Raw genomic sequence first — 288,358 nt, forward strand, 5'->3', positions numbered from 1 at the left:
CTATCTGCTCCCATTAACTTTTCTCTCATTTCTTTTGGGTGTTGACGGTGACAATGATCATTTTCCCATCATTTTGAGAGAGAGTGGCTGTGGTGGAAGCTGGACCAGACCAAGTGGTCCTCTTTCACTACTCTATAGGAACTTGATCCTGCCGCCGTCTGTAAACCGTCAACAGACGACTGTGTGACAGCAGTAGTTTACTGTATTGTCTAAGGAGCTAGTCAGCCTATTCCTAAAACCTCGACACGTTTTCCACAGTGTCCTCGCCCGTGGTGTAATCCTGCTTGCCATATGGCATGGAAGGCTCAAAAACGGGCCCTGGGTAACTTACGTGGAAATCTCAAACTTTTAAAACACATAATTTTCCAGTAGGTCTGTGTGCATGTTCGGCACGTAAGATGTCAAAGATAGGAGGAATCTTCGATTAAGTTCACAACTAGCATCTTTTCTACCACCAATTTCAAGGTCATATGAGACCTTGATGAGATATGATTCTGAAGGTGAGCACTATACTTCCGCCCCCTTTCAATCTTGCTCTCCTATGGCGAGGAAGTAACTGATGCCCAGAGTGTCGCTAATACTTTCGACAAGAGCTTTTCTCCTGCATCTCGCACTTTTGCCTCATCCCCACCTTTTTAGCCATTAAGTATCGGGCAGAGAAATCACCTCTTTCTTTTCAAGCTGATCGTCTCTATGACTATAATTACCCCTGCACACTAGTAAAACTCAAGTTTGCTCTTCATCGGTCCGGTAGTATATTAATCAGACAGATGACGCTCATTACGAGATGCTGTTCCATCTTTCTCCTACATCAGTTGCTATTCTTTTGGTTGTTTTTAACCAAATCTCGCAAGCGAATGCTTTTCCTGATACTTGGCACTGAACTATTGTTGTTCCTTTCTCTAAGCATGGGAAGGATCCAAAATACCTTTAAACTACTACTGTTTACTTCATTTGACAAGCTGTCTCTGTAAGATCATAAAGAGGATGGTTAATTTTATTGTATAATCTTTGATTCAATATTTTATTAAATTCAGAATAAATTCAATTTTATTGTATAATCTTTGATTCAATATTTTATTTAATTTGGAATAAATTCAATTTTATTGTATAATATTTGACTTAATATTTTATTAAATTCAGAATAAATTCAGTTTTATTGTATAATCTTTGATTCAATATTTTATTAAATTTAGAATAAATTCAATTTTATTGTATAATCTTTGATTCAATATTTTATTAAATTCAGAATAAATTCAATTTTATTGTATAATCTTTGATTCAATATTTTATTAAATTCAGAATAAATTCAATTTTATTGTATAATCTTTGATTCAATATTTTATTAAATTTGGAATAAATTCAATTTTATTGTATAATCTTTGATTCAATATTTTATTAAATTCAGAATAAATACAATTTTATTGTATAATTTTTGTTCAATATTTTATTAAATTTAGAATAAATTCAGTTTATTGTATAATATTTTATTCGGTAATAAACACCATTAAAAATGTAATAATAAAGTATTAAAATCAATGTACCAAGTTAACTACATCATGACATGCTTCAAATATTATAACAAATTATTCATAGCTAAATATTACCACTCCACTAGCACAGCGTTGTATCTACGGATTCATACCGAAAGAAAGCAGGTGTCGATACCTGTGATGGGCAGAGTACACATAGTCCGTGATGCAGCTTCATTCTTATTTCAGTCAAAGAAACTTACATAAATGCTAACGGTTTGTCGTCGTGCAAGTTATATTTTAATTCCTCGAAATTTGTTTTTCACCGGAGAATAAAAGAATTCGTAATAAAAATCAACTACTCTCCAAGTTGATTTGGAATTATATATTATGTGTTTAATATATTTCTAATTTTCTATATCAAATAATCCGACCATCCTTAAAATCAATGTAGCTCAAAAGGTATAACTTCACAAGAACTTATTAAAACCGCAGTGATTCAGCGGTAAGTCTGAGACTTATAATGATAAACACTAGGTTTCTATACCTGTAGTGGACACAACATAGATAGTCCATTATGTGTTTTTGAGCTTAACAGAAGCAAAAAAAGTTATTAATATAGCTATCAAAGTAGAAATTGGCAAATGTACCCAATATATAATATTCAAGGATATCTGAGGAAAGAACATTAATTAAATATGGAAGTAATTTACTGCACAGACCAAGAAGTAGTAACAGCCCATAAGTCCTACTTGTTCCATGATTTGATAATAACGCTAATGTATTGCCTTCAGGTTAATTATGTCAGTTTCCATTTCTAAGCACTCACGCTCCACATAAGATATACTTCGAGAGCATTATCTGAAATAATCCAAACATTATTTATTCTGGAGGATGATGTACCAGCGTGTCTGATGGTTGGTATACACTGTTGTTTATTGTTTAATACCGAGACTGACCTTGTACGATAAACTTCTAAAAGTTTTCTGTAAGCGTGCAAGTTTTAAACATGAACCAAGTTAATCTTCCTTGGGTCAGACTGTTCCATTCAGGTCAATCAAGTTGGTTACCCGCAAGCTCTTTGTATTAGTGATTTTGTAACAGACAGTCCTTTGGAAAACTGCACCTGAGAGAAGGAAAAAAAAAACTTATAATTCATCACTTCAATTCCCTTAGGTAACCACGGAAACACATTTATTATTGTGTTAAACTTGTAATAATGTTTTATTCATTAGCCAGTCAAGTCTTCTCTATATTTAACTAGCATCAATTTTGATTCTTGGTCATTAACAAAAATACCAACAAGATATAGGAAATAGAACACCACTCACTTTAGTTGGTATCACAGAAAAATAAATACAGAAACACTAGGACTATTGCACACAGAATGAACACAAACTGACTCACATTCCGTGCTAAGACAGAACACAATTCCTTTACTACATTTAGTGTTATATACACAACTAGTCGTACTGGGGAAAGTCTGGCATGTATCTGTTTGGCTTCGTAGAACGGCCGCTAGTGCTTAGCAAAATAGGTTGAGCGAGTCTTGGGACGTTACGCCTCTGAAAGTAAAGGGGTGCAAATGTTTTTTTTTGCCGAATTTTTAAACTCCAAGCAATTAGTTGACTAAATTATCGATGTTTTAGGCATCATATCTACTAACTATGTAGTGATCGAGAAGTAATTACCATCCAATATGGAAATCTGTTCGATAACCTCAGAATGTAAAGGTCACAACGCCCTTTCAGCTTCGTTATCCTTGAATCAACAAACCATCATAGCTCTGCCAAAATAAAGTAGAAATCACACAGTATAGTATGGGGAACTAATACTTTCTCAACATTGATGATAAAGTGTAATGGATATAACCCCCGATTTAAGCGTTGTAAATCCAAAAACCGCTGTCTCAGCGGCGAACCTTTTGAACGGAACCAATATAATTGATCCTGTAACTCGCTTTTATCTTCAGGTTTCTACCAACTCATATTGACCTACAATTATGTTTGTAGTTGTTTTCGACTTACCTTGGTATTCTGTAGGATGCATGTGTATTCGCATCTTCGCCAGAACTATGAAACAGTTGTTAACAGATAGAACTAGAGAAAGTTGGCTGAGCCAATAAAACATTAAACTTGTTATTTTCCTAACAGAATTAAATTATCTACATGTTTATGTAAAATAAGTACATGTAATCATTCTTGAATATCTGTATAAAGACGAATATCTACATGGGATTAAACACACGTAATTCAAACATTTGTAAAAGCTTCCCTATACGCACTAACTTTTGCAAAATACTTCTTACTGACTGGAAAATGTATTTCATTAAAATGTCAGCAAGACGGAGAGTACTTAAATGCTTCATTCAATCATAATAAAAGTGTGATTTAAAATATTCACATCAATTGTCTTTAATATTCTGTGCGAGCATTTTAATTACAACGGAGTTATTTTAATACCTAGTAATCCAAAATTCATTTTATTGTCAATGGTTTGTGCTGTCACTGTATACGTTTGAATTATTTAATGTTTTCTAATATCTAACGTTCTTGGTTAAGGAACCCAGTTTTATTTTCACCAGGTGATCAGAGTATAACTTAATGTATAAATGGGTGTGCAATGTAACATGTTCGAATTGCAAACTGAGCTCGAGAAACATAACCTACACTGAGTTGAAAAGAACGGATCCAAGAAAAGACATTATTTAATTTCGTTTCTTTATTTTTACAGTTTTGTTCTTTTCAGAAACTTTCTGTAACTGTCTCAGTAATTGGTCAATAAACAAACTCGTTGAATCATTGTGAAGATCGGGAGAGATTGCCACAGATGGACTAGTAAAATAAATATTGTTTATTATAAATATCACTAACCCATCGTATTCAGGAAAGGTACGGTAGGTTAGAGAAGAATAATTTGTGAACATAGAGTATTTTATTACACGCATACAGTTTGTTACTCATAAAGCTGGTGAGATAATTTGTTTATAAGTCTGTTTGTAGGAAACATCTTTATGTTTCTTATTACTGTTAAATATATATATATTATTCTGAACCCTATTTACGTTACTCATTACTGTTAAATATATATATATATATATTAATCTGAACCCTAAATAGCAGAGTTCCTGCGTGTGCACTTCTCTATAACTGCCGAATTATGGATGTTAAAACTAATGTTTAATTTGTTTTGTTAAATGTTTTGGGGTATTTTTAACATATGTTTGGAGCAATATTTTTGATAAATTACCTCAACAAATGTTTATGTGTCCCCTTCTATAATATTAGATTTTTACACGCTGGAAATGTTCTATAGTTATATTGATTGTATTAAATATACAATTCCTATTTTTGACTTTTTCCTAACCCACCGTTAATCCTTCGTTAAAAAAAACAACGTCAGTCCTATTAAGAATTAAAGTAATGTGATCTTTTATTTATAAATACCAGAACTGAATACACTGTTCCTGTTTACAGAATAAAGAACATACATTTACAGTCATGTAATTTCATAGAAACTATACCTTTATTTCCCTTGAGTAAATACAATGTATAACACATGACTGAGTCTTACACATATAATTCCGATTAGCCTAGAAATTGGCCTTACTAAAAATCTAAAATACACATATAAACGTAGTTATTTCATATATATCAATAAAATCCAATACAAAATATAGTATTATATGGTAAATCATATATCAGTGATATTTACAAATAAGCTAAAAAAATATAAGAAACAACACGTGAGCTTCATACGGTGGTTGAGCGTTTTCAAACCAGTTCACCATTTTAGTCAGGTCCCTAAAATGGGGCATTGCAGTCAATCGAGCTACAATTCCTTCCTTATTCGACTTATAGGTTTATCGGGGCTAAGCATTTAACATACCTGAATGTATTCCAAAGGTTTGCGATTCACATCCCGTTGTCACGACAGTACATTAAATTTCTTTACTGACCTGAGTACGTTGAACATTAAACAGCATTAGTTGAGCAAAGTAGCGGGAAACCACTTCAACATGACTTCACGAGTCAATGTGTCTCAAGAACGGTTTGAATATGAACATTTGATCTCTATTATATTACTACTTGAAGTATTTCTTTCAAACAAAAATATAAAACTGTTTAGACCTTCTGACAGTACAAAAGTTAAAGGGATTTAGAAAAATGATGTTTATACTTGTTGAATTATGTACGAATATTAACAACAAATAACCTTACTACAGTATTGGTGATAAGAATAAAGATAATCACACTTACTCTAGTTATTTAAATACTTCTATTACTTGTCATCTGAATACACGTAAATAGAACTAAACCTTAAAAGGTGTCTGACGTTTCTTCAAACTTTCAACCCACACTTTGATAAAAATGTGCATTAACGTACAAATTGAATAGAAAAATTACATTTTATCTTACACCTTTACGGCTTTTACGACCTTAAAACATAGTTATTAAAGGATCTTTAAACGTTAACTAAAAATGACAGATTTATGTATTTTTTTTCTTTCTTAGAGAGAAAGAATATAAATTAATGTTAATATATTTTCATTCTATAATATGAGTAATAAATGTAAAAACGTCAATGATCTATTAACCAGTACACAGGCCAGTTCACTTTAATCTGACAACTATTTTTTATTAAAACTAGTTTTGCAAACATGTGATTCGTCATAAAATGCTACTATATAATCATTACAATGTCTAACATCTAACACCAGGGATGTTTTTGCTGTGTGCGTTTTAGAAGGTCACGACCCGACTCTTGACAAACGTAATGTTTAAAAAGAAAACTCGAACACAAGTTGTTTTATATTTGTTTGTAAAGTTATTAAATATTGATAAACAGGAAAAAAATCCTTACCATATTCACACAGGCTTAAAACTTCAAAATATGTCCACGTTTAATTAAACATTTCATTTTGGAATTAAGTTAAGAAACATTCAAAGAATACAAAAATACAGATTAAAACTAAGGAAATCAGTTGCGATATTTGTGATGCTAAGAATTAGTATCAAAATTAACTGTCATTACATGGGAAAATGATTATAAGTAAAAATTATATTTAAAATCTATTATTAAATTTCGCCTCTGTTTTTTGTAATAAATATATATAGTCCTAAAGTGTTCACTCTGTAATTATATTGATACTAAAACAATCGATGGTCAAGTACAAATATTCCTGTTGTATATAAAATAAGAAACATAACTCTAGTTAAGCTATTTAGAAAAACGTGACAATTATATTAATTTAATAATTAAGCAGCTTGGTCTTTGTCACAGTTTTTAGTTTACTACACTGTAGTGTGAAGAAAACTGGAAAGCAAAATAGTTTTAAACTTCTTGGAACTTAAAAGAAAAAAGGTATTTGTTCATTTAAAAACTATACCAAGTCACTGGGCCTGTTACAAACTTTATCTGGCCATATATTTCAACAGTACAGTTGAAGTGATAAACACCGACACTGTTAATAACTGGTTATAATGTAAGCTTGTATGTTTGTGAGTGGGTAAAATAACTGATTATTAATTAATAGTTCACAATTCTTCAATATTTTAATGAAAATTAACAATGTGTTTATGAAACAATACCATTTCTAAAGTTCTTTGTAAAACTTTTGTGGATACAACCCAAGACAGTTTTTATTATGAAACACCACAACAGGAAGTACGTGGTGGCACCTTCAGACACTTGTTGCAACAGAAAATACAAATAGCCAATTTAGAGATTGAAGAACATTAATCTAATATACATACTTGTATATTCTATATAAAACACACGTATAGAAGGCTTGAGTCTTCATGATTCATCACATTACTGAATATAAGAACTGTCATTGAACAACTTAATTTAATTTTAACCATGGAACTTATTTATATCTTGGTTTATAAGACGACCTAAGGTTTAGCGTCTTCAATTTACCACTCTGAAAACTTTATCTCAGTGACATAAATAATTCGTATTACTAACACAAAACTTACGCTTAGCAGTCATGCTAACTAACACTACTTTTTACATCATGGGAAAACTATGCTTTATTTAAGTTATAATTGTGAGGCGTTCAGTCCAACTCTCAATTAGCAAAACAAAAATATTTTATGAATAACTACCACCTTGGCACTGTTATGATTTTTTCATTACTAAACTATATAAACCTTCAATCGATCCTTGGGAGGAGGGTTCTGAACTTCCTGAAGAATGCGCATACGTGGTCCCATTGGTATTCCAATTTTCTGAAGTTTATCTTCAGTTATATAAGGCATTTCCATTGCGCCTATCTTTTCCGCTTCAAAGTTTGAGGCATAGTTCTAGAATATCAAACAAAGTCTTAGCTATAGATTAGTATGTAACAAAAACTACGTAAAGTTTCACTGACTTTATATCAAAAACAACTCAAACAATACACAAAACATTTCACCCAAAAAGCACGTTTTTTCTTTCTTTTTAATCTTTAATTTTCATAATCAACGTTTACTTCGATATTTCGTTTTTCTGTATCCTCATATGACTGGGACTAAGACATTTCATACAAATATTTGGAAAACAAGAAATTATGTACTTTTTTTAATTGAAATTGGCTAAACACTCACTGTACTAAGATACTGGTATAATTTTATAGTATATAATAAAATAAAGAGAGTTATGTACACAGAAATAAATCGTTAAATTTCTAAATACATTTCTGTTCTTATTACTAACTTCATACCTGCAGGTGGTAGCACCATATATATATTTTTTCGACTATTATATAATTTGCATACCTCGTATCCCAATTTCTTTAGAAATTCTCTCATCAACGGTGGCTCGTCTCCAAAAAACCTATAGTCGTGAAGATAAAAATAAGAACGCCTAGTAGATACGATTAACGGATCAACAAATATTTTTGTGGAATATATTAATTCATCAAATGGTTAAGATGTATGAGTTAACAATGTTTTATTCGTAGAATTCATCCGTTAAATCTGAGTTATGGGTTAATAATATTTACCTTGTGGAATATACCCAGTGAACACCCTTTTATACGGTCACTAACATCTTTGAGAAATACATCTACTCAACACCTTTTATGAGTTAATAATATTTGTCGTGTGGAATATATCCGTTTAATACCTTTTTTGTGTTAATAGAATTTCGTTTTCTTTGTAAAATACATCTGCTGTATACTATTTATGGGGTCAATAATGTTTATTTGTTGAATAAATCTGTTCAACTTCTAGTAATTAGATTATTTGTAACAATGGTACTTTTAATCTTGAAAATTAATTTATAACAATCTTATATTTTCTTTCTTGAAGAAATTTACTCTCTCATCGTTTATACGTGTATTTTCTTTTAGCAAAGCCACACTGGGCTCTCTGCTGAGTCCACCGAGAGGAATTAAACCCCTGATTTTAACGTTGTAAATCCGAAGACCTACCGCTGTACCAGCGGAAGACTCGTGGGGTTTATTCCAATACGTATTTAGTGCATAAAACTGAATACAATACATAAAAGTATCATAATATAATACTAACAAATCTATAATTTACAAAACTAATGATATTCGTTACAGGAAAATGTTTGTAAATATCATTATTGTTCTTGAAATGTAGTTTTTTTAGCAACCACGTGGAAAGACCCGGGAAAAGAATATTTTTAAACTACTTCTGTTTCAATTCTACGTAAACACAATACAATAACATATAATTGAGGTCAGTGTTACTCAAAACAACTTTTAGGATATAGCTTGGCTCAGAAACGAAATGAAATGGGGTGCCTGTGTTGTATCATAAATTCTCTATCAACTTTTTACTACATCTCATTTATTATTTGACATTTATAATGTTTATTAATTTCTTCTACTTTACTGTCTATTATTTGTTTCCTATATTTAATATTTTCATTTATCAAACCTCCTTGGAACAATGATAAGTCTACGGACTTAAAGCGATAAAATCAGGGATTCAGTTCCTCACGATAGGTATAGCAGATAGTTCTGATAACAAACAAAACCTTCCGTATTTACTACTTATCATGTTTAATTCAATACCTGGTGCTCATCATGGCTCTTTTCGTATCCGGTTTCGTTTAGTACCTAATACTTGTGTTGGTTTTAGTATCAGATATTTATCAAGTTCTCACTGGTATCTACTGTTTATTATATTACCTTTACCATTTACTACTTATTACGTCTCCTTTTAATATTAGTAATATATTCTTCATTATTGTTATTTCATTGTTTACTGTGAATGTTTATTAAGATAATGTAATTCCAATAAAATATGATACGTTAATTACGGTTTATTTTGTTTAGCCTTATGGGTGATAATTTAAAGTTAAATACTTTTAACACTTGATGCATACATTAAGTCAAACGTTTTTCTTTAAATAAGACCAAATAAAACTATAACATGGCGTATTACGTGTTTCTATAATTAAAGGTCCTTTTAGCTAAATGATAAGGCTGAAACCATAACATGGTGTATTACGTGTTGTCTAATTAAAGGTCCTTACACCTATATAATAAGATTGAAACCATAACATGGTGTATTACGTGTTTGTCTAATTAAAGGTCCTTTCAGCTAAATAACAAGACTGAAACCATAACATGGTGTATTAAGTGTTTGTATAATTAAAGGCCCTTTCAGCTAAATAACAAGACTGAAACCATAACATGGTGTATTAAGTGTTTGTATAATTAAAGGCCCTTTCAACTAAATAACAAGACTGAAACCATAATATAGTATATTAAGTGTTTGTATAATTAAAGGTCCTTTCAGATAAATAATAAGAATTTTTGTTTACTCAAATAATATCATTTAATTCGAATAAATGTAACAAACCATGTAGTTTATACCTTTATTAATGCATGTGATATAAATATATGAGACTTAAAATAAAAGTACATAACATGTATATCAGTTTATTATATCTACTATTAACCATGGTAGGAAGAAAAACCAAATGTTTAATTGTTCTTACTTGGTAAGCTTTTGTACTCGATCGGGGTTCATCAACTCCAGAAAATCCGTCGTAAACTTCTTCCATTTCCGGCTATTGGAAGAATGAGAATTTCCCGCGGCTTTTCCATCAAATTGCTTAGTGGTGCCACCTGCTGCCGCATCCAAAGCGTTAAATTGTTCTTGAAGCCAGTTCACATCCCTGCGTAACGTTTCAAGTTCTTGGACGAGCACGTGATGCGAGCGCATTTCTGATGATAAGTGTGCTACGCCTCGTGCTAACGTAACGACGTGAGACTCCAGTCTCTTAAACCGTTTTCCGGCAGCTCTTTTAAGATTGAACAAAAGAACATTATTTTGTAAACGTAACAAAATAATCAACCCAATTAACAAAGAAGTGATATAAAATATAATGATAATGTATGGATTACAGTCATGATATTAAAAAAAAAAATCCACGTAAGTTTAAAAAAAATTTAAGACAAATATTTTGTTTGTTTGGAAATTTCGCACAAAGCTACTCGAGGGCTATCTGTGCTAGCCGTCCCTAATTTAGCAGTGTAAGACTTATAAAATCTTATAAGTTTTTTGGATCACTTGAACCAAAACGTAAGTCCAGAGGGAAGGCAGCTAGTCATCACCACTCACCGCCAACTCTTAGGCTACTCTTTACCAACGAATAGTGGGATTGACCGTCACATTATACACCCCCACGGATGGGAGGGCGAGCATGTTCAGCGCGACGCGGGCGCGAATCCGCGACCCTCGGATTACGAGTCGCACGCCTTACGCGCTAGGCCATGCCGGGCCAAGATAAATATACAAAACCATATAACCAGAACGCTTTTGAAATATAGGCCTATTTTAATCATGAGCAAACTTTGAATCTGTTCACCCCTGATAAAGAAATGTCCACCTTTTTGTAAGTGCTCGCATCATAGGGCTTTGTATCTTTATCTGTGTGCGCAACAAAATACTTAATACAATGAAATTATCTGTACGCATATAAGACTGTGTAAGAATAAAAAGGTATACGAAGGACTTTTAACACAGACAATTCACAGATACATAATTAGGAACTAAATGAAATTATAAAACACCATCACATTTAATATAACAATAACATGTGCATATTTTCCCAGAAACCAGTAACTATAAAATCAGTCTTAAGTCTAAATGCAAATTAATGAAGAATTAGTATGTAAATACCCAGCTACGGCCCATAACAACATTAAATCAAATAAATCAAAAATATAGTTTTAAGTGACCTAGCATGCGTGTAGTTACGGCTGTAAATCAAAAGTATTGATATTATTAAAAAAAAAAAAACTCGCTTCAAAACTGTGCACGTGCACTAGCAAACATATTGCAGACGTGTGGTCATAAGTTGTTGAAGTAAACTAGCGTTCACTATCCTAATGGTTTTAAAACTACTGCTATTCTAAGGGCACAAAATTTGTTTCCACTGTAATTTCAAAAGCTTGGCTAGTTATTAGAAAAGAAAAACCAAAACAAAAGACGCTCCGCAGAATTTCGACTCACTTGAACATTTATGTAGCTATTACAGTGGAGCGCCGTTAAGCCGCGGTATTTGGGGGGTCAACCTGCTTAACCGCGGCTTAAACCTTTGTGACTGAAAAGCCGAAGTCGCCAACAGCTCCGCCGAGGAGCCTCATCCGGGCCATTGCGTGATCATTATAATATTAATGTATAGACTATTCAGATACAATTGACAAGTGCCGTTTTAACACAAACGACCAATGCATTGCGATGGTTCGCTTTTCCTTGTAAAATTTCGTCTTCCCGTGTTACATGCAGGCCGCCTTGTCAATATGATATGCTCACTATTAATTCAGAAACTGAAGTGATTTCTATTGGGTTTGTGGCCAATATTTATACAATTCCACAAAAATATCGGATTATCGAATTAAAAATAATACTTTAATTATTGATCACTTTTTTCACGGATTTACCGCGGATTAACTTTAATGTATGGAGAGGTGTGATTCGGTAACAATGGCGGCCTCCATAAAGCTGACATAGAGAGCGGATAAGGTAGATTAATGGTCGATTTCTATTGTAATATATTTTATTTATTTCCCAAATTAAAGCAAATCCTTTTTAAATATCCCCTTGAAGTTATAAAGACAAAGAGAGTGTGAGAAACTTTAAAAAGCCAGGTTGTAGATTTAATACATCAAAAATTTTGGGACAAGACTTGCTACAGCGGCTTAAGCGATTTCGCGGTTTACTGGTCCACTGTACTGTACAAAACTTCTGAATACATGTACTTAAAGAACAGATTTTCTACAATTACAACACCTAATATTCTCAGTTTTCTCAGATTCCCATAATTCACGATGCTTTATCACCTTACACGCGCATGTTATGTTATTACTTATCTACCTGTCGAAAACATATTTTCTACGTTACATTTGTGGAGATATGGTGTAAGAAGATTAAATGCATTTTCAATCTAGAAGTTTAAAATTTTCAATAGATATCTCCAGTATATCTTTTAATGTCCACTGTTTAGTGATGTATGGTTTAAGGAAGACAGTGTAATATTCCCTCATATATATTTCTAGATGCGACAGTAAAATCCAGTTAGTTGTATTCTTAAAAACAAGACCAACATAAATGTCTATGAAATTTTTAGTAACATTCATGAAATCGCAGACATGATGCTGGTCATGGCAAAAACTCTATAAAGGTTTTGCTCTCAGCCATGCTCGTGTTTGACTTTCCTGATAGTCTCGAGCTTCCTCTGAAATTTAAAGCTGGTGAAGAGAAACGGGATTACGAAGCTCACCTGATTGCTTGTAAGTTGTTTGTATCAACATTCAATGAGTTTCCCTACAGAGCATGTTAGGTTGTCTCGTTATAATTTCCATATGGCAACTGTAAAATATTTGCATCCCAAGCACTGCGACACGACTTAACCTGATTACAAATCTGACTAAAAGAGCGTATAATGTTCGTGGGAAAATGTGGTACCATGCAGACACTTTGAGCTCAACTGAGTGTACTATATTCAGATGGTGTGTAGATACATGTGTGTGTATATATATTTGTATAATGATGTTTAAAAATAAACAAGTGTTTAAATAATATAAAGACAAGAACATTACACACTTTAACACTCATAGCGGGACAGTTAAAGGTGATATGTGGTGCTTAACCACAAGTGTTTCGCCGCTGTACGTCATTCACAATTACAGACTGTAATTTAGTATTGTAAGGTATGTTGATAACTAGCATGTTTCATGAGTTCATTTAAGATAAGGCAAAATACATTCAATTGGTGTACAACCTTGTATAAATGTAATTGCATATTTTCCTATCGTTGTTGTTGTTTTTGAATTAAGCACAAAGGTACACAATGGACTATCTATACTCTGCCCACCACGGGTATCGAAACCCGGTTTTTAGCGTTGTAAGTCCGCAGACATACCGCTGAGCCATTGGGGAGCACTTCCTATCCTATACTGTGCTAATTTGTTTGTCCGCAATGACATCTATTCCCATACAATTTTTGATTTTTCGTCGCTAGGGGCCAAAAAATTATGTTACAGCCCGACATTTATATCATTTCACGGTTTTGAAACAAATAGCGCGTTAAATTATGTGAAATTTACAATCAACTCTATATTTCAGTTTTACCCTGCAATATTTTGTTCTTTTGATCTCTTTCGATGATCGTTTCGTCGTCTGTCTCTGGAGCTGTGGGTGCCCCTGCTAACCGAACTTCTGCCAGTAAGGGAGGAAAGACTGCCATGCACTCGACGTTTCGAAGTCCTGGAGTAATTGCTGCAACTCCCACAAAAAGGTGCCGACAGGTAGCGCTGCTGATGACTGGAGTTAACACCTAATAGGTGTAGAATCTGGAGTGATTAAAAATAAATTCTGCTATAAAACCAAGCGTATAAAAATATTCGTTTATCATACTGCTTAACGAAAATAAAACGCGTGGTTGTATGAAAGCATACACTCCTCTTGTATTCTTATTCTATACATTATTCTATAGCATTCAGAAGAAAACATAATTCATTATAATATTATCCATAACGAATATTCAATGTACATTACAGGTTATTAAAATAACTGTTCATTACTTAATAGACTACGAAGAATAAATTTCCTAGGTTTTATGGAAGGCTTATGTTTGTAATTTAGGTAACGAATATATTTACGTCTGTATTTATGTATATTCAACTAAAATGGAAAAACCTAGAAAGAAAAATTTTCAGTTGTCATTAATTATCCATATTTCCTTTGTTTCCGAGTATTTAATCAGTTGTACATGACATGTGTATTTGAGATCGATTCCATAACGTGTTACAACATTTTTTTTATTATAACTGTCTTATTTTTCATATTGATAAGGTATTATCTTTAATTACTTCTCTTTTAATATTATTTATTTCATAATCTATTACCTCTCATTTTTTTACATTTTCCTTTCATATAATTTTTTCGTAATTGTTACACATTTTTGTGTCAAATCTATTACTTATTTTATAAATGTAAGGATATAAGATATGTATATATATATATATATACACAACTGTTGCACTGAAAGACGTTAATTTAAAACATTTCGTTTAAAAGGATTCGTTTAAATAACACTATCAGTAGCTACAATGTGGATCTTTACAAGTATAAAGTAAAAAAAAAGCAAAAATTACTACCTCATCGAAATATATATGTCTGTACTACTTACCTCTAAATACATTGCTTCCAATCCTTCTAACTGTTTTCTGACCATTGCAACTTCTGATGATTCGAAATTACTACTTGTAGTGGCGCTTCGTTCGCTGCTGTAGTCATCTGGTTCTTCCAACAAACTGTCTATATCCACTCCAGTAGTTGTTGAAGTTATTTCTGTATCTGCAGTGTCGAAGTACGACGTTAGGTTGTTCAGTTTTGCTGAAAAAAGCATTTTACGTTTCATTTGATCATAAATTTGCCACTTCAAACTATTCGGACAGTCACAAAATTACCTATGCACAAGAAAAAACACAGCTAATCGAATAAAATGTTGTTCAAGCTTTGTAGCATAATAAACTATTTAACAAAAATATCATAATTTATTTGTAAACGTATCCTTGTAGTTCTGGGCCACAGTTTACATAAAATAAATAAATATATATATATACGTACACACAACCATAGGAATTGGCAAACGAGCATACGTACAACACTGTGAAAAGACCAAAATGATAGTTTAAACCCATCTAGCAAGTAACTGTCAGTAAGCTTAAAGGTCTGGCATGGCCGGATGGTTAAGGCTTTCGACTCGTAATCCGAGGGTAGCCGGTCACACCAAACGTGCTCACCCTTTCAGCCGTAGGGGCGTTATAATGTGATGGTCAATCCCACTATTCGTTGATAAAAGAGTAGCCTCAAGAGTTGGTGGTGGGTGGTGATGACTAGCTGCCTTCCCTCTAGTCTTACACTGCTAAATTAAAGACGACTAGCGCAGATAGCCCTCGTGTAGCTTTGAGCGAAATTCAAAAGAAACAGTAAGTCTGAACGTATATATTTCATGTGAATAATTAAATAAGGAAAAATTGTAATATGTATGTGTAATATATGATATAATATATGTATTGTAATAAAGGATAATGTAATATGTATGTGTGCAGCTGAATGTGATTACTGAGATAGATAATATTAATTAAGTAGACATAAGGAAGTGTATCGTGCAGCCAAAACAATCTACAGGAAACTGTGTGTTATTAAAACAGGAGTTATAGTTAGCCTTTTCCACATTCTGTAGCTCGTACTGTGGTGATCCAAACTTAATATACTTTTAATGGATGAACTCGACTGGACTCTTACTTTACATATTAAAATTCATTTAAAAATACTCGAGAATAAAAATACTTAGAATAGAAAGATAAGGGTAAATTTTACAATTTTATCATATTTTCGAAGTGGTGAACAAATCTTGAGGTCAGCGAAGGACGAGAGAAAGTGACGTTAATAATCAAGTAATGCCTTTGTTTGGTTTGAATTTCCCGCAAAGCTATACGATAGTCATCCCTTACTCTGTAGTGTATGACTAGAGAGATAGCAACTAGTCATCACCACCCACCGCTAACTCTTGGGCTACTCTTTTACCAACTAATAATGGGATTGACCGTAACATTATAATGCCCCCACGGCTGAAAGGGCGAGCATGTTTGGTGTGAAGAGGATTCGAACCCGCGATCCTCAGATTACGAGTCGAGAGCCTTAACCACCTAGTCATGCCGCGCTTCTAGAAATGAAAAGTCTGTTTCGAAAAATAGAATTGTGACTCTTAGGCTAGTGTTGGTTATTATCGAGTGTCACTTTCTTACTTGCTGTAGTTTGTTGATATGTATTGACAAAAAGTCATGATATCTAATCAAAAACACCTTGGTGTGAAAAAAAATGTAGGTAAAAAAACGAATTCAGCGTGAGACTTAAAGGAATGAAGCCTAAATTGGAGCCCCAAATGATAGCTTGTAGCAATGATACGAATTTTACAGAAAACAATCATGTATTGGATACCCAGGCTACGTTTTTTCTTCAATTTGAGGCATGATGGTTGGCAAAATAAAAGAGGCGATCTACTAACCACTGATTGAATATTTACTGTAGCTACAAGTTCAGCCGCTAATTTTCATTTCATTCCTATAAATTGCATACTCAATCCTATTTTAGCCACACCTTTTCTTCACACCTAAGGTGTTTATGATTAGATTGTTAGTGAGTAGATCAATGGTTTCTGTCATATTTTAGACTGTTATCATTAATATTAAACAAGAACTTGTCATCATAAATAATTACAATTATTTTTTTAATATTATCCTCACGATTGTCTCTACCAAATATTGTATATAAAACGTAATATCAGTAGAAACTTTTCTACTGATATTACTTGGAAAGCCCTGTGACAGTCATAAAAGATGTTACAAGTTTGTTGGTCCTATTCAGCATGATGGACACCAAATATCTTACATTAAATATTCTATACACGAACCTCTAAGATGGTTCATTACTTGTTCATCCACACTGAATTATTGTCTTCCATTCATGTAGCCCCCTTGTGGCACAGGGGTATGTCTACAGACTTATACTACTAGAAACCAGGCTTCGATACACGTGGTGGGCAAAGCACAGATAGTTTTGTTCTTAACAATGAACAACAAACTTCATTTATATATATATATATATATATGTATATAGTTTTTTATCATCACAACTTTTTTGGGTTACTATTGATGAATATGTTATCTTTTCTGGGATTTTTGATTCATCACTCACTCATCAGTATTATTGCTATTTAATTCAGTTTATTACTAAATGAATAATCATTGGTCGAGTTTTCAATCCTGCAATCAATCGAGAATTTGTTCCCTATACAACACCAAGACTGGCTGTGGTGACTAACGACTAGCGGAGATAGTTCTCATGTAGCTTGGAGAGAAACTTAAACCAAACAAACTATTCACTAAATACAAACATAAAAAAACAAATACAACCGCAGATTACAAAACACTTGCACGCCACTGAAGTGAAACTAACGAATTTTTCATGGCCTTAGGCGTATTATACAAATAAAAAAAATGAATTGAAATATATCAACAATTGGAAGCTTACCGCTCGCTGTTTTCTTTCCTCTGGGTCGTATCAGAGTGTTGGTCGGCCTAGTTGACGTCATTCCTGAGTTAGAATATTGAGCATTTTTTCTCTTGTTCTGATTCTCAACAGGATGAACAAACGAAGTCACCAACCTTGACCGCTGATTGCTCTGTCTACTACGGCCAACATTGGTGGCACTTGCTGGTCTTCTAGTAATCATTTTTTTCGTGAAAAGCTTTTTCCCGGAAACGCTGGTTGACTTATCCACGAGAACTTTCGTGTTGGCCGACATTGTTGCGTTACCTCCATCTGTTGGCTCTCTACGTCCACACACTAAACTACCATTCAGACATGGGACACTATCATACACAAAATATAAACTTTGTGTTCGAATACATGAGAAAGTAAGAAGGAGGCTTTTATAAAACTAAAGTATCTAACTATGAGTGAACTTTCATTTCCTTCTTAGAATTTATCTTAAATTTATTTTATGGAACATGGCTTCAAACATGATATACAAGATTTGGATTCAGCGACCCTGAAATCTAACTCCTAGACCACAATCATGCTTGGATGGCCTTCCAGGTGTTTTTTGAATCCCCTTGAGGCAGGGATTACACAATATGGATAAGGATATTCTCGAACCAATCAGAGTCTACGTACTAAATTTGGTCCTGCTACCTCCAAAACGATGAGAGAATTCGCGAACAAACATACAAATTCATATACAATGTGAATTAATATAAGATAAGCAGGTGTACCGTTTTATTTAAACCAAGTTGAAGTATTCAGTAGAGTCTATGAAAAAAACGTGTTTCAAATTCATCTCACAATATTTAAATTTATATGACGTAATGCACTGTTAATTAATAACCAAGCAAAAATTCTGATACATTTCTAATCAAATATATATATACATATATGATATTTATTAGTCAGTGTTGTATTATAAACATATTTCTTAATATTATGAGGACACTCGTGATGAATTTGTCAAGAGCCATTTTGGTTCTAATATGAAAGAGTGATAAGTGGATAGGCTAAATGTAGAAAATGTGAAATATTAAAACTTCGAGCCAGGTGCTTAAGAAACATTTTACAGACAAACAACCTGTTATTCAGAGATGAAAACAACCTATTTAAATTCTTCTGTGCGATAACCAAAACAGACCAGGATATTTATATTTTGAAATATTTAAATTTCGTTCGGTACGTAGCTTTTGAAAATGAAGTCATAAAGGATGAAATCATTACGTCTCAAAAACATAACGCATAATTCTAAATAGACACATTAATTGATTAGAGCAAATGTATGTCATTTCTATGAACAATAGTTTAAAAAAACAGTATTGAAAGTTAAACAAATACCTTGAAGACATCTTGGACTTCATCTTAAAAGATACCTGAGGTGAGACCCTTGAGCTGAATGTTGGAGATTCTGGAGATGGAGAAAGTGGTGGAAGAGGTGGGGTTATAGACAGGCATGTACTTTCACTGCAAGTACCATCTAGAACATGCGCAGAGTATTTATTGGATTCCACTTCTCTCCTGGAAAAAGAAGTGGGCTGAGGAACCCACTTTTTCTTGTTCACCATCACATTAGTCCACTCTGTCATATCGTTTATTTTTGTTCTGCACGATAAATGTTCCTTACTAGATGGATCACCACAGGGTGTTGATTTTGGTTTTGCTTGCCATGACACGCCATCTACACTCTGATCAGAATCAATGCTGGTATCGACAGCACTAGCAGTGTTTTCAGACACAGGACCTTTAGAGCTGACGACACCACTACGTAAAGTTCCTCTTCCAGATTCGGACGAGGACTTGTACTTTTCACTTCCAGTTTCTGCGTCTTGTGCTGTTCTACTAGGTTGTGTCTGTCGAACGGACAGTGGTATTTGATTTGAAGAACCAACTTTAACCCGTAAATCCACAGCAGGTGAAATTTTCTGGACAGTTTCCTTAACATCCTTCACAGTTGAAGACTCATTATTGCTGTTTTCAGTATTATTTTCCACATAGTTTCTGCGCAGATAAGAGGAATTTGTGATAACAGGAGATTGGGCCTTTTTAGTTTTCTCTTTAACAAAGAGAGGTTGATTGTTTGATCGACTGGAACGTGTCATCTCCTCTTCACTACCACATCTATGAAACGACTCTTGGTTTACGGTAGTGTTTTTTATACACTTAACATCAGTTTTTCTTGTGTCTGAAGGAAGTCTACCAAACTTTTCGACGGAAGCTGATTCCACATTCTCAGTAACCGATCTCAAACCATGAGTCAGATAAGAATGCTGCAGAAGAAAACGAAAAAAAGAACATTCCACTTAAATATTTAAATAATTGATATTTAAAAACATTATATTTTTCCCTGATAAAGATAATTAGTCTTGTTCTATTCCACCTAACTGTCTGAGACATGAACCGGTTTTTACAATGTATCGAAATACAAAAATAAGTCATGATTAAAAATGAGAAGCAATCCTATCTTAACTTGATAATAACATATTTTATACAATTCAATAAAGTACATTTATAAACTTTTCTTTTTCCATTTCGCTGACTGACGAAAAATTGAATATTATAAAAATAACATTTCAACATTAATTAAACAATTTCTAAGCAATTTCTGGCTTACTATACATACGTCGTTTTAAAAAAAAACATTATAAAATAAAAATCCTGTTTAACACAAACATTTTAGTTATTAACACGTCAAAAGATAACGTGGTTTGTGAAATGAAAGTAATTAAACAAAAAGTCTACAACATTATCTTTAAGCTTCATACATCTTATAACAATGTCTGTCTGATCGCTAATAATGCAGTGTATAATTAATTAATGTATTACTATATGTACATCGATTTGAAAATCCGATTCTAGATTATTTAATTAAAAACACAAAAAAAACATGTATTTCTTGATATTTAACAAGTAACCACTAACTGTATATCTTTCAACTTCTATATATACATTTTAGGAACATATTTAAGAGCTAGAAAGACAAGATTACTTTATTCATAAAAAACGTGTTCCAGTAAATCCTCTGGTCTCGACTGTACAGTCTGTTGCATGCATGGCGTAGGTCATCTCTTGTTATATCTTCATCTTGGCTCTGTTCACTGTCCAGTCCTGATGTATGCCTGCATATTACACGAATAACACAGTGTGCTTGGCAAGGTTTTATCACATATATTTCAGACACAGAAAACTTCTCAATCAATAAATAGATAAAATAAGTGAGAACTTTTATCCGAAAACACTTGCTTATTCAGAAAAGTTTTCTTTAATTCAACATTTTAAATTTGTAAAACATGAGTCTGTTGTGGTTGTAATTATCAATAAGTATAATTGTTTTATTTGATCACTAATTAGCAAAACGGTTTGTTTGTTTTGGATTTCGCGCAAAGCTACTCAAGGCGAGCATGTTTGGTGCGACGGGGATTCGAATTCGCGACCCTCAGATTACGAGTCGAACGCCTCAACCCACCTGGCCATGCCGGGCCTTAGCAAAATGGAAAAATTAAATTTTAAGTGTTATTAAGTGTTATGAAGTAAATGAAAATGGATTCCAGATTATATTAGATTGATTACCAGTTCACTCACAAGAACATGGAAATGAGAATTTTCCATCTTTAACAACCATATACTGAGTAAATGTGATAAAAATAAATTAGAATGCCATTTGAAAGTTTATCAAGGACGAGTAATGAACAGAAAACGTACATAAAGTAATGTCTATTAATCAACAGACTTTGGACTAAACAGAATAAATAGTACAGTTTACTTATTATTGATTTTAAAATAATTTGTGTTTTTCTTAAAACTCAAAAGCTCAACCGCATAAACAAATTGATGTTGCCCTTTCGTATAGAACTATCATAAAAAGAACAAAAACGACATATAAAGTACACCTCAAAATTTCACGTATTTTCATCAAATAGCTGCGTCGTTTCTCCAACACATTCTTAGTCTTGTGAATACTGAGAGTATTGCGTTTTATTCATCCATTTTGGTTACTACAACATGTGACCAACTACTGTTCATACTATTTTATGTAACGTTCTTAAGATAACCTGACTGTGTAAAATACTTTATCATTTTTTATGGTATACGTACCCCCATATTTTTCGCCATAACAAGCCATAAAGTTAAGCTCGAAGTTTATAGAGTGATTGAATGTATACCACATGCCTATAGTTATGTAACGTTGCAATTTAAGCGTCGAAAGCTCGCCAAGCAGTAAAAACCAATAAGTCTAATATTGGTCATAAAAATCACGTAAATTGCATATGTTTTTCTTGCAATTTGAAAACAATTTATCTGTAGTTTATGCGATTTCTATCAAAGATATAATCTCGTATCTGTTCTAAATTCTTTGAGTTTTAAAAATTCAGTGGTTAGGCCTAATGTTAACTGAATAACTTGATAACTGAATAAAAAAGAAAGGAAAATGCTACTGCACAAAAATATTTTGATAAAAGATAATCAACAGTTAAAAACCAATGGTTTCATATCAACTGTAGGCCTAATATTAGTTTAACACCTTTCAAAGCCTAATCAGAAACTGGGTCTACTCATTTGTATTAACAATTATTTCAAACATTTAAATATTCATTTTTAACACTTAAATGAATTTTTATAACATAATCATACCTGACTGAGATGGAATGAGTATCTTTAGTGGTATTAGGTGACCGTCGATACTGAGCACTAGGAAAGCTCAAATACTCACAATTTTCAGTAGGAAGTCTGTTTGGATGGGCATTACTTCTCTCTGGTCTCTAAAATAGAAATTTATTTATTACGATGGCTGAAAGTACAGAAATCACCCCTAACAACAGAAGTTATCCCAAGTAAGCACCATACAAGAAAACAGGCCAGGTGGGTTAAGGCTTTCGACTCGTAATCTGAAGGTCGCGGGTTCGAATCTCCGTCAAACCAAACATGCTCGCCCTTTCAGCCGTGGAGGCATTATAATGTTACGGTCAATCCCATTATTAGTTGGTAAAAGAGTAGCCCAAGAGTTAGCGGTGGGTGGTGACGACTAGCTGCCTTCCCTCTAGTCTTACACTGCTAAATTAGTGCACGGCTAGCACGGCTAGCACAGATAGCCCTCGAGTAGCTTTGTGCGAAATTCAAAAACAAACAAAGAAATAAGAAAACAGCACGATTTAATAAATGTTTCCTAAATTAATTCTCAGTCATTTTACCTTTGTGAGATTTTTGTACCAAATTTACTGAATAACAACATTGAGTAGGTAAAGTGTTTAAGTTTACATCCCAGTTGTAATATATCGACTTTGTTAAAAAGTATATATTGAAAAAGGATAAGACATGAAGTTTTTTATTGAAGGCTACCTACCTGCCACCACTCTTAATTTTGAATGTTTCAGAGTGTTTTCTTATAGCAAAGCCACATTAGGCTATTTGCCGAGCCCACCGAGGGGTATCGAACCCCTGATTTTAGCTTGTAAATCCGTAGACTTACCGCTGTACTAGCGGGGGACTCTTAATTTTGAACTACTGACCAGAGGAAAGCAGCCAGTCAGCAGTAATCTACCACCCACCATCCACATTAAAGGATTTACAGTCCCACTTATAATACACTTACAGCTTTGTAGTATTGCACGGATTCTAATATGGTTCGCTAGTTTTGAATTACTGATCAGAGGGAAGGCAGCAATAACCTATCACCCACCATCCATGTTAACATATTGACTGTCACACTTATAATACACCCACAGCTTAAGTGCGAGAATGTTTTGTGGAATTCCGCTGATTAGAACGTGACTCGCTGGCTCCAAAATCCAAAGCTTTACCATTGGGCCAACCAACGCCTACTTACGGTTTAAGTCTGTCCACAACAATACTCCATTTGGAATAAAGTTAATATTTTCTGTGAAAATAGAAACCTGGGTCATAAATGTATTCTAATGAGGATGGACAGTGATTTTTTTATGATAAAAATGCAATTTGCTTTAAAATTTAAAACTCAAGTCCTCCAGTAACCAGGGATAAACTGAAGACTTACGGCACTAATTTAATTTCGAGTTTCGAAACTCTTGATAACTGTAGGACAGATAGTCCAATTTGTAGTTTTTTTGTTTATCGAACACCAAACCCAAAAATCCATCTCTTTTTTTATCTCTGATTAAAAACATTTAGTTCAACATATGCTATGCATATTAAATTAATCAGCAATACAAATATTATAAGGCCCGACATCCCCGTCGTGCCAAACATGCTCGCCCTTTCAGCCGTTGGGGCGTTATAATGTTACGTTATAATGGTTAATCCCACTATTCGTTGGTAAAAGAGTAGCCCAAGAGTTGGCGGTGGTCTTACACTGCCAAATTAGGGACAGCTAGCACAGATAGCCCTCGAGTAGCTTTCTGCGAAATTCAAAAACAAACAAACAAAAATATTATAGTCCGTAACATAATTAAAGCCCATTCAGTATTATACAAATAAAGTTCATTTGACATAGTATTATAGGTACACATCTAAATTACCGTATTTCCCGGTATTTTGATAAGCTAAATTCTGAATAAAAAAATATAAACATAAGAATAAGGTTGCAGCACTTCTACCAATCTTACCAAGATGTTTAGTGGCTTACGGTACATAAATCTTCTTGAACACTTTTTGTTTTTTGTAAGTTATATGCTTATCATATCTACGTTAGAAAGTGTGTACCTTATGTTACCACTAGAAAATCTGTATTATTACCAGTAATAACGTTATTCTAAGCCTGAGGAGTTAAAGAGAGTACCGATATTACAGCACCATATGCATGGGGACCTGTTCTTGTTTATTTATTTGTTATTTAATACAAAGTAACTTGTGCATTTCATTCTGAGTCATAAAGAGGGGCTTAGATTACTGTCTAGTATCGAAACGTTTCCTCCAGGCTTAGGTTTAGGCCTTTAAGCAACGTAACCTTCGGCCTGGAAGACACATGGTAAAATTCTGAGACTTATTTTGGGGAAACAACAGCGTCTTCGACGCCAGGAAATACAGTAAGCTCCCTTTAGCACAAGGAAATGCAGTAAGTTCCCTTGAGCACAAGGAAATACAAGTTAGCGACGGTTTTCCTAAATAAACGCATAACTAATGTTTAGTAGTACTCTCCCGTATCAGCCCCCTATCAAGAAAAGAAGTAATCTGACAATTAACTCGGCTGAAAAAAACAACAAAAACATGAGTCTGATAATTAGTTACACTACTAAAGTGTAACACCGACAACGACTATTTGCCAAGCAACCAAAACAAAGCACGAGTCTTCTACTTCCACACGCAAAAAACAACAAAAACCAGAAAGACCACATTTATTATTCACTTTAAATATTACACATGCATTAAGAAATTAGATCAGCACAAGTCACTTCTGCTACAAAAAAGCAACAAAAACAACAGGAGTTAGTTCCTTGTGAAAGACCCAGCTCAGAGTGCACTCAAAAACAAGCGTTTATAAGTCCAAAAGTAAAAATGCTAGTACTAAGAGGATGTAAGAAAAACAAAAAACAATTATTGAGTTGTAAAATACGAATATTCAAGTGACTGCGCACTTTTGTTTTCATTAGGCAATATACCAGAGAAAAAGTTGTTTATTTGTAATCAATGCCAAGTTGGAAAACGTTTGTCGTAGAACCTAATTTTCCAAAAAACTTAGGGATTGATTATTTTTCATAGGTAAAAGGCTCTCGTCTTTGATCGCAGTAGGGACAAAATAAGTCACAAGTTTGAACGCACTGATAAATAATACCAGGCCTACATTTTCGCATGTTTAACTGACAAGGTTAATATAATATTGTTACATGGTCATTAATAAATAATTTTTATGTTAACTTAATAGTGCTTTCAAAAGCGATTGACTGTCTTTGTGTAACACTCGGTTTGATCCTTCAAAAGTAATTTTTCTTTTGCTTGTTTAGGAGAATTATTCAACTTAATATAAAAGAGTTGTAATAATCCATCTTACCCTGTTTACAGTTAGGTTTGTTTTTGTTTGGAATTACGTACAAAGCTACACAATGAGCTATCTGTACTCTCACGGGTATCGACACCCGGTTTCCAGAGTTGTAAGTCTGCAGACATACCGCTATGTCAATGGAAGGCGTCACAACTAGAGTGATGATAATTGATCTTATAAGCACTTATGTACATCTTAACCATTGAGCTTTATGTCCAACACAAACACTAGGCTAATAATGAACTTATCTTTTATCAAACCAATTGTAAATATAAACGATACTCACCAGCTCCTGGGGTGACGCAATCAGTCCAGGATTATCAACACCACTTTTCGGCAAATCTTTATAGGTATCTTTGATTAAGTTTGATCCATCTACCTTATCCGTTTTTTCCTGAAAGGTACAGTACAATATTTTATTTATTGCCTTTGGTAATATCAAATATGTCGATCCAATTATTATAATATCAAACGTATTGGAAATATCCTCGTCAATTTCCAAGCACAAAGGTTAATATAAAGGTTATTATTAGTACCGAAAACATATCTTACTAATTATTTACTTATATTCCACTAGTATCTGTACTTAATTTTTATACTAATTTAATATCCAGGAAATCTCTTAAGTGCAATTGATACAATATTCTTTTTATTGCTGATAACATAAATGTCGTTGGCTATACATGATTCGAGTTTCTCTTTTGTACCCGCCTCATTAAAGAAAGGGTCCTTCTAAACTCGTTTGGCGGTAGGCCAGCAGAATGTGCTACTTTTCAGTTCATCTAAGCCTAGTTTTGATTTAGTTTTTTATGCAAAACAGTATAATCTATCTTGACCTAACTTATTAATGTGTTTATAATATTAAGCCGGTAATAGGCCTACCATTTCTTTCTGTTTTCTATCTTCTGTTTTTTTGGCGTCTGATGCTCCGTGATGTAAAAAAGAACGCAGTCTTTGTTGCAAGGTACATAGCTTCTCGCTGACCGGTTTACTATAGGTCTGGCCAGGAATGCATACAAAACAAAATAACGTGATAGTTAATCGGTAATTATTTCGTAATACAGTTAGAATATAAGTTCTTGTAATCCTGAACTATAAATAAAATATGTTGTACGTACAAAGGTTCAAAAGCAAGACAAGGCTACAAACCTTCCCTGTCGAGTTTCTCAATTGACTAAGTATTTGAGCACCATGTATAAATATTATATAATGCACGTCACTGAAGTCAAATCGAAAAGAATTATGAGATGGTTGAATGAAAATATTGTAGTGTTTAAAATATTATTAACACAAGTACTGATTTATAGCTACAAATGATCACAACAGAGCGGACTTTAATTTCAACATTGTTAGATATAATGAATCAAATTGATTAGCGTTTTCCAGGTGTTTTCAAAATAACTATTTTATTTCCCTCAACTGAGTCACGTCACTCTGTATATTTCTCTCAAGGAAAGGCTTCGCTGTACTTTTTCGAACCATAAATCATTTAAAACTTATGTTTAAAGTGTCTTATCTATAATTTTTTCGATTAGGATTTCGTAAGCTTTTTTTTATCAATTTCATTTATTACACAAAGATAACAACCAAAGCTTCGATCAGCACTTTATCCTGTTGATATATTCTAGTTCGTTTCTATCTGCCTATTGGAATAAATTTACCACAATATAAGTATGGTCTTATAAAGCCTCAAAACTACCGGCTTGTTTATACATCATTCGCTACCGATATGCGTTTAAAACTACATAATATTCGGTAATTTTGTTACAAGACTCAGTGTAAAGAACTTGCTAAAATAAACTTGGTTAAATTAGTCATTTTCTATGTAAAATAAGTAGGTAACATCTCTCAACGGAAAACAGTAGTATTAATTGTAATAGTGGTGGCATTTTTCTTTATCTTTTCTTTATGTGTAATTAGGTAATGAAGTCATATAATCTGGTGAGCAAATAACTTAGAAAAATGTATCTCAAGGGCGCAACCAATTGTATTCACATAAACAGGGGCGTAGCCAAGGGGGGGTTAGGGGTTAAACCCCTCCATGGACCCAAACTTTTTAGACAAGTTCAGTTGCCACCTGTGAAGTTTCATAAAGATCCATGATTGCATGGCAGATAATTTCACACACAACAAATGGTCAAATGCAAATTTCTGGTTGAACACTCTTTAATACAGCAAGTTTTGTCAGAACTAGAGAAATACAACCGAATATCTATGAAAGGCTCAAACGCCTATTCGTTCTTGCCAGGACATCTACAGCACAGTTTGGTTCAACTTTAATATCACGGTGAATGTATAATGAGGCCAGGCCATTCAATCGATCTTCAGTGGTGGTATTTCTCAAATACGTTTTGAGTCTTCTGAGAGTTGAAAACGAATGCTCCACTGAGCTCGTTGATACAGGCAGCGTGGCAAATACTTTCAACAGTCTAAAAATGACTGGGAACATTTCTGCATTGCACATTGCACATGCATCTGTGGCATTTTTTGGTTTGTTGTTCGCAAGTGATTTGTACCAAACCCTAAGTTCACCTACTGCAGCTAGTGAAGTGTGGTCAATGTCAGCCTTGTATATATTGACCAACTCTTGAATTTGGTCACATTGTTGTGCTGTAGGTTCTGACTGTTCTGTGGTAGATCCTGATGGTAGTAGACACATGAAGTTTGTAAGGAGAGTTTTGTGACTGGACAGACGGTCACATGTTTGTGAAAAAAAGTGATCAACAAATGGTAAAAATACAACAATACGAAAGTACTCCTCAGGGCTAGTGGTTTGTGGGTTAGCACGGTACATCTGTCTTTTAGCCTGCCTTGTCATTATGATGTCAATTTGAAGCTCACTACACAGAGTTTGAGCCTAACAGAAAATGTTGTTAAATTCATTCACAGTATTATTTCTGAGTGAATGGATTAAATCTTCCACTATTTCTGCGTGATCCATCGCAGCATCTAAATCAATGTTCTGTTGCTGCAGTAAGTTGCACAAAGGTAAACAAAGGAAAACAATTTAGCAATGGCAAGTAGAGTAATGATGAATTCTGGCGGTGTTATAGAACACAACAATTGATTGGCTTGCGTGGCAGAATCTCTGTCTTGGCAACCTGATATAGTCTCAAGGACATCTTCAACTTCATGGATTAATTCTAGAAAGACAATGACTGAGTCATGTTTCTCAACCCATCGGGTGGGGCAGAGACCTTTCAAGCTTTTTTCTTTCGATTCAGGTGCTTTATTCTCCACCGAAAGAGTCAAAACGTGCTTTCGTTTGGGTGTATTGAGAAAGTTTTCAATGCTAGAAATTATTACCATGCAATTTCGCACAGAAACTTCTTTACAAGCATCAGAAATTGCCAAGTTTAGGGAATGGGCAGTGCAGTGTACATTGGGTGCAAGTGGGAATTTATCTGTTATGTGTCTCTGGACACCATTGAATTTCCCACTCATAGAGGTAGCACCGTCGTACCCTTGTCCTCGCAGGTAAGCCATGTCAGTATCATATTTTGTCAGATTGGTTATGATAACGTCAGCCAAGTTTCTGCCTGTCACATCATAAACAGGTATAAATTGCAAAAACATCTTCTCTCATTGCAACAGAGTTGTCATTGGCATGCAAATATCTAACACATAGAGAAAACTGTTCAATGCCTGAAATATCTGTTGTTTCATCAGCTTATTATGAGAAACACTTTGAAGCATTGACCCTAAGTATTACAGGCATTAATGATTTCATTTTGAATTTGAGGACTCCTCTTTGTACTCTTAAGGCTTGCTGAAAGCTTGACATCACCCTTTGCCCTGTAGCGCAAAATTGCCCCAAAATTCCCATCATTATTGATGGGCTCCTCATCAGTTTCACCAACAAACATTGGACCAGAATCATATTTTCCCCTCAAAGCTAAACCCTGTCTCTCACACAGCAATGCAGTATCAATAATAAGCATTAAATATTGCCAGTTCTGTTCAATTTCTTGTTTGTAAGTTGCATCAAGCTGCAAGTGCACAGATGAACTTGTGTTTACGACCTGTAGAAAATTGTTAGCTTTTTCTTTGCTGTCTTAGTGGTATTGTTTCAATTCACGTGCCTTGAAGTCTTCAACGGTCTTCTTCCAGTTTGCGTATGGAAATTTCACTAGTTGTCCCAATTTCTGGCTTCCAACACCAGCACCATCAGGAGCGAAAAGACAGCAGTACTTACAGAAAGCACCCTTTGTATGTTGACTGTAGAGTAGCCATCTACACTGTGAAAGCCAACGTTGCAGAGTGTTTTCATGATTTGTAATACAAAATTAATATAATGAGGAGTCGACTTACCTGTTTACCAATGCTGACATCATCAGAAATGTAATTTCCAATGTCTCAGATTGGACCTGAAGTGGTAGTGGCAGCACTAATAGAAGGCCATGGTGATGACAATTCAGTTGAAAATTCTCATTCAACCTGATTGGCTGCAGCAGATTGATCAGGTTCAACCTCATGAATGAGTTTAAAGAACCCATGCAGTGTTTTTTGCATTTTCAGGCTTGACATAATGAATGACTGTTTATCGCAACTTCTGTTTGTCAACGTCACATTCACAGTACCATGGTACTGCCAGCTTACCACGGTGCCACCCACTGTTTATTTGTGAAGTTAATTCTTGAAATCCAAGGAATCTAAACATACACTGTCCATGATATTTGAATACAGACTATATACACTATACATATATTTTGCACTCTCCTGAGTGACTCTATATTTTATATGTTGATGACAGGACTGTAGGACTACTTTGCTGGGACTGATAACTTTAAGTTATATATTATATATATTTATTTATGATTAATAAAAAAAGACAAACACCTCAGTGTGCCATTCTGAAATTTGCCAAAAAACTGGTCTCAGAATGCATAATTCAGGCTTTTCTTTTATGTTTTTTATTTAAATAATTTCCCTGGGGGGCATGACCCCGGACCCTGAGGCATTTGCATCAAGCTCTCAAACTAATCCCCTCCATTGGCCATTTCTGGCTACGCCCCTGCAGATAAACTACCTTTGTAATCTTAGAGTTAATGTGTTTATTTCAAGATATATGGAGAATTCTTACCTTTGATTCCTGAATCCATGCTTGTGTCCTTTCGTTAGAACTATTTCCTGAGACGGAACATTTGAGCTTATGTAGGCGTTGAGCTTGAGACAAATTTGGAATCTTTGGCTCGAGCACTTCTTTTTGTATGCTTTCGACTGGCTTACTTGAGCTTGGCTGATTGATGGGGAGAGATGAAATTTTCCTGAGTTCCTTTGAAAAGTATTTTTTAAGCTAATTAACTGGAGAGAACAAAATATGAACGCGGAAAGTAAAATAGATTATAAAACATGTTTGTCTGTACCATTGCTTTTTGTTTTATCAAATACAATCCTATCGTCTTGACCGATACATCCAAATGTGCACTTGTTAATTCAAAATTTATGAATGAAACTGTTTCAGGTTTTGTTTTCAATCTCATTTAGATAGTAGGATTTCAAACTAAATTACCAAGACCAAAATGACACTCTGTAAGTTTAAAATGATAATGTAAAAAGCTATCTTTTAAAATATATGTAGCTTGTATTTTATCTACCTTTCTGAACTATTATATATATATATATATATACTTTTAAATTACATCTGAAAACACAATTTAAAGCATAATTTAATACATTTATTTTAGTATACCCACGTGTGTTTCAGGTTGATGCATGTGAGTCCCGCCTGTTCTCTAAATTTGTAGAAGATTCTTGAGAGTAAGAATCAACAATTTTTGTTTTACGAAAGTACTAGCTTCTTTTCAAATATTGTTAAAACTTCAAGAATCTAGCGTGATTGGTATATAAAACCGACACGCCGACAGACACTTGTTATTGTTATGAGTGAACTATAATAAGTATGCTGTAGACCTCGAAAGCTATAATTGTGATTCACGTTTGTTAATCGGAAAACTACAGAAATGAACCAGAAACGTTCACAGATTTTGAACAGTAAACTACTTCGAACGTTATTATTTCTATGAGGACATCAAATATCTTCGCCGGCAAAAAGTCAGCAGAGTGAGGTCAAACAAGCTAGCTAGCTTAAGAGAGATGTGATAAACTGAACTCAGAACTGATTTGTTCCTCGTGGACCTGGATCGTCAGTAAAATAATCAGTTCTAGATCAGATATAAGAACCAGTATTGTCTGTAAGTTTGTAAAATATATTTTATATAAACCATCATTTGTAACCGTTATTATAAATTGCATTGTTTTGTGTTTGTATATTAAAATATATTCGTGTTATAAAAGAAAATTATGTTTATCAATCCTGTTGGCAAATATCATAAATTTGATACATATTAACATTTAATTGACTTCCAAAATAAAATTAAAATTTCAGACTACTTAAAATGTTAATATCTAATATATGTAACATAATAAATTGGAAACTCGTCCAGGATAAATTAAAATACGTAACACTTCATAGTACAGGCTTAGCACTCCTGAACACTATTCGTTTAGATTTTGTGTAATATCTGTTTGTTATCTTGATCGTTTATTTTTTGACACTCTGAACACTACTTCAGTTTCATGCACACTACTCTTTCGGCACACACAACACTACTTGTTTAGTTCCCTGATCGAGACACACTTAGCATTTTGCTACTGTTTTGAGGGATGAAACACTTTTTCACCAAACAAAACTATGTTTCCTAAGTTTTCTAACTGTGCACTTTTGCAAACAGTTAATGTCTGATGTGACACAACCTAAGAACTTTCGTTGTTCGTAGTATTATTGGATATAGATTAATAGAGCAGCACAAAACTTTTTAAAATTATGAAAACATTTTAGTTCCTACATTATTTTTGTTACAAAGAAAAGACGATAGTTGAATTACTTGGCTGGTGAGAGTTAAAAAAACAAACAACGCTAGATTTATAATAATAAAGAAACATGCCTGCGAAAATGAAATTATATATCATCAGCTCATCGGTTGCAATTAATAGTTACTGGAACAGTAACAAACATAAACATGTGTTTGCTATTTTAAAGGGAATTCGACCAATGCAAAACAATTATTCTCGAAAGGAATCGTCTGGACGAGTGATCACTGAGGGTCAACAATATCCTGTACGGTCTCAAGTTACGTCCGTATAAACGAGTTTTAGATTCCTCCTCACTAAACATATTTAACCTTTGCTACTGTGTACATGTTTCCGAAGTATTTCAAACGTCAAAACTCACAGAGTGGTCCCAGTAATCTGTGGTTCCCGGTAATGGTGGTGTAGGTGGCCGAACTCTCGGACTAATTTTAGCCCGTATATCAAGAGGATTTGGAGGTAGATCTGGCGGACCTTTGTAAAGAGGCGGATCCTGGGCGATCATTTTTCCTGTATATTTCAAGGTGTCTGGCAAAAATAACAACAACAAAAAAAAATCAAAAGAACAGGGAAAAGAAAATAGTTGAAAATACATGTTTAAAAATCAACTAACTCCAAAATTTTTTCTTCCTTCATTGTAAACACAGCATTATTATCCTAGACTAAAACAGAAAAATTCATAGCGGTATTCAAACAATAACATAACGGTAATATGTTTCTATCACCTTTCTCAAAATAATTTATACATTTTTTACTAAATATCATATTTTTCTGGTCCTTCGATTTCTGAGAAGTGTCTATCAGGTGACTACTTTATATTTAAGTTACCACTATACCTTTAAGTTCAAAAGTTCTAGCATCAACAAAATAATTTTGTTACAGACCTGTTGCACTTAATATCTTACACTGGGAATTTGTTAAGTATATATTAAACCCTTCTCTTTCTCAATGAAAAGACGTTTCTTACCTTACACTGTAAGATCGTTTGTCTTACAGTTAAGTTAACGAAACTGTCATGATAAAAGTTCAGATTATTTCCCTCAATTTTGAGAAGTTTTTCCGAAAATATTCTTTTCACTGAATTTTTCTGTAAGATCAAAAATAGCCTAATTTCTTAAGAGCAAGATATATTGATTATACTAGAACTTTTAAATCACAAGTGATTAATATACCAGAAATGTGAATTGAAATCCATTGTCACAAAAAAAACACGTCCATTATTTTATTTTGGGACCGTGGGAGATGTAACAGTGGCGGACAAATTCAACTATTCAATCAGTTGTAAATAACCCAAGATGTGATAGTAACTAACAGCCTTTCTTCTAGTCTATCAGTTTAAAATTAGAAATGGCTATGCACAGATATTCCTTATTGAGTTTTTCAGATAAGTCTAAAAGAAACAAACAAAGAAAAAGCAATATTCGTAAAGACGGAAACTCTTCAGAATATCTGAAGACAAAAGTCATGTGATTGAACTCCCGTAAGCCATGCAACATGCTAAACTTGATACATTGTTCGCATTTTGGCCCGAACAATGTAGAGCCATTTGACATTTAATTCAAATCTCAGTTCTTGAAAGTTTCTGTAAACAAGCGAATGTTTCCTAACCCGAGTCAAGTTTAACATAAATTACGTTCAGTACATCGAGTATTACGTTGAGCTAACGTCTAAAATATCAACAGTAATCATAACTAACAAAAGGAAAATAATTACCATAACATAAGGTGGACTGCTTAACATATCCTAAGGTATGTCGAATCAGATTACATTCCTTAACATTTCGAAAGATATTAACTATGTCCAATCAGATGATACTCCATATAAATGAGTTCCATAAAATCATATTACATGTCGAGTCCTTCTATAATTTGAGATAAGTTTGTTTGTCCTCTAACTCTTCCTAAGATTTTACATTTGGACCTATCAGATACGGTTTAATCAAATAGGAATCACAAAAAGTTATTTTTCGTTTTATAATATAGAGATCTCCTAGCTCTAGTGCTTTTTAAATAATAGATCAGTTGATGGAAGTGGCCACAAGAGATATTGATTGGATTTCTCCAGCTTCCTCTTTCATTACATTATTTTCAATCATGACAGATACATTTGGGACAAAAACAGAAACATACATATATATATATAATTGATAAAATATTAAATTTACGACTACATTTCGTTTTCAAATTCCATCAACTATCTCAGGGATTTCTTTTTCATACAATGTTTACACAATACTTTAAGATAGCTAGCAATATCATACAACTAGAATAAAATCTAATGAAGAAAAGTACAATGGCAAAAAGTCAAAAGAATAATTAAACCGTTTTTACATACAATGTAAACTACAAATAATACTGAATTGATGTTTCAAGATTCATGAACTTAAGTGTTTCCTTATACCAAAGCACAGCTGTGGCCACCAAAGGGAATCGAACAATTGATTTTAGTGTAGTAAATCCGAATACTTACCGCTGTCCCAGCAGGGGACCAAGAACTGAAGATCAATATTCATCTGCCTTCTAGGTTTCTTTTGTTTGGTTGGTTCGCTTAGAATTTTGCGCAAAACTACACGAGGGCTATATGCGCTAGTTGTTTCTAATTCAGTAGTGTAAGACTAGAGGAAAGGCAGCTAGTCTTCACCACCAACTGCCAACTATTGGGCTGCTTTTTTACCAATTAATAGTGGGAATGACCGTCACATAATAACGCCCCCATGGCTTAAAGGGCGGCCATGTTTAGTAATAGGACTCAAACCCATGAACCTCAGATTGCAACTAGAGCGCCGTAACCACCTGGCCATGCTGGGCCAAGCGTTTAGGATCGCAAATAAGTAAATTTATACTTATATTTATATTGACAAAAAAGATACTCCAATTATCTCTGCAAACCAGAAGCGTCATTTCACAATAGGCTTATAACGATAGGCAGAGAACAAATAACCCATTGTGTGGTTTTATTCTTAATTCCAAACAATCAATCAATTCAATTGGGACAAAGAAGATTGGTCTCATTTGGACTTCCCAGTTAAGCTGAGGACAGTACACTGTGGCGCAATTTGTGTAAATTTTATAACCCATCTTGACAAGAAATATTTGACAGAAATACCGTTTTAAGTCCCTTCCCGATTGTGAGGGCGACATGGTGAAAGAAGCAACTGCTTTCAATTAAGGAAAGTTAATCTGTTATAAGTGAACCTCCAACTCTAATAACACAACTTCAGTTGTTAAGAACATATTCGATTAAAAAGTGTAAATTTAGTTTGTACTCTATATCTTCGTATTATATAAACACATGTAATTAATTTTTTTAAATGTTGGCCTATATAAGTTTAGAAATCTTTGTATCTTATATTTTACCTTGTTTAACATAGCTTGCTGAACATGAAAAATATATGTATATAATCCAGAACAAATGTCTATTTCCGCCTCACTAGTGTCAACAGTTTGTCTTTTACTTGTTTAAACACAAGGTTCCACAGCGGGCTCTGGTCACCGCATTTCTCTATACCCCATGTTTAATGTTGTAAGCCATCAGACTTACGAACCACAAAATGGCCATAAGCGTTTAATGGTTTGTGTTGTTGTCGGTGTATTTTTACACTTTTATTCATAATTAAACTTCGGTTTCCGTTTAATGAATCTAAATAAAATTTAGTTTCAGAGCAGTGCAAATCCATTAAGAATTTAACTGAAATCTCAGCTCTTAAATCTGCAGTAAGTTCGAGAAACAAAACATGTTTGAGAAATCCGATATTTCTAATTCAGGCCCTTCGAAATGTGTTTGTACCCAGTTTCTCTTTCATCTTAATGAACATGGTGGAACACTAATACAAATAAAAGCTAATATAATTAGGGTTCAGAATATTATTCAAATAGCATCTCATTCTTCAGGCTTATGGCTAGTATGTTATATTTCTGAAGTGTTCAAACTCGTCCAAGTTGACAAACTATACCACAAAAATAACTTTTTATTTACTTCACAAGAAGAAAGATAGTGTTAGATAGAGAGACTATGTTCATAATATACTAGCAAATATGTAGATATTTTTTTGTTTCATTGTTGCTGCGTGCAAAGCTACAAAATGGACACTTGTAGTGTTTCAACCCCAAATATCTTAATACGAATTTTAATGCTATAAGTCCTCAAGACTTAAGCTTCCACTGAGTCACCGGGACGAAACCATATTTGAATATTTGTTACAAGCTTTCATCATTCGTTGTCAAGAAAGTAAAGTACAAGTTTTCGTGAAGATGTGTCTTGAAAGCTCAGAGCTGTTATATAGCTCTAGAATTCAATCGTTTGCACGTTCCTAAATATAATACTAAGCGAAACCAGATAGTAAGTAGGTTCAAAAGGATAGACAATTCCAAAATCATATTTTTCAATACCAACATTTAATAAGTACATTAATTAGTTTTTATTTTCCGTTTATTATGATTATCAGAACAGGCACATAATAATTATTATTATTTAGTAGTGTTTGTAAGCCTTTAGAAAAATTGCTAAAATCATTTTAACTCCTTTATATTTCGAAACTCAACAAATAAAATGAGTGATATAATATTAATAACATGCATAAATACAAACTATAATATTTCAATAAAACCTGTAAATATCTCTATTATTAACAGCTGAAACTTCACCTAATGGTTGATTCGTGAGAGACACGACTCTGTCTTTACCCGAACTACAAGAGGATATTTGGGGATAATCATTCTTGGTATGGTTGCAGCAGTGGAGGCCAGCTTCCTTTCTGGCTGCATAATGAGCTGCCTAACGTCAAGAAAGAAAAAAGAAAGAAAGAAAACAAAATATTGTAAGAGTAGGACCACTCACGATAAACTTATACATGGACGAAAAAGCCTTAAATCAAATTATTTAACAAATTTTACCAAATTAATACGACTGCAGTTTCTATGGCTAACAAGATTAGGTAATACAAGCCCCCCTTCAACCCCCCCAAAAAACAGCAGATAAATTTAAGAACACTGAGTTAAATGAAAGCAAATATGTTTACATTTTCTCACTAATACCGTTAAACATTGCATTTTAAACAATAAATCCCGAGCGCTTTCGAAAGGTGGACCTCTCTTCTTCTAGTAAGGTAAACTGGAATGTTATACATTGCAGGCAATGATTTGATTTACCATTACCAGAAAAGCAAGTAAATATCCCTACATTCAAAACTTCAGAATCCAAATTGAAACACATGATTTAATGTACTGTGAAAAGAGAAGTGGACTAAATACAATACTTATAATATTCATATGTAATAACGTAACATATTGTTCAGATTATCGTAAAATAGTTTTAAAAAATTGGAATAACCCTATCATATGATTAAGGTTTGGTTAAGTTTGAATAGCGTATCTTCTTTAGTTATAATTCCAAACACACTCATTAATTCGATTCAACAAAATAAAATCGTACACTTGAAACTTATCAGAAATTCTAACACTGATGGAATTGTCAGGGAAGATGTGAATGGAATATCTTTAACCAATAAAAATCAGAATTTAGAATCAGAAAGAAGATGCTGTACATTCAAAAGGTAATGTAAATACGAAAACTCAAAGTTAATACATACAATTTAGTTTTATTACGCGAAAAAACAGCAGCCCACTTATTCCCTTTATTTGCTATTACACAGATAGTAGTCGCATTATGTAAAGGGTCGTGATCATTTGTGTTCGGGTTAAGTCAAATTCAGGTTTGTTGATTCAGTTAATTAAAATAAGTGAAAGTTATTGTCACTTATTACAACAGAATCCTAATGATTCTTAATCCAAATATCCTTAATACAACAAAAACCTAATGAGTGTTAATACAAATATACTTAACACAACAACTTAATGATCTTTAATCCAAATATCCTTAATACAACAAAAACCTAATGAGTGTTAATACAAATATACTTAACACAACAACAACTTAATGATCTTTAATCCAAATATCCTTAATACAACAAAACCTAATGATCTTCAATCCAAATATCCTTAATACAACAAAACCTAATGATCTTTAATCCAAAAATCCTTAATACAACAGAAGCCTAGTGATTTTTAATCCAAATATCCTTAATACAACAAAAGTTTAATGAGTTTTAATCCAAATATTCTTAATATAACAGAAGCTTAATAAGCCTTAATTCAAATATCATTATTGCAACAGATGGCTAATGAGCATTAATTCAAGTATTATTGTTGCAATAGGAACGTAATAAGACTTGATCCAAATATCCAACAGAGGCGTAATACGCCTTAATCAAACATCCTTATTACAACAAATACCAAATTAGCCTTAATCCAGATTATTTTAGCTTCCAAAACGGGCCCGACATGGCCAGGTGGTTAAGGCTCTCGACTCAAAATTTGAGGGTAGCGAGTTCGAATCCCCGTCGCACCAAACATGCTCGCTCCTTGCAGCCATGGAGGCGTTATAATGTGACGGTCAATCCCACTGTTCGTTGGTAAAAGAGTAGCCCAATAGTTGGCAGTGGGCGGTGATGACTAGCTGCCTTCCCTATAGTTTTACGCTGCTAAATGTACCGCGCTGGTAGAGCGGTAAGTCTTCGGATTTTCAATGCTAAAATCAGGGGTTCGATTCCCCTCGGTGACTCAGTAGATAGCCCAATGTGGCTTTGCTATAAGAAAACACACACATTGCTAAATTAGGGACGGCTAGATCAGATAGCCCTCGAGTAGCTTTGCGCGAAATTCGTTTGTTTGTTTTTTGAATTTCGCTCAAAGTTACTCGAGGGCTATCTGATCTAGCCGTCCCTAATTTAGCAGTGTAAGACTAGATGGAAGGCAGCTAGTCATCACCACCCACCGCCAACTCTTGGGCTACTCTTTTACCAACGTATAGTGGGATTGACCGTCACATTATAACGCCCTCACGGCTGAAAGGGCGAGCATGTTTAGCGCGACTGGGATGCGAACCCGCGACCCTCGGATTACGAGTCGCACGCCTAACGCGCTCGGCCATGCCGGGCCTTACGCGAAATTCAAAACAAACAAACGACCTTCCAAAACTTTCTGTTAAATATACTTTGTGTAATATTTTGCACATGTTTAAAATCCAAGTTAGTTGAATCTTAAAAAATAAAATAAGGTGTGGATTAAACACTGGCAACCCTGTAGAAAACGAGTGGGATTTTACACCCCAAGATTTGAATATGTATATTTTTCACAAGCATGTTTCTCACTTTTCAAGATGTAACTCCACAGTTTTTAAACTGTAGTGTAACTTAAAGGATCTTAGTTTTATTCTGCTTTAATGTATGACATTATCTGCTGTTTGCTTTTATTCTTGTTAAGCACAAACCTGTATAACGAGCTATCCGTGCCTTGTCCACCGCGGATATCGAAACCTTATTGTAGCTTCATAAAACTTTAAATGTATGTGTGTGTGTTTTCTTACAGCAAAGCCACATCAAGCTATCTGTTGAGTCCACCGAGGGGAATCGAACCCCTGATTTTATCGTTGTAAATCCGTAGACTTACCGCTGTACTAGTGGGAGACTTTTAAATATGCCATTGAGACAACGAGGACTATTAAATCCTTCTAGTTAGTTTTTAAGGATTGTGGTCAATAATTTATTAGATTCTTTTTTAGTTTGGGTCTATATAGTTAATTTGCATTTCATTAGTTTATTGTAATATTAATAAATGATCTAAGCTCTAAAATTGTTCCATAGTTTGCTTTAATCTAATCGAAGGCGTAATATAATCCTAGAAATGGGATTATTCAACCTGAACATCACCTTTAGTCACGAATATCTAGAATTCAGAGAAATTCAGAAAAAGCAGCAAGCAACACCCGTTTCAACAAGGTTGCAAGGATTTTTTAACCGAATAATGACATCGACAGTTATTTCTATAACGCACCCGCAACTGGAAATACGGACTGCAGTCAGCAGCATTACGTTTCGAACCATGGACATTCTGAACTGCTAATGTAAAGCAACTAAAAGAGAAGGTGCAACTGATAGAAAAGGGCACTTTGACGCTAATAAGTAGGTGCTGCTCGACATAGTAATTTTAAGAAATAGTTTTTTTCTCGTTCTTTAAATTGTGTAGATCAGTAAGTGGCATCCAGTTCTTCCCTCCTCAAACGCAAATTGTAAATTATTTGAACAATAACTGTACCGCTTTCAGAGTGATATAGCAAAACATACAATTCAGTTCTCTGCTTTGATATATCAGTTACTAGCTAGAGTACCCGTCCGTTGGACAGGTGAAATAAAAACTCGTTTGTAAAAAACAATACGAAATTGTGCTTCTATTTTTCTCTTAACACAACATTAAAAGAACAATGGAAATATATAAAGGTGTCAACACTTAAAGGGAAGGTTTATTGTTTTCAAGAATTCTATCAATATGAAATTAGATGGGAGGTCCAATCCTAACCTAATGACCTTCCTCATGTTATCCTGTATCACTCTGCCAAGTTTGGTGCTGATTTATCAAGCGTGGAAACGAATAAGCAACACACACATACTGGCGTTTATTTATATAGATATTTTGGTAGCATGGAGTTACAGGTTCTATAAAAATGTAACAAACTCTTCTACCTTTTGGACACAACTTAAGTGATTACCACTTCATAATTTGAAATAATTAGTTAAACAATAATTTAACGGGTGCTGAACCAATGGTAGAATAACAGAAAGTACGTGTATGTAAAGAATATCATGAATATCCCACTATCACAGAATTAGTTTAGTTAATTTTGTATTTTAATAATATTATAACATCTTACATTTTTATTTACAGAAAGTATTCCAGCTTCTACCATAAATACTTTGAACTAGAAGCAAACATCGCCATTTTGTTACTGTTTAGTACATTTTAGGGACTCAATATGATATTAATTTTTATAACTATCTCCTTGTTACATAATGACTATTTTAATCCTAAAAATAACACGAGGCACTTAACTGAATGAAACACGATACAGATACTTGCAGTTAAAATGTGAATAAAAATTATAATATAAAAGTAAATTTTATCATTTTTATGAGCGTGTTTTTTATCTCGGCAACTACTATTAAATTAAAAATTCATCATAATTTACAAATCGTCTGTTCCAGATAAAAATATAAAAGTTTTTAGATTCCTGAAAATCCTAACTTTCAGAACTCGAAAAGAATAACAACACGAAAAACGAATGATAAGCCACTTAAATCACGAATTCGAAAGTTATTTGAAATTAATAAACATATGAAATATATACCAGGTATCTTGTGTCCAGCAACAAAATAAATAAAGCAGTGTCAGTTCTCATGAGGCAGCTGAATTAGATCAATGATAAAAGTGTTTCGTAATAAAGCAAAATGAGTTTTCAGGTAAAGACGTAGGTTTTGTATTGAGTTTTAATGTGGAGAAGTACGCTTAGTATTGAGTTTTAATGTGGAGAAGTACGCTTAGTATTGAGTTTAAGGTGGATTAGTAGGTTTTGTATTGAGTCATTTGTTGAAATTCTGCAGCTTCAAACTCAGAAAGTTACGTTTGTTTTGTTTTTATTTGAAAAATGTAAAATGGACTATCGGCGCTGAGTCTGCCAAGAGGATAGAGCCTCGAATTCTAGCATTATAAACCCTTAAGCTTGCCGTTAAACCACTCAGGAATAAAACCCGAAATTATAGAGTTCAAAGATAAATTTGTAAAGAAAAATATATTCTAGCTTCTTCAATTTCTTTAGTTTTGCAATTTGTCGATACACCCTCTTTACAAAATATCTTAGTTGGAGATCATTGGGCTATGAACGACACTGAATAACCAGTCCTCCTGTGTTTAGATTTAAAGACCGATTTCTATGTACCGTATAGATACTTGAATTAACTTCCAAAGCTCCATCTATCATGAAATCATATAGTGTTGTACACTTACTTCACAGTTTTCATTAAGCTTCTTATAAGCGTTCGACTCCTACGCTGAAGCTTCAGTACGGGTTGTTAGGAAGAACCAGAACTTTATATTGTGATTGAATTACATACACACTGCAGGTAGTTGACAAGGGTGTACCATGTTCTTCACTGTTAATTATACTGTATTGTATGGCGTGACATCTTTTGTTATATACATCACGTAGAAGTTGAACAAGGAATGAAAAGTTTTGTTATTTGCACGTGCCACTACATACAACATCAAATGTGTTCCTCACAATAAACCTCACCAAGACAGTTGCTGTCACGTGGAAAACTCGGAATTTTTGTCTAAACGTAAAGAGTTGTCTGAAAATTCGTGTGTTTGGTAAAATAATGAAATCATTCAATCTACACACTGACAATATTCGAAGGGCGCAGATGAATATGAAAAAGAAATACCAAAAATTACGTCTATTTTATTTTTCTGATCGATATCGGTCAGATATTTAAATAGATAAATTTCAGTATGTCACATCTGACATTAACATAGATATAAATAATATACACTACACCAAAAATATGTCATAACTATCGTCCACATTATCGTGCATATACATTTCAAATATGTCATAACTAACATTACCAGAGATATATCTAACATACATAACATCTGAAAGATGTCGTATCTAATGTTCACAGTTACATACACACACCACACTCCAAATTATGTCATATCAAGAACGGTAAAAAAACATGAATAGCCATGTGCATCGAGTAATAGAGACGTCACGTGAACACTATCTCATTTTAAACGAGTTTGCATTCTGGTGTTGTTTAAAATCAGAGAAAGTACATTGTTTAGTGATGACTTTTGGTCAAATGTTATTTTACAGTTCTTTTAATATTCTGAAATTGAGTTCCTTCACATTTTTATTACATCATTTTGCATTAGCGCTTACAGTTTAAATTTATTCAACTTTTCTATAATAAATCAACTTTTTCACCAGCATGGAACTCGAGAAACAATATTAGATAAAAGCTTTACAGTACATACCCCTAAGGTGAGCTTAGTAATTATGTGTTAACCATATGATTACAGTCGCTTTTCAAAAATATAGGTGACAAAAAAAAATTGATAAGTTTCTCACCTTTAAGTTAGTTTTTAGTATTAGAAGAAGATGTGTTGAAGTATCTTTAATCACTTAAGTTGGAATATGGTAAATATTAATGACATGAATTTGGTAAGTAGTGGCTAGTGAGAGTCAACATGAATCTACTTACTGGAATACAGGAAATCTTAATGATTTTAAATCGGTAAGAAATGACTATTGAAACATCGTAAATGCTAATGATTAGAAGTAGGTAAGACGAAACTTCTGACAAAAGTTGACAAGTACTGACTACTGGAACAGAGTAAGTATTAAAGATTCGAAGTTGGTAAGTACGCAATATATGAGGTGGTATATGTTAATTACGATATGTAACAACATTTTTATTTTTTCTTGTTCCTGGGCAGAAAGTGTTATTTCTCAATTGCTTACGCCTAAAGTAAATGGAAAAAACCTATTTTTCTCTTCAAAATTTGCTTTTGCGACCTGGGTAATGAAAATTTCAAATTTACCCATTTTCCAAAACATTCTAGATAAATTCAGTGCTGAGTAGCTGATAGAGAATTTTCTTGAACTTACAATAACTTTCAAGAACCTTTTAGAACTTTCCATAATAATATATATACAGAAGCTCACCACTCACCACTTCAGTTTTGTTCTAGCTGCCTAAGTAAACACATAGACCTATCTGATTTTATCAGAGATGGCATTAAGAAGCTACAAGTATTCTCCAGACGCATTCTGCTACGTATGTGGCCAATTTATCAAAACATGAGCGAAAAAGTTCTCTGTGACAGCATCTGCTAAAATGTGTGAAGCCTACAAGGCATATTTTGTCATGCCTGTCTGGGATCAAGACAAACCCTCATTTTACCTTGAGCACTGCAAAAAACTCTAGAAGGTAAGACGGACAATGTTTGCTTGCTTGAATAGTAAGATTTTATATTATACAAATTTTAGGCCTTTAAAAATTTAAATATATTTCGGCGCACCTTAAAGAGAAATACAACAGTGTCAATACCTTGCTAGAAGCCTTGAAGAATGATGAGTATGGCTGGGAGGTTATCGGAGACTTCAAAATGGTGGCATTCCTGATGGGTCTCCAAGGAGGCTTTATCATGTTTTCCTGTTATATTTGTCTTTGGGACAACAAGGACACCACAGTGAACTACAACAGGAAGCACTGGCCACAAGGGACCGAGTTCTCTGTGGGGAGGTACAATGTTAAGTGTGAGCCACTACTGGACCTCCAGAAGGTGTTCCCACCTTTGCAGATAAAATTGGGTCTTATGAAACAATTTGCCACAGCTCTTGTTAAAGGGTCTGCAGCCTTCAAGTACCTTCGAGACTTCTACTTTAAGCTGTATGAGGCAAAGGTTGAAGCTAGTGTTTTCGCTGGACTACAAATAAAGAACATCCAGGAGTGCACAGAATTTTCCTAAAAGCTCAGTAGGAAGGAAAAAAAAGCTTGGGGCAGGTTTGTCGCAGTGATTCGGGGCTTCTTGGGCAATTACAATGCCGAAAATTGTGTGGAACTGGTTCAGGCTTGGGTGAAGAACTACGGCAAAATGAGCTGCAGGATACCTCTTAAAGTCCATATCCTTAACGCTCATCTTGATAAATCCAAGGAGAACATGAGAGCATACTCAGAGGAGCAAGGCAAGCGCTTCCACCAAAATATACTGGACTTTGAACGCCACTATCAAGGAGCGTATAACGAAAACATGATGGGATACTATATCTGGGGGGTGATACGTGAAAGTGATTTACATTACAATCGAAAATCTCGAAAAAACTTCTCACTTCTAAACTTTTTTGTTCATCTTTGTATAACTTTAGTATAAATACATGTAAATCTTGATTCATAAGTTGTTTTATTCAGGCCTTATCTAACTGAAAATGTTTTTACATAAAAACTAGGTAGATTTCTAAATTTCATTATTCAGGTCACAAAAGCAAACTTTGAAGGGAATAATGGCCATTTTCTATAGTTTTACAACATAAGCAATTAAGAAATAACACATACTATCCAGGAGCAAAATTTGTGTTACATAGTGTTATTGAAGGTTAGTAAGTAATGACTCTTGGAGTTTGTTTGTTTAGAATTAAGCTCAAAGCTACATAATGGGCTATCTGTGCTCTGCCCACCACGGGTATCGAAACCCGATTTTTAGTGTGTAAGTGCGCAGACGTATCACTGTGCCACTGGGAGGCAGACTCTTGGAATACGGTAAATGTTAGTGACTGAACATTGATAAGTGACTGTTAGAAGTCAGCATGTATGATATATGTAGTAATTGGAACATGGTAACTACTAATGATATGAAGTCGGGAAGTATTAAATACTGGAGGTTAATAAATATTAATGACTAAATGTCGATAAATAACGACTAATAAAACATGGTTAATATTAGTTATTTGAAGTCAGCTCAAATTGGGAGTTACAATAGTCATGAGAAGCCTGAAATCCTTAACCATTGGAAGTCAGTGAGTGGCAAGTAGCAGAAATCGACACGTAGTACCAGTTGTAATTTGGCATGTAGTAACCATAGGAATCAAGACACAGTAGTTTGTTGTTGAGCTAAAACAACCTGCTGTTAATGGATGGAGATAAAATCAAATATTTGGGTGGATAAAATGAAAATAAGAATGGGGTAGAAATAGAGCTATTGTAACATACCACATACAACAGTTTATCTGATACATGTTTAAAATTTGCAGAGTATTTCAGAAAATAGCTGTGTGTGTGTTTTTGTTATAGCAAAGCTACATTAAGCCATCTACTGAGTCCACCCAAGGGAATCGAACACCTGATTTTAGCGTTGTAAATCCGTAGACTTGCCGCTGTACCAATGAAAATATCTAACTTAAAATTATTAGTCTCAGAAAACATTTCTGCTTTTCTTATTTATTTCCAAGAAAACTCAATACAAACTTTTCCAATACGAGCACCATATCTAGATGTACAATACAAACTTTTCCAATACGAGCACCATATCTAGATGTACAATACAAACTTTTCCAATACGAGCACCATATCTAGATGTACAATACAAACTTTTCCAATACGAGCGCCATATCTAGATGTACAATACAAACTTTTCCAATACGAGCACCATACCTAGATGTACAATACAAACTTTTCCAATACGAGCACCATATCTAGATGTACAATACAAACTTTTCCAATACGAGCACCATATCTAGATGTACAATACAAACTTTTCCAATACGAGCGCCATATCTAGATGTACAATACAAACTTTTCCAATACGAGCACCATATCTAGATGTACAATAAAAACTTTTCCAATACGAGCACCATACCTAGATGTACAATACAAACTTTTCCAATACAAGCACCATATCTAGATGTACAATACAAATTTTTCCAATACGAGCACCATATCTAGATGTACAATACAAACTTTTCCAATACAAGCACCATATCTAGATGTACAATACAAACTTTTCCAATACGAGCACCATATCTAGATGCACAATACAAACTTTTCCAATACGAGCACCATATCTAGATGTACAATACAAACTTTTCCAATACGAGCACCATATCTAGATGTACAATACAAACTTTTCCAATACGAGCACCATATCTAGATGTACAATACAAACTTTTCCAATACAAGCACCATATCTAGATGTACAATACAAACTTTTCCAATACGGGCACCATATCTAGATGTACAATACAAACTTTTCCAATACGAGCACCATATCTAGATGTACAATACAAACTTTTCCAATACGGGCATTATATCTAGATGTACAATACAAACTTTTCCAATACGAGCATTATATCTAGATGTACAATACAAACTTTTCCAATACGAGCATTATATCTAGATGTATAAGCCTACTAGATCACTCAAATACGTCTAAAAACTAAAATAATTATTCGTATAAGCTAAAAATCAGTTTTCTTCAAATATTTTCCTTTATTTTCTACATAGTCATTTAGATCACATAAAAGAAAGTTACGTTATTACTGCAGGCAAACGCAATGGAATACTTCAGATTCACTCAAGTTTCCATTCCAACAAGTTGTAAATAGCCAAGATATGAAATACATCACAACAGTGCTTGTACCAAATGAATAACCTACCACTTTTATAATGGGATAGTGAAAGCTTGCTTCACGTCACTAGAGAAATAATTAATAGAAATAACAAATCCCTAAATGAGCTTTACCTAATATGCACGATCTTTATAGTGTCTATACCTTACGTTTTAAAGGCACATACATTCTTCCAACTCAAAATGTAAAAAAAAAAAAAAAAAAAATTGTGAGAGAATCAAATTAACACAAAAACTGAAATGAATAAAACTAACAGTTTTTAAACAGTCAAACTAACAAGGTAAACAAAGAGAAACAATACGAAGGGCGAAAACACTATAATATTATATCGACATTTAAACTTCCTATAGGTTACTGGCGTTGTACGCATAGAAACATGGCGTCTATGTAACCGCTATATACTTTTACTGTAACGAAGACTTACATTGTAGCTACACCCTTGTACAAATTAATTGAAACAAGACGGAAAATTACGATTTTTTTTCAGTTTTTTTGCGTTTTATTTCTGAGAATCCAAAAATTACTCACAAATTAATGCATGATATGACTTTATTTTCCAGAAGATCATTAATCCGCTTTGGCATCGAGTCCACGAGCTGACTGCAATCTTTACTAATTTTTGGATCGCGGTACCACACCTCAATTATGGCCTCAATTAGCTTATCTTTCGTAGTACAGTCTTTTCCCCGAAGTTTTTCTTTACAAATCGCCCAAAGATTTTCAATAGGATTTAAGTCCAGAGAGTTTCCAGGCCAGTCCAGCATCTTTATTCGCGTTGTTGTCATAAAATTCTTAACAAGTTTCAATGTGTGGCACGGAGCCATATTTTGCTGAAAAATGCCAGATCCATCTGGAAATCTTTTTTTCATTTCTGGAACGACTCTTTTCTGCAAAACTTCGATGTACTGTGGTCCTCGCATCATACCTTTTACGATATGTAAGCCTCCGACGTCATAGTAGCTGAAAAAGCCCTAAAACATCTTCTTCAAGGGATGTTTTACGAACTGATTGATGTGAGATTCTCGAAGTTTTTGTCACCTGTAGGTCTGCGAACATGCAGACTTCTTTGACCCTGTATGAAGAAATTAGTCTCGTCACTGAATAACACCTTCCTCCATTGTTCTTGCATCCAGTTCTTGTATTTCAGACCCCATTGATACCGTTTTTTCTTCATTGAGTTGGTAAGAAGTTGTTTTTTGACTGGTCTCCTTGCCCTTCTAACGCAATTTCGAATGACGTAATATTCCTCAAAATTTCGTCATATATCCCAAAAATAGATCAACCGTACTGCAAAATACAGCTAATGACGCCGTCTGTGTGGAAAAATGCCTATTAAAGAAAATCAGCGGGTCCAGCGAGCCAACACCGGCCGCCATGCTGAAAATATTGTAAAAATGACCATTTGTTTCAATTAATTTGCACAAGGGTGTATGTCTAGTACAGTTACCTTATGGCCTTGCCATAAAATAATACTAATATGATGTCTATGGCAGCTACCATATGATCTCACTATAAAATAATACCATGTCTATGACGGCTACCCTATTACCTTACCATAAAATAATACTAATATTATGTCTAATACAGTTGCCTTATGGTCTTGCCATGAAATAATACTAATATGATGTCTATGACAGCTACCATATGATCTCACTATAAAATAATACTATGTCTATGACGGCTACCATATTACTTTATCATAAAATAATACTAATATTGTATCCACGACAATGAATGTTTGGTTTAATAATGAAAAGAGGTTGTCATTGTGCCTATGCAGTTATCATATGGCTTTGCTGTAAAGAATGTTAACGTTGGGTTACACGACAGTTGTCACGTGATCATACAATAAAGTACATTAACACTGTGATATGCCAGTTACCTTTTGGGCTTACCATAAAATACGTTAATATTGTATTTATAATAGTTAACGTTTGGTCTTATCATAAAGAATGTTAATATGGTATCTAAAACTAAAACAGTTAATATTTGGTCTTACTATAAAAGATGTTGACATTGTATCTACAATAGTTAACGTTTGGTCTTACGATAAAGAACGTTAACATTGTATCTAAAACAGTTAACGTTTAGTTGTATCACAAAGAACGTTAACATGGTATCTAAAACTAAAACAGTTAACATTTGGTCTTAACAAAAATAACGTTAATACTGCATATATATGAGTTAAAGTTTGGTCTTATCTTAAAGAATTTTAACATTGTAACTAGGACAGTTACTATAGGTTCTTACTGTAAAGAATGTTAACGTTTTATCTAAATCAGTTAACGTTTGGTCTTACGATGAATAACATCACCATTATATATATTTATGACAGTCATCGTACAATATTATAATCAAAAACATAAACACTGTTTATAAGTGTTACAGTATAAGTGTGCTATAAAGAACATTAATTGTATCTATGACAGTTAGCCTTATTGTAAATAACATTAATACTGTGTTGTAAGAGTTTGGCGAAAGATTTTTGAACAGAACATTAGCATTGTGTATGACGATTAATATATGGTCTTACTAAACAAAAAGTAGCATTTTGCTCTGTAAAAAAAATAATACTGAACGTAAAATGGATAGATTGCTCTTTAAGAAATAAAGTACTAATAATTTATGCAAAATTACAGTATAATTTGTTAGGGCAGAAGTCTAATTCATTGTGTAGTAATTCCAGTCATTCGAGTTTCACAACAATTAGCGAGTTGTGGACTTTGTAATAATATATAATAAACAATTATTAACTCAATATTTATAAGTAAAACACATAACTGTGTGCTTTATACTTGCCATATTATTCTAACACACTGTGGTTTGAGTTTGTCTTACAAACAACGCTAAGCCTAATTAGACCCTCTCGTATAATGGCAAATATCAGACTAAAATTTTGTCAGATAGTGTCTTAAGAAGTTTTTAAATATATTTACTTTCCTTACCTCCTTGATATTATTATCGGATTTAGCTGCTTCGTTATCAGAGTCGTTCTGGGAATCCATTAATCGTTTCAAACTTAATCTAGAGGTAACTGTTTGTTCGACGACAACTGGTTGTATCAAATGGTAATATTGTATTTCTCTAGCCCGAAGCAAACTAAATGCTTCCAGGCAAGCATAAACCGTTTGTTCATCATATCCTCCACTGATTTCTGATGTGGTGTCTGTATGGATCATGTGTTAGCTAACGTTCATACAAAAAATAAGGAGATCAGAATAAAAAAAACTAATTCGGTCAGTGGCCTTGAAATTGTTGACTTTTTCAATTATGACCCGTGAATGACTGGATGGACGACTCGCAAAAACTGAAAATTCCAACGATATAAAGTTGAATCTAGCTCAACATGAGATCAATGATCAGGTTTGACGATCCGTGAAACAAAACAAGGAACCTAAACTAGAATGTTTTTCACACGAGCACACTTAACGACTGAGTTATTTAGTCACAATTTTTTTCAATATTCATAATGCACGTGCTCAAACGAGGAAGTATTTACCAGTTAAGTCATAATGAAATTCAACTATTTAATTAGCTACATAATCACTAAGCTAAGAGTACAGAACTCAAAACCCGCCGCTACAACCTACAACAACTGATATAGTAATCATACTATAATTAAGCACAAGCAGGCCTCCTCTGTATTTTAAACTTAGTTGCTTAAAAATCACCTAAGTTGAATCACGAAGTTGTATTACCATATTAATAAAAGTGTTGCGTGTAATATATAGACCAATAACGAGTTTTATATTAGCTTTTACAATGCACTATTTAAATATTTATAAATAGCAAGACAGATGGTGTCATGATTTTATGTCATAATGCAAGCATTAACTGCTTTAATGGATAGTTTTGTACCTGTGTCCGAACCCAACATTAAAATAACTGACACAGCTTTCATACCATGTTTGAAAGATTTTTTAAACTAAAGGAATAAACACGTATCAACTTATTTTTCAAATAAGTTACGAGGTGAAAATGCTGTTATCTATATATATATAGCTGTGTTTTTAAACTAAAAACAAACTTTGACACAGTAACCCAACGTATTATATCTTCCCCACATAACAATTTAACATTCAAATTATTGCAGCACAATGGTATAACAGTAATTTACATATTAATCGCAGTGTCATGCACTGATAGAAATTACTTTCAATAAACAATTTTTACCACATAAATAAATTACTCTCTGAGCGACGAAAAACTAAATTAACAGTGATTAACCCTCATGAAAAACGTGTAACATTTAAAAAACTTCACTAATAAATGACCAATTTATTCAACAAATAAATAGAAAACAATAAATGAGTATTACTAAATACAAGCATTTATCTTGACATTTTAATATACGTCATACCTACATACCTATATAACTACATCACTTCATATTATAAGTGGCATTATTACGATTGGAGGAACTATATCAAGTTATGTTTATCAATATAGGATTTAACAGTACCTTAACTTCTTTATTTATAACCATTCTAGTACCAGCAAATTTAAATTCCGAATACCAAATTAGAAGATACTCTGAGTGCCTTACCCAAAAATGTGGGTTGAGATTACCAGATGCTAAATAAGTTTACTTTGTAGAAATGCCGGGCGTAGCAGTGGGGTTAATTTATTAAACTTCGGATTGAAAAGCCTTGGGTTCGAGACGAGATGTAGCTAAACAAATCCTGCACTTTTAGCTCTGTGTGTGTGTGTGTGTTTTCTTATAGCAAAGCCACATCGGGCTATCTGCTCAGCCCACCGAATGGAATCGAACCCCTCATTTTAGCGTTGTAAATCCGTAAACATACCGCTGTAGTAGCGGAGGGCTTTTAGCTATGAGCGTCTTATAAAAGTGACAGTCTATCTGTTTCGGATGCTGTTAGCTAACTGCTTTTTCTCTGATCAGTTGTTGAAAATTTGAAAAAAAAAAAAATTTAACCCAAATACACATAACGTGCTGTACAGGTTGAAAATAGTAATATCATATCTTATGAAAAAAAACAAAAAATATCCTATTTTGGATGATATTGTCTCAGAAAGAGTAAAAATTGTTATTTTATAATACATATATATTTTTGGTAAACAAGTTAATATAATATTGTTGAGCTGATGCTAAGTCCTATTGTGATTGCCTGTATTTTGTAATCATAATATTATTTTTTCTAATTAGAAATCTAGAAGCCACAGAGGTTTGTTGGTGTAAATTATTATTAATTAACATGTATATTATCTAATAAGTCTGATTTTATTTGATTACGCTCTGTTTGAGCTTTCACATCATTCTAAAAGAAAAGTTTACTATTAAGTTAAGGAATCTTTTTTTTTCTTTGCGCATTTTCACATTTCTCGCGAATGCTCTATGTTTAACGCCAATCGCAACAAAAGTGTATAAACAAAAAGATTATTACGTGACAGAGTATTTGTACTCTTAATGTTTGCTATCAATATAGTTAGATAAATTAGATTTTTAATCTGGAATATCTGTTATCAATATAGATAGATAAATTAGAACTTTAATCTGGAATATCTGTTATCCCCCCTATATATTTGTTTTAACACGTTCCAGTAAAATGCATCAAAATTATAAAATTACTCTCAGGAAAACAGGAGAATTCATAAAATTTAATCAAAAACTTAACAGCTTCCTGCACCCTGTGGCGCATATTCCCTTACTTCGCTTGGTCAAATAAACACACACGTACTTTTAATCTGCCTTCTGAACATCAGGGATTATTTACATATATTTCACGCATCAAATTCATGAATCTATAGGTTGTTTCAGGTAAATCCACTGGTACAATTTTTAAAATCACCACCTAGTTATAAAACAAATGTAACATACACTGCTGAATGTAAAGTAACAGAAATAAGGCATGTAATAGGCCTCATTGTCATGTATACATATTGTGACTACGTTTCTTTCTCTAATGGCAAACATTCATCACAGTGTCAGTTTCATAGCAGCGCAGAAACAAATACTGAAGTACAATAACTAAGCATGTCTAAGAGAATGGTCATTAGGTGCATAGATTGCTGGTTTCATACTGAACGAAAAACTTACCTCTGCGCCACCAGGTAGGCAAGTGCGTGGAAAAAAAGATGCAGTGATAATACACATTTTTTAAAAAAAGGCGAAATTAGCACAATGAGCCAAAACTCCGCTAAAACAGCATATTGAAATCTAAAATGAGCTCCATAAAACTTATCAAAAAGAAAACAAGTATTGCGCGCATAACAAAAATAAGAAGAAATCACTGTGAAGTCCTCTATGTTATAAATAGAAAGTCTATTTCAAGAGTACTAGGAATTAGAGAGTAGCAAATAATTTAACGTTCTCGAATTGCAGTAACATACACACATCTTGCACAATAAACTGTTGAGTTGCACGGGCATCAGACAGTTTTATGAACAAGACTTTCTGTTCTTCAAGTATCAACTAACAGTTAAAAACGCTGGAAGTACATTTAATTTTAGGTTTCAGTTCAGTTGAGTAACGTAACATGAAACGAGTGTGTAGTCGTGCGTAATAAACACAAAGATTATACATGCACTCTAACCGGTTTCGTCCTTATTCACGCCTGCCCGACCAGCAACACATAACAGGAAAATTATATTTTTTAATTGCTTATTTTACTAGTTCGACTTTTTTATGTATTTATCTTTAAAAGAATTTAAACATTGATTAGCATTACACCAGGGTTAATCCTGAAGTCAACATCTGCTACGCACAAAAAATCTCTTACAAACTAACCAGAGTAGAAATAGCTGTACAAGCTATGCTCTTACTTTGAAGGACGTTTGATTTAAAGTTTGTATAATTCGAATATATATATTTAATTATTCGTGTATTTAAACGATTTTCTTTACAAAACCTGTAATATTTTACTATATCTGATGAAAGCCAAGTTTAAATTAATTAATTTTTCTTGCAATATCTTATTATTTAGGTCTATTTATTATTACATAATTTGACTTCCGGTTCAAGATGGCATTGAGTAAGATACGTTTGCATACGGTGGTTTTAACTTATATTAATTAAACTGTTGAATCCATTAGAATGTTTAACGAATGTCTAAACCAAAAGGTAAAGAAGCTTTCGACAACAGGAAAACTGTTGCTAAATATAATTGTAAAACTTAATGAAAAACAACATTATATAGATTTAGTCAAGCAAAAATAAGTTAGAAGATCTCACAATACGACCAATATGGCAAAAGTGAATAATTCGACAGTTAACCTATCACTTATTACAACTGAAACGACAGAAGCAAATAACTCAATAGTTAGACTATCACCTAATACGATGTAAACAGACACGGCATGACCAGGTGGTTAAGGCACTCGAATCCGAGGGTCGTAGGTTCGAATCCCCGTCCCACCAAATATGCTTTGTCATTTCATCCGTGGGGGCGATATAATGTGACGGTCAATCCCCCTATTCGTTTGTTAAAGAGTAGCTCAAGAGTTGGCAATTCGAGAAAACAAAACAACCGATTGAACAACAGAAGTGAATAACTCGACAGTTAGACTATCACGTATACCAGAGAATTCAGTAAAAGAGACAAGTCTAGAGTTATACTATTACTACGATAATACGATGAGTTCAGGATAGAATATACAGAAATCATTCTACCACTTATAGATGAAATCAGTGATGAAGAAATAAATAAAATAGGAGTAACCAAAAATATAATATTTGAAACTTAAAATTGAAGAATACACTATAGTATTACTGATACATTAAACTTCTTGATATCCTGTTAAAACGATATTTTGAATGTGACCATATTTTAGAACACCATGTCCAGTGAGGAACTGAGATTCCTATGATTTTGGAATTTGGGAAAAACCTAGTAAAATGTTATATGCGCTTCTATGGTTTTTGTGAATAGTTTATTAACAATAAATATTTGGTTAGTTTTATGTGTATTACTGTTTTTATTTTGGCAACTATTTAGTGTAGGTTTGCTGTTAAAGAAATGAAAATAATTAACAGACTTTTATATTGTTTTTGCTTAAAGTAGCTGTTTGTTGGTTTTCAGTGACTGGGAATTCTGCAAAAAGAGTTGGTAATTTAAAAACCCGAAATAAAATACACATTTTTCTTCTTATTATTTAGGAATAGAAATTTCCAACTTGAATTTCATCTTATGCTCAGGTGGGACAAATGATCAATTCAGTGAGAAGCGTGTACTTAATTTTGAATAACTGACCATAGGAAAGGCAGCCACTCAACAGAGCCAGGGTTTTGAACTGAGTAACGAAACAGACTGTCACTTTTATAATTTGTCCGTCCACAGCTGAAAGTACAGAACCTCTTCAACGGCATCACGTCTCGAGCACTGGATCCTTCGACCATGACTAGACATGCTAGCCTCTAGGAAGGTTTTCATTAAAACCATATGTACAAGCCAAGTAGGAATATAATTATTTCTTTAGCACTTTTGCTTCATATTCAGCAGGTTAAAGTGCTCAAACGTAAATCTATGAATTCACTGTTCGTGGCCTGTTGTCGTAAACACTCGTTCCGCACTTTGGGGACATGTGTGCTCTTTAAGAGTGTGAGTCAGTAGAAGCTATTCATCAGCAATGAATACACCAAATGTCAGCAATGGATGCTTTCGACTAGTTGCCTTCCCCTTGTCTATCAGTTCAAAATTAAAGATGGTTATGGCCAGCTAGCTATTACGTAGTTTTAAATTAAGATATTAATGTTGATAAATAATAACTTTAATTATAGAGGGAGATGTGATACCTGATGAAATTTTATAATTGTATATTTTGTGTTTGGTCTAAAAATGTTTACTTTATTTACAATATACAGTCCTAATGACAGTAAACCATTATTTTATGCAATATTCTAAAAATAAGTTGACATTGGAAATGTTACAAGTGTTTTATATAGTGAATTTAACTTCCTTTTATATTTTAAAAATTAGACATATAATTATAAACATGCTAGTAATTCTAATAGTTTTTGTTGTTTTTGCTCAAAGAAGAATATTAAACACCGAACTTTAGCACCCGTAAACGTACCACCAATCAAACTTGTTAAATAGTTTTAATGATAATAAACAAAACTTGTAAAGATAATACAATTTATTTTTCTAGAACTTTATCCCCAGAAATATTTCTATACATGGAGCATGGAAAAGTAATTTAAGCAAGTCAGTGTTGACTACCTGTCATTTTTAAAACTGTAATTCAAGATCTGGAATGTTCCCAGATAGAAACCATCATAGTTAGTTAGGGATCTGATCATTCTGGAATCATTTTATCTTTAATGTTTAAGGATTTTAGAAAAGTTAAATATTTAGCAATTTGGCAATCAACTAATAAGAACAGAATATTAAGTTAAATTATTAAAGTGATATAAGGAAATTTTGATGAAACTAAAAATGATTATCTACAATTCATTGTAAATGATCAACTGTTTCATCATACTTTGTTTCTTTAAAATTAGAGACAAAACAATATCTCATGTATGTTACAAAACTAAGATGAGAAAGCTTTTGCTATAAGGAATAATTATAAAACGGCATTTTATATCTTATCTTATGCAATAATATTACGTGGAAAAATGGCAGTCCGTCGGTATTTTACTTAGCAGAGCCAACTGTTTCTCAGAATCAGCTCCACTAAAATTTTGTTTAACAATTCAACGTTCTGTTGAATTCTGAAAATTCAGATAATAGAATATTAAAAGCATGAATGACTAATTCGAACTTTTTCATGAGAAGTATAATAAATTTATTCTGCTGATAACAAGTGTATAAATAGGGATGGCTAATTAAAATCTTTGAAGATGGGGTCAAATCTCGTGGTATAAATACTGCCAGAGAAGAATATTTTTATTTTTTTAGCTTTAAAAGAACTTATTGTTAGATATTCGAATACGTATGGATAAATAATAATTCAAACTGAGTTAAATACCATAACTCTCATGTATTTTGTTGCATTTTGACACGTTCTGATAATAATTAGAATAAATAACGAAGAAAGGGAAACTCTGACATAGGAAATAAGTGTAGAACACTCTTCAACAAAGGATTCGTTTTAAAAGTTAAACTAAAAAAGAAGAGTTAGAAAATATACAAAATAAATAAATTAACTGAGGTAAAGATTTATGGGTATAGAGGAAGGGTAGAAACCATTACACGAGAGTTAAAATAATTGTTTTTTCAGATTACATGTTGCAAGAGGCTTAATATAATATACCAATATTACTATTCATACGTTATCGGCAATAACAAACCCCTCATATAAAAAGAATCAGAAAATTCAAAAGAAGGAATAATTTGCACAGATGTTTTAATGCCTTAAGAAAAAGGAAAAATAATAAAATTCCTGGAAAACATGGTCCAACTGTAGATTTTATCCATTTACTGAAATGACTTAGGAATTTTTTATCAGTCTTATAACTGCCAAATAGGATCGTTTGTTGTTTTCTAACAAAACCAGATTGGGCTATCTGCTGTGTCCACTGCGGGGAATCGAACCCTGGATTTTAGAATTATAAGTCCGTAGACTCGTCGACGTCCCATAGGGAGCCAATGTCAAATAAGAAAATTAGCTATCACTTAAAGAATGTGAATAATGATATGAGCACAAATAAAAAACAAGTAAAATTAAGTTTTTGTTTGTTTGTTATTAAGCGCAAAGCTATACAATAGACTTTCTGTGCGTTGCCACCTCCAACAATATCGAAACCCAATTTTTACCCTTAAAAACTTCAAACGTAACTCCGCAGAGCCACTAAGAGGATAACATGAAATGAATATAAAAGAGCTGAATGCACATTACATCATCAAAAATTAAATAAGCATTTTTTTCAGTATGTTTCAAATGATTTAATTTTTAAAGAGAATGTCTGTTTAACAGATAATATTCGTGAAAAAAGTTCAATTAACATAATATTTTGTGTTTATAAATACTTTTGGTCCACTTTTAATAATTCTTATTTTGGTTGTAAAAATATACAATGATTCTCTCTTTTCATTTATCCACCGCTGGGACAGCGATAAGTCTTCGGATTTACATCGCTAAAACTAGGAGTTCGATTCCCCACGGTGAACACAGCAGATAACCTGATGTGGCTTTGCTATAAGAAAACATCCATCCACACTCTTTTTACTTATTGTAACTTTTAATTAGGTCAGCAAAATGGATTTTGTTTTCGCACGGCATATTACCGTACAACGCATATGTTGAAAGCTTTTTAATGTTACACTTTGTCCCTGACCCTGTGGCGAATTTGTTTAGAAATAATGACCGAATTTTAAAAAGCTGAATGTAAAACTTCAGATTATCCTGATTATTATTCTCTTATAAAACTTCATATTGTTCTGACTATAACTCTTTTAAAACTTCACATTATCCTGACTATTTCTCCCTTATAAAACTTCATATTGTTCTGACTATTATTACCCGGTATTAGACACTTCTTCAGAAACTATTAAAATTCCAAATCAAACTCTTGTTTTCAAACTCTTGATATTTTCGTTTTCAAATATACGGGTTTAAAGTTTTACATTTTCTAAGTGTAAATTAGTTTGAATAAGCAGTAAAGAGTTTTCAAAATAAGCATATCATACTAGGCCGAAATTAGAATACGGTTGTTCAGAGTTTTCATATTTGATATTTTTGCTTTAGCTTAGCATAAAATGATAAATGTAAATTTTAGTAAGATTTCGCTATAAACCATTAAAAGAAAATTGGATGTTATTTAAAATATTTTCCACTGACTGTTCACGGGAGAGTTTAGATGGCGAAGTTTATTATTTCTAAATTAAATAACTTATTGATAAATTACCACATACCAATCCACAAATGATAAATTAACTTCAGTTACTTTATGATTTCACATACTAGTAAAACGGAGAAGTTTTAACTAAAGGTGTCAATATGGCGCCATCAATATTACAACCATGCTAGCAAATGCAGGTGAACCTGACGATGACGATGGTCGAAACGTTGTTCGTTCCTCTATTTGTATCTTTTCTACCCATATCAGCCGTTTTTAAATATATAATGCAAACAACCTAATCCCATGGATCAGAGCATATATACAATATGATCGTCTGATGGGCCGTTTACAAATGACCTTCTTTTGTCATTCTGTGTGTTATTCGAATAAGGAAAACTGCATTGCGTTTTTTAAGGAAAAATTATCTGGCTGTATTATCCTGTTGGAAAAAAGTTTGGGTTTTGATGCAATGAGTACATCCAGCACAACAGAGTGCTCAAGACTGTTAAGTTGTCATGATGATTTTTTTCCGCAGGATGTCATCTTTCCTTGTCATTTTATTGAGTGCAAGAAAACACTGCTACCGAAGTTATCGTCTTTTGACAGTTGTTATTTCTAAAAGTTTCAAAGGGGAAATAGTCAATTCAATTATAATCAATTTATATGACATGGAACAATAAAATTAAAGATATAAATAATTTCGACAAAAAAAGAAAAAAAAATATATATATACAATAAGTATATACTAAAAATACATTCCCCTGTTTATATGTGTGTGTGTGTGTTGTTGTTTTTGTTGTTTTTCTCTTTACGTTCCTACCTTCGAAATACAGTTTTGGCCAACATGTTTACACACTGTTCTGTATTGATGTTGTATATATGCATTGAGTAGTTATTACGTAAATGCCCGAGTGGTAACAAAGATGGTAGCGTATAATCAAACATGTACGAGTTGTTGGTCTTTATGAGTTGTTTTAAGCATTTGTTTGTCAAAACATACATACACACCTGTTTTGTATAAAAGGGTGTGCTTTTGAATAGCCTTTTTCAAGGTTATATTCAGAAGATTTGTCCATATTTGGTACCACGTGCCACGTTATAGAGTATCAAATTGTTTGAATGTTCAGAAATGGCATGAAGCAAAGAGACATTGCCAGAACAGTGGACCGCCAGAGTATACTGTATCCAGAATCCTGAAACGTCATTGGACTTCATGACATGTTGTCCCAGGAGAGTCTACTAATTGACGTTGAAAAATTACTTCCTAAGATGACCGTTTTTGAATAAGTTAATACACCAAGGTCGAAAGAAGTCTTACAGCACCTTACGACAGGAAGGACAGAAACACGTTCATTCCAGGGAATCCAAAGGAACAGTAAATAGAAGATTTACCAAACAAAAAGGGCTATATAAAAACCAACAGTAACCACAATTCACCCCCATCACTGTGTTACCTGGGAAAAACAGAATGCCACTTACAGCTAGAACACTGGCTACATGTAATCCTTATTCTGTACAAGGCTTTTTAAATCTTATTGTATAATTCTTGTTCGTCGTTGAGAAAAGAATGTCTTTCCCACAGGAACATACAAGCACTGGTGCAATACATGTTTAGGCAGCTATTCAAAAGTCGTCAATGGCGTCTCCTACATGAATCACACGGACACGATATTTCTGCTACATCCTAGGGCCATGTTTCAAAATAACTTTGTGTTCCAGGACGACAATGACATTTCTCACAGTGCGTGTATTTTAAAGAATTATCTCCACCAGGAGAACGTTACAAAATTGTCATAGGCAGCAAAGTATTCAGATTATAATCTCATAGAGAATTATTAGGAAAAACTGAGTTGGAAAATTCCTAACCACAACACAAACCCAGCTACTGGAGCGCCGTCTAGTGACAAGTTGGGATGACATCAGTGTCGATTACATCAATAATTTCATTGAAAATATGTCACGTCACCTTGCGAAGGTTATTAAAGTATGAGAAGTACCAACAAAGTACTGAATGTTTAATATGAACCGATATAACGCTACAAATGCCAATTATAATAATTTGATATTATATTTTGTCATTACATATATTTTGGTAAAGTTCTGCTGTGATAGGTGAAAGGATGAATTACACATCTTTGTGTAAGTATCCGATAAAATTGTTTGCTGTTCTAATAAATCGTTTATGATGTACATATAATCTGGCTCAATGTACGTTTTACATATATAGATGTTTACTATAACGTGTATATCCCAGTTTGACATCGCTAAGTGTATTGGTATTCCATCCTGATAATAATCATTTCAGCCCAACATGGCTAGATGATTTTGGCGCTCATCTCCAAATATGAGGGTCGCGAGTTCGAATCTTCGTCACGTTAAACATGCCGTGGGGTATTATAAGATGACGGCCAATTCCACTATTCGTTGGTAAAATAGTAACCCAAGAGTTGGTGGTGGGTGGTGACGACTAGCTTCCTTCCCTATATTATTACACTGCTAAATTAGAGATTCATTGCTCAGATCGCCCTCGTGTAGCTTTGCGTGAATTTCAAAACAAACCAAAGATAATAATTTTGTTTGTTACAAATTATCCAAGCATTTTGGCCAAGATAGTATTTCTTTCAATATTCGACAACAGAAGTCCTGTTTCTCGTGAAATTCCCTCACAAAAATAAGCTCTTCAATAATTTTTTTCAAGACTAATATGTCGACGTCGATGTCAATATGAAATGCTAGGAATTGAAAAATGAAAAGTTTTTTCTGTAACTTACTCTTGAAAAGAAAGATTTAGATGTATGTTTTGTTTGGTACGATTAATCGTTTAGAAGATAACAAGGCAATAAACAAACGTTTTACTATTATATATATAGGTAGGTAGATACATACACGTTTATAACAGAACTGATCTAATGTTGGTTGAGAAACTTAACTTTGTCAGGTAACAAATTTAGCTAGTGATCTAATTGATTAAAACAATGTTGGAAATCGTTCTCTTTTCAAATATATACATATCGCTTATGATATATATAACACTGATATCCAATATCCTAGTACTAGGTATATAATTATAACAACAACATATGACGTACTACCATATACATCATACGTCTTAGAAATATTTTCAAAACTGAAAAATATTATTGATATATATATATATATATATAAGTACTTCTATCACAAAACATGTATCTATCTCCCAAGGAAAAATTGTTTGTTTGTAGGTAGGTACAAAACTATACAATAGGTTATCTGTTCCGTGCCCACATGGGCATCAAAAAACTTGGTCTTTAGCGTTATAACTTCACTAACTACAGAGGACGCTAAGGAAAAAAAAAGTAGCAAAAGTAAGTATTAGTGTTCAAAACATGATACTTAAAATTACAAAAGTATCTCTATTACAATGGTTTAAATAAAAAATATTCATAGAATAATTATAAATGACGATATTTTTGCTAAATTTAATGTTGAGATACTGGAAAGTTTTACATTTTGTAAATCATACCAAGATTATTTTGGGATGTATTTTTGTAAATAAATTATAGAAAAACATTTAGCTAATATAAATATGACTGTAAGTGTTTTTGAAAAATTCTATTTAAAAATATAATCTTTAGTATGACAGGCGAGTAAGAATCTGAAATTAACATTCTTAAATTGTGTATTATTGTGGTAAAACGCTACACATATTTACTGCTAGAATAAATAACCACGATTCTTTAGTAACGTAAGTAAGATTACGTTTTTTTTAGAAATAATTATTTGATTTGACCTGATAAGAATCAAATATTAATAAATTTGCTTCTTTGTAACTAAGTACAAGGCTACACAATGGGCTATCTGTACTCTGCCCACCACGGATATCGAAATCCGGTTTCTAGCGTTGTAAGTACGAAGACATGCTGCTGTGCCACTAGGGGGCTAACACATTTGAGTCATTTGTGATTTAAATATTTGTTTGGATGCTCTTAAGCATAAAGATACACAATGGGCTATTTGTACTGTGCTCACCTTATGAAAACCTGCTTTTAAAAGTCGTAAGTCCAAAGGCTTCCTGTTGAGCCACCGGAGAGCTTAACGTTTAGAACGATATTATTAATAAAATTTCAATTCTCTTTTTCTCATTTTTTTTTTATTTTGGCAGAACGTTAGTACCTTTTCCCTGTATATATATATTGGATTTTGCTGTTTAAGTACAATTGTATGTGACAGTAAAATTATACAACTTAAACTAGATTAAATCTGTATTCGTTGCAATTCTGACAAAAAAAAAAAACATTCATGGTGATTTTATTTTCTCAAACATTATTAAAAGTGATCTTACGAAATTAAGTAGTTTGGATAATATTAATGCATAAATATAAACTAACAGAGTAAAACTAATGACTGAAAGTGGATGGGTGTCTATCCACCCAGTTTGATGGTGTATAGTTTATGAGCTACGAAGCATTTGAGACGCAACGCTCTCCCATATATCATACTTCTTATTTCACTTTTTTTTTAAAGACTTACGAAAGTTCTTTTTCAGGATGATTGTTCAACGTATCTGTAATATATTCATGGTTGTCATCTCTTGTCGTTATTGCTTATGCTGCGCTCAAAACAAGCTCAAAATGCAAACACTCGTCTAATTCAAAATGCGGTTTACAAATACGACCTAAACTCGTACGAAAACAAAATAATGAGATGCCACTGTTAAACACTTTTTAGCGCACTGAACTTTCTGTACTGTCCAGTCCTGGTAATCAACTCAGGGTTCTAACACAGTAAGTCATAAACCAACTCCTGACACACTGAGGAAAAGTTTCAGATGTGTAAGTAACTGGTATTTCACAAACGTAATTACTATTCCAAAGCGAGTTCCTGTTATTAATATTTTTTGCTCTACACAAGTCCAGAAATGTTGTGAGCGAGACTTGATGATTTAAATCAACATATTACGTATTAATTGAAAAACATTAAAATCTAAGTTTAAGACAAACATAATCATTTTTATTTTAGTATAAAAATTGTCTAAACAAATATCTTAAATATTTTTACTAAGAGAACAACTTTTTATTTTTCAGTATTTTTGTTGTTGTTTAGTGTAAAATAATCTTTGCCAAAATCGTTATTTTAATTTACCACCATTACTGTTATTTCAGCTATCATGCTTAGGCCTAATACTCATCTAACACGTTGTTAAAGTGTTTGTAAAATGCCGTGTGTTGATCACAACTTGGAAAGTTTCAGTTATAATTTAAGAGAAAAATTAAAGCACGTGAAAATAATATGGCACTAAAACTTCTAACACATTTCTAATAAAGTACTACTGCAACACAAATTATGATCATTTTATGGTACTTACCTTTAGAAGATAGCAAGAATTATAAAATCAGACTATTACTAGCCACGAGTACTAAAATATTTGGATTGCATTTATAATTTTCTACGCCGTCAGCAAATTATCCATTTTCCTGGTCTGTGAGCTAGTGTTTGTGAAGATTGGTAACACGACTGGGAATGTCTCAATACAGTGAATACTTAACACATATGTAATAGCTTTTCACATCTGAAAACACCAGTCTACTAGACTAATTAACCTCTACGTTGATATTAAAGTTGTGGAGTCCTACAAATCACTTGTTTGAACAACGGTTATTTATGCTTCACCTAGAAATATCGGAAACTACTTTTCAATGATAAGAATCCTGTAAAAAAGAAGAAAAAAAGATACCGTAATATTCTGCTAGGGTGTTGTAATACTGTAAGTTCAACTTTAATGAGGCCATTTCGAAACGGTATAAACTACGGATCCATCCTGCACCTTTCATACGTATGGACATTTTAATCTACTGAATCCCTAGCCTGGTTTAAGTGATTTAGCTTTATCCCCGAAGCCAAGTTGAATCATTTTCTATCCCCCAAGCCAAGTTGAATTATTTCTTTCTAATTAAGACATATAATGGCAGAAAGACAAAGACGATTTATATTGCCTGAGGTAAAATTTGGGGTAGTCCAATTTTCTTTCCGTTTGTTAGCAAAGAGTTAATAGTTTCAGTTTCTATATGTCTTTTTTTTTTCTTCCCTTAATTAACATTTTAATTATAATAATCGTCTTGGCCTTGTCATCGTCTTTCTTATCGCTTCACTGAAAGTCAATGCGGCAACATTTTGTTTTTCTCGTCCCTTATTTTGACATACAAAGAAAACATTTACGAAAAAAAAATAAAGGTTATATATATGTCCACTGGTAACTGTCATTTTGGAAATTTAAATCATTGTTCACTGAATTATCGTACTCAACCAATATTTTATAAGATACAGAAAACCTGATGTTGAAGAAGAAATATTACTTATGTACAGACATATAAATACTTGTAAAAACAAGCACATAAAGATGTTTATTATTTTAATTTTTGCGCAAAGCTACTTAAGAGCTATCTGCGCTAGCCGTCCCTAATTTAGCAGTGTAACACTAGACGGAAGGCAGGTAGTCATCACCACTCACCGCCAACTTTTGGGCTACTCTTTTACCAACGAATAGGGGGATTGACCGTCACATTATAACGCACTCACGGCTGAAAGAGCGAGCACGTTTGGTACGACGGGGATTCGAACCCGCGACCCTCAGATTACAAGTCGAACGCCTTAACTCACCTGGCCATGCCGGGCCACATAGAGATGTAAAACTAAATCAGAATTATAAAGTACAGTTAAGTATATAGTGAAAATTAATACATAGTAAACTTGTATAGTTTACTTTTAAATATCTTAATTATTAATACATTTTAGAGGTAATATATTTTTATTTCTTTATATGTATGATGAAAGTTAAATTCTTGTTTATTTTAAATATATAGTCTTGTTATTTACCTGTTGTTTTAAGCAAATAGTACTGTTTTATTCTAATTTTCAAAATTGAATGTCTTTATCATGTTAAACTTAGATGGTTTTATATTGTTTTATCCCTTGTCTTCATATCGATAAATAATTATAAAAATGATATATTAACTACTTATCCAACGTGTATGTATCTTCATAAATGTTCTGTTAAATTATTCCTGATCACATACAAATCACACCGTAACATTTAAAACAAAACAGCCATCAATATTTCAGTTAGTTTCATTAACAACTGCTTGAAATCCACATGTATTTAACACAGAAAAATTAGTGATTTCATTCAGGTTATTTGGTCAATTGCTTACAATAAGTGTTGCAACAGACAAACATAAAATTATTCAATGTAATGCAACATGTCGTAATCTGCTGAAACATTTCTTATTGCTTCACACTGAATAGTCATTCACATCTAAAAGACTGTTCCTTCTAGTGTGAAATTCATCCCAGTTTCAGACTTTAATAATTTGCAGATAATAAAATGAGTTCTAGGACCAAGAGTATGACGGTTATAAATATAATTGGCAATTTTATACAAACTTTAGCTAAGCAATAATGACTACCTGGCACCAAGTAGTAAAAGTTAATAAAATCATTTATCTGTTATTGAACATTCTAGTGATGCAATTGCAACAGAATTTATGCTGATAATGAAAGTTATGGTGATATTGATGAAAAACTGAAAGTGAACTGATTCAAGCCCATGACAGTGGTTTAAACCTAAGACAGAGGCCAACTGTGAAAATATGTGCAACTGTTTGCAAAGAACATCAAGTACAACCAGATATACAAAAAGATATACTAACACAAAATTAACTACATCAAATCTATTTATGAATAGAGCTACGTAAGTGAAAATCTGCGTTAAAAAAAGAAAAAGTATTTTAAATCCCAAAAAATGCAGTATCCTATCGGTAAAACCATGTTAGCGGATGACTATAAATCAAAACATGATGTATTTAACAAATTTAAGACACACCGTTTTCTGCGAACGCTAGGGAAAAACTAATTTAACAAAATAAAAACAATGGAGACCAGTAAAACCAAATCCGGCATCGAGTGTAAAATCATAAACTAACATTGGGATAAATAGTAGCATTGAGAAATGAACACAAAATTAAAATAAAGATTTTTAAAAAGTCCAAAAACTTTGTTTTAATTATACACATAAACTGCTGGCCAAAATCTTAAAGCCAATGAACATGAAGAAAAAATATGCATTTTGCGTTGTTAGACTCGACCACTTATTTGAGTGGAGCTTCGAAAGATGAAAATAAGAAAAGGGAAAATAAAAATAAAAACTTTTTTAGCATTTAGTAGGGAAAATGTGAACACTGAAATTAGCCTAAATACTAGCTGGTCAAAAGTTTAAGACCATACCAAAAAGAAGTCCTAAACAGGGTAGGAAATGCCCAACAAGAGGTCTCAGTAGTGAGTTGCACGGCCGTCATTGCGAACAACTTCAAACATTCGCTTTGGCATGGTCGATATAAGCATTTGCAGAAGACTGGCTGAAATGTTATTCCAAGTGGTGAAGATGGTTTCATTGTTTGGAATTGACGTCCATTTCTATAGACTTCCTTTGCCATCCACCCGCAAACATTTTCATTTGGGTTCAGTTCGGGCGAACACGCTGGATGGTCCAAAAGATTCACATTATTCGCCATGAAAAAGTCCTTTGTCCTGTGGGCATTGTGGATTGCAGCGTTGTTCTGCTGAAAGATCCAGTCATTTCCACACAAGCGAGGGCCTTCAGTCAATGCTCTCTCCAACATGCCAATGTAGCCAGCTGCTGTTTGACGCTTCTGTATAACCTGAAGCTCCATTGTTCCATGAAACGAGAAATCACCCCAGATCATGATGGAACCTCCTCCACTGTGTCGCGTAGAAAATGTCTCCGGTGGGATGTCCTTATTGTGCCAGTAACGTTAGAAGCCATCTGGACATCCAAGTTAAATTTTTTCTCATCAGAGAACAAAACATTCTTCCACTTTTCTACGTCCCATGTTTGGTGCTTCTCGGCAAAGTTTAACTGAGCTATTTTGTGGTGTTGAAGGAGGAGTGGCCTTTGAAGACGTTTACGGTTTTTAAAGCCTTTTTTTCGTAGATGCTGTCATATTGTTCTTGAGCTGCATTCTGCGTCCGTAAAGGTCTTAATCTGTTTCGACGATAGGCTGGTGTCTTGCCGGACAACCCGTCAAATCCTCCTGCTCAACGCCGGCGAAATTTTCTTGGGCCGACCACTTGAAATTTTTGTTCCGTATCCCTCAGGGTCTTTTAAACAATTTGCAACAGCAGCTTTACTACCTCCAATCTCACCAGCGATTGCACGTTAAGAGAGAGACCTTCCTTTTGCAGCTCGACAATTCTGCCACGTTCAAACTCTGTCAACTTTTTAGCCTTTGCCATGCTTTTACCAAATGTAAGAGAGGAGATGTCAGTGGGAGATGTTGAAAACGCTAATACTTGAATACAAATGAGTAAATTCTTTTACGTGTTTACCGATTAACGCTTCGTTTCAGTATGGTCTTAAACTTTTAACCAGCTAGTATTTAGGCTAATTTCATAGTGTTCACATTTTCCTTATTAAATGCTAAAAACGTTTTTTTTTTATTTTCCCTTTTCTTATTTTCATTTTTCGAAGCTCTACTCAAATAAGTGGTTGAGTCTAACAACGCAAAATTCATATTTTATCTTTTTGTTCATTGGCCTTAAGATTTTGGCCAGCAGTGTTTATATAACGTTCGATAACATTGTGTGGTAGTTCTTATGATTGTATATGTTTTTATTTTGCTCTCATTCCCTCTTTTTAAAATCAACTATTAACTATTATTGTGTCAACGTGCAAAAATAAAAGTATTTATATTTAGAAATAATAAAATGGTGTATATGTACGATGTTTACGACAATTCCACAGAAGGTAAATTGTATAGAAACAAGTCGGTAATTCTAATGTATAATTTGGTTAATTCGGTTTTAATCTTAACATGTACTTGACTGATTTTATAGTTTATATTATCTCTGTTTGAGTGTACTTTAACTTCTGGTTTTACAGCTGATAAATGGATAAACACTGCCCCTTCATTATTAATTATCTCTAAAGTAAATTAAAATTATAAACACCTTTATCCCAGTAATAAGTTATTAGGCCTGGTCTACCCAGGTGGTTAGAGTGCTCGAATCATAATCTGGGGGTCGCAGGTTCGCATCCTCGTCACATCAAACATGCTCGCCCTTTCAACGGTGTGGACGTTATAATGTGATGGTCAATCCCACAATTCGTTGATAAAAAATTAGTTCAAGCGCTGTCGGGTGGGTGATGATGACTAGCTGCCTTCCCTCTAGTCTTATACTGCTAAATTAGGGACGGTTAGCGCAGATAGCCCTTGAGTAGCTTTGCGCGAAGTTCAATAAACAAACAAATACGTTATCGTGCGTTAATAATATACTTATTCTAATGACTTGCACTAGTGACGTAGTGAGGAAGGTCCTCTAACTATTACTATGCTTAAAGCAATGTAAATCAAAATTAAAACCGAAATGCAACACATACGTGTAACTTTATTTCCTGCAAAATGTGTAATTTAAATTGTTTCTTATTTCAAAGCTAATTCATTCCTTTCTCTTTAAACATAGTATAGCTTTATAGTGATGCTAAAACAACTGAATGTTTAAAAACTTACGTGTAGGTGATAGGTAATGGAACTAGTTAAAGAAAATGAGATTTTTATTTGAATTGATGTCATATAAATTTTATACTAAAAATGAAAAAGATAGTGTCGATATATATATATATATCGTTTTACCAAACAAACAGGTTTCCTATATTAAATGTCCCATTCCAAGAATGTACATGTTAAAATTTACATAGAAAAATATTCTCCTGGGAACGCGACAATCAGATGGTATTAACCCTTTCATAATGACCCCGAAGGAGTCTTCTTTGTTTCCATCTGCTTGAACTCGTTTGAGAGGAAAAGTATTGTATGATTATTTGTTTGTTCTTGGGATTTTGCGCAAACCTACATAAGGGATATCTGCGCTAGCCGTTCCTAATTTAGTAGTGTAAGATCAGAGGGAAGGCAGCTAATCATAACCAACCACCGCCAGCGCTTAGGCTACTCTTTTACCAACGAATTGTGGGATTTACAGTTATATTATAACACTCCCACGGCTGAAAGGGCGAGCATGTTTGGTGTGACAGGGATTCAAACCTACGATCCTCTGATTGCGAATCGAGCATCCTAACCACCTGGCCATGGCGGGCCTAGTATTGCATGACACGGTCTCAAGAAAGCTAAACGTTTCCTGCTTTTTGTATGTCTCTTCAGAATATAAAACTGTTTGCGAACTATAGATATATATCTTTCAACAAAATTCTAATTCATAAGTATAGTTGTCGTGTCCTACATATTTAAAAACTGATTTTAACACAAGGAACAACAAAGTTTCAGCTGAAGGTTTGACCAAACTAGTTCAAACAAACCAATATCTTTACAATATTTTGAAAGTTTGTTAAGATATAATTGTAATGGGTTTATTATTGCATGTCTGTTTTAATATCGATGCTTGTTTAAGTTAAATTTATATTTAGAAATGTACGTAACTTATATTGTAATTGATTTATTGTTATACATTTATTTTAATATCTACGTTTGTTTCAGTTTAATATACATTTATAAATGCATGTAATATATATAGTTAAAAGTGTATCGTCACTATTGTTATACAGACTAAACTTTCTAGAAACTCACCTCACGACTATATGTGTAACAACGCGACTCGCCAAGAGGCTTTATATATAACTGATTTGCTACTGTTCGTATACTAAAAACCTCAGAAGCTATAACTGTAATTAATGCTTGTTAATTGGGGCTTAAGATATTTGACCAGGGACGTTTATAGATTTTGAACATTACAAACTGCTAAACTTCAGTATATTTACACCAGACACTGACATTACATAACTTCATTGGTGGAAAAACTCGACATGTGATCGGCCAAGAAAGAATACAAAAATAGCTAACTCTTTGTGCACCTACATCAATGCGAAATTTATTCGCTTATCGTGAACCCTCGATAATAAATCAAGGAAGTTCCAGACCAGATAGAAGACTCGATATTGTTTATAACTTTGTAAAGCTTTTGTATATAAATCATTATTTATAATAATCGTTGTTGTAAATTGTATTGTTGTTGATTTATTTTGCTGTGTTTATAACATACAGCCTAATTTTTGAGCAAAGACAGAATGATGGCTTCTATTTATTTTATTTTTTTCCACTCAAATGTTTTTGGACAAATTTCATGCAGTCGTTTGTGTAACATCAACCCAAGACGCAAATAGTGTAATCTTACTATTTAACAAGACCTTTAAAGGTGAGAAATTAACACAGGGAAGTAATATACAGGGTAGGATAACACTTATATTACATACATAATCGTATAGGTTACGATAGTGATCAGATGAAGGGGTTTTGTTTGATTTGTTTTGAATTTCGCGTAAGGCTGGCTACACGAGGACTATCTGCGCTCGCCGACCCCAATTTAGCAGTGTCAGACTATAGGGAAGGCAGCTAGTCAGCACCACCCATCGCTAACTCTTGGGCCACTCTTTTATTGTGGGATTGACCGTCACATTATAACTCCCCCACGGCTAAAAGGGCAAGCATGTTTGGTGTGATGGGGATTTGAACTCACGACTTTCAGATTACGAGTCGAGTACCTTAACTTTCTGACCATGTTGGGCCTATATGAAGGGGGAGGAGAGTTTTTTTTTGTAATTCGATTTTTTTATTCGGAGCTGATGCGGCATGTTTTAAAGAATGAATATTTATTCACAACCAAAAAAATATATTATTGTCTTAGCTAAATGGATGCAGATTGAATTTGTTCCTTCATGTCGATAGCACTAGGAATACAATATATCGTAAAATTTACAAGAAATAAAGTAGGGATCTGCTAGCCGTGGTTACTAGGTGCTCGCGTTACAAAATCTCAGTCCGACATTCGTAACTGCACCATTTAAAGTAAATTTTTTGTACTTATAAAAATCAAACTTTGCAAAAGTATGAGCATCGTTCTTTCCGTTTCCCATTCATAACATCACAAAAAAGCAAAAACAACGAATGGCCAAAGATGGTAATCAGAATTTTACAGACCTGTTCTAGAGGTGCATAATAATAAAGTAAAGCATTTTCTCATATTTAATTCTGAAGAAGATTTATATTTTATGCATATCTAATGCATAACTAACAAACTAACTAAACAGAAAAAACACAGTAGTTTTGGTCCTTCTTTTAATTTTCATTTTGGTTGCAAAACTACGATTTTGTTTGATTTATTACAATGGTTGAATATCGAGAAAAGTTACATGTCAGGAGTAAATAAACGCACGCTTTGCTTTGATGAAACAAGGCAGATATGTCACATATTCCAAGTTCTTAGGTTTTTATCTAATAAGCATAGTGTCTGATGCTTAACACGCCACAGTTTCTCATTGTTTTGTCATAGTAAAGTCAGGCTAACTAATTTATAGCCTTCATGTATTTATTTTAGCAAAGGATTACATATTAATACGTTAGTTGAACATATTTCTACTGTTGGAAATAACACACGAAGGATACATAATATTTTTAGGAAGTGGTGGTCCAGTCCAAGTTTTACCTATGTTCTTCCTTCTAAATGTTTCCTCATTACAGGGTTTCTTTGTTTTTGAATTTCACGCAAGGCTACACAAGGGTTATCTGCGCTAGCCGTCCCTAATGTAGCAGTGTAAGATTAGAGGAAAGGCAGCTAGTCATCATCACCCACTGCCAACTCTTGGGCTACTCTTTTAACAATGAATAGTGGGATTGACCATCACATTTTAACACCCCACGGCTAAGAGCCCGAGCATGTTTGGTGTGACGAGGATTCGAACTTACGGCACTACAAGGTAACATGAAACTAGAAAGTCTATGATTTGTATGCTCTTCTATGTATGGTATAACGTCACCGAAAAACAAAAGCACTAAGAGATCAGAATAATGATAAAATAATATACAGCTACGTTTTACGTTCTGGATAAAATTGTATTAAATAAGAATGTGTGAATAGTAAAATTATCTTTAAAATTTCAAATGTTGATTGGTTTGTTCTGAAGTTCGCGCAAAGCTACACGAGTGATATCTGCGCTAGTGTGTTTGTGTTTTCTTACAGCAAAACCACATCGGACTACCTGCTGAGCCCACCGAGGGGAATCGAACCCCTAATCTTAGCGTCGTAAATCCGAAGACATACCGCTGTACTAGCAGGGGGCCTCTGCGCTAGCCGTCCCTATTTTAGCAGTGTAAGAGTAGAGGAAAGGCGGCTAGTCATCACAACACACCGCCAACTCTTGGGCTACTCTTTTACCAACAAATAGTGGGATTGACTGCCACATATAACGCCCCCACAACTGAAAGGGCGAGCATGTTTGGTGTAACGGGAATTCGAACCCGCGACCATCGGATTGCGAGTCGAGTGTTTTACCCACCTGGCCATGCCAGGCCACAAATGTTGATGAACCAGTTCATTTTTGTAGAACAGATACTACCATTGTGGTTATTTAAAGTCTTGTAATGGGCCATGCAGCTTATGAATCGAAATGTTTTACGCCACTAGCAGCATCTCACTGAAAGTTCAAGAGCCAAGTAAAGCATAACTTACATGTTTTGTACATTGAATGTAGTCTATACTCAAACTTAGAAAAGTTTAACACTGTGTGGATATCTGGCAAGTTTGTGGTATGAGCTAGTCATTGTTGTACCCCCGTAGCACAGCGATATGTCCGACAACTCTATAAACTGGGTTTCGATACCCACAGTGAGCAAAGCACTTATATTCCTTTATGCTTGCTTAAAAAGAACTGTCCAATATTTTATCTTTGTGGTAGTTATTTTTGCTCGAAAATAAATTAATATTATCAAAGAAATTACGTACCTGATGGAATGAACTTAAAATATAGGTGTCGTTATTTGGCATTCCTTGACAAATGAAGATATCGCAATAAACTATCAGAATTATTCATAACAAAAGAAGTCGCTTACTTCAAAATGTTAGCTAAAAGAGAATCAATATATTAAAAATTCTAACTTTTCAAAGAAATCTATTGCTCACAATATAAATTGAAGAGTTACAGAATGCTCAAACATTGTGCATGATTTCATTGTATAGCAAATAATGTTTGTTGTTCAATGTCCTGCAACAGAAACCCTAAGAAGCCATTGGAAAGTACTCAAAAATATTGTTGCTGAAAATAGGTCCCACTTAACAGTTTTTGTTGTGTTTTTTTCTAACTTGGATGTTTTGATTCGTGTCTCACACACTACATGCTTTCTCATAAAACATAGCACGCACCACAATACACACACATACATATATAGCGAAATTATGCCTGAACTTTGACTTTTGTTGAGAAGGGGTAAAAAAAGGTCAAGAACAAAATATATGTTTATGGTTAATAAAAATGCAGGATACCTTTAGAGAATTTGCCATTCATCATTTTTACTAACAGAACAAAGGTTAGCCAACAACCGTTCAATGTACAAATTTATAGCAAAATCGTGTGTACAGACCTGGCCATGTATGTAACACACTATACAGACATTTGTATGTTGAAATTACTTTGGACGTGCGATCAAAGAACGCTTAGGGCTAGTCAATCCCACTTAAAAAACCTAAAACATTAGTTTCAAGTAGGAATTGTGAATATGTTTTATATCTACGTTTGGAATTTCTTTGCGTTTTAACTGCCAAAATGTAGAATACTAAAAATATACATTTGTATTTGACACTTTTTGACAACATGGCGCAAATAGATATTTTAATATCATCTGATGTTTTCAAAGTTTATATACATTTCGACAGGTTTCTCAGTAAAACTAGGTATGTAGAGGATTTCCCATGAAATGAACTGCGAATTTGTGCAAAACACGAACCGTTGGTTTGGCTTGGAGCAAAGCAACATGTGGCTACCTGCTATGTCCACCGTTAGGAATTGAACTCGTATTCTAGCGTCGTGAGCCCGTAAACTTACTCCTGTCCCACCAGGGGAACATGAACCAAATTCATCTATCAATATTCATAAGCCTACTTGGATAGCATACTTTCTTTTTTTTTTAATATTTGCGCAAGGACCATCTTCGCTATCCATCCCTAATTTTGAACTTATATAAAGTAGGTAGTCAACACCACATATCACAGTTCATGGGCTACTCTAATCGAGCAGCGAAATTTGACCGTCACTCTTACAACGCACCCATGGCCTCAAAATGTGAAGCACAACTTTTTAATGACAACGGAACATGAACTGGGGATCATTGGATGTGCAACCCGACACGCTAATCACTTTACTACGTTCAGTCCAGGATGGTAAGCAAAAATTATTAAGACTTGTCTTGGTTGTCAAGTAATTGATCTGTTAAATGGCCCGCCTATAATCAAAGTATTTGGAACTAAAATTTCTATATCCAGTTTTAAATAGTAATTTTCTGATAAAAATATTTGAACTAATTGAAAAAAGGATAATAGTCCACTATCAAGTAATGTATGTATTACTTCGAACTGGTGACGACAGAATCGCATTTTATAATTCAGTCTAACTTGTCACTTCTGACTTAGTTTTTATCTCTATATTATTTACGAATAAATTTTCGAATTCATGGTTTGGCATGTTATTACCGTCGTGAACTACTGTACTTCTGTTACTCGAAGTTTCTTTCTGAGGAATATTTTGAAATTATGGAAAAATAAAGTACCAAATAATAAAGTCAAATATAATTTTCAAATTAAAGAATTTTTTTCTAGACAAAGTTTTTTTATAGAGCACAGAAAACATGGTTTTTATGTTTATTTGTTTTGTTACCAAATTCTGGTATGTACTACATTGGGCTAATGAAAGTCAGCGCAATAAAATAACGTTTTAAATAAACAATGTTCACGAATAGTCGTTGTGTTGTCAGAATGTTAACACAATAACTGGTTTGTCTTGATCGGATGCCAAACCTGTTACGAACATTAAAAACACGTAAAAGTCCTCCATTATAAGTTTGGTATATAGTTTCATAAAAATTAGAACCCAACCTTAATTACCCTGAACGTGAGCTCCCAACACAAAACCAAGAACGGACCAGAACTATCTTTCACTTGTGTAGCATTGGATCATTAAACACGCAACTAATTATTTATAATTAATGATGTTACACAGAATAGGTACAACTTGCTCCAGAAGTTCGTTCACAGTATTTGCTTAGACATTAATATCAGGTCTGGAAATACGTCTTGATGCAGGATGTGTGTTATAGAAACAGTAAAGGTTTTTATCCTTCTTGTTATTTCGCTCAAAGGTTATTTTTTTCCTAACACGGAGTTCTCTATCTGTACTTAGGTTACTTGCTTTACATTTCATCCTGCTGCAATAATTCTTTCCTTTCCTTGTAAGTCACTAAGTTCCCACCTACATGGTTCAGGTCGTAAAAGCAACGCTTGTGATTTCACAACAAAGCTACCCTAAATTACAGTTCGAAATACAGCCCTTCTGAAAATATGAAATTTAAAAACATGCATCTTTTTTGAGATAGAAAAAAAGTAAGATAGATAGACACCCGTTGTCGCAACTTACCTCCTGCTGGAGAAGTCGGTACCTAGAAGACGGGCGCCAATCCAATACAAACATACCGGTGTATGACGAGCAACCCAACGGTTCGCAATAAATGACAGCGATACCAGCCGGCCCAAAGTGAACACCCTATTCAACCCTAGACCACGTGGTTCTGACCCATGCTGCACGCCCATATGGCTCATACTGACCTCTGACCGCGATAAAGGGGCCGTCATTTCATTTTCTTTACCACAGTACGTTTCGTGGAAATATTATTTATCTATTCTCAAAAGTATTCGTTCTGAGCTAAGTATATATAATATCTACGATGCATTAATAAGAACTGATATGTGATATCAAACAAATATAGTGATTTTATACTGTTAAATAAAAAAAATTAAACGCATTCAGGTGTTGTTTTATCACGTTTAGAAGATGTACATGTTTCGAAACATTTGAAAAGTTAATTACATCTTTAATAACATAAAACTCTGTGAGCAAAAACAAGCAAAGTTTAACACATCACATACAGATTTTAACGATAGCTCAAACACATTGCACAATACACTATTGAACGAAATTAGAAATAATATATTTTTACAATATTATTAATAAATATTGTCATTTATCTGTTAAATTCTCTTACCTTTGATTATTAACTGCATGAAAAAGCAGACAGTAAAAAGAATTTAAATTATTATCTGTTTATATCCAGCGAATTACAAAAAAAAAACAAAAAAACTTTTAAAAATCCTAAAGGGAGTTTGAATTATCTTTTGTTGGTTTTCAGTGAACGACAAAAATTTTACGTAGTCTTTTATTTGCTGGTTATCAGGCGAATTACAAAACGTTTAGTTTTCGGCGTTTGTTGTTCAACATCCTGCAATAGGACAACGAATTTGTGTTTATTTGTTTTTAAACACACATCTACAAATTGGGTTATCTGTGCTCTGCTAACTGCGGATATCGAGTTTCGATTTTATTCGCTATAAACCCTTAGACTTAAAGATGAGTCGGTAGCTTTGTTTTTTTTTAAATTTCGCGCAAAGCTACACGAGGACTATCTGTGCTACCTGACCCTAATTTAACAGTGCAATAGTAGAGGGAAGGCAGCTAGTCATCACCATCCACCACCAACTCTTGGGCTACTCTTTCACCAACGAATATGGGATATTATAATGCCCCTACAGCTGAAAGGGGAAATTGGTAGGAGGCGTCGTACAAGCTAACAAAGATTGTGAATGCTACGTTATCTTTGTATGTTCCGTGTATGTAACAAACAATGTAATGTAAATACTTTTGGTGTATTTAAAGTTCTTCCACAGTACGGCATATTTTTATTAAAATTAACTCGAATTGTTGGCTCGGTGTGTCTAAGTGTGAAGTAAGACAAAACTAAATATTCTAAGCTGAGCAAACTTCACTGTACATTATTGGAGTTGCTGATAAAATTATCGATTCTTCTAATGCATGATTTAATGAAATTTAATTAGTATAGGTTTCAAGTTGTGTAAGACGGTTTTATTGGATATAGCATTCTGTTTGTGTTTCACCATCTTTAAACTGAGACAAACGTGTTTTATTTATTTATTATTATACTGTGAAATTAATTGGGATTACATTTAGAATATTTGGTTTATTAGGATTATGAAGTTCTTTTCATTATGGATAATTTTATTTCTTTTAACTAGTTTTAACTAAAACGTTAGTTCAAAATCATTGAACAATGCGAACAAAACTACAATATTCATAATACATTCTAATTAGTTAGAACTTAACGTGAGATCTCTTTTAATAGCGTTTAAAAATAACATTTCTGTGAACAGTTTTCACTTACCATAGCTGTGATATATATAAATGTTGCCACTATTTGTTCTCGATTTGAAACTTGAAACGTGTAATGTGTCAGTTGTAAGAGTTCCTGACTGTTTATTTAAAGAATGTTTACAGCGCTCCTAGTGGCATACAAAGTGAATTATATATTATATCATTTTCTGTATTATTGGGTTGAGGAATAATTCGTGAGCGTTTTTTCAAGTTAAAAAAGTATATTCATAAATGAAACGCTTTCGCAAAATATTTCATGCCATTTGGTAGATAATTTTTTGCTCTAATAGATGGTGTGTTTGATTTTCATATGTCTTTAATTTTTGCTTTCATTTTCAGCTCATTAAATGGAATGTCAAGTGGACAAAATCGAGCATTTTCGACACCATCTGCTTTTCGCATTTAATTTCTTGCAATTTCGTTTAAAACAATGTATACTATATACCTAGGTATTACATGAAATAAAGTATCATAAATGTTTTGGGTGTAATGTGTTCATGCATTGAAGTATTGTACAGTCTTGCATGTAATGCTTGAATGAAATTATTTAAAAACGCACACGAATTATTCCTCAACCTAATACATTTCTAAACACCGCTAGGATATTTAACATATCATCTAACATGTACGTTTAAGAACTCGTATATATGCCTAAGGGAGCGGATATTTGTTATCTTTACCTGATGAATATCCTCTACGACTTCCACGTTCAAAACATAATGTATATATAAAGTAATCTTAGAGGTTAAGTGTTGTCCGTCCTAAAAAACAAATTACCCGTCATCCCTTCACTTACTTGATGAGCTCTCCTAGTGAACTACAAAGAGAATTCGTAAAACGTCCTCAGAATATTTATTAATACCAGAGAGTTGTGGTGATCGTTGATGTTTTTAATAGACTTCTGTCATAATAACAAGAAAGTTCTGTTATTAATTTTTAATTTAGATAAACCTGCTTCAGTTCGTTTAGACGAACAGACTTCACAAGTTAATTTCGAAAACTGAGCGATTAATTAGGTTTAATAAACTGCAGTTCACGAGTAAACCACTTCAGTATAGTGCTAGAAACATGTAAAGAAAACCTGTTGATTAACGTGGATTTACCACTATACATGTAAAAACGGCTGGTATGGATAGAGAAAGCTCTAGGTAGAGGAGCGAACAACATTTCGACCTTCTTCGGTCAATCCCGAGTTAGGTGTTATATTCACTGGCAAAACAAGAAGTTTGCTTGTTTTTGAAATTCGTGCGAAGTTACACCAGGGCTATCTGCGCTAGCTGTCCCAAATTTCACAGTGTAAGACTAGAGGAAAGGCAACTAGTCATTACCACCCACCGTTAACTCTTGGGCTACTCTTTTACCAACGAATAGTGGGATTGAATGTTACAATATAACGCCCCCACGGCTGAAAGGTCGAGCATGTTTGGTGTGATGGGGATTCGAACCCGCGATCCTCGGATTACGAGTCGAAAGCCTTAACTACCTGGCCATGCCGGGCGTGAAACAAAACTATATTATTGTTATTATTATTATTATTACAATTTACAAGTACCTTCTGGTTAAAAAGGTGATTTGATAGTTTTTAAAAAACGTTTGGTATCGCCTTTTATTTTGTACTGAGTTACTATTGTAATTATGTCAAATGATATAGATAAGGAAACAGTTCATGATTTACCACCAACACACTGTCAAGCCTCACAGTGTATTATATCCCGTTAGTGGAAGTTAAACTGTTTTTGTAGTACCTGCTTTATTCGAGCGTTTTGTGCGTCCCTTTATTTAGAATCATGTCAGGTTTATCACTTAACGGAAAACCATTTTAAAAACAAAAAAACAAATGAAAAACTTATAAATATAAATAATGTGGTTAAATCCATCTTACTTTAAATGGAAAAATCCTGATTCCAGCTCACCATTCATTTTGTATATTCGCTGTTTGTCGTTTTCCTGTTACCTTCACAGAGCTTTCCGTGTCTTCCAATTCGCTAACTTTTTTTTTGCCGAATTTAAAAGACCCTCCCTTATCTGCAAGAAGTATTTTGTATTCTTGACTAACTTGTGGAGGTCGGGCGGCTCACGCGCCACCGATTTGCAGTACTCAGCCGTCCTGGTAATCGTGAAGCGGCTGTGTGTGACTAGGGGTGGGAGTTTCGACTCACGCGCTGGTTCGGGGTGGGGCAGAGGGCAGTAAGAAATTAACGTGGACCTTGCTTGATCGAGAATATAACTATTTCGTACTGGCAAGGTTTATTAACCTTGTAGTAAAATAAACTGCGATTATTGGGTTTCAATAGACGTAGCCATTTTCATCTGTACAAATAATCACTTGAAATCAATCAATTTCTTTCTTTTATTTTTCTTCTTTAACCTGTTACCACGCGATACAGTTTGTATATGTTTACGTGTGAAAACTCAACGACTTTAATAAACATAACAAACTTCTATGAATGCATTAAGTTTACAATTGTTATTTGCAAATTTTAAAAGATATAAAATTAAATATGCATTATAGTCGTATGTATATGTATGTGTGTTTTTAGCTCGATCTGTCTGTGCTAGTCTGATAATGTTGGAAAGGTGTGTTTCATACGACATGCACTCAAAGTGTTATATTTAGGGTAAGCTTTTGTGATGTATCTATCACACAGTGATATGTGATGTAAATGTGGAACTACTTGTGTATCAAAACAACAGTCAGTTGTCAAACACTGTCTAGATGTTTGACTCTAGTCTCAGTCTTTTACCAAACAATAACTACTGTACTCGAATGTCTTCAAAACATCAAGAAATTTCCACATAGCTGCTTATTAACACTTTTTTAAAGCATTTAATATTTTAATTTCATTATTTTAATTTGTTTTCGAGGGCGACTTTTGGCATGACATGGAAATGATATGTGACGCCTATAGAGTTCCTGACTGTCTAGATTTGACGCAATATGCACTTGATGTCTAGAATATTCTAGACATTTTGGAAGGGTTTGTTTGTTCACTTGTTTTGAATTTCTCATGTAGCTTTGATGTAACTAGCTGCCTTCCCTCCAGTCATCACTACCCACCATCAATACTTGGACTATTTTTTACCACTGAATGATGGGATTGACCGCCACATTATAAGCCCCACGACTGAAAAGGCGAGCATGTTTGGTGGTACAGGGATTCGAATCCGCAACCCTCAGATTGCGAGTGAAGCCCTAACCACCTGGCTATGCCGGGTCGCCTGGGAAGGAGAGTGTGATGTGGTAAAAATACAAAAACACTAATTTTTGTTATTATTTAGCTAGTGATTAAATTGATGAGTTAGTGTGTCTGTTAGCCAGTTTTGAGTTTATGCTGTATAAACGGGCGAAAATTAATCAAATATCTGTTTGATGTTATTTCTGAGTTAGACCTGACATTCGAAAGGTTTAAAGTGCTTGGGGTAAAAGATATAAAAGGTTTTCATTTTATTTAGTGGAATGAGCTTTGATTATATCTGTCGACTGATCGGAAAGAACTGGCCCAACAATAGAAACCATTACAATAACAGATTACTAATAATTCAATCCAAAATCCTTCAAACGCGATTCTAGTTGTCATAAAAAAAAACACCAAAAAAAACGGTCAGATATCCATTAGACGTAACTAGAATTCCTTAGTAGTTCAAAGACTAAAGCAACCAAAGACTTATAATAATAATATACATAAATATAAATACTGTTTAATGAGACAAAGTAGACCTAATTGGTTGTGGTTACTGTTGGCACACTGTTTTCCTACATTCTATCAATTCAAAATTAAAATGACAAACGCAGATAACCATGATGTAACAAATATTTAATCAAACTACCTTTGGGAATTTAACCAGTTTTCTGTTCATTATTTATGATCCCCACCAGTTTTTAAGAGTCAGAAAAAAAATCCGCTGGTGGTTTAGCGATACGCTTGAAGGCTTATATCGTTAAAGTTCGCGATTCGATCTCTGCAGTGGTCGCAACACAGATGACCCATTGCGCAATAAATCAAACAGCAAACAACGCTAGAAAGCAAACAGTTTATGAAACCGTAATACATTAAGAATACGTGTTATAAAACTGTAACCCGAAATTATACTACTCAATAAGAAAACAAACCAAATAAAAATAACATAATAATTATACAAATGTAATGACACTTTGATGCAGTATTTAGATTTGATGGATATGTTTTTAGTTACTCTGAAATGGTGGTGAAATATAACAATTATGACTTACGAATTGTAAGATGGTTATAGGATTAACTCATAAAACAATCTCATGCGAAATCAGAGTATAGGTTAAGAATGATTATCACTGGTCAACAAAGTTTTTGTTGCATTTATATCAAAAACTTGGTATTACATAATTTCTTGCCCTGATTTCAGATCTGAAGTTAGTTTTTTCCTCAGTGCTCTACTTTTTTTGCAATCAAGGTATTTAAAAATCTCAAAATTTCGTCATCATCACATTGACGTCGTAGTCTATCATGAAAAATATGTGATAAAATATGTTATAAAACTCTTTAATATAGTTGGGTAATAAAAAAGGAAATGCAAGATAGTATAAATGTATTAAAGTTATTTATATAAATTCAATTTTATATCAAGTTATAATTCAGTTTATTTATATAAAACTGATTAGTAGATAAGACATTTGCTACTATGAAGAGGCAAAGCTCAATTGCAGTCTACTCAGGCATGAATTTCCGCTTGTAGCTCTTGCGTTTGTGGACTGTCTCAGGGCATTCTCGTTTAATGCTCCAGCAGTAATCTGCCATCATATGTTTGTCCCATCTCCCTTGGTAACGCTCTTCCATGGTCTTGAGGTCCTAATGGAACCGCTTGACTTGCTCGTCACTTACAGCTCCTGGGTTCTCTGGGAATCTATCAAGATGACTGTACAGGTAATGAAGTTTGACACTCATGTTACATCCAAGATCGCGAAAAGCTGACAACATATTCGCTACAAGGGTTTCATAGTTGTCAGCTTTTTTATTGCCGAGAAAGTTTATCATCACCGCCACAAATGAAAGCCATGCAGTCCTTTCCTTGTCGTTCATTTTTCTGGCAAATTCTTGATCACGCACAAGTGCACGAATCTGTGGTCCATCAAAAACACCTGCCTTGATCTTCTCGAAGGACAAACCAGGGAGCACAGAAAATATGTGTTGGAAGCATTCACCGTCAGTATTCAACGCCTTCATAAACTGTTTCATCAAGCCCAGCTTGATATGGAGAGGAGGAAATATGATCTTTTCTCGACTGACAATTGGATCGTTGACAATATTTGGCATACCCGACTTCAGAGTCTCACGTATGGTCCACTCCTTCTGGTTCCAGTGCTTTTCTCGAGCTCGGCTGTCCCACATGCAAAGATAGCAGGGGTACTTTGTAAATCCTCTTTGTTGACCTAGGAGGAAATTAACCATTTTGAGGTCCACACAAATTGTCCAGTTGTGCTCGTGGTATTTTAGTAGGTCAATCACAGTCTTAATGTCATTATATTCCTCTCGTAAATACACAGTGTCCAATTGGAACAGCTGCATAGACATTGTCATTATGAAGTAGAACGCACTTCAAACTTTGCTTAGAACAATCTAGAAATAATTGCCAGTCATTTGGATGGTATATTGGCATCCCTAATTCCTGGAGAAGACCTGAGATATTATGACAATAAACAAACATATTCTCCTCTGTAAAAAATGGCACAAAAGCCTGCTCCCGATTTTAGAAGTATGACACTTTAGTTGTATGGCTCAGCTGATTCTTTTCTTGCATCCTGGAAGCTAACACTTCAGCTGCATTTTTGGAGAGACCCAAATCACGCACAAGGTCATTCAACTCTGGCTGGCTAAACTGTTGAGGAGTTAATGACTGTGGGGTCTCATAAGAAGAATCGCCAGATTCTGAAAGTATTTCTTGAGTTTCATCAGCAGTCTCTTGCTCTTGGTCACTACCCACATCTTCAGATGGAAGAAATCCTTTAAAAACTGGGATTGGGAGCTCATCAGAGTGCAGAGTAGGTCGGATTGCTGAGGGGATACTAGGATATGAGATTTTGTGTCTGTTTTTCTTGCCAATGCCCTTTGTATTGACCAGACAAAAATAGCAGTCAGTTGTGTGGTCCATCGGTTCTTGCCAGGTCATGGGAATTCCGAAAGGTAAACCCTTACGTTTCCCTTTTGTCCAGTCACGCAGCATTTCCTCGCAGTTATGACACACAATATGTGAAGCCCATTTCATGTCTTGGTCACCAAGAGCAAGTCCAAAGTACGCTTTATAAGCACGCCTCACAAACGATGTTATATTACGCCTTTGACGAATAAGCGTGAAGCATCCACAAATACAACAGAAAGCGTCCGGCTTGTTCTCACATTGACGTCTCCTTGTAGCCATGATCAGATCTGAAACAAAATCAAAACAATTTTAATATCATAAACGTGTGTTGACCACAAAATCTAAACAATTTTAATATCTCTGTTGTAAGTAACGTGTAAGTAATTAACACGTTTCCTGCGATGGGACCCACCGGTGTCCCACTATTGTCTTACCTTTAACTAAGTTGCAGGCTAGAGACAAGTGTAACGACAACCTCACGTTATCATAGCTCATGCAGCACTGAAGCTGTCAGATGTACAAGAGCATCGCAGCAGTTGCCGGTTTGCCAATATAGGCATCGCAGGAAACGTGTTAATTTGACCACAAACGGCTAGAATGAAAAACTTAAAATTGCATTAAAACTAGAGCATGTAGAGCTGAACCGTTTTCATATTTGAATTTAGCAGGTCACAAAGGGTAAGAATGAGTAAAAAAATCTTATGCAACTGAGATTTCGAAAAAATTTGTTGACCTGTGAATTATATACAGGCATGTATCGTCCAGGAATATATATCAGTCCCTCATTTATGGGACGGCCTAACGTCAATACTATTCTATATAGTGTGAATAAACACAGTGTTCTTAAACCAATACATTAGAGTTCACGACTTCTGGTTTGTAGTAATGGCTAAGGCATGTAATCCATAAAAAATGTTTTTAATAGGATTGCGTTGGCCTGTTAGTTAATAAAAACTAATGTTTAAATTTTGATTTTTAAAAACAACAATTTTGCGAGTTTCTTTATTTTGAACTAGATGATATTGTGCCTTTACCAAATTAATTTTAATAACTCTTCATTTGACGTGATGGTTGTGGGTTCGAATCCCGTTGTCGGACGTGCTCGTCCTTTCAATCGTGAGAGTTATAACGTTTCGTTGATATAAGAGTAGTTCATTAGACTGTGTTGATTAGCTGTTTTCCTCTATTCTCTGCCCCCCGCTAGTACAGCGGTATGTCTCCGGATTTACAACGCTAAAATCAGGGGTTCGATTCCTCTCGGTGGGCTAAGCAGATAGCCCTTTGTGGCTTTGCTATACGAAACACACAAACACACACACACACTCCTCTATTCTATCACTTCTGAGGCCCGACATGGCAAGGTGGTTAAGGCACTCATTTCGTAATCCGAGGGTCGCGGGTTCGAGTCCCTGTCACACCAAACATGCTCGTCTTTTCAGCATTGGGGCGTCATAATGTGACGGTTAATCCCACTATTTTTTGGTAACAGAGTAGTCAGGGAATTGGCAGCGGGTGGTGATGACTAGCTGCCTTCCTTTCTGTCTTACACTGCTAAATTAGAAATAGCTAGTGCAGATAGCCCTCGTGTAGCTTTGCGCGAAATTCAAACTATCACTTCTGAATTATGGATGGTTTGCACAAAACCTCTCAACAAGCTTTGCGGAAAATTCCAAAAGTAGTCAAACTACTCAATCATTAATATTTACCTTTCCAAAGTTTGAATCGTTTCCTAAGGTTCATTAAGTAATATTCAGAAGATATCTATCTACCAGTTGTTCAGAACACTTAGAAAGGCTTTTCTTTATCTTGTTGTTACTTAAGTTATACAGATTTTAGCATCTATGTTATACATCTGTATCCCACAATTTCCTCGTCATAGGAAAAAAATCACTTTATATTTTTTAAGTTAATCTTTACAACACAGAAATCGAAGAAAATTTCTTAAATTTGAAAAAGTTTCAGACAACTCACCATCAGGATTTTGTCTCTCTTTCTCACTATTTTATCTTGTAATGGACTTTGTGTGGTTAGTCTTGAATGACTAGACTATGAAACCACATTTTGGAACAGTGTAAGCACTGTTACAGTGACGGACATACCCCACTAATCGGTTAGGTAAAATTACCCCAACAGTTGGGTGCTGTTGACTAGCTGTCTTCCTTTTATCAGTTTAAAATTAGATGATTATGCGCAGACAACCCTTATTTAGCTTTACGAAACAACAAATCTAAAACAAGTAAATCTTTCTTATGAAAGACCTTAAGGATAAGCTACTTCTTTAAAAAAAAAAGAACAGAAAAATTCATGTCAATAAGAGCATTCCAGTCATTCTGAAAATTAAAACAACATTCAGCTCTTTCTTAAAAATTAAAATGTCTCTTGTGTGTTTGTAGTTAAGCACAAAACTACGCAATGGGCCATTTGTGTTCTGCCCACCATTAGTATCAAAACCCAGTTTCTAGAGTTGTAAGTCCGCAGAAATGCCGCTGTGCCACTCATGAAGGGGGGAAGGATGTCTCCTCAGTGTAACTTTTGTACATGTTTATATCGTAGGGTGTTGTAAGAAATTACAATTTTCTGATTATATTTTATTTTTATTTTTTATGAAAAATTATGATTTGCTTCGTGCTTGATGTTGGGAAACACATATTACGAAAAATAAGAACTGACCTATGAGGTGTTTTATTTCAAAAGATAAATGGTGTGCGAAGTGTATGGAACCTAGCCTTTATTTGATAGACGTTCGTGATTGTGACGGATAGGAACGACATAGTGATGACGTGTTTGATGACTATTATTCTTGAAAATGAGGAATTATGGATCGTTTATCCAAACATCATTCATAATACTTCAAAAACATAGCCATTACACACCAATGCTTGTACAAACTGACGTGATGACGTCATTGTGATGCTTATTGTCGTCCCAGTTTTCCCACGCTATGCGAGATCTATTATTACTATACTTTATACAAATTATGGGATGCAAAGTCTCTTTGTTGCTCAACAGCATCGTTATGCATATTAACACAAGCCGCGTGCCCAGCCCTCAGGTTCTCATGCAAGTTTTCACGTCCGTCGCGTGCAATAAGTGCACGCAATCCCTAAGGCAATAGTTTATAAATGTGTGTGTGTGTATATATATATAAAGGTTTGTTCCCATAGAATTCTTGTACCTTACATACCCTCGCATTTTTAACCGCCAGATCTTGTGATTGAGATAAGTGAGAAAATCGCAATAGATACAAGAATAAGGCCTGCCTTATTCCCACCACGTGGTGATTAAAGAAATCTTTTAGTGGATTCTTGTCAGTCGATCAGCAACTGCAGATTAAAGACTCTCAACCCTGCCTGTAAAACAATTTTTATCATGATAAAACACGACGTACTTTTTCTGTTTTTGAAATTCCTGGAAACTAGACTATCTTACATTTTCCATGAAAGAAATTACCTGAACATAAAATATAAAATTGGGGTTAAATGTGGAATATGACGATACAACTGAAATAAATATTTTACACATTATTCCCGACGGTTTTCGTCTAAAATATTCAAAATCCTGGCTAAAACAATTTGGCGAGTAAAAACAAAAAAACCCTGTTTAAGAAATTGATCTATTCAAAAATAACAGATTTTGCACCGGCGAGTGGTGTCTAAGAATTTTTATAGCTTATCAAGAATTTTCTCATTTAGCTTGAGGAAAGGCTTAGTGAAGTATGTGTGTGTTTTTGTTATAGCAAAGCCACATCGGGCTATCTGCTGAGCCCACCGAGGGAATCGAACCCCTAATTTTAGGGTTGTAAATCCGGAGATTTACCGCTGTACTAGCGAGAGGCACTTAGTGAAGTAATTTACTGCATTAAGAAAAACTTGTTAGTAATTGAATTTTGCATGTGGGCTAATTGTTATTAAGCTGGTAATCTAATCTATAAAGTGTCAGAAGGTATCAAAAAGGTTAATGAGCAGAGAACGATAATATAGACGTGATAGACCCTTTTAAGTTCTTGATAGATACAGTATCATAAAAAAAAGAATATATTTAGTACCCATTGATCTGAAAATAATAGTAAAAATAAATTCAATTTATGCTATAGGCATTTGGCTTTAAGAACTTTCCCGGAAAATACATAGCTTTCCAACATATAAATACGCTTTCTACACGGTTAATAAAGGACAATTTTCCGCAAATTTAGAATTTCGTGGAAAGTTACACACCAAATAAATTAAACTTTGGTCACGAATAGTATTATCTGTTGACCTGTTAAGTACCGTTGCGTGTCTACTTCTCTCAAACTGCGTAAAGCTACTGAAGTAATTTAACTATCAGCCATAAGATTATTGGTGTTAGCTCAATTATACTGTAATTATCAGCCATTTTGGTCAGCAAATCTTGCACACAAAAGGTTCACGTTCATTCTGTCATAAACAGTCATTTTTCCTTTCATATATAAAAACGTGTGGTCGAAATATTTCACGTAGTTTCACACCAAAACGGAAAGGATGTTACCAAATATTTGGAAATCTTAACGAATGTTGAAAAATAAACGTATTAGCACAGAAAGGATGAGAATTAAGAAAAAGAAGAGACTTGTTTGTAACTAAACACAAAGCTACACAAAGGGCTATCTATGCTCTGCCTAGTACAGGTATTAAAGCCCGATTTTCAGCGTTGTAAGTCTACATACTTACCGTGGAAACAAAGAGGCAAGAATAAAAAACTGTGAGAAGCATAACATATCTACAGCTGTTCCTTAGAAGAAAATGCCTTTTTCGTGTAACGAAATATGTTTGGTAAGTTAACCTAGTGCAACACCTAAGGTAGTATAGCAGTAACAATCGAAATGTTTGTCTAATATCTAAGTTTTTTATTTGTCTATATCTAATGAAGACAGAAGTTTGAGCTGTAGAATGGAACAGTAAAAACGTAAAAAAGTTTGTCTTCAAATATTTTTGATGAATTTTCCAGTGGTGCTGTTTTCTAACACGATTAAAACTTTTCATTGTACACTGTCACCAAATTGAAATATTACTCATTTTAGTCTCACTGTCAGTCATAAATAAGTCAGAACACTAAAAAACCATGTTTATTACGGAATCTAAACTTATATCGCCATATTTAATTTCATATAATTAAACTTATTAGTACCCATAATCTGTTTAATTAGTACACATAATCTTGCATAATACACACATGCTACAATTTCTTGATTCTTGAGTCATGTGAAAAGGTTAGGACATCCTATGAAAGTATGCGTATTTTTGTAACATTTGTGGATATATATATATTTAATCTTAATTTCAACAATACTGAGAGATTATAGGAATATAACTAAACAATTAAAACTGAAGAAAAGACTTTTCAAGATCTTCTGTAAATGTAAATCTACAAAAATGCCTATTCTAGCTGAGGACAAAGTTAGGACACCCTACCCCCTTATAGCTAGTGTTACCCCCTTTGGCTGAAATAACTGCAGTGAGACACTTCTTATAGCCATCTACTAGTCTCTGACATCGATCTGAAGAAAGTTTACCCCACTCCTCAATGTAGAATTCTTTCAGCTGTGAGATGTTTGAGGGTTTCTTGCATGTACAGCCCGTTTCAAGTCACCCCACAGTATCTCAATGGGATTAAGATCTGGGCTTTGACTCGGCCATTACAGGACTCTCCATTTCTTAGTTTTCAGCCAGTCCTTGGTGGATTTACTGGTATGTTTTGGGGCATTGTCGTGTTGCAGGGTCCAGTTCCGCTTCAGCCTTAATTTTCGTACAAATGGTCCTCAAGCACCCTCTGATACACAGCAGAATTCATGGTGGGTTCTATGATTATGAGCTGTCTACGTTCTGCTGCAGCAAAGCAGCCCCAAACCATGACACTTCCACCTCCATGCTTCACAGTTGTTATGAGGTTCTTTTCCTGGAATGCTGCATTTGGTTTACGCTAAACATGTCCTCTGTTCTGGTGCCAAATAATTCAATTTTGGACTCATTTGTCTAAAGAACATTATTCCAAAAGTCCTGGTCTTTGTCTACATTCTCTCTGGCATACTTCAGTCTGGCCTTAATGTTTCTCTTAGAAAGCAAAGGTTTCCTCCTTGCACACCTCCTACACAAGTTAAACTTGTGCAGTCTCTTTTTGATTGTAGAGGCATGCACTTTCACATCAACAAAGCCAGAGCCTGCTGTAAGTCCCGTGATGACATGTTAGGAGACCTCTTTTAGCATCTTACGGTCTGCTCTCGGGGTGAACTTGCTTGGACGACCAGACCTGGGCATGTTGGCAGTTGTTTTGAAAGCCCTCCACTTGTTGACTATTTTCCGGACAGTGGAATGGCTGATTTCAAATTATTTTGGGATCTTTTTAAATCCCTTTCCAGACTCATAAGCTGCTACAATTTTCTTTCTGAAGGCCTCAGACAGCTCTTTTGCTCTTACCATGATGCTCACTCTCATTTCAACAGTCAGGAGCACACCGAACTAAATGTCTGAGGTTTAAATATGGCAAGCCTTATTCAAAATGCTGAGTAACGATCTTCTAATCATGTGCACTTGGTGTGATACACCTGTGTATGAGTTGAGCCATTTTAAGTGGGAATAAATGTGGGGGTGTCTTAACTTTTTCCTCAGTTAGAACATGCATTTTTGTAGAGTTACATTTACAGAAGACCTTGAAAAGTCTTTTCTTCAGTTTTAATTGTTTAGTTATATTCCTATAATTTCTCAGTATTGTTCAAATTGAGATTAAATATCTATATATCCAAAAATACACAGGCTTTCATAGGGTGTCCTAATTTTTCACATGACTGTATAATGTCTATATGCATAATAGACGAAGTAAAACTGACAAGAAACTAAAGAAACTCCTTTGTATGTGGCGGTATACACTACTGACACTTATAATGATAAATTTGAAGAGAGACCGTCGCTAAAAAAGCTTCCTTACGGATAAGAATTGTTTGAATTTATTGTCATCAATATGTACGTGTGAGTACGTTTTGAAAAATGGTAGAATCATCTTGAACAATTATGTACACGATTATAAAATAAATTCTGTAGCTTTTCGACTGATAGGCGTTAATCACAATTATAGCTTCCGAGGCCTATAGAACACTGACTGTAGCTGACCAATAATAATCTCGTTCTGTCTCTCGGCGAGCCGTTTTTATACGAATCATGCGAGTTTCTTTAAGTTTCAACAATGCTCCGTGAAAAAAAAATATTGTTATTTCTTACTCTCAAGAATCTTCTACAAATTTCGAGAACAGGCGTGACTTGCACAATACACAGTCAAAAATATACCTCATATGTAAAAAAGAAAACTATACTGAAACAAAAACCCAAAACAAAACAAATTGCGCTCAGCAGTTTATGGCAATGGGCGAGTTGAAAAAGTGACAGTCAAATCCTATTATCAGTCAGAGCAGCTCATGAAGTTATTTCTCTAGCAATGCGTTGTGTGTGCCTAGAGTCTAACTTGCCCAGTTTGAAAATTCATACATTGGGACCACACTATTTGATTAGATAACAGTACCCCAACAGTTGGCGGCGGATGCTGTTATCTAGCTGCCTTCTTTTTAGTATTTGTCTTTTAAAATTAGAGACAGTTATAACATAAATAACACTTAAACAGACTTGTGCGAATATTCTAAAATAAAAAAAAAAACTTGTACATTTACTAAATTGTCACACCGAGTTAAAATTCCAACTTAGAGTCTTTATAGGGTAGTGTTTCAAATGGTAGCAATAACAACACTGACCACAACCTTATTAATTGTATTAGACAAAGAAAACCCATCCTCTTGTGATAGCGAAGTTCCAAAATTTTACAATTATAAATTAACGTATAACGTATTTTCGTTTTACAGGCATATATATATATATATATATCGTAAACATAAACGTTATTAAAACAGTTAGATTAATATTTGCATCATAAGGAAGAGCTATGATGAAATTGTACGTATTTATATTGTAAAACAAGTTTTAATAAAAACCTAAACTATATACGAGTGAGCCTTACTTCCGCAGTCACCACCAAATTACAGGACATATTTTATATTCCATACAATAACATGCGTGCTGGTTACTCTACTTTGGTTACACAAGGTTATACTTTTATTACTGAATACAAGTTTCAATGGACATCGAACACACTTGCACTTTCAGCCGTGGTGTGGTTTTAATGAAAGGGTCAATACTGCTATTCGTTGGTAAAAAGCTGACTTCGCTTCAGTTTATCACAGCAGAATTATAAACTGCTATGCAAGTAGTTCACAAAATTAAAATAGCAATATGAATTTTATTTATCTTGGTTATTAGTGATTTTATCGTATTTTTAACTCCATATCTCTATTATAACAATTTATTTTCTACTACAAATTTCATCAAAACCTTAAATTGTGTTATTTATATAATATCGTAAGACTAATTCTAAAGTTTATGAGCAGTATTTGGCATTGCAACTTTTATTGAAAAGTGTGTGTTTTTCTTACAGCAAAGCTACATTGGGCAATCTGCTAAACCCACCATTATTGAAAGTTTTGGTTTGGTATGTTTTGAATTTCAAGTAGTTTCTTTTTGAATTTCGCGTAAAGCTACATAAGGGCTATCTGCGCTAGCTGTCCCAAATTTAGCAGTGTAAGACTACAGGGAAGGCAGTTAGTCATCACCACCCACCGCTAACTCTTGGGCTGCTCTTGTACCAACGAATAGTGGGATTGATTGTGACATTATAACGCTCCCACGGCTGAAAGGCCAATGTTTGGTGCGACGGGGATTGGAACCTGCAACCCTCGGATTACGAGCTGAGTGCCTTATCCACGTGCCAATGCCGTGCCTATTGAAAATTAACTCAAACTCCATGTAAATTTTTGGTTTGACGCAAAGCTGCACAATAAGCCATCTTCACTGTGCTCGTCGCAGGTAACCAACCCAAAATTTTAATGTTATAAGCCTTGAAGCTTATTACTGAGCCATCAGGGGGACTCTTTATGAAAAGAGATAACTTTCTGATTAAGTATTACAAGCCCCGGCATGGCCGGTGGTTAAGGAACTTGACTTATAATTTGAGGGTCGTAAGTTCGAATCCCAGTTACATTAAACATGCTCGCCCTATCAGCCGTGGAGACGTTACAATGTGACTGTCAATCCCACTATTTGTTGGTAAAAGAGTAGCCCAGGAGTTGGCGATAGGTGATAATAACTAGCTACTTCTAGATTAGGGACGGCTAGCGCAGATAGCCCTCCTGTTGCTTTGAGCTAAATTCAATACAAACCAAACTAAGGCATTACCCGATTATTAACGTCACTTCTCGTCTTTCGCTGACCTCAAGATTTGTTCACTACTTCGAAAATATGATAAAATTGTAAAATTTACCCTTACCTATCTATACTAAATATTTTTATTTCGTTAAGGAGAATGCTGTATCGTTGTAAATACGTTTTTAAGCCTGTGTAAAAATGTAATTTTGAATTCATTTCATTGTTTATTACCATTAATCAACTACGGAAAAAGAATATTTTCAAATTTGTCCGTTCGCCCAAGAAGTTTTTAACTTCGAAAATATGCACAGGTCTCTTTCGTATTGAACTAACAAATTAGCGGGAAGGTAGCTGGCTAACAGCAGTCCTTGCCAAATTTGGTGCTGCTCCAACCAAGTAGTAGAATTGATCGAAACTCCATAATTAACACACCTACGGCCCTAATGTGCAGAGTAAGATTTTGCTATAACTGGAACAAATTACACATACCCGCGAATTTAAACTTCATAACATAAAAGTTTGCTTGGTTTTAATAACGGATTTTCCATAATTCAGTTACGCAGGTTTCGAAAATAATTTTTTTCTTACAAATCTGGTCCGGCATGGCCACGTGGTTAAGGCACCCAACTCATAATATGAGGGTCGCAGGTTCGAATCCCTGTCACAAGAAACATGCTCGCCCCTTCCACCGTGGGGATATTATAAGATGACGGCTAGTCCCACTATTCGTTGGTAAAAAGAGTAGCCCAGGAGTTGGCGGTGGGTAGTGATAACTAGCTGCCTTCCTTCTAGTCTTACACTGCTATTTTAGGGACGGCTATCGCAGATAGCCCTCGTGTTGCTTTTCACAAAATTAAAAAAACAAACAAGCCTTCTTTTATGTATTGCGTCTGGAGCATCTCGTTTCAAGAACCAGCAGTAATCCGCTATTGCTGACTATCTGGGGTACCCATAGCCTGGACGGAAGTTACGGAAATTCATGATCAATGAAAGGTTATCTCAGGACTCGAAAAGTTGTTTACCTTATAAATAATTTAAAAAAAAACAACTCCAATACGCCCATAAAAACATAAAATGTGAAACCATATGTTTGCATGTATCTCTTCACGGATTCAACAAACCTTCATATCAAATTTGGTAAAAAAAAACATCAACAGGTGTTAAGTAGTAGTAAAAAACCCTCAAAACACTCATACACCTACCCCTACGCAATATTTACATCGACATACAACAGACAGTACTATTCTATTTATACAGATGGCGCAAGTGCATTAGATCAGCGTGTGACGTCATACGTGTACCTGAGAATGAAAAAAAGTTATCCCTAACTGGAACCGGATCCCCCGCTGGTACAGCTGTAAGTCTGAGGAATTACAAAGCTAAAATCAGGGGTTCTATTCCCCTTGGTGGACTCAGCAGATAGCCCGATGTGGTTTTGCTATAAGAAAACGTAGACTGAAAACGGAAGCAAAACAGGAAAATCGTGACCCCTATTGCAAATCTACATGTATACAGGATATAAAATTCGCGAAATTGGAGGTTGCGTGTCGTATAACAAAGTTTTTTCCAGGTACAGCTGTAGGTCTGAGGAATTACAAAGCTAAAATCAGGGGTTCTATTCCCCTTGGTGGACTCAGCAGATAGCCCGATGTGGTTTTGCTATAAGAAAACGTAGACTGAAAACGGAAGCAAAACAGGAAAATCGTGACCCCTATTGCAAATTTACATGTATACAGGATAAAAAAATTCGCGAAATTGGGGGTTGCGCGTCGTATAATAAATTTTTTTCCAGCATCATATAAGCAGGAGTTCCATTATAGTTTGACTTTTCACCTCCCTTAATGTCTTTATTAAACGTTTCCTCTCGTTCTTTACTGACGGCACGAAATATTTTCAAGGAAATAGTCAATATGAGTGTAAGTAACGAACTTTCAATCTTATATTACAATCATACTCAATGACATCTTTAAAGGCAATCTACACATATTTTTCAATTTTCTTCATTATTCTTTCGAACTGTTTATTCAAAATCAATTTCCTAATCTGAGGCCTAACAAAAATTTACCACAAAAATAACAGAATATGTTTGGTCATTTACACAACCTCTTGTTGCCATAATGACGAACAAATGTATATCGATAAGCAAATACTATCCAAAAATGACACGTCATGTGGCCTGTTATCTGTTTACATGTTAGCGGTGTGTTTCTCGTGGATTCTGTGACTTGATTTCAATGAAAATTATTCACTTATGTAAAAGTAATGACATTTTGTGAAAAATCTGTACGTGATGGATTTTCGGATTCAGCGTACAGGAATTACTGTAAACATTTCAAGAACAATAAAATAATCCTAGGCCTGTGTTATTAAAACACTGATTCACAGTCCCATCTGCATTAAAAAGACTGAAACATATACCACTGTATGATAAAGTAGCAAGGCTATGTCAGTTATTACACATGGAATAACAACGCGCAAGTTAGCTGTATAATGTTTTAGGAAGTTGAATCAATAGCTCAAAGTTTTGTTTAAGCCTAGCCTCACAGCGTGTACAGGTTTTATCTAAATACTTTTGACTAAAACTTCTATTATTTAAACATAAACACAGATCATCTTATATGCTGTTTGGCTCTCCATAGATGATGTACACAAACCAACAGAATGTACGAAAGTATGATACATATAAAACACTACGATTTGCGAATCAGATTTATATGTATCATATATGTATTCTAGACGATCAGATAATTGGACGTACGAATGTACGATTTATCCAAAATATCGAATAGTAAGATTTACAAAGTTATGATGTATCTAAAACGGCAACGTGGCAGGATGTGCAAGTGCATGATGTACATCAAACAGCAAAATAATAGGATATATGAATAAATGTTTGGATAATCTTAAACAGTAAAACATGTGATTGTACAGTTACGTGAAGTACCAACATAGCATCATATGCGAGTGTATAAGCTAAACGGTTAAACCAGCCGATCGCACGTGGTATTTGTTACATAACAGCCGAATTATTGTACAAAGTTAAGTTTGATCATATTTTAACACATAAATAAACAGGTATATTTCTTAAGACTTGTCATATGGAAGACCCTGCCATTAGTAACAGTTTATAATAATATTATACACAATTCTCGTAATAATACACAAACTACAATCATCGCTCTGTAAAAACATTGCAAAAGATAAACCAGCAAAAAACTGACTGAAATAAAGAACACTAAAAGAAGTGAAGATTTCTCATCAACGAGTGCACTCTATGTTGCGACTAGGGAAGTCATTGCTAAATTATTATATCTATGTACACAGGTCTTTTAAAATGCTAAAAAATTAATGATGCAACATTAATACAGCGGCATTAGATTCATCATTTATCTCAATTAAAGCATGGTGGTTTTAAATTTATCTTACAGTTTACTTCAAGTTCACAAAATATTGTTTAATGAAGTTAACGCATTTCATGTAGCTTTAGATATAATCATTAATATTAATAATCATTAGGAAACTCTCGGGTATAAACACATGTCACAGTTTTATCATTACGCTATCACGTAATTTTATCAGTTAGCACCCTGAAACCGTCAAGTATGAACAGATATCCCTGTTTAACAACGTGTTGTCACGTAACTTTATTAGTAAGTATCAGGAAACCATAAAGTATTAATATATATCATTGCTTCCACAATGCCATGTGTACAGTATTGCATGGACCAGGGAGCGATGATTTCTCCCTAGATTTGTATAGAGCGAGCAAACGGGGTCACTTTTAAATAGAGGAATTACTATGGTATCAAAAGAACAAATAATTATCTATTTAAAAGATTATAAGTTTTCATTCTTCAGTATTAAAAAAAGGTATATATTTTATAATGTCATTGATTACTCAGTGACAATACCCTTCACGTGCAAATGATATCTAATTTCGTTTAAAGTCGCTTCACTTGGTAAAAGAAAGTTTTTGTTTCACCACATGTTGCTATTTAGTCCTTAATTCTACATGCAAAAAAATATACATCAATCATGTGAAAACATTAACTAATTTTGAATAGATACAAAATGGTATAAAATCATTAAATGTTAGACATACATTAATTATAAAGTCAACCGAGATCTTAAGGAAAGGGATGTAGTTTCCTTTATACCTTTTATCTAATTTTAACAGATATTTAGGAAGTTTGACATGACTATGAGGTTCAGTAGTATATCCTATCGTTATTAGCTGGTCCAAACTAATGGTAATGCATTCTTTATTTATATTTCAGTGACCCAATAAAATATTCAATTACCATCATGGGATCCATAGAAACCTGCCTTGCTCATGAAATGTTACCAATCTAATTAAAAGTAAGTTGATTCATTCATTAACACAATATAGTTAATAACAATGTTAAAATATTAAAACAGTATTTGTTTCTGTAGAAAGCAAGGGGTTATTCAGATACATACGTTTAGAAGTTCTTGCTATATACTTATTATTTGCAATTGTACACATAGTCCCTCAGATTTCCAAGCAACAAGTTGAAAAGGTAACTAAGGCTATATTAGTTTATTACATCACCTGTTTCAGTAAGAAAAAAAAAAATCCAGCAACAATAAAAGAAATTCTTCATGCACTAATCTACACAGTTTGTAAAAGCTATTTTCAAGTCAACTTCTTTTTTAAGATTTGTGATTTTTAAAAATATTTGAAAAAATACACAAGTTTCTAAAACAACTGGTAGTACAATTAATGTTTGATTGAAATAAATTTGGCTACAACTTTTATAGAGTAATTTTTAGGCCAAATCACAGAGTGTGAAGTGAATATAAAAGTTGGCAAAATACAAAGTGAATGATGCCTATAAAGTGACTAAAATAAGACAGTAAGAAATCTGTTAACAGAAACAGATGGAAAACTATGTTCAAAATTTAAGTTATTTTTTCTTGATATTACATTTAGTATGTTTTGTATCAATAACTGTTAAAGGAAGAAAAAATATGATAATATTTTCATCTTATAACTTTCAATTAAATTCTATGCTTCTTTGGAGTAAAAAACAAAAAGATGCCCTTCCAAGGTCTTTCATTCAAATGTGTTTTAATTAACATCCATACCCTAATAATTACACAAAAAATATATTATTTTTAGGAGCAGCTTCTAAATAAACTCTTAAAAATTAAATACAACTGACTTTCGTGTTTCAAGATCAAAATTCAGTCTTCACAAAATGAGAATGTTTGTTCCTAATGGAGCCATTACGTAGTAACTACTTCTACAATGTTTTATATGGACCATATGAAATCTTAGAAACAGCTTTAACAAAATCAAGCCAAACATCAATGACATCTTTCACAAGTGAAAGTGAAGAGAATCTCCATAATGTTTTCAAATGTCCACATCATTAGAAAAAATAAATTAAAAATTTGAGACTAAATTTCTTATGAAAATAACAAACTCAGAAAAATACCTTAATCTGCCCATCCCATACAGTATAAACTAAGACATTTTGTTTTATGCATACAGAATTTATTTTAAACAGTAAAAACAATTTAGACAATGAATTACAAAAAATTATGAAATTTTCAAAAAACAATATTGGAAAGTTCTTGGAAGAATAATTGACCCATCAAAAAAATACACAAAGCTTAAAGATGAAAGCCACATCAATGTTATTTAACATTACAGATCTTGTATGACACATCAACAAAAAACCTAACTACATTATGAAAAAGACTCACAGAGAAGCACAACATCAAAATAAATACACTAATTATACAAAAATTGGGAATAAAAACAATATGATCAAATGCAATTCTTGTACACACTTTTATATCAGAGAAACCAAGAGAGAAATGAACATACTTAAGGAACATCTTTAAGGGCCCTAACAGGTTTTTGAACACTTCAAACAAACCAAACATACGATCATTGAAAATAAAGTTAAAATCAAATGAAGAGAAGCAGACATCAACAGAAGAAAAACTGCCAAAGCAAAGTCCTCAAAGTCAAAGCTAAGTAGATTTCCAGGAACCACTACCCCCCTTATTGTATTACCTTATACATCTCACATTACTCAAAAACAAAAATAGCACCATCTACAAGCCTTGTCTTTACTACCACAATTCTGTAATATTCTATCCTATGTTAAATGTAATTGTTATGTAATGATGACCCAATACTAATGGCTGAAAGTTTAATTTTTTTTGCCATGCCTACTTTAAGCATGTGTATCTGAATGCACTGATTTCTTTACATTTTTAACAATACAGTTTTGTTATCTTCACACAATAATCTTGACATTTTAAAACATTTTAAGTACCTCTGTATTTATCTTTACTCTGGATCCTATAGTTTAGTTAAAATTCACAAAGCTGGTGTCACATATGACTTTGTTATTTTTTTCCTTTGTATTATATGGGAAGAGAAACAAATATAAAATGAAAACAACACACACAGGATAAAATTAGATAACACAGGTATGAAATAATTCAAGTTTTTAAGACATTTTAAACAACAACAAAAAAACTACAAGAAAAACTTCTGGCATTTCTATGTCTTTCACTCAACTATAATTTAATTTCAAGAAAATGCATGACTGATGTTAAATTATTCCTATAAATTACTCAGTGGACAAGTCGTTAAAAATACTAAAAAATAAACATTCCACACCTCATCAGTAAACCTTGACAAGACTCAGTTCCACCTTTAAATTTTTGTATTTTACAAGCTTCTGTGTGTGTTGGGTGAATAACTCACATAAATAAAATAGTAGTATCAATGTTGCATACTCTTGAAATTCTTTAAAATTGTATAATTACTGTTTGAGTAAAATAAATTTCAAAACATCAGACTACACATTTCATCATTGTAAGAGGTCTAAATTTATTCTTTTCATTTGCTTTTATTCAGGATTAACCGAAGGCCAGAAATCTACAGTAAATTATATGATAAATTGAATTTCAGATTTATTTTTTCTTTTATACATGAAAAAAATAGCAGTATTAAAGTATGTAGCAAACGGAAACCTTGACAGGAGCAAGGTAATGTCTAACTTTACACTGAATGGCTTTTTCTCTTTCAAAAATAGAATAATAATCCTTGAAATATGACCTGAAAATCAATCATCGAATACACAAACAGTTCCACCTGAAAAAAGCTACAAGAAAAGAAATAACTAACAAATAATTAGAACTTTTTATGAACAGAATAGCAGATGTTGATGAAAACTAAAATAAAACTTCTACATCAACATGATGATGGTGCAATTGCACACTCAAGTACTAGTTGTACTTTACAAGCTTCTGTGTGTGTTGGGTGAATAACTCACATAAATAAAATAGTAGTATCAATGTTGCATACTCTTGAAATTCTTTAAAATTGTATAATTACTGTTTGAGTAAAATAAATTTCAAAACATCAGACTACACATTTCATCATTGTAAGAGGTCTAAATTTATTCTTTTCATTTGCTTTTATTCAGGATTAACCGAAGGCCAGAAATCTACAGTAAATTATATGATAAATTGAATTTCAGATTTATTTTTTCTTTTATACATGAAAAAAATAGCAGTATTAAAGTATGTAGCAAACGGAAACCTTGACAGGAGCAAGGTAATGTCTAACTTTACACTGAATGGCTTTTTCTCTTTCAAAAATAGAATAATAATCCTTGAAATATGACCTGAAAATCAATCATCGAATACACAAACAGTTCCACCTGAAAAAAGCTACAAGAAAAGAAATAACTAACAAATAATTAGAACTTTTTATGAACAGAATAGCAGATGTTGATGAAAACTAAAATAAAACTTCTACATCAACATGATGATGGTGCAATTGCACACTCAAGTACTAGTTGATGACTAGACTTGCATCTGTGCCAATGAGTAATATACACATATAACAAAAAAAGAACCTATTAGTCAATATAGGCCATCCAATCCAAAAAATTAAACTTTAAATTAAAAACAAAACACTCAAAGTCAACTCTTATTAATCAAATAGTTATCCATCTTTCCCTTAAATTTACTGCTTCTTCTATATCCAAAGACAATTTGTTTCAACTATCTTGTTAGAAAATAAAGTCTTAACTGAAGATGATTCCTACCCTGCTAACATTTATATTTGTGTATTCTAATCCTACCTATCTTATCATTAAGTAGCAAAAATAGAAAGGCACCATCACCATAAATTTCCTGAACAATTTTAAACACCTTAATTAGATCCACTCTAACCCTCTATAACAATCCCTTTATCATAGGTATCATCCTAGCAGCCTTTCTCTGAAACATTTCTAACAATCCAATGTCATTTCTAAGGACTAACCAATGCCTATACAGCAAAATTATAACCTCTTTGGACTTGTATTCACTATTTCTGTAGATACCATCTAAAATCCTATTTTCCCTACTGCTAGCAACAACACACTACTTAGATGGCTTATGAGACTGATCAATCAGAACAACAAGATAATTTCATATCATTTAAAGATACTTTGGTGAACACCATACTCATAATTCAACTTATATCTCTTGTACAATAATTTATATTTATTATAATTAAAATTCATCTGCCATTTATTTGCCTAGCTCACTAATTGATCTAAATCCTTTTGTAAAGCAGCAGCAGCATCTTCATAGCAAGCAACATGCACAACACTGACATCACCATCAAACTTAAGTAACTTATTGACCATTCCTTCAACTATGTCATTGATGTAAATCAAAAAGAGCAAATGTCCTAAGACACCACTAGTAATATTAATATGGTTTGACTGAATTCCACTTATAATAACCTACTTCCTTCCATCCAGCCACTTTTCTATCAATATGATGACTTATCTCCCACATCTACAGAGATTACTTTTTTAACAAGCCTTCTACATACCAGCTTATCAAATTCTTCCTGACATTTCCAGATTCATCAAATCCACACCTGTACCCTAAAACTGCAATACCAGTAACCTATTCAAAAAAAGTCAAAATATTTATAATATAAAATATTCCTCTGGTAAAACCAGGCTGACTATCTAATAAAATTTGAAACTTTGTTCTAGGAAGCTTTTTTTTATTGTACTTTCAAAAACTTTTCATACCACTGATGTAAGACTAATAAGCAAACAGTAATAAGAGAAGATGAGAGGGTTTTAGAATATTTATTTACAAATAAATTTAGAAGAGTCAAACAAACTACAGGAAAAAAAAGTATCCACAACTGTTATATTACTCAGCAACTATACTATACTGCATGCATAAAAGATCTTTGAAATTAATTTTACAGCATACCAGAACTGTACAGGTTTGTATAAAAGTTTTTAATGTTTCACCTCAATACATTTGTTACTTCAGACCAACTTTATTTTACACCTTTTCATCTTTTATACATAAACTAAGGCATTACTACCAATAATCTCACTTTCAAATGATCCTGGATATATTTTCCACAGCCTTATAGCTCTTGAATCTTGCTCACTGTGGTAAAGGTATTCAAAGTTTTAGAAATTATTTATATAATAAGTATTTTCTTTTGCTTCCTTCTCTTACATTTCCTGCAGCAATATCACTAGAATGGTGCTTAATCACTTAAGTCCCAGTCACTTAGCTATGAAATGAAACTGGAAGTTTAGTTTTGGGGTCTTCAATCCTCTACCTCATCATTTACCAACACTTCTCTGTTCTCATATGTCCAGAAACCATTTAAGTCAATCAAGATACTAACCACAGTATCACCTTGGCCACTGTCATGAAATAGAAAATTATAAGTTTTAAAATACATATGAAAAAAAAGACATTTTTTAAAGTCTAGTTGTAGTCTATAAGACTTTGTAACAGATTGTTACTCTACAAGATCAGGTGAGCATTTCTCTAAATTTTCTTCTCACCTTTCTAACCATTTTCAACATTAGTCTCTTCCAATGTAATATTTTTAAAATACAACATTAAATTCAGTCCCCAAACTTAAGATTGAGTGGAAAGATGTGTAGCATAGGCATGTACAACTTCCTCCAGAGTGGAGTCAGGAAGCAGTTTTTAAATGTACTCACAAGCCCAATTGTCTCAAACAAAATTAAAATTGAAAAGGCTGCAATTTTCTGAGCAAAATTTCTTGTTATTATCATTAAAAGGATGCAAACAGAGTAGCAGAATAATTAATATACAGTGAATGAAAATATTATTAAAATAATAAAAGTTACAAAAAATAAAATGACACAGATTATTTATTGTAACAGTAGGTGGATCAGATGTATTCAAAATGAATAATCCATATTCTTAAATTATACAAGTTTTAAGTTCTTACATTTATAAGGCACTGCTGAAAAAAATCCTCAATTTTCTCCAGTGTGGGAAATATTAATTTTTTTTTTCTCTAGGCATCTCTTCTTCTCTAATTTATTTTCCATGACTCCAAAAAGTATGACATTTGATGCAAATAACATTACTCATTATATTATTACTGTTCAAAGCATAATTTTCCTAAGCTTCAATCTTGTTTGGTCATAAAGCCACCAAACAGTAAATAAAAACCCTCTTTCCATACCCACATGCCACATCCACCCCTTCAGTATTTGTTAATAGTTCTCTCCTCTGTTTAATACTGTATTGTTTATAACCAATAGAAAGCCAAGGTTTTCCTACCAAACAGTTTATTCTATTATGTTGTTTCTGTAAAGAGAATTCACAATTTTTCTTTTTGTAGAAGTTTCATACCCACAGAAAAGAATTAGCTTGATCTAGCCTGAAAGAATTAGTCACAGCTCTTGTTGCATAATTAGACAACAGCATTGATTACTTCTACATACATAGTAGTTGTAAAACAAAATTAGAATAATTAAAACAAACATGTGCTCATATTTTATTTGTTAAAAATAATTTCAATCCATAATTTCATTTTCTTCAATGACTGATTACAAAAAAAAAAAAAATCAAGTTCATGGGTGGCTTATGGACCAGATAAAATTACATTTTAAGAACTCACTACATGCCAAATGCTGCCTGTGGGCTGTACTATGCACATACCTTGTGTAGCATATATTACAGTCTTAAGAAATCTAAGAATGCTACAAAAGTAAGATTACTTAATAGCATTATAAAGATGGCATCTAGATTAAGTATACTATACTTGTTTTTTTAAATACAAACTTAAAGAATGGATTTTCAATCCTCAATGAGTATTAAAGACAAAAATACATCTTTTATTTTACTTCAGTTTTATTAAAGCTACAGTGCTCATAAATAAAAGTATCACTTTCTGGTTAGCTAAACTGGCCATAAGTTGTAATATCCTGCATAATGTTTTAATATTTTGACCAACCATGTTTGAATGAAGGCTTTTAAAAGAAAATACAACAAATACAATAAAGCTTGGAACCTTAACTTTTTGGATGAATTTTAACTAATGATTATCCCAACATTTATTGCTGACTATACAAATTACTTGGGAAACATCACAGGGTTATTATTTAATTTTGATACTTAAGGCAAAATCTCCCACTGTATGCAAGTGTGTGGATGCTTTGTGCAGGAAGAAAAACTTTATATGTTTAGAACGTTCAATCCTTTTTAGCTATGACTTGTACTCTTCTTTATCCAGACATTTATTATTGAAAGTATACTGTACAGACATGATTGGCCAATTTTTGTGTAAAGTAACTCATATCAACAATTAAAATGATTCAAATTGTGGCAGAGCAGAAATTGGATATACAAAGAAAAGTATATTTTGTTATTTGCATCATATGACCACAACAAAATATTCCACTTGGCAGAATACATTTTATGCAATGTTTTAGCATATATATACTTCAAAAAAAAGAAGGCATATTTAGATCAGTTTTAATAGATCATAAATACACTACATGGCCAAAAGTATGTGGACACCTGACCATTACACACATATATGCTTCCTGAACATCTCATCCCAAAACCATGGACATTAATATAGAGTTGGTCCCCTCTTTGCTGCTATAACAGCCTCCACTCTTCTGGGAAGGCTTTTCACTATATTTTGGAATATGGCTGTTGGGATATGCCTATTCAGCCACAAGAGCATTAGTGAGGTTGGGCAAACAGTTCTTATGCTGGCAGAGGTAGTTTAGAACTTGGTAGTGAGCGTTGAAACTGTAGACAAATGATTTTTACATGCTTCAGCATTCGGTAGTCCCATTCTGTGAGCTTGTGTGGCCTACTGCTTCATGGCTGAGCTGTTTTGCTCCTAGATGGTTCCACTTCACAATAAGAGCACTTACATTTGACTGGGGCAGCTTTAGTAGTGCAGAAATTTGACAAAATGACTTGTTGGAAAGGTGGCATCCCATTACAGTTCCATGTTGAAAGTCACTCTGTGGCTAACATTTTGTCTATGGAGATTGCATGGCTGTATACTTGATCTTATGCACCTGTTAGCAATGGGTGTGGCTGAAATAGCCAAACCTACTAATTAGAATTGGTGTCCACATACGTTTGGCCATATAGTGTAGAATCAAATGGATGTATTAAAACCTGCCTACATAAACCCTAAGTGTAATAGTTACACTTGTAGATTTTGTTTATTCCATAATAACTGCAAGAAGACTAAATCAACATTAATGGTAGTTTAAGTTTTCTTACAGTAAAAACTGATTTATACAAATATGGTATGATTGATAAAAATGTACAAGTGAACAACCTCACATTTCAAAATGAAACACTAATACCCTTGTCAGGTACCTTAGTGTGACTTTTACCAACTATAGTCTCTCTTTTAATAGATAAGAAATTTTTAATTTCTAGATGAAATAAGCTTTATAATTAATTTAATAAAAAATGAATACATGTAATATAAACACTTAATATTCAGATCTGAGTTCACCTTGGTTGCTAAACTTCACCTGATGCCCTGTTATAAAATAATAATCCTGTAGCTTTTGGATGGATGAATATAAAGACAAAAACATTACCAAAAAATATAAAAATAAAAAAAACATCAGGAACTATTAAACAAAAAGTTCTTGTACTCCAATTAGCTCTAATTTATTTCAAATCTTTGTAATAAGATAGCTTCTCTGCCTTTGACTGCAACAAACCTCAACACAGACTTATTGTAAAAGAATTACAGAACATAAAAGTCTAGAATCTCCCCTAGAAATGATTACTGGCATTAGTTTGTATTTCTTTTAATCATTCAAAGTTCTCAACCTCTTCCAGTAATTTTGCAATTCAACAAACAAAAGGTAAGGGAATGAAAAATAAAACTACTAATTAATTATTGAAATATGACTGAGAAAAATGAACATAAGGTTAAGATTAAGGAAAAATTACATCTATGTAGAAATGTAAGGTTTATAAGTTCACACCCACGAAAACATGAGAGAATGAAAGTTGTAACATTTTTTTTTTTTTTTATTGTTTGTTTGTTTCAATGGGCTATGTGTGTTCTCCCAATCATGGGTATCAAAATCCAGTTTCTAGTGGTGCAAGTCTGCAGATATACTGCTGTGCCACTGGGGTGGGGGCCTTTACTTATGAAGCAAAATAAGTTATTATCATAGTGTTACAATATCAATTTTACAATACTGGTGCATCAAACAATTATTGAGACAGAATATTTTCAGTGATTAAGTTTTGAGAGTTTAGCCATAAGTGATATAAAAAGTAAAAGGAGGATTAAAGTGAATGATGATTTTCATTCCTTCAAGAAATTCACAAAAAGTTCAAACTTGCACCACAAAAAACATTCTAAAACTTCTCACAAAATAAGTGTGTAAACACACTGTTTTAGTGAACATTCTGCCACAAGTAAAGAAAGCAGGGATACGTTTCACCTGAATAATGACATTTTTCATTTAAGACATTTAATTTTAAATACAAACTTAACACCAAAGTTCTTTACAAATATCAGTGTTGCTTTCTCAATTGCTTTATCAGAGAAAACAACAAAGTTTAAGTACAATCCAACATATTCAAGCATTTATAAGTAAACTTACCAATCAATCAAATTTTGTAATGTTATTTTCAAAGGATCTTCAGGTTTTACCATATCAAAGATCTCATCTTTCACATCTTCAAAAGAAACTGGTTGCTGTTTGTGAACCCTCATCTGTTCCTGTATGGCCTGAAATGTTCAAACAACTAGACTTCATATGTATATATAACCTCAAGTAGCTGTTTGCTAAGAAAATATTACATAATATCACAACCAACCAGGAATACATGATGCCTGTACGTAAAAAAATTAAATGAAAAACAAATTCATCCATAATATAGTTGAAAGTTCATGTTTAAGTAAATGGAGCACTATAATGACTATTTGGGTGAAGTACTGACACAATTATTCTTTCTCCTTCAGATTTTTCAAATCATATCACTATTTTCTTTTCTTTTTTTATCAATGAACTAACTGATTCATTTAGCATCAACAAGTGATCTCTGTTGCCAAGGTAATTCAAACAGCATTAACAAAATCTTTAATTATTGGGAAACTAAGTTATGCAAACAATTTGCAAGAAGTACTCACAAAATCTCTACAGCATTTATATAGTTATTGAATCACCAGTCAAATACACTGGTGATGTTTTGTTTCAAGTACATGTGGATATACAGAAAATGCATTGCTCTCTAAAGGATACAAACTTACCCTAAAGAAGAAATTCAAAGAAAATACATTCAGGTATCCTTTGTTTTGCACATCAAGTATACGGAAAAAGTATCTCAAAGACTGTGGCTCTTTACGATTTTCTAATGCCAGTACAAAATCTAGGTATGTCTTGTAGTCCTACAAAAATAAGTTGGTCATTAAAGTAAGCTTTAATAAGATTCTACAATGCCTTTTTAAGTATACAATATAGTAATACCTTATAAGAAAGAAAAATATATATCATATCTCATTATCAAGGGGCAAAAATATACTTGCTGTCACTAACTTATATGTATGGTACAATGTTGAAATCTTCTTGTAATACATATAAGTTCATACATATAAAACAAATTATCTCATCTGCTACAAGTAAAGATTTTAACAGCATGAGGCACATATGCTATGTTTCTGAAGCTCAACAACCCACAAGACCTACACAAAACAGCTTCTCACCTTAACTCACACCCATTTTTATTCTGTTTATAAATAAAGCTCAAAAATGACCTAATCATGACCATATACTTTAAACTCATGAAATGTTTCTTCACACTTTTTTCAAAGTTTAAAATCAAACATGCTTAACATGTCTGGTATTTTCAACCTGAACAACAGATTATGTGACAAAAGGCTGACATTAATAAGTTAGTGAACTTTAATATTTAAGTTTAACTATATCTAACTCAAGAGTTGGTGAACATGGGAATAGTTATCTTCAGAAACACCACATAGCTACTTTGAACTGATCAACAGAGCTGTTGGTCATAGTTATAAAACTAATACAGCTAAAAATGTTAGTAATAAAATTGCAGTTCAAATCTCAAACCTTACAATCCTTAACTTGACACAAAGCCACAACTACCCAATGTTAACACATACTGACCAGGCAACGTATAAAAGCTAATATGTCCTCTTCATTTATTACATGGAGTGAATTAATACTGAACTGCTGCTTCTCACAAAAAAATGTTTGGATGCCATAAGAATTATATAATTTGATTTCTGGAGCAACTTTGTTTTACTGATCCAATATTTTCTAGCTATACGTTTTTAATGAAGTTCAACAAAATATTTAAAATAACTTAATAATGAAGTGACACATTTCAAACCTTCCAGTCATTGGCTGACATTTATTTCATTGATAAAACTGCTAATAACTTAACCAACTACATAAATTTACTCACCATTTCTCCATCGTATGTTAAGTACTCCTGAAACACTCTCTCTATAAACACATTTGTAAGTGTTCCTGTTCCATATCTGAAAAATTAAGAAATGTATACCCCCATTCTGTTTGGAATTTTAAAAGCTGAAATCATGTTAGTAAATGCTACAATACTACAAGACAGTCAGTTTACAGATTCATAAACCAAATGCACTATTTCAACAGAATAAAACAGCACAACATTGCAAACAAGTCAATATAGAGAAACATGTACAAGTTAACACATTTTAATTGATAAAATTTTATAATTAACAAATATCATCTGATTAGTAGATAAATTAATTGTAAAAAATATGCAAGTGTCATCAAATACACAAATACTTAATAACTAATGCAGGTAATCAGTTAAAAAATAAAAAAAAATCTAAGATGTTTCCAAAAGTGGGAACTAGAGTTCCAGAGCTTTGAAAGTGATCTTTTCATAATGATAATTTCAATAACAAAAATAAATCTTTAACATGAAAAAATTCTGGGTGAGTAAATTCTAAAAACAGCATGACAAAGTACACAATATGATCCTGTGAATGATACGGTTTTGCTCTTCATACGACAAAGACTGTGTCTATTCTTACACATCAACCTTATATGTAACAAAAAGAATAGATGCTATATAACATGGAATATAGATAAAGTAAATTATATAATTAAGACTAAAGATACTTAAACATTTTGGCAACAGCTAATAATTAGGGTAGTGATGTTAAATCTAAAAACTTATAGAACCAACTGGCCTATTTCATAATTGATAATAAAGAAACCTTGAATGTTTCTAAAATTTCCAAGAAACCTTCATTCTGACAATTATTTAATGAGACTGAGATTTCAACAACAATTTCACTTTGAGAAACAAGAAATATGAAATGTGAAGAAGTGAGACAAAACACATATATATAGATTTTTGTTTTTGAGAGATGTTTTACTTCATCACAACATCAGGCTGGTCATGTTATTTTGACCTGTCTAAGTCCAGGGTTACTAATGAGGAATGAAATTCCCCAATAGCACTGTAATTCAGTGACAATTATGAAACAAAATAACAGATCGAGCCTCACCTTCACTTCTTAATATCATACTTCTGTCTAAGACTTTCACCATTTTCTTAGAACTAACCATTCTATGTCATCTCACATTCAGATCATTCTCTACAAAACAAGGCTTTAACTATAAAACTATCTGAGTGATTGACCTGGGACAAAATAACATAATAAGATTAAAGTTCATTATTAAGTTTAAAATTCAAAATCCTAGAATTTACAGTTTAAATTACCTTGCAATTAACAAGTGTATTAGTTAACATTTTTATGGTCATATTCTATTAGAAGTGTCAAAATAATAAATTAAAAGTTAACTATTCTATTTACTCTATGAAAACTGTAAAGCCCAGATGATATTTCCTTCCCATGTCATTCCAACTTCCAACAGATTTCAATAATTCTTTGTGACATTGTTACTGGATTATCTAACACCAACACAAAATGCCTTTTCTTTATAAATTCATTGTACTGTCATTTTGTTTTGGTGCCCATAAGATGCTTCAGTTTCATAATTTGCAATTATTTTAAAACCTATTTTTAGTTTACTTAGAAAGCCAGTCAAATTAGAGTAGTTCTGGGAAATATATTCTAGTGCACAATACATTTTTTTTGTATTTTACTATGCATATATGAAAAACCAACAAGTTATAAAACATCTAGTGTTAAAGAAGTATGATCCAAACAGACTTCAACTCTAACAAAAATATTTAAAACTTCAGCCATTTATCACATTTTCAGTAACACAGTAAACTACTCAAGTTAATGCCTACTAACTGATATCACACCAACTTTTAATTAGTCAGTACCACAGTTATGCTGATACAACAGTAATTCTAGCAATTTCATTGGATGAAATTACTTCAACATTTGTTTCCAATAATAATAGTTTCTTTGAAGCATAAAACTGAATGTGATTACACAAATCAGATGAATATTCTTCATGCAAAAACCAAAATCAAATATCTCCTTTGGAAATGCTAGTAATATCTATAGAAACTAAAAAAATGAAATAAAAATGAATTAATGGCTCCAAATGATTCTGAAAATACTACATCTTCCATGATCCAGGAAAGTGGAAGTAAACATGACCAGTTAGTGCTTAAACATGCCTGGTTAGAAAAAATTCATTAGTAAATTATGGCTTTGATGTTTTATAAACCATGTATTGAACACAACCATATTAATTCAATTGTAAGAGCATTCTTTAACTCTCAGAATAGCATGCTGACAAAGCACACAATGGGAAGGAATCACAGACCGAGTGTAAAAATAACACCACTAATACAAGCTATGCAAACACAAGAAAAACAGATTTTGAATGATAAAGAAAATGGTATAGTCAAGTATATTACTTGGTAAAAGAAGATTTACCCTAGATTAGTTATGAACATAAAATACTCTGATAAAGACAAAACAAATGTGTTTGAGAAGGCTGTTTCTACATCAGTGAACACAGCAGTGGGGTATCATTTTCAACTCTGAGTGTGATAAATTGTGATACTGAAATAAATCTGAAATATTTAACAGTTATAAGTGTGTTAAGCTGATAAGAGTTGTGACACTAAAATAAAAAAAACAAACTTGTAGTATATGCTCATGTGATAAATCCAGAAACATTTGAGCCATTAACTGGAATGTTTTATGTCTTTAAGGGTTCAGCAAATATATGTGAGAAGATAAGAGAACTATAGCAGCTGCTAGAAGATGACATCAAGATGAAGGAAGTAAAGTAAAATGAATTTCCATCAACATAGCAATAGATAGTACACTTAGATCCCTCAATTCCCTTATTGCATTATTCAGCCAGAAAAAGATACTAAACCAAAGGGTTATGGAAACAAACTTGTGTTTTATGGTTTTATAAGTACAACATACATGCTGAGAGACATATTCCCTATTATCAATGAGCTGTGTCTGGTTTTCCAGATAAGGAACTTGGATGGGTCTGCATTCCAGAGACATATTGAACATTGTATTAGATCACTGAACAAGTATAAAGATGCTGAAGATCAGAAAGAACAGTAATTCTTTCTTGTCAAACTGAGAGATTGTATGATTGAAGAAAGGGCAGATTTGTGTACAAGAGAATCACCTTATTTCTACAGGTGCAAGACACATTAAGGTACTGAAGGACATTTATGGAGAAAACACAAAGAACTGTTCCCACATATGACTCTCAGACCATATATACAATGGATATACTTAGAATGAGATCAGTTACATTTCTGTCAACAAACTATCTTTCAGGTTGGTGTAATAGAAAAATTAAAACCCTGATTAACAACTTTGGAAGTATAAAAGAACGTAAGCAACAATAAAAGTAAGCCCAGCAGAGAATACAGTATATACAGAGAAAACAAGAACATATTGGTATAAAAAACAGGTTACCCACAAGACAAGCACAGTGTACTATATGGATATATCAATACAAATCACAAGGAAGGACAGCTAAGTCTGTTGTCTTCCACTGCAGTTACTGCTTCATCCATTCTGCTGATTGTGAATGAAGTTTTAGAGTTAAGAATATCATTACAACTTCCAAGAGGAAGGTCAGAATTGGTAGATTTGAATTTCAAAGCAGCTTTAGATGAGTTGTAAAGAACAGGAAACAAGAAAGATATTCAAGTAATATGAAGGTTACAAAACAAATAATACAGAAGTTAAGATGCAGAGTGCCAGTAACTGTATTCTTAGTTGAAGTTACTCAGTATTGTATATGTTGAGTTAATTTTAACTGTTAACATTGATCATGGCACTCAAACGGCAATGTTATCACAAACTGAATCAATCATAACCTTGTAATAGTTTATCCAATTTCATTAACATGGCCCCATATGACTTAAATGTATTGGTTGAGATGACCACATGGTTCCATTATATTTCATTCTGGAATGAACATTTCTGTACTAAAAACATTAAATATTTGAAGCAGAAAAAAACAAGCCTATTATTTTAATATGAGTTCAGTTAACCAATGATATAAAGCCAATATTTTAAATTTAGTTTAAACAAACATAGTTCCAGTAATACATTCATAAACTTTATATATTTAAAAACATCTGGTATGGATAGAGAAAGCACTAATAGAGGAGCAAACAATGTTTCGACCTTCTTTGGTCATCATCAGGTTCACAAAACAAGCTGTTTTTAAATATATAATTTTCTCTACAAGTGGGTTTTCTCGTTATCACAAATTCATAAACTTTAGTTTGATCTTTGTACAAGAAAAGCTGTTTTCAATTACAATAAGATGCACAATCTGAAAGTATCATCACACTTAGAAAATGAAACATACAGATCTTGTAAAAAACCCAATCTGAACTGTGGGTAAAAAGGATACTTTGTTAAAATTTTATCATTCTAGTTTATGAAATGAACATTATAACAGCATGATCTAACTGCTCTTGGTCAGCAACTTCTAAGTCATTGGGTTGACTGGGGATGTTGGAGTAACAAAAATTGATTAATTCTAAACTTACAGTAAGGTCTACTCTTCACTGGCTTTTAAACAGTTTTTTTTTTTCTTAAGATACATATAAGTCACAACAAATAATTTTAAAGCAAACATCATTGATATTTCATCAATTACTGCTCAGTCCCTTATATACTTTACACAGAAAAGTTAATAGCTTCCTTACTTGAAAATATATTTGCAATAGATACTTACCTCTTTCCACATATTTGTTATTTCTTTTGAGCCTACCAATGAGAATTTGCACACACATTACTAGCATCTTTCACCTGAGTCACATGCTTTGATGTAAAATGTGCCAGTACAAGATGTAATAATTGTAGAGCAATAACCCTCTTTTAATAGGAAGGATAAACAATGACCATGCACCATAAATTTGCATAAGTATTTTCATGTGAATTAGCATTACTCTAACATGAGGAAAGAAGATGCACCAGCAGTGAGGAAGAAGGGTGGGAAGAGGTAGGTATGTATTGTAAATACATTTGCAAGTAAAGAAAATGTTAACTTATGAAACAATCCACTTACCTCTCTGCACACAGTAGTTAGAATACCACAATGATCTAGTGAAGGGCAACTGCATAAGAAAAAAATGTAGATGAGTTCTACTGAGAGAAGACATCAGAAGGGTAAAGCCCACAAAGTGCAATATCCAGTAGCAGGTGCTTACTAGAGAAACAACACTTGTGAGAGGCTGCATCTTTCTCATACAGGGTATACTCTTCACCCAGAATAAAGTATAAAAAGGAAGAAGGCAAAAATGAGCCAATTGGAGAGTAGAAAAATTATGTGACAAAATGAACATTTGCATACAACAGGTTGGATGATCATGAGATGTAATGTGGCTAAGGCAATAATAAAATAATAAAGTTTGGTATATGTTCTGTTGGACAATTTAGAATGCATACATACAAGAAAAGAGACTAAGGTCCCCTCCAGCATACCAAGGAGAACACTTAGCCTCATCTGGTTGGTAGAAATCATTATACAATATAATATTGGGTGACCTGCATTATACTTATATAGACACCCCTGCCCTACTACTATGCACTGCACTGTGATGCCCATTCAGACTTTCTCTGGAGAGATAGCACAACTAGAGAAAAAATCTACAAGCCTAATATCCCAATGGCAAGAAACAACTCTACTCAAAGATGGGGAAGGGAATTTACATTAAAGAGACTCTGGAGAACTTAAAATGAAATGTATTTTGAAAATCCAGCATATGTGAGGCATGTAATTGGAAAGACACTATTTCCATGCTGGCTTTTTTTCTATAATACTCCATGGAATATACAGTATGGAATTGAAAATGAAACATAATGGTCTTGTAAAAAACCCAATCTGAACTGTGGGTGCAAAGGAAACAAGATGGATACTCTTAAAATTTATCTTTACTTATCTTGATACAGGTTTACCTTGTGAAGCACTGAAACCACAGGGTGGATTCAAAGGTGAAGATGAGATTATTAGTAAATGTGGGTAAAGAAATGATGTACCCACCCCATTAAAATTGGAGAATATACCAAAGAGAGAAGACTAGATGAGGATGAAAATGCTAGATGATGAAAAGGTTTGTTAGTTGTTGTCCATCTCTTTCTGTAAGATCACCAAAAATATATTGCTAAAGTGAGGCAAGAGACAAATCTGAAGAGAAACAACATTAAAAAAAATTCTAAGTATCATCCTCTGGTTAAAAAAGTCTGAATGATAGGCAACAAAAGAACAGCTCAGAAGCAAAGATTCCCTGATGGGCCACTGGTGATAAAAATGACACTGGTATCAGTAAACAAATAAGAAATGGATGGATTAAGCAGTACAAAAGAAGAGCAATGCAATATAAGAAACTGTGCATCAAGAAAAGAACCAACAATCCAACACACAAAGATGGAGGAACAACATTCCCCCATGAAAGAATAATGTAGTAAACTGGTGCAAAAGAAATCTTCATGATGGAAGAAGCAGTGCCTAAGATGCCAGCTGGTAGAGAAAAGGAAATCAAGACAGCTTATGAATAAAGCTCTAACAACAAGACTTTAGCATAGGTGTCACAGAATGTTGCAAAAACACATAGAAGAAGCTGGATAGCAAGGAACAGATACAGATGAGACTAATACAGGTTGAAAGTATCTACAGCCAGAACAGCCAGCAGTAGGATTAGGAACCAAGGGTGATAAAGTTACCAGATACCTCATGACACACAGACAAAATGGAAATCTATAAGCCCAAATGTGGTGTGAAAAGAAAAAAAAAAATTCTTGTATTTTATTTCTGAAAAGACTGTAAATTATAACAGAAAACAACAATTGTTTATTCTAAGTGGCACAAAGCTTGTAACTACATATCCATATATATGTAATTGTATTATTTTATTACCCTGTGTACTATGTCTAACTAATATTCACACCATATAAATTGTGAATCACGTAGGGAAAGTGCAGCTCACATTTTGGTATCGAATTATGTGACACAGACTACTTGGAACATACCCCATAAATAATATTTATTGTTATTATTTAATTTTTACACTTCAGTTATTTTTATAATAATAAATAAATAATTTGCATGAAAAACAAGAAATAAAGTAGTAACATAGGTATCCTTTTGTCTTACTGTCAATGAGACTTAACCTTATTTTTTATACTAATGGTACTACTACATTAAATAATTTGTATTTACTTAAATATTGCATGAAAAACACAATAATAACATGCAAAAAAGAAACAATATTCCATAAATATTACAACTGTTCTGGTTTTCTGACTGTGTAATAAAAGCAATTAAAGTTCATTAAACTGTTTCCTGTGGGAATAAAGTTCAAATTGGAAGGAAAATAGACAAGTCTCTGTACAGAAAATAACATACGTTATTTTAGAGTAAACCTTTGGTTTTTAGTGGTTACAAATAATATAGTCTTATATGTCAGACAGAAATACTGGCAATTTCTAACAGAGAGTATGTGAGCAATAGGCATGGGAAGAAGAGTATGAATTTCTGTTTTATTGCTCCATAACTAAGTTTAAAGGTTAAGCAAATTATGATTTGCCTGAGTGATAAAAATATTATAATAAGTAATTTACATTTCATATGTTTTGAACAGATGGTATAAAAATCAAAGAGGGAAAACATAGGTAACAAATGTCATAGTTCTTGTACTAAAGGAGATTGAGATTTAAAAACAAATTACTTATAAAATTAAGAATTGAAAAACAAATATTAAACTTTGGCTTATTAACTACATTCTGATGATGAATTTATTCATGTACAGTGGTAATAAGGTAGTTTAATTACATTTTGAAAGTAATTCTGTGAAAGCTTGTAACATGCAAACTTTTACCTATCCAAGGTTAATGGGATAATGATGTGGTATTTTAATGTGGCTTTATTTTCATGCTATTTACTGTCACTGATGAAACCTGTTAGAAGTTGATGGTGAAGAGCTGTGTGCAAACTGTATACTTTTTTAGTGCATTACGGTACAAAGTTTGAAACAAAACACCTGTATTTGCCTTAGGTGTAAAGCATTTTGTCGAGCATATTCAGTATCTAGGGGATTCACATCTGATGCATCCCAATGATTTCTCATGTGTATAGGACCCAGAAGTGTGGGTTAACTAGAACCTTGATGAAGGGATGTTAGTCCCAGAATTCAGGAATATAATAAGGAGATGGGAATAGTTACCCAGAGAGGGGGAAGTAACACTCATCATGGCATTCAAAACCAATATCTTCAACAATATATTCTCAATAAATGGCTGAAGGCTGAGACTAGAGGGAAAAGAATGAGGAAAGGAAAAGAGAGATATAGTAGGTAATAACCTGAATGAGATAATAATTGGCTCTGAAGAGAATCCACAAGTTAGCAAAGAAGAAAAGTGGTCTCAAACAACCCATGTTAACTGGATACAAAGTTAGATAATCACTGGCACGACAAACAAAGACTAACCCTTTAAAACAGAGAATAATAAGAAAAGGTAGAGGAGGAAAGGAAAAGGAAATGTGAGAAAAGACAAGAACACACAGGCCAAAGAATAAAGAGAGGATACACAGGAATGGGCAGAACAGGAGACAAAAGAAGAGAGAGAAAACTGATGGCATGTAACTTACAACCTGGACCCCAAGAATATAAGGAACAACCAGAAGACCTTGTAACAAATGAGTAGAGAAAAAATTAAAAGTACATTGGAAGGACTAAAGAAAGCAAACAATAAATAAATGAGTAGTTAGTCAAAAAATACCTCAACTACACAGAAAGCATGCGAGAAGCCAGAGTGTTAAAGATGAGATCTTGGCCTTTGTATGGAAAAAAAACAAATGGAGACATTTAGAAACAAACTATATGGAACAAGCTAGAGAGCCTCAGATAGGTGACAAGAAAAAAACATAATGAATGTGTAGAGCAAGGAGAAGATAAGAAGAGTGATACCTTGTGAAGGATACTGAAAACAAAGGATCTACACCATAGCAAACAGAAGGGATTACAGGAATTGAGGATCGAGGATGACAAAGAGAAATGACCATACACAATTATTAAAATAGTTATGGGAAACAGGAGGACAAAGTGTGGAAGAGTTGGAAAATGCTGAAACATGGTGATCTCAATATAGATACAAAAAAAAAAAGAGGGGAAAGAATGAAACTATTTTATGAAAGCATTAGATAAAGATTGCAAAGAAGCATGGGACACAAAAGGGAAATTACAGTGCAAACTCAACATAATTAGCAAAAAAAGAGAGGAATAACATGTTTTTCAACATTGAAAAAATAGGCCAATACATACCAGACACCAAAAATAGTTAAAAAAAACTCTGACCTCATGGTCAAGCTCAAGAATGAAGACAAATGTAAAAAATAAGAAGAGCTGAAAAGAAAGGTAAAATTTATAAAATGATAAAAACTGTCAGTAAAATCTTCAGATAAAGAACCTCCAACAACCGTAAACATAGTTGAAGTTCTGAGGAGTTATGAGAGTTTGAATTATACGATACCCTCAATTCTGCAAATAACTATAGAAGAGGACATTAGTGTCATTCCAGATTTAATTCTGGGTAAAGCCAGATAAAGATGAGAGTAATTGGGATAGTACTGCTTAAAATTTTTTTTTATGCAATATGGGTATCATGTACAATTTCATAAAACTAATAAAACATTAGAAAAACAAAGACTTATGAGCTGGACAAGTTACAGATCACAGACCTAGTAAATTTGAGTACAGAAATAAACTGATGCACAAAACCAATTGAAGTACAAGCATGTGTATTGAATAATTTCCATTAGTTGAGTTGAAAAACAGTTTGAAAGGTAACCCTAAAACATCTTGCAATTTATCATTATTCACAAATGGACAATGCCAAATTTAAGGATGAAGTTAATTTTGCATACAGCTGCTTATGAGGATCAACAGAACATGAAGAATGTGTTACTCTTCTAGTACTAGAGGTTCACTGCTGCATGGTGGTTACATCATGTCCTAGTGCACTTAACGTCAAAACACATGAATTAGGTGGGAGATAGTTAAAGGCTAGTGGTGTGCACAAAAACTCAAGGGCAAGCATACAAGAAACATCTACTGTGTGAAAAGAGTGATTGTTTCAGAATTAATAATTCTACCAAGTTTTCTTAATCAATGCTTTACAAAGAATGTTGTAATGGGCAAATTACTCAATATTATGCAACACATGAACCCCATCAGCATTAAACAGTATCAAAAGTAGTCAGTTATTTGAGGGTTAAGATATTTTGATTATTCAATAAAGGTCAGCCATAATCAACAAATTTTCACAACACCGATCTTTCTTAACTTTCAGGTGTACAAGAAAATAAGATCTAAAAACTTCCAACTAGAAAAACATCGCTTAAAACATAAAGAACAGTAAATTTTAAAATGGTGGTAAGGGTAATGTTAAAAGTCAAAATGTTCATCATAATAGAAGAAAAAGATAATTAGAATCAGACTATGATCAAGTGCCATACCTTGCAAGCTCTTCTTTGCTTAACATCCCATTACGATCTTTGTCCAAGTTTAAATATTGGCCATAAACTCTCAGAGCAGAAGGTGCAGAAAACCAGTTAGATTCCTGCATATCTTTAGATAGATCTTCATCTCTCAACTAATAAAGACAAAAACATTTATAATACTTCACTTTGACATGACTAGAAGAGTTTTACACTAAATAGATTTTGACCTAAAACAGCATGAACATAAGAAATGTTCAACAGCCAAAACAGATGGGGCCAAAGAACCCAGAGCTTCCAGGAATTAATGAGCATTCCAAAAATATCCAAATGGTGAAGTCACATGTCCTTATGATTACCTGTCATTTTAATATTGTTGCATTAAAGTTAAAACCTGATAGTACAAAATTCTGATGATATGCAAGTTAAAGTCTAGGATTATTTACTTTAATATACAGTTTAATGTACATTTATAAATGCATATGTGTATATCAAAATTACTACCTGTTCTCTAAGTTTCTAGAGTTTTCAAGCATAAGAATCAAGAGTGTATATACCTAGGTAAATACCCTATTGTTTACCCAACTAAACTTTCTAGAACCTCACCTTAAAATTTACAAATTGCACTCCAGTTTAATATACTGTTCGTTCACTACAGTCAGTAAATTATAAACATCAGAACTATAATTGTGATAAACACTTATTAGTTATAAAACTACAGATATTTGACCAGGATTAACTACAGAGTTGAACATTAAAAAACATGTAACTTCAGTGAATTAGCTTCAGATGTTAGTATTTCTATGAGGACACCAGATACTGTTGTTGACAAAAATCAAACATGCTCAGTGAAGCAGCTAGCTAACTAGCCATCAAGAAAAGTGTACCTGAATATAGACATAGAATTAATTTGCCCTCCATGAACTGTGAATAAAAGATTCAGTTCCAGATCAGATAGAAAACTCAGTATTGTAAGTTTGTAAAATTTTGTATATAAATCATTGTTTTTAATAAATGTTATTATAAATGTGTGTTTTCTTATAGCAAAGCCACACAAAGCTCTCTACTAAGTCCACCAAGGGGAATCAAACCCCTGATTTTAGCATTGTAAATCCATAGACTTACCACTGTACCAGCAGGTTACATTACTATAAATTGCAGTGTTGTTTGTAAATTAAAATATAATTGTGTTAACGAAGATGATTGTGTGTATCAATCTTGTTGGCAAATTTCATAAATTTGATTCATCTTGACATTAAATTAACTTCTAAATTAAAATTTCACACTATCTGAAATCATAAGATGTAATGCAAATAACATAATAAATTGAAGACTTGAATGAGATAAATTATAATACATAATAATATTTATTAACAAGTTTATCTTTGCAATTTCCTTTTGCTACTATTTTGTTGTTGTTGTTGAATGAATTACATAACTTGATGAAAAACACACAAATCCTGCACAATTAATAATGATTTACACTCAAATGTAACTGGGTCACACTGTAGCTTTTAAAATAAAATGACAAAAATCCATTTATGGAAAACACCATTAATCCTTTGCAGTCAGGTCATGGATCAAAGGCCATGCTAACACATTAGTTTACCTGCATTCAAAATTTTATTGAACTACTATTTATATCAGTAAGTTTGGTATCAAACTGTATGTCATACATTCTTCAATTTCTTAATTTAAAAATAAACATTAAAAAACACAATTAAACATCTATTTTTGAGTGTCACATGATACATTTAATGCAGCACTGGTTCAAATTAGATTCTGTGACATGAAAATTCTAAATCTACAGTTTTATACAAATTAAGAACTCAACTTACTAATACTGACAAGCTAGAATATAAACTAAGAATTTCATATCTTAATTTTGATGAGATACAGCTTATGTACTTAGTCAAACACAATGGCCCACTCAGCTCTTTCCATTTTTGAAAATTGTCCCTTTCATATATTTACTTCAATATATGACATGTAAATAGCTATTCAAAAGCTTAAAATATCCCCATAGTGGTTTTCTCAACCATTTTAATGTGTTAGAAGGCCTCCTAATTTTTCTGAGCTGAGATTAAGGTGGAAGGTTGCATCTTCAAAAATATGAAATTTCATATCTTTTAGACCAAAATACAGCTTACGTACCAAGCTAGATAAATTATAGTCAAATTCTATAGTTATTTGCTTTACTTCTTTATTAATTATTCTATATTTTAAGAAAAATAAGTTTAATAACTTATTTCTAAATGGTTGGTAAAAATCTATGTACATATAGAATGTAAAATAATTGAAATGTGAGTGTATAATACAAAACACTAGTCTACTAAACAAATGCCAAGACAGAGTCACTTTGTAAAGACTAAAGGTCAGTTTTACACCACTGGATACAACAGCATCAGTGTACATGTGCCACATCATTCTAACTTCTTTATTGTTAGCCAAGCATAGCTGAAAGGTCAATACACTAAAAATAATAAACATATATAAATGCATAATGTTTTGAGATCAAAACTATTTAGACTTAAGACTTATATTTTTGTTATAATCTGTTGTCATTCTAGAATAAAAGAAGTATAATTTACATTTATTTTATAACTTTTATGACGGTTATGAGGTCAGTCAATTCTACTAAACCCATACATTCATAAGTGAAAATGGCAGATAAAGTTTTTAAGAAACATTTCATAATGATCTGGACATTATAAAGAATTTGCATGTGAAATACTTTTGATGCATAAAAGTATTTTCAATCTTAATATGAAGACTACTTTGCATGTTGGATAGGCAACAAACAAGAAGAAAAAATAAAAGGCATGACAAAAAAAGTTTGATATTTTACAAATGAAAGCATTGCAATGTTTACTGATAATCTACCAAATTTCATGAACACATGCTTGCTAATTTAAAAGTTAAAGCATGAAAACTATTACAAGCACAAAATAGTTATAGAGTATGTCTCAGTGATTGAGCCTGTGAAGAAAAAGTTAAATCCATTGTATTTCAACTTTAAGGGTCACTCTGTTAGACCACCCCTTGAAATAGATAACAAAACTTTTGTTATGTATCATTAGCAAATTGTTTACATTACTTTAAATCTTACCTCCTCTTCTTTACAACCACCTTTTCCAATCCACTTATCTCCAATTTATTTTGACTTAAGGGCCCAAATATGAATGAGCAATTTTTGTATCCTGAAGTCTAAGAAGCTAAGTATTTCACTATAACATCACATTATATTTTATTTTGGTCCCTAAATTATGCTTGTATCCCTTAACTGGCAGAGACGAATTAACTCATACTAATGTTATTTGACCCTTTCTAAAAATGGGATGCCATTTTATCTCGTCTCATCAATTATTTCTTCCTTTTTAGCTGTTCTACGTGGAACTGAGCATTTGGTCATATGGCTGTGTAGTGGTGGTGTAACTCAACAATTTTTTTCACTGTTGAAATAATGGCATCAAACAGCCATTGTAAGTGCACAGTTGTATCAGTTTTGACTGATATTTTAGCTAATGGCTATTCATTGTTACCACTAGATTCTGAAGTTTATGCTAAGTCTGAGTTTGAGTTTGATATTGATAGTTTAGTAGAAGGTAAAAATAGTCAGACTCTGCATAAATTTCAGAATCTGATGATAACAACGAATCGTCACTAAATAATATTTCAGTCACAACTGGTGCAGCTGTGCACTTATAATGCCATTATTTCAGTGGTAAAAATCTGCTAAATTACACCACCAGTGCATAGCTATATAACCAAAATACCTGGTAAATAACAAAGAATAGTTATAAAAGAAGAAATAACTGCTAAGATGAGATAAAATGGCCTCCCAGTTTCAGAAGTGGTTAAATGACATCAGGACGAATTAACTCGTCTTCCCCAGGAGAAACACAAGATGCAGAAGCTGATTAATTACACTAGGTTTGACAGTATTTGGTTAACATAATTCCCAGCTGAGAACAAATTTAACCACTGGGTATTTTCCCAGTTAAGGGATTAATTCCAGATGTTAAGGAACTTGGCAGGTGCCAGCAATCACATCTTTACTTCTATCCCTAAGTGTCGACTTCCAAAATAACTAAAGCATTTCTAAAAACCTTTATATTTTTCTAATAAGCACAATGATAACAAATGTTTTAATGTCATACACCCAACACAGTTTGTGTTTTAAAGTTAAGCACAGAGTGGGCTGTGCTCTGTCCACCACAGGTATTAAAACTCAGTTCCTAACAATCTTAACATTATTACTCCAGTGAATTTTAAGAAGGCTTCTTCTTCCTAACCAGAACACAACTGAATTCTGAAATCACTTATTCAATACATTAGTTTGATCAATGATATATTCATATTTACTTTTTTTTAATTGTGAAACTTTACTTCTGAAACTGTGAAAACAATAAGAAAATCTGTTTTAATTTTTTTTACATGCCTGAAGAGAAAAAGTGTCTGTTAGTATATACCCTAATAAAAAATCACAACATTTTAACTCTCAAAATACTAAGTCAATCATAAAGGAATTGTCATGTCTTAATAGTAACTTTAAACAAGAGAAAATATGCCAGGTCAATTTGCTGTATAAATTTTTATAAATTTAGAGCTTTATGCTTTCATTTAAAATATGTAAAGAAACACAAAATTGTATTTAGATTTTTAAGAAAAAATCTTCCCACAGCAAGATTAGTTTTGCTATTCCATTTTGAACTTTATTTACTTTTACCTGTAAGGATAGTTTAACATGTTCTCTCTGCACAATTAGTTAAAACAATAAATACTCAACAATTTCTCACAACTTTTGTTGGATGAGATCTGACAAATCACATTTTAGTCTGTCACTCACTGAAGGATCTAAGACAATGAAAGTGGTTATAACTTAGAAAAATAGAGCATCTTCTTACAGTTCCTTCTGCTTCACAGTTTCTTTATCCTCTTTAGGTTAGATTCAAATGTTTTTGGATGATCTTTCTCTCTCTGTTCAATTTAACTTTAAAACGAAGTCCTATTATTAAACTGTTTATCCTTGAACTTAAAAGTGAAAACTGAGGATAAACATGACAGACATTATCCCAGTGAATACTGACTATTTTAGCACTGAAAACAAATCTTCTGTTTGTAAATTACTTTGAAAATAGCAAAGGACTTTCAACAAAATCTTTACAAAAATTGAAGCAAAATCTCATTTTCAAATGAAGATTACTCTGCAAGACTTTGAAAGTTTTAATAATAAATTATAGTTGAAAATAACTTTCAGTACTTGTTAACTATTTGTCAGATATCATGATAACTAAAATTTCTTAAATATATATATTTTTTATACCTGACTTAAGTTTTAGGGTTAGAATGAATAACAAAAACAGAGCATAGTTTAACTACGATAATCAAAAATAATTACATTAAGTTAAAATGTATAAGAAAAAGTTATCATTAAATTTTCAAAAAATCTATTGATATGATGCTAAACACCATATGTAAACCATGTGTTAATGTTTACAAAATAAACTCACAGAAATCAGCTACAAACCTCAAGCAAATCATCAAGAAAACTGTACGCTAGAATGTCCTGTATTTTAACTTTTCCAGTCCTCAATGGATCAAGAAAAAAGAAGAATTTCCTAACAGCAGTGCATACATAAAAAGAATGGAATGATTTCTCCAGTCCATCAAGCTGTGGAAGGGTTGGGATAAGTTCCACAATATAATTTTCCAAATCCTGGAGGTAAAAGTGTTCATACCATTATTCAAAATACAACAATAAAAAAAACTAAAAACATTAAAGTTATACATCTCCTTTATGAAAATAAACAAAGAAACAAAATACAAATAACACCATTTTGGTTCAAAATCATTAAAGGGTGTGACCTCAAATTAAATGGCCTCGTTTCGAGAGCAAAATTGACTTTCGTATTTAAAAACTTACTTAAAACTTAACTCTCTTACTCACACTTTCCCTTAAATATCCTTGTCCTGCTACATCATAAAGAGAAAGACCAATCCTTGTCTGATGTAACCATACCTTACGCATCAAGTAACTGAAGAAATGTATTACAGAAATACGCCCATATGGGTCATCTTGGAGAAGCTTGGCATATATAGTGGCTTTGAAATATTGCCTAAAATGACAAATAAAGTACAAAATTCAACTTACTTTGTTGGTTATTAATCTCACTTACTTATAAAATGAAATAGTTCTTGACTATAAACTGTCCATTAAAACTGTGCAACCAAAAACACATTGATGAAAATTAATTATAACATTATCTATTCTTACTGAGAACATTAGCATGCACAGACTAGTGGTAAGAAAAAGCTATTACTGAAAAAGAATCATCTTCAATCTTATAAGGAGTTTACAAAAAAGCATGTAAATGATACTGCAGACGTCTGGCAAAAGATTTTAAGGCCAGACAAGACAAAAAATTGTGTTTGTGTTCTTTAAATTCAAAATGTACATCTGTCACAAACCTGACACAGCGCATCAGCCAGTTAACACTATAGTAGTAGTAGCATTATGTTACAGGGATGTTTCTCATCAGCAGGGACCAGAAAGCTTGTCAGGACTGAGGGGAAGATGGATGGTATAAATTACAGGTTAATGTTAGAAGAAAACCTGCTTCAGTCAACCAGGAACCTAAAACTGGGCTGAAAATACATATTTCAAAAAGATAATGACCCAAAGCAAAAGGTTAAAGCCATATTAGTGTCAAAAGAAAAAAATGAATATCCTAGAGCAACCCAGTCAAAGTCCTATCTTGAATCCAATGGAGAATTTATGGTGAGACTTGAAGACTGCAGTCCATTAACTCCACCCAATCAACTTGTTACAATTAGAGCAATTTTACCAGGAAGAGTGAGAAAAACATTACACCATCCCATTGTGCAAAGTTTGTAGAAACCTATCCAAAAAGAATCACAGCAGTACTTGCTACCATATTTGTTTCCATCAAGTACTGACTTAGGGGGCTCAAGACTCATGCAATGAGCAAATTTCAATATATTAGGTTGAGGAATAATTTGTGAGCGTTTTTAAATAATTTCATTCAAGCATTACATGCAAGACTATACAATACTTCAATGCATGAACACATTACACCCAAAACATTTATGATACTTTATTTCATGTAATACCTAGGTATATAGTATGCATTGTTTTAAACAAAATTGCAAGAAATTAAATGCAAAAAGCAGATGGTGTCAAAAATGCTCGATTTTGTCCACTTGACATTCCATTTAATGAGCTGAAAATGAAAGCAAAAATTAAAGACATATGAAAATCAAACACACCATCTATTAGAGCAAAAAATTATCTACCAAATGACATGAAATATTTTGCAAAAGCATTTCATTTATGAATATATTTTTTAACTTGAAAAAACGCTCATGAATTATTCCTCAACCCAATATATATTTTCTTTGAATGTTTTGCTGACATTCAACCTCCTTCACACATAACAGCGTTAAGTTTGATCATTAGATGTTTTTAAAACAGAAACAAATTCATTAACATAAATTGTTTACAGTATTTGCACTTCATCAAAGCATGGCATTATTGGTAGAAGATGAATACTTTTGTAAGGCACTGCAGTTAGCATGCCCTTTCACACTAATCTTTATGCACCCATGAAGTCAAATATTTATGCATGTAAACTTCTAAGTATACATTTCAGACTACTATTTCACAAACATTATTATCCATTTTCTATGTTGTATCATGAGTAACAAAGCTATTTGAAAAACGTGTCACAACAAGAGTAAGAGCTATTCATGCACAGAAAATGTGGTTTTATATCATAATTTAAAGCTGATATGGGAGATGTTAATTTTAAATTTGTTATTAATAACAAGATCTTAAATAACCATTTATTTCTTGATAGGCATTGTTGCTAACTTTCTTTTACAAAAATAAAATGATCAGTAAATCTAGCATAAATCACTGCTTTTTAGCAAAAAGAATGCACTATTCCAAATTATTATACCCAACCATCAGTGTCTAGAAGAGCATTTAGTAAAAAGTAGCCTAGATTTAAATTAATATAGTAGTTTACAGTAGTAGGCTTAGTTAATTATTTGCTTCTGTGTAACCCTGGTAAAAATAGAAGATGGACTATATTCCAGATCTCCAGTGGTAGATGTCAAGGGTCACATGAATTATGTAATACAGAAGCTCCTTGCGAGCATACTTCATGAAATTTTTTATCATTATTATTTTTTACTATTTTACCAAATCTAGCCTTACATAACTTAAGTTTCTAGTTTTTACATTTTAGTTACTTTTGTAACAAAAGGTAAAGAATACATATGAAAAACAAGAAATACAGTACTTACCTGGGTCTCTTGCTTTTTTCCTTTCAGCTGTCAGTGAAACTTAAGCCTATTTTTTATATTACTGGTGCTGCTACATTAATTAATTTTTCTTTAATTAAATAACACACATAATAACATAAAATAATAATATACTCAAAGCAAACTATGTCCTATAACTATCATAATGTTTGTGGCTTTCTCCATGATAACAGCCTTTAAAAAATCAGCCATTTGTTGATGTGATTCTTGTAAAAAACATTTAACTAGAGGTGAAATAGACAATTCTATGTACAGAAAACAATGTAATATAATACATTGCTTGAAAGGTTAAAGCTTTTGCCTTAATATTGGTTATAAATAACATAGTATAAATTGTCAGAGAATGCTACTGGCAATTTGTGAAAGAGAGGACATAATTTCATCCAGTTACATATTCTCTCAATACAAACTCAATCCCAAGGCCTGACAACATGATTATTTTTACTTGAGCATAGTTTTAATACTATAACTTTCAATACAGTATGTGTATCTTCATAAAATCTGGCAAACGTTTAGTAAAAAAATACATGTCTCCTGTACACAGAATTGGCACTTTAATGAAGAATTTTTACTTAAGATTTGTCCATGAATATATTGAGTGTTTTTTGACCATTCCAGTGCAAAATTATTTCCATATTAAGATTCAAAATATTTTTCTTCATCTTAAATATTTGCATTACCTCTCAAAACCTCCTAAATACATTTCAAACGTTTTTTCAGTAAAACTTAACATTTCATTGCTTTTATTTTCTCTATGCTAAATTATCCTTTATTTCTTCTAGAATGACTTCAAATTGTAGCATGAAACTACATTAGTTTATCTTAAATAGCTTTAGACTTATAGCAATGTACATCTGTTTAATTGCTCTTTGTACTGTGTCTAACTACTAGTATTACCAATACAAGTCATTAACAACTTTGAAAACGTGTCTCATGTTACACTATCAAATTACATTACCCACAACTACTCCAAGCTACTGCCTTTTGAAAATATTTTACTATATTCTTATTTCACCTAATCTAACTCCAACTTATCTAAAGTTTCCTAATTTTACACTTTAGTTTCTTTTATAGTAATAAATAAAGAATATATCTAAAAAACAAGAAATAAAATACTTTCATAGCACTTCCTTTTATTTGCTGTCAATTGTTGATGACACTTAACCCTACTTTTTATACTAATTAAAGTAGTACAGTGAATAATGCATATTTAATTAAATAATGCACCAAAGAATATATAATAACATACAAAAAGTAGAAAGAATCCTTTAACTATTACAAATTCATACTAGCTAGTTGATGCATTTCCTGTGCAAGTAAAACCTGTACTGAAAGTAGCCCATACATTACATAATTCAATACAGTCAAATGAGCTAGCTACATGATTGGCAAGTAATTTATAATTCATATGACAGGATTATTAGTTAGACAGGGTTCAAACGACAAGCAAGCGATAAAATGAGGTATAAGCAGATATATACTGTTACAAGTTTAAAATTATGTAAGATAAACAAGTTTGGGTTTGTGTTACAAAATGAAGCCATTCTTCAAAGAATTCAATTTTAACTTAGATTTATTTTGTATTTTTGTATAGTGGTTATGAGGTTGGTTGTACAGTTAGAAGAGAGGACATTACAAATAGAATGTAAAATTTTACTGACAAAAACATACAAAATTTATTTAGAGGTTTTTATAAATTATTCAAATGAAACCTAACAATGTTGAGATGAAGAAGAGTATTTTTAATCATAACATGAAAATTACTTTTTTCACTACAAAAGACTTTAACTCTCAACACAACATCAGTCAATTTGGCTGACCATGTGACCACTTTGTGTTAAAAGTTTTTACAGATTTAATACTTCTAGCTTTTAATTTGGTGTTTATGTCTTCACAACATTTGACAGTCTCACAGTTAGCATCATAAGTTTTTCACATATTTTTAGTGAAGTATTTTTGATAAAATAGAATAAAGATTTGTTCATTAACATATTGAATATTTATTTTGAGTAGTACATGTGCAGAGTAATTTTTATGTTAAAATAAAAGCATCTCAGATTCTTTATGTGTACTCCCAAAAATGTATTAATTTTTTTCAGTTAAACTTTACATTTTATTTTCTCTAACCTATCTCTATATGGAATTAGTCAATCTGACTGACCTCATAATTACAAAAAAAAAAAAAAAAAATCTAAATCACCCTTTCTTTCTTTATACAATGAATTCAAATTCTAACATGAAACTACATTCATTTATTCTAAGTAACTTTAAGCTCATAACAGAATACATTCATTTATAATTAAATTCTATTGTTTTATTGCCCTTTGAACCATGTCTAACTACTACCTGTGCCATTATAAGTTGTAAATTCTTCAGGGAATATGCAGCTCACATTATACTATTGAATTACATTACTCATGAGCTAATAAGTTGTTTGCATTGTGAAACATTTTTACTATATCTATTTTACCCAATTTAATCTTAACTAATCTAAAATAATTTATATTTTTACATTCTAGTTACTTTTATAATAATAAATAAAGAATAAACACAAAATACAAAAAATAAAGTACTAACTCAATCTTTCTTTTTCTTGCTGCCAACTGTCAAGGATACTTAAGTCTAATGTTTTTACACTAGTGGTAGTAATGCACTAGATAATTTTAATTAAACAGTGCACTAAAAATATAGACTAATAACACAAAAAGAGCAGACAGTTTCCACTAATTTTTGAGAAAACATTTCTGGCTTTGTAACTATACAAAAAGAGTAATTACAAACATATTCAAGTTAGTCATTAACTTTCTTATGGAATGTAGCTTGTACTCTGAGTGGAATTGATGCTTATGCGTTCAGGACACAATGTTAATAATATGTCATGTTTGATAGATGGGTACCCTGAATTTCTAAGATTATAGATATTATAATTAAATATAAGAGAGAAATAAATCCTGAAAGAGGATGTGACAGGTGGGTATAGCAGTAAAGGTTTGATTTTTCTATTTTATTTCTCTGTATCCAAACAAAATTAAAGGCTAAAAATATTATGGTTTGTCTGAGCAATGACAATTTTACTAAGTAATTTAAGTTCAATTTTGTATCTTTTCAAGGGGCAGTGAATAAAATAGAGAAGATGCCTGAAATTATGTTATACTAATTGGTATAACATAAACAAAAAATAGTTTAAGATTTTGAATGTAAAACAGTCACACTTTGTACCATGCTCAGTAAAAGATACCTGTGGTGAGAAGGTTAATCTTTACTGAAAGCTTGCAAAATTTCTTGAAGATATACAACATAAATTATAGTACAGAAACTAAGACGGTTAAAATTTGAGGTCACAAGCTCTGCTGGTTTGACTGTTAATTTGTATATTACTTTTTCAGTTCTGATCTACACAGTTAACTTACTTTAAACTGAAAGTTATCAGTAACTTGTGCCACTAATATCAAGATGAGAAATTACTTAAAATATTATTTATTTCAGGTACTTAAACAAAGGGTCACTACACAATCCATTAGTTCAAGTACCTAATGAGGAGAGACTACTATAAACCACCTATCTGAGGAACCTAAGTACTATTTTAGTTAGCTAGGTAGGAAAAAAGTACTCAAAACCTAATCTATTTCAATTACCTGAATGATTGTGAAATACTTCCAAAATTACTAATTTCAGACAAGTGGGAAAACTGAAAACAATGTTTAATTCACATGCTTTGAGATATGCCCATACAATCTATATACAACAGAAGACAAAAAACAGCATCATTCAAGTTTTCATGTAATAATAAAAATTCTTATACTGAACTTACTTGCACTTTGGTCCTGCTTGTTGTCCAACTTTCAGAAAGTCCTTGTAATTAATCATCTGTTCACCCCCCACCAATGGTGGTGACTGGTGTTTGTCAAGCAATCCCCAAAGAGCCTGGAATTTTAACATACTGGTAATATTGGCTTTATTATATTAATTTAATATTTCATAAAAAAAACAAAAAACTCACATTATCCTTATTGTTTAATTCATTTGTTTGATACATGAAATTAAAGATAATGCAAGAAAAGTGATTTTAATAAGATTGAAAATAATTTCAGGAAAACAACTAACTTAAAACCAATATGAAATGTAATGGTATATAATTACTAAAAATCTTTATAATAATTAGTTTAAATGTTTGATAACTTGTAACTTTAAAACAAACTTTTTCATGGTTTCCTACAGTAACGTTTACTGTTTCATAAAAACTATTAATGAAATATTTTTTCTAAATATACATATATCATTTAGTCAGTCTTCGTAATAAACAAATGCAAAATGGCCAGCAACTGCCTAGTTCAGCAAGATAATTGTGTGTCGTTACACTATTCACCTAGATTAATGCATGTTCTACCTTGGCACTTTATCTAATCACCTTCATCCAATAATACTATTATTTTTTGAGACTGACCCAATCCAGTCTCTAAATCTGATTCTTAATGCGAAGGAAGGGTTCGGAGAATGTTTAGGGAGGTAAGTATTATTGAAAATATATTTTAAAGAAAATGTTAACTTTCAAAACATACATGCCTTTACTCACATTACAGCTAAAATCCAACATTGATAAAGTGGAGTGGCTGGTGAAGGCATTATACATACAGAATATATTTGTATGGATCATGAATGTGCCAATAGGTGCTTAGCCACCTAGTGGGAGATTCACACTATATACATAACAAGCATGCTCCATCATCTCTGTAGACCAGACCCCAACCAGATAGCTGAGGGCCCAATAATCAGGGTTGGAATTATAGAGCCATGGTTTCTGACATCCATGCTGGTGACTAGGGCACTTTGACAACAACACACACACACGTCAATGAGTGTGTCTGTATATATTTGTAAATGGATCCCAAACTACAGCTGTAGCTAAGAACAATACTATTATATGGATTTGATTAGCAGAAACTGCTAATCAACATTCAATTTGATTAGCAATTGGCAAATATTGCATAGCATCTTTTTTAACATTCATAATTATAAAACATTATGGCAACTACATCAAGCACTGAAAGTCTTAACTCTTTATAAAAACATCTACTAATATAAAAGACGTAAATGGTATGTTTTTATTCTAATAACACTTATTCAGCTTCAAATCCTAACATTTAAATGTACCACGCATGACATTTCATGAACAAAATAGTTCCAAATATATAAAGCAAAGCTCCGAAACTACAAATACCAAAAACACCTTAGCTGTCACGAAATAATGCAACAGCTGAATAGCTAGAAAAAGAATTGACTTGAAGATATTTAAACTGAACAATGTTGCTACAAAGTTTTTCAAATTAATCTAATTAACTTTTTTTTTTTTGTAAAACCTCACAACTCTCTTCACAACATGGTTGCCTCGGTTTTTTAAGAATAAAAGTCTAGTGACTTTTCAGCAGTAATTATCTCTCTTGCTAGAGGCATCCTTTACTATTTATCTCACAATATTGTTTAGTGAGTTACATTCATATTTTATTAAACTCCTTTTTAATTGTTCCTTATATCAATTTGAATTGCATAAAATCATAGCTAATAATCCATATGTTAATAGTATACAAGTTAAGTTTTTAATTTTATAAGGCAACATCATGAAAGATCTAAATTTCCCCTAGTGTGAGAAATATGACATTTTCTCTGTAGACAATCCCTCTTCACTAATTTATTTACTCCTCATTGAAGAAATATGAAATTTAACATAAATTACTTATAAAATACTGTCCTTGTTCAGATAAAGCTTAATTTTCACAGCCTTCAATTTTGTGTGGTCGCATAGCAATCAAATAGAAAATCAAATAGCTCTTGCCACACACTCTCTTTTCAAATTGTCAACAGTTTTCTCTTATGTTTAATAATATATGTTTAACCATTAGAAAGATGTATGGTTTTATCATACCATATTATTTTCTCCACAGATAAATGTTAATTTTTCTATCAGTACAAGCTCTGTTCCCACATGAAACACACCAAATAGTTTGAAAGAATTTGTAATGAGTCTTGTCAGACAGTTACAATACCAAAAAATTTGTAATAATTATGGGACATTATCTGCTTTTTGCACGTTATTATTCTTTGTTGTATTATTTAATTACATAAAAACTATTTAGTGCACTACTAGCATTACTATAAAAAAAATTTGGAAAGTACTCTTTCTTTTTTTCTTGTGTATTCTTTATATATTACTATAAACTTAACTAAAATGTAAAAATAGGAAACTCTTTAGATTAGTTAAGATGAAATTAGGCAAAATAAATAATATGATAAGGCACACACACAAGATGCTATGGGAACAATGTAGATAGGCATAGGCAACATCAAGCATGATCATCAGCAGTCCCAGTGAAAAATACCAATGAAGAGTAAGGAATGACTACAGAAATCTAGGAAATGATTTAGACAAGCAAGACTGATGACCAGATGCCAATCTCCCATTTTCTTAGGTAAAATAAACAGATAGGAATCAAATCCTGGATGAATTGGAATGATTCTCCATTGCACACTTGACCAACAAATCCTGTAGAATGAAGTTCCAAAATCTGAAGATATGAAGAAACACCCTAGATTGAAAGGATAATAGTGGTGATAATGTGAAATGAATGACTAATCCCAATGCATGGGTCTGTGTTAAAAAAAATTTTGCCTGTACAGAAATTCTTGAAGCTAATTCCCAAAGGCATTCACCACTGCCAGCATTCTGACTGAGTGAAGAAACCTCATGTATGTGGGTGGAACCTATTCTTGGTACCAATGGCCCAAAAGGCTCTCTGCAAATGATGTTAAAGACAGCCTCAACTGACTTATGAGCAATACTAGATATCAAAAGCAGGATAGGAGAGACTTGAGTTGCTGCTGTGTTAGATACATTAATGCTGGAATTTGTGCCATACATCAGTTTACCAAATGAAAATTATTTTTATTTTTAGTTTGCTGGTTATTATTATTATTATTATTAAAAGTCAAAATAGGCAACATGAACATATAAAGTATCTTCAACAGTTATATAACAGAAAAACTCATTAGTGACGGCTTTCCCTCAGGCAAGTGTAATTTTATTTCTATCCCTTGCTTATTTATTAAGCTTACTTGTTAGTTTATCTTTACGGCATAATGAATGAAAAAAATGCTATTCATAAATTGTTGAGAATTTCTCTACAATAAGTTTTAATTCAAAGCCATGTCACATACAAATTTTCTTTCAAAACTTGTCCTCAGATGAATTATATTGAATCATGTAAACAGAACATAAATTTCACCTGAAGTTCATCATTGTCCAGTAGTTCTTTACTCTTTCTTTGAAGAAACACAGCTCTGTAGTCAATTAAAGAAATTAAGTCAGTTTATGATACACTATGTATCCATCTACATATACATATAATTACATCTCTATTTATTTCCAGAAAAATTTATGAATTACAACACAGTTCATTACCTGTATCTAGTACAGTACAATTTCTGTCTAGCTACAAGATCAGATCTAACAATAATATTTTTGTAACACAGAAGTGACTTCAGAAGCCAAGTTTAATTAAGACAGCTAGAACAGAGAAATAACTCAAATACCAGGTTTAAATACAAAAAGTGTGTTGAAAAAGGTTTATGTGAGAGATAAACAGCATATAACCATGATATCAATACTTCAATTACTTGAATAATCAGAAACAGAAATAATATGAAACCCTAAATTTAAATTAGTTGATTTTTGAGAAAATTGACAACCAATATTAATCAATTTAACTGTCGTTCACACGTAAAGAATTAACTCTCCAGCTCTATTTAGAATTACACTATGAAAAGCTAAGACACAGGAGATGCTGGGAATGTGGCAGCATCCCAAGACATAAAGACTACTGCTAGGTGTGCTGAGCAAGCACCTGATGGTGGTGCTAGAAAAAGTGTAGCGACTTACTTTTTGATTTATTTAGATATTTTGTGGTAAGCCTGTTCTAAAATTATGCCAAGCAATGTCGTTAAAGCATGTTTCTACTCAACTCTTCCCAGTCCAGTGATGTTAAACTGGCCAGTTCTGAACTTGCATTAATAAAAATGTAAATCTCATAAAAGTCTCAATCTCAAGCACAGATACCTTAAAATATAAATTTAATTTTTATCAATTTATGATCTATAATACAATAAAAACTAGTACCATAGCATGGCTATTTAGTACATGTTACCCTAACCTTCCCCCTTCTCTGTAACCACTAATACAAAAGCCAGTCTTTATACAATACTATTGTATTCCTAGTCACTCCTGCACTACGACACTTGGTTGAAAACATATATGGGTAACAAAACATTGTCTAAAGTATTAAAACTAATATAAATAAATTAGATTTATCCTACTCTGTCTGATATGCATAATATTTTTCTGCCTTCCATTTACTAATTTATATCCATCTATTCAAAAAAGACGTCATGGTCTCTACTAGAGCCCAAGGGACTTCATACAAAATTATAATTCATGTTTCATCTCAAATCACAACAATTAAAGTAATCTGCACAAAGCAATTACTTCAACAAAATAAATAAACACAGAAAAAACTCGTTAAGTTAACTGTTACCTTTCTATTTAAACAAAAGTTATTACACCATTAATAATTTACATGATACAAGATTCATACAGCCCCAAGGTGCTTCAGAAATTTTATAAATTTCCTGTCTTGTGAATGTATAAGAAAGAAAGGAAGGAAGTTCTTATGTATTTATGATTTCACTGGCTTCAGAAGTTTCAAAATTATAAAATAGAATGTACAAGAAGTTGAATTTTAGTCTTTGATGTCACTAACTTCCAAAATCAGCATGTACAAACCTTTTGGGTTAAAAAATAAGCAATAAACACATACCAAGTTAACAGACTTCAAGCTTTGCTTCACACAATGACAAGTTGTTAACAGACATGGGAAATTTAATGATTTCTACTATTTGAAGAATAATTTCAACACGAGGCAAAAATCTAAAATTAGAGCTAGCAGTTTCAATATTTTAGTTACTTTATCAAAAACTTGCATATAACTAGAAAATTTGCAATTTCATCATTTCAGTTACCATTTTATTTTTGAGATAAAATAAGAGAAATTACAAATAATTTTTCAAACTTGATATCATTATTTTATTTAGTTTTTTTACTGTTCCCACCATGAGCATCAAAACCCAGTTTTTGACAATCATTTGTCCCATTAAAAATCCAAGACACCAAACCAGAAATGGTTAATAAGTTTGTTCAATGGTTTACAACACTCTCACAACACAAAGTGTTCTAACTTCAGTGCAAGGCACCAGGGCAACTCAGGTCAGGTCTAATCAGATGAGTGTTAAGAGACAAAAAGTAGCTCAAGTGGCTAGAATTAACTATAAGTAAGTCAGCTGACCTCTGACATCTTTACTGATCCACTGGATTACAGTATAAAGTATCTACTTGTCAAAATATTAAAAAAATATATTCATTTGTTAAATTTTTAAAATTGAAAAATTATCAGTACAAATAACAGATGATTAAAAATATCACTCATGGTAAACACAACACTGAATAATAAATATGATGACTCAATAAAAGTAAACTGTCTAAAAACATTATTGAAGTCCAAAAATTTCTTACCACTGATTAATAAATTTCCATATAATACATCATACAAGAATCCTGGAGGTTCAATATTTATAAAAGAAAGAACATAGAAACATGCAGAATGTTGTGCCAATACTTCACATTTCAGGAAATTACCCTGTAGTAAAAACTTAACAGACCCATACTCTGTTTAAGTTAAATACCCAAATGCTCCAAGTTCTTGGAGTATGAAAAAAAAAAAAAAAGAAGAAAAGAATATAAAAAAAGAAAAGATAAACACATCATAACACATTATATTACCAAGCAAATTCTATGAAGGTAAATGAGACAAGTATTCTAACATACAGGATAAAGAAATTCCAGAAAAATAGTAACAAAGACTATAGCATTTAGGAATCATGGTAAAAGAAAGCAAACTATTGGTTCCAAGTAAACAAGAAGAGTTCCTGACATAATACAAACACAGAAACAAAAATCTGTGTGTAGTAAATGTTTGTTTTAGAATTTTCAAAGAAAACTACTGACTGGGCAGTGTTATTCTAAATTGAAACTGGCAGCATAGACAGAAAACAACTAGCCAATAGCACCTATGTACCAAGAACAGATAGTTACTCTTATCTAATTAGACAGTGGGAATTTAGTCTTTTATAGCATCCATATGATTCTAAAATAATTTAAATCCCTTCCATTTCAGGCTATTTTTTAGAAATGAGTTCAATAAAAAGGTTTTTATTTAACTTTTTTGATTCTAAGCTTATAATTATACATTAAAAACAAAGGTTATCTTATGATTTTTTACTGCATCTCTGCCTAAAATTACTTGGTGCAGTTCCAACAGAAATGTTCGTACCCCTGTGTCCCAAGTGGTTTTTTGCTCATAACTTAAAAAGTATCATGATTAGGCTAACAGAAGTATAATATATTATAAATATTATACTAGCACACATATACATACATTTTTATGTAAATTAAACAACAAATAACCAAACATAAGAGGAGCAGAAAGTGTTCATACAGTTCAGAACATGTGAAAACCTGATATTCTCGTACAAGTTTTGTTTAGTTTGGCAAATAAACTACATTATACCATTCCAGAACTAGACACTGGGTTCATAATTATTGGAACTTAGCCAGCAAAAAATGTATTTCCGGCAATTTAGAGCCGTCTCCCTCATTATCTGCTTGGTCATCATGGTGAACAGGAAACTGTCCAGAGATTTAAAAAAACGAATTATTGTAAAATACAGGTCTCATGTGTCTCTTTCCGGCATTGCTACAAAACTTAATGTGCTGAAATTTACTGTTCAAAGCATAATTGCCAAGTTTAAGCTTACAGGATCAACTGCTAACCTCCCTCGTTCCGGACGCCTCACCCAAATTCCAGAGAGAATCAAGAGGAAGGTTCTCAGAGAAGTTAATAGGAACCCTTATTTAACACATAATGACATACAGAAACTGGTAAGGGAAACTGGGTTTGAAGTAAGCACCTCTAACAGTTACGAACATGTTACGCTCTTCTGGGTTCAAAGCGTGCCGTCCTCATAGAACTCCACATTTAAAGCATGTTCAGGGATCAAAATTTTCTATTTAAAGCCAAACATGTCCATTAAAAAAATCAAGTTTGACCAGCACTTTCCCATCTATCACCAGACATCATGACCAGTGGTCATATTCCTAACATATCCCTTACTAATAACTTGCAAAATTTAAGATTTAATTTAAGACAAAAATAAGCAAATTTTAAAAAAATGGTTGTGAACGCTCATAAAATATGCTTTTTAGGTATCCTTATCCTTGCCGTCCTGGATAGTCACGTGACTGCCAAACATTCACGATGATCTGATAGTAAAAGAACAGGAAAGTCTCACAATTTATTTCAGTTTGGCTTCACAAGGAAGACTAATGAATCAGAAGACAATACTACAGAACCCCGAGTGAAAAAAACCAAAGCTTGTTGACCCAAGCCCAAGTGTTAAAGCAAAAACTGTTACTGCTAGTACTGGCGCTAAGCCTACTCGTCGTTTCCAGGATGAATAGAATAAAGGCCGACCATGGCTGGAGTATAACAACACTACCGGACTGATGTTTTGCTCAATTTGTCAGAAATATGACCAAAGTAGTGGGAGGCAGAAGAACACCTTCATAACAGGATCTTCCAACCTGAGAGCAAGTGCTGTTAAGGAGCATGAAAACAGGCGCGCGCCCACAGTCTAAGTTGTCAAGCTAAGACAGCAAAAGAAACACCGATTTAACTCCCACGATGAAAGAATTGAGCAAACTTAACCAGACTGAGAAAGATCATTTGCTTGTGCTGTTCAGAACTGCCCTTTATATGGCTTTGAATGCCAAACTATTCAGCAATTTTCAAGAGCTTCTGTTGCTGCAGAAGCACAACTTTGGTATGAACTTAACAGAACATTATGCCAATGACAAACAAGCAGTCATCTTTACAAAGTATATTGCAGAAACAATTAGAATTAATGTCATATCTCCTCTGCACACCTCATTATTCTTTGGCATTATGACTGACGGCTCAACAGACACTACCAACATTGAGAAGGAGATAGTCTATGTAAGATACTTGGTGAGTGACTGTTACCCAGTAACCCACTTCCTGTGTTTGCAGTCAGTTGAGAAGGCTGATTCTGAACACTTGCAACAGGCACTTAGTTCAGGTAAAGGTTTCTTAATTACTTGGGATGAAAATTTTCTGGATTTATCCTGAATTCCAAATTAAAAAAAATTAAAATGGACAATATTTCATGTACATTTGTGTTTTAATTCAGGTTTGCATAGTCATTCCATTATTAATATATATCAGTGAAAACTCAAGCATTTTTCAATTGATTTAAACCAAGAAGAATCATGTATTTACCACTGACAGAATTGGAGCTTAACCTAGCATAACTGGCATAATAGATAATGGAGAAATTGAATTTTCCAAAGTGCAAATTTATTCTTTTTTTTTCTTCTGAAAGTAACTGATATTGGGTACCAATTTTTTGTACTTGCAGCATTGTCCATATATGGCAAGTTTCCTGACTGGCTTGAATCAATTGTATGCCTGACAGCTGATAAAGCAGCTGTCAATTTTGGTACAAATAAAGGACTTGTCAACAGATTGAAGATGCAAAAACCTTATCGGATAGGGATCCACTGTGTTTGTCACAGATTGGAACTTGCAATCAAGAAGACCATCAAGAGCATCCCTTACCTTGATAGTATCCAAACCTTTTTAGAAAACCTATGGAAGTTTTATGACAATTTGCCACGGAGCTGGGTGGGCCGGCCTCTAAGAAGCTGGTAAAGCCAACAGCATTGTTGTTAGAAAGCCAACAAAAGGGACAGGAACCCAGTGGGTGGCCTACAAAGAGCGTGCTCTGGAGTCAGTTTCTCATAACTGGCCAGCTTTAGCAGAGCATTTGCATCAAGTAAAGCTGCATGACAAAGGGGAACGTGGACAAAAAGCTGCAGGATTATACAGTACTTTGACAAGTCTTAAATTCATCTTGTACATGGACATACTCTTGGCAGTTCTGTCTCTTTTGACATCTCTTAGTTTCAAAATGCAAGACAATTCTGCAACTGTGAACATTGTTTCTGACAAACTCACTGTTTGCAAAGAGAATCTAGGCAATCTAAATCATGTTGAGAGATCCCAGAAAATTGTTAAAGAGCTCACAACATGTGAACAAATTGGCAAGTGGTTACATAGAAGAAAGGTGATTGCTGTTAGTAGTCAGACAAGGGCCAGAGGCTCAGAAAGTGCCACAAAAGAGACAGTTACTCAATCCGTAGCTGATAAAAATTGCCATCTTCATAGGTAAAATTGTCACATATCTAAATGAGAAATTTGAAGAATGTGATAAAGATTTTATTGGTGCCTTTCAAATTTTTTAACTAAGCAAATGGCCTAAAAGCAAGGAAGCATTGTCATTTTATGGCTATAATGAACCCCAGACACTACTGGACCACTTTGGTGCTCTGCTAGAAGCTAAGGGTTTCAACATTGCAGCTGATATTTGCCAAGCTGACTTACATGAGACACTGCTCAAAGCCACAAGACTTGCCAAATCAGATGAGTCCCTGGCTAGTAGTGCAAGTGGATTGTGGGCCCACATGTTAAGTCAAATTACTGTTGTGGACAGTAAACCTTTCCCTGGATCAACAGTATTGGCCTTGGTATGCTTCATGCAGGTGATTTCCATGTCATCTGCTGAACCAAAACATAGATTTTCCCAGATGGCAGTTATTAAGGATGACTGGCAGTCCAAACTAATAAATGATTCTCTTAATGACTTGATGACAATAAAATTAGCTAAGAATAAGACCTGTGATCTTGCAAGAACTGAATTACTGTGCAAGTCTGTAGAATCCTGGTGGAAGGGCAATAAAAAACCAGACGATATTTGAGTCCACATGAAACTCACACACGTAGAGACAATAGAGATACTGAGTCAACATCAGCTGATGTCTTAGTGTTGGATGACTAAATCTACAAGTTTGATTGATGTGTCATTTTTCAAGGATATAAGGCTTGTTGCCACTTGCTTTGAAATAATGTTTCAGTGCCATAAATAAAATGATTCTGTTTTATATAATAATTGTCTCTACTTGATTTCTTGTTTTCAGTAATGTTTGGTGACAATTTTGAGGTGTCCTGCTAAAATTTCAAATGTCTGGCAAGTTTCACTGTCCAAAAGGACATGTGTCCTGCTGAAAATTTAGAATATTTCTACCCCTGCTGTTCATTTAGAAGCACGATCGAGCTTTTCGGCCACAACGATGTTCTCTATATTTTCCATAAGAAGGGAGAATGAAGTCTTCCAAAGAACACCTTCCCTACAGTTAAAAATGAAGGTAGCTCGATCATGCTATGGGGTTCCTTCATCTCTTCTGGTGTAGGCAGCCTTCACTACATCATCGGAATCATGAAAAAAGAAAAGTACGTTGATATATTAGGCACTTATATCAAGAATGATGCTCAGAACTTGCAGCTTTGGCGTCGTTAGATCTTCTAGCATAACAATGACCTTAAACACACATCGAAATATGTGCAATCCTGGTTGCAGAGGAACCATATAAGCATTCTGGAGTGGTCATCAGAGTCATCTGATCTCAACCCAATTGAAAACATTTGGCATGAGTTGAAGACCAGGGTTCATCAGCATCATCCAAAAAACTTGCAAGAGTTGGAGGCCTTCTGTATGGAAGAATGGAAGAAAATACCAGTTGAGTACTATCAAACGATCATGAAGAACTATGAGGAGAGATTGCACCAAGTAATTCACCTGAAAGGCTACACAACTGACCATTAAAGTAGATGTATGGACACTTTCTGCCCCTCCATGTTTTGTTATTTGTTTATAAACAGTTTATTTGTTGTTCAATTTACATAAAAATTTATGTAGATGTGTGTTGGTATAATATTTATAATATACTATACTTTCATTATTCTAATAATGATACTTTTTAAGTTATGAGGAAAAAACTACTCACAACGCAGGGTTACGAACACTTTCTGTCATAACACTAGGTAAATGTTTGATATCTCTGTTTATAATTCATAAGTATTACTTCAAAGAAAATACAGTATTATATACAAACACTATTTCATCTAAGAACAAAACTACAGCACCTAAGTACATTAAATCAAGTAACCAAATTTTCAAAGCATAAATAATTGTATACTAGAAGATAAAATACTGGATTTGTTACTCATACATAAATAAAAAAAAACATATTTTATCCTTATTATTAAACCTGAATTAAATACTCTTACACATCTCAATTCAAGATAAGATACTGGAAAAGTGAAGTTATTGGTTATCTCGTTATTAACTTGAATATATACATATACACTCCAATTCTCTGGACCCCCAATGACATAGCTCCAAGTCTGAAAGTTTATAATGCCAAAAACTGGGTTTCAATACCGATGGTGGACACAGTACACATAGCCCATTGTGAAGTTATGCACTTAACTACAAACAAACCCATATTCTGTGTAGCAACTACAATCATCATTACCCCTCAAACACTACAGGAACTCTGTTTTTCAAAATGTTGAAGCAATAGTCAGAAAACTATTATATAAATTATATTAAACAAAATAACTCTTGACATAAGAACCTTTCAATATCTGTCAGTATATCAATTCACTCACCGAGATTCCTCCCTCAGTTTCTGTTGTAATACGTCATCTTCTGCTGGTAGCTATATAATCAAACAAACAACTGGTTTGTAAATAACTTAAAACTTTACATAGAAAAACCACATTCATATGTTTTGGGAGAGGGATTTATACAAGACATGTATTGCATTTAATTCAAAAAGTTGAAATGTACACTATATAGATACTTTACATATTAAAGTGGTTCCATAAACCACTACATATAGGATTGAATCTAAAACTTTGGTCCATTACATTGAAAAAGTAACCCAGACTGAATAATAAATAATCAAATGGCATACAACCATTTCTTTCACATACTGACAGATTAAATTGTAAAGAGTGTAAAAATATTTGTGTAATGAATTTTTAAATAGGGATTTCAATTCTATTCTTATTTAAAAACTTAAGCAGGCATGAAAGTATTAGAGAATGAAAAAACTTATGGTAAATTAGTAAATTACAAATCATACATAAAATACACAACTCCTCCTAGTATCCTTTATCTTTCATAGTTTATTTCCCCTTTCAAGATATATTAGAGGAATAATGATACTCTAAAGTTATTTTTCACTTTGGAAGCATCCATAGATTCATTCCAGCCATCAGGCATGGACAGAAACATATACACACTACATGTCAATATCTGTAAGCACACACACACACACACACACACACACACACATATATATATATATATATATAAGAACAATCTTTAAATAATTTCAGCATGCTGTTTACCATTGAAAAATGTGATAAATATATAAAAATTACATTAATCATTTCCTCATAAAAACTTATTTTGTGATGCAACATTTTGCTGTAAAAATAAAAGCAAATACTTTGGTTATTATACTGTTGTCTGCTATTTTCTTCTTGTTTGGACATTCACTGTACTACCTACCATCATTTAGGATTTAAACATTCCCTTGTATAGGACCTTTTTGTGAAAAAACTAAAAAGGTTAGATACTAGTTTTAGCTGGCAAATATGTATCACGTATGCAAAAGCAGCAATCATTTGTTAAATCAGAAAGGTTCAAGACAGCAATAACTTGTATTTTTAAATGAAGTTGAAAGAAATGCACCAGAATAGATGATACAGTTAATGTGGGCAGAGGATTTAATTTTTTTTTTTTTTTTGCATTAAGCACAAAGCTACACAATGGGCTATCTGTGCTCTGCCCACCACGGGTATCGAAACCCGGATTTTAGCGTGTAAGTCCGCAGACATACCACTGAGCCACTGGGGGGCGAGGATTTAATGGTGCACTGGATCTCCTTTATTAATTAGATATAAAAATTAATAGGCCATAATTTTTGAAAATAAAAAGTGTATAACCATCATCTTTCAGAAAAATCCAGTAATCTGCAGTTCCTTACCAGAGGTCACTAAATGGTTAAAGCAATAACATAAAACTGTGAAAATTCTTTCTATAGGAGCTTACATAAGAATTGTTAGTTCTTTTTCATTTATTACCCTGCTGTCCTATGAAACATATCAACAGAACTTATGCTCCAAGTGTTTTAAAACAGTTGCTTCTAATATTCTTCAAACTAAAATATTCATTATAAGTAATAGAAAAGAAAACTAGAGATTTGAATAAAAACAATTATAAATAACAAAAGACTACCTTCATTTAAATTATTTTCCTTTGCTCAGGTCATTTTTAATGATTTTTTTAACAACTAAGTTACTTTCTTCCCATGTAAAACAAGGTAGTTAAGTTCTATTGTAAATTCAGAAATTACAGAGAAAAGTGAACACAATATACTGTCAATATTCCTGTCTTGTAGACCCTACTACTTTTCTCAATTTCTTATTCTATGTTATAGTTCCAGATTTAAAAATTATTATTAAGAACACATATTTAAAAAGTTACAAAAGTACTACATGGAAATAACTATAACCATTAGATTAGAAATTGTCATTTACCCTAATAATATTTTACAGGTATTTTATTAAAGTATATAACTTAAGTTCCTTGTTTTTGACCAGTTCACTGCCACGGTGAGGAAGGCTAAAACTATGTGTCATTCATCATTGAATCATTGCTTTGGCCCAGAATATCAAATACAAGCAAAAGGAAAAGATACTTCATACCATTTTATTTTTTATATGTATAAAAAGACCTGTATATACTTGTCTGTATATAAAAGCACTTTCTGTATCCCTTACTAAAAATCATATTTCAAGTTTTAAAACAAAATAATTTTTAATATTTTCAGCTGAAAGTAGGTTTTATAATAGAAACCTAGTATTAACATTCTCCAGTAATATTTTGAAGATCTAAATAATTAATATTCCATATAAATCTTATTGTATATATACATATAAACTGCTCAAAAAAATTAAATGAAGTATGTTTTCTTATATAATTTATCTCAGTGTTCCAAATGTGATAATATTGTTAGATTTTAGGTCATTTGCCTCATTTCAGTTCCATCTGTATCCATTTTTTAATGTGTGATGGACGGCTAAACATGGAGAAATAAAATTTTTAAAAATGACCAATATCACTCACCAAAACTAATATCCCACATGACACAATACTTTAAGCAGTTTACATGCATTTATTCAAGAAATGTTTGAAACATTCAATATCTAGTGAGACCTCCACGGGCTGTGACACACTCCTGACATCAATTTGGCACACTTCGAATCAGTCTATCAATGTTATCTCGGGGTATGGCAGCCCACTCGTCTATAAGGCCTTGTTGAAGTTCCTGTACATTCTGAAGAGGGTGCTGGTATTCACTAACATGCCTCTACAAATATATCCCAACAATGTTCAATCGAATTTAAATCTGGAGATCTGGCGAGCCACTCAAAAGTCTCTATTCCTTCCTCGTCAAGAAAATCCACACACAGTCCGGCGACGTGGGCTCGCATGTTATCCTGCATGAGAATGAACCTATCGCCAACAGCACCAGCAAAAGGTCTCACAATGGGTTCCAAAATTTCATCTCTATATCATGGTGCATTCAGAGCACCCCTATCGAATATGAGTAACACTGTGCAGCTATCCAAGCATATGCCTGCCCAGACCATTACAGAACTTCTTCCATAAGCATCAACTTGCACAATGTTATAGGCGGAAAACCTCTCTCCTAGGCATCTCCATGTTCTCACACATCCATCATCACAAGACACAGTGAACCTGCTCTCGTCTGTACACAGCACAGCAACCCATTGATGAAATTCCCAGTCCAGGTGCTGATAAACAAACTCCAACTTGGCTGCATGGTGTCATGCTGTCAGAATAATGCCTCTTGCAGGCCATCTGACCCTAGGGCATCCTTCGTGCAGATGTTTGGGTTGACACACAGGTTCCACTGGAATGCTGAAGGTCATTTCGCAGTGACTGAGCCTTAGCTAACCTGTCTCGCAGAGCAGTAGTCATAATGTAGTAGTCCTCTCTGACTGTTGTGCAGCGATGATTGCCATAAGAGTTCAACTCCTGGTAGTGTCGCCAAAATTGATTGATGACACTTGGTGACACCCCAAAGCAATCTGCCACCCTCCTTTGGGTCTGGCCATCCTCCAGTATCTGGCCACCTCATTCTCTGTCAGATGGTACCTGACTGCTTGGGTACACAAGATGAATGTACACATTGATGAAACGAGCCTCAAAATATCCATGTTGATGTTTGTTTCAAGAATTAATGAGGAATGTATAGTTTCGCGTAACAGCCTTTATAGAGTACCTTGAGTTGTATTCTCCTTGAGTGAGGTGAGTTTCATTTGAGTTGCTTCAAATTTCACTTGCAAGCTTAAAAAATACACTTGTAGATGAACAGATATGTTTTTCATACATAACTTTAGTTATAAATGACAAAATTATACTGAAATATGTACTTATTCCTTTATTTTTTGAGCAGTTTACACAAAAAAAAGATATAATCTGTCCAGTTCATGTCTATTATATAAGTAATTATTTTCACAAATATACCTCATAAGTAAAAAAACTACATATAATTGTTACAGGTCTATGTATTTTTAAAACAGTTGCTTAGTAGTTGAAACTATACATTCAGGAAACTTTATCCAAGATATTACCCAACCATTTATGGATGGAGGGACTCACGCAGAAGCTCAAAGGCAAAAATAAATGGACTGTTTAACCATAAATATAGTTTGAATTTTTGTTTTTATTAAAAAACAATTATTTACCTTCATTTATTTATAAGTAACTTATGAGGTCTTCCAGTGAGCTTCTGCAAGTGATTTACAGATTCCTTTTGTCTGAACATATAAGGCAAATAGGGGTTTCACAAACCAAAATAGAGAGTTACATCTATTTAAATAGTTTAAATTTGACTAATAATATATATAAATTGACATACCGGTCTGTAAAGTTTGTACAAAGAAAACTATTACTTTATGTGTGCGTTGACATGTATTTTACTATGAAAATTTGATATTAATTATGCAATCTGAATTACTCCTTTTCCCCCAGTTCAAAAAATGCTAAAATATTCATTTATTTCTATATAACTAGACTGAATAATTACAATAATATCATGACTAGAGTACTGAAAAGTTCCTCAAACAATGAAATGAATGAAGATCAAAAATAAAATCATTAGAAATTTCCCAAACAAACCAATAAATAAAAGTTCACAAATAAAGCAGTTTATTAGAAGTTCACAAACAAACCAATCACTATAATTTCAGATATAAAGCAATTATTAGATGTTCATTAAACAAAGCAATCAATATAAATTCACAAATAAACCAATTTTTTAAAAGTTCACAAATATACCAATCTTTAGAATTTCCCAAACAAACCAATCATGAATGTCCAGAATAAAAAGCAGTCAGAAGGTCTACAAATAAATCAATCATTAAACGTTCTTCAAACAACCATTAGATCTCCAAACTATTGATTACGCTTTTAAAAGGGGAAAATTTAGAACTCAAATTATACTCCAATTAATTTTTATATTAAACATAAAATTATGATGACTTAACTGTTTACCAACAGACAGTTAAATATACAAAACTAAAAAAAACAATAATTAAAAACAAACCTGAAAATAAAAAGGTGGTATTTTTGAACTTGCTTCACTGTTACATCCCTTCCACTCAGTATAGATCTTTTGGAATAATTCTTCTCCTGATTCCTTCTCTTCCATTGAATTCTGCTTCCTACAAATCTGGTAGAATATTTTTCCTATTCACACACTTAAAAAAATGCATTTGTTAATTACCCATTGGTCAGAAATAGAAGATAATGCAAGGCATTCAAAACAAATTACAGTTTAGCATCAGTAACGTAGAAAGTTTTTCATTTAACAGCAGTTTTTTGCATTTGTATTAAAATTCCTAAATGGTTATGCACATTTTGCATCACTGTTCCCTGCCCTCAGGACAGTCAACTACACAATTGTCATTGGTCTGCCTGAGTGGAAGATCCTTGAGAATGAGGATGAACCCTATTGTGGAAATAAATAGACCTAAGAAACAAAGGAAAGTGTCAGAAGACACTATTGGCTGATACTCCAAAATTAGAGATAGAAAGGTGAGATGGCAATAAGGATAAAGATAAACAGGTTGTATCACTTTCTATAAATAATTGCAACACTCCTGCTAATAGAAACCTGTGCTAAATGCTTTGTCAAGAAAGTGATTACACTATCTAAATGAGGTGCTTATATACAGTACCTAGATAGGGGATGCACAGAAACTGGTAGAGATATTTGCAAATTAGGATTTACCTAAGACATTTTAGTGGGGTATAAAAGACTGGAACAAGTTTTCTCAGTACTTAGATGGGCAAACAGTGGAATCCCTAGAAATCAAGAAATAGTCAGTGTCACTGAATGGTATGTTTGGGAAGCATAATTTTTATATGTTTCCTTAACATCCAAAACAAGAAAACATTGAAAACAGTTTCCCAACTACTACATTTTTGTTTAATACAAACATGAGAATATTTACTTACCTGAAAAGGGCTGTGTTGGGTCATGTTCATAATACTTACACAAGTTCATATATAATCTTAAATTTTTATTTTTCCAACATAAATATCGTATCACAGAATTAGGTATTATAACACTTTTATTAGTTATGTTGAGTATTAAAAATAATTAGGTTAGGTTAGGTATTATAACACTTTTATTAGTGATGTTGAGTATTAAAAATACATTTTTCTTCCTTAATTACATTTTTTTCAATAATGTTCACAGGTTTCTGCCACCTTTGCAGAGACAAATTCATTCATTAGTTCTTGAGTTAATATTTATAATGAGTAATGTACACACATTTTTAAAACTGTTTATAAACAAGATCGGCAAATATTTCAGCGAAATTTGTATCATCTCAGTTTTTAGTTTATATTTTTTTCTGTCAGGTATAAATAGTAAAAGTATTAAAATGCAATAAACATCAGGTTATTTAACAAATGTAAAGTGTGTATTACTATAATCTAAACATTTTCAGAGCAGTTACAGTGCCACTCCACATGGAAGAAATAAATGTTCTGATTTTTCCTTCTGAAAATCTCAAACTTATTTTTAAGAAAAGATCAGTTTACGATCAGTGAATCTCAATTTTTTCTTCAAATTGAGTTTATTATTTCTTTACATTGTCATTTAATAAGATATATTATCAACAAAAACATGTTTGCTAAATTGCTTTCAGTGAGTCAAATCCTGGAGTTTGTTTATTTTCTAGACATTTCTCAGAGAACAATTTATTTTATGAAGAATTAGTGTAGAACAATCTTGAAGAAAAATGTGTTTACAAGAACAGTGATTTTTTAAGGATTAATGGGTGCTATTATTTCTTAAAAACTGGCTTCTAGCTATCACTTGTTTTAATGAAATTTCACTGAAAGAACACACTGCTTTCTTCAAAAATGCTTATAGTAGTCATTTCATTCCAAACTTTTTACAAATACCAGCAGCACCACTTTTATAAAAACCTGTGTGTGCAGTTTCAAAGTATTATCAGTAGAGCAGATGTTAAGATGAACATGATGGGATAAAAGCTGTAAAAGAAGGCTCAACTCTTGAAAAAAAAGTGATGAACAGAATGTTACTGAATGTTTAACTCTATTACCTATGAGAATCAATTGAAGTCACACAAAATATTCAGTTACTCAAATTTGTTATTAAATCAATTAACCACACAATAATAATCAACTACTATCCCAACTATCAAAGTAATCATAGCATTGCCACAGTAATTTCTCACTATAGTTTTTCATTAATTCATATTTTTCAGCTTGATCAATTAATGCCACAGTTCTTTAAAATAATTCACTGATCAAAACAACTGTCTCTGATTAACACTATTTTCAATTATTCCAACTAAGTCTTATGTAAGAATAATCATATAGTTGAATATAAGTTGAAGTTGCTCTTCAGGTTCCCTACAATAAAAGTGTTGGTAATCTGTTTCCAATTAAAACAAACTACCTCAGCTAGTTGCTTATCTCTACAACCTTTAATCTTTGTAATTAAAACAAACTAAATTGCTCCCTACCCACTTTAGAAAATACTGCAATTTTTCTGAGGTTAAGTCACAAACTACTTTTTAATGTATTTTAAGTTAACATGAATACTTGACCAAGGGGTAATAATAAATTGAAGAATCTTATTTCTATTATTTACCTTTACAAGCTTTTTAATCGCTTCCTTTGCAATCCTATTTACATTTCTGGATACTGGCATTTTTCTACCTAATACTAACCTTTTATCATTTATGGAAGGCTTTTTTTCCTTTACAACAACTGGCATAAATGTACAGGACAGGATGATAACTAGTACACATAAAAATATGGGTGGAGATGATTAAGGATTAACTAGTCTAGTTTTCTATGAACAAGATTATACATAAAAGTTTGTCACCTTATAGGTAAAATACATGAAATGTTTATCTCCATGCATTTAGGATAACTGTAATAATGTAAGTATCTGCAAAAACTGGCAAGTCTATAATATGCACCATTACTTCAGATATTACAAGTACTCAGAAATGAGAGCTGTTTAGCATTCCTTTCATGTATAAAATAAAAAACCTTGATTTATGCAATTTATTAAAATCATAACGACTATGCAAAAAAGCCACAAGGTTTGATGATTTTATTATTCTCCTTACAATCAGGTATCTGCATACTGAAGGTGTTGTATTGTTCAAACAAAAGTACTCCTGCTGTTCCTTAGTTAATTTATTGTAAGGTCTTATATTTAAGTAACTGTGGTAAAATGTAGAAATGTCCCATTTTGTTACTACTCAAAATAAGTTCAATATATTTATTAGTTAAATTAATGAAATGACAACTTTTGTTTTCATTGTGTCATACATTTTCAATTCAATAATTATATTTAAAATCTAATAACTCATACATGAAAGCAAAAGAGAACATGTAAGGTAACAGAACACATTCTGTATGCCATCTCTAAAGCTGACATAAGCCATTCATCAAATAGCAGGACTCATCAGGCTGGTTGAGGTGTGTGTGACATAATAGTGGTCTAGCTTCTAGGTGCTTTGTGTGTATACATACACATAAATTTCAAAGAACAATGTCCTTTATGAAGCAAGCCACACTACTGAAGTGAACTGTATTATTTTTAACGTTATTTACATATTAGAGTTCTAGGGTAAGAATTAATAACAAAAGATCACTTGTTTTATTTCTTTAAACCTTAGCAGCAGTTAGTTCAGTATTTTATTATCTATAATATCATTTACAAGAACTTGTCAAACCGGCATGTTAAGTCATTTTGTTCTTAAATCAATTAGAGCAACTACAGTATCAATGGGAGAAAAATAAATTAATAACTACAAGAACCAATAGTTTAAAACAAAACATTATATTACATAATAATCACATTGCATCTGCAATACTTACAGACATAAAATTGATCTGGTGCTACACATGCATGTGTGTGTATATATAGCATTGGTCTCCATGAACAACCATTGTTATGGTTTGAACCAGAATAAGCAAGTGAATAATTCAAGTTAACACATTAATACCACAGTTCAAGTCTAGGTGTGACTGCACACTCTAATCTCTTCTTACTAAGGAATTTCTCTGTTTCTAACATTAATATTTTCCACCTACATAATCATTTATTTAGTAAAATAAAAAGGCATTACATTTTAAATTGTAAATTATTTAATACTTGCTTTTTCAATTAAAATATCATTAAGTTATTCATAGTTTATATACAAACAAGATATAATGCTATGATTAAAAAGTATATAGTTAATATTATTACTAGTATTAGTAAAGGGCCAAAGGCCACCTGAAGGAATTACCTAGTTTTACAACTTGCACCACTGTATAGTGTTGTCAGTCAGAAACACTAAAATGACACCACATAAGGGACTGTTATGACATCAATAAACATGCACATGCCATGAATTACAATAGGAATTATGTACAGTGTACACTACAACACAGCATAAAATACAAATATCTGCTACTTTTAATTTTCGTTTTACTTACTTTTGAAACAGAAACTTTCAGTACCTTTGCAAAAGTACATCTAGAAATATTAAACATACACTTATTAATATTAGTCCTACTACTTGTAGTTCAATAACAAATTGACAATTGAAACACAACTGAGAGTTCTACAATGCTATGTTTATTGAATCCTTACTTATGGTTCCAAGTGTTGGATAACATCATCAACAATTAATAAATGCATCAATGAAATATAAACATGGTTCCTCAGACATTTGATTAAAATATCACTAAATAGACATAAAAGTAATGAAGTTGTTCTGAAGACGGCCACAACAAAATGAAAGTTATGGGAAAATTTAACAAAGAGACCAGGGAGTTTTATAAGTCATATGTAATAAGAAAGTGAGAGATTGAAAATATCATTATGACAGGAAAAATCCTACGAAAAAAAGGTAAGGGAAGACAAGGTCAGATGCTAATATCAACAACTACCAAAGAACTTGGAATTACTACTATAGTAAAGATAAGAGCGAAAGAAGACGGATCAGTGGAAGATGCTCTAGAGAGGATGACTACCAGTACTAGCATTTACCAATAATACAACCTACAGTGTTACTAACGTGCGTCACTTGAGAAGAAGCCAAATATTCTATGCAAAAGCTATCAACTCGGAAGCAAAATTATGAAAATAGCTCAGAGTATAAACTTATAACTGTTAATAGAAGTAATACTATTACACTAATATCAAAAGTAACGTTAGTTATACTTACACTTACCACACTAAGCCTAACGTCACCATACAACAACTATCATTATCAGGCTTAATCTCCAAAACCCTTACCTATATATATAACTGGCAGCTTCAAATAAAAAATAGTAAAAATTATTGACATTCTTCTACCATTCAAAATCACTAACAAAATACAATGAAACCAAACTCTCTCTCTCGGTATTTGTATCTTCGTACTCTGGACGGTCAGGCTCTCTTTAACCTCTTCCTCCTCCCCGTACTTATGTGGTCTTGCAGTATTTGATAGTGATAGTTACTTCATTTTTGGATCAGAGTGAACTGAATATTACTCCGATCCTTTTCAGGGCAATGTCCATGTATTGTGGCACATGTATGGTTATTATTTTGTCCTATCAGCAAGTTTGTTGGTGGAATTTTTTTTTATTCATTATGTGTATGTGTGTGTGTATATATATATATGAAACCAAACTTAAATCACTGAACACTTACTTCAAATACGCGCTACATTTAACGCTCTCTACAAAACATTCCAAACGCGCTGTTCAAATATTGGATTGATAAGATTTATATATAAATGATACTGTTAAAAGACTATGCCGTTACTTTTAATATACGTAACTCCAGAACTCTTGTTCTCTTATTATTTGTTTGTTTGTTTTGGAATTTCGCACAAAGCTACTCGAGGGCTATCTGTGCTAGCCGTCCCTAATTTAGCAGTGTAAGATTAGAGGGAAGGCAGCTAGTCATCACCACCCACCACCAACTCTTGGGCTACTCTTTTACCAACGAATACTGAGATTGATCGTCACAATATAACGCCCCCACGGCTGAAATGGCGAGCATGTTTGGCGCGACCGGGATGCGAACCCGCGACCCTCAGATTACGAGTTGCATGCCTTAACACGCTTGGCCATGCCGGGCCCCGTCTCTTATTATTCAACAGTGGCTAAAACAATATGAAGAGGTTTAATCTAACAGTACTTTCGCGGTAATTATCAAACAGTTAAAAATTAAAGCTAGAGTTTTGGAAGTTAGCATGATTTAGCATATTTTTTACGTTAAAACAAACAGCAATGCTGCGTTAAGTGAAACTAAAAGGTGTATTATGCTTTATCATTCTTGTATGCATATATTTAATAATAAAAATGTGTTTTATTTCCTGCTGATCCAGTTTAAATAATAAAACATTCCTAACATTTTCTTATGAAATAAATATTAAATATAAATACATCTAACTTCACTGTACTGTTTGTTTGTTTTGGAATTTCGCACAAAACTACTCGAGGGCTATCTGTGCTAGCCGTCCCTAATTTAGCAGTGTAAGACTTATAAAATCTTATAAGTTTTTTGGATCACTTGATCCAAAACGTAAGTCCAGAGGGAAGGCAGCTAGTCATCACCTCCTACCGCCAACTCTTGGGCTACTCTTTTAACAACGAATAGTGGGATTGATCGTTACATTATAACGCCCCCACGGCTGAAGGAGCGAGCATGTTTGGCGCGACGGGAATGCGAACCCGCGACCCTCAAATTACGAGTCGCACGCCTAATAGAATTAGAGATAGTTATTAAAACATATATATATATTTAAAAACAAACGCATCCACAGCTATAACTATATAAACTTAATATTTGAATTTCGCGCAAAGCCATCTGCGCTAGTCGTCCCTAATTTTGCAGTGTAAGACTAGAGAGAAGGCAGATAGTCATCACTACCCGCTGCTAACTCTTGAGCTACTCTTTTTACCAAGAAATAGTTGAACTGACTGTAACATTATAACGTCCCAAAGATAAAAGTGCAAACATCTTTGGTGAGGTTGGATTCGAACCCGCAACCATCTGCTTAAGAGAGGAGCGCTCTGACCACCTGGCCATCCCGGGCCTAACCTAGTATTAGAAGCAGCAGAAGTACCACATACATTAAAAAAATACACATCTGCCCTTTACACTGAGAGTGGTCACGTTTCTGTCAATATTTGTGTTTATGAAGAAGCCAGAACATGTTTCTGGTAACTTTCTGAAATGAGTTTATTTTTTCGTTTTGTTGAATTAAAAAAAAATCAAAACTTATAAAATGTTTTTACAAGAATACAAGAAAATGCACAAAGGGAAAGATTATGACTTAATGCAACATATACCATTTAATCCTTGAATTTAGTTTTTTGACGTTGAACATTTAAATTCGTTTCCAAGTTTTTGCTGTTAAATAATGCGTATCTTAATCCTGATTTTAGTTTCATGAATTTCAGTACACAGCACTTTAACTCTGCTTTTAGTTTTTTGTGTTTAGTATCATGATTTTGTTTGATTTTGAATTTCGAGCAAAGCTAGCGCAGATAGCCCTCCCTAATTTAGCAGTCTAAGGCTAAAGAGAAGGCAGCTAGTCATCACCACCCACCGCCAACTCTTGGGCTACTCTTTTACCAAGAAATAGTGGGATTGATCGTTCCATTATAACGCCTCCACGGTTGAAAGGACGAGCATGTTTGGTGCGACGGGGATTCAAACCCGCAACCCTCAGATTACGAGCCGAACGCCTTAATCCACTTAACCATGGTTTAGTACCAGTTATTTTAAACATGTTTTGAGTTTCCTAATGTTTGGTATAGTTTATTTTCATTCCTTTTCTAGCTTTTTTATTATGCATTATATACTATGTTTTAACACAATTTTTATCGCTTTCATGGGTTCGGTATAGGCACTTTAATCCTGCTTTTAGCTGATCACTAAGCGTTACTATATCCGCATTTTTAGCCTTTATATATATTCAGTATACCACATTTCAACTCCGATTTAAAAAAAAATACCTATGAACAACGTATTGTATTCTAGCTCTGCATTTCGATTTTCGATACAAGTTTTAATCAACTTTAGTTGTTGTTTTTTTTCATGTTCACGATATGGAAATGTAACTCCGTGTATGGTTGTTTATCTTCGTATTTAGTATTTGGTTTTTTTTATACAGTACCTTAACCCCATTTTTAGTATAGGTAGATAACTTCAAGCTAAAGTATTTTATGAGATTAAACATAAGTATGTTTTTAGTAGCAATTATATCTTTTGTTTGTTTGGGAATTTCGCACAAAGCTACTCGAGGGCTATCTCTGCTAGCCGTCCCTAATTTAGCAGTGTAAGACTAGAGGGAAGGCAACTAGTCATCACCACCCACCGCCAACTCTTGGGCTACTCTTTTACCAACGAATAGTGGGATTGACCGTCACATTATACACCCCCACGGCTGGGAGGGCGAGCATGTTTAGCGCGACGCGGGCGCGAACCCGCGACCCTCAAATTACGAGTCGCACGCCCTACGCGCTAGGCCATGCCGGGCCCACAATTATATCTGAATGATCCCTGTACAGCTTTCTATGGTAAATTAACAGAAACACCACAATCATTAAACCGAACATTTATATATATATATATATATAAATTAATACTAATTGAATCCCAACACGATTGATGCTCTTTTGTCTTTTAATCAATAACTCTGCTTTGTGTAATTTTATTATATATATAAAATCAGTTCTCGCTTTTAGTCTTAAAATAAAGCTTAACTAGTAAATAAATATTTTCTTCGATACTGGTGAGTAAAATGTTATAACACACACCCAAACCTCTAGAGATACTTCTAATAAACATTGTAAACCAAACATTTAGAAGTTAGAGCATGCGCATTGTGTCATATTGATTTCTTTTGTGAGGATTGTTCATTGTTCTATTGATTTTCTACACACTCAGCAAAGCCACGTGGTGGCATGGGTATACAAAGTGTGCTGCTTGAGATCAGGTTTGTTGTGTTCGTATTGTATAACTGTATTATGAATAGTGCTAACTAGAGAATACTAATATTTCAGTATAACAATCCGCCAGACAAGTTTATATTTCCCTTTTTTGTTGTTTTTAATATTACCTAAGACAGACTAGAATTTAATGTTAATTTTGTTCTGTGTTCTTTATAACAAAGGAATGAAATGGTTTTCAAACAATAATCTTAGTGTGCGTATTTTCTTATAGCAAAATTACATTGGGCTGAGTCCACCGAGGGGAAATCGAACCCCTGATTTTAGCGTTGTAAATCCCTAGACTTACCGCTGTACCAGCTGAAGAAAATAATCTTAGCTTGTGTTTTTTGTTTTTGATATGTCAATTGTTTAATGTTCTTTAACAGTTCATTTGCTTGTTTTGGAATTTCACAAAAAGCTACACGAGGCCTATAGCAGTTTAGAGCTAGAGGGAAGATAGTTAGTCATCACTACCCACCGCTAATTTTGGGGGTACTCTTTCACCAACGATAAGTAGGATTGACTGTCCACGTGTGAATTTCGGAGAGAACCTTGTTCTAATTAGTTGTTTCTCAAACTAACTACATTTCTACAAACAAACGCTTGACCTTTCTCATGACTAACGTATTTTGCATGCGAAAATAAATGGTGTGTTAAGTATGCTGAGAGATAGGGATATAATAAAGTTTCTTTTATTGTGTTTGATTCATCTGTATTTAAACGATATAGTTAACGACCGGCTGTGTCGTAACGGTTCATATGTCGGATTATAAATCCGAGAGTGAATGGTTCATATCCTGTAGTCGCAAAATCACTATTCGTATTTGAATCACGAGTATGTTATAAGAGCAGGGGCGTAGATTTTTTACACCTGGTGGGGGAGGATGATTTTTGCAACCACTTATGTGGACTGTTCAATTTGCAAATTGGTAATCTCTGATTACGTGAACCTGAAAGCTGTAAACATGCAGTCAGAGTGATCTTGTTGCCAGGGTACTTCAAGGTTTCCATGTAGGTTTGTATAAGTGAGGTGTTGTGAACAGTTTTCAAAATGTTAATATAATAGACAAATATGTCACAAAATAACTGCCACATGAATTTATTCCTGCACACTGCACAGTGTAAAAGATGGCCATTATATTTGACAAGGTTAGTAATAACTTTCATTGCATGAATTACGTTTTCAAATATTTTGAAATGTCTTTGCAAACTCTTGAAAATTACACATCAATACAATGTAGCACATAATTATTCATACTTTTCATTGAAGTAAGATTCATTTAGTCCTCTAGTCTACATGTTCCCAAACGTAGCCCTCCTTTGTGATCTGTTTGTGTATTCTTTCGTAATCTCTTCTATATTTATCTTGTCGACCTCATCTTTGTGAGTGTGACCAACTGCCACATGGTTGAGGCGGCACTGAGACATAGTTGACCTTAACCACGTCTTCAACCGTCTTAATGCAGAAAAGCATTCGCAGCTGGATATTGGACATACAAGCAAAATTTTCATGAGAAGAAACACTTCATTAAACATATGCTGGCTTCTTTCATGCATTTTACAGTAAGCATCCTTCGCACCTTTCAGAGATACTACTTTTGTTGTTCCTTTGAACATGGGCAACTGAAACTCGATCCGTTGTGCAGAGATTTCTGCATAGAAGTTTAAAACAGTTGTCAATCTTGCCAGATGTGATCATGTTCTCAAGTGCCACATATTGCCTCAAGTCATTGTTGTCTACATTGAATCTAGTGGTCAGATGTTCTATGACTGTGTCCACAAATTCAAAATATTGGCTTCTGTAGTAATGTCTAGCTGTTGCAGATGGTGTACCGAGCCGTCAATGATCCTAAAACTGTCTTTCCTTTGTCAAATCTGTCCAACAGACCTCGTGCTTTCACTGCTATCTGATTTTTCATTTGCTAATTCAGACAAAGAATCTACAATGTCACTGTAGTGATCATTAGCACATTTAATTGCAGATAGGCGACACAAGCAGCGTGTTGGACACAGTGGGCAGATGTATTTAACTGGACCATTGTGGCTGTCTGACGATACAATATTTTCAAAGATTGTCTTGTATTTGCCTGACCTCTGAAGCAAGACACCAAGTTCATGTACCCACTGGATAGAATCTCAAACACATTCACAAGCTTCAACTGCATGTTGCATTATTAAATTAGCATTGTGTGCTCCGCAGTGAAAATACAAAGCTGACGGTTGCTTCTCTTATTTTTGCCTAGCATCCACTGTACGCACTACCCATGTTAGCGGCTCCCTCATGAGTTTGTGCTCTTAATCCTGACAGTGGTAAATTAAGTCTAGTCAGTACATCAAGTATAGTCGAGGATATTGTTTCAACAGTTGTATTGGAAACACTGTACAAACCAAGAAATGTCTCAGACGTCAAGGTTCTCATCTACGTATCGTACACATATTGCTTCCTGATCCGCAGCTGTGACATCTTAAGTGCCATCAACCATTAATGCAAAGATTTTACTTTGCTGCACTTCGTGTGCTATGTTCCTCAGTATTTGATGGCTGAACATCTCCATTATTTCATTCTGAGCCTGGGGTGATGTGAATGGTTTTCTTTGACAAGTAGGCCGTCAACTGAGGGATTTCCTCTTCCAGGAGTTTCATTAACTGCAGGAAGTTCCCCTCAGTATGTCCACGTAGTGGTAAACGTTGACGCAGTAAGAAACGTAAACCTCTGAATATTTTGGCTAGACTTCCTTTGCATTCTTCCTGCTGCTTTTTCTTCCATCATGTAGCTAGACAGTCACTGGAGGTACATCAAGTAAACCTTCTGGAGATATAGAAATCTGTGCTGAGAGTATTGGTGTTCATTGAATTTCTGTTTTGCCTTTTTCCAGTTGCAAAAACCGGTAGATATGAAAGTATAATCCACTGGCCTCTCCAATTTCCCTGTGAAAAGGCCTCCATTTTCCGTCTTGGCACAATGAAAGGATGACTGAGTCTGATTATCGAAGAACAGCTACGGAAACTCAAACCACTTGCCCTGGAAGTTGATATTTTGCTTTTTGTCGTGGTATTAGTAGTGCGTCTGGATGATATGGCTTTTTACACTGTATCTGTGGAGTGTCAGATTTTTCATTACTGCACAAACTTGTTTCACAACTATCTGGTGGTTCATGATGTGCAATAGTCGCACAAGCATTTTCAGACTCGTCCTCTGATGAACATGGTATTTCCTCTATATGGAGAGTTTCTATTCTTTTGCTTGAGGTTGTTGGATTATCTGCATCGCCACTTGTAGTATTAGTAACTGGCTTGCAGAAGTGTCTAATATCGGAAAGTTTCAGACGCTTGCTTGTCATAATTGGAATCTGTTTTCCAGATGACTCAACAGGCTAAAATACAGTCTTTATTGAAAAGCTAACGTACGACGAACGAAGATAGAACAGAATGGAAGTAGGACTGAACTGTACAAAGTCGAACGTGCGAACCTCACAGTGACTTTCGAGCCGAATTGACCGCCTGCGCATCGCTGGGACAATAATGTGTGCTAGTTATAATACAAGCAATTGCAAGTTTCTCGAAAAATACTTAAACAAATCACAAATATGTTATATTCCTGTTAAAGCTCATCAAAAGGCAAACACGTTGTGATATAACGCCATTAAATAAAAACGCCTAAACAAAAACTAGCAATACAATTCGAGTAGAGGCTTCAGGCCGTTGAAATCGCTTCTGTGTTCTAATTACAGAAGAAAAGTAGAATTTTTTACTATATGATAAGAGAATATATTGTTTTTTTACCATAAAGCACCAGCACTTTATCAGAGGGCGGTGATAATTTGAAATTTTATGGATTAATGAGAGCCACAAACAAGTATAATGAGCCCTGTTGTAAAATCGAGGCTCAGATTACAGGAAGCGGAAGGGGTGATGTAGGGCGCGTCTGAATCCGAGCGGCCTGAACCTGTCGTTAACTTACACTAAACGTACACTATGGTTAGTGGCTTCGGCAGCTAAGGAAAGTAAGGCGTTCGACAATAAAACCGGCTTGACATGAATAAGAACAAATGGCGCAGGAAAACCACACAATATACAAAAGATTGATGCAGTTACAAGCTACAAATGGCCTGCCAGATCTAGATCACAGGAGTTTACCTTTGGAAGTAATATTTTCGAGTTTCACGCTCTGTTCAATCTGTTGTGATGAAAATTGTAATCTTACACTACATACAAGACATAGGTAGATTCTGTGATAGTGCTTGCAAGCCTTGCATGTATACTTAGGCCTACTGACTGAAACTTACGAACTATCGCTTAGGTCGAAAAGCTTAGAAGCACGCCGATATTAAAGATGTACATTTCGGCTACTGAAAAAGCCTACATCTAGGCCTAATTATGTAATTCGATCGGTAAGAACACGAGAATCACAAGAACAAAACACAATTTGCAGGCCTGTGATGCAATAAAACAATTTAGACCAAACTGTAGAAGGTAATGATTGGATGCACCATATCCCCACCTAAAATGAAGGGGAGGGATATATACCCCATCCCCCCAGGATCTACGCCCCTGTACAAGAGTGATTGTAAGATTTCACTATTCGATTACACTAGCGCACTAGTTAACAGACTAGCTGTCCTTCTAGTCTGCCATCTGAAAAATATCGACGGTTAGTTAAGTAGCCTTTGAGTGTTTTTGCATGAAATTCAACAGTGTATCTATTGATTAATTTAGGTTCGAGAAATTAACAAGTCACAATATAAAGAACTGTGCAATGAGTGATAGTAGACCCGCACGGCGAAGTTTTCCGACAAAAACTCGGATAAACCTAGTTAGTTATATTGTTGAGTGGATAATAAAAACGTTTACACTGAATTTGAACAATATTATTTTAATAACTTTAGTAAACATTGTTTGTTGCAATAAGATACTTACGACATCTACAATTTAACGTTCTCTAGCGGTCATTTACTTAGTGCAAAATCAAAGAATGCGGATTTGGGGTGGTTTGTTTTGAATTTCGCACTAAGCTAAACGAGGATTATCTGCACTAGCCGTCCCTAATTTAGCAGGAAAAGACTAAAGAGAAGGCAGTTAGTCATCACCACCCACCGCAAACTCTTGGGCTACTCTTACCAACAAATAGTGGGATTGACCGTAACTTTATAACGCCCCCAGGACTAAAAGGGGCAAGTATGTTTGGAATGAGGGAATTAGGGGTGGAATAACGCATTTGTGGGTAATTGAGCGAAGTATTATTAAATTTAACAAGTATTTCCCGATTTGCATATTTTACGCTTTCTGCAGTATCTGAGACGATATTGATTAATTTATAACTGAAGAGTCTAGGTATATTATTACAAGTAACTCAAGCTATTGAAACAGTACAATGTCAGCAGCAAAGTTAATATAATTTATAGCCATATTTAATACTAGCCTAAACAAGCTCGTATCTAATGGTAGAACTTAGTATTTAGGCCTCGTTGGGTACAATTTTTATCTTGTAATCTAATAAAGAATTGACTTTTTGAAAAGGGTTTAAAGTAGTTTTTGAATGAGGCCAGGGATGCACGAACGGACGTGTTATCTTCCAGGAATAGATTACGATATTTTAAGTTATTTTTTCGTTAAAAAGGAAGAATAAGAGACGATCTTACTAAGTTTAAATATTTATTCGTTATTCTAGTAGAATAACGTCCAACTTGTTTTGTGCTATATTCTGAAGATAAAAACTACATTTAACTACAAAAGCAAATTTCTATGTAATAACTATTTGAGTAAAGTGAAATTATTTTAGTTCTCCAGTATTAAGTGATTTAAAATAAGGTGCTTGGACAAAAGTTTAGCCTAAACACGTATGTTTGAATAAGTGGCATTGTTACTTACGTAAACATTACTCGTTACCTAGAAACTTTCCTAAAAACCCTTCGAGAAGCAGTAATCATACTTTTCAAATACGAGTTTTCAATAAAATATTTACAGTCGTCAAGTCTTTGCGCAACAATTTGATGCAAGTAAAACACTTGCAAAAATAAACGGTCTTCAAATATATTTCAGTTTTACAACTCTTCATTACGTGAAATGATTAAAAACATAACGAAGAAGCATTTTCCAATAAAAAAAAAAGTTTTAAAACTCCAGCAATCACCTCAAGCCTACATAGCATAGAATAAACGACCACGAATCATATGTATCAGTTCCTAATTTTGGAACCGCTGATAGGATGAAGGTAGCTATCTTGTAGCACTCAATGCCACAAATGATTTATTCGGCTTTTAAATGAAACAAATGGATGACTCACTGTGACTGGCACGTTAACTTACTTACGGCTGTAAAAGGGTAGGACTAAAAACGCGAACCTATGATCGTTTGATCCACATCAGGACACGTTAGTCATTAAGTCGTCTTTCTGTAAAGAAAGATTGTGATATAATTTTAAAAGGTAAAACTAAAGTGTTAAAGAATTAACCTGAAAGAGATAAACATCTAAACTCGAAACAAAATGAACAAAGCTGACATGATAAAAGTTCTGTTTTTTTTTTACATTTCTTTTATGGGATTAAGTAGAAATATTTAAGAACCCATGTTGATCATTGTTCTACATTATTCTCTCTGTTCATATATTTAAGCTTTGTTGCTATTGGCTAATCACTTAAATTTTCGGCAAGTCAAGTTAATTAATGAAGAAACTGTTGCTACCAGTTACTAAACATTGGAGGTACAGTTTATTTTGTTTCATCACCATGACAACACTTGACAAAGCTATATAGAAAGGATTTGCACGCGGTGCAAAAATCAATAACTTAATATTGTGCTCTTGTAAGGTGTTCCACAAATTTCGAAATGTAGTGCAAAAGCCGTGATGGTAGATGTTGGCATTTTATGTGCTTCTAGCTTTTTTTCTTAAAACATATTTTACAGTTACTTGTTTCTTAATTTATTTTGAATGGTAAAGCTAAAATATGGTTATTCTGGATTTCAATTATATAATTAAAATACATTTATTTAAGGAAGCTTTGTAATATAACTGTTTAAGATAAAATTAGTTGTGGTTTTTGTTAGCATGTCATGTTATTCGTACCAAATCAACAAGTAAATATCTTTATTTTAAAAAATATTATGGTCAAGTTTATTATTTTTTATTAATGTGATGTATAATACGGAAGGCTTTATTAATACTAGAAACCTTAACGATAATGGATACCAGAACTGGTTTTAAAACATTTGACTGGAATAACAATATCTTGATACATAAATTTCATCTATAAATTATATTACGACCTTCTGCGTAACGGTACTAATAAAAACTGTTTATATCGAAAACTCTTAAATTATGCTATGCAAAATTCCGTTAGCTACGTCTGTTTTCTTTTTACATTTGTGTATATGTATTTAGGGTTAAATATCTATTTAGGGTTAATGATTGCTTAGAAAAGTTAATATGCCCAATAAATCTAGCCTTTACTTTTCGTTGCGAATATGAAGGTAGTTGGGCCCGTTATAAGAGTCTCAACACAATAACATCTTTGAATTGTGTTGTCATCTTTTAAAGATCGTAAGCAGATTTCGGCGACAGAATAAAGATAGACATATTGAGTACCTAGACTACAACCATTTCTTCGTTCGTCACTTTCCAACAACCTCGCTAAAAAAGAAGTGGTGTCATTGTTTAGATCAGCAGTATATTATGAATTACAAGCACGTGCACAGCCAAACCTCTTTATCGAACTTCGTTTAGCAGTCAGTGTTCCAATCTTTTTGTAACATACACCATTAGGCTGATTATTCCCCATCCACTTTTAATTACAAGCTACCTCTTGTTTTGTAAGGAGGAAAAGCAGTAGTATTTATCAACAACCAGTTTTCACTCAAATGATTAATCAATATCAGCTGTTAAAACTCAAAACGACAGTTTTGAGTGCGACAGTACAGATAGACCATTGTATAGCTTTACGCTTAATGACAAACAAACATAATACTGAAAAACGACTTTAAATTAACTACTAGTATATTCCTCTCCTTTATAAATTTGTTCGATATTCCTTTGTTACGAATTATAATTTATTATGTTTCATACGTCACGTAATAATATTTGAAATAACTGGAAATTTGAATTTGATTTTAGAAGTTAAATGTTAATGTATAACTGTCAGCGAGATTGATACACAACTCGTTTTGAACTGACCAGGTGGTTAAGGCACTCAACTCGTAATCCGAGGGTCGCGGATTCGAATCCCCGTCACATCAAAACATGCTCGCTCTTTCAGCCTTGGGAGCGTTATAAAGTGATGGTCCATCTCCCTATTCGTTGGTAAAAGAGTAGCCAAAGAGTGGGCGGTGGGTGGTGATAACTAGATGCCTTCCCTCTACTCTTACACTGCCAAAGTAGGGAAGGCTAGCGCAGATAGCTCTCGTGTAGCTTTGCGGGAAATTAGAAACAATCTTTAAGACAATTTTTTTTTAATATACAAATAATAATACACTTGATACTAACAGTTACTACAATTTAGAATATATGCAGAGTCTATCTGGTCTAGAACTTAATTTTATCGATGGTCCAGTTCCAATATGAACAAATTAATTGAGTTTATATTGTTCGTCCTCGCCTAAGCTAGCGTTATCATTTCTTGGCTGACCTCACATCCTTCAGAGCAGACTAACGAGGAAGATATCCAATATCCTGGTAAAGATACTAACGCCCAAAGCTAATTCACTGAAGTTGCACTGTTCGAAATCTAGATTTACCTGATCAAATTCGGTAGTTTTTTTTCTTCTTCAAACTAATAAGCATTAATAACAATAATAGCTCTCGAGGCTTCTAATATATTGACTGCAGCTGACCAATAATATCCTGTCTCTCTCGCCGCGTCGGTTTATATTTTTAAGGCAAGATTCTCCGACGTTTAATGTTCGTAATACAAATATTGTTGATTCTTATTCTCGAGAATCTTCTATAAATTTATAGAAGAGGTGGGACTTCCGCAATATACATCCAGCAATATACGTTACTTGCAACGTAAAACACGTAGGTATCAAAATAAGCGTATGTTAATAAATCCGTTACTTTTAAACCAACAATAGATAATTTATGTCACATCTCAACAATGTTGAAAACTTTATTCTGAATCGTGTGCTTGTCATTTAGTTGTAATAAATGTTATATATTTTTACTAGCCGTTCCCTGCATGACAGTTATATAAATTCACGTTTAAAGGAAGGTTGTCTTACAACTTGAAAAATACCTTCTTTCATGTGTTTTGAGAATTTCGTATAAAGCTACACAAAGTCTATCTACGTTAGCCTTCCCTAATTTAGTAGGGGTAAGGCTAGAGGAAAGACAACTAGTTATCACTTCCCACCGCCCGCTCTTGAGCTACTCTTTTGCCAGTTAGTCACATTACAACGCTCACATGGTTAAAAAGGAGAGAATACTTGGTGTGACAGGGAATCGAACCCGCGAGCCTTGGATTACGAGTTGAGCATCATAACCACCTGGCCATATCGAGCCTCCCTCTAGTCGGTAGTACGAAATAAACGCATACGCTCTATACCTGAACCTCAGTGGTCTAACTTCTGTTGAGGTTAAGTACTTCAATTTGATGCTAGAACACAAGAAATCCATGTTATACATTCAAAAATTACAAATCATTGCGATTTGACTGCGAACTTGATATGAATCAACTAAAAGTGATTGAAAAATTACTTAAAAGCACTGATAACTATGTTCACGACCCACACAGGTACGTGTTGATGTGGTGGAAAAAGGAAACTGCCGAAAGATGAATGTATTGACAAGTTTCAAAAGTTACCAGTAAGTAATAATACACAAGTGTTAAGAATAAAGGAAGGCTTTAATGTCATCCGGATTAGAATGGAAACTGACAGTTCCACTGTGCCAATAAGGTCATTTTTATTAAGGTGGAAGAAAGGTGGGTGGAGAACCCCTTGGGTTACGACAACCTTATTTTTCTTTATTAGAAAGGTATGTTTTTCCTCCATCAATTCTGCCTTGGTTTGAGTAGGTAAGTCTGTCAGTAGGTTTAGATTTCAGCAACTGAGGGCGAGAACGAATAAATCATTCTAAATCTTGGGGCTGAAGAAGATAAATCCGAGCTTGCTGTAATCCAATTTATCCCATGGTAGGGATTTATAATGGGTAGTAAAGCATGAAAATCCTTAATTCATGGCAAAGATGAAAAATGTTTCTCATAATTAACTATCAAACTAAGAAATGCCACATTATGACTAAACTGATAAAAGCTTTAAAATAATGCATAGTAAATAATTGTCAAATATTGAAAAGGCTTATGGATGCCCAATACTATTCTCAACTGAGCTGGTTTGCCTTTAGAGGACACAAGACACGAGGATTTAAGGCTCTTTACATTAATAAAGGTACTTTTCTGGGATTTTTGAAAGTGAAGTCGAAATAGGAATCCTCGAATAGCTTCTGAAGCTCCGACTCAGGCATATCTCATTCACCATATGCAGAAAGAATTAATATTTCTCTCAAGTAAATTTAAAAGTATGATTGAAAAGATCAAAACTCGAAAGTTTGTTATTATGGATACGTCACACCAATATAACCTCCATCGACATAACTTTGCCTTGTTTGTAGCTGTGCTATCATTCCATTCCACTGGTCCACGTTTTACCTTTCATCCCATCATTGGTCCACCACCACTCATTCTCGAAATAAATTTCACAAACACAAAATACCATCATAAACTAAACAAAACTAATATATTACAATGATCATATACAACAAACGAATTGCAGTTTTTATATCAACAATTCCTCTGCACAGTATTTTCTTCTCTTGAGATACAAAAACTATGTATAATCTGCTCATGCAGTCTTCTCCAACACCGATCTCCTTTGATAGCTACTATATGGGACCTGTAGTTCTGGAGGTACAGGTTCCGCCTTATGATTCTCGTGTTATCGATCTTACACTTTTGAATGTATGCAAGTGGTTGATGGTCTGTCTGTATGATATACACATTCCCATAAAATAATTCTGGAACTTCTGGACGATAAAATATGACGATCAGACATTCATTCAATCAGATTAATTTTCTCTATTTAAAAACTTTGAATTTGTATGTTACCAGAAATAGTCCCTCATTCTAAGAATTGAGGAGATTCTTAAATATGTTCTTTAATTTCTAGAATGCCACATGGTGCGATTGTTTCCATTTCACCTTCTTAAGGTTTTTTTTTTTTTTTTTTTAAATCAGGTCAGCGAATGGTGCAGTAGTTTCACCACAATTTGGGATGGATTTCTTACGGTATCTTACTAACACCAGGAAGGATGTGGCTTACTGTACAATCGTTGGAGCTGGTATATCATATGCGGATTATCGTTTCATTTTCTATGACTATCAGTTTCCAACCACGTTGTAAACAACTCTGGCATGGAATATCTAATGTAGCACTTTGATGGTAAGACTTGCTGCTCTTACTCGCTAGTACAGATAGTTAAGTCTTCAGTTTGTCTTTCATTTTGTACTGCATGTCAAAAAATCGTTTCTATAGTGCTCATTGTTAGTGATATTGCACGCCATCCCTCTCATCATGTGGTTGAATGTTTATGTTGAGTTCATTAGTCCAAATGGCATTTGCTTAAATTAAGAGCACCTATCTGGTGTCATAAACGACATTTTCCCTTTAAATACTGTTTCTATTAGGGTTTGCTAATAACCTTTACTGAAGTCGATTCTGAAAAGAAAATGGCTCCATCTAGTTTTGTTATAATGGCTTCTGGATTGCTTAGAGTTTGAGTCGAACTTTGTCAGGATATTCAGTTTATGGAAGTCTATATAGAAACAGTTTGATCCGTTCTTTATCACGATTACACCTAGAGAAGAATAGTCTGAATTCGACAGCATGATGACTCCAGCTTTAAACAGAGTCTTTATTTTCTTCTTTATAAAAGGTCTTATCATAACGTATCTGATAGAGCTTCAAGATCGAGACAACAATGAAGGCATTGTGGTCTCGATGTTGTGTTCCATGAACTGTCTTTTCAGGTTTATCTATGAAAAAATTCTGAATATTGGCACATGTCTTGTAGTACCTCTTTTGTTTCCAAGTTGACGTCTTTATGTAACTCATATCCCTCTAGTGATCTGAAAGGGATAGTAGTTTCTCATATTCTAAGGAAAGGTCACTCTTAGCTGCTTCTATAATTACTACACCTGCAACAATTTGTTCAAATAGCTGTATTTTAGATCTTTCCCAAAATACTTCAACAAATTCACATGGCAGATTCTGGTCTTTTTATTCACGTTCACCTTTTAGTCCATTCTCTGGAGTACTTCCAGTATTTCAAAAGTTCCTTTTCATTGCAGAGCAAGTTTGTTGCAATTTCTGTACAGCAAAACTATTGTCCAACCTTTTGTCCAACATTGAAATGCCAATCCTTGGCTTTCTTGTCAGAAATGTTTGATTGCTTTGAGCAAGTTGACAGGCCTCTTCCAGTCGGTTTCCAAGGTTTAATACATACTGATACATCTTCCTTATTTCAGACTTTTCTCCTATTTATGACACTTTCAGTATTTGAAATTGGACCTCGCACTGTCCTTCTATATACGGTAATTTACCGGGTGAAAACCCTGTATTTGCCTGTTGGACTTCTCAATAGAGTAATACTGCTTGCAGATACCCATCCCAATCATGTGATATCCCTCAGCACATCTTCCTTGGCACGCTCTTTAAAACTCCATTGACCCTCAAAGTTCATTACGCGTAGGATTGTATGTAGTGAAAGAGTTGCCGAGAACTGACGAGTCTTCAAACTTCCTGCGTCACTACTGGGGTAACTGGATTCCTATGCCGCTAACAATTTCTCTGGGAAAAAAACAAACAAACTTACTTTTCAAAATATTTGCAGAAAGGCTTCTGCTACTCTATCTTTGCCAGTGGTATTGCTTCTGGCTAATGTGTTGCAAAGTCGATTACTGTAAGCACAACAGTTACCCTTATCAGACACTACGTATGTGATCCAATCAAATTCACAGCTACACTACGAACATTTCTTCCATGACAGGCATCTTCCCTAATAGTACCTAGGCTACCTTTCCTTTTCGAAGATATCACCTGATCTGAAGAATCTACTTACATCTCCCATGACTCCTGGCCAAGAGAAATTACTGACTGTTTGCCATTTTCTTTGTTGCTAGTGTCCTCCCACAGTTGATTAATAAGCAAACTTCATTACTTGAGTTCAATATTCTGTTGACACTATGATACGATTCGTTTTACTTCCCCAGTATAATTGCTTTGAGAGAAATTTTTGGTTTGTGTTATCATTTCTTCCAGGCATTTTACCAAAGTTTCTGTGGCGAAGTTCCTGCATTCTTTTTTTGAGCTTTGGTCATGACGGCTTTTTTACTTAATTCCTCCAGATTGCTACTACCTGGTAGGTTTCCTGTTACAAAGTCATGTATTGGTTAGTTGATACACATAGGATCAAGAGTTCCTACATAATATGGAATATCTACCTTTATTTTTACTATTGGAAATTATCTTACTGCTCCATCGATTAACACATACAGAAGTATGTTATCTAATTATCCCATACTAGGCTAGTTCTTACTACTGTATCCACTGTCTTCTATAACCCTTACCTTGTTATCCCCGACGTAGCCTTTGCATATTGACACATGATGATTTGGTACTTTTTGATATTTATCACATGCGTTTTGTCACTATTGGCACCGTTGATCCATTTGCTAATTTGATCCGACTATTAGTCACGTACTGAATATTCTTTTCTATTTGGTTTCTTTTGTGGTAGCATACATAATGCCAGTCACTCGTTTCTTGTTAGCACTTTTTTGCAAATAGTACCAGCCACTTTATAGAGATGTTTATCTACTTGCATCCACTGCATTTACACTCCTTTACAATGTTTCCCCATTATGTAACAAACATATCTTTTCTCCCTTCTGTCTATTAGCCTCCTATCACCTGTAGCTAGAGTTAGTACTATCTCAATGCATATCCATATATTGTTCTGCCAATTAGCAGATCTCAGTCTTTTGATGCTCCATCCTTTAAAATGAATGGCCAGATGTTTGAACATCTGATCATAAGCTGTTCTTGCACTAATAGGTCTGCCAATGTTTCAAAACATTTACACCCGAGCATATCAGACGATCTGATAAAGCATTACCACAGTTGTGCCACAAACAGAAAAAGTTTCTCTATTGTCAGATCCAACTATTCTGAGATGTCCAACATCATTCTTCATTAAAGTTCATATCTTAATAATAAAGCTACTTTCAATTAATCATAATTCATGACATCTTTTGACGTCATGCCCGCACATTCTTCTAGGCCTTTTCCTTGCAAGAAATGGACTTGGACACACTGCCCAGACTCCTTTGTCCCATCTCTAGCTGTGGGTGAATATTTTATATCTCTCGAGGAAAATATCCATATCACCTTGATGTCAATTAAATTTGGATATCTTGAGTTCATTGCCACTTACCTTTTGACATTCTTCACTTTTAGTCTCTCCTCTCTCTCTAATTTGCATTCTCATTCTTCCTCTTCAAATTTGTTCTCTTTTCTTCACTATTGCGGTTTCTCTCCCTCTCTAGCTATTGTTTGACAAACTCTTCTAGTTCGCCGATTTTAATCTAAAACGTTCTCCAACGCTACCAGGTTCTCAAAAGTTAACATTGTTCAATGGCGAGATTGTAACCTCCACAGTATATGCAATAGTAGTTTAGTCGTGAGCAGATGGTCTTTTTTGTCGCCGACGTTTACGTTTTCTTTTACGCCATTTACCACTGTTATGACTTTCTTTCTCTCACCCCTTGAATAGCTTCTGAAACTAACTCAGGCAGCTCTCATTAACCGTATGCAGGATAAGATATTGTTTCTCTCCTAAAACTTCAAAATTATGATTAAAAACGCCAAACTCGAAAGTTTGTTTTGGTTATTATAGATATATTGGGTTTTAGTTTGGAGGGGGGGGGAATTACATATATAAAAGTAACTTTACCTTCTTATAGATTTACTTCAATCTTCCTCTCCGCTGGCCCAATTTATACCTTTCGTCCCCTCATTGGTTCGCCACGCCCCCCACCCCTTTACTATCAGTTCCCACGCGCCACTCTCTACTCTCGACAACAACGAGTCACGAACACAAAATACAGCCTTATAAACTAAATGTTTTTGGTTTTTTTTGCATTAAGCACAAAGCTACACAATGTGCTATCTGTGCTCTGCCCACCACGGGTATCGAAACCCGGATTTTAGCGTGTAAGTCCGCAGACATACCGCTGAGCTACTGGGGGGCTAAACTAAATGAAAAAGAAATATTACATTGATCATATCAAACAACAAATCAATGACAGTCTTTCATATCTTGACAGGATAAAAGAGTGGATATTGCTAGAATGAAGCAATTGCTCTTATAACTGTGTGTAATTTTTCTTAAAGCAAAAATACATCTGACTATCTGCTGTTTTTACATCGGAGAATCGAACCCCCGATTTTAACATTGTATATCCAAATACTTATAACTGAGATGTGTTACTAAAACTGGACACAGCATTGAATGTTATATGAGCTGTCCATCAGAAGTCATGAAATGTTTATTACTTGCTGATAAATAAAGTGGATAAATGTCATTATATTATGCGCTAGACATAATTTCGAATAAATTTGAAGAAAGGTTTCTTCTTTTACTTTTGAGCGACGGCAAAGAATGTATTGATGCTTAATTCAAAGCAATTGTTTTGACTTTAAGTGGTTCTCTTCAGGTCGAGGTGATGCAGATCTTTCAATTAACGACAGTCTGTTTTCTGATGGCTAATGATATGGAATGTGCATTTCATGTCGAATTTATTTAACCATACCAGTAACCCGCTCAAGACGTACCTAGTTTCAGCTGTCTGGAGCTCATTCAGAACTACCTACACGAAGTTAAAATTTCTACTTTGAAACTTTTGTACATTGAAGATCAATGAGTGAAAACCTCCACTAAGAAAACGTGACCAACAAATTTGCGCCAATAAAAGAATAAAATAAACACCTGTAGTTCATGTACTGAATTAATGTTTCAAAAAGGCGTCGCTATGCTTCTTTCTGGAATAAATGTGATTTGCCAGGATAAATAACTTATAGGCAATAAAACTGGATTAATTTTGTATATCTATAAGATAGTTGAAGAGAAATTTAACTATTGGTCAGTTCAAAATTACAGAACTAGTTTGATGTCATTATTATTTATTTTACTGTTGGCCACATCTTTATTATAATGGAAAATGTTATGAACAAAAGAATGTGTCTTTTTGCTGTGTTTGAAATAGCTTTGCTATTTAGTGAAACAATATTACATCCTACTTTACGCATCTCACCATTCAAATATAGAACAGTTTGGTATATTTTAAATTTTGGCTGTATGTGTCCCAACAAATTAAAGAATAATATTTTATCGATGGCACTTCCAACAGTAAGAATCACTCCCGTTCGACATGAAAGCTAGTCCTGTCACCGTGTGAAAAGAATTATTCAAATTTGTGCATTTTTGTCTTGAATAAAAAAAAAAGAGTTTAGTAAGTAAACAAGAAGGAATCCTTGTATTTGTGTATCGTGTGTCTTTCTATTTAGTATTTTTAAAATGCTAAGATATAAAATACTTTGTACCCTGCTTATGGTGCTAGTGAGCAGTACATATCACATAATTAATTTACTTAATATCAGGGGGTCGTTTAGTGCTAGTAAGCAGTACATATCACATAATTATCTTACTTAATATTAGTGGGTCGTTTAGTGCTAGTAAGCAGTACATATCACATAATTATCTTACTTAGTAATAGTGGGTCGTTCATTCAAAAACTGACGCAAATAACCTCGTTCCTTTGTGCCATTAAGCTCCAAAGAACCAGGTTTCTAAAACCAGTAGGCAAACTCACAAAATCTCAATGCTTTAGTCAGAGGTGTAGCGCAGAATTTGGGTCTCCTGCAAAATATTCCCTGATACCTCGTTCATATTCAATTTATTATGGTGCTATGAGCCACTATTTCACGTGCCCCCCTCTTACTACGGTGTCTGTTGGGGCAGTTGTTACAACCCTGGCATTGAGGCTATCGTTCTAGTTTGTTTCCTTTCTCATATAAATGTTTTCAAGGTTTAGTGTAACAATAGACAACATGTGGAATATATTGATTAAGCTGTTCATGTTGAAGTTATTTCAATATGTCACTTGTAACAGAGTCCCATGTCAAATAGTGTTTCATGCCTCTTGTTTTCTCGTTAAATCGTAAAATGAGGTCAACGCGTGCTCTGAGTTTCAAAATTTGTGTTAGAAATGTGTTTTGTTGAATTTATTTTAGAGTTCCTTGAAATACAAAAGAAAATAGTCTTTGCAATGAGCCATCACACAAATCTATAAACAGAATATCACGTAAAGTTGATATACTTTTTCAACCCTGCGAGTAGAGATAGGTATTTTTGTTATAAAAACCATGTTGGAAACTTCTTTTAAATTTATTTCGTTATGAAAATTTCATATTAATACATGAGTAACAAAAGTTTAGATCATGTTAAAAATAATATGGAACATTTCTTTAAAGTTATGTAATCCATTGTAAAAGTACAGTTCAATATTTCAAAATAAAAATTCAATGATCAACATCTTCAATAAAATAATGAAAAGCGAGATATATAAGTAACACAAGTTTTATGTTTTGAGCCTTTTCACATGGTCACACAAACGCAGTTGAAAACACAATGAGCCTGTTATGGTGGTTAGGGCGCTCTAATTTCTGTCATACTGACCATGCTCGCCCTTTCAGCTGTAGGGACCTTATTATGTGAAAGTTAATCCCATTATTTGTTGGAAGAAAATGTAGCTGGTGGGTGGGATGATTTCTCTCTAGTCTGTTTGTTTGTTTTTTGAATTTCGTGCAAAGCTACACAAGGGCTATCTGCGCTAGCCGTCCCTAATTTAGCAGTGTAAGACTAGAGGGAAGTCATCACCACCCATCGCCAAATCTTGGGCTACTCTTTTACCAACGAATAGTAGGATTGACTGTCACATTAAAATTAGTTTTTGTACATATATCTGCTGTTAGTTTAAAAAACACAAGTACGGGGCAAAACAGAAATTACCAGCAAAATAATAGATGAATATTTGTAACATGTAGATACACAATGCATTACACACTATAGAATGAATGTCTTTAGGAAGTCAAACTGATATTATGTATGAAGAAAATGAGTGAAAAAAGAATCGATACACATAATGTTAAATTTCATTTCACACATTCGCAGAATAATTACACAAAATATTTCTAGCTTGCTTATTCTTCCTCGCTGTAGGTCCTCGTAGAGATATATTTAAGAATAGAGCATTTATTCGTAACGACAAAAAACCCACTTGAAGTAAATATGTATTATCAAGTCGGCTGGTATGAGTATTAGAACTTCGACTAAAGTAGAATACAGAACAACATTTCGACCTTGTTACGTCATCTTCAGATTAACCACACCAGCCGTCTTGAGAATAGCGCGATTAATTTAACAACAGTTATTTTTACCTTGACCCTTCAATTTGACCGATTTCGTATACTTATAAAGTAGAAAATATTAGTTTAGTTTCTCGTAAGCTCCTTAGATTGATTCTATATCCTGGATTACACTGAGTAAACTGTAAGTCCCTCTGAAGGTTATCAAGTTTAATGCATTCTGTCAGCAACGAAACCACATTTATTTTGACTTGTTTTGCGCGAGTCTTAGGTTTTATTTCTCGGGTTAAAATAAATAATTAAGATGAATGCTTATCGGTTTATTTGAGTGACTTGTTACAAGCAATGCTACACAAAATGTCTTTCTAAATAACACTTCCGTAATTGTGGACAGATAAACTATAAAGAACGCAGCTACTTAACACCACACACCGCCAACTCTTGCCTGACCAGATAGTGGGATTCGACTATCACTTTTACAAAACACAGAGAGAAGCTACCGGTATTTTAGTATTACTGAGAAAAAATATCAGAATAACACGTATTTTATTTAGTTTTATCTGCTACTACTTTCAGTACAATTGTTTTTATTTCTTTTTTAAGAGCTAAATAAATAAATATGTTGGTGAAATATATTCGTTCTAAACTCTCTTATCTTATACTGTAAAGTGTGTTTTCATGAGAAGACTAGTCGTTATTTCATTCTGTTTTAAATTTTGTTCCAGACTTTAGTGTAAAAGTGTGCTGTGAATTTTTTAGGAAACTTGTTATGGGCCAGTTACATAGTAGATATGTTTAATCAAAATAACTATCAGATAGACCTAATATGTCCTCTTCTCTCTCTATCAAGTTATGAGAAAGAAACGTTTTATTGTTGGGATTATTGCTGTCAATATAATATGCATAATCATCTTGGCTATGATTTATATGCGAAAAGACATTTCTCTACCTTTGTATCGTGGGGAACAAAAAACAATTAAAGAAAGTTACAGAACTTTATCAAGGTAAGGTACTTCTATATTTTTTTAAAAACGAAGTAAATTATTATTATTAATAATTAATTTGTGTGTCTCTTTTGCTGATTATTTGTACAAATTAATAATATAAGTGATATCTACTGTATTCACATGAATTAACTATTAGACGATACGTAACGTTATTTATTAATTCTAAACTTATTTCACATTTTCAGAAAGTGTTCCCACTAAAACTTTCTTCTAGGTAATGATAGCTCTTTTAATTACTTTGTTAATTATGTTTCTATTACCTATCAGTAAGATATATAAACACTGCTCATTCTGTAGACATATACATTAATCTAAAGTTTTGTATTGAAAATAAGTTTCCGTACCTTAACAATAAAATCCATTGTTATTATTTAAAATCTACTGAGTAGAGTAAGAGAGGTTTTTTACGATCTGTAATAACGATTAAAGATAAGTCTAGTTTACAACCCGTTCTTCCATCACTAATGATGTTCTGTGTGTTGTTCCTGGTTATATATTATTAGTCTTAACTACAATTTGTAGTACATGAAGCTTTCACAGAGTGTACTGAAGTCGGTTGTCTACTTCTCGTCTGTAAATAATTTATTATGCATATCAACAGTGTAAATTTTTAACGGTTCGAAGACAGAGAAATAAATATGAAGTGTTATCGATTGGGTATATCATCATCAAACGTTTATACACTCATCTTGCCTAAGATCCAACACGTTTGATTGGGTGTTTGACTTGATGTTTTGTCTTGATGTAGCCATATCTTATCAGCATTGAGCATGTAAAAGCACGTTGTTTATGTTTTGAGACCTTCCAACATTCTATCACAACAGAAATGTTCTTGTACCACTATTCCTTTTCCACCTAGTCATGCTAGCTTTTGGTTATGTGCTAAATGATTTTTAAATAATAATAAGTGGGTTCTTGCCCGTCTTAATGTTATATTAATCATTCCATCAATGTAACAAGACATATAAATGAGTCTCTACGTTGTACTTCACATCGTTCAGGGAATGTAATATAAGTAATTAGTGTTCTTTGTCATTTCGTATTTAAGTGCTCGCGTGGACTGAGAATAACCTTGCCTGGTATAGACTTAATTAATCCTTAATCTGGCGGTACTTAGATCGTATAAAACCGAACGTACGTATAAACGTTTGACGTACTAAACCTAATTTAAATATATATTATGTATCTCCTTCTATTTTCTACTTAATGTTTATTGTTGATATGTGTATATTAGTATACATAACATTTCTTGAAGAAACATGTAATGAAGACGGAGAAAGTTATGTTTATTCAAGTACAAAAAAGTATGACGTTTAGCGTAACTTGTCAAATTACAAAACCAAAAATACTGTATGTAAAACATTAACTTTGAGAAGAATTAATTTAGTAAAATAAACAAACACACATGAAGTTAATCCTATTCAACATCTTATCAATATCTATGTCCAAACTGTAGCCTGCTTTTTACCCCTTCTTTAATCTTGCCTTGTCTTCTTTTATCAATATGGTTTAACATTAGGCATATACTTTTCTTCAAATTACTAAAGTCTCGTTGTTTTAAAATTACTATATAAAATATTGGGTCAAAATATCTTACAATGTAACTCTCCCTTGAAGTATGGGTGAATCTTAGATGTTATCTGCACTTGCAAATCACCACACCTCAACTGAACTGCAATAACAAAGTAAGGGCTTTCAAATCGTGTATGTTACATTCTAAAACACACATGTCTGATAAATAGCTGGTCACAAACTATAATATAGATTTATTAATGAACAAAAGTTCAGTATTTGCGTCTTATTATAAACAGATGAATGAACTTTAAACTTTCCTTAATAAAATAAAATACATATATAAATAAATCAATGTCTAAAGTTTCAGACACAATTCTACTCTACATTGTGTGTGGAAATCTAATGGTGATGGAAGTTGTGTTACAAACAAACTTTAAAAAACTTTTAAAAAAATAATGTAGAGATGTTTGTTTGTTTTGTTTTTTGAATTTCGCACAAAGCTACTCGAGGGCTATCTCTGCTAGCCGTCCCTAATTTAGCAGTGTAAGACTAGAGGGAAGGCAGCTATTCATCATCACCCACCGCCAACTCTTGAGCTACTCTTTTACCAACGAATAGTGGGATTGACCGTAATTTTATAACGCCCCCACGGCTGAAAGGACGAGCATGTTTGGTTCGACGGGGAAGCGAACCCGTGACCTTCAGATTACGAGTCGCACGCCTAAACACGCTTGGCCATGCCGGGCCAAATAATGTAGAGAGAGAAATGAAAAGAAATTCTCAAGGGAGAGTGTATGTAGGTCATTTTATATACTGCTGGCCAAAATCTTAAAGCCAGTGAACATAAAGAAAAAATATGCATTTTGCGTTGTTAGACTCAACCACCTATTTGAGTAGAGCTTCGAAACATGAAAATAAGAAAAGAGAAAATAAAAATGAAAAACTTTTTTTAACATTTAATAGTGAAAATGTAAACACTGTGAAATTATCCTAAATATTAGCTGGTCAAAAGTTTAAGACCATTCCAAAATGAGTCCTAAACAGGGTAGGAAATGCCCAGCAAGAGGTCTCAGTAGTGAGTTGCATGGATGTCATTGCGAATAACTGCAAACATTCGCTTTGGCATGGTCGATATAAGCGTTTGCGGAAGGCTGGCTGGAATGTTATTCCAAGTGGTGAAGATGACTTTACGAAGATCATGCACTATTTGAAATTGACGTCCATTCTATAGACTTTCCTTGCCATCCACTCCCAAACATTTCCAATGGGGTTCAGTTCGGGCGAACACGCTGTATGGTAAAAAAGAATCACATTATTCGCCATGAAAAAGTACTTTGTTCTGCGGGCATTGTAGATTGCAGTGTTGTCCTGCAGTAATTTTCACACAAGCGAGGGCCTTCAGTCAATAAGGATGCTCTCTCCAACATGCCAATGTAGACAGCTGCTGTTTGACGCCCCTGTATAACCTGAAGCTCCATTGTTCCATGGAAGAAGAAAGCACCCCAGATCATGATGGAACCTCCTCCACTGTATCGTGTAGTAAATATCTTCGGTGGGATATCCTTGTCGTGCCAGTAACGTCGGAAGCCATCTGGACCATCCAGGTTAAATTTTTCTCATCAGAGAACAAAATCTTCGTTCGTTTTTCTACGTCCCATGTTTGGTGCTTCTCCTCAAAGCTTAACTGTGGTGTTTCCTGGTGTGGAAAGAGGCGTGGCTTTTGAAGACGTTTACGGTTTTTAAAGCCTTTCTCTCGGAGATGCTGTCTTATTGTTCTTGAGCTGCATTCTGCGTCCGTAAGGACCTTAATCTAGTTTGACGATTGGCTGATATCTTGCTGGACAACTCGTCGAATCCTCCTGCTCAACGCCGGCGAAATTTTCTTGACCCGACCACTTGAAATTCTCGTTCTGTATCCCTCAGGATCTTTTAAGAAATTTGCAACAGCAGTTTTACTACGCTTAATCTCACGAGCGATGGCACGTTGAGAGAGACCTTGCTTTTCCAGCTCAACAATTCTGCCACGTTCAAACTCTGTCAACTTTTTATTTTGCCTTTGCCATATTTTTACCCAATGTAACACAGGAGATGTCAGTGGGAGATGTTGACAACGCTAATGCTTGAACACAAATGACTAAATTTCGTTACGTGTTTACTGATTGACACTTCCTTTCAGTATGGTCTTAAACTTTTGGTCAGCTAGTATTTAGGCTAATTTCATAGTGTTTACACTTTTCCTATAAAATGCTAAAAAGGTTTTTAATTTATTTTCCCTTTTCTTATTGTAATCTCTCGAAGCTCTCCTCGAATAAGTGGTTGAGTCTAACAACGCAAAATGTATATTTTTTTATGTTCATTGGCCTTAATATTTTGGCCAGCATTGTGTTACTTTAAATTTCTAGATCGCATAATATTCTTTGGATGTGTTTTCTTATAGCAAAGCCACATCGGGCTATCTGCTTTGTCCACCGAAAATAATCGAGCCCTTGATTTTATCGTTGGAAATCCGTAGACTTATGGCTGTACCAGCGGGGGACTATATTCTTTGAAATCTGAACTCCAACATTCAGTAAAATATATTTACCACGACCAAACATTACACATAGAGATAAGTTACTTCTCTTGTAAATTCTTGTACAGTGGGGCGATATCTCAAGTACGAGTTATGTCGCCACCAGCAACAAGTTTAGCACCTGTATATTTAGCTCACTGGCCATTTATTTAACAGTGCAGTTCAATTACGGTTTCAGGTATTTCCAGAACAGATACCAAAAACAAAGTAATACATCGAAGAGAAACAAGGCACTAAGCATACCATTTTCTAAGACATAGTTAATAGCATCTATGACTGGAGATCAACACGACCATATATAAACACACAGGACTGCTGCTACAATAATTAAGCCTCACAAAGTGTTATTACAGGAAACTCACTCTAGTCCAATCAAAAATGCTAGCTAATGAGGTACAAATGTTTCATCAATCAATTATGCACAGTATAATTCATATAGATCTTGCTTTTGTGAAGAAATCATTCTACAGGTATAATAATAATCGAAGAGCAAATTACAGAAAGATTTTACAAAAAATTCCTTACATGTGAATGGTAGAAGTTTGTTGTAAGATTCATTTGGGTCTCGTTTTACTAATGATCACAAGGTGATTAGGATTTTCCAACATGGTACAGATAGTATAAATAAAGCTTCTTTTTGGATTTTATCGCTGTTTCTTAGATAATGGAAATCAATTTTAACTTCATTCAATACAACGATGAATACCATATAAGCACTTTCAGTAAAATATATGGATCCCTATTATGAAAGATGAAATTTCTGCACTTTACACTGTAGCGAAGACTCCAAAAAAAAAAAAAAACTACATCAGGATAAAACAACAAGTCAATAAAGCAGCGTTTTTAGGAACCATGAAGAACATAAGTGTAGTTCTTGTTATCCTCTTCTCGGACACTCTTGTGGAGGTTACCTGGATATTTGGTTTGGTAATCTTGGTTTTAGTGAACCAACGGCAACGTATATCTGAATTATCGTTCTTATAATGTTTTATTAACCAACCTTTTTACGGGAATGTACTTATATGAAGATAGTCTGTGTTGTGTTTTATAAAGGCCCGGCATGGCCAAGCGTGTTAAGGCGTGCGACTCGTAATCTGAGGGTCACGGGTTCGCATCCCCGTATTAAAAAAAAAAACAATTCTTTTATAAGTACATTTTAGGTCAAAATATGTTTGTTTGTTTTTTTAATTTCGCACAAAGCTACTCGAGGGCTATCTGTGCTAGCCGTCCCTAATTTAGTAATGTAAGACTAGAGGGAAGGCAGCTAGTCATCACCACCCACCGCCAACTCTTGGGCTACTCTTTTACCAACGAATAGTGGGATTGACCGTAACATTATAACGCCCCCACAGCTGGGAGGACGAGCATGTTTGGCGCGACGGGGATGCGAACCCGCGTCCCTCAGATTACGAGGTCAAAATATATGAAGTACAGTATCAATGAAAGTAGTAATATAATAAGAAGCAAAGGTGGATGTATAACCCTTAAGATTTAAGGGGTAAAGTGGTTTCTCAAACTAAAATATAGGTCAGTTTTTCTTTTTCAGTAGTTTAGCTATTTTGCTATTATATGTGTATTTTCAGAACGTATGAAGTAGTATGAAATCTCATTGGGTGATTGGGATTTTAGCTTCCTAAACCCACGATTAAAATATAACATAAAACTGTTGTAATACATCACTTCACACATTCAACGTGTTTGTGCAGTATTCACTGACGATCAAACCCAACACAACACTCGAGAAACACACTTGAAGTAAAGATGTATCTCAGAACAGCTGGTATGGGTATTAACACTTTTACCAAAATAAAGCATAGAACAAGTTTCGATCTGAGATATTAACACAACACTGTTTTTAGCCAGTTATGTTTCTGTCATTTATTACAACTTTCTCTTCAGTATAATTAGTTTGTAGGTGGTTATAAATGTATAACACTTAAAGTTCCTGTACGTGATATGCTTGCAATATTAGGATAAATGTTTATCAAATCGTATACTTTAAAATATGAATAATCTATCTCAGTTGGTAGTACACATTTTTTCTTGCTTAAAATATATATTCTTTTTTAATTTATTTCTCAAAATACTGAAAAAAGACAAATCAGTCTTGTTTCAGACAAGTTAGCTGTCCCAAGTCTTCAGTCGGAAAGTTCCAGAAGACACGCCATGTTCACTGTGAACGAACTATGGTATTATTTTATAAGTCGAACTGAAATTTTACAGAAACAAATATCTGACGTGACAGCCAAAGGCCTCATGAGGGTGATGATGGACAACTTGGGTGACTTTCGAAGGTAAGTGAAACAAAAAAGTGGTTTTATTATTATTCATATTATGCTTTGTCTACTCGAAAAATTAAATATTTAGAATAAAGTTAATCTACAACTTATCAGTTTAGATTTTCATGTAATGTAAAACATATTTAGTTTAAAGGAGTGTGTAACGGCATTATCTAGAAATTTCGGAAAGGTTAGAATCCATAATATTTTAAAGTAAGCATCAAACGGAAATTATATAAAAGTAACTGTATGAGTTAAATTCAGTTAAAGTTATATGAGTTATTCAGTTAAAGAGTACATAAGTTCAGTATTAGAGTTATTTTGTTTTCATTTTCATATACATTTCTTGTATCGAGACAAAAAAAGCCAAATAGATTTCAAAAGATGTTTAAAGTCAAGAGATTTTGGGATAATTGAACATTCTTCTTCAAGAATAAAAAAGGCAAAAGTTAATAATTATTATGATGAATATGAGAAATAATTAAATGTGTTAGAAATATAATAATATGAAACACGGATTGATAACTTCATGCTTATAAATGTTGAAACTTAATTCCTTATGTAATGGAAAGTAAGTAACAGTACGTTAGGTATGGAGCACGTAAATAAAAAAGTTTGTTTTGGATCTTTTTTTATAAAGTTACACATGTCAACAATCCCAGTATCTAGAGTGATGCATTCAATGTTACAATATTTGAAACTGCTATCCAAAAATATTCCTTACCTCTTCTATCTTTTTTCTGTGAAATCAAAGTCTGTTCCTGTAAGTTTAATGTCGTAACAGAATGGTGCAGGATGTTTAAATGTTCAGCCATGAGATGTTTTTCTTAGTAGAGATGGTATATTTTAAATTGTTGGGACGTTCTAGAAAAACATGCGCTGATTCGTTCCAAATGTTGGAAGCTATATTTTTTGACACTGGTGTATACAGACAGGTCATTTAGTGGTTCAAATTATGGGATCTGTATGTTTCATAAATCTTTTGGATTTGGGGATAATTTCCACATAATCAATCGTTAAGGTTGAGAATCTTAAAGTTTATTTCCTAAAGGCTGAAGCAGATATGTGTTCAGTATTCAGGATATGCATCTCGATTTTAGAAATTGGTGATAACCATGGTAACATGGAAGGAAGTTTGTTCAATGATCCTTCCAAGGTGTCGTCATGAGAAATAGCATTAGCTTTATTTGATCAGTTTTTGGTTTTAATCTCTTTCAGTCACAGTTTCTATTCAATGAAACTATGTAGATTTCAAGGTTTTAACAATTTAAGCTTATGCTCCTATTTTGTGGCAGACACTCATCATCTGAACACAATTCTCATATTCTGCTGTTTTGTGACAAATGTTCATATTAGTTTATACTGTTTATATTTTCTCGCTTACTTTCATCATTTTGTGTGACTCTCGTTACATCATCTATGTTAAGATAGATTTTGTGGTGGAATTAAATAAGTCATAGATCATAATGTGTTTTACTCTTAGTGCCACCATGATGCTTGTATGAATTCCATAGATTTCAATAGTTTCAGCAAGTATCGTATCTTATAAGTATGCATATTTAGAGGAAATAAACAAGTTAAATTATTAATAATTAAGGCCCGGCATGGCCAAGCGCGTAAGGCGTGCGACTCGTAATCCGAGGGTCGCGGGTTCGCGCCCGCGTCGCGCCAAACATGCTCGCCCTCTCAGCCTGGGGGCGTGGTATAATGTGACGGTCAATCCCACTATTCGTTGGTACAAGAGTAGCCCAAGAGTTGGCGGTGGGTGGTGATGACAGCTGCCTTCCCTCTAGTCTTACACTGCAAAATTAGGGACGGCTAGCAGAGATAGCCCTCGAGTAGCTTTGTGCGAAATTAAAAAACAAACAAATTAATAAGTGAGATGTATCTTTACCGTAAGACTCATAATAATTCTAATGTGATATGCTACCAACTAAGCTAATGGTGAATGTGTGGACTTATAACTATAGAAACTGGGTTTCGATACCAGTAGTGGGTACAACTTAAATAGCCCATCGCGTAGCTTTGTGCTTACATAGCTACAAACAAATAAATTTAATGACACCATTTCTTATTGACCAGCTACTGGTTTTTAGTAAAAATAATATACTATTGTACTTTTAATATTTTAAATTAGATCTTTATTTCAAGAAGGAGTTTGTCACGGCATGATCTAAAAATTTCGGGAAAGTTAGAATATATAATATTTTATAGTAAGCATCAAACGCAAATTACGTAAAATGTAACTGTATGAGTTAATGAACATTCAGTTAAAGAGTACACAAGTTCAGTGTGTGTTAATGACTTAGTGAAAATTAGCAAGTCAGTGAACTAATGTGTTTTTTATAGATCCATTAGCGAAGAAATCTGTAAGTAAATATGGTTTTTAATATGACGTACGTCGTATTCGTGTCATAATTTCTCATGAGAAAGTGTATGTAAATATAGGTATTAAAAGTGAACATAATCTGCAACAAATATTACTAAAGAACTAATAAATTAGTTATCATTACAATTGATATTATTTTAACGAAATAATTCAAAACAACCCTCCTAATGACTGAACATGTTACAATACTGGTACTGGGAGTAGAATTATTTTGGTGAAAATAAATTACAACTTTAAGACGACGACAACAACATTAGCCCGAATCGAGATATAAAATATGCTGGAAATAATAAAACTGTAGAAGAAAAAATTAAGAAGATATTAAGAAGGAAGACAATTTAAAAAATACTAGTAATATGCGAAAACAAACAGAAAAGCAATATATATGATTAAAGACAAAATTAACAATGATCGAGGAATTATAAAAATAAGATTAAATAAGATAAAAATACATGTATAATGTCTACAAAAAATATAAATGAAAATCATGGATGTACTTTTCTAGCTCATTGATTTTCATTTATATTTTTTGCAATGATCAAACCAAATACAATATTTTCTGCATCCACTTTAATATTCCAATCTAATGCACCATTTAATGTTAATACGGAATGCGAGAACCGTTTTGGTCTATACCTGTTACTTCTACTGTTGTATCATTAGTATCTACAGAGTCCTCCTGAACTATTTCAAGAATGACATTAGGTAGTCGTGTTCCTGAATTTATCTGGCTGATTTAGCAATATTGCCCAATACAAAAAATCGATATACTAGGACGGAAAATTACCAGGGAAAGCAAAACAGGCTCAGTTAAAAATAGTTTCTAGAGTGAACAGATGGAATGTTGAGTAACACGAAAATCACACTGATGCCCTTTTAAAAGCATTAGCTTTAACAAGAATAAGCTGAGAGCTGTAAGAGCTATCTAAAATTGGTAATTGCTTTCTCCAACAGGCTCAGGCTGGCACACCAAAAGAAGTATTCAAAATAAAGTTCTGAATACAGGGGAAAGTAAATACCTTAATTAAATTAGTAGAAACTTTGAAAAAGCTTGCCCAGTTACCTGACTCAGATGCTCCAGACAAATTAGCACCAATTTACAGATGCCATGAAAGATGAGAATATGTGAATTAGGCTAAAGCAGAATTGGTAAACATCTCTAAATGAAGCTGTTTAATTGATGATGGAGCTAAAATCCATTAAAATTAGATATAAAAAATAGAGCCATCATCCAGAAGTTACAGAATCATGAAATATTAAAATACAAACTTCCTTTGACAATAGTCTAGAATGACTGAAAGTATTAGTCATACAACTAATCACACATAATGGAGGAACTAAAATATAGAACAATAAGTGTTGCAAGTGCAACTTGGGAGGACTTTTGCTTGGAACTGTAGACAAAAAAAAAACTATAGGTAATACAAATCGTCCTCAAAGATGTTGGACAAAGGAGGCTGTTATGAATCTAAGAAACTTGATCATTACGGTCAGTACTATGAAAACTCATCAGCTTTTAATAAACCATTGAGATAATAACGTGAGGTTGAGTACTCTAAACCCAACCAAATCAAAGGAACAATAACTAATCATACACTAGAACAATATAAATTAGCTATACTATAGAAAAAACTTCCAACTAAGAGTACTCCATTCTTTACAGATGAGATATGTTCATTAATTAAAGAAATCAGACCACTAGTAAATGAGTACAATGATGGGAATTCTTTCAGTTTATTGGCCGGCATTGGTTTTACAGCTACAATGATTCAACTCCATTTTGTAATGAAATGTTTGTATTGTAGGAAATTTCCAGTAGAAATAAAGAAAGAAAATGAAATGTCAGAAACAACGAATGGACAAAATGTTCTAACAAGACAAAAGTTGAGCTTTAGTCTTAGTGTAGGAAATTCCTCTATCCCTCATTATGTGTGAAGAATTGGCTTCGAAAAAAAAAGTGTGTATTGGGAACTGATTTCATACAAAGCCATCAATATTGGATCGTTGCTGCACAAATAACAACGAGAAGAACAATAATGTACCACCAGGACTTATTAAAAATAAATTTACATCTAGTGACTTAGCCACAGTAGAACAAAATACTCCAGCATCTTCTGGTGGATTAATAGTTGCAAGAACTCTCGCATGTCTTACGAATGAAAAGTCGTCATTAGAACAATATATTACACCATAAATTTCGTGTCAATTCTAATTGAGACGTTACACTATGTGAGGCTGAATAGATATTGCTCCCAGATTATATAGATCAAAATTAGTTATACTTCAAGCAAGATATAAGAAGGACAGCTCACCTTCCACTTCATCTATATTAGATACATAACTGGAAGAGTGTAGGTCTTACATCTGATCGATGTTCTAAATAGCATGACTTGCTCATTGAATATCAACTGCTCAAAAATGGTGTCTAATTAGATTTGATGAGTGCTGATTGACAAGTGGAAGTCGACAAAGCAAATAGGGAAAAACAGACTTTACTTTGTGAAATTGGTTGTGGCAATTTTTGTTATAATTTGCATTATATAATACAACTGTTACATTTTAATGACAAATGAAACTTGTTATCACGGGGAACTTGTTTTCTATGAACTGTCCTGAAATCTTTTACTTATCCACTTGACGAAATAATCATACATGGAAAGACCTTTTATAACATTTATGATTGGTGAAGAAAAATTCTGGATCAGGAGAGAAAAGAGAACTTTAATGTAAATCCTAGAAAGCTTGATTTGATTTGTTGACAGGCGAGTTTCCTGAGAATATCTACACTCTTCAGATTGAATAGGTCATTGTAATGGGGCAGCCTGAGGGCATAGTTGTTGAGTTTAGAGTTTTCATTTGTTACAAAGGAATTTATTTAGATTTCAATTTTTCTAGTCATGAGCGCAGCATAAAAGCTATCGAGGAAATTTATGTGTGGAACAAATAACTCCCACTAAAGAAGCTAAATAAAAATCAATAGTTTTCATTCATACACTGAAACAACTCGTCGTGTTAAAATTATCAAAATTATTTAGAGATAATACTAATTGTAAACGCTTAAACTCTTCGTTTCAAAGGTTTAGGTGTTCGTTAATAAGTCCTTCTACTATACTCATCAACGTAGATGCAACATTACTTAAGTTATCAATGAAGTTAAGAAGTTAAATTCTCTCGGTTATAGTGTATATCATATAACTGCATTAAAAATTTTTCCAATATATCTTCAAGTAGTTCAACGATAAGCATTACCACATCTGTTATTCTTTTGCTACATTTAATGTTTTTCACTTTTCTTTCTTCAGACATTATACAACATTAAACTTTACATTAAGTGAAGCACTGATAGACTAGATGAGAAATAGTATATACTTACAAGGAGCTTATGTGGCGAAATTTTTGGAGTATGTATTGCTGTCGTCTTCAGTCTTCTGAAATCAGAACAAGTCCCTGGAATAAGTGAAGTTTAGAATCGGAAACATATACGAGGTCTGTTCAAAAAATACGCGGACTGACGTCATAAAACAAAATGTACTTTATTTAGAAGTTACAGGTCTGGGACCCCTTCAAAGTACTCTCCTCCCCAACGCACACACTTATCCCAACGGTGTTTCCACTTGTTGAAACAGTCCTGGTACGCTTCTTTTGTAATGTCCTCCAGCTCCTTCGTCGCATTTGCCTTGATCTCGGGAATCGTCTCAAATCTTCTTCCTTTCAAGGGTCTTTTGAGTTTGGAGAACAAGAAAAAATCGCAAGGAGCAAGGTCAGGTGAGTAGGGGGGTTGGGGAAGAACAGTGATCGAGTGTTTGGCCAAAAACTCACGAGTTCTGAGGGCTGAATTTCGCAGCAACGCGGTGCATCTTCAAAGTTTCGGTCAAAATCTCGTAACAAGATCCAACTGATATCCCACACTCTTCAGCAAGCTCCCTGACAGTCAGACGTCGAGTTGTCCGCACCAGGGTGTTGATTTTGTCGACGTGTGGGTCGTCAGTTGACGTGGAAGGACGTCCAGGATGCTCATCATCTTCAATGGACTGTCGACCATCCTTAAAACGTTCATGTCACTTGAAACATGCCGTACGCTTCATAGCAACATCACCGTAAGCCGTGTTAAGCATAGCAAAAGTTTCAGTCGCAGATTTTCCAAGTTTAACACAAAATTTCACACCAAGTCGTTGCTCCTTCAGGTCATTCATTCTGAAATCCGCGAAACGAAAATATTCCAAAGTTTTTTATGGCTCTATGAAACAAGGAACTTTCAAATCGAACAGTTTTTATCAGGTGGACGGTAGCATTACCTATGTAGGAATGGCTCGAACTGTTCATCGAAATTGTATTTTAAATAAACACTTAATAAGTCATCAGTGTTTTCTTGTATTATGTTATCTATGTGGTGAGTGAATCACAAGTTCTTGGAATATCTGCAAACATCACATCAGAAAAGTTTGAATTTCTTTTTCTTTTTATGCTTCTTTTTTCTTACACCATAACTCAAAAACATAAACAATGGTGTCAACCAATTTTACATAATTTCAAACGGAGTATTTGCTTTTATTAGTATTATTAATAACTAGTAGTAATTTAAAACAACTTTATCATTACCCGTTTACGTTACTTTCTTATAAAACGTTGTTTTCCTTTGAAAAGCTTAAATACTGGGTGAAACAGGAATAACTAGCCAATAATAGGTAAACAATAACTACTACAGTTGGAACCTTATTGTATTTATAACTTGGTTAAAAATACAACCTTCCTATATCTATTGAAACGTTGCAATAAACACAAGTAAAGAAAACCTTTTGAAAAAAGGGAGTAAATGTAAGGATAGCTAATGTCAATCCTTCACAAATAATGCAAACAAGTTAGTAGGGATGGCATTTTTATTATCCCTAGATAATAGTAAGGTAAGAATTAACGTATAGCAATATGTACAACTATTCAATAACAATCGAGTTTAATTTATTCATTTTTGTTTGTTACCATTTCCCTACGCTGTGTACCTGTGCTATTATCAATGGATGATACAAGTGCCATCCGTACTATGTTTTTTATATTGTTTTCAAAGGATTGACATTTGTCACAACTATATTTACTTCCTCTTTCTGAAATTCTTTATTTATTTATAAATATATTGTTCACACCACCAGCTGTCCCTGGTATGGTCATATGCTCTAGGGTAGTCTTCTCGCAGTTTGAAAGTCGTGAGTTCGAACTTTCGATCCATCTTTTTCATTAGTGGGAGCGTTATAACGTGATGGTCAACTCCAGTATTCGTTGGTAAAAGAGTAGCCCGTGAGTTGGTGGTGGATGATGACGAGTTGCGTTCTCTCTGGTATTTTATTGCTAAATTATGTACCACTAGCGAAAATACACATTTAGATTTGTGCGAAATTCAAAACAAACAAACCACATCTGTAGTTCTAACCCATGGTATTGACGAATAGTCTGTATTATTATTATTTCAAGCCTCGTTTGTCAGTAAGAATCTACCAGGGAAATCTTTTAACTTTCTTGTTGTATGATTAATTGATCGTAGTTTTACTACGTGCTATATCACGTATATATTTTATAACCTATATTTTATATCACTGACTTCAAATACTTTAATATAAAGAAATAAATTTATTTTCTTCTCCTTTCGTGTGTAGGGTGATTCTGTCGGAAATAGAGAAAATGGGTGATGCTGATAATCGTGACATCTGGCGGAAAAATGAGATGAATAAATTATCAAATTTGGTGCACAAAAGAATTTATGTTCTACAGGTATTGTTTCAAATGTAGGAATACTTTTAACTACATGATTAATCACCAAATAATTTAGTTACTGATATTATAGTTGTGACAAGGCTAAACACGTATTGCAATAAATAATTCAAGGGCTTTTCCTTAGTTCATTGTTCAGTAAATTAGGCATCTGATTATCCATCATTTTTCCTGTAGTACAAGTACTACAATATAATATAATATAAGAAAGGATATTTTTCACTTGATATTACAATATTTGTACATTTAAAATCATTCTGTCTTTACACTGCTATTTTCTGTATATATTTCTTTACAAGTGTGTGCAATTAATCTATATTATTGATACGTTATTATATAGAATCCACAAACGTGCAAGTTCGAGCAAACGTTGATTTGCAATCTAACCAATCCTTATGGTTTTGCTGCTGGTATTCATGATGTCCTGTGGTGTTTTGTGAAGGCCTATCACACAAATAGAACTGTGGTTCTTATTTCCAAACACTGGCACTATGCTCCTGATGAGTGGAACTCTGTGTTTCATCCTCTAAGCCCCGTCTGTGACAAGTTTAAGAATACAAAAAAGAAAAGTATATTTCCCGGAAAAAAATGGTAAATAATTATTTCAAATACCGAGTATCACTATTTGTGTTCTGACTTACACACAGTAGTTGAGTTATTTTTACACAAAGCAGCTCTTGATTGCTTATTCTTGAATGGTTTTGGAAAAGGTTCTTAGCAGTTTTGCTAAATAATAGAAAAATAGACTTAACTTACTTTTTAAGTTGTTATATTTCATGAGTATGAAGAAAGTATTCAAATTGGTGTACTGGTTCTATAGAAAGAAAGGTAAAACTGAAACATTTAATGGATAACAATAATAAATAAAACCAAAAGAGCTAATACGAGGGCTGTTCAAAAAATACGTGGACTGTTTGAATTGCGCGGCTCCAGTTGGTTCCAGGGGAATCCGCTCGGTGTCGCTAGGTTTGCACAGATCAGCTGATTACGACGACATTTCCCGATTGCAGATATCTTCATTTGTGTATCAGCTACGCGGTTTTAAGTGAAGTGCGATATTTTCGTTTCGCGGATTTCAGAATGAATGACCTGAAGGAGCAACGACTTGGTGTGAAATTTTGTGTTAAACTTGGAAAATCTGCGACTGAAACTTTTGCTATGCTTAAGACGGCTTACGGTGATGTTGCTATGAACGTACGGCATGTTTCAAGTGGCATGAACGTTTTAAGGATGGTCGACAGTCCATTGAAGATGATGAGCATCCTGGACGTCCTTCCACGTCAACTGACGACCCACACGTCGACAAAATCAACACCCTGGTGCGGGAAATCGACGTCTGACTGTCAGGGAGCTGGCTGAAGAGTGTGGGATATCAGTTGGATCTTGTTACGAGATTTTGACCGAAAAATTGAAGATGCACCGCGTTGCTGCGAAATTCATCCCTCAGAACTCGTGAGTTTTTGGCCAAACACTCGATCAATGTTCTTCCCCACCCCCCTACTCACCTGACCTTGCTCCTTGCGATTTTTTCTTGTTCTCCAAACTCAAAAGACCCTTGAAAGGAAGAAGATTTGAGACGATTCCCGAGATTAAGGCAAATGCGACGAAGGAGCTGGAGGACATTACAAAAGAAGCGTACCAGGACTGTTTCAACAAGTGGAAACACCGTTGGGATAAGTGTGTGCGTTGGGGAGGAGAGTACTTTGAAGGGGTCCCAGACCTGTAACTTCTAAATAAAGTACATTTTGTTTTATGACGTTAGTCCGCGTATTTTTTGAACAGACCTCGTATATAGGAAGTAAAAATCCCACATGATGTATTCATTCTATAAAAAGTTAGCAAATTGATGAATTTCATGTTCACAGAAGTAGTTTCGAACTGATACATGAAACATTTAGCTAGATAACCAAAAACAGTACTCCATATTCCTAGTACAATCTGTCTGCTCAAGTCATAAAGAATCAAGGACTGGGGATTTTCTCCGCAAATAATAATAATTCTGGGTTATGATACAAAGGTCCTGAGTGTTTTGTTGTAAAACCATAAAAACAATGCTATCTAGAGACTAAAGATTGATATATATATATATTTAGATAACACGTTCATGAAATATAGATGTTTATTTTATGATCAGCACATGCAAAAATTATAAAACATCCTGAGTATCAGCAGTACTGGGAACATCTATTGATATCTTTAGTAATGAAAGTTGCAAAACTAGACGATAATTTCTAGAAGAAGATAATACCTCAGTCTGCGTTGTGACTTAGAATCTGATGAATTAAAACTGGTAATATCTACAGTGAAAAATAAGAAATGAGGTAAAAGTAGTTTCCAACAAAACCAGTTGTCACGAACTTGGGTGCATAAGTTATTTAGCACAAGTTATTGAGCTTTTATTCAAAAATTAATATAGAGTGAACGATAGTTCTGAAATCTCAAAAGAACTGAAAGTTAATAGAGTAATCTTTCAACTAGCCTTGGCATTGAAGTACCATTTATTAACTTATCTCTACACGAAGCACTGGGTATGTATGGAGTTTTAGTTCATTTCTCCTTTCATGTTATGAACGAGAAAGTATTGTGTATTTTTCTAAATTCGTGTATTTTGTTATAAAGTGAGTTATATTTTAGTCTTGATGATAAAAACTGAGACTATACTAATGTAATCATTATGGATTTAATGTTAAATTCAGAAAAGGCTACATAAAATAATTTTTTTTTCTCTTACAGTACAATTCCAGGAAGTCAACACTGCTATACAATACATTTTAATTTCCTGTACTTTTGGTATTTAAAACCAAAATTTTGAGTATTAAGGACATGTTTTAAACTACTTCGGACAACTGTTTTATAATGAACGATTATCTATCTTACTCCAATGACTTCATAAATAAAAATATGTTCGACAATTTTAAATCATTTTGTTGCTGGAAGTGTTTTGATGGTAGTTTTATCATCTTTACATGATAAAGGTATATTTCTTTACATGATAAAGGTTTTATCATCTTTACATGATAAAGGTATATTTCTTTACATGATAAAGGTTTTATCATCTTTACATGATAAAGGTTTTATCATCTTTACATGATAAAGGTATATTTCTTTACATCAACATTGTTTGAAAAGAAAAAAAAATTTAATATTGAATTCATACTCTTCTTATATACTGTTGTTTATAACTATTATAGCAGTTTGTTATCCAAAGTTTTCCAAAATAATTTATTTAAAAATCGCATTGTTAAAATACACAGAAATACAACTAGTTATGCTTGTCTCGAGGAGAAGTAAAACAACTCAACTCATTTATAAAAGGAATACAGTTTCCAGCTTTGTTACTGATAAAATCATAACTTAACATGCCTACCACCATTTGAAGTCCTTACTGTGATGTTCCAAAAAAGTGGAATAACACTATTATTATCGTATACTTGTATATAAGTTTATTTGAACGTATTGTGTGTACACAACTAAAAGTAAGATGTATCTAAAGCCATTTAACTTTATTAAGTTTTCATTCAGGCAAAGTACTGAAAAGTGATGGTTCGTTGGATAATAGAAAAAAATATTGTCTTCCTTTCTTTTTTATTCCTGTTTACCTTGTATCGGTAATCGTGCAACTAAATTACATTAATAATATTTGTCCTGTTTATATGATTCCTCTGTCTTCAATTTTTGATAGAATATCTTATGTCTTATGTTCTTCTTTTAAATATATCAATACAATTCTTGGAGCAAAACTAACATAACAATCACTTCTAAATTTAGAACAGGTGATGCAAATTGTTCTCGAGTAACTTTGTGGAGACTTCGAGAATGAAACAAATATATATCGTGGCTGATACATGTAATCTGTTGGAAAAAGTTATTTGGTTGAGATCTTATTTCAAAGCCGCACAAGAGTTAACTCTTTCTGTAGTCCTTACTTTTCAATTGATAGACTAGTGAGAGTGCAGCCAGCGAACACTATCTATAGCCAACACTTACTTTTACTTTTACTCAATATTAGTAGCATTTGGTATTTAAGGCACTGAAAGGCCAATATATATAGTGCTCAGTTTTGTGGTAACTTTTGTTTTATCCAAAACAAGGTAATATGAAATATGTTTACAAAATTAAAAAAAAAAAAAACAATCATTTTATTAAGCACTGTTTACAAATTATTTTTCAGAATGTATTGTGGCATGGATAAATATTATTTTACAACTAATAACTTTTGAATATTAAATGTTCTTTTTTAAATTTATTGTTTAGAAGGAAAGTAAAAGTTATGTTTGATAATTATACTGAAAGAAAAACGTACAGCAAAACTTATATTTCTACGAAATTTTTGAAAATGATTTATTTTATTTTCTCTCAGGTTGTTGGTATCTTTGGCTTTAAAATTTCTATTAGAAAACATGTAAATGCCTTTTACGATGATCCAGGAAAAGATAAAATTCAAAATGGGATTATATTTACTTTTTTTGAAGTTTTTAGACAGCATTTTCTTTTCAAATTAATTGTTAATATTATATATTTAGAATATTTGTTATTACAATTAAAAGTAACATAAATATGAAGGAATTCAAAATAAGAAACAATAGTTTAGTTACTTATTAATATATATGTTATATAATAAGATACTTTACATTGATTTTTTGTTTGTTTGTTTTTGAATTTCGCACAAAGCTACACAAGGGCTATCTGTGTCAGTCGTCCCTAATTTAGCAGTGTAAGACTAGAGGGAAGGCAGCTAGTTATCACCACCCACCGCCAACTGTTGGACTACTCTTTTACCAACGAATAGTGGGATTGACTGTTACATTATAACGCCCCCACGGCTGAAAGGGCGAGCATGTTTGGCGCGACGGGGGATGCGAACCCGCGACCCTCAGATTACGAGTCGCACGCCTTAACACGCTTGGGCATGCCGGGCCACTTTACATGGAACTGAGACCTTCCCTTAAACCAGGGCCCGGCATGGCCAAGTGGTTAAGGTACTCGACTTGTAAACTAAGGGTTGCGGGTTCGAATCCCCGTCACATCAAAACATGCTCGCTCTTTCAGTCGTGGTGGGCGTTAAAATATTACTGCCAATTCTACTATTCGTTGATAAAAGAGTAGCCCAAGAGTTGGAGGTGGGTGGTGATGACTAGTGGCCTTCCCTCTGGTCTTACACTGCTAAATTAGAGACAGCTAGCGCAGATAGCCCTCGTGTAGCTTTGCGCGAAATTCAAAAACAAACAAACAAACCTTTTAGACAAGTTTTAAATTATCACGAAAAGTTAGACACCCAACCAGATTTTATCTTAAATTTGGATTAATTTAGACTGACACAAACCGTATTAACAGAAGCAATCAGTCAATTAAAAATAGATTTAAATTATTTTTAAATTTTAATTTATTTTAATACTTTCTTAGCGTTTGTAAATCCGACAGATAGCATTCTAAATAACTATGTGAATGGTTACTTTACAAGCTATTTTGATGGACTACACAAATAGAAACAAATAAGAAACCTTAGTTTCTGTTATTAGATATTAAATGGAACACGTTTTATAAATTACTTTATCTCTTACAGTTGCTACTACTATTTTACTAGTTCAGATTTACAAATCTGTATAAATTATATCGTCTTACAACTGATTTTTTGAGAAATATAAATTCATTTCAGCTATATAGTAATAAACACTTTGTTACATAACAGAATATTTAAGATAGGTTATTCCTTCTTTCGAAGCATAGTATTTATTGATATATGTCTCTTCTTTAATTTCAAAAGTATTTTTGTTGCCTAAGAAGTGACCTACTTTCTCTCAAGTATGTTATAAATTGTCTTCAAGTTTAGGAATCCTACTGCTCTGCTAAATCTTTTTTTAAAACACCTTTTTTTATTCTCATATTTATTCTGGCACTAACAAGATTTTGAAATATAAATATTGATCTTAAACTTTTCAATTTTTTCTACTGAAATTTTGCCTTTATTGACTTAATTTAAGTTCAATTGATCTGAATTCTCAGAAACTCATTGTTTGCTGATTCACTCTCCTTAAGAGCTTTTGTTAAAGTGGCTGTTCTAATTGTCAACAAACTAAAAAACAAATTTCAAATTATAGTTTAGAAGATTTATCTTAATTTTTAGTCATTATTATCAGTATAGCTCATTTTAACCAAAACTCAGAACATTGAAATCTGATGGTAACAAACTTAAAACATAGTCTTGCCCAGCAACATTCCACTGGTTCTTATTTATTACTGTTGAAACACATTCCAGAATCATGTCCACAAATGTTATAAGTACTAATTATAAAGAAAGATTCCTAAAATCCGTTTTCCTCATTTCATATTGTTTGAGAAAGGTTAACCAAGATCCCATTTTGAAATTATTTCTTCTTGAATTTGAAAGCCCAAACACATTTTCTCTACTTAGATGTTTAATACAAAATCAAATTTAATAATATTAAACGGATCACGATTCTTGAAATAGGTTTATTAAATTCTCTTAACCTTTTGCAATGTTTCTATTATAAAACGTTTTAATACATGGTAGTGGGTCAAAATCCATTTAGATTTAATTTTCCTATAATAAAACATTAAATCATTCGGCAAGATAAAAAAAAGTCTGCATTTTATTCTACTTTCTTATTTCCAGATGCCAAATCGAGGAGTCTTATGGGAGCTTTACCAAGTGATATCGCTTTCCGTTTATTGTTAGCACATGGTAAACCACTAGCTTGGTGGTATGGCCAGTTCCTAAAGTACATTCTTCGACCGCAAGAGGGACTATTGAAAAATGTACAAATGGTGAAAAAGTTGGATTATGACCATCCGATTGTTGGGTTAGTACAATAACTTATCGATTTAACTCGTTTCAAAGTATTAAATAACATGCAGATGCTCAATAACACGTACTAAGGATAAATTTCTTTTCCAACTTAATTTCAAAATAATTTCTGCAAAAGCTAAAGTTGTTGTATTTTGTATGAGAGGGAATGTATAGTAAACTAATATTTTAATATACGCTTCATCTGTAGGTAAGTAACAGAGATTTTTGACAATTACTGCGCCGTGTTTAGGCTAGTTTACATGGGATTGATACAAGGATACTCTCTTGTAGATCCCAAGATCCTTTTGCCTTATTAACGATTTTTCTGGTGTGAAAATTTCAATGATGGGATTTTGTAGCAGAATGTTATTGTTTTTTTAATTTCTGATCAATTTCTTTGCTTAGTAAACTCAATGCTTGAATAAAATACTTTTTTTAGAAATTATAATTTAAGATCACAATACAGATACATAGATAAATTTATTAATTTTAACAAACCAACTCGTGCATCAGTATGCAGTGTTCAACATTTATTTGTATAAATTAATCCTTTTGTTGTTTTAAAATTACTGCACTCAGGATTCACGTGCGACGCACGGATAAAATAGGAAGTGAGGCAAGTTTTCACTCTATAGAGGAATACATGCTGCATGTTGATGACTTTTACAAACGTTTGGAGCTTGTGAAAAACGTGAACGTTCGTCGAGTGTTTGTAGCAACGGATGATCCTAAAGTACTGATCGAGTGCAAAACGAAGTAAGAAAATAATTCATAACGTCAGCGAATGTTATTAATAATAACGATATCATATCAACTATTACTAATACCGCTCTATATCTTCAGTCCAGAAGCAAAGTAATATATTCTGTACAGTTTTCAGAAATAACACACTTCCATTTCCAGTTATTGATATAATTTATAAGTTAATCTCACTTAATACTGCGAATGTATTTTAATATTTTGTAAAAATTTTTAATTAAAAATTATTGATCACTATGTTTATATATTATATTGATTTTTGCTTATTTTGTAAACAAGTTATTCAGCCATTTTTTATTTATATTTATCTATAAGCCAACCTGAAAGAAGCTCACAAACCCTAATTAATTAATATCTATATCAGGTATTAATATTACTGTTTTTATTTCACCAGTGACATTAGATATTTTTCCTTTGTTACCTCTTTACGTCAGTTTTCTAATTTGATACATCAGTGTTGATTTCATTTAAAGGTATCCCAATTACGTATTCGTGTTCAACTCAGAAGCCACGACCGTCGCCAATGACGAAAAAACTCGATATGGCATTTCTTCTCTTGTAGGAGTAGTAACGGACGTGTTCCTTCTGGCTCATTCGGACTTTCTTGTCTGTACTCTCTCCTCAGGGGTATGTGTAGAGCTTAATAACTCATGTATGTCCCTACAGAGTATCCACATCTACACCTTTTTATCAGAAGTATATTAGTTACTATTGATTGATCTGTTCCTTGTTGTTCAGTGGTAAATATATGTATAAGTTATTGATTGTTTTGATATTTTATTTGCCTAACTCAATAAATGACTCGAAATCTTTTTTGTAAAGCAACAGCATCATCTTTACAGCTAGCAATACCCAAGATTGTAATAGCATCAGGTGAACATTAAGTAGTTTATTGACTATTCCTTCACTATGTCATTGACATAAATCAGAAAGAGCAAAGGTCCTAAGACTGATCCACGAGGTACCCACTTGTGACATTGATTCATGGTTGAACTTCATTTGTAACAACCCTCTGCTTTTTCCTAACCAGCCACTTTTCTATCCAGTTAATTAACTTATGCCTCACCCTATAGACATAAATTTCTTTACAAGCTTTTTACGTAGCACCTTGTCAAATGCTTTCTGAAAAAAACTAGTATACCAAATCTACACTTTAATCCTTATCTACATAGTAATAACCTTTTCAAAGAATGTCAAAAGATTTTTAATGTGACATTTTCCATTAGTGAAACCATGTTAACTGTTCAATAAAATTCTAAACTTTGTTAAATGATTTCACAAAAAATCTATGAGCAGGCTTTCCAAAACTTTTCCCTCATCTAATGCAGTACTTACTACTGTTTGTACTCTTGTATTGTCTGTAGAGTGACTCACATGTTTCTACGTTTAGTAAATTTACTAATAATGAGTAATATTATTTGTAGTAAGTAATAATAGTAATATAACTACTATCAGTTAATAAACCAAATTTTTGTTAATCCTTGAATCACTAAACAGTCCTAAAAGTTATGCAAAATACATTTTTCACTAGTTACTAGTATTAGTGATACTAGTACCAAGGGTTAGAAAGTTAAATGACTGAGATTTACTCTGGTACCACTAATATGTTAGCAGCCTGTCTTTATTTCCTTCACTATGTTGGGTTGGCTACTGAAATTGAAAAAAATGAACAAAACAAGACAGGGTTGGAAATGGACATATCATTTGATCAGCTAATGATTACATAGCAGATAAAGCTTCTTTATTTTTCATGGAAGATGGAGAATAATTCCTGATACTACTGGCTTTCCTATTCTATCTGTTGAAAACTGGGTATTTGAACAGGGCCTCAGCTTTCATCATTATATCATTTCTTTAGTTAACTTTAAAATACTACTTTTATAATTATTTTACAGTAGAGTATAAAGTAACATTTTACTGTTGGAACTTCTGGTTCTACTTGTTTTGCCAGTGAGAACGCCAGAAATATAGGGGTTTTATTCACCATATAAAGCTGAGATAACTTAGTCTGCTGAATGCTCATAAACCAATCAAGTAATGTGTTCACTTCCATTCCTATCTTGTTTATTTCCTGTTTTTAAAGCTCAGTAGCCAGATCAACACAGACTTATAATTTAGCAATAATTTTGTTTCCTTATGCTTATTTCTTTACCTTTCACATAAAATGACATACAAGGGTTTCTAAGTTATAGAAAATATTCTAAAGCTTTATAAATTTTGCATAGTATAATAATAAAATAAATAGTCAAGGATTCTGCTGTATCACATGATAATAATAGTTACAACTTAAACTATGTAAGTATTAGGCTTATTGAAAAACAAAGAGATGATGATGAACAAAAATAAGAAACCTTGGTTTTGTTTATTTGCCAGTTTTTGGTTTTTGACACTCTGAATAGTTGAAAAGTAACATATATGCTATGCTTGGTAGCTCTTTGTATCTAGCCTCTGATTACATGTATTTTTGCTTGTATTTTTAGTTTACTCCTCTGCTCAAATTGCATACAAACTAGAGCTTGTAGAGAAAAACTAATTTCAGATTTGAAATCAGTGCCTAAAACTCCTTCAGAATCAGTTAAAATATCCCATGTAACTCAAAGTTACTGAAAAAGTGTTCCCCAGTGTTATCAATTTCCTTTAAAGCATCAAACTAATTTGTTGTAATTTATAGATGGTGCTCGTGATGCATATATTTTGTGATAGTGTGAGCATGTGTGTGACATTAAAGTTTATCAACTGGTGAAATGAGTAACGAAAAAGAAAGAAAAGCAAGTTCTTAAATAATTATACTTTTGTATTAATATAAATATAATACACAAACTTTTCAACATGATTATAGAAGCTAGAAATTTCTAGTAATAAAGTTACTTATAGCATAAAGTTGTGGGATAGTATATGGTGTGATGGCCCTTCACAGCTGGTCCTCTAGACTCTAAATTAATTTCAAAACCTTAAAGCCATCTCATATCATTCATACACTTATCAAGCTTTTTCTGAATGTCTGAATGAAACCCATTTCAAAGGCTAACCACCATTTCAGAAAAATTAAACTGTCTTAGCTGAAGATCACTTCTAGTCTCACCCTGCAGTGATTTACAGTTGTACCCTTAGTGCTACTATTATCACTATTAAATATGAAAAAAAGATGATGCATTCACACTATCAATTCCCTTTACAATCTTAAACACCTCAATCTGATATCCCCTTGTTATTCGTTTCTGAAGAAAAAACATTTGAAAGATTTCAGCTTTTCCTCATATAACAATACTTTTATCTTAGGCACCATTTTAATAATCATTCTCTCTCCCTCTCTTAAGGTAAGGAGCTCAAAACTGAACACTATTCCAATTGTGGCTTAACCAGTGACATTTCAATAAAACTATAACTTCTTTAGACTTGTATTCAATACTTTTGTTGATACAACCTAAAATCCTATTTGCCCTACCACTAGCAACAGCACACTGCTTGGATGGCTTTAGAGACTGATTGACTATTATGCCAAACTTTCTGCTTTATGGCATCGTTAAGGTTATTCCCGTTCAGATTATGATAATCCATATTCATTTTCTTGCATTTATTGTAATTAAAACACATCTTGCATTTATTTGCCTAACTCAATAAATGACTCGAAATCTTTTTTGTAAAGCAACAGCATCATCTTTACAGCTAGCAATACCCAAGATTGTAATAGCATCAGGTGAACATTAAGTAGTTTATTGACTATTCCTTCACTATGTCATTGACATAAATCAGAAAGAGCAAAGGTCCTAAGACTGATCCACGAGGTACCCCACTTGTGACATTGATTCATGGTTGAACTTCATTTGTAACAACCCTCTGCTTTTTCCTAACCAGCCACTTTTCTATCCAGTTAATTAACTTATGCCTCACCCCTATAGACATAAATTTCTTTACAAGCTTTTCACGTAGCACCTTGTCAAATGCTTTCTGAAAAAACTAGTATACCAAATCTACACTTTAATCCTTATCTACATAGTAATAACCTTTTCAAAGAATGTCAAAAGATTTTTTAATGTGACATTTTCCATTAGTGAAACCATGTTAACTGTTCAATAAAATTCTAAACTTTGTTAAATGATTTCACAAAAAATCTATGAGCAGGCTTTCCAAAACTTTTCCCTCATCTAATGCAGTACTTACTACTGTTTGTACTCTTGTATTGTCTGTAGAGTGACTCACATGTTTCTACGTTTAGTAAATTTACTAATAATGAGTAATATTATTTGTAGTAAGTAATAATAGTAATATAACTACTATCAGTTAATAAACCAAATTTTTGTTAATCCTTGAATCACTAAACAGTCCTAAAAGTTATGCAAAATACATTTTTCACTAGTTACTAGTATTAGTGATACTAGTACCAAGGTTTAGAAAGTTAAATGACTGAGATTTACTCTGGTACCACTAATATGTTAGCAGCCTGTCTTTATTTCCTTCACTATGTTGGGTTGGCTACTGAAATTGAAAAAAATGAACAAAACAAGACAGGGTTGGAAATGGACATATCATTTGATCAGCTAATGATTACATAGCAGATAAAGCTTCTTTATTTTTCATGGAAGATGGAGAATAATTCCTGATACTACTGGCTTTCCTATTCTATCTGTTGAAAACTGGGTATTTGAACAGGGCCTCAGCTTTCATCATTATATCATTTCTTTAGTTAACTTTAAAATACTACTTTTATAATTATTTTACAGTAGAGTATAGAGTAACATTTTACTGTTGGAACTTCTGGTTCTACTTGTTTTGCCAGTGAGAAGGCCAGAAATATAGGGGGTTTTATTCACCATATAAAGCTGAGATAACTTAGTCTGCTGAATGCTCATAAACCAATCAAGTAATGTGTTCACTTCCATTCCTATCTTGTTTATTTCCTGTTTTTAAAGCTCAGTAGCCAGATCAACACAGACTTATAATTTAGCAATAATTTTGTTTCCTTATGCTTATTTCTTTACCTTTCATATAAAATGACATACAAGGGTTTCTAAGTTATAGAACATATTCTAAAGCTTTATAAATTTTGCATAGTATAATAATAAAATAAATAGTCAAGGATTCTGCTGTATCACATGATAATAATAGTTACAACTTAAACTATGTAAGTATTAGGCTTATTGAAAAACAAAGAGATGATGATGAACAAAAATAAGAAACCTTGGTTTTGTTTATTTGCCAGTTTTTGGTTTTTGACACTCTGAATAGTTGAAAAGTAACATATATGCTATGCTTGGTAGCTCTTTGTATCTAGCCTCTGATTACATGTATTTTTGCTTGTATTTTTAGTTTACTCCTCTGCTCAAATTGCATACAAACTAGAGCTTGTAGAGAAAAACTAATTTCAGATTTGAAATCAGTGCCTAAAACTCCTTCAGAATCAGTTAAAATATCCCATGCAACTCAAAGTTACTGAAAAAGTGTTCCCCAGTGTTATCAATTTCCTTTAAAGCATCAAACTAATTTGTTGTAATTTATAGATGGTGCTCGTGATGCATATATTTTGTGATAGTGTGAGCATGTGTGTGACATTAAAGTTTATCAACTGGTGAAATGAGTAACGAAAAAGAAAGAAAAGCAAGTTCTTAAATAATTATACTTTTGTATTAATATAAATATAATACACAAACTTTTCAACATGATTATAGAAGCTAGAAATTTCTAGTAATAAAGTTACTTATAGCATAAAGTTGTGGGATAGTATATGGTGTGATGGCCCTTCACAGCTGGTCCTCTAGACTCTAAATTAATTTCAAAACCTTAAAGCCATCTCATATCATTCATACACTTATCAAGCTTTTTCTGAATGTCTGAATGAAACCCATTTCAAAGGCTAACCACCATTTCAGAAAAATTAAACTGTCTTAGCTGAAGATCACTTCTAGTCTCACCCTGCAGTGATTTACAGTTGTACCCTTAGTGCTACTATTATCACTATTAAATATGAAAAAAGATGATGCATTCACACTATCAATTCCCTTTACAATCTTAAACACCTCAATCTGATATCCCCTTGTTATTCGTTTCTGAAGAAAAAACATTTGAAAGATTTCAGCTTTTCCTCATATAACAATACTTTTATCTTAGGCACCATTTTAATAATCATTCTCTCTCCTCTCTTAAGGTAAGGAGCTCAAAACTGAACACTATTCCAATTGTGGCTTAACCAGTGACATTTCAATAAAACTATAACTTCTTTAGACTTGTATTCAATACTTTTGTTGATACAACCTAAAATCCTATTTGCCCTACCACTAGCAACAGCACACTGCTTGGATGGCTTTAGAGACTGATTGACTATTATGCCAAACTTTCTGCTTTATGGCATCGTTAAGGTTATTCCCGTTCAGATTATGATAATCCATATTCATTTTCTTGCATTTATTGTAATTAAAACACATCTTGCATTTATTTGCCTAACTCAATAAATGACTCGAAATCTTTTTTGTAAAGCAACAGCATCATCTTTACAGCTAGCAATACCCAAGATTGTAATAGCATCAGGTGAACATTAAGTAGTTTATTGACTATTCCTTCACTATGTCATTGACATAAATCAGAAAGAGCAAAGGTCCTAAGACTGATCCACGAGGTACCCCACTTGTGACATTGATTCATGGTTGAACTTCATTTGTAACAACCCTCTGCTTTTTCCTAACCAGCCACTTTTCTATCCAGTTAATTAACTTATGCCTCACCCCTATAGACATAAATTTCTTTACAAGCTTTTTACGTAGCACCTTGTCAAATGCTTTCTGAAAAAAACTAGTATACCAAATCTACACTCTAATCCTTATCTACATAGTAATAACCTTTTCAAAGAATGTCAAAAGATTTTTAATGTGACATTTTCCATTAGTGAAACCATGTTAACTGTTCAATAAAATTCTAAACTTTGTTAAATGATTTCACAAAAAATCTATGAGCAGGCTTTCCAAAACTTTTCCCTCATCTAATGCAGTACTTACTACTGTTTGTACTCTTGTATTGTCTGTAGAGTGACTCACATGTTTCTACGTTTAGTAAATTTACTAATAATGAGTAATATTATTTGTAGTAAGTAATAATAGTAATATAACTACTATCAGTTAATAAACCAAATTTTTGTTAATCCTTGAATCACTAAACAGTCCTAAAAGTTATGCAAAATACATTTTTCACTAGTTACTAGTATTAGTGATACTAGTACCAAGGGTTAGAAAGTTAAATGACTGAGATTTACTCTGGTACCACTAATATGTTAGCAGCCTGTCTTTATTTCCTTCACTATGTTGGGTTGGCTACTGAAATTGAAAAAAATGAACAAAACAAGACAGGGTTGGAAATGGACATATCATTTGATCAGCTAATGATTACATAGCAGATAAAGCTTCTTTATTTTTCATGGAAGATGGAGAATAATTCCTGATACTACTGGCTTTCCTATTCTATCTGTTGAAAACTGGGTATTTGAACAGGGCCTCAGCTTTCATCATTATATCATTTCTTTAGTTAACTTTAAAATACTACTTTTATAATTATTTTACAGTAGAGTATAAAGTAACATTTTACTGTTGGAACTTCTGGTTCTACTTGTTTTGCCAGTGAGAACGCCAGAAATATAGGGGTTTTATTCACCATATAAAGCTGAGATAACTTAGTCTGCTGAATGCTCATAAACCAATCAAGTAATGTGTTCACTTCCATTCCTATCTTGTTTATTTCCTGTTTTTTAAAGCTCAGTAGCCAGATCAACACAGACTTATAATTTAGCAATAATTTTGTTTCCTTATGCTTATTTCTTTACCTTTCATATAAAATGACATACAAGGGTTTCTAAGTTATAGAACATATTCTAAAGCTTTATAAATTTTGCATAGTATAATAATAAAATAAATAGTCAAGGATTCTGCTGTATCACATGATAATAATAGTTACAACTTAAACTATGTAAGTATTAGGCTTATTGAAAAACAAAGAGATGATGATGAACAAAAATAAGAAACCTTGGTTTTGTTTATTTGCCAGTTTTTGGTTTTTGACACTCTGAATAGTTGAAAAGTAACATATATGCTATGCTTGGTATCTCTTTGTATCTAGCCTCTGATTACATGTATTTTTGCTTGTATTTTTAGTTTACTCCTCTGCTCAAATTGCATACAAACTAGAGCTTGTAGAGAAAAACTAATTTCAGATTTGAAATCAGCGCCTAAAACTCCTTCAGAATCAGTTAAAATATCCCATGCAACTCAAAGTTACTGAAAAAGTGTTCCCCAGTGTTATCGGTTTATTTGAGTGACTTGTTACAAGCAATGCTACACAAAATGTCTTTCTAAATAACACTTCCGTAATTGTGGACAGATAAACTATAAGGAACGCAGCTACTTAACACCACACACCGCCAACTCTTGCCTGACCAGATAGTGGGATTGACTATCACTTTTACAAAACACAGAGAGAAGCTACCGGTATTTTAGTATTACTGAGAAAAAATATCAGAATAATATGTATTTTATTTAGTTTTATCTGCCACTACTTTTAGTAGAATTGTTTTTATTTCTTTTTTAAGAGTTAAATAAATAAATATGTTGGTGAAATATATTCTTTTCTAAACTCTCTTATCTTATACTGTAAAGTGTGTTTTCATGAGAAGACTAGTCGTTATTTCATTCTGTTTTAAATTTTGTTCCAGACTTTAGTGTAAAAGTGTGCTGTGAATTTTTAGGAAACTTGTTATGGGCTAGTTACATAGTAGATATGTTTAATCAAAATAACTATCAGATAGACCTAATATGTCCTCTTCTCTCTCTATCAAGTTATGAGAAAGAAACGTTTTATTGTTGGGATTATTGCTGTCTATATAATATGCATAATCATCGTGGCTATGATTTATATGCAAAAAGACATTTCTCTACCTTTGTATCGTGGGGAACAAAAAACAATTAAAGAAAGTTACAGAACTTTCTCAAGGTAAGGGACTTCTATATTTTTTTAAAAACGAAGTAAATTATTATAATTAATAATTAATTTGTGTGTCTCTTTTAATGATTATTTGTACAAATTAATAATATAAGTGATATCTACTGTATTCACATGAATTAACTATTAGACGATACGTAACGTTATTTATTAATTCTAAACTTATTTCACATTTGCAGAAAGTGTTCCCACTAAAACTTTCTTCTAGGTAATGATAGCTCTTTTAATTACTTTGTTAGTTATGTTTCTATTACCTATCAGTAAAATATATAAACACTGCTCATTCTGTAGACATATACATTAATCTAAAGTTTTGTATTGAAAATAAATTTCCGTACCTTAACAATAAAATTCCATTGTTATTATTTAAAATCTACTGAGTAGAGTAAGAGAGGTTTTTACGATCTGTAATAACGATTAAAGATAAGTCTAGTTTACAACCCGTTCTTCCATCACTAATGATGTTCTGTGTGTTGTTCCTGGTTATATATTATTAGTCTTAACTACAATTTGTAGTACATGAAGCTTTCACAGAGTGTACTGAAGTCGGTTGTCTACTTCTCGTCTGTAAATAATTTATTATGCATATCAACAGTGTAAATTTTTAACGGTTCGAAGACAGAGAAATAAATATGAAGTGTTATCGATTGGGTATATCATCATCAAACGTTTATACACTCATCTTGCCTAAGATCCAACACGTTTGATTGGGTGTTTGACTTGATGTTTTGTCTTGATGTAGCCATCTTATGAGCATTGAGCATGTAAAAGCACGTTGTTTATGTTTTGAGACCTTCCAACATTCTATCACAACAGAAATGTTCTTGTACCACTATTCCTTTTCCACCTAGTCATGCTAGCTTTTGGTTATGTGCTGAATGATTTTTAAATAATAATAAGTGGGTTCTTGCCCGTCTTAATGTTATATTAATCATTCCATCAATGTAACAAGACATATAAATGAGTCTCTACATTTTACTTCACATCGTTCAGGGAATGTAATATAAGTAATTAGTGTTCTTTGTCATTTAAGTGCTCGCGTGGACTGAGAATAACCTTGCCTGGTATAGACTTAATTAATCCTTAATCTGGCGGTACTTAGATCGAATAAAACCGAACGTACGTATAAACGTTTGACGTACTAAACCTAATTTAAATATATATTATGTATCTCCTTCTATTTTCTACTTACTGTTTATTGTTGATATGTGTATATTAGTATACATAACATTTCTTGAAGAAACGTAATGAAGACGGAGAAAGTTATGTTTATTCAAGTACAAAAAAGTATGACGTTTAGCGTAACTTGTCAAATTACAAAACCAAAAATACTGTATGTAAAACATTAACTTTGAGAAGAATTAATTTAGTAAAATAAACAAACACACATGAAGTTAATCCTATTCAACATCTTATCAATATCTATGTCCAAACTGTAGCCTGTTTTTACCCCTTCTTTATAATGCCTTGTCTTCCTTTATCAATATGGTTTAACATTAGGCATGTACTTTTCTTCAAATTACTAAAGTCTCGTTGTTTTAAAATTACTATATAAAATATTGGGTCAAAATATCTTACAATGTAACTCTCCCTTGAAGTATGGGTGAATCTTAGATGTTATCTGCACTTGCAAATCACCACACCTCAACTGAACTGCAATAACAAAGTAAGGGCTTTCAAATCGTGTGTTACATTCTAAAACACACATGTCTGATAAATAGCTGGTCACAAACTATAATATAGATTTATTAATGAACAAAAGTTCAGTATTTGCGTCTTATTATAAACAGATGAATAAACTTTAAACTTTCCTTAATAAAATAAAATACATATATAAATAAATCAATGTCTAAAGTTTCAGACACAATTCTACTCTACATTGTGTGTGTGGAAATCTAATGGTGATGGAAGTTGTGTTACAAACAAACATTAAAAAACTTTTTAAAAAATAATGTAGAGATGTTTGTTTGTTTTGTTTTTTGAATTTCGCACAAAGCTACTCGAGGGCTATCTCTGCTAGCCGTCCCTAATTTAGCAGTGTAAGACTAGAGGGAAGGCAGCTATTCATCATCACCCACCGCCAACTCTTGAGCTACTCTTTTACCAACGAATAGTGGGATTACCCGTAATTTTATAACGCCCCCACGGCTGAAAGGGCGAGCATGTTTGGTTCGACGGGGAAGCGAACCCGTGACCTTCAGATTATGAGTCGCACGCCTAAACACGCTTGGCCATGCCGGGCCAAATAATGTAGAGAGAGAAATGAAAAGAAATTCTCAAGGGAGAGTGTATGTAGGTCATTTTATATACTGCTGGCCAAAATCTTAAAGCCAGTGAACATAAAGAAAAAATATGCATTTTGCGTTGTTAGACTCAACCACCTATTTGAGTAGAGCTAAGAAACATGAAAATAAGAAAAGAGAAAATAAAAATAAAAAACTTTTTTTAACATTTAATAGGGAAAATGTAAACACTGTGAAATTATCCTAAATATTAGCTGGTCAAAAGTTTAAGACCATTCCAAAATGAGTCCTAAACAGGGTAGGAAATGCCCAGCAAGAGGTCTCAGTAGTGAGTTGCATGGATGTCATTGCGAATAACTGCAAACATTCGCTTTGGCATGGTCGATATAAGCGTTTGCGGAAGGCTGGCTGGAATGTTATTCCAAGTGGTGAAGATGACTTCACGAAGATCATGCACTATTTGAAATTGACGTCCATTCTATAGACTTTCCTTGCCATCCACTCCCAAACATTTCCAATGGGGTTCAGTTCGGGCGAACACGCTGTATGGTAAAAAAGAATCACATTATTCGCCATGAAAAAGTACTTTGTTCTGCGGGCATTGTAGATTGCAGTGTTGTCCTGCAGTAATTTTCACACAAGCGAGGGCCTTCAGTCAATAAGGATGCTCTCTCCAGCATGCCAATGTAGACAGCTGCTGTTTGACGCCCCTGTATAACCTGAAGCTCCATTGTTCCATGGAAGAAGAAAGCACCCCAGATCATGATGGAACCTCCTCCACTGTATCGTGTAGTAAATATCTTCGGTGGGATATCCTTGTCGTGCCAGTAACGTCGGAAGCCATCTGGACCATCCAGGTTAAATTTTTCTCGTCAGAGAACAAAATCTTCGTTCGTTTTTCTACGTCCCATGTTTGGTGCTTCTCCTCAAAGCTTAACTGTGGTGTTTCCTGGTGTGGAAAGAGGCGTGGCTTTTGAAGACGTTTACGGTTTTTAAAGCCTTTCTCTCGGAGATGCCGTCTTATTGTTCTTGAGCTGCATTCTGCGTCCGTAAGGACCTTAATCTAGTTTGACGATTGGCTGATATCTTGCTGGACAACTCGTCGAATCCTCCTGCTCAACGCCGGCGAAATTTTCTTGACCCGACCACTTGAAATTCTCGTTCTGTATCCCTCAGGATCTTTTAAGAAATTTGCAAGAGCAGTTTTACCACGCTTAATCTCACGAGCGATGGCACGTTGAGAGAGACCTTGCTTTTCCAGCTCAACAATTCTGCCACGTTCAAACTCTGTCAACTTTTTATTTTGCCTTTGCCATATTTTTACCCAATGTAACACAGGAGATGTCAGTGGGAGATGTTGACAACGCTAATGCTTGAACACAAATGACTAAATTTCGTTACGTGTTTACTGATCGACACTTCCTTTCAGTATGGTCTTAAACTTTTGGTCAGCTAGTATTTAGGCTAATTTCATAGTGTTTACACTTTTCCTATAAAATGCTAAAAAGTTTTTTAATTTATTTTCCCTTTTCTTATTGTCATCTCTCGAAGCTCTCCTCGAATAAGTGGTTGAGTCTAACAACGCAAAATGTATATTTTTTTATGTTCATTGGCCTTAATATTTTGGCCAGCATTGTGTTACTTTAAATTTCTAGATCGCATAATATTCTTTGGATGTGTTTTCTTATAGCAAAGCCACATCGGGCTATCTGCTTAGTCCACCGAAAATAATCGAGCCCTTGATTTTATCGTTGGAAATCCGTAGACTTATGGCTGTACCAGCGGGGGACTATATTCTTTGAAATCTGAACTCCAACATTCAGTAAAATATATTTACCACGACCAAACATTACACATAGAGATAAGTTACTTCTCTTGTAAATTCTTGTACAGTGGGGCGATATCTCAAGTACGAGTTATGTCGCCACCAGCAACAAGTTTAGCACCTGTATATTTAGCTCACTGGCCATTTATTTAACAGTGCAGTTCAATTACGGTTTCAGGTATTTCCAGAACAGATACCAAAAACAAAGTAATACATCGAAGAGAAACAAGGCACTAAGCATACCATTTTCTAAGACATAGTTAATAGCATCTATGACTGAAGATCAACACGACCATATATAAACACACAGGACTGCTGCTACAATAATTAAGCCTCACAAAGTGTTATTACAGGAAACTCACTCTAGTACAATAAAAAATGCTAGCTAATGAGGTACAAATGTTTCATCAATCATTATGCACAGTATAATTCATATAGATCTTGCTTTTGTGAAGAAATCATTCTACAGGTATAATAATAATCGAAGAGAAAATTACAGAAAGATTTTACAAAAAATTCCTTACATGTGAATGGTAGAAGTTTGTTGTAAGATTCATTTGGGTCTCGTTTTACTAATGATCACAAGGTGATTAGGATTTTCCAACATGGTACAGATAGTATAAATAAAGCTTCTTTTTGGATTTTATCGCTGTTTCTTAGATAATGGAAATCAATTTTAACTTCATTCAATACAACGATGAATACCATATAAGCACTTTCAGTAAAATATATGGATCCCTATTATGAAAGATGAAATTTCTGCACTTTACACTGTAGCGAAGACTCCAAAAAGAAAAAAAAAAACTACATCAGGATAAAACAACAAGTCAATAAAGCAGCGTTTTTAGGAACCATGAAGAACATAAGTGTAGTTCTTGTTATCCTCTTCTCGGACACTCTTGTGGAGGTTACCTGGATATTTGGTTTGGTAATCTTGGCTTTAGTGAACCAACGGCAACGTATATCTGAATTATCGTTCTTATAATGTTTTATTAACCAACCTTTTTACGGGAATGTACTTATATGAAGATAGTCTGTGTTTTGTTTTATAAAGGCCCGGCATGGCCAAGCGTGTTAAGGCGTGCGACTCGTAATCTGAGGGTCACGGGTTCGCATCCCCGTATTAAAAAAAACAATTCTTTTATAAGTACATTTTAGGTCAAAATATGTTTGTTTGTTTTTTTAATTTCGCACAAAGCTACTCGAGGGCTATCTGTGCTAGCCGTCCCTAATTTAGTAGTGTAAGACTAGAGGGAAGGCAGCTAGTCATCACCACCCACCGCCAACTCTTGGGCTACTTTTTCACCAACGAATAGTGGGATTGACCGTCACATTATAACGCCCCCACAGCTGGGAGGGCGAGCATGTTTGGCGCGACGGGGATGCGAACCCGCGACTCTCAGATTACGAGGTCAAAATATATGAAGTACAGTATCAATGAAAGTAGTAATATAATAAGAAGCAAAGGTGGATGTATAACCCTAGGATTTAAGGGGTAAAGTGGTTTCTCAAACTAAAATATAGGTCAGTTTTTCTTTTTCAGTAGTTTAGCTATTTTGCTATTATATGTGTATTTTCAGAACGTATGAAGTAGTATGAAATCTCATTGGGTGATTGGGATTTTAGCTTCCTAAACCCACGATTAAAATATAACATGAAACTGTTGTAATACATCACTTCACACATTCAACGTGTTTGTGCAGTATTCACTGACGATCAAACCCAACACAACACTCGAGAAACACACTTGAAGTAAAGATGTTTCTCAGAACAGCTGGTATGGGTATTAACACTTTTACCAAAATAAAGCATAGAACAAGTTTCTATCTGAGATATTAACACAACACTGTTTTTAGCCAGTTATGTTTCTGTCATTTATTACAACTTTCTCTTCAGTATAATTAGTTTGTAGGTGGTTATAAATGTATAACACTTAAAGTTCCTGTATGTGATATGCTTGTAATATTAGGATAAATGTTTATCAAATCGTATAGTTTAAAATATGAATAATCTATCTCAGTTGGTAGTACACATTTTTTCTTGCTTAAAATATATATTCTTTTTTAATTTATTTCTCAAAATACTGAAAAAAGACAAATCAGTCTTGTTTCAGACAAGTTAGCTGTCCCAAGTCTTCAGTCGGAAAGTTCCAGAAGACACGCCATGTTCACTGTGAACGAACTATGGTATTATTTTATAAGTCGAACTGAAATTTTACAGAAACAAATATCTGACGTGACAGCCAAAGGCCTCATGAGGGTGATGATGGACAACTTGGGTGACTTTCGAAGGTAAGTGAAACAAAAAAGTGGTTTTATTATTATTCATATTATGCTTTGTCTACTCGAAAAATTAAATATTTAGAATAAAGTTAATCTACAACTTATCAGTTTAGATTTTCATGTAATGTAAAACATATTTAGTTTAAAGGAGTGTGTAACGGCATTATCTAGAAATTTCGGAAAGGTTAGAATCCATAATATTTTAAAGTAAGCATCAAACGGAAATTATATAAAAGTAACTGTATGAGTTAAATTCAGTTAAAGTTATATGAGTTATTCAGTTAAAGAGTACATAAGTTCAGTATTAGAGTTATTTTGTTTTCATTTTCATATACATTTCTTGTATCGAGACAAAAAAAGCCAAATAGATTTCAAAAGATGTTTAAAGTCAAGAGATTTTGGATAATTGAACATTCTTCTTCAAGAATAAAAAAGGCAAAAGTTAATAATTATTATGATGAATATGAGAAATAATTATACGTCACGTGAGCAAAAAATATTGGTCGAGGCGTCCGTGAAAAATAATCAATGGTCATTGAGGAAGGGCGAATCATAAGAATATGGAAATGTTAAGGGCGCAAGCGTAGCTAAAAGTAATAAACAAGGAGGGGTATGATAGGAAGAAATTCCTAAACATACACATATGTACATATAGAGAGATGTTATTAAGATATCAGGAGTAAGAAGTGTAAAATGAGATCATTCTCTGAAATGTACATATACATTTATAAAAGAATAAATAAAGTAATTAAAGTAACGTCATTGTAAAATTTAAACCACAAATCATAAAATTAATATTCAAAGCGACAACCTTCTTTGAAAATGGGAAAAAAATGTTTTTAAAAGAACTGTAAAATGTGTTAGAAATATAATAATATGAAACACGGATTGATAACTTCATGCTTATAAATGTTGAAACTTAATTCCTTATGTAATGGAAAGTAAGTAACAGTACGTTAGGTATGGAGCACGTAAATAAAAAAGTTTGTTTTGGATCTTTTTTTATAAAGTTACACATGTCAACAATCCCAGTATCTAGAGTGATGCATTCAATGTTACAATATTTGAAACTGCTATCCAAAAATATTCCTTACCTCTTCTATCTTTTTTCTGTGAAATCAAAGTCTGTTCCTGTAAGTTTAATGTCGTAACAGAATGGTGCAGGATGTTTAAATGTTCAGCCATGAGATGTTTTTCTTAGTAGAGATGGTATATTTTAAATTGTTGGGACGTTCTAGAAAAAAATGCGCTGATTCGTTCCAAATGTTGGAAGCTATATTTTTGACACTGGCGTATACAGACAGGTCATTTAGGGGTTCAAATTATGGGATCTGTATGTTTCATAAATCTTTTGGATTTGGGGATAATTTCCACATAATCAATCGTTAAGGTTGAGAATCTTAAAGTTTATTTCCTAAAGGCTGAAGCAGATATGTGTTCAGTATTCAGGATATGCATCTCGATTTTAGAAATTGGTGATAACCATGGTAACATGGAAGGAAGTTTGTTCAATGATCCTTCCAAGGTGTCGTCATGAGAAATAGCATTAGCTTTATTTGATCAGTTTTTGGTTTTAATCTCTTTCAGTCACAGTTTCTATTCAATGAAACTATGTAGATTTCAAGGTTTTAACAATTTAAGCTTATGCTCCTATTTTGTGGCAGACACTCATCATCTGAACACAATTCTCATATTCTGCTGTTTTGTGACAAATGTTCATATTAGTTTATACTGTTTATATTTTCTCGCTTACTTTCATTATTTTGTGTGACTCTCGTTACATCATCTATGTTAAGATAGATTTTGTGGTGGAATTAAATAAGTCATAGATCATAATGTGTTTTACTCTTAGTGCCACCATGATGCTTGTATGAATTCCATAGATTTCAATAGTTTCAGCAAGTATCGTATCTTATAAGTATGCATATTTAGAGGAAATAAACAATTTAAATTATTAATAATTAAGGCCCGGCATGGCCAAGCGCGTAAGGCGTGCGACTCGTAATCCGAGGGTCGCAGGTTCGCGCCCGCGTCGCGCCAAACATGCTCGCCCTCTCAGCCTGGGGGCGTTATAATGTGACGGTCAATCCTACTATTCGTTGGTAAAAGAGTTGGCGGTGGGTGGTGATGACTAGCTGCCTTCCCTTTAGTCTTACACTGCAAAATTAGGGACGGCTAGCAGAGATAGCCCTCGAGTAGCTTTGTGCGAAATTAAAAAACAAACAAATTAATAAGTGAGATGTATCTTTACCGTAAGACTCATAATAATTCTAATGTGATATGCTACCAACTAAGCTAATGGTGAATGTGTGTACGTATAACTATAGAAACTGGGTTTCGATACCAGTAGTGGGTACAACTTAAATAGCCCATCGCGTAGCTTTGTGCTTACATAGCTACAAACAAATAAATTTAATGTCACCATTTCTTATTGACCAACTACTGGTTTTTAGTAAAAATAATATACTATTGTACTTTTAATATTTTAAATTAGATCTTTATTTCAAGGAGTTTGTCACGGCATGATCTAAAAATTTCGGGAAAGTTAGAATATATAATATTTTATAGTAAGCATCAAACGCAAATTACGTAAAATGTAACTGTATGAGTTAATGAACATTCAGTTAAAGAGTACACAAGTTCAGTGTGTGTTAATGACTTAGTGAAAATTAGCAAGTCAGTGAACTAATGTGTTTTTTATAGATCCATTAGCGAAGAAATCTGTAAGTAAATATGGTTTTTAATATGACGTACGTCGTATTCGTGTCATAATTTCTCATTAGAAAGTGTATGTGAATATAGGTATTAAAAGTGAACATAATCTGCAACAAATATTACTAAAGAACTAATAAATTAGTTATCATTACAATTGATATTATTTTAACGAAATAATTCAAAACAACCCTCCTAATGACTGAACATGTTACAATACTGGTACTGGGAGTAGAATTATTTTGGTGAAAATAAAGTACAACTTTAACTAAACTTTAAGACGACGACAACAACATTAGCCCGAATCGAGATATAAAATATGCTGGAAATAATAAAACTGTAGAAGAAAAAATTAAGAAGATATTAAGAAGGAAGACAATTTAAAAAATACTAGTACTATGCGAAAACAAACAGAAAAGCAATATATATGATTAAAGACAAAATTAACAATGATCGAGGAATTATAAAAATAAGATTAAATAAGATAAAAATACATGTATAATGTCTACAAAAAATATAAATGAAAATCAATGAGCTAGAAAAGTACATCCATGATACAATAAGACATTCGTAAAGAAAGAACTGACAAATGCAATGATCAAACCAAATACAATATTTTCTGCATCCACTTTAATATTCCAATCTAATGCACCATTTAATGTTAATACGGAATGCGAGAACCGTTTTGGTCTATACCTGTTACTTCTACTGTTGTATCATTAGTATCTACAGAGTCCTCCTGAACTATTTCAAGAATGACATTAGGTAGTCGTGTTCATGAATTTATCTGGCTGATTTAGCAATATTGCCCAATCCAAAAAATCGATATACTAGGACGGAAAATTACCAGGGAAAGCAAAACAGGCTCAGTTAAAAATAGTTTCTAGAGTGAACAGATGGAATGTTGAGTAACACGAAAATCACACTGATGCCCTTTTAAAAGCATTAGCTTTAACAAGAATAAGCTGAGAGCTGTAAGAGCTATCTAAAATTGGTAATTGCTTTCTCCAACAGGCTCAGGCTGGCACACCAAAAGAAGTATTCAAAATAAAGTTCTGAATACAGGGGAAAGTAAATACCTTAATTAAATTAGTAGAAACTTTGAAAAAGCTTGCCAAGTTACCTGACTCAGATGCTCCAGACAAATTAGCACCAATTTACAGATGCCATGAAAGATGAGAATATGTGAATTAGGCTAAAGCAGAATTGGTAAACATCTCTAAATGAAGCTGTTTAATTGATGATGGAGCTAAAATCCATTAAAATTAGATATAAAAAATAGAGCCATCATCCAGAAGTTACAGAATCATGAAATATTAAAATACAAACTTCCTTTGACAATAGTCTAGAATGACTGAAAGTATTAGTCATACAACTAATCACACATAATGGAGGAACTAAAATATAGAACAATAAGTGTTGCAAGTGCAACTTGGGAGGACTTTTGCTTGGAACTGTAGACAAAAAAAACTATAGGTAATACAAATCGTCCTCAAAGATGTTGGACAAAGGAGGCTGTTATGAATCTAAGAAACTTGGTCATTACAGTCAGTACTATGAAAACTCATCAGCTTTTAATAAACCATTGAGATAATAACGTGAGGTTGAGTACTCTAAACCCAACCAAATCAAAGGAACAATAACTAATCATACACTAGAACAATATAAATTAGCTATACTATAGAAAAAACTTCCAACCAAGAGTACTCCATTCTTTACAGATGAGATATGTTCATTAATTAAAGAAATCAGACCACTAGTAAATGAGTACAATGATGGGAATTCTTTCAGTTTATTGGCCGGCATTGGTTTTACAGCTACAATGATTCAACTCCATTTTGTAATGAAATGTTTTTATTGTAGGAAATTTCCAGTAGAAATAAAGAAAGAAAATGAAATGTCAGAAACAACGAATGGACAAAATGTTCTAACAAGACAAAAGTTGAGCTTTAGTCTTAGTGTAGGAAATTCCTCTATCCCTCATTATGTGTGAAGAATTGGCTTCGAAAAAAAAAGTGTGTATTGGGAACTGATTTCATACAAAGCCATCAATATTGGATCGTTGCTGCACAAATAACAACGAGAAGAACAATAATGTACCACCAGGACTTATTAAAAATAAATTTACATCTAGTGACTTAGCCACAGTAGAACAAAATACTCCAGCATCTTCTGGTGGATTAATAGTTGGAAAAACTCTCGCATGTCTTACGAATGAAAAGTCGTCATTAGAACAATATATTACACCATAAATTTCGTGTCAATTCTAATTGAGACGTTACACTATGTGAGGCTGAATAGATATTGCTCCCAGATTATATAGATCAAAATTAGTTATACTTCAAGCAAGATATAAGAAGGACAGCTCACCTTCCACTTCATCTATATTAGATACATAACTGGAAGAGTGTAGGTCTTACATCTGATCGATGTTCTAAATAGCATGACTTGCTCATTGAATATCAACTGCTCAAAAAATGGTGTCTAATTAGATTTGATGAGTGCTGATTGACAAGTGGAAGTCGACAAAGCAAATAGGGAAAAACAGACTTTACTTTGTGAAATTGGTTGTGGCAATTTTTGTTATAATTTCCATTATATAATGCAACTGTTACATTTTAATGACAAATGAAACTTGTTATCACGGGGAACTTGTTTTCTATGAACTGTCCTGAAATCTTTTACTTATCCATTTAACGAAATAATCATACATGGAAAGACCTTTTATAACATTTATGATTGGTGAAGAAAAATTCTGGATCAGGAGAGAAAAGAGAACTTTAATGTAAATCCTAGAAAGCTTGATTTGATTTGTTGACAGGCGAGTTTCCTGAGAATATCTACACTCTTAAGATTGAATAGGTCATTGTAATGGGGCAGCCTGAGGGCATAGTTGTTGAGTTTAGAGTTTTCATTTGTTACAAAGGAATTTATTTAGATTCCAATTTTTCTAGTCATGAGCGCAGCATAAAAGCTATCAACTCGAGGAAATTTATGTGTGGAACAAATAACTCCCACTAAAGCAGCTAAATAAAAATCAATAGTTTTCATTCATACACTGAAACAACTCGTCGTGTTAAAATTATCAAAATTATTTAGAGATAATACTAATTGTAAACGCTTAAACTCTTCGTTTCAAAGGTTTAGGTGTTCGTTAATAAGTCCTTCTACTATACTCATCAACGTAGATGCAACATTACATAAGTTATAAATGAAGTTAAGAAGTTAAATTCTCTCGGTTATAGTGTATATCATATAACTGCATTAAAATTTTTTCCAATATATCTTTAAGTAGTTCAACGATAAGCATTACCACATCTGTTATTCTTTTGCTACATTTAATGTTTTTCACTTTTCTTTCTTCAGACATTATACAACATTAAACTTTACATTAAGTGAAGCACTGATAGACTAGATCAAAAATAGTATATACTTACAAGGAGCTTATGTGGCGAAATTTTTGGAGTATGTATTGCTGTCGTCTTCAGTCTTCTGAAATCAGAACAAGTCCCTGGAATAAGTGAAGTTTAGAATCGGAAACATATACGAGGTCTGTTCAAAAAATACGCGGACTGACGTCATAAAACAAAATGTACTTTATTTAGAAGTTACAGGTCTGGGACCCCTTCAAAGTACTCTCCTCCCCAACGCACACACTTATCTCAACGGTGTTTCCACTTGTTGAAACAGTCCTGGTACGCTTCTTTGTAATGTCCTCCAGCTCCTTCGTCGCATTTGCCTTAATCTCGGGAATCGTCTCAAATCTTCTTCCTTTCAAGGGTCTTTTGAGTTTGGAGAACAAGAAAAAATCGCAAGGAGCAAGGTCAGGTGAGTAGGGGGGTTGGGGAAGAACAGTGATCGAGTGTTTGGCCAAAAACTCACGAGTTCTGAGGGCTGAATTTCGCAGCAACGCGGTGCATCTTCAATTTTTCGGTCAAAATCTCGTAACAAGATCCAACTGATATCCCACACTCTTCAGCAAGCTCTCTGACAGTCAGACGTCGAGTTGTCCGCACCAGGGTGTTGATTTTGTCGACGTGTGGGTCGTCAGTTGACTTGGAAGGACGTCCAGAATGCTCATCATCTTCAATGGACTGTCGACCATCCTTAAAACGTTCATGTCACTTGAAACATGCCGTACGCTTCATAGCAACATCACCGTAAGCCGTGTTAAGCATAGCAAAAGTTTCAGTCGCAGATTTTCCAAGTTTAACACAAAATTTCACACCAAGTCGTTGCTCCTTCAGGTCATTCATTCTGAAATCCGCCAAACGAAAAAATCGCACTTCACTTAAAACCGCGTAGCTAATACACAAATGAAGATATCTGCAATCGGGAAATGTCGTCGTAATCAGCTGATCTGTGCGAACCTAGCGACACCAAGCGGATTCCCCTGGAACCAACTGGAGCCGCGCAATTCAAACAGTCCGCGTATTTTTTGAACAGCTCTCGTAATTATATAAACAATATTTAGTGTTTTTCTGATTTTTCAAAAGGTCCAGGAGCTTTACTTTCAAAAGTAGTTTTCCTAACTCAATTGGTCCTCCCACAGTTTCTACATTTCAAAGAACTCCACAATCTTCATAACGCTGCGTCATCTGGATACTGGGATGCTAAGAACCTTTTGAGGTTAAAACGTTCACATATATATGTATATGCTAATGTATAAAAATAGAAATTATGTATTCGACAGTAAAAATGCATGAGGAGCTTTAATAGCTACTGGAGTGTTGTCCTAAATAAACTGTGCTGATAAACAAGCGAAAAAGGCAATAACTTTCCAAAATAGAAAGTTTACAAGTTGTCTTACGTATATTACAAAGTAAAGATATATGTGATGGAATTCAATAGTTGTTTATGGACCAATTCATCACTGTTAGGTGTGTGTGTTTTCAGCAGAATGTCATCGTCTGATATTCCAAAATTTTTTTATGGCTCTATGAAACAAGGAACTTTCAAATCGAACAGTTTTTATCAGGTGGACGGAAGCATTACCTATGTAGGAATGGCTCGAACTGTTCATCGAAATTGTATTTTAAATAAACACTTAATAAGTCATCAGTGTTTTCTTGTATTATGTTATCTATGTGGTGAGTGAATCACAAGTTCTTGGAATATCTGCAAACATCACATCAGAAAAGTTTGAATTTCTTTTTCTTTTTTTGCTTCTTTTTTCTTACACCATAACTCAAAAACATAAACAATGGTGTCAACCAATTTTGCATAATTTCAAACGGAGTATTTGCTTTTATTAGTATTATTAATAACTAGTAGTAATTTAAAACAACGTTATCATTACCCGTTTACGTTACTTTCTTATAAAACGTTGTTGTTCCTTTGAAAAGCTTAAAGGAATAACTAGCCAATAATAGGTAAACAATAACTACTACAGTTGGAACCTTATTGTATTTATAACTTGGTTAAAAATACAACCTTCCTATATCTATTGAAACGTTGCAATAAACACAAGTAAAGAAAAACTTTTGAAAAAAGGGAGTAAATGTAAGGATAGCTAATGTCAATCCTTCACAAATAATGCAAACAAGTTAGTAGGGATGGCATTTTTATTATCCCTAGATAATAGTAAGGTAAGAATTAACGTATAGCAATATGTACAACTATTCAATAACAATCGAGTTTAATTTATTCATTTTTGTTTGTTACCATTTCCCTACGCTGTGTTCCTATGCTATTATCAATGGATGATACAAGTGCCATCCGTACTATGTTTTTTATATTGTTTTCAAAGGATTGACATTTGTCACAACTATATTTACTTCCTCTTTCTGAAATTCTTTATTTATTTATAAATATATTGTTCACACCACCAGCTGTCCCTGGTATGGTCATATGCTCTAGGGTAGTCTTCTCGCAGTTTGAAAGTCGTGAGTTCGAACTTTCGATCCATCTTTTTCATTAGTGGGAGCGTTATAACGTGATGGTCAACTCCAGTATTCGTTGGTAAAAGAGTAGCCCGTGAGTTGGTGGTGGATGATGACGAGTTGCGTTCTCTCTGGTATTTTATTGCTAAATTATGTACCACTAGCGAAAATACACGTTTAGATTTGTGCGAAATTCAAAACAAACAAACCACATCTGTAGTTCTAACCCATGGTATTGACGAATAGTCTGTATTATTATTATTTCAAGCCTCGTTTGTCAGTAAGAATCTACCAGGGAAATCTTATGATTAATTGATCGTAGTTTTACTACGTGCTATATCACGTATATATTTTATAACCTATATTTTATATCACTGACTTCAAATACTTTAATATAAAGAAATAAATTTATTTTCTTCTCCTTTCGTGTGTAGGGTGATTCTGTCGGAAATAGAGAAAATGGGTGATGCTGATAATCGTGACATCTGGCGGGAAAATGAGATGAATAAATTATCAAATTTGGTGCACAAAAGAATTTATGTTCTACAGGTATTGTTTCAAATGTAGGAATACTTTTAACTACATGATTGATCACCAAATAATTTAGTTACTGATATTATAGTTGTGACAAGGCTAAACACGTATTGCAATAAATAATTCAAGGGCTTTTCCTTAGTTCATTGTTCAGTAAATTAGGCATCTGATTATCCATCATTTTTCCTGTAGTACAAGTACTCAGACATTCAACCTACACTATGTATATAATGATCTCAGACGACCTTGATGCAGTTGGTATTTTGATAATAAATCATACAGTTTAAATGCTCTAAATTGTCCGTTAACCTTGTTTTGACCTCAAACAAAACATCTGAATGTTTCATTCCTTGGTACGAAATTCTTTCTCGTTGTTACATTTTGTATTTCGATGATAAAAATATTGAAAATATAATTTGTGTACTGTACTGAATAAAGAACTTAAAACGTAATTTATGTTCATTAACAACAAAACATGTTATAAATAAACACACTTTTCCAAATATTTTATCATGAAATTAACCACTGAAGAGTGTTGTTAATCATAACGTTTGTAATTAATAATTTGCAGTAAAATCAAGAAAAAATAACATATAAACACACAGCACATTGTAACTAAGAGTTAACAAAAGAAGTATAGTTACTCAACAGTCAATTGTCCTGACTTATCCTGTTTACTTCAATTTTAAACTGCTAATTTTATCATTGATATTATTATATCCAGGACAAGCGTATAATGGACAATTACCTGGTTGAGAAAAATAAGAATTGCCATAAGAAACTTTCTTGAAGTGTATTTATTGCTATTTAATATAATATAAGAAAGGATATTTTTCACTTGATATTACGATATTTGTACATTTAAAATCATTCTGTCTTTACACTGCTATTTTCTGTATATATTTCTTTACAAGTGTGTGCAATTAATCTATATTATTGATACGTTATTATATAGAATCCACAAACGTGCAAGTTCGAGCAAACGTTGATTTGCAATCTAACCAATCCTCATGGTTTTGCTGCTGGTATTCATGATGTCCTGTGGTGTTTTGTGAAGGCCTATCACACAAATAGAACTGTGGTTCTTATTTCCAAGCACTGGCACTATGCTCCTGATGAGTGGAACTCTGTGTTTCATCCTCTAAGCCCCGTCTGTGACAAGTTTAAGAATACAAAAAAGAAAAGTATATTTCCCGGAAAAAAAGGGTAAATAATTATTTCAAATACCGAGTATCACTATTTGTGTTCTGACTTACACACAGTAGTTGAGTTATTTTTACACAAAGCAGCTTTTGATTGCTTATTCTTGAATGGTTTTGGAAAAGGTTCTTAGCAGTTTTGCTAAATAATAGAAAAATAGACTTAACTTACTTTTTAAGTTGTTATATTTCATGAGTATGAAGAAAGTATTCAAGTTGGTGTACTGGTTTTATAGAAAGAAAGGTAAAACTGAAACATTTAATGGATAACAATAATAAATAAAACCAATAGAGCTAATACGAGGGCTGTTCAAAAAATACGTGGACTGTTTGAATTGCGCGGCTCCAGTTGGTTCCAGGGGAATCCGCTTGGTGTCGCTAGGTTTGCACAGATCAGCTGATTACGACGACATTTCCCGATTGCAGATATCTTCATTTGTGTATCAGCTACGCGGTTTTAAGTGAAGTGCGATATTTTCGTTTCGCGGATTTCAGAATGAATGACCTGAAGGAGCAACGACTTGGTGTGAAATTTTGTGTTAAACTTGGAAAATCTGCGACTGAAACTTTTGCTATGCTTAAGACGGCTTACGGTGATGTTGCTATGAACGTACGGCATGTTTCAAGTGGCATGAACGTTTTAAGGATGGTCGACAGTCCATTGAAGATGATGAGCATCCTGGACGTCCTTCCACGTCAACTGACGACCCACACGTCGACAAAATCAACACCCTGGTGCGGGCAAATCGACGTCTGACTGTCAGGGAGCTGGCTGAAGAGTGTGGGATATCAGTTGGATCTTGTTACGAGATTTTGACCGAAAAATTGAAGATGCACCGCGTTGCTGCGAAATTCATCCCTCAGAACTCGTGAGTTTTTGGCCAAACACTCGATCAATGTTCTTCCCCACCCCCCTACTCACCTGACCTTGCTCCTTGCGATTTTTTCTTGTTCTCCAAACTCAAAAGACCCTTGAAAGGAAGAAGATTTGAGACGATTCCCGAGATTAAGGCAAATGCGACGAAGGAGCTGGAGGACATTACAAAAGAAGGTACCAGGACTGTTTCAACAAGTGGAAACACCGTTGGGATAAGTGTGTGCGTTGGGGAGGAGAGTACTTTGAAGGGGTCCCAGACCTGTAACTTCTAAATAAAGTACATTTTGTTTTATGACGTTAGTCCGCGTATTTTTTGAACAGACCTCGTATATAGGAAGTAAAAATCCCACATGATGTATTCATTCTATAAAAGTTAGCAAATTGATGAATTTCATGTTCACAGAAGTAGTTTCGAACTGATACATGAAACATTTAGCTAGATAACCAAAAACAGTACTCCATATTCCTAGTACAATCTGTCTGCTCAAGTCATAAAGAATCAAGGACTGGGATTTTCTCCGCAAATAATAATAATTCTGGGTTATGATACAAAGGTCCTGAGTGTTTTGTTGTAAAACCATAAAAACAATGCTATCTAGAGACTAAAGATTGATATATATATATTTTAGATAACACGTTCATGAAATATAGATGTTTATTTTATGATCAGCACATGCAAAAATTATAAAACATCCTGAGTATCAGCAGTACTGGGAACATCTATTGATATCTTTAGTAATGAAAGTTGCAAAACTAGACGATAATTTCTAGAAGAAGATAATACCTCAGTCTGCGTTGTGACTTAGAATCTGATGAATTAAAACTGGTAATATCTACAGTGAAAAATAAGAAATGAGGTAAAAGTAGTTTCCAACAAAACCAGTTGTCACGAACTTGGGTGCATAAGTTATTTAGCACAAGTTATTGAGCTTTTATTCAAAAATTAATATAGAGTGAACGATAGTTCTGAAATCTCAAAAGAACTGAAAGTTAATAGAGTAATCTTTCAACTAGCCTTGGCATTGAAGTACCATTTATTAACTTATCTCTACACGAAGCACTGGGTATGTATGGAGTTTTAGTTCATTTCTCCTTTCATGTTATGAACGAGAAAGTATTGTGTATTTTTCTAAATTCGTGTATTTTGTTATAAAGTGAATTATATTTTAGTCTTGATGATAAAAACTGAGACTATACTAATGTAATCATTATGGATTTAATGTTAAATTCAGAAAAGGCTACATAAAATATTTTTTTTTCTCTTACAGTACAATTCCAGGAAGTCAACACTGCTATACAATACATTTTAATTTCCTGTACTTTTGGTATTTAAAACCAAAATTTTGAGTATTAAGGACATGTTTTAAACTACTTCGGACAACTGTTTTATAATGAATTATTATCTATCTTACTCCAATGACTTCATAAATAAAAATATGTTCGACAATTTTAAATCATTTTGTTGCTGAAAGTGTTTTGATGGTAGTTTTATCATCTTTACATGATAAAGGTTTTATCATCTTTACATGATAAAGGTATATTTCTTTACATCAACACTGTTTGAATAGAAAACATTTTAATATTGAATTCATACTCTTCTTATATACTGTTGTTTATAACTATTATAGCAGTTTGTTATCCAAAGTTTTCCAAAATAATTTATTTAAAAATCGCATTGTTAAAATACACAGAAATACAACTAGTTATGCTTGTCTCGAGGAGAAGTAAAACAACTCAACTCATTTATAAAAGGAATACAGTTTCCAGCTTTGTTACTGATAAAATCATAACTTAACATGCCTACCACCATTTGAAGTCCTTACTGTGATGTTCCAAAAAAGTGGAATAACACTATTATTATCGTATACTTGTATATAAGTTTATTTGAACGTATTGTGTGTACACAACTAAAAGTAAGATGTATCTAAAGCCATTTAACTTTATTAAGTTTTCATTCAGGCAAAGTACTGAAAAGTGATGGTTCGTTGGATAATAGAAAAAAATATTGTCTTCCTTTCTTTTTTATTCCTGTTTACCTTGTATCGGTAATCGTGCAACTAAATTACATTAATAATATTTGTCCTGTTTATATGATTCCTCTGTCTTCAATTTTGATAGAATATCTTATGTCTTATGTTCTTCTTTTAAATATATCAATACAATTCTTGGAGCAAAACTAACATAACAATCACTTCTAAATTTAGAACAGGTGATGCAAATTGTTCTCGAGTAACTTTGTGGAGACTTCGAGAATGAAACAAATATATATCGTGGCTGATACATGTAATCTGTTGGAAAAAGTTATTTGGTTGAGATCTTATTTCAAAGCCGCACAAGAGTTAACTCTTTCTGTAGTCCTTACTTTTCAATTGATAGACTAGTGAGAGTGCAGCCAGCGAACACTATCTATAGCCAACACTTACTTTTACTTTTACTCAATATTAGTAGCATTTGGTATTTAAGGCACTGAAAGGCCAATATATATAGTGCTCAGTTTTGTGGTAACTTTTGTTTTATCCAAAACAAGGTAATATGAAATATGTTTACAAAATTAAAAAAAAACAAACAATCATTTTATTAAGCACTGTTTACAAATTATTTTTCAGAATGTATTGTGGCATGGATAAATATTATTTTACAACTAATAACTTTTGAATATTAAATGTTCTTTTTTAAATTTATTGTTTAGAAGGAAAGTAAAAGTTATGTTTGATAATTATACTGAAAGAAAAACGTACAGCAAAACTTATATTTCTACTAAATTTTTGAAAATGATTTATTTTATTTTCTCTCAGGTTGTTGGTATCTTTGGCTTTAAAATTTCTATTAGAAAACATGTAAATGCCTTTTACGATGATCCAGGAAAAGATAAAATTCAAAATGGGATTATATTTACTTTTTTGAAGTTTTTAGACAGCATTTTCTTTTCAAATTAATTGTTAATATTATATATTTAGAATATTTGTTATTACAATTAAAAGTAACATAAATATGAAGGAATTCAAAATAAGAAACAATAGTTTAGTTACTTATTAATATATATGTTATATAATAAGATACTTTACATTGATTTTTTGTTTGTTTGTTTTTGAATTTCGCACAAAGCTACACAAGGGCTATCTGTGTCAGTCGTCCCTAATTTAGCAGTGTAAGACTAGAGGGAAGGCAGCTAGTTATCACCACCCACCGCCAACTGTTGGACTACTCTTTTACCAACGAATAGTGGGATTGACTGTTACATTATAACGCCCCCACGGCTGAAAGGGCGAGCATGTTTGGCGCGACGGGGATGCGAACCCGCGACCCTCAGATTACGAGTCGCACGCCTTAACACGCTTGGGCATGCCGGGCCACTTTACATGGAACTGAGACCTTCCCTTAAACCAGGGCCCGGCATGGCCAAGTGGTTAAGGTACTCGACTTGTAAACTAAGGGTTGCGGGTTCGAATCCCCGTCACATCAAAACATGCTCGCTCTTTCAGTCGTGGTGGGCGTTAAAATATTACTGCCAATCCCACTATTCGTTGATAAAAGAGTAGCCCAAGAGTTGGAGGTGGGTGGTGATGACTAGTGGCCTTCCCTCTGGTCTTACAATGCTAAATTAGAGACAGCTAGCGCAGATAGCCCTCGTGTAGCTTTGCGCGAAATTCAAAAAAAAACAAACAAACCTTTTAGACAAGTTTTAAATTATCACGAAAAGTTAGACACCCAACCAGATTTTATCTTAAATTTGGATTAATTTAGACTGACACAAACCGTATTAACAGAAGCAATCAGTCAATTAAAAATAGATTTAAATTATTTTTAAATTTTAATTTATTTTAATACTTTCTCAGCGTTTGTAAATCCTACAGATAGCATTCTAAATAACTATGTGAATGGTTACTTTACAAGCTATTTTGATGGACTACACAAATAGAAACAAATAAGAAACCTTAGTTTCTGTTATTAGATATTAAATGGAACACGTTTTATAAATTACTTTATCTCTTACAGTTGCTACTACTATTTTACTAGTTCAGATTTACAAATCTGTATAAATTATATCGTCTTACAACTGAATTTTTGAGAAATATAAATTCATTTCAGCTATATAGTAATAAACACTTTGTTACATAACAGAATATTTAAGATAGGTTATTCCTTCTTTCGAAGCATAGTATTTATTGATATATATCTCTCCTTTAATTTCAAAAGTATTTTTGTTGCCTAAGAAGTGACCTACTTTCTCTCAAGTATGTTATAAATTGTCTTCAAGTTTAGGAATCCTACTGCTCTGCTAAATCTTTTTTTAAAACACCTTTTTTATTCTCATATTTATTCTGGCACTAACAAGATTTTGAAATATAAATATTGATCTTAAACTTTTCAATTTTTTCTACTGAAATTTTGCCTTTATTGACTTAATTTAAGTTCAATTGATCTGAATTCTCAGAAACTCATTGTTTGCTGATTGACTTTCCTTAAGAGCTTTTGTTAAAGTGGCTGTTCTAATTGTCAACAAACTAAAAACAAATTTCAAATTATAGTTTAGAAGATTGATCTTAATTTTTAGTCATTATTATCAGTATAGCTCATTTTAACCAAAACTCAGAACATTGAAATCTGATGGTAACAAACTTAAAACATAGTCTTGCCCAGCAACATTCCACTGGTTCTTATTTATTACAGTTGAAACACATTCCAGAATCATGTCCACAAATGTTATAAGTACTAATTACAAAGAAAGATTCCTAAAATCCGTTTTCCTCATTTCATATTGTTTGAGAAAGGTTAACCAAGATCCCATTTTGAAATTATTTCTTCTTGAATTTGAAAGCCCAAACACATTTTCTCTACTTAGATGTTTAATACAAAATCAAATTTAATAATATTAAACGGATCACGATTCTTGAAATAGGTTTATTAAATTCTCTTAACTTTTTGCAATGTTTCTATTATAAAACGTTTTAATACATGGTAGTGGGTCAAAATCCATTTAGATTTAATTTTCCTATAATAAAACATTAAATCATTCGGCAAGATAAAAAAAAAGTCTGCATTTTATTCTACTTTCTTATTTCCAGATGCCAAATCGAGGAGTCTTATGGGAGCTTTACCAAGTGATATCGCTTTCCGTTTATTGTTAGCACATGGTAAACCACTAGCTTGGTGGTATGGCCAGTTCCTAAAGTACATTCTTCGACCGCAAGAGGGACTATTGAAAAATGTACAAATGGTGAGAAAGTTGGATTATGACCACCCGATTGTTGGGTTAGTACAATAACTTATCGATTTAACTCGTTTCAAAGTATTAAATAACATGCAGATGCTCAAAAACACGTACTAAGGATAAATTTCTTTTCCAACTTAATTTCAAAATAATTTCTGCAAAAGCTAAAGTTGTTGTATTTTGTATGAGAGGGAATGTATAGTAAACTAATATTTTAATATACGCTTCATCTGTAGGTAAGTAACAGAGATTTTGACAATTACTGCGCCGTGTTTAGGCTAGTTTACATGGGATTGATACAAGGATACTCTCTTGTAGAGCCCAAGATCCTTTTGCTTTATCAACGATTTTTCTGGTGTCAAAATTTCAATGATGGGATTTTGTAGCAGAATGTTATTGTTTTTTTAATTTCTGATAAATTTCTTTGCTTAGTAAACTCAATGCTTGAATAAAATACTTTTTTTAGAAATTATAATTTAAGATCACAATACAGATACATAGATAAATTTATTAATTTCAACAAACCAACTCGTGCATCAGTATGCAGTGTTCAACATTTATTTGTATAAATTAATCCTTTTGTTGTTTTAAAATTACTGCACTCAGGATTCACGTGCGACGCACGGATAAAATAGGAAGTGAGGCAAGTTTTCACTCTATAGAGGAATACATGCTGCATGTTGATGACTTTTACAAACGTTTGGAGCTTGTGAAAAACGTGAACGTTCGTCGAGTGTTTGTAGCAACGGATGATCCTAAAGTGCTGATCGAGTGCAAAACGAAGTAAGAAAATAATTAATAACGTCAGCGAATGTTATTAATAATAACGATATCATATCAACTATTACTAATACCGCTCTATATCTTCAGTCCAGAAGTAAAGTAATATATTCTGTACAGTTTTCAAAAATAACACACTTCCATTTCCAGTTATTGATATAATTTATAAGTTAATCTCACTTAATACTGCGAATGTATTTTAATATTTTGTAAAAATTTTTAATTAAAAATTATTGATCACTATGTTTATATATTATATTGATTTTTGATTATTTTGTTAACAAGTTGTTCAGCCATTTTTTATTTATATTTATTTATAAGCCAACCTGAAAGAAGCTCACAAACCCTAATTAATTAATATCTATATCAGGTATTAATATTACTGTTTTTATTTCACCAGTGACATTAGATATTTTTCCTTTGTTACCTCTTTACGTCAGTTTTCTAATTTGATACATCAGTGTTGATTTCATTTAAAGGTATCCCAATTACGTATTCGTGTTCAACTCAGAAGCCACGACCGTCGCCAATGACGAAAAAACTCGATATGGCATTTCTTCTCTTGTAGGAGTAGTAACGGACGTGTTCCTTCTGGCTCATTCGGACTTTCTTGTCTGTACTCTCTCCTCAGGGGTATGTGTAGAGCTTAATAACTCATGTATGTCCCTACAGAGTATCCACATCTACACCTTTTTATCAGAAGTATATTAGTTACTATTGATTGATCTGTTCCTTGTTGTTCAGTGGTAAATATATGTATAAGTTATTGATTGTTTTGATATTTCAATTGTGATATGTCGTATAAAATAATATGTACAACGACAAACTAAATATAAATCAGTTATTACCATAGATATTAAACTGTTGTATGAATATTATCGCATATGTTGGAATACAATCTATTCATAAACGTTTCAACACGTTCTAAGTTGACTTTTATCGCACTTGAATATCAGATCTTCCTGAAAAATGTTTTTCTTCGTTTAAATTTGTTTTTAGACGTATAAAATAAACTTGCATAAAACATCTCTTGCAGACTAGCTTATTTAAACGTGAAAATTAAATATATTAAAGTAATTTCAGCTATCATAATGCTGACGAGTTTTATTGTTCTACAGAAGGCCTAATAACAAGCGACTTCGGGTAGATAAAAACTTGAAATTATATTTTATTACATCAGTTAGTTGAAATCCCTAATAAACATATTAAGAAGAATGTGAAAACAACCAGACTGAGATTGTGACTGGTTTTATGGAATGATAACAAAATTAGGTGAGTTGGTTCTCAGCGCTTAGCCTGTTTTTCACGTTCGGTACAACGATAATAAGTTGAAGAAGTTATTAAGTTAATCTCACTTAATACTGCGAATGTATTTTAATATTTTGTAAAAATTTTTAATTAAAAATTATTGATCACTATGTTTATATATTATGTTGATTTTTGATTATTTTGTTAACAAGTTGTTCAGCCATTTTTTATTTATATTTATTTATAAGCCAACCTGAAAGAAGCTCACAAACCCTAATTAATTAATATCTATATCAGGTATTAATATTACTGTTTTTATTTCACCAGTGACATTAGATATTTTTCCTTTGTTACCTCTTTACGTCAGTTTTCTAATTTGATACATCAGTGTTGATTTCATTTAAAGGTATCCCAATTACGTATTCGTGTTCAACTCAGAAGCCACGACCGTCGCCAATGACGAAAAAACTCGATATGGCATTTCTTCTCTTGTAGGAGTAGTAACGGACGTGTTCCTTCTGGCTCATTCGGACTTTCTTGTCTGTACTCTCTCCTCAGGGGTATGTGTAGAGCTTAATAACTCATGTATGTCCCTACAGAGTATCCACATCTACACCTTTTTATCAGAAGTATATTAGTTACTATTGATTGATCTGTTCCTTGTTGTTCAGTGGTAAATATATGTATAAGTTATTGATTGTTTTGATATTTCAATTGTGATATGTCGTATAAAATAATATGTACAACGACAAACTAAATATAAATCAGTTATTACCATAGATATTAAACTGTTGTATGAATATTATCGCATATGTTGGAATACAATCTATTCATAAACGTTTCAACACGTTCTAAGTTGACTTTTATCGCACTTAAATATCAGATCTTCCTGAAAAATGTTTTTCTTCGTTTAAATTTGTTTTTAGACGTATAAAATAAACTTGCATAAAACATCTCTTGCAGACTAGCTTATTTAAACGTGAAAATTAAATATATTAAAGTAATTTCAGCTATCATAATGCTGACGAGTTTTATTGTTCTACAGAAGGCCTAATAACAAGCGACTTCGGGTAGATAAAAACTTGAAATTATATTTTATTACATCAGTTAGTTGAAATCCCTAATAAACATATTAAGAAGAATGTGAAAACAACCAGACTGAGATTGTAACTGGTTTTATGGAATGATAACAAAATTAGGTGAGTTGGTTCTCAGCGCTTAGCCTGTTTTTCACGTTCGGTACAACGATAATAAGTTGAAGAAGTTATTTGAAACTAAATTTATTAAATGAATGTGAAAACAGCGATAGAATAATATTTCTTTAAATAACTCAAATCACTGATGTTGACAAGCTAGAATATAAAATTAAAAAAAACTTTTATAATTTCTATTTGGGCCCGGCATGGCCAGGTGATTTGAGCGCTCGATTCTTAATGTCGAGGGTTGGAATCCCCGTCACACCAAATACGCTCGCCCTTTCAGAAGTAGAAGCGTTATAATGTAACAGTTAATCCAACTATTCGTCAGTAAAAGAGTAGCCCATGAGTTGAGGTGGGTGGTGATGAATAGTTACTTTCCATCTAGTCTTACATGGCTAAATTATGGTTGGCTAGCGCAGATAGTCCTTGTGTAGCTTTGCGCAAAATTCAAGATAAACGTTTTTTATTTGATGAGCTATCACTATATTTAGTGAATGAAACACAGAGGTCCCGCTCACCTCTTTCTAATTTTGGAAACGGTCCCTTATGTACACTTACTTCTCATATGTTATATGAATAAACAATCGAAAGCTCAGAATGTCGCATTTGTTATTCGCTCAACCATTTTTTTTTAAATATAAAGGTATTTTTCTTTCTTTCGAGATAAACCTTCTTGTTGGTAAATTGAGTCTTTGACCTGTTCGTAATTTCATATTTTTTAAACACAAATACAGCTTATTTACTAAACCTGATAAATTGTAATGCAATCGTATCGAAAACATATTTGATATATAAATAGCGACATTGTAATGACATTATTTCCTAAAGCTTTAAATCCCTATTTTAACCATAAGTATTACGAATTTTAGACATGAATTCAAAGTCAGGATTTAAAGCTTTGGGAAATAATGTCAATACAATGTTTGTTTACTTTTATGACGATTGAATTTTCACCTTAAGCTATTTATCTTTTTCCTGTATTTTTGAAGGTCCCAATTTCCCTTTTTTAAATTAATAATTTTATATAATCATGTAAACCGTTACCTTCTCTCTGTTTGGAGAAATTCAACGTGCAAAAAATATTAATTTTCCTAAATGCTGAAAATAGTTTATCGTCCTTACAATATTATTGTAATTTACTTTCAAAATTGAGCATTTTAATATTTTTTTCTTCAGGAGAACCAGAGCGTGTCAGACCAACATACATTTGTCAGTTAAATATATATATATATATATATAACCTTAATTAATAGTTTTAAGTAACAGTTAAAAACGGATCACAGAAGAAACCATAAATAGAGCTTTAAACAGTACATGATGTTAAAAAAGATATTTTGCTGCATAATCTTTTTCATTTCAGGTAATAACTGCTATCTATTTACAGCTGTTGGTACTTTAGATATTTGGTTCAATAACCAATTTTATATAAGACAGGTAGTGGCTCTCTCTATAAGATTCAACATTATAAGGTATTGTTACATAGTAGCTGATTTTTCCTTTAAATTAACACTTGATAATTGATTATTTTTTCTACTGCTTTCAGCTCTGTCGAGTGGCATATGAACTGATGCAGACACTTCACCCAGACGCCTCATCCATGGTCCGGTCACTGGACGTGGACCACCACTATGCTTGGATTTTACCCCCACATCGTAAAGCAGTATACAAACATGTTCCACGTTCTAAAAAAGAAATGGCTCTTAAAGTTGGAGACATGATTTACAAGAAGTCTGGATATGATGTTCTTCATGAAGCACTTCACAAAAGATCTTGGGATGGTTATTCTATCGGAACTAACTCTAGAACAAAACTATCTGCATCCTTCCCCACTTACAAAACTGTACAGCAAAACCCTTTGGTGGTAGATTTTCCACAATATCCTAATTATAATGTTTCACTTCCACCTTTTGACTTTGATAATTTAACCAATCTTAATATCTAAAATTGTTATTTTAAAACTTCTCACAAAATAGATGTTTCTCTTTAAACGTTTTAGTTTGTGGTCTGATTATATGTTTAACCATAGTTGAATTCAGTTTTCTACTTTACGATATTTTTGTACATTGAAATGACAAAATCATTGGAAAAAAACGTTAATGTCTTTCCAAGGTAAAGAACCCAAGACTGAACACAGTAATGTAAATGTGCCCTATCAGTGGTATATACAGTGAAATTATAACCTTTATAAACTTATACCCACACCTATAGAAATAATGGTTTTACAAGCCCTTTGTGCGACACCAAATGCACCAAATCTACATTCTTACTCTCATCTGCATAAGCAGTAATCATTTTGGGAATGTCAAAAGACTTGTAAAGCATATTTTCTCTTAATGAAACCATATCAACTATCTAACAAAATTCTAAACTTTGTAAAGCATATTTTCTCTTAATGAAACCATATCAACTATCTAATAAAATTCTAAACTTTGTAAAGCATATTTTCTCTTAATGAAACCATATCAACTATCTAATAAAATTCTAAACTTTGTAAATCATATTTTCTCTAAATAAAACCATATCAACTATCTAACAAAATCCTAAACTTTGTAAAGCATATTTTCTCTTAATGAAACCATATCAACTATCTAATAAAATTCTAAACTGTGTAAAGCATATTTTCTCTTAATGAAACCATATCAACTATCTAATAAAATTCTAAACTTTGTAAAGCATATTTTCTCTTAATGAAACCATATCAACTATCTAATAAAATTCTAAACTGTGTAAAGCATATTTTCTTTTAATGAAACCATATCAACTATCTAATAAAATTCTAAACTGTGTAAAGCATATTTTCTTTTAATGAAACCATATCAACTATCTAACAAAATTCTAAACTTTGTAAAGCATATTTTTTACATTTTCCGAAACTTTTTTCACATCTAATTTAACACTAACAGGTCTAAACTTTCTGAAACAATTGTTTACCTTCTTCTCTGTATAAAGGAGTGTCATTAGCTAGCTTCCAAACATTTGGGACCTGTCCACTATTCGCGGACATACAAAAATAGCAGCAATTGGTTCATATGTTCAATCTTGATCCTCCTTCAAAACACTGAGAAATTTCATTTTGACCCAGGAGTTTTATCATTCTATTAATTCTCCAAATTTTTCATAACAAACTCAGAATTAATACAATCATCTTGTTCAACTTTGTTTCCATCTATCAACTGTTCAAAATAAAGAATTCTGCTTAAATATTCATTAACATAAACTGAAGAAAATGCATGATTTAATAACCTAGTTATCTTATATTTGTCAGGATACAAACCTTCCTTTTTCACCCCTAAATGTTCTACCCCCATCTTAACATTTTCTTACCTTTAATGTATTGAAAAAAATCCTTACTGTCAACTTTTAAATTTTCAGCCAACCTTTTTTCATTTATCCTTTTTGATGTTCTAATTTACAATTTGACAGACATTTTTGAACTTCTAGATGTCCAGTCTTACCAGTCAATTTAAATTTCTTAAATCTATGAGGTTTTGCTTTTGATCGTTTCCTCTTTGTGAGCCAACTTAGTTTGTTACTTGCAGTTACTGTTTTTTTCTATATGTAACATGTTTGTCTTAAATATTTTAACATTTATTTATGAAAATTTTCCATATTTCATAGATTTATCCAGATAACCCATCTACCTAATTCACAACAAATAATTCTTCTCACATTCCTTCAAAATTTGTTTTTCTTGTAAAGTTTTAACCAAAATATCATTATTTCTTACCTTCATATGCAGCAAAACATTAAACCCAATAGAGCAATGACCACTTGTACGAAGACTTTCCTTATTTTCACCCTATCGATCATTTCTATATTAGAATTAACAATAGATCCAAAATATCATTGTTTCTAATGGGTAACTTAGATAATTGGTTTAACTCCAGCGTTTCCCATTCAAAATGTTTAATATTAACATCACCCACAACTATGACTTCAATTACAACCGAAATATTAATTTCATTGTAAAGTTTCTCACTAATTTCATCAGTATCATTTGTTGGTCTGTAACAGATTTCTATTAAAAGCCTTTTCCCTTTAAATCCACGAATTGAAACCCAAATGCGTTCAGTTTTCTTGCTAATATCTCTGACGTCTTGGTCAGTTTCTCTAAACGTCTTTATCAACCCCTGTATTTATTAATTAGCTCCTCTAAACCAACCTTTTCCTACATCATTAGCCTTATGTACACAACAGAACCTGTGCCATTGCTAACCCTTTTATTATATCTTTTGTTCTGTCAATTATATCATCCACTGGGGCTCCTGGATAGAATAACCTAATTCTTTTTCCATATTTACCCCACAGATTACCCTATCCACATGCCTTTTCAAGGAATCCTATATAACAATAACCGCCTTAAGTTTATCATCCACATACTGCTCTGTTTCCTTTATTTTTTTCTCTTCAATAGTTCCTCATCTGCACAAACCAAGCGCTGAAATATGTTTTTCAATAAAATAGGTTCATTACAATTAACTTTGCTACTTTTGTCCCTAATAGCACTCTTTCTACTTTTCTGAAAATTATTGTTATTTAATGTATCCCTTGATATAAACACACGGGGGAAAATAGAGCTACTATCTGTTTGTGTATATCATTTTTATTCCTTCATTTAGATTCTTAAGGATATTCATTTGCCTTATTTTACCTTGTTTCGTGTTGTTCCTCTACTTTTTGTTAAGCTTTCTTGATTTTTTCATGTTACCCATCTATATTTCTTTATCAAGCTAAGTGTCAGTTTACTTCTTGTACCATTTTTAGTTTCATTCATATTTTTTATAAATGGTGCTAAAATATTCAGTCGAACTGAAAAGTTAAAATGATTTAATCCTTTAAATATGCCATCTTTTAATTTAAGTGTTAACTGATATCTCAAATCCCTTGTTTAATATTTAATGGTATTGAAAGAGCTTGCTGTAAATATGACAATTTATACAAAAGAAATCTTACACGTCCCACAAAAGCCAAGAGGTGTCTTTACACTACAACTTATTCAATATTAAAAGTAATTTCAATCCAAAAACTCCAAAAGAACGTTGTTTCAGACGTATCTTTTCGAGACAAGGTTTGTTTGTTAATTGATAAATATTTAAGTGAAATACACTGTTGGCCAAAATCTTAACGCCAGTGAACATAAAAAAAATTATGCATTTTGCGTTGTTAGACTCAACCACTAATTTAGTAGAGCTTCGAAAAATGAAAATAAGAAAAAGGAAAAAATAAAAAACCTTTTAGCACCTAATAAAGAAAATATGAACACTATGAAATTAGCCTAAATACTAGCTGGTCAAAAGTTTAAGACCATATCAAAGAGAAATCCTAAACAGGGTAGGAAATACCCAACAAGAGGTCTCAGTAGTGAGTTACACAGCCGTCATTGCAAATAACTTCAAACATTTGATTTGGCATGGTTAACATAAACGTTTACAGAAGGCTGGCTGGAATGTTATTCCAAGTGGTGAAGATGGTTTCACAAAAATCATGCACTGCTTGGAATTGACGTCTATTTTTAAAGACTTCCTTTGCCATCCACCCCCAAACATTTTCAATGGGATTCAGTTCGAGCGAACACACTGGATGGTCCAAAAGAATCACATTATTCGCCATGAATAAGTCCTTTGTCCTGCGGGCATTGTGGATTGTCGCGTTGTCCTGCTGAGAGATCCAGTCATTTCCACACAAGCGAGGGCCCTCAGTCAATAAGGATGCTCTCTCCAACATGCCAATGTAGCCAGCTACTGTTTGACGCTCCTGTATAACCTGAAGCTTTATTGTTTCATGGAAGGAGAAAGCACCCCAGATCATGATGGAACCTCCTCCACTGTGTCGTGTAGAAAATATTTCCGATGGGATATCGTGCCAGTAACGTTGGAAGCCATCAGGACCATCCAGATTAAGTTTTTCTCATCAGATAACAAAATCTTCGTCCGTTTTTCTACGTCCCATGTTTGGTGCTTCTCAGCAAAGTTTAACCGTGGTGTGGAAGTAGGCGTGGCCTTTGAAGACGTTTACGGTTTTTAAAGCTTTTCTCTTGTAGATGCCGTCTTATTGTTCTAGAGCTGCATTCTGCGTTGCGTCCGTAAGGGCCTTAATCTGGTTCGACGATCGGCTGATGTCTTCCCGGACAACCCGTCGAATCCTTCCGCTCAACGCCGGCGCATTTTCTTGGGCCGACCACTTGAAATTCTCGTTCCGTAGCCCACAAGGTCTTTTAAGAAATTTGCAACAGCGGTTTTACTACGCCCAATCCAATTCCAAACAGTGCATGATCTTCGTGAAGCCATTTTCACTACTAGGAATAACATTCCAACCAGCCTTCTGCAAACTCTTATATCGACCATGCCAAAGCGAATGTTTGCAGTTATTCGCAACGACGGCCGTGCAACTCACTACTGAGACCTCTTGCTGGGCATTTCCTACCCTGTTTAGGACTCATTTTGGAATGGTCTTAAACTTTTGACCATCTAGTGTTTAGGCTAATTTCATAGTGTTCACATTTTCCCTATTAAATGCTAAAAATGTTTTTTATTTTTATTTTCCCTTTTCTTATTTTCATCTTTCGAAGTTCTACTCAAATAAGTGGTTGAGTCTAACAATGCAAAATGCATATTTTTTTCTTTATGTTCATTGGCCTTAAGATTTTGGCCAGCAGTGTACATCTTCAGTGTCACCCGCTGGGGTGAATTCAGTATATATCAATGAAACCATATTCTCAGCATCATGAATTCAGCATCTATCAATCTTTCATGCTTCTTCTGTCACTTTTTTGTGTTTAGCTTTCAACTGAGATACAAACGATTTCACCTGCGATTAGGTAGGAAAGGTGAAAGATACAAGCATAATATTGTACTCGGCTTGCTACAAAATATCTAAAGTTGGTTCGAAATGGTTCCTGAATACCTCTGCGTGTCATTTGAAGTTTGTTATGCTTTTTATACTAAGCTCGTGATGAACTGACGGATTTCAGACATCTTACCGCTTCAAATCCCTTTTCGCAGCTCCAACGCCAAATATAAATGTCCAGAATGTTTCAGTTCAGTTAAAATTCCCGGATTGGGTAGTTTTTGGTTTTTAACAAAATGTTCCCCGCTGGCTCTTGATGGTCTGTTAACATATAATCTTCACTCGACTCAGACGAAAAAGTGTAAAATCTAGGTGAAAAAAATGAACGAACTAACCAAAAAGTCACTGTGATGACTAGGTTTTGAAATCCAATACTAACAAGTACTAATTTAAAATATCGTGGTATTCGTGTTTTTTCGAAAATTAAAAGAACTTGCGCAAACATGATCACCATATAACAAAAATTATTAAAAATGACACTTGTACTAGTATTTTAATACGATACCTGCGACAGAGGTGTAGGTGGTTTAACCACACAGTCAATCTGAGTGTTATCAATAAACCAAGCGTTAGCAAAAGACAATGACTTTCATAAGTAGATTGTGTGTGTGTGTACATAAGATTATTGTGCTATTACGTTGTCTAAAAGTGCTTTCAAAAATTTGCAAATAATAACTTCGGCTGGCTAAGGAAATTTTGTTTGTGCATAAGGTTTTCAAAATTTGTGATAAACAAAGCATAAAGGAAGGGAAATTATGAAGCAAACCAAAATAATTACGCCGTCGTAGCCAAGTGGCTAATAAAGCATTTGTATTCCTACCCCACATCACCAACCTTCACTAAAATACGCATTAGTTTAGGATTAAACAAGGTGTATGTAGACAAAAAAGACGAAATCAGTGACAGCATGACGAACAGTAGTACTTAGTATCTTCAAGGGATTAATATTTTTGGAACAAGACTAATATGTTTAGAGCATCATGACTGACGCAAGACTGAGATTTGAACTTAACAATAGATGGTACAAGACTAACAAAAATACTAAATATTCCTAGAAATAAAGTTAGCGAACTATGAACCAAAACTTTTCTAGCGTCAGTCATTATTATCAAATACTATTGCAAAATGACCACTGTATTATCGTGGAAAGGTCTGATAGAAACTTGTGAAGGACATCTTCCGAAATGGTTAAACGAGACAAGTATTGTCCAATGTAGAATGATAAACTCATCAGACTTTTATTTAATGGGCCCGGCATGGCCAAGCGCGTTAAGGCGTGCGACTCGTAATCCGAGGGTCGCGGGTTCGCATCCCCATCGCGCTAAACATGCTTGCCCTTTCAGCCGTGGGGGCATTATAATGTTACGGTCAATCCCACTATTCGTTGGTAAAAGAGTAGCCCAAGAGTTGGCGGTGGGTGGTGATGACTAGCTGCCTTCCCTCTAGTCTTACACTGCACAATTAGGGACGGCTAGCACAGATAGCCCTCGAGTAGCTTTGTGCGAAATTCAAAAACTAACAAACAAACAAACTTTTATTTAAAAGGATCAACACCCACTAATACGATTAAAAATCAAATATTGTAGGGTAAAATACATAATGTTAATTGATAGATAATAAATTCAATTCCATGTTACAAAGTAACATGAATTAATTCTTGTTAAAGCAACATATAGTTTACATTGTTTATAATAAACGAAGTTGATACTTTTTTCACCAAAACCGTACACAATAATTAAAGTATGCTTAAAGTATTTCATTATGCTTACAAATCGTTGTGTCTTATATAAAAAAAGGCTTAACTGTGATTGACTATAAGTTCTTAAGTACTATGTAGTGTGTCACATTTTCTACGTAGCATAGATTAAGTCTTGTTGAAATTTCTTGGGAGAATTCTGTGACAAGATAGAAAAGATGATAACCACATCTGGAAAATGTGTTTCAGTGAAGTGATGAGTTTCGTTTTGTGCAGAATCAATTATTTTCACTCTGTTTCCAGTTTAAAAGGACTGTGATTGAATGATAATGAACCAATCATTAACTTGTCCACTCGGCTGAGTGACAGATATGAGGGTTTATTTACTGGTAACTCTACACATGTGTCTTGTGATGCTACTGTGGCCTGTACCATCGAATAGGTCATTCTACCACTGAGTTTGTCATTTCTAATGCCCTTTATGACCTGATTGTAAATGACAATTTCATTTTAAGAACAACCATTACTTTTGATGGTATACAAGTTGGAAGTTTTTCTGAAGACAATATTAAAGAAATCTCTGAAATGTCACTGGTATTGCTAAGGATATTTCATAGAAAATTCATAGTTTAATCCCACTTTCTGCTTTTTAACTTTCTACCCCATGAAGGAATTTTGATTTAATGGCACATTAACTTACCCATTTGGCATCACACCTTCAGTCTCATTCACTTTTCAAGAAAAAGTAATTAGTACTTAGTCATGACTGGTTATGTTTAGCTAGCAATGTTCGAGATGTGTATGAGCTTTATTTCTGTTCTGTAAGTTCATACTTAAAGTTACACTGTAGAGCATTCTTATTTGGACCATGATAATAAGCTTTTCAAACTATTACTAACTGACCGTAGCAGTATTCATTGTAACATAAATACGACTATATAAATAAGAAGTATGCTTAAGTTGTCGCTCTTAGCTAGTACAAAGACAAGTACACAGCTCATATAACAGAGGCTAACATAAGTAAATCCTTCAATGTACAGAACAACATATAACACGAATGGCAATACAATCAATTTATATTTCAAACATAAAACTTAATAATTAAAGTTTTTATATTATTTAGGCAATATTTCTGTTGAAAACGTCATCTTCTGTCTTGTGAGGAACTTCGTGTTTTCAAAAGTATTGTTCTTGTGAATTATAGAAGAACTAACGGAGAGCAATAAAACATGGCGGGCAAGCACTACCACCATAATCCCAGTGTTAAGTATAACCTCAGAATTAATAGTTAACTGAAATATATTAATTTTGCGAAATCGAGCTTGACCAAAAAGGAGGCAGGAAAATGCAGTCCGTAACTTCCTATGTGAGCCAATCAAAATTAATATCATTTATAAAATACTCGTAGCGTATTCATAGAAGAATAACACAAATCTGCAAATTTAAATTTATGAAATATGTTTTTGTTTTAATAGCAGATATCACATAATTCAGTTACGCAGATTTCGAAAATAATATTTTTTTAATATTACGTAACGATATTTTTCAAATCGGGAAGAAAACAAGCTCTTACTTAGATCAAATTTACCACAAATATAGCAGAATATGTTTGGATCATTTACACAAGCCCTTGTTGCCATAGTGACGAATAAATAATATTGAAAAGACAAAAATAATTGTCTTCCGCTGATACAGCAGTAAGTCTACGAATTTACAATGCTAAAATCAAGGGTTCAATTCCCTTCGGTGGATTCAGCGAATAGCCCGGTGTTGCTTTGCTATAAGAAAAACACAAATACAAAAATAAATTAAAATGCTGGCACAAGCAGATAGTATCTCGAAATGACACGTCATGCCGTTGTGTATATACTAATGTGATGTTTCTTGTGGGTTTTGAAACGATCGATAAGACTCTTACGTCGCAGTTGGTCCAGGTAAATCTAGAGTCAGCGGTTGACAACACTATTAGACACAATAAAATATGACCGGATCTCAATGAAAATGGTTCTCTGGTGTAAAAGTAGATATGAAGTTTTATCAAAATCTGTACATGATGAAGTAGATATTAACAACTTTTTTTTAATATATAGAAAAGATAGTGTATTTTGGTAACACTATCACCCCATCTCATGGTATACCCTAAAGTTGCATTTCATAGCTAACTAAAATAAATAAATTTTGTGAAATCAAGCTGAACTGGAAAAAAGAGGCAGAAAAGTGCAGTCAAGGGGCAGCGAAACGTCGGTAAATTTCTTTGTGAACCAATCATAATTATGATTAATCATGAATCAAGTTCGTGGCTTATTCACTAAATAATTATTGTAAAAAATCACTTACATTAACAACTTTTAATATGTAGAAAAGTCAGTACGTTTTGATAGCACTGTTTCAACAGTGGTTTTTGTGTTATGTCACTTACCAACAAAATTATAACCTAATATTGGTGTTAGTCTATGTACTGAAAGTATAAAATGGTATGTGTAGCAACAAAACTGGTAATATATTTGTTGATTTCTTATTATAGTATGATGTGTTTTCATTTAAGACATTGGTGATATAACAGAAAATAGCTTAATTGAGAAACTACTTAAGCTCAAAATTGAATCGATATTTTATTTCATGGTTATCCTACACTAATTCTTTACTTTAACTTTATACCAACACTACACTCAAAAGGTTTTATGACACCAACTCTTCAAGGCCGCCTTATATTCTGTTAATAAAATCGTAAGGAGCAAACAGGAATCTGGATAAATGCATTTTGGTTTTTATGACTACTCTTGTTTCAGTACATTAGGCGTGACGTGACACACAGTGCCTTTTATTTATTTGGTTTGTTTTGAATTTCGTACGAATGGAACATCAGAGCTATCTGCACTAGTCTTCCCTACCTTTTATATCAACGAACAGTAGAAATGATCTCACATTATAATGCTCTAAAAAAGCGAAAATATTTGAACGCTTGACCCTCAGAATACGAGTCAAGCGCCCTAATTACCTCACGATGTCGGGTTCACTAGCTTTTATATAGGTTAGATGATGTTTCAACATTAAATTATACAAGCTTCTCAGACCTGTATTTCTATTATTTCTATAAGAAATTTGTGGCACCCAGCACGAGCTTTTTTTTTTCGGTAGAATTTTTTAGTCCAGTTCGCTCCTTACAATACTATGCTTTTTTTGTAATATTTTATGTGTGTTTTGAATTCCTAACATTTAGTTGATATAGGTAAGAGCTGTACGTAGCGAAGAGCCAGTATGGTAGGCTGTAAAGCAAAATATAAAATATTCGTGGTTCACGACTCGTTGCTGAAACAAAAACAACACGCTCTACACATGGTGATTGTAGGCGTCATTTAAGTGTGACAGCCAAATTTCATTTTTTGATCAAACAAATATAGCCTAAGCGTTGGCGGTGGGTGTTGTTGGCTAATCAATAAGTTCAAAAATAGGGATGGTTAATGTAAGTAGTTCTTGCATAACTTTGTATGGCTTGTCATGATCAGGTGGTTAAGGACCTCGACTCATAATCCGAGGGTCGCGGGTTCGAATCCCAGTCATGCCAAATATGCTCGCCCTTTCAGCCGTGGGGGCGTTATAATGTTGATAAAAGAGTAGCCCAAAAGTTGTTGGTGGGTTGTGATGACTAGCTGCCTTCCCTCTAGTCTTACACTGATAAATTAGAGAGGAGGGCTAACGCAAACAAGCATAACTTTGCGCTAATATGCACAATAAACATACACATTTTGCCCATAATTCCTTTAAAATATCTTTCAAATTGGGTTTCATACCTTTCTATTTTTGTCTTTGAAATATATTATTGTTTTTCTTCTGAATAATATAGTACGATGAGATAAAACATTGTTTTGTAAAAACTACTGTAATCATATTTAAGGCTTATGAAGTGCGATAAGACCATTGAACAAATATCTCAGTGAATGTTTTAAAAGTAAAAAAGTGCTCTCTATTATCAATTTCCTTTAAAGCATCAAACTAATTTGTTGTAATTTATAGATGGTGCTCGTGATGCATATATTTTGTGATAGTGTGAGCATGTGTGTGATATTAAAGTTTATCAACTGGTGAAATGAGTAGCGAAAAAGAAAGAAAAGCAAGTTCTTAAATAATTATACTTTTGTATTAATATAAATATAATACACAAACTTTTCAACATGATTATAGAAGCTAGAAATTTCTAGTAATAAAGTTACTAATAGCATAAAGTTGTGGGATAGTATATGGCGTGATGGCCCTTCACAGCTGGTCCTCTAGACTCTAAATTAATTTCAAAACCTTAAAGCCATCTCATATCATTCATACACTTATCAAGCTTTTTCTGAATGTCTGAAAGAAACCCATTTCAAAGGCTAACCACCATTTCAGAAAAATTAAACTGTCTTATCTGAAGATCACTTCTAGTCTCACCCTGCAGTGATTTACAGTTGTACCCTTAGTGCTACTATTATCACTATTAAATATGAAAAAAAGATGATGCATTCACACTATCAATTCCCTTTACAATCTTAAACACCTCAATCTGATATCCCCTTGTTATTCGTTTCTGAAGAAAAAACATTTGAAAGATTTCAGCTTTTCCTCATATAACAATACTTTTATCTTAGGCACCATTTTAATAATCATTCTCTCTCCCTCTCTTAAGGTAAGGAGCTCAAAACTGAACACTATTCCAATTGTGGCTTAAACAGTGACATTTCAATAAAATTATAACTTCTTTAGACTTGTATTCAATACTTTTGTAGATACAACCTAAAATCCTATTTGCCCTACCACTAGGAACAGCACACTGCTTGGATGGCTTTAGAGACTGATTGACTATTATGCCAAACTTTCTGCTTTATGGCATCGTTAAGGTTATTCCCGTTCAGATTATGATAATCCATATTCATTTTCTTGCATTTATTGTAATTAAAACACATCTTGCATTTATTTGCCTAACTCAATAAATGACTCGAAATCTTTTTTTTGTAAAGCAACAGCATCATCTTTACAGCTAGCAATACCCAAGATTGTAATAGCATCAGGTGAACATTAAGTAGTTTATTGACTATTCCTTCACTATGTCATTGACATAAATCAGAAAGAGCAAAGGTCCTAAGACTGATCCACGAGATATCCCACTTGTGACATTGATTCATGGTTGAACTTCATTTGTAACAACTCTCTGCTTTTTCCTAACCAGCCACTTTTCTATCCAGTTAATTAACTTATGCCTCACCCCTATAGACATAAATTTCTTTACAAGCTTTTTACGTAGCACCTTGTCAAATGCTTTCTGAAAAAAACTAGTACACCAAATCTACACTTTAATCCTTATCTACATAGTAATAACCTTTTCAAAGAATGTCAAAAGATTTTTAATGTGACATTTTCCATTAGTGAAACCATGTTAACTGTTCAATAAAATTCTAAACTTTGTTAAATGATTTCACAAAAAATCTATGAGCAGGCTTTCCAAAACTTTTCCCTCATCTAATGCAGTACTTACTACTGTTTGTACTCTTGTATTGTCGGTAGAGTGACTAACATGTTTCTACGTTTAGTAAATTTACTAATAATGAGTAATATTATTTGTAGTAAGTAATAATAGTAATATAACTACTATCAGTTAATAAACCAAATTTTTTGTTAATCCTTGAATCACTAAACAGTCCTAAAAGTTATGCAAAATACATTTTTCACTAGTTACTAGTATTAGTGATACTAGTACCAAGGGTTAGAAAGTTAAATGACTGAGATTTACTCTGGTACCACTAATATGTTAGCAGCCTGTCTTTATTTCCTTCACTATGTTGGGTTGGCTACTGAAATTGAAAAAAATGAGCAAAACAAGACAGGGTTGGAAATGGACATATCATTTGATCAGCTAATGATTACATAGCAGATAAAGCTTCTTTATTTTTCATGGAAGATGGAGAATAATTCCTGATACTACTGGCTTTCCTATTCTATCTGTTGAAAACTGGGTATTTGAACAGAGCCTCAGCTTTCATCATTATATCATTTCTTTAGTTAACTTTAAAATACTACTTTTATAATTATTTTACAATAGAGTATAGAGTAACATTTTACTGTTGGAACTTCTGGTTCTACTTGTTTTGCCAGTGAGAAGGCCAGAAATATAGGGGTTTTATTCACCATATAAAGCTGAGATAACTTAGTCTACTGAATGCTCATAAACCAATCAAGTAATGTGTTCACTTCCATTCCTATCTTGTTTATTTCCTGTTTTTAAAGCTCAGTAGCCAGATCAACACAGACTTATAATTTAGCAATAATTTTGTTTCCTTATGCTTATTTCTTTACCTTTCATATAAAATGACATACAAGGGTTTCTAAGTTATAAAACATATTCTAAAGCTTTATAAATTTTGCATAGTATAATAATAAAATAAATAGTCAAGGATTTTGCTGTATCACATGATAATAATAGTTACAACTTAAACTATGTAAGTATTAGGCTTATTGAAAAACAAAGAGATGATGATGAACAAAAATAAGAAACCTTGGTTTTGTTTATTTGCCAGTTTTTGGCTTTTGACACTCTGAATAGCTGAAAAGTAACATATATGCTATGCTTGGTAGCTCTTTGTATCTAGCCTCTGATTACATGTATTTTTGCTTGTATTTTTAGTTTACTCCTCTGCTTTATGAGTTGTATAATGTACAAATTATTGTGCGTTTACATGTTACAGTAACGTAATGTTTATCTGTTATTGGCTGGTAACATACATTTGTGATAGGAAAATTATATTTTATAAGAAAGCTTAATTAAAAGGGTGATCTGTTTGCAGTAGAATTCTGATTTTTTTTCTTAAATTTTGTATATAATAATAATAAAATATTAGTCTAAGATCATAAAGATGGTTTTGCCCCATCAGATGATGGTAAAATTATAGTTGCAAAGTAAGAAATCTTAATTTTGTTTGTTTGCCAGTTTTCAACTTTGGGATGCTCTGGAATGCTGAAAAATGGTATACACACTGGAAATAGTGTGACTATGCTAGGTAGCTCTTCATAACAAGCTTCCAATGACCTGTAGAGAAGAAAATCCTGATGACTTTGTTATTGCTTTAGTACAAAAGTCCATAACATCACTATTTGTAGAGTGCTTGCACACTTTCTGAAAAGACTACAATTTTAGAAAGTACAATAATTTTCATATTCTTAAAAGTTAAATTTAACCTTTAAAAGGCAGCCATTATCAAATCGTGATAGCTGTACTAAGCACAAAGTGAAATCATCAGTACAGGCTAAAAACATTAGTTGGCAACCTACTCACACCCTAAGTGAAAATGTTTTTCATCAAAAGATGAAATTGAAGTATTAGTGCATGATAATTATTCCAATAAAAAAGAAAACTTTTCAGATTTTTTATCATCATCAAATTCAATTGTTTCAAGCTGAGAATGTAATTTAGATGATGAATCAGAATTCATTGGTTCTCAATGGGTAAGGTGTCACAATTTTGATTCATTTATTCATTCTTTTGATGTTAGAAAAGCTGGACTCATGGATAAATTTAAGCTTACAGATGAATCTAAAGGATATGAATTTTTTAGTGCTAGATTTAATCAAAGTATAATGAGTAATATTGTGTGAGAAAGAAACAGATGTTATGAGTTTTATAAATCCTTGGATTCTGAAGAAAGTGAAAGTAATACTTTCTCTACTTCATGAAGTAAGAAATGATAAGATACAATTATTGAGGAAATGTACACCTCTTTTGCTCTGGTGATGTTTATGCCACATGTAAAAAAGGCACATGTTGGCTGATTATTGTAAGAATGATCCCCTTATAGGAACTTCAGTTTTTTTCCAAAATATATTACTCAAGGTCGATTCAGGGAAATTTTTAGATGTTGACACTTTGCAAATAATGAAGAACCAAATGCAAATGATCAATTATGGAAAGTTTGAGAAGTGTCTACAATTGTGAAGAATAAAACAAAGGAATCTTTTTCTCCATTTCAAAAAGTAATTATTGATGAATCTTTGATTCTTTTCAAGGGTCATAATGTTTTCAAGCAATACATTCTAGCAAGTGACATAGATTTGGAATAAAGATCTTTGTATTATGTGATTGTGAGACAAGAATTGTAAAAGATTTTATTATTTATTCTGTAAGTGATATAGATGTTCACAGAGATCCCAGATTAGGAATGTCAAGATCAGTTTTCAAGCAGTTGATCAAGACTACCTTGGAGAAAGTCATATATTATATACTATTATATAATAGTATATAACTATTATACAAGTATAGGATTATGCAACTTTCTCCTTGAAAATAAGACTGGTTTGTGTGATACATTTAGAACCAATTGGAAGAATGTGCCTAAATTTGTATTTCTGAAGAAGGGAGATGTTGAAACCAAGAAGCAAGGGAATATATTAGCACTTTAATAGAAAGACAAACTTCCTATTACTTTGCTTAGTACAGTACATAAAGGTAAAATGGAATACAGGGGAAAAAATGACTACAAAACTAAATGGCCAGTTACCAAACCTGAAATGGTTTTAGATTATACTACCAACATGAGGCTAGTTGACAAAAGTGACATGCAAATTGGACAAACCGATTGCTTTCATTAATGTGGAAAGTGGAATGAGAAGCTCTTTTTTCACCTAATTGATATCTCAATTTTGAATTATTATAACGTGTATCTAGTAAAAAATGGTAAGAAGCCATCAATGAAGCAGTTTAGTTACAATGTAATATACCAATTATTGGAAAGGTATGGAAAGGTAACAAGATAGACATGTTGGAAAACAAGCATTTTCTTGGCACTTTCTAGAAAGTATTCCATCCTCAGGAGCTAGAAAAAGTGGACAAAGGCAGTTTCACATATGTATACCTACAACAAGAAAAGAAAAGAAGTGAAAGATGGTGACTGCCTGGTGCAAAGAATGTAGAGTAGTATTGTGCATTAGAAAATGTTTTCATGATTTTCGTACCCTAAAAAGCATTTGAATTCATAATAAATAAGTCTTTAATTTGCTTTTATTTTCTTTCATATTTTGTTCAAACTTCCTAATGAAAATGCTGAAGATTATCTTTAAGAAATATTTTTTTCCTAATTTTATGCATCTGTGAAGAGCTGCTACCCACAACTTCCCACTGTTTAAGGGTTAAAATTCTGTAGTACCAACAACTATATTTCTATGGTTCACTAGTTCACTACATTCATAATAGCTTCTTGTATTGGAAAAATTCATTTTACTTACAATTGTTAGTGGAAGTGCTCTCTTGTTTGCCTTCCAACATTGAAATGCTAACATACCTTGCTGTTACATCTTGTGTTTTGATATTCAGTTTTATAGTCATGCATTCTCCATGATTCTGACTTCTGTCATGCTTTTGTACACCATCCTTACCCTTTCTAAAATCATGGAAATGTAAAAACTGAGGAATGCAATGTTTGGAAGTAAATGATTACTTTACATAGACCATGTTCATATGTGGCAAATTATCATTTATTTCACATCTATATTCAACCTATGGGAAGAGAATTCTCCAATTTTCCTGGAAAGTTTGGCTTTTTTTTCTGATAATGTTTTTGTCACTACTGTGGATTTTAATTCTTCACATTATGATCTTGAAACTGACAGGTTCGCTGTCACTGTTGTTTCTGTACATAGCACCAGTATTGATGGGTTTATCATTACTAAAGTTCATGTTGTTTCTGCCTCAGATTGGTGGGCTCATGAGTGTTGACATAGAAGTTGATTCTGCTCATAACAACTGATTTAACTGATTTTACTAGGTTTATAAATGCTGTTAAAACTGTCTGTGAAATCTTATGCTTTTATGGAGGATTTAGTATTCTGTAAATATCCCTGTTTATAAAGTGCTTGCACACTCTCTGAAAAGGCTACAATTTTAGAAAGTACAATAACTCTCATCTTCTAAAAAATTAAATTTAAAAATCTGTTGTGCAAACAGCAATATTTCTATGCCAATTTTTCATTACAGCTGTGACATCCAGTCTTTATTTTACAAACAAATAAATATTTTAAACCTGAAGTGCATACTACTTTACATTTTCAACACTTGAACTGTTGAGGCCCTTGTGTGTGAGAGAAGCATTTTTGACATAACCAAAACTTATTAAAATTTTACAATCATTAAAAGATTTTATCACATTCTAAAATACTAAATAATTTAAATGGATAACAAATAAGGTATGTCCTAAAACAGGCCATAGGATCATCCATCAGTAAGATTTGCCCAACCACAAAAATGCTCGTTTGTCATTGATCATGACATTTCTACCAGTTCTACAGCATTTAAATTACTAGTCACTTTCATATAAGACACTATTATACACTTCCTGAAAAGTCAGGCAAACAGCATATTTCTATTAAAAATAATAAATCTAATAAAAAAATGCCAACTGTATGGTGAAGCTAGAAAATCTTTTTTTTCAAACCATACTAAGAATTAAATTACAAAACTTTGCAGATTCTATTCTAACTAAAATCTGTCAACAAGTTTCAAAATCTTTTTCAGATACCAAAGTTCCAGGCTTATCAAGATCGGTGAGCTCATGAAATTGAATAAAATTTAAACATAAATTTCTTCCATCTTTAAAGAAATTGGTAAACATGGAAATCTTCTTAGTCTTCAATGTTTGAAACATGATAAAACAAACATTGTTTGGCACTTTAACCCTATTTTCTTGAGTGATAAAGTTTACTTAATTTGCCTTAAAGAATCAGTTTATTTTTGATTTTTTTTTTTTGCAAGTGATGTAAACATTGAACCTTTAGAGACCTTTAAACCTAATTGATATTTTGAATCAACAGGTATTCCTAATTTTTCTTGACCTTAACAATGACTTATTTTTATTTTTCTAGTTGTTTGTACAAGTCTCTGCATTCTTCATTTTCTATATGAATTTTGTGGTCTTTTTAAGACAAGTATTTATCCACTTATTTTTTTTATAATAACTAATGTTCAAGTGTCTTTGTATGACTACATTTTTAACTTTACCTCATTTGTGACAATAATGAGGTCTATAATTATCTATTTCATCATTGTTAAAACATGAAAGATACAACCTTTTTAAACTTAAATGAATTGAAATAAATGTCATATGAAGAAGAAAGACTAATCCAATAAATGTATTTAATATTAAAAGTCTTACATAATAATAATATTTTGGAAACTGTTCTGGATGGCTTTCTATACCCTCAAGGAGTCCACTATAAACGATACTATTTTAGATTTGTTATTAACTTCTAATATATTGGAGAATATCTGGAAGCAAGTGATCGTTGTTGTATTAGGTTTAATGTTTTGCTGTGCATGGAGATCAAAAGTAATGATATTCCATAACACATTTATCTCCATTGATACTTATGGATATTACTCAACCACCATGGTCTCGTCTTTGCCCATCTAAGCATTTGTCTGACTTTGTCTGCTCCAGTATTTTATACCCTGTTTAGTTGCCCTTGACAATATTTGTCTAATAATACTCTCCACCTATGTCAATGTGCCCTTTCTCCTGGTACTGTATATAAACACCTCATTCAGATGATTTTATCACTTTTATTCACTAAATGATTTCCAAGCATTATGATAATTTGGAGATACTTTCAGTGTTGTTGTGTTGTCTAATTAAGTTTCATAATAATAATTCAAAAAATAAAATAAAAAATACCAAAAAAATATTTCTTCCAATTGAGAAACTGATAATGGTATGAATTCCTTGATTATGATTTCCAGCACAGAGGTCAATTGGGTTTCGCTTTTCTCACCTCTGATATTTAGAGGTGTACAACAATCAGATAAGACTTCTAGTGACCTTATTCATAGGGAGATGAAGTCTGGTTGATTTTCATGCACCTTTGTGGAACAGTAGTCAGTTTGAGACTTGCAGCACCAGAGTCTGGGGCTCAATTCCCTAGGGGAATGTGGCAGATGGCTGGAAGCTGCTTTGTTCAAACAAACAACTTACTTTAACTCACAAAATACTGTTCCAATCAGCTGTAATCTGCACCATCCTTTAATGACCAAATGAAGAGAAAAGGAGGCTACTTTGGGATAAGCTGCCTTTGATTTCTTTTTCTTCTGTCGGTTCTTTGAGTGTGTGATGTTTTGGGCTTTTGAGCTCACAACTTACTTTTCCTTGTTGGAAATTCATGATTTATTCTATCACCACTAAGGTTTTTTCCTGTTAGTTGTTGGACCTATGCAGACTGTTGATGGGTGTCCAGTCTTTGATTTTCCTTTTCTATGTCAGTACTTAGATTCTTCAAGATTAACAAGTCATTTATTTCTCAATTTGTGTTCATTTTTTTCACTGGTATTGTAGAGTTACAACTTGTTTATAATTGGCTTCTTATTTGCAGCAGAGTCCCATTTGTGGCACATACTTTGGACTCACATAAGCTTCACATGGATTCTGCTGTATTTTAGAGGTTTTTTTTTTGTTTTGTTTTTTTCACCCCCTTCTTTCCAATACAAATTGTGCACACTCTATTCCATGGTTACTACTGCCACCACCTCATCAGTTATTAGTCTTTTACATCTTGATTCTATAGATACAACCAAGGCAGGCTTTCCTTTCAATAGTGCAACATATAATCTTGCTTCAATTCAATATATCATCAGTCTGGGCATTTTGTATTTTTCATCTCATCTCTTTGTCAGGCTCAGCGCTTTCCCATCCTGATCAATGCTATAGAATAGAATGTCACAATCTTACCTCTCTTTCTTCCACTGCAGGGATGGTTCTTGCTCTTCTGAGAAACCATCCAAATATTTTGTGTCTTTGGGATGATAACATGAGTGATTCTTTTATTGGTCTTTAAGTAACCAATGATCACACACATTTTACTTTTTTCTCCAGTTTATTTAGTCAGAATCATTCTTTAAGCTTGTTGGGTTGATAACTTCGGACACTACTACAATTTGTATTCCTCTACTGCCACCATAGCCAGAGTTCTATTCTCTTCATAAATGCCTTGCTTCACGGACAGGGTGCATATACCAATAATCAGGAATTCCAGAGTTTATGCATAGATGACAGGATGCCCTACATAATGTTTTCATCCTTCTTGCTCTTCAACAGGCAATGCATCATGGTCTAGGTTTTTTAAGGGGTAAATTGTCAAGCTTTACTCTAATTATTCCATGGTGTGTTTTGGAATTTGGTGTAGGGTTTCTTAATTTTGAATTTTGGACCTCCTTTTTCAGGATTAGTCCTATTTCCCTACTAGCTTACCCTACTCTGTGAGTGATAACTTTGGTAGCAAGTACATTGTATGAATCATACATAATAGATGCTGCCTCACAAGGTTATGTTGGATTGGCTCTTGTTTTGCAACTCTCATTGGATCACCAGTCTAATGGCAATATGCTTTTCAGTACTTTATTTTTTAGCTTTGGAAAAATATGCTTTCCATTTAGGTAGGATAAGAATACTACTCTAAACCTTATTTTCACTTCATACATTACTCAGGGTGTGAAATATGATTTATTCCAACCCATTATCAGAGCCTGTTGGTAGCATCAGATTGGCTGCTACACCTGGTTTGTGCATCTGAAGTCTCTTCCAGTGTGTCCAGTTCTTCCACTTGTTTTTGTGCTCTCGCTGTGAAGGTAGCCACAATCTGATATGATACACTTGGCTAATCAGAAACTCAAGTTTCTTGCGTAGAGGTTGTGCTGTATTTCATACAGCATTGGGTTTAATTTCTTAGGTTGGCATATATCTGTCTCAGTATCTGTTTTATCCAAAAGGCAATTTTATCATTGGTAATGACATGCACATTGGCAATATTGTATTCAGAAGAATTTTAACCATTTTCATTCAGTTGTGTCAGCTACAATTCATTTTCTGACTTGGCTCTTTAAGAGAGGTTTTTGTATTTTCCATAGCCTTATTTATGGCTGCCTTAATGACTGCTGACCAATTATCACAACTATATATTTCTTGAGTCACCAGTACTCTTCAGGTTCCTCACATTATTGGATAATAATTTATCCTAAAATGATAATTTCAGTCATCTACCAGATAGTGTTAAGTGTTTGCTTTTTCTGCATGTGTTTGTGACCTGACTCTTATGTGCCATGTATACCCTTTAGCTGCAGGCTTATTCTTCATGGCTATTAACCTACAGATCAAAGTGAATGTTCTGTTTGTCCATAGCTCTCTTTCTCCTTTTCCCTGTATCCTCAGCCCAATTCTTTTCACCCTCAACCAACACTAAGATGGGAAAAGGGCTCATTCTTTTTCCCTGATTCATCTGCTCTCTCTTTCTTGTTTCTAATCAGATTTTGATCTTGAAGGTTTTGTTGTCTGTATTTATACCTTTAGAGATACTTAGTAGCCCAGTCAAATTACCCACTGGTGGTCACTGTGAAGACTGGTGTGTGGACCTCTCCCAATACCTTTATTTCACATTATTTGCCTGATCTGTAGCTATCTTAACCATTTTTTTTTTTTTTTCTAGAGAGGTGTGTGGCAAGTGTTCCTCAGGCAGGTTAACTTTTGTTAAACCAATTTCACACTGACAATCACTGTTTCATTATAATTCCTACCAATCACAACAGACTCTGTAGGAAAAAGGTGTCCTATGAAACTACTTAGGACCTCACCAGGTGGTGTTACAATACTTTGCTGGACTGCCATTTATAGACTATTATGAGTAAAACTAAAGTAGTTCCTGCTCATCTTCAGACTGAATAATTTAGTTTACTTTTAAAAATTTAGGGTATTCAGTTTACCTATTGCACTGTATCCAGAGCATGGTTCATAAGGACTCCCCAGTGTGCATTATCCCCAGATTCTACTAGTAGAGTTAGAGAGTCATTACCACACCCAGTTTCAAGTCACTGGGTTGGTAGACAGGCTTTTCCTCCAGAGTGCTAGAGTGAACTTGTGCACATCCAGATGAAGGTAGGAGCAACACCTGGCTACACAGAATTCAAATTGTAATACTAGTTCATATTTAACTCTTTGCAGTATCCAGATGAGGTGTACATGGCCCTTCTTTTTTATCAATATCAGTTTAGTACATTCTTCATGGATGGGGGCCCACTATCTTCTGGATACTTGATTGAACACAGTTGTTTCACATCCTTTCCATAAGTTTGGAAGTAATTGAAGTGTTCCTTACTCACTCTGTTGGGGATTGAGAATAAATGTTCATAATTTCAGATCAGATGAGTTCTGTTCTTTAGTTGAGTATACCATACGTGATCCTGTCATTCTGAGCTTGGGGCTTTTTTCATGTGGAGAAGGTTTGCCCATTTATGTTTGGTTTACTTTTTCATTGTGATTTCTATGGTTTGGAATGCATTACTCTGCAGCTATAGATTGGGATTCAGTCAATAGTATGTATACATATTTGTATCATTGTGGTCCAATTGCCTTAGCCACAAATGTAAGATATAGGTACCAATATCCCTTAATTCCAGTCTGAAGTAGTGGAACCTCAGCTATTTGGTTGAGGCTGTCCTACAATAATGATCACTCACATACAGTACAGTTCCATCCTTGATACAGGAATTAAGTTCAGGGTGAAGAACATACCTCTGCTGGATGCAGTGCAGTTTCCCTACTTAGGTACCAATCTTATCTTGGTATACCCATGATTTATGCAGATGCTTTCTTTATAGATAATGCCCTCATTGGCCCCTCCAATTTCTCAGTGTGGGATTCTAGCTATAAGTGTCAGCAAAGGTAAGCCCTGAGTGCTGTATTAGGGACATGGATGGTGCCTGTCTCAAAAAAGTGGTAAAATAATCTGAATGAGGTGCTTATATGCACTACCAGGATAGAGGGTGCAATGACATAGGTGGAGAGTATCATGAGAGAAATATCACCAAGAGCATATGAGTGGGGTACAAAAGACTGGAATGAATGAGAAAAAATCAAAGGAATATTCAGATGGATAACAAAACCCCCTTGCAGTCAAGTCATAGTTATAAGTGTCACTGGAGCTAAGTATTATTGGAAATACATTTTCAATTTAGGAAAATGCTAACTTTCAGTTTTTGTTTCAGATTTCAAAGAAGCAAATTTTGAATTGATGCAACAAGCATTATCTGTTGTGTATTGGCCAGCTGGGTTACTTGAAGACACTGATCAGTGTGGAAAACGTTTAAAGTTATATTCTTAAATATTCAAGATAAACATATTTCTTATAGAAAGAAACTGTTGGCTGTAAGTAAAAAATCTAGTTGTCTAACAAAGGGTATAAGAGGTAAAATTAATCCAAAACATCACAGCCATGCAGTACAGTTTTAGGATTTTGCATGACTGAATAAACCAAAATGAAGTTTTTACTCAAATTTTTCAAGAAAATTTTGTGACATGAAGTGGAAAAAAGTTCTTTTTTCAGGGTGAATTAGCATGGAATGACCCACATGGCAAATTATATCATTCATTTCACACAGTTATATTCAACCCACGTGAAGAGAGTTCTCTAACTTTCCTGGAAAGTTTGGCTTTTTTGCTGCTAATGTTTTTGTTTTGTTTTTTAACTCTGCACATTGTGATGTCAATACTGACAGGTTCACTGTGACTGAAGTGGTAGTTATTTCTGCACATGGCACCAATTGAACTGATGCTACTAGCCCTATTGTTAAAATTACCTATACAATTGTATGCTTCTTTGGAGAATTTATTTATCTAGAAGAAATTAGATAAAAATATTGGCAACATGTTGAGTTGTGGATAATTTTAGAAATATTATGTGCATAAAGCTACAGAAAAAATTATTACATTCAACATGTGTCTCTTTAGAACTAAGCTTTATTGTAGGTATATATTTCACTTTAGGTTTTTAATACAGCTGGTAATTGCTAAAAAATTCCATGATATTAATAGTGGTAATTATTAATTGATTTTAATATGGTATTTATAAGTAATTGCACTTTTTCTTAATGTTGTCTAGCCAAAACCATTTTCTTGTATGGTCTTGGAGTGTTATCTGCTGCTATTGTAATAAAAACTGAAAAAAAAAAAACATTGCTTACACTATTCCAAAATAGCTGACTTACATAAATGTAAAAAAAAATCTTAAACCTTGTTTAAAATTTGGTAAGTCTGGGAGTGCATTGTATTGTAATAGTACATACATAGAATAATAACAGTTTAACAACTGCTTTATAGTAGAAAAAACACATATGTATGTGGCAAGAGTAAAATAACAATAAATAGCTTTCTTTGAATGATATAACATGAGATTAATAACTGCATTTGTATGCATCAAAACCAATACAAATAAGGATATGTGGGCATATGTCTGTACAATTATATTTGTACAGAAATTATTTTGTGTAAGTTTGTCAGTAAGTCACCAATTAAATATTCAAAATGACATTCTGTGCCAATGCATGATTCATATGTGTGTATATTTAGACACACACACAGTGTACATGGTAACTGGTGAATGCATAGTAAAGTGTTCATAAATGAATTGTGATAATCAAAATACCATGCATTCCATTGATAGACATCATGCTAATTTTGCAACTGTTTGTATATATTTATATACATATATACATATCATTGATAACTAAATGTCACACTTCAAATTAATAACCAATTAACTATACTATGAAACTTGTGATATGCAAATATTATGAATTGAATGCATTCATGTTGTATTATACTGACTGCTTTTTGCTAATTATTCTGTAGAATTATGTGATATAATAAAATTTTGCAAAATATACTTTGAGCATAGGACACAAATATTATGCTCGAGTCTTCTACAAATATGCATGAGCATAGGTAATTATCTGAATGTTTACTGAAATACATTGTGTGCACAAAAATACACTTTTGTATTTGACATTAAAGCAATGTCTGTACAAAGAAACTTTATTCAAATAGAAAGAATTAAACAAATCAAATAAACCTAGAAAACCTAAAAAAAACATATCAACAGTTGTACATTGTCTTGAGTGATAAAACAATAAGTTTGCATACTAAAGGTAAGTGATTAGATAATCTTAAGCCAGTTAAGAGAATTTTTATATAAACATCTAAGTTACTCAGGAAAATATATTTACAATTTTCTCATAAACTAAACTACTATGTGCAGGTAGTGTGGAATATAACAGTTTAAAATTACTCACATTGGCATGTAGAAAATTATTGTCATCCCTCACTTTTGTTTTTAAATGCTTAAGCACTGAAAACTGTTTTAGGGAGAATTCAGAGTGCAGACCTGTTACATGACACATAGAAATTAAAATTTAAAATTGTGTAATCTTTTCCTTTTAAGTTTTTCATATTGATGGTGAAAATAGAATGTCTGTGCTTAAAGATGCTTACTTGTTACGATGGTGTTAATAATTTCTCTGATACTTTAGTTTTTGCATTGAGACAATCCAGTACAGTTGCAAGTTTTCATACCAAATAATAAATAATACTCTCTCTGTTATTTTCTAGAATTGATATAAATTTATTTTAACTGAATGATATATATTATTTATTTGACAAGAATCTTTACTAATTTTATCACTTGAAATCTACAGACAAATATTTTTAACAAAGAATTGGTTTATCCAGTCCTATTAGTCATATGAAATTTGTTGAAAAAATTCATAGAATGGTGTTGGTTGAATTTTCAGTTTGTTAGAGATTTAGTGCTGCATTGTACATATGTAAGTATATAAATACATGATATTTTTTCATATACAATTGTTGGAATTTAAAATGAAGCTTAATCCTAAATTATTTACTTAAAATCTTTTGTCGTATTAAATGAAGTGTCAATAAAATAAACCAAAACAAGCTGGCCATTAGATGATAAATGACCAGCTAATTACACTAATCACCCAGTCCTAGTCTCAGTACAAGAATTTACATGAATATAATAATGCTTATTAAAGAAAATTGTGTGATGGGCAAGTAGATTAATTCAGTTTTGTGTAAAACCTTATAAAATCATAACTGATCTGTTTCCGAGCAAGTAATTAGAACGAAAGCAAATTATTGTTTTTTGTCACATCATAAAAAAATTAATAGAAAGAGTATAATGCTATATAATGAATGTCAAGTTTTTTCTGTAACTATTACTTTGAAATGAAATGAATAGTGAATTTGGTAAATTTTTTACAATTTAATAAAATGTATATATTTTTTTCATGTTACTTATAGTCAGAGTGTTCTGATTTAAAATCATTTATTACAGTTTATATTCTTTGGAAGAAATGTAGAAGAAATACCATGTTTCAAGAGTTCTTTCATGACAGGAATATTAAGCGGACTTGGAATTGGATTGGGAACTTTCCTGGCAACTAGTGAGTTATTTTGTAGCTCTTTCATATTGACCTTGTTGGGTGCCATAGAAGCAGTAGGATTGATGGCGTACTATAAGTAATGCAAACTGTGTGTATTGAGAAAAATTCTGTATTGGTGACTAAAATCTTTACAATATCATTTAATGAAATATAATACAAATGAAAGTCAAAATGGATTTAGAAAAATGTATTTTTACCTTACAAATCTGTTATATTGTTTGAAAATGTTACATCTAAGTTTTCTTAAGTTTAGAATTTTTTACATTTTATTTAGTTTTCTTAAAAAAATATATACAAAAGAAGGATTTCTAGTATTCATTGAATAGCCATTCTTCTATAAGCTTCATTAAGTCTCACAAATTTGATTGTACAAAAAAATTCATGTAGCTATCAAGTGTCACTTTAAAAATATATATCAGTTACTAAAGTAGAGTGTTCCTAAACTATTTTGTTTTTCTAAATAAATTACAAATTGGTTAAAAACTTTTCTTAGTAGTTCATAGTATTGCAGCTATAAACTCTGAGCAAGTGAATAATGCGTGCCAGAACTAACCAGTTGGTAGCCAGGGGTTTTAAGATAACAAAATAACTCCACTTGAGTATAGTACTTGAGATTTTTTTTTTTTTTTTCAGTATCTACTTTCTAACTTTTTCAGCATAGACTTGGTCAATTTGACTAACCACTTGACCTCTTCGTATTTGTTTAAAGTCTTTATAGATTTAATGCTTCTAACTTTTAATATAGAGTGCATACCTTCACAAAATTTGGCAGTCTTTCAGTTAATTTTATAAGTATTTCACATAAAAAAAATCTTGTTTTTGTAAAGTATTTTTAAAACACTTAAATAAAGATTTGTTCATTAATATGTTGAGTATTTGTTTTGAATAGTCCATGTGCAAAGTTATTTTCTTGTTAAGATTAAAAATACTTTTTATCATCTCAAAAATCTCATATTTCTTTCAAAATGCATTTCAAACGTTCTTTCTTTCATTTAACGTTATATGTTATCTGTTATAGTTTCTTTTCTAATTCAAGCTATTATTGCTAGAATAACTTCAAATTGTAATATGATGCTACATTCATTTATCTTAAATTACTTTAAGCTCATTACAGTATGCATCTATGTATAATTACATTTTCTTGTAGAATTAGAAACTTTAAACTTATATACTGTTCACATATGGATTATTAGCTAAGATTTTATGCTATACTAAGTGATTAAATATAAATAAAAAGTAGCCTAATAAAATTTTGATTGTGAGACACTAAAACTTTCTATTATAAATAGTAAAAGATACTTAGGTTGAAAGAGCTGATATGTATTTATATTTTCAAATACTTTTATTCTTAACTCATTAAGATTGCCTGTGTGAAGAGTAGTTATGAAAGTAAGAAATGTTTTATGTTAAGACTCTAGAGATTTATACCGTAAAGGTAATTTTAAGGTAATTTTTGCACTTTTCAACAAATAATAAGTTGCTTCGTAACTCTCCATAAGTGGACTTGGTCATTTTTACCAACCTTGTAACCACCATGTGTCCATGAAACTATATATATTATAACTTTTAATATAGTGTATTTTCAAGAAATTGGCAGTCTTTTAGTAAACAATATAAATCTTTTTTACACAAAACAGGTTATTTTAAATTAACTTTCCGAGTCAGTCCAATTGCAAAATGGTTTCCATGTTAAGAATAAAAATTTTTTTTTCGACTTACAGTTTTTATATTTAAATTGCATAGCCTTTAAAATATCTTAAATTCATTCTGACCTTTTAGGTGCATACTCTTTTTTTTTTTTTAGTCCTATCACTCTCAAAATTATTGTTAGATAATTTAGGTTCATAGCCAGAACCATCAATCAGTTTGCAAAAGTTCAGTTGTATCTTGAAGTGTGAAAACACTTGAGCAATTTGATGCTGCTTTGAGTTTGTTTTCTTATAAAAATTAAACAATGTTCTGCTACAAATATTAGCAATATATGTAAGGTTAGATAACAAATCAACGAATAGATCATCATCTGTGAATTAGGCTTTGGCTATTGATTTTGTTCATTTCTTTCACATTTCTAACAGAAAATTCAAACCACATTATGGGCATGGGCTTGCCAAACGTTTTAATGTGAAACGTAATGTTTTATCCATTATTTTTTATATTCAAACACTATGTAATGGCTTGGTCTATTTGATTGACATTGAAACCTTCACTTTAAAACAAATTTACCTTAGCAATTTATTTTAGTGGGGCAGTTGTTTTTTTTAAACAAAGGATCAAATTACCAGCATACTCCATCCATCTATAACCATACTTCTCTCACAGTGTGCAAGATCTATTATGATCAGTTTTTGTTATTTAACCTAGTAATTTTTAATTTTAATATATTAGGTACTTTTATTATGAAAGTAAAATACATACACAAAGAATAATATATTGAATACTTGTTTATGGGCCTTGTATTTATTCAAGCTTTTGTTCTCGAAGTTTCACAAACGTTAACATTACTTTTTTGGTAGTATTTCTGAGAGTACTTTATATAATTTATATTTATTTCAAATAACTAATTTAGAACAGAAAGTAATAACATACAAAAAATTACAATGGCCTAAAACTGATGTAATGTAACTGCTTTATAACTGAGTTATAAATAGTTTGAAATAATTTCATTAACTAGTGGAGGTGACCTCACTGATAACAACATTAAAACTAGATAATTTAAAATGTTATCAGAACTAGACAGGCTTGTAGAGGATTTGGTAATACCCTTTCTATTGTGTGTGTTATTTGTTTTTTTGTTTTTTTTTAAAGACAATATGTGGTTCAAGGGTGCTGCATGCAGATTTGACTTTCTGGTTTACACATCAGTAAAGGGAAAAGATTGGTAGTTACAAGTGTACGTTGTGTTCTTATAAGTGTATGATTTATGTCAAACATAGAAGATATAGATTAAGAATCTAATATGGGCAATTCAGAACAAAGAAGTATCATATGATACAGAGAAATGAAGCTTGGGAATTTATTTAAATACATTATTTTGAAATTGAGAAATTGAAACTTATATAACATTAAAATTTGAATTAGAGAGTACTTTTCAATACCAAGAAATGTTGAATATAACCATGTAAAAAGGTTGTCACATGCAAACTCTGACCTTTCCACATACAGAGAGTTAACAACAGGTCTTTATGTTTGTTTTGTTTTAAATCTTTATATAGCCTGTAAAAAAATGAAAATATTCTTTATTCTCAAAAATTAAAAGTGAATTAAAATTTAAATTATTAAGTTGTTGGTTATAAAGGAGTTTAACTTCCTCCCATTTTAATGATTGGGTCAGTGTATGTCAGTGAAGGTTTTTGTTAAGAGTTGTAGTTTTTACTCAATTTTTTGTAATATTTCTCTTTCTTTATGCTTGATTCTTTTAGGTCGAGTGAAGCGTTCAGCAGACTTTGGTTTTTACTCTTTTATTACAATAACTTTGGTATACTGGTATGTTTTACTTCAAAGCCTTTTTTGAAAATATATATTTTTTTGTTTAGTATCCCAAAAAGTCATTACAAGTAATGTATCATTAATTTCTGAAACTTTAAGTCAGCTGTATAATATTCAATACCTCATTTTTCTTTAACATTGGTTTCTAACATAGCATCAGAACCTTTTTACCTTCATTTTTCATATCAGCAATATTATATCTCTTGATCACATATGGAAAAACAATGTACAACCATAAGTTGTGTAAGTTAAGTGTTATTGTTTGAAATACTGTTTTATGTTTTTCTCCCTTCTATTTTTCATAAATATTGTAAGTTACTTTTTTCTGTTTTTGAATGTCAAGAAAAATGGACAGTACTATGTATTCCTTGGTCTTCTGTGAAACTAAACTCAGAAAAATATTTAAAAATATGGTTTTAAATTTTAAAAGGCTTTCATTTTACAGAAGTTGGGCTAGTATTTTGAACATATTTCATTTGAATGAACAATTACAAGGTCAGAAAAAGTAACCTATTCAACATTTTTATTTTTACAACTTTTGAAGACATTTTTGTAACTCAAATTTTAATTTATTCTGTTAGAAATGGTAAAACTAAGTATTGAAGGATTGAAATTCTTGCAAATTAACATGTTTTAAATTAACTTAGTTGATTTTAATGTACGTTTTTAGGTCTTATTGCAGATATAAATGGTCTAAAGATCGTTTCTACTACAGACAGATTCAAGGTGGTTTACAAAAAGCTGCAGTTCTAGAAGGTACTGAAAAGGATCCCAATGTGACTATTAAGTTAGATGAAGCATAATCTATTCACACAATTTTGTAGGTTATTGTAATTGGCAATTGTATAGTTATAGAGAAATAAATGCTTTGAAGGTATAACATTAAAAACATATTAACTGGCAAAGCTACATATATGTGTGAATATAATATATCAAAAAAAAAAACTTGCATCAACAAAGTACATGAACATGTAATTTTTGAGTAATTGTTAGACAAATCTGTAGAATTTATATGGAGAAAATAGAAGAACTGAAACAGACTCTATTGTTTTTTTAAAGTGTGACAGTTTTTTATTAACAATCCTAAAATATTGAGTTCAGATTCCTGCTTGTTCCTAGTGGTTGGGTTATTCTGTTTCATCTCTGAACAACACTGAGTGAATATTCAGGAACTGTTTTTCAAAATGTTTACAGGGAATTCTGAATAATTATTTGTTAGCACTAATTCAACTGTCAGGTTTTTACGTATGTTTGGGCAGGATCCTTAACAGTTATTATCTGTGATTTGTTGGCAGTAAATTTCAACAATAAACAAACAGCACAGAGTCCACGTTGTTTAAAATCATATATTAAAGCAAACGTATGTACAAATGTTCATTACACAGTTGTATCCAGAGCATCAAGTAATGTCTTCTTTCCTTCAAAAGTACATACAGGTTTATTCAATTACTTTAAAACTCAATTGACAAGAAAAATTATTCTTCTCTACTCTGTTGTTACAATACAATAATTTCATTTTAGAAATTGCCACTGTATGCTCTTATGGCTAAAATTGCAAACACACAGTCTAGATCTATTTTACTATTTCTCTCACAAAATTTATCTTACCTTTTTGGTTTACATTTTGTATGCATATTTACAGCCTGGTGGAAGCCTATATTTTTTTTTTACACTTGTAAGATATTATGAGATAATAATACTTGATCAAATAAAAAGAAAAATTAAAAGATGCTAGTAATATCATGCAATAATACAAGCACCAAATCTCACCAATGAAACTACATAATGTATGGTTCGTACACGGTTACATAAACATACCTGTGATAAACTATTGCTTTTAGACGCAAATAAATTTAACACTCACATTCAACTTAAGCAGTCATGTATATCTAACACTGGCTCCAGCAAATTATTGATAGCAAGGATACAAATATCCTGTTGTTATGTAGTGAATATATTGTTTATATAAATGTGATGTATGTGTTCAATAAGAAGTTAATGCAAATATTTTATGGATAACAAAATTTACTTCAAAATGTGTTTGTTTGTTTGTTCTCAAAATTGCTATGAAGTAAAATTGCAGGTTTTTCATTTCATATATATGCAAACACAGTTAATAGAAAGTTTGCTGAGGATGAAAGTGTGCATAATATAACTTATGTTTTTAGTCTACTAATATTTTGCAATGGACAATCACATTTTATGCTATGTTTAATGGTAAAAAGTATTGACATTAACGTCTATCATAAACCCATACCGTTTATTTGGTCAACTAAAATCCATTCATGAGAGAAGGTGGGGGAGAAGAACAGATAATATCATTTGACCAATTTTGAAATTTATATCCAACACATTTTCAATAAAATTCTAGCCGCATTAAAGATAATTCATTGGAATATCAGCAAATATACCACCTCAACTTAATTTCATACAAAATATGTATGACTACAATAAGCTGATATTTGGTAATCCCCGAATAAGTTCATAGAAGGTTGTTTCTTACATAACTGTCAAACTAATAAAAGTTTTTCAAGGTGGAATGATTTCTATTTTCGTTTTGCAACAAGTAGGCCTAGTGTTTTAGGCAACTGGCAGGTTACAGAATTGAAGTCTTTATCAAACATGCCCATCATTTCAGTTATAAAGATGTTATAATGTGACAGTGATAGTCAATCTCAGTTAGTGTTGAGTAATTAATCAGTTTATCAAAATAAACATCAAAGTAGATGAACTAAGACTATTCTACAATTTTGGAATACAGAAGACAAGAAATGCATAATATGATAATGAAATAAATAGGTATGCTGACTCAACAAAGAAAGTGAATCTGTCGGAGCATTTGAACTTAAGGTACAAGAATTATAAAACACGTTAAGACAAGCTTATGCACAACCAAATAAATTAATGATGCACGAAAATCTAATTATTAAAAAGGTTTAATTTACAACTTGGTTAGGCAAACACACAGAGAAGTTGAGGAAAATAAAGCATATGAGACTAAGCATCTCCAGATAAATTCACTGGTTAAAATAAAAATCTGACAAACTGGCCATTTAGTAAAATGAGTTTGGTACAGCAGAATGAAACAGAAAATGTTAAGATTTTGTAATGCAGTTTTCATCTACATATTGCTGTTGTTATTGTTGGTTATTAAGCACAAACCTACACAAGGAACAATCTGTTCTGCCCACCACAAGCATTGAAACCCAGTTTCTAAGTATGAGGTGCAGACATACCACTGTGCCACTGAGGAGCCTACGTATTGCTAGATCCTGCCTTAAAAAAGAACCTAAACAAGTTATATAAGTTGGATGATTTAACTGCAGACTTACAAGATCATAATTCAGGATTTAACACCTGTGGTGGATATAGCACAGATAGCCAATTGTGTAACTTTGTACTTCAGACAAATCAAATAACTGTGGATTGCAGGGGCACATATGTCCACAAAAAAGAGGTTTAACAAAACACCTAGGACTGGACCTATCAAAAAGACCTTGTGTCATAAGTACCACAAACATAGTTACAAGAAAGAACTAGAATTTAAAAATAGTTCAAGCAATAACCAATAGTATGTGAGCTCACACCTACAATTAATTTAAAGGCAGAACTATAGAATTTTGGTTTAGTTAATTAGGTGCCAAGTGCAAAGCAATTAGGATAAAATCCCACATTTCTAAACAAATGTGTGGAGACAGGTTTGAATATGTTTACTAATTCCTAAAGTTTTCATTCAGCTATCTGTGGGATAATGAATTTGTTCCAGTACAACATTTGATCACTAGCAGTGAAATGTGATAATTGTTGTACTTGAGTATGTCTCACCGTTTGAAAAAAAGTTTTACAGAAATAAATTTCTTATTCTTCAGCTAGCTTTTTCAAAACTTTATATTCTTTGTAAGTTAAGTGAGTACCCCTGAAAAGCATATAACAATTTCTACTATAGGTCACCCACTCAAAACTTAATGGTTTACACTTAAGTAGAAAAAGGTGTGGCAAGTTTGAAACTAGAATTAGATAGTGGTGAGGGCAAAGATAAGCTAAATGAAACAAAATTCAGATGCATAGATAAGCTTAGCATAGAAAATCAGTATTAAAATGGTTACAAGAATAGGCTTAAGTGTTACTATTCTAATGATAAAAGTATAAAAAATGAAATAAGTGACTTTAGGGCACTGGTAAGAAAAGATTTTGATATAATGGAAATAACTGAAATATAGTCAAATGTAGATGATTTTCATGACAGAATTTTTTTTAAAAATACATGGTTATAAATTATTTAATAGGAACAAACTAGTAAAAAGAGGGGGAGGAGGGGCTCTGTATGTAAAGTGTGAGTTGCATGAATTTGAAGTTTGAAAATGTTAAGGATAATAGCAAGAAGATTGAATCCATTTAGGTTTCTGTTAAGACATGTCAATGGGAAAAGCTCTTATTAGGAATTTGTTACAGGCTACCAGATTACACTGATAAAATTAGTGAGAAACACTAGAGTGATATTAAGATTTCATCTATTGATGAAGTTATAATTATGGGTGATTTTAATTTGACATATTGATTGGGAAATGCTAATATCAAACCATGAGGATGAATGTTTCCAGAAACTGTTCATGATGGATTTCTTCACCAATTGGTCAATGAACCTACCAGAAATAATGATATTTCAGATTTATTGTTAATTTCTAATACAAAAACTGATGAAAGTGTGGGAATTAGGGAACATTGGGGTACAAATTATAATTGCTGTATTAAGTTTGATGTTTTGCTGCATGTAGAAATCAGGAATAATGACATTTTTATTTCAAATTTCAAAACAAATTTTGAAGGGATGCAACAATTATTATATGTTGTGAATTGGACAGCAGAGTTATTTGAAGACATTAAGCAAATATGTAAACTTTTTAAAGAAATAATTTTCAACAATCAAAATAAATAAATATTCCTTACATAAAGAAAAGGATAGCTGCAAGTAAAAACCAGGATGACTCACAAAGGGTACAAGAGATAAAATTAAAGAAACGAATACAAAAATTATGAAATTTAAATTGACTGGTAATATAGAAGATAAAGAAAGTTGGTTAAACAGAAAATTAGGACATCCAAAAAAAAAGATGCATCAAAATATTTGACTGAAAGCATACAAATTAACAGTAAGAACTTTTTAAATTATGTTCAGAGAAAATAAAATGTTAGGATGGGTGTTGGACCTTGAAAGATATAAAGAAACGCTTGTATCTGATGATTATAAATTGGATACGCTATTAAATTATGCTTTTTTTTCAATTTTTACTAATGAAGATTTTAACAGTATTTTCTCATTTTGAGCAATTCGTAGGTGAAAACAAAGTTGAACAAAACAGTTGCATAAATTATTGAGCTTCTTAAAATAAAATTGGGAAGTTTGAAGAAGAGGAAGACTCCAGGGCTAGATATTTCCTCAAGGGTTTTGAAAGACAATTTTTTATAACTCCTTGAACAGTGGATAAGTACCAACAAGTTGGATAATAACAAACCTCACTCCTGTCTTCAATGGAGGCAATAGAAGTTGCCCTAGTAATTAGTAATTACAGGCCTAATAGTCTTACTTTACTCCCAAGGCGTTTCTGTGGTGGACCAAATCTCCACTCGCAAAGATGGAATTATGAAGACTACTAATGTTTTCATATTGATGTTTACATCACCATGTCCTCTTGCCACAGTCAAGGCAGGTTATCTGAAGATACGTTGAAATAACATCTCAGATGTTTCCAGTGTGAGCGGTTCTGTTACTTGAAGACATAATGTCGTGGTTATTTAACATATTACTGTTGTGGTGGCAAAGACCACGACGACTACGATTGTGTTAACTGTAGTGATTCTTACCTCTTATACTTTTGATCTTGTCCCAAGCGAGTAGAGGAGAAACAGATGCAAGATGCGAAGACTGTAAACAGTATATCTTACCCAGGGGCTCGGAAGTTATTGATTCTTCTCCATCTCGGATATAAACTGCTACACTCCATTCCACCAGTAGGAATGCAGGCAGATCTCTACCTCTGACAGAATCGTTTTTAAACCATGTAAAGAGTCTTTCGCCAATGTTAACCCCTATATCTGCCCCTAACCATTTCTTCCAACGGCCTCATGGATACACTTTCTTGAGCTCCAGCTTTTGGCATTTCCTTGGGTCCATCTTCTTCTTTAGCCCCGAAATGCAGAATGATTATTCATTCACACCCTTAGTCACTTGAATATTCGTCCACCGACAGATACCTGCCCATTTAACCCAGAGCAGGATTTTTGAGGGTCGATAGACCTTCTTATAATAAAGAGAAACAACGTTGTCATAAACCAAAGGGTTCTAAACCCAGTTCTTCACTTAAATACAAATGGTGATATTAATGCAGTGGAATTGTCAAGGTTCAGTTCGAATATAGATTACATTAAATATGTGATTGATTCTTGTCATTCTGTGTGTCTTTCCTTACAGGAAATGTTTTTGGAACCTGTCAGTATAGACACTTTTGGCACTTTTATTTATACCACAATGAGGTTGTGTGATTGATAAATGTATGGAGATGTGGCACTGCTGGTCGACCAGCATCTGTCCACCCTATATTTGCCACTTAATACACCTTTGGAAGCCAAAGCCATTCATGTTTCTTTGGGTTGTACCATCACCGTTTGTTCTCTCAACCTGTCTCCTGGAGAGACGTATGATCAGTCAGACCTTGATGCTTTCATTGAACAGTTGCCATCTCCCGTTTTAATCCGGAGAGATTTTAATGGACATAATCCCCTCTGGGGTGGTGTTTATATTGATGGTAGGGATCATTCTGTAGAGTGTATGCTCTCGGATCACAACATTTCTTTCTTCAGTACTGGTTCTTTTACTTATTTTCATGCACATAGTCAGTCGTATATTGCTATTGATCTCTCTCTCTGCTCCTCTTCACTTTTCTCTCACTTCTTTTGGTGGGTTGACAGTGACCCACGAGGCAGTGTTTCTTTTCATAACATTTTGAGGAAGATTGGCTATAGTCGATACCACCCAACTCGCGTGCCTTGGTGAAAACTGGACTCTGCAGATCAACTAACCCACTTTCACTTCTTTCTCGGAACTAGATCTTCCCATTATCAGTAAACCATTGTTAGATGACTCTGTGGCAGCAGCATCAGACTATGTTTTCCAGCAAAATGCTCAGCCTATTCCTAAAACCTTAACAAGTTTCCATGGTATTCTCGTTCATGGTGGAATCCTGTCTGCCAAATGATACAGAAGTTACCCTACACTTTCAAACAGCATCGCATTTCAGCAGGCCTTTGTACATGCTCGGCAGGTCAGATGTCAAAGCCAGAAGGAATCTTGGATTAAGTTTATAACCAGCATCTTTTGTACCACAAGTTCCAGAGTCATATAGGATAAGATTTGAAAGATGAGTTGGCAGTATACTTCCATCCCCTTTTGATATTTCTCTCCAATGGCCAGGAAATTGCTGTTACCCAAAGTATCGCCAGTACTCTTGGCAAAAGCTATTCTCATCCATCAAGCACTTCTGCTTCGTCCTCCACGTGGTTAACCATCAATACTCTGGCAGAACAATAGCATCTTTCCTTTTGGGCTGATCGTTTTCATGACTGTAATCATCCCTTTACAGTGGTGGAACTAAAGCTTGTTTTCCATTGGTCTGGTAGTACATCTGTCAGACCTTAAAATATTCGCTATAAGATGCTGTGTCATCGCTCTCTGCCTCTTTTGCTATTCTTGCGGTTGTTTTTAACCAAATCTAGCGAGTGTATGCTCTTTCTGATGCTTGGCGCTGGACTATTTCTCCCTTTCTCTAAGCTAGGGAAGGAACCCAAGATTACTTCAAACTTAGAGGGGATGGTTAATACTCGTATTACTAGGTTCCTCGAATCAAACAACCTCATTTTACCAACCTAGTATGGGTTCCGACGACAGTGCTCCACCGTGGACCACCTAATTCAGCTTGAATCATTGAACAGAGAAGCTTTTTTGAAGTGTTTGTATTATTTGACTTTAAGAAGGATTATGAAACTACGTGGAGGTATAGCATTTTGTGGCATTTTGCGAGACCTCCGTTCATACGGGTTACGAGGGCATTTATCCACTTTTATACAGAACTTTTTAATTAACCGAATATTCCAAGTCCATGTAAGTTCTAAGTTTTCCGTTCTTTCCTACGGGAGCTTGGAGCCCCTCACGGCTGTGTCTTGAGTATTACAGTTTTCAATATGAAAATTAATGCCGTCATGGCACAGCATTCTCCTCCATTACAAATAAACTGTATGTCAGTTACTTGACGTTTTGTATCAGTCGTCAAGTATGAGGTTTATTGAACAGCAGCTTCAGACTGCTCTCAATCGTTTACTTAAGTGGACCTCAGCAAACGGTTTCATCTTTTCTCTCCCTATGCACTTTTGCTGCCAACAAGGTATTCATCCTGATCCTAAACTCCGTGTTAGTGAAGTTGCGTTTCCCGTGTTCCTGAGGCAAAGTTCTTGGGGCTTATCTTTGACTGTAAGCTGACCTTTATTCCACAGATCAAGCAGTTATGATTCAAGGGTACTGAACATACTCCGTGTTCTTCCTTCTACCTCTTAGGGAACCGATTGATGCTCTATTCTAAAGATCTATTCATTCGAAACTGTACTATGAGTCTCTGGTCTATAGTTCTGTCAGGATCTTAGCCTCTAAGATGTTAGACCTTGTTCACTATCTGGAGTTTTGGCTCTGCATGGTGACTTTCTGCATTTATCCAGTTCATAGCTTGTACACTCGTAAACCTTCTCTACACCTTCACCATGTGCAACTTTCATTACTTTATACTACAAAACTTCGATCCTTACCACAGCATCCCACATGGGGTTTTGGGTTACCTTCCTCAGTGGGCCATGCGTTTTCAGAATAGACAGTCTGTCATTGTCCCTTTTAGTTTTCGTATCCAGGTGCAGCTGGCTGAATTGAGTCTGTCCTTGAATGACGTTTGTGTATCCATTGGTCAGCCCATCCCACCATGGGTTATTACCATTCCCACTGTGATCTTTATTTGAGCCATCTGAGGAAGACGGACATTCCCGATTAAAAGTAACGTCTTCTACTTGTCGAACATCTTTCAAACCATTCTTCTATTCCCATTTACATGGGTAGTTTGAAATCAGATGACATTGTAGGCTTTGCCATGGTTTGTTGTGGTTTGGAGGTTGCACCCAGGATCCCTTCTATAGTTTCTGTGTTCACTGCAAAATTATATGCCATTTCTCTTGCCCTGGATCACGTAGAAGTTATGCAGTACACCAAATGCACTATTTGTACCGACTCGCTTTGCTCTCCATTGTCACTGGAATCGTTTAATGTTAGTTATCACCCTGTTCTCGTAGATATACGAAATCGACTGGCCCATTTCTCGTTATCTTCCATTTGTATTCAGTTTTTTCGATACTAGGCCACGTCGGTGTTTGCAGGAACGAACTCACTGACATTGCAGCCAAGTCCGTCTGCTCTGGTACTATCACTGCCGCGCCTGTCCCATACACAAACTACGATACCTATATTCAAGGCTCAGCTCCGCGCCAGTTGGCAGTCGACTTCGAGTGAGCAAAATGATAACAAGCTTTTACAGATAAAACCTTCTGTTGTTTTTTGGCAGTCTTTTTCCATACAGATTGGAAGGAGAAAGCTGTGTTGGATAGGTCACAGTTTTTAACTCATCATCTTTCTATCTCAGACTGATGCTTCATTATGTGGCCTTTGTTACATTCAAGTCACAATAGCCCACATTTTACTATCGTGCCGTCGTTACGACTCTGAACAATAACGGCATTTTAAATATGTTATGTTCACAGGTTTACCCCTGAAACTAGAGGGTGTCATTGAACTTTTAAATTCTATTTAAGGTTTTTATATACTGTTTGAAGATTCTTTAGTTCTTAACTTGATTCACTTTTACATTTTGCAAGGATTTAATTTTCGTTTTTGTTTGTTTGTTTTTAAAGGTTGTTTGGCGCAAATAGACAAGTTGTTTTGCACCAAATAACTCCAAACAATCCACCAACCAATATGCATTAGTTGAGGGAAGAGCTTAGGAACGTTTGATAAAACATATTTTTCAAAGTGGTTTAACAAAGTTTAGAGTTTTATCAAATGGTCAACATTGTTTAACTGAGGGAAAATCTTGCCTTACAAACATTTTAATATGCTTTGAAAATGTTACTTCATATGTAAATTAAGGTAGTGGGGTAAACCTGATGCATTTGGCTTTCCAGAAAGCATTTTACGAAATGATAAATAAAATACTTTTAAAACTTCTCTCTATAGGTGTGAGGGATAAGCTAATTAATTGGATAGAAGAACATCTTGGTGAAATAAAGGAGAGGGTCTGTACAAATTGAGTTCAGTCAACGAAATTAATGTTGCAAATGATTTACCTCAGGTTTCTTTTTGATTTACACTAATGTCATAGCTGAAGGAGTGGTCAATAAATTTTCTGATAATATCACAGTCTTGAGTGTTTCTGTATGTGTGAAAAGGATGCTACTAGTACAACAATATTAGATCATTTAGTAATTTGGGCAAATAAATGGTATATGATTTATAAATGTACTGCCTTCACGACATCCAAAGGGAACCCAAAGACCAAACATCCTATTTGAAAAATAAAACTGTCTTAGCTGAAGATGGCTTCTACCTTACATAAATATATATTTGTGTCCCATAGTTCCATAATTCTCTCTGTTACGTATGAAAACTTATGATGCTTCAACATTATTAGTTCCTTTTACAATCTGAATCACTGAAATCAGATCTCATCTATCTCTTCATTTTCAAGAGAAAACAGTTTTAAGAATTTTCTTATTTCCTCTTATGACAATATCTCCATTCCAGGTACCATTTTAGTAACCCTCCTACGAAATTTTTTAACAAATCAATGTCTCTCCTAAAGTAATGAGTCTCAAACTGAACACAATACTTTCAAATGTGGTCTAACCAGTAAACTATACAATGAAAGCATAACCTCTTTGAACTTGTATTAAATATTTAAGGAGATAAAATCTGAGATCCTATTTGTCTTACCACAAGCAACAACACACTGCTGATACGGCTTTAAAGACTGAATAACTATTATACCAAGGTTCCTTATTTTCATAATACTGTTAAAGTTATTACAATCCAAATTATACTTATAATTCAAATCATGATATTACACATGTATAATTTTTTTATTTATTATAATTAAACTCCATATGCCATTTATCTTCACAACTCTATAAATGATCTAACACATTTTGTAAATCAGCATCGTCCTTTTCACAGTTAGGAACACCCAAAACTGTAATATGATCTTGAAATATAAGTATTTTATTTATTTATTTCATGCATGTCATTGATGTAAATTAAAAAGAGCAAGGTCTTAAGATTGAGACATTAATCCAATTTGAATGAACTTCATTTATAACACCCCCTCTGATGTAATCCCTCCAGCTACTCTTATATCCAATTTTCTTAACTTATCTCCCCATCTATAGAGATGACATTTACGAGCCCTTTATGTGGCATTTTGTCAAATGCTTTCTGAAAACTAGATGCAACCAATCTACACTCATCCTCAGAAACATAAGAAACATAATATTCTTTTCAAAGAATGTCAAATGATTTGTAAAGCAAGATTTTCCTTATTGAAACCAATTTTAATATGTAATAAAATTGTAAATTTTGTTAAATGACTTTACAAATCCCATTTTAATAGACATTCAAAAAATTTTCCCACATCTGATGTAAAACTAATAGTCTTTTAACAACTGGAACAACTTATATTATCTCCCTCTCCCTTGAATAAAGGAGTAACATTAGCTAATTTCCAATTTATTGGTACTTATCCACTAATCAAGGACTTTCGAAAAGTTAGTCCCCTTCACAATCCTTAGGGAAATATTATCTGGCACAGGAGTCTTCCTATTCTTTAAACTTCCAAACTCTATTTTAAGAAGCTCAGAATTAATGTTATTGCGTTGTTTAAATTTGTTTTTATCTATGGACTGCTCAAGATGAGGAATACTCCTCAAGTTTCCAAAAATAAAAGCTGAAGGAAAAGCCAAATTTAGTAACCCAAGCATCTCAAAATTTCCCTTTATTATCCCTCCATCCTAATATTTTGTTTAATATATTTAAAGAAATCCTTAATGTTAATTTTTACATTTTCAGCCATTCTTTTCTCACATTTCCTTTTTGATCTACTAATTTCCTGTCGATCAACTTTCGCGATATCCTATAATCATCTAAGTCTCCAGTCTTACTTCTCAATTAAAATTTCTTAAACTAGTGGTATTTTTTTCAATTTTTATCTCTTATACCATTTGTTAGTCAACCTGTGTTTTACTTGCAACCATCATTGTAAGGAATATATTTATCATGAATATTTAAACATTTATCTTCAAAAATATTTTACGTTTGTTCAACATCTCCAAATAACTCAGCTGCTCAACTGGCATGATATAGTTCTTGTCGTATCTTTTCAAAATTTGTTTTTTGAAATTTGTAGCCAAAATGTCATTATTCCATATCTCTATACGCAGTATAACATTAAAACTAATAGAACAATGATCAGTTTTACCCAGGTGTTCTCCAGATTCTAACTAGCCTGGCATGGCCAGATGGCTAAGGCACTTGACTCGTAATCTGAAGATTGCGGGTTCGAATTCCCGTCATACCAATTATACTTGCCCTTTCAGCCGTAAGCACGTTATAATGTGACGGTCAATCCCACTATTCCTTGGTAAAAAAGTAGCCCAAGAGTTGGCAGTGGGTGGTGATGACTGGCAGACTTTCCTCTAGTTTTACACTGCAAAATTAGGGACGGCTATCGCAGATAGCCCTCGAGTAGCTTTGCGCGAAATTCAAAACAAACAATATGTTACAACTGTATTACATCATCACAGACCGTGTTTCCATCTCCTGCTAGTCCAGCATGGCCAGATGGCTAGAGCACTTATCTTGCAATGAAAGTGTCGTAGGTTCATATCCCCCTCTCTAAAGAGTGCTCTTTTCTTCAGCCGTGGGAGTGTTATAATATTACATTCAATCTCACTATTCATTGGTAAAAAAATAATCCAAGAGTGGGTGGTGATAATTAGCTACCTTTCCTTTAGTCTTTCTTTCCTAAATGTGGGAAGAATAACGCAAGATAACTCTGGTTTAACATTGGGTGAAATTCAAAACGAAGAAACACATTCATCCATGCTCTATCTAACAACCGTAAATTATGACAGAAACTCTGCAGTGTAGTTTTCATTGCTACCATATCCATATTTCATCATTCTTTTACTTTTATTTAAAAAAAATATATTTATTCACGACGACAACGTTTTGAAGGCCTATTTCAATAATTTATTGACACAGGAAATTGAATTTTACATTCAGGGACCACCAAAGATGTGTAGACAAATCACATACGACTGTGCAAGAATAAAAGTGCCGAAAGTAGTTTTGTAGTTTTTGTATTAACATTTTGTTCCCAAAGTTACTAAGATAAGTAAAGAAATATGAAATAGCTGTTATGGTACATAAGATGTTAAGTTAACATAGTGTAATCATACGTTTGAGATACATTTTGTAATAGTAAGAGCGGAAATGTTTTTGGTTATTATTTTATTATTTGGACCTCATGAATTTCAAGTAAGAAAACCAACAGTGTTTTGGTTGCACACTTGTAGAGTTTGCCAAAGATAGAATTTATTCAAGGTTTTATTATCTTGTAATATAAACAATAAAGTAAACTTACTATTAATTTTCTTGATGTATTTTTCACATTTTATCTTTATTTTATATTGACTTGTAATATTTTTTATCATTGGGACTTTTCTTTATTTTTAGTGGAGTTGGTGATTTTTGTTGGAAATGTTATTCATTGTCAATGAAATTAATTTGTCATTTTGTTGTATTGTATGTTATTGTTTGATGAGTTCTATAAAATAATATAGTGAAAATAAAGCTCATTTCACGTAACAGTAACAATTTATTTTTATTTTTATTTGCTACAGCCCCATCAACTTGTAGGCCTAACTACAAGTAGAAAACCTTTCAATAGATAATACTGTAAATCTAATATACCAATAACGGTTGTCCATTCTAATCAATGGATTAAATAAATTCACTAGGTGACTTTAATTGTCTAACACTAAACTCAAATAATCATTGTAAGCTCAACGAATTCTTACACATTCTTGTCAATGTATTTATAAAGTACTCTCGTTTCTCCAAAGTTCATGAAATTTGTAGGTCATTACATCATAATAAACTTTCTACATTCTAGGCGGTAACAAATTCTTGCAATTGGCTCCATTCTCGGCTGCAGAAAGTTATCTCTTTATGTGCTCCTTCAAAATAAAACTTTAAAAAGGTGATTGTATCTAACAAAGGAATTCATGCTCTTAATAACTCCCGATGGTATTCGATCCAAAGGAAGATTAAAGCTATAATACGTTTCGACCATTAGGCATTATGCGATCTCCTGTAATACAATAAGGTGCACACTTTGAAGCTTTACTCATAGTGAAATTGATTTATTTTGTTTCCTGAAGGAAGCCTATCTGACACCACCAATTACAAGACGTAGAATATTGCAAATGCTGGTTTTGGCAGTTTCTTGCCAATACTACATCTACATCTTCCTAATCTTCCTGGAGCTATTCTCATAAATTGTCATCAGCACTAGTAGTCCCTACTTCACCATTAGGGGTTCTATCAAAGTACAAAGTGAGCACTTTCTTCATGTTTGATGCATTGTCACATATAATGTAGTGCAGTTTATTTCCTATTGCATATTATACGGGTGGTTTCAAATACCTCGCTAAATTTCTCACCTGTATGGGAGCTTTGGGCTGTGACCAACTTTTCTTCTTAGATTATTTGAAGTGTAGATAATAATGGTGCCACAATTTCCACAGTGGTTTGTGTACTGTATAATCTCTGTTTGTATGTGTGTGACCACATGGTGACCTTTGTAATTCTTAAAACTCTGTGTTCATATTATATGGGTGGGATTTCCTAACAGTTTCTTATCATTAAATAGTTTGGAAGTTGTATGCAGTTTGGTATTTTGTATAGGATTAGGTTGTTCATTCATTATGTTTAGTTGTAGGACAATGAAAGTATATATTTTGGAGGTGATAATTGTGTAATTCATATAATATACTGAAAGGGAAACAGTAACTGTCCTACAGAATTTTGTCTGAAAGAACTCATCAACAGTTTAGAAATGTGTTACATACTTTCACAAGATTCATGTATGTATTGTAGTGGATTCATAAGTTAGAACCCTTGTTTGGACAATTGGAGAAATTTTGATGATTTTCATGGTAATAGCAAAATTTGAGAAAGGATGCTACACTACTTTGAAACTGCTGTGTCCCTCGAGGTGGACTGTTCATACCCCAGCCACTTGGCAGTGCTCGACCAGTAAAAGTTAGTGTTGCTTTGTTTTACTAATAAGTAAAGCAAATGGACATCTGTAAAAATTTAATAAGGAGTAAACGGTCCTAGGGCAATCCACTTGCTGAAAGGATAGAGGAGTTGAAGTGCTTGAACAAATCCTTGCAAAAGAAAACAAACTATTGTTGGAATGCTTACTGCCGTGGAATGTGTCAAAATATCTCTTTAAGAAAAATAACAGAATAAAGCTTCATCAAATCATAATGCAACATGACTAATGAACACCTTGCATATCTAGCCGATTCAAATGCTATTCATGCGAAAACCAACTATGAGCTTTACTGGTGAGACTGTGTATGTGCATCATCATCTCTTTTAGAGTAAAACAGAACTGAATGTTACAAGCTGCTAGACACTGTAGATGTGTAGTTCAGAGATAGTTTCGATGATATAGACCTATATAGTCCAGTTAAAATTGAAAAAAGTTGTCCATGAAGTAATTACAGAAGTACTTAATCACGCTCATCACAAAACACACCTACAGTTGCATCACTGAAGATGCAATCATTTTAAGGGACATGTCCTTGTAAGATTACTGGTATTTGTTTCTGCCTCCTCTGATGAATCTGAGAGAAGCTTCATCGCTCTTAGATGGCTGAAGATTTGGTTTCGTAATTTAAAAAAAAAATCGCCTGAACAATGTAGCGAATTGCTATATTCGTGAAAAATAACTTAATCAATTTAAAAGAAAACACCTACCAGTAATTTGTTGCTGTAAATGAACAGAGCAGGAATATTTTCTGATAATTTCTTATGAAAAAACAAGATTCGTGACACCTACTGGATGTAGGATATGAAAATAAGTAACTACATAAAAGGTTGAAGTAAAAAGAGGCCTTGTCAAAATTATATTGTAATACGTTTTCTTCTAAAGGCAAGTACAGTTATGCTTTTAAATTATTTTACACGGTAATTATGGTTACTTTATTTGTATACCAAAACATTCGTATACCTGTTATATGATAACACCAAGGTATTTTTGACGTTTTTGATAACTTCGATAGTTAAACAATGTAATGCTAACTGTGTAAGAGTATTGTGATAAGTTGCGTATTTTTAGACAGATTTTCATCTATTATTTAAAATAAAAAAATAATCTCTCTTTTTGCTTATCTTAACTCTAATATTATCAATCGAGTCCATATTTTAATCTGCTTACACACTTTCCTGGCGGCCCAGCATGGCCAGATGGTTAAGACACTTGACTCGTAATCCGAGGGTTGTGAGTTGGAATCCCATTGTATCAAACATGCTCGTCCTTTCAGCCGTAGAGGCGTTATAATGTGAAGGTCAATCCCACTGTTCGTTGGTAAAAAAATAGCCCAAGAGTTGGCGTTGAGTGGTGATGACTAATTGTCTTACACTGCTAAATTAGGGACGGCTAGTGCAGATAGCCCTCGTGTAGCTTTGCGCAAAATTTTTAAAAAAATATATATTTTATCTTCATAATTGTTATTGTGAGTAGAACACCTAAAGAAAACTAAATTTTTAGCTCACATGTCAAGCCAAAAGTTTTTTAAAACCAATTTGGATTTACATGTCAATTTGCTAATTGACATTTACTTATTAGTAAAGAGATTAAGTCTTTAAAGATAGTTGTTTTGAATTAAGCACACAGCTACCCAATGGGTTATCTGTGCTATGCCTACCACGGGTATCGAAACCAGATTTTTAGCGTTGTAAGTCCGCAGGCATACCGCTGAGCCACTGGGAGGGATTTGGAGATGGTTTAGAACTTCCTCAGATAAACTTACGGTCCATGCAATTGAAAAAAGTAAGAAAGAAAAACTTAAAAGGTACTTTCGCAAAATACTATTGTAATCAGAACTGTATTTAATGAAAGTTGAAAACAATTAAAAAATAAAGTATTATTCAACGACTAGTTACAATGAAAAAAAAATTGTTTCATATTATATTCAGTGATAAGTTTTTACATAGCCTTTTGCTGGTGCGTGCCTATAAAAGCACGTGATATATTTGAAAACTTTATATCCGTTAAACTGAAGTTTTGTAATTTAAAACTGAGTTTAGTTACGCCTGTCTTTTGATGGACTGATACCCACATTCAGTAATTATGGATTTACATTTTAGACCTATGTCTCATTCTTATACTAGTTTAAACGGCCACGATAATCAAAATGATGATAATGAGAGATACTCTTTTCTTCAGGGTAAGTAAATACGAACGTTTTTTAATGTTTTTTATTATTATTTTTAAACAGGTGAACAGCTAAAGTTAGGCTTAATTCATTAGTCGTTAAGTATACGCTCTTATTAAGTGAAACATACTGTCCCAAGAAATGTCGTTACTGGTTGTCATCATGCGTTGGACTAGCCATAAGTGTTTCTTTAAAAATATCTCTACATACAATGATGATTTTCTGTAAACAAATTTCGAATTTAACACCCTTTGGCACACCATTTATATTTTATATAATCCTATATACTGTAATATAAATGTAGTTAATATGCTATAAATCATAACAATACGAGTTAAACTGTAGTATAGTAAGGCCAAAACTAATTTTAATAAATGTGGCCTGCCTAATCTTAAAAATTAGATTTTAAAAAAGAAACTGAGTTGCAAAATTCTTATGCGTGTGATAAAATTGAGAGAAAATAGAAAAGATAATGAAAAGCATGAGGTTATTGTTATGGGAGATTCTTTATAACTAAACGTAGGATAAAAGAATTAGATAATGTATTCAGAAACAGCGGTGAAGTTTATATATATATAGTAGAGGGTACTAAAAGCGTTGCACTATTGATTGTGCATACAGGAGAAAGGTAGGTCCGAAGAGGACGTAATACAGACATTAAAAGTAAAAGGCCAAAATAAATTAGTTTCCTTAGGGATACTGCCGAGACTAAACTGTGAGATGAACTTATAAGTAGGTTACGGGGCTAAATGTTAGAATTAGATTAATAGATAAGAAAGAGCACCTTGTCTGGTTGGATTTGTGGAAGAGAATTTCCGTGGGAAAAGACAGTCCTTCTTCATTATGTATAGCCTTTTTAAAACAGTTTGGCTATCAGCTTTACACTTTGAAAAATCGCGTAGAAAACCTCATTGATCCATAACAACAGTTATGTCTTCAACTTTTAAAATAAAACAATTACAATAATTATTTAAAACACAGCAATACAAAAAATATTTAATTACGAACGATTAGGAATTTTCTCAAATAATATCATTGGCGTTAAAATATCAAAAAATTTAAAGTTTATAATATAAGAACTACAAGAATAAACGATAACGTTAGCTAATGAGCGAGTTGTATACAATAAGAAGTATAGTAAGAACATTTAAATTGTGATAATATAATGCAATTTGTATTAAGTAATTTATTTGGAATAACATCACGGCTATTTAGGGCTTTTAATGCCCAAGTTTTCGGCTCAGTTACTTCTACAGTCTTCTACAGGAGTGAAAGATGGGATATAACGGAACAGTCGGAATCACTTGTTGCCTAGCAACAATAAAAGAAAAACAAGAACGTGCTCTAAGTTCCTCTATACAACAATATGCCGGAAGCCTAACAAGATAAAGTATTTTAATACAAGGTCAAGCAAGAAACAAAGCAACCCATATTGTTATTGTGGTGTGTTAACATAATGCAATAGAAATATAACCAACAGTAAAAACAAGTAAGATCAACAAGAACAAAACAGTTTTTTCATAACAGCATTAGAGTCGACGCATGATTTGATTTTTTTAATGGAAGGTAAAAAGCAAGTATGAATGGTGGATCCATGATTTTGGTTAATGCCTGTAGGTTTGGTTTGTTCGTTTTGAATTTTGCGTAAAGCTACTCGAGGGTTATCTGCGTTAGTCGTCGTTAAGTTAACAGGGTAAAACTAGAGGGAAGACACTTAGTCATCACCACCCACCGCTAACTTTTTGGCTACTCTTTTATCAAGAAATAATGAGACTGAACATCACATTATAACTCCCCAACGGCTAAAAAGGCGAGCATGTTTGGTGTGACGGGAATTCCAACCCGCGACCCTCACATTACGAGTCGAGTGCCTTAACCACCTGGCCATGCCGGGCTCTGAGTAGAGTGATAGAGCATATTAATTTGAATGGTGATATGTGTAATTTTAAAGTAACACCAGCTCTCCGAGAGAATGCAACAGCTGTCAGACAGAAATACAGATAGCATCTAGAAGATAAGAAATAGAAAATTCAAGTACTACGTTTGGCCCTAAAATGGAAAGCTGTCGAAGATCAGCTAAATGAAACTAAAGCTAAAAGGCGGACTACAGGAAGAAGTAATTGCCTTCATAGACAATGTTGATCAAAAATCTGTAATTGCAGAATTCGGTTGGAAAAATGAAACCTTTAATTGTAGAATCTAATGCATTAAGACAGGCAACTACTATAAAGAAAGACGAAATATATAATCTCGATATTGCACTCCAGAAATTAGAGGAAGAACTGAAAAAATGTGGTTGATATGCTAAATCCAATCTATCACAATAATGTTATAACAATGACTTGAGAATATCTTTGCGCGTTACTGTTTGACTTTTTGAAGTTTTTAAAATAAATGCAAACAGTAATGTTGAGGATTGTTTGTTTCTTTGGAATTAAGCACAAAGCTACACAATGGGCTATCTATGCTCTGTCTTTCACGGGTATCGAAAACCCTGCTTGTAACGGTGTGAGTCCTCAGACATACCACTGTAGCACTGGGGGCAATTTGTAGGAACAACCGAAAATTGAATCAACATTTTCAACTGATACTGAATCTAGTCATTTGAGGTAAACATTTTGATTGTTATTGTTTTCATGCTTCAAATAACAATTACTATGAAAATGTCAGAAAGACATCATATTATATGTTGACGTGCTGTAAACTAAATAACTTAGAACAGGGATGGCGAACCTTTGTGTCCAAATTTGGGATAATCTTATGAAAACGTCTCTCGCTTGACCATGGTAATACTTAGTAACAGATTAGCATTTATTCTGAATTATTTAAAGTGAAACAGCTGTAGTAATTGTACCCCGCTAGTACAGCGGTATGTCTCCGGATTACAACGCTACAAGCAGCGGTTCGATTCCTTTCGGTGGGCTGAGCAGATAGCCCGATGTGGCTTTGCTATAAGAAAAACACACTGTAGTAATTGGCAAGAAAGAAAACTAATGAATCAGTGACAATAATAATACTTTTTTTAAGGAAAAAGTAGGAGTCATCTTGCTTATTTACGTTTATTCATTATTTTACTCTTAATAGAAAGCATTTTGTGAAATAAGCTTTGGTTCATATTATGTAACAAAAAAAATCAGAAACAAAAATAAAAGAAATTCAACATATTTTACTTAGTGAGACTTTCGCTGCTGCACCAAAGATGACAGATATTTTATATCAGGCTTGTGTTTGGTTGTTTTGAGAGCTATACATGTAGCACTAGTTTCATCAGCAAGTCTATTCTTATAATACAACTTCACAAAGCTCATCACTGAAAATAACTCACATAAATGTGTTGATGAAAATACTGTTAATACTGCCATTTGACATTTTTCAATCAAAAGCGTTTCAGGAATGGAATTCCAGAGTTTCAAAACCTCATTTGCTGCGTTATTCCAGTCACTAACCGATCATTTTCAGTTTTTTCTTGTTCAGCTCTTAAGTCGACAAGTTTTTGACTTGAAATGTTTCTCTTACGCTACACTATCTGCATAATTTATGAATTTTGCAGTTTCTTCAAATAGCCTGAACGTACTAACTATTAAAAAAAAATGTTCAAAAGTTGAATTAATGATGCTTGAAAATTGCATTTGCAAGCTCCGAATGTATATATTCTCATGAATTTCAAGATCTGTCACGTGTTTTTTAGGTTTAGAAAATATTTGAAATATTTTCAGTTTGATTTCAAAAGATTTTATATTATCAAACATAACGTCAACTGTTTTCCCAGATACTTGCAATTTGATGTTCAAGTTATTTAACTGTGAGAAAAAATCTGTAAAAATCATCAGTCTACAAATCCAAACAACATCAGACAATTTTTGACAAGAAAATTTGTCAAAAACAAATTTCGTCCACTCAACAGATCGTTTAAAGACAGCCTCTACTTAGCGAACGAACATTGTTGTACGTAAGTAGTACTGTGTATATTGAATTCATCTCTCACAGTAAATTTTGAAATTGTCATTTTTTCCAAGTGTGCACAGAAATAAAAATAACTATCTTGGTTAAAAGTTCCATCACTTTTCCAAGCCCTTTAAGACTAGTTTTTGCACACAAAGCCTCCTTGTGTATAATACAATGA

At 33.1% G+C, this 288,358-nt stretch overlaps 5 protein-coding genes and 1 long non-coding RNA gene across 17 annotated transcripts; 4 read left to right on the forward strand and 2 right to left on the reverse strand.

Moving 5' to 3' along the window:
- Positions 1-4,924: 4,924 nt before the first annotated feature.
- Positions 4,925-81,100, reverse strand: LOC143226066 (uncharacterized). 7 transcript variants are annotated; one of them, XM_076456506.1, is made up of 15 exons: positions 50,894-51,278; positions 37,517-37,646; positions 33,238-33,401; positions 31,087-31,242; positions 26,886-27,002; positions 26,290-26,397; positions 22,685-22,812; positions 21,042-21,171; positions 19,394-20,322; positions 18,044-18,384; positions 15,135-15,340; positions 14,075-14,295; positions 10,434-10,739; positions 8,234-8,291; positions 4,925-7,780 (listed from the first exon to the last, which is right to left on the reverse strand). In XM_076456506.1, the coding sequence occupies exons 1-15, from the start codon at positions 51,125-51,127 to the stop codon at positions 7,613-7,615; spliced, it is 3,396 nt and encodes a 1,131-aa protein (XP_076312621.1). In that variant the 5' UTR covers positions 51,128-51,278; the 3' UTR covers positions 4,925-7,612. The 7 variants fall into 7 exon arrangements, with proteins under 7 accessions (XP_076312621.1, XP_076312620.1, XP_076312619.1 ...); XM_076456505.1 differs by having other exon boundaries at positions 18,044-18,363; positions 31,087-31,278; positions 50,894-51,277; XM_076456504.1 differs by having other exon boundaries at positions 31,087-31,278; positions 50,894-51,276.
- LOC143226069 (uncharacterized) lies at positions 75,501-113,912 on the forward strand. The gene is made up of 3 exons (XR_013014276.1): positions 75,501-75,963; positions 98,664-98,745; positions 112,900-113,912. It is a non-coding gene; the product is annotated as an uncharacterized LOC143226069 (long non-coding RNA).
- Positions 99,886-155,312, reverse strand: LOC143226067 (serine/threonine-protein phosphatase 2A regulatory subunit B'' subunit gamma-like). Of its 6 annotated transcripts, none has more exons than XM_076456513.1 (13): positions 155,050-155,305; positions 150,499-150,572; positions 149,812-149,965; positions 144,773-144,822; positions 136,301-136,355; positions 132,835-132,947; positions 126,625-126,793; positions 126,205-126,393; positions 120,693-120,829; positions 110,173-110,248; positions 108,992-109,129; positions 108,342-108,469; positions 99,886-104,117 (listed from the first exon to the last, which is right to left on the reverse strand). In XM_076456513.1, the coding sequence occupies exons 3-13, from the start codon at positions 149,914-149,916 to the stop codon at positions 104,018-104,020; spliced, it is 1,260 nt and encodes a 419-aa protein (XP_076312628.1). In that variant the 5' UTR covers positions 149,917-149,965; positions 150,499-150,572; positions 155,050-155,305; the 3' UTR covers positions 99,886-104,017. The 6 variants fall into 6 exon arrangements, with proteins under 6 accessions (XP_076312628.1, XP_076312631.1, XP_076312626.1 ...); XM_076456516.1 differs by lacking the exon at positions 150,499-150,572 and adding an exon at positions 154,245-154,284; XM_076456511.1 differs by lacking the exon at positions 150,499-150,572 and having other exon boundaries at positions 155,050-155,312.
- Positions 155,313-158,708: 3,396 nt separating this feature from the next.
- On the forward strand, positions 158,709-202,817 carry LOC143227451 (alpha-(1,6)-fucosyltransferase-like). The gene is made up of 10 exons (XM_076458897.1): positions 158,709-158,749; positions 178,066-178,219; positions 184,415-184,603; positions 192,623-192,737; positions 193,078-193,323; positions 197,098-197,104; positions 199,372-199,558; positions 200,125-200,301; positions 200,778-200,931; positions 202,785-202,817. Exons 2-10 carry the CDS (start codon positions 178,068-178,070, stop codon positions 202,815-202,817), a joined length of 1,260 nt encoding a protein of 419 aa, XP_076315012.1. The 5' UTR covers positions 158,709-158,749; positions 178,066-178,067.
- A 2,988-nt stretch (positions 202,818-205,805) lies between these two features.
- LOC143227454 (alpha-(1,6)-fucosyltransferase-like) lies at positions 205,806-237,261 on the forward strand. The gene is made up of 11 exons (XM_076458898.1): positions 205,806-205,899; positions 209,118-209,271; positions 215,442-215,639; positions 224,659-224,773; positions 225,714-225,964; positions 231,848-232,087; positions 232,653-232,829; positions 233,306-233,528; positions 234,007-234,065; positions 234,481-234,634; positions 236,817-237,261. Exons 2-11 carry the CDS (start codon positions 209,120-209,122, stop codon positions 237,213-237,215), a joined length of 1,968 nt encoding a protein of 655 aa, XP_076315013.1. The 5' UTR covers positions 205,806-205,899; positions 209,118-209,119; the 3' UTR covers positions 237,216-237,261.
- Positions 237,262-247,808: 10,547 nt separating this feature from the next.
- l(3)87Df (cytochrome c oxidase assembly factor COX20 lethal (3) 87Df) lies at positions 247,809-269,126 on the forward strand. Its single transcript, XM_076456517.1, has 4 exons — positions 247,809-247,926; positions 262,995-263,103; positions 266,523-266,586; positions 267,260-269,126. Exons 1-4 carry the CDS (start codon positions 247,903-247,905, stop codon positions 267,390-267,392), a joined length of 330 nt encoding a protein of 109 aa, XP_076312632.1. The 5' UTR covers positions 247,809-247,902; the 3' UTR covers positions 267,393-269,126.
- Positions 269,127-288,358: the final 19,232 nt, after the last annotated feature.

Source organism: Tachypleus tridentatus, chromosome 9 (assembly GCF_004210375.1).
Source record: "Tachypleus tridentatus isolate NWPU-2018 chromosome 9, ASM421037v1, whole genome shotgun sequence".
Taxonomy (NCBI): Eukaryota; Metazoa; Arthropoda; class Merostomata; order Xiphosura; family Limulidae; genus Tachypleus; species Tachypleus tridentatus.

Excerpts from the sequence above, each read along its gene's own strand:
- LOC143226067 (XM_076456511.1), bottom strand. The coding sequence starts at position 149,916 with ATGGAAGAGAAGGAATCAGGAGAAGAATTATTCCAAAAGATCTATACT. Across the intron at positions 126,394-126,624 it reads AAGGATATTTAAGGGAAAGT|GATTTGGAAAATTATATTGT; the intron begins GTGAGTAAGAGA and ends TTTTACCTCCAG. Across the intron at positions 108,470-108,991 it reads CTTTGAATTTCTTCTTTAGG|GCCATACAGGAACAGATGAG; the intron begins GTAAGTTTGTAT and ends TGAACATTTCAG.
- LOC143227451 (XM_076458897.1), top strand. The coding sequence starts at position 178,068 with ATGAGAAAGAAACGTTTTATTGTTGGGATTATTGCTGTCAATATAATA. Across the intron at positions 184,604-192,622 it reads AACTTGGGTGACTTTCGAAG|GGTGATTCTGTCGGAAATAG; the intron begins GTAAGTGAAACA and ends TTTCGTGTGTAG. Across the intron at positions 200,932-202,784 it reads TCTGTACTCTCTCCTCAGGG|TTTACTCCTCTGCTCAAATT; the intron begins GTATGTGTAGAG and ends TTGTATTTTTAG.
- LOC143226066 (XM_076456504.1), bottom strand. The coding sequence starts at position 51,127 with ATGATCCATACAGACACCACATCAGAAATCAGTGGAGGATATGATGAA. Across the intron at positions 21,172-22,684 it reads ACTCATTCCATCTCAGTCAG|GCATACATCAGGACTGGACA; the intron begins GTATGATTATGT and ends TGTAATATGCAG. Across the intron at positions 20,323-21,041 it reads ACACGTTTTTTATGAATAAA|CATTCTTATCTGACTCATGG; the intron begins GTAATCTTGTCT and ends TTTCTTCTGCAG.
- LOC143227454 (XM_076458898.1), top strand. The coding sequence starts at position 209,120 with ATGAGAAAGAAACGTTTTATTGTTGGGATTATTGCTGTCTATATAATA. Across the intron at positions 215,640-224,658 it reads AACTTGGGTGACTTTCGAAG|GGTGATTCTGTCGGAAATAG; the intron begins GTAAGTGAAACA and ends TTTCGTGTGTAG. Across the intron at positions 232,088-232,652 it reads TATGACCACCCGATTGTTGG|GATTCACGTGCGACGCACGG; the intron begins GTTAGTACAATA and ends TACTGCACTCAG.